This window comes from Galleria mellonella, unplaced genomic scaffold (assembly GCF_026898425.1).
Source record: "Galleria mellonella isolate WM207_F2 unplaced genomic scaffold, CSIRO_AGI_GalMel_v1 utg133, whole genome shotgun sequence".
NCBI classification, from domain to species: Eukaryota; Metazoa; Arthropoda; class Insecta; order Lepidoptera; family Pyralidae; genus Galleria; species Galleria mellonella.
Window position 1 is genome coordinate 1,740,666 of NW_026441990.1, and position 246,661 is coordinate 1,987,326.

The 246,661-nt window shown below is 32.4% G+C and overlaps 4 protein-coding genes across 11 annotated transcripts; 2 read left to right on the plus strand and 2 right to left on the minus strand.

The window, feature by feature from the left end:
- Positions 1-695: 695 nt before the first annotated feature.
- LOC113511047 (A disintegrin and metalloproteinase with thrombospondin motifs 16) lies at positions 696-206,953 on the plus strand. Of its 6 annotated transcripts, none has more exons than XM_026894617.3 (17): positions 697-945; positions 86,355-86,449; positions 158,268-158,831; positions 174,769-174,864; positions 180,874-181,009; positions 181,381-181,488; positions 187,305-187,440; positions 188,352-188,481; positions 193,214-193,356; positions 194,223-194,275; positions 199,443-199,569; positions 200,183-200,347; positions 200,906-201,022; positions 201,932-202,046; positions 202,633-202,748; positions 203,470-203,940; positions 205,729-206,953. In XM_026894617.3, the coding sequence occupies exons 2-16, from the start codon at positions 86,360-86,362 to the stop codon at positions 203,924-203,926; spliced, it is 2,553 nt and encodes an 850-aa protein (XP_026750418.1). In that variant the 5' UTR covers positions 697-945; positions 86,355-86,359; the 3' UTR covers positions 203,927-203,940; positions 205,729-206,953. The 6 variants fall into 6 exon arrangements, with proteins under 6 accessions (XP_031768088.1, XP_026750418.1, XP_026750417.1 ...); XM_026894616.3 differs by lacking the exon at positions 194,223-194,275 and adding an exon at positions 194,677-194,732; XM_031912226.2 differs by lacking the exons at positions 697-945; positions 86,355-86,449; positions 194,223-194,275 and adding exons at positions 113,831-113,936; positions 114,086-114,148; positions 194,677-194,732.
- On the minus strand, positions 188,953-191,908 carry LOC128202515 (homologous-pairing protein 2 homolog). Its single transcript, XM_052903139.1, has 3 exons — positions 191,639-191,908; positions 189,902-190,160; positions 188,953-189,236 (listed from the first exon to the last, which is right to left on the minus strand). Exons 1-3 carry the CDS (start codon positions 191,859-191,861, stop codon positions 189,098-189,100), a joined length of 621 nt encoding a protein of 206 aa, XP_052759099.1. The 5' UTR covers positions 191,862-191,908; the 3' UTR covers positions 188,953-189,097.
- A 68-nt stretch (positions 206,954-207,021) lies between the features above and the next one.
- Positions 207,022-213,143, minus strand: LOC113511067 (transmembrane protein 14C). The gene is made up of 4 exons (XM_026894648.3): positions 212,886-213,143; positions 210,609-210,656; positions 208,958-209,048; positions 207,022-208,221 (listed from the first exon to the last, which is right to left on the minus strand). Exons 1-4 carry the CDS (start codon positions 212,959-212,961, stop codon positions 208,101-208,103), a joined length of 336 nt encoding a protein of 111 aa, XP_026750449.1. The 5' UTR covers positions 212,962-213,143; the 3' UTR covers positions 207,022-208,100.
- Positions 213,144-213,939: 796 nt separating this feature from the next.
- On the plus strand, positions 213,940-235,702 carry LOC113511106 (glutamate--cysteine ligase regulatory subunit). 3 transcript variants are annotated; one of them, XM_026894699.3, is made up of 7 exons: positions 213,940-214,193; positions 214,275-214,412; positions 218,570-218,858; positions 227,681-227,830; positions 228,680-228,796; positions 229,224-229,409; positions 230,190-235,702. In XM_026894699.3, exons 2-7 carry the CDS (start codon positions 214,317-214,319, stop codon positions 230,357-230,359), a joined length of 1,008 nt encoding a protein of 335 aa, XP_026750500.2. In that variant the 5' UTR covers positions 213,940-214,193; positions 214,275-214,316; the 3' UTR covers positions 230,360-235,702. The 3 variants fall into 3 exon arrangements, with proteins under 3 accessions (XP_026750500.2, XP_026750499.2, XP_026750497.2); XM_026894698.3 differs by having other exon boundaries at positions 213,952-214,198; XM_026894696.3 differs by having other exon boundaries at positions 213,952-214,412.
- Positions 235,703-246,661: the final 10,959 nt, after the last annotated feature.

Below are 246,661 nucleotides of genomic sequence, written 5' to 3' on the forward strand. Positions count from 1 at the left end.
AATAGCTACAGTTGCATATTTAGTGTAAATGCGATGTAAGAATTTGACGCAAGTAATGACAATTTAAATCATCATCATCATCATCATCTCAGTCATTATCTCTTCACTGTAGAAAATAAGCCCCCATAGAGTGCCATAAGGAACGGTCCTGAGTCATCCGCTGTATTAACTAATTCTCTCTACAAAAAGACTTCAACGCAAGCAAATCAAGTAGATACGAATTTACAATGAAATTTTTTTTACTGTTTCATTTTAATTAATAAAAACTAAGTAAACTAAATAAAATAAATGTGTAGGGGAGGTCTATATTTAGTAGTGGACAGATAATGGTGATGATGAAATAAAATAAACAACTATAGTTCATAATAAAAGATTGATAATATTATTTTAATAACTTTTATTTTCTATTCTAACAAAAATTTAAGAAAAATCTCAAGCCGTATTTTCATACTATTTCAATTTTCTATTATAAAATTATGGTATAGATTTTGTATGTATTTTATTTGTGTATCTATATTTGTTATTTAGTATACTTAATGTAAGTTTTGCTTATCAATTTGTTTCATTGGACAACAGAAGTGAAACAGGAAAACCCATATAGACGACATCATAAAAAGTACAGGCATGGCTGTAAATTTTCGAAAAACCATCGCGCGCCCCACTCTGCAAAAGCGAACGTTTTATTGTGTGGGGGGCGCGCACGCAGCCCAGTCCGTCGTCCGCCGTCGCTTGCGCACACCGCGTCGCGCGGCAACAGTTTTCCACCCGGAAAAATTGTGTCGCGTATACGCGAATTTGCAAATTCAACAAAAGGAATCATCGAACTCTGTGGTCTTAGTGTTGTATCCTGACTTTGCCTGTGATGGATTACGTGCATGGCTTATAAGTGTTGTGTGACATACAGTGCTCCCGGTCCCCCCTTTCAGTAAAGTTCCTGTATTAACGGTGAGTTGCGGTAAATAATATTTTTTTGTTATTAAAAATATTACTATCGAATTTATGTCAAATAATTTATTTATTTAATAATTAATATAATCTCGATATATTTAATTTTACTTTCCTTTTTTCCATACTATCGAAATTATTATAAATTAAAGATTATAACTATTTATTATTTATAATAATTATGTAGAAAAAAGCAATAAAAAAAAATTTTATAAATATTATTTATATTAGTAGATAATTGTTTACTCTGCACTGTGCACGACTAAATAATTAATAACTAATTAAACAATTAATTAATTAAACGACAAACATCGCTCACAGTCACTTACCATAGACATAAGATAAAGTATATTCGTCTAATGGCGTCTACTGGTTTGAAATTTTATCGAGCCGCGTAATGTTATGCGCTTACGCAATAAAATTATATGTATTTTGAAACTGAAAGTTACGAAAGGATTATAGATATGGTTAAACTTATATGGCGCTAATGGGTTTTAATGTGATTTACTATTTTAATCAAAATACCATAAGCTATGTCTATTTGAATATCATTGATTATAACATATTTATAGTGAAAGTTGTGGTTCAAATGATTTTAGTATTTTTTGGTCATGTTTGTTTTCAACATGACCAACAATGTGTAAAAAAGAGTTTTCGTTTTTCGATATTTTTGTCAATTCTAAACCTACCAGAGGGAGACTTTGTACAAAAGTCGATTGCTTGGGCACATCTGTCCCATTCGTGTTTCTACCGTGAAGCAGTTGTATTTGCATAGCTGTGTTTCGGTTTGAAGGGTGGGATATGGCGTGAATTTACAGGGTACACAGGAATAACATCTGAGTCCTCAGGAATGGCAACGCATGGGGGTATTGTGGGCGAAACAGTATACTCTGTTATGTCCACGGTACTGCTCATGTCTCTAGGCGACGGTTACCACTTTCCATCAGGTGGACCATCAGCTTGTTTGCCATTCTAAATTGTATAAAAAAAAACCTATTTTTATGTTTCCTTTTACAATCGATCATTACTTTTGCAGGAGGATTTAAAATATGAAAACATAGGTATTTTTTTTAAAACAAAATCTCAATTTATTAATTCTATTGATATTATAAGTACAAAAGTTTGTAAAAATGAATGGATGTTTGTTATTCTTTCACGCAAAATCTACTGAATGGATTTGAATAAAATTTAGTACACGAGTTGGTTATATCTAAATTTAGTACATATTGATAAATATAAAATAATCCTATGTGCTAATCTGTGTGTGTGCCACAAATCATATTGTTAAAATGTTTTGCAAGTTATAGATATTAAGTCCTTAATTGTTTGTGGTGAGAAATAATAATAATAAATAAATAAATAAATGAAAAATCTAAGGGATATAGCTAGACAAAAAAGAATTCATTAATTGAAATCAGTATATATTTAATTAGTAATATGTTTATTAAATATATGAGTGTTATCAACGTAATTTGCAAGTATGATACAAAACATGCGAAAATATCATTACACAATGGAGAAACAAAACTTACATAAAATTTTATTAATACATAATTTGAATAAATATATTGGTATGATAATCATCAAATAGCGCTAGCACTCGGCCGTGGCTTCCTCTGTGAATTTGAATGTAATCTCCATTGGAATGAATGTGTATTTGGAAACGGAGATTGTACAATGCCTTGTTGAGGTTTATTAATGGAATATTGGGTCTGTGTCATTCGGTTTAAAGAAATCTTGTGGACATAATATGGAAGTATGAGTTAATGTAGGTATTTAGGAGTTGTTAGTCAAAAACATATTCAAATAAAAATCACCTTTATGCAAATAGTTGTTTACAAGCACTACTAAATACTAATTTTTTTAAATCTACTGCAGGGTTTGGAAAGTTGTTATCTGTTGAGAAGAGCCCGCAATAAACTCTCTCTCCTTTAAATCTCTGTTAATATATGTATAAGCATATATTTATTTAAATGTACAATGTCTAACGTGGTCATTATATTATTTTACTAATTTGTTACTAGCGTACTTAGTATAGTACTTATTCTAGTAATTTAAAATACACGTAACGTAAATTAGAATGTGATTATCAAACAAAAGACACATCTGAGTTATAAAAAGATTTGTCGTTTTTTGTCGAGTGGAGAATTCTTTTTTTTCCAAATTATTTATATTTCTTTAATTGTTTTTTTTTTATTTGATTCTTACTAAATTATTACCTATATACTGAATTTGAAAGATTGAAAATAGATGAGCAAGAATTGTCAAACAGAATATATTTCGAAAATAAATTTAAACATATATTTAATACATTTCCATTTTCGATTACTCAATTTTCAATTTAGAAACTGATAATAATTACGTTTGTTCTAATAAGAAAATAATAGGCGGTTTTAGTTGAGAACAATAATTTTATTTAATAAATTATTTATTAAATGACTTATTTAATGATAGAATAAATTAGGTTTAACATAAACAGGAATGAACTATCAAATAAATATTAATTCTATGATCAACAAAATATTAATAAATTTATCTAGTTGAGTAGAGTATTTTTTTTAATTACTTATAGAATTAATAGATAGTAGTTCGAAGTAATGAGGCTTACCGCAAATGAGAACGATCTTTACGATCAATAAAAAAAAAATCTGAATAGATTTTAATCAGATAAAGTATTATTTTTTAATTCACAATCGGGATTTAACGTGACGGATACAGGTAGATAGTGCCATCGTATCCTAAAAACAAGGAATATTAGTCTGTGTACATACCTAATTTTTATTGCCAACTTTAAAAAAAAACAGATAGGTATTCTTTACTTTCAATCAAATGGTGTTAAGTTCCTATCGTAAATTTAAATATGTGTAAACAATGCGAAAGTTTAAAATTAATTTTTTATAAATATTTTTTTACAAAATTACTATTTTTTCGAATTTTTATTACCATTATTGATACTATTAATTTAATTTGATTTAGATTAGAATCAATAAAATATTTAAAATGTATTAAAATACGCTACATTACATTACATTTTCAGTATTTTTTTTTATTTAAAATTTTTGTAGTCTAAATTTTAATTCTATTGCATTAACCTTTTTGTTATTTTCTTAAAAAGTGAATATAAAATTTAATTAATGTGTAATTATCATTCCGTTACATGCCCGCAATACAAGCAAGTTTAATTTCATTTGTGGCATTCTCTCTAAGTAATATAATTACATGCAACCATTCACTTCCATACAATAGTATAACTCGTATTTTATTGTTATTTCAATTCAAACATAATAGGTTAACTTGTATTTCGCAAATGTCAATGTGTGATTACCCTGTTATGTCGATTCTACGTTATATGTTGTGGGTATAAGCATATGGCCCAACTAGGCTTATGGCCAAAAAGTGTTTGCAAATTTTATGACGAGGAAGAAATGCTGCAGCACATAATTTGTGGCTGTAGCCCATTAATACATAAATATATATATATATATATATATATATATATATATATATATATATATATATATATATATATATATATATACATATCTCCGTTGGAAAATAAACTTTATATCCTGAGGAGATAAGAACATTGCTGTCAAGAACATATTAAAATTCATATCATTATACTAAAAAAGGGCGAGTACAAAAGATTACAGTGGTCGCAGTGTTACAGGTTTTTTGCTTGAAAAAGTTTATGTCTTAATATTAATAATACATTGTTATGTATATTTCTTTCTACGGTTCAGGTATTGACTCAAGTAAATTAGAAAGGCGTGCACATATGTATACGTACATTATAATACATTTTTACACTAAACTTAATTATGGTATTTAAAAACATATTTTTATTTTCCAATAAAAACCTTTTAAATTAAAAATTTAGATTCACGTGATTATTATTCTTAGTGAATGTGAATTAATAAAAAAAATTTTTGTTGAACAAAACTGTTATTAGCATTATTTAGCAAATTTGTATAAAAAAAATCTACAACGCCGCTAGTTGGTCAATGTATTTTGTATTAACTGATTATAACATAGAAAATAAGCGAGATGAAATTCACTGACCGAGAAGGCGTTTTCACAAACGAGCTATGTCGTAATAAGTTCGAAAAAGGAACACGACGGTCGTTCGTGCGAGAATTATGCGAATTTGCACGCAGTAACACCGGCCACAGAGTAGGTAATCACTATACTTCGATTTAAGAGTCGACATTGCCCTTATAATAACGAAACTGAATAATTGGTCTATGTAACCATCTAGAAGTATTAACATAATAAAATTAATGAATATTCATAATACCTAGTAACTATTTATAATATGCTACTATTTAAAATATCGATAGGTATTATAAAGACAGCTGATTTTAGGTGTACAATTTTCATATTCGACCAACTAGTTGCACAGCTTTTATACAATTTTTTGCTAGAAGTGACGCAGATCTTATTGACTTGGTTTGTGGACCTTATTTTTTTAATTATAAATACAGGATAAATTTTTCGATTTAATGTGGAAAGCAAAGGACCTTAGACAGAACAGTCTTATATTTGTATGCTTTATTTTTTAAATAATATTATTCATAAAAATGACAATGTTATAATGATGGAATAAACTTTTTAATTGAATAAGGAAGGCAAAGTATTTCGGATAGACTATTAAGTAATGCTCTTTTTAGGCGTACATCAATATTTCTATTCTTTTTCTAAATACTAAATTAAAAACATTAATATGTACAAGCTCAAATCTAAATACCGTCATAAAAATGAGAATGCTCGAATAAAAAAAAAAAAAAAAACTATATCGATTTATTTTTAAATTTATATATTATCAGGTTTGTGAACTGGTCACTTGATAAACCTGTAACACAACCTTTGAACTATATAATATTGTGCCTTTCGTTCTGTCTCCGGCGTTTTAAAAGCAAACCGAGGTTACATTATATGTCTGATAAAAAATGAATATATGTAATTTAGAGATTTCTAATGAATTATATCATATTATTGATTTTTACTCGCGACTGTCCATGTGATCGAGAAACGTAAACTAAGATAAAAAATCCTTTTCCTTCTACATCCCTCATTAAACGTGAATGTCATATTTCAGATTGGCAGTGAAGGTATTTAGGCGTCAAGAGCTAACAAATAAACTCACTTTCACATTTATAATATTAGTGATAATTATATTAGTCATAGTTATATAGTTTTTATATAAAAAATTCTTAGCAGCGAATGATTATTCATTTTATGTGAATATTATGCAAGTATTTAATCAGAAATATTATTAGTACAGTCACATAATATGTAGATTCCATAGATAAAAAAGGTGTAGACACATATGTAGATGCTCCATCACAGTTTCCTCTTTTAACTTCATAAATCAAATTTTGGTGTTACAATCATAAATATATAATAATATATATAATAATACTAATAATAAAATTGTACACACCCTAAATAGAAAAGGATTTGGCAAGGACATATTTTTAATTTATAGATATCCTTTTATGCAGTAGGTAAATAGATGCACTGTTTACTTACTTACTTACTGCATAATAGAATGCTCTATATTATCATTTTTATTATTAAATATTCATTAGATATTTACTTTACCTTATCCCTATTCTTAAAAACGTCAAAGCTCCTAAAAATTAATTTTAGCTACTGAATTGTTTTGTTTCTTTTCTTTGCGCTAATTATTCAATTTGAAAAAAAAAATATAATAAAACACTCGAACGATTACAATAGGTTTAAATGAGGTTTTATTTTTATAAATAAGAGGGTTAAACTTTTGTGATTATATAACATAGGGTCTAACTTAATAATAATAACTTAAATATATTAATATATTAGGTACATTGAAATTATACTTTTTTAAATTATGGTTTTTAAAAAATATCATCAGATATTATTTAGCTCTATATGATGGAATTCGAATCCACACCCCCATGCTATCCCAGCCTAGTGCATTCCTAGTTATATGAGAAATACATATACTCGTATCTATCATTTGGCAACTTTAAACATAATGTAAGCTTTAAAAGTTTTCTTCAAATGTCACATTTGTCATTAATATTGATATTATATTGTTGTACTATAAACTCTCTACAAATACATAGATAATATCGTTTTATCCTTCTTGTGACAACCCTAGACAGTTACGTGACGGCGGCGTGACACAAGATCAAAGCCGATAAACTGCTATTATTATTTTTTCACATGAACTTTCCAACTAAACTTAGCTAAAGCAGTAAATGTGAGTGTAAAATAGTCAATAATTAACCCTTTAATAATTAAGTTCAATTTGTTTTTTTTTATATGAATTGGAATGATAATTAAATCGATGACTCATTTGATGGCAAATGGTAACCGTGGTGTATAGACATCACTCAATATATTGTGACGTCTTGGTAACAATGTCTTACCGATTTTGAAGACTAAGATCTGATGACTGATGGATCCAGTTGAAAATGACGATGATGAGCCCAGACTTTACAATGAAACAATTATGCCATGAATGATGTGCCCATGAAGGACTTTTGGTACAAAGGCTCCCTCTAATAAAAAGAATCGTTCATAATGTTATTGACTATACAGGTACTGACAATACTACGTATGTATTTTTACGAATGCGACTGTACAATAAATGGTGAAAATTTACATAGCAATTATGTAAGCATTAAGTACTGTGAGTAACTTTGATTTGACGGTCAGTGAATGGCAAGGTAGACCATTGTTGACTCTTTTTTGCTTTGCCGAGTAATGGTAATTGTTAAAAAATACGTTTTTTTAATTACATTTGTGGTACAGGGTAGAACCGAAATCATTAGGATCCTTTTAATATATTTTACACTAGTGATCCGTCCTAGCTTCGCACGCGTAGAAAATCTAGGCTATATTATTTGCTTGTAATGTAGCTTTCAATAAGGGAAAGAATTTTTAAAATCGGTTGAGTAGTTTTTCAGTTTATATATTATAAACAAACAATCAAATCTTTTTTTTTATTCAATAGTACAAATATGTGTACATAGCGGACTTAATGCTAAAAGCATTCTCTACCAGTCAACCATAGGGAAGTGTCGGAATACTCGAATGCGGTACTACTAATTATTGATATACATACATACTAAAATTACATATATAAACGAATAAATATATATTAATAACAAATATACTTACACATGTATGACATATACTATATTATACACGAAATTGAGATAAATATAAAGCACTTTAAAATCTTTCCTCTTTATAAGTATAGAAGTGAAACCGAGTGTGTTTTGAAATGTCATTTTTCTACATAACAGATAAAGACAAAAGATTATATTAAGATGCACTCCTTCATGCTTGACCCTTAATGTATAAGAGGTTTTTTTAATGTCACATATATTGTCAGCAATGGGGCTGTTAGTTCCCGTTACGAACAATAGCTCCCCCTCCATCTGTTTTTTTGTTTAATGGATGATAATGGAATGGTAACCCCGCCTGCGCTATCGGCATACAATGGCGGGCCATCAGTGATAGATGACAGATGAGCATGAAAGCAAGTCTGTTAGCCCATCGTGACGAATGCGACAAGTATTAACCACCAAGTATTTCCAGGGGGAACCGCGCGGAGGTCGACCTGAAAGGGTTTGCTAGCAATAGGGCCATTAGTCCCCATTACTAACAATCCCTTCCCCCCTCCATCTGTTAGGTTTTATTGATGGATGATAATGGAATGGTAATCCCGCCTTTGCTTACGTTATACACTGGTGGGGCACCAGTGAGGAATGATTTTTATACAACTTAGAATGGCAAACAAGTTAACGGCCCACCTGATGGAAAATGGTAATCGTCGCCTATAGACATGAGCACTACCATGGACATAACAGAGTATACTGTTTCGCCCATGATACCCCTCATGTGTTGCCATTCCTGAGGACTCAGGTGTTATTCCTCTGTACCCAGTAAATTCACGCCATATCCCACCCTTCAAACCGAAACACAGCCATGCAAACACAACTGCTTCACGGCAGAAACACGAATAAGAGGTACCCAAGCAATCGACTTTTGTACAAAGTCTCCCTGAAATACGTGAGAATGAAAAGACAGGTCAGTTAGCCCATCGTGATGAATACACTTGGAATTCAGCACGATGGTTTCCAGGGGGACCACGGGGAGGTCGACCTGTTAGGGTATATTGTTAGTAATGAGAATGGTAATCCGCATCACTAACAATCCCTTCCTCCCCTCCATCTGTTAGGTGTTAGTAGGTATACTTATATGGTTTGTCTTGGTCTCTTAGTTAGTTGACTTCGTAAATATTTAAGCAAGAAGACGCCACCCGGATTTGGTTTGTTTGACAACGGAATTACATAATACGCTGGTCGTTTATTGATTATTTATTTTTATTAGGGTCACCCGAAGTGGATAGGTACCTACGTCTGTATATTTAACACATGGGTATGTATACTTACACATAGTTAATATGGTAAAATATCTTAATATACATCTAATGTAGATAACGTTTAAGAAACCAGATGTTAATGACTTTATTAACAACAAGGTTGATAAAATAAATATACAATGTGAATGTGGATAGATATAGGTACTGGGAAGGGCTTTTTTTTTTAAATGGATTATAATGGAATGGCAACGCAGGCGGGGCACCAGTGAGTGATGACAGATGAGGATGAATCAGGTCAGTTAGCCCATCATGACGAATTCAACAATAATTAGCCACGATGGTTTCCACTTGGAGGTTGACCTAATAGGGTATATTTTGCTTCAATGGGCCTGTTAGACCCCATTACTAACAATCCCTTTTCCCCACTGAGAAGGGCTGATAATGTTTCTATTTATAGCTGAAAGAATTAATTTAAAAATTAAACCATATTCCAAATATTCTTGTTAGGTAATATTACAAATGTGAAAGCGAGTTTATAGGATCTCTTGGCAGCTTAATGGTTCAACCAGTTGTTATGAAATTTGGCAAATACGTAGTATTTGAGACGGAGAAGGAAATAGTTTGCTTTTTATCTAGATCACGCGAACAAAGTCACGGGTAGAGCTAGTTACAAATATGTCTATGGTTACAATATAAATGGAATTGTATGAGTCTCTTGTTACTGTACTGACTACGTACTGATATCTTCTCGACTTGAATAATTAAAGATTATGTCCCATTAATTGTCCCTCACCAGAGGGAGACTTTGTACAAAAGTTGATTGCTTGGGTACCTCTGTCCCATTTGTGTTTCAACCGTGAAGCAGTTGTGTTTGCATGGCTGTGTTTCGGTTTGAAGGGTGAGATATGGCGTAAATTTACTGGGTACAGAGGAATAACACCGTAGTACTTAAGAATGGCAACGCGTGGGGGGTATCATGGGCGAAACAGTACACTCTGTTATGTCCATGGTACTGCTCATGTCTATAGGCGACGGTTACCACTTTCCATCAGGTGGGCCGTCAGCTTGTTTGCCATTTTGTTGTATAAAAAAAGTGCAACTTAATTGAGGACTTGTTTCTTTTTGAAGTGGTTTATAAAATAATAGATTAGAATATTTAAAAAAAATACGTAGAACTTTCAAAATATCAATGTATAAGAATATGTTATATGAATAAAAATGTATTGATTTTTGTTTCACCATACTTAGACATAATTTCGTCTGATTCACGTTGAAAACATATGTGTTGCAAACGAAAGTATTGTTGTGGCCGTCAGTGGCTACTTTCGATTTTTAAGGTATTATGATTCACTTTGTGTTGGTACATATATACAGGACTAGCTTTTACCCGTGACTACGTCCGCGTGACTAGAATATGATGTTTGACCGGGATAAACAGTAGCCTGCATCCTTCTCTATCTCAAATAGTACCTGTATGCCAAATTTTATGACGATTGGTGGAGCCGTTGAAGCGCTAAGAGGTGATACATAAACAAATTCACTTTCACATTTCATATTTATGTATGCTGCATGTATAGAGCAGTCATGTCGTGTGGTCCCGAATGGGTCTTTTTTTTGATGGATGAAAATGGTATGGTAACTCCGCCTGCGCTAACGGGATACGCTGGCGGAGCACCAGTGAAGGGTGATAGATGAGAATGAAAACTGGCCAGTAAGCCCATCATGATGAATTCATCAGGAATTAATCATGATAGTTTCCAGGGAGAACCGCAAGGAGGTCGACCTGGTTGGGTATATTGCTAGTAATAGGATTCTCAGTCTCCATTACTAACAATCCTTTTCTCCCCTCCCGAATGGGTCATCCTTTACTTTCTCGTGGGTGTCGTAAGAGGCGACTAAAAGGGAGCGAACGATGGGCAGCAGCGGGACGTTGCTCTTGTTAAAACATCTTCAAAGTCTAATTGCGGTTGCTAATCCGTGGCAACTACTGGCAAAACCCTCCCAAAGGTGAGGGTTATGTTCAGCAGTGGAAGGTTAAAGGTTAATATGATGATGATTAACGTCCAACTTATATTAGAATTGTTTACTAGCATTATAATAAATATAAAAAGAGAAAACCATTGAGAAGGAAAAAAATTTAGAAACAGTATTGAGGCAAATTAGACATTACTTTTTATTTAAATAGCAAATTAGCAAACACTTTATCATGATGCAACTTCTTTTTTTAACCGACTCCAAAAGGAAAGACATTGTCAATAATTCGATTATACATTTTATATATTGCGAGATGTAATCGATAATTGTAAATTTGATAAGTTTTTTTATTTTTTGTTACTAAAAAATTACTTACAATCGTAAAAGTAGAGGTTTCACTTATATACTACGTACTACGTCTATTAGGATACATAATAATTTAAGAATAGTAATTGGTTCGGTTTTTGAAAATGAATGAAAATATAATCATTCTTTTTTTTTATATGCTTTATGGCCACCAGTTTTTTTTGTAGCCGCTAGTTAATCTAATATTCAAAAATAGTGTTTGGAATAATAAAAAAATTATCAGAAAAAAATAAAAAGCAGCTTTAGGTGTTGATTTATTAAATAAATGATAATCATCCAACAGTTTGACAACGTGACCTCTTAGTTATTATAATTATGTTATTTAATTAATTGATTATATAAACATGCTTATGTTAAATTTGACAGCATTTTTTTTCAAGAACCATTGACAAATTGATTTGTCAGCATATAAAATAACTGACCATCGACAAACTGAAGTGTTTATATGATTCGTAATTTCCGCAAATAGACTACGGAATTTCCTTAAACGCATTAATTAATTATAATAATTACAAGAATAAAGTTTAAGGTAAATATTATATCGATCAGATAATGGCATTTTATGAAATGTTAAAAAAATATGTTTTTTGTTTTATAATATATTATGGTTCTAATTTGAGAATTTACATCTCAATAAAAAAGATTCAGCAAATTCAACTGGTCGGTTATTTTATTGTATTATTATTGTAAAATCTTTATTGTACATAATTCATACTATTATTATTTATATTCTTTAAATTGATATATATTTTTATTTATAAACCAATTGCAATAAAACAAATATTAAATGGAGTAAACCGCAACGTATTAGTGAACCCGCATTTAAATCGGTTAAGCGATTCTGAGATTAGTGTGCACAAACCTACAAACGGACAAAAATTATAAAAAATATTATTTTGGGTTCTATTGTGTTTATAAAGCTTCCATATAATAGTTTTTCTTATATATCTTCCATGTACAGACAGTGAACAGTTACGATTTTATTATATGTATTGATATAAATCTATTGCAGAATATTATAAAAAATGCATCACTTGTAAACGGTGCACCTATTTGGCTAATTGTTTTTTGTTGTACTTGTAATTGACAGAATAATGTATAAAAGTATTAGTATTAATTTATATTTTTATTATGGTTATTATATTAAGTGTATAAAATCAGACTATACATACAATGCGACGAAAATAAATATAGGAGTGTCAATGACCTCAATCTGTCAACTATTAATTCAAAAGTAAATAGTAAACTATTTTAATATATGGGTTTATATTAAATAGCGTGGAAAATTATATAGATTAAGACTAGTTTTACGGAAAGTTATTTTGCATACATAAAAATTTGTTATTGCATTTTTAACTCTTAGAATTAGTAATTATGATAGCTTTCAGCTAAGACGTTCAATATATGGCGGAAAGTTAGTTGAATTTTTAATATGATTGAATTTTTAATATGATGAAATAATATGATTGAAAAGAAAAAAAAAATAAGGAACTAATCGCTACATTTTTAGAATTTACGATTCCAATTGTAACTCTATTGAAAGGATAGTTTAAAAATATGTAGCTATTTAAAGAAAAGATTTCCTTTTTTTAGATTTAAAGTGCTTGATAACCATAGAGTAAAAATAAGAACTGTGTTATTTAGGAGTCGACACTACTCTTATATCGATGAAACCGGAAAATAAATTTATATAACCACCAAGTACCAATGTCATTAAAAGAATATTCACAATTTTGTATATTGTATGAATAATGTCTTTGTTCAAAATATTAATACCGATAGTAACATAAAAGATTTATATATTTTATTGCATAAAATTGCCAAATTTAATGAACTGATTGTAAAGGTTTCATATTACTGTTTTTGTTTATTCGAAGTGGTACGGGTACGATTGATAACGTCTATTATAAATTTGCAATATGAAAACGTACAAATTGTAAGAATCTACTAACTATGAACAATAGTTTAAAAATGTACAAGGCCGCACTGAATAGAGTGGGCCATTGTCGCATTCTTGTGAGTTAATCAACCTATTGTGATTATTTACATGCTAGAATAGTACTTTAGTATAAACATAACAAAAAGAGTTTTGTATCCTTCTAATATTATTAATGTGAAAGTGAATAAAGATTTTACTCAATCGCATTTAAGGATTTCTTATAGAGATAAATTATATCGTCGTTTAACAAATGGGGATGTCTTTGCTTGCGTGAATTGAAATATTTTTATATATACTAATAGTAGCTTTTATAAAAAAAAAAAACAAAAGAAAAAAGAAAACAAATAGATATTATTATTTTGTCTATGGTTAAAATGTGGAAAGATCAGTTTCTAAGAAAGAGATCACGATTAAAGGCTATTTGAATATTCAGTGTTGCAATCTGTATTTATAAAAAATGATAATTTAAAAGTGCTTGTAAACAAGTCTATTTGAATAAAAATGTTAGTAATTTATATTTGCATGAAATTTAGATAAAATAGACCACATTTTTAGTAAAATTATATATAATAAAATACTCTAACGTAAAGGGTTTAAAACTTTGTCATACTGTAAACACGATACAATGACGACTAAGTGTGAACAAACATAAGGTATGAATCCAGTTTTGGAAGAAATATTTGTGGACAAAGTACATTCACCTGCAAACGAACCCGACGCTACGAACTTGATAATGAAAAAAAAAAAGGTAAAAATGTTTTGTTTACTTATTTATCTTGGTTAACAATTTTATTGTGACATTTACATCTTTTATTGTAGTTCCTTAATTAGTGGACAATTGATTTAGAAAAGAATAAAACTTTGGAATAAAATATTTTATAGTCTGTGAATACACTCAGTATATCTACAAATAATAAAAAAGTTGTATATTACTTTATTAAAATGCATGTTTTTAAGATTGTGTTAATATTGTAATTGGGGATTTTGTAATTTTGAATACACATTCCATAATTTTATTTTTTTATATTATTGTTACTCTATTATTAATACTAGCTATTCGCTTCGGCTCCGCACGGATGCAAACTAGGATATATATGCACTAAGATCTTAGCTTTGATTATATAGTTAGAGTGTATCCATACAAATGATTTGTCAAAAACAGATCAACTTTTTATCCATGTAAACGTGAAAAGGGTTACCATAATGTACATTTATTACCCAATATATAGAAGAAATTATATTATAAGGTTATATTAAAAAAAAAGAAATACAATTCTTACAAATATATTTGAAAAAATAAACAGTGATATAAACAGTGCATAATATTTTGGAATAATGTTAATCTTTATTGATTACTTTAATTTATCTGAGACATAAAATATGTTTTCGTTTTTAAATCATAAAAAATGGCGGCTACTTTAATTAATGTATGTATATTAATTTGTAAGCTTACGTATATACGTACATAAGTACAATACGTGTGCATAGGTACGTGTTGTTCTATGTATGTTTATATTATATAAAAAAAAAATCAAATTTAAAAAAAAATAATGTAGATTTGTAAATATATTAAACCAATTACTCGCAACAAAAAAAGAGCGTATCCTTTTAAGTTAAAAAAAAATAATGATTATGATTGAATTCGAATGATTTTGGAATTTGAAATTGAAAAGAACAACATTTAAAAAAATATATGTTAATTTAGTCAGTGAAACGTCAAATTAACTGACTAAATTGTGGTCCGTTTTTTATATTTGATGTTGTATCTATATAATCTAAGATATTAGTATTATGTTAAACTTCCGTAAAAATATATCTAAATGACAGTGAATTCAGTTCCATAGTTTAGAAGAAGTAATCAGAGAAATAGACACAAGCAGTAAGCAATTTTTTTTATACTTACTACGTATATTTATAAATTATATTTTTAGATTTTTGTACATTCTATTATGAGATTTAACGGTTGAACATTCAATAAAAAAAAAAAAGATACGTCAATGTACGTTTTTTTTAACTTAAAGTTGAGTATTGCAATCGCTCGATTTTAGAGATTTTTTTTTTATATTTGCGTTCCTTCTAGACATATTCGTATATGATTTAGAGTAATCGCATGGAGAACGACCTGATAATATACCCTATATTGCTAGCAATGACACCCCTGTTACTAACATCTCTTTTCACCTTGTCATCATGCATTACCGTTCCTGAAGATTATAGTTTTTTGGTCGTCTGATCACGACATAGAATGGGCTATTGCTTCCTTTCCCGCGAGTGTCGTAAAAGGCTACTAAGGGCATTTAATGGTCGAGGGAACGGCAGCAGCGTCTCTCTTAAATAATTTCCAAAGCCTAATTGCGGTTGCCAACCCAACTGTCAAGCGTGGCAACTACTGACAAAACCACTCATTATGGAGAGACCTTTGTTCTGAAGTGGACAGTTAACGGCTGGTATGATGACGATGATGATGATAGTTTTATGTTAATGTGAACATTTGTTACAATTTCACAATATTTTCCAAATGTACAAATTATATTAGTATAGATAAGTTAGGTCGTTACACGCAATTATGTCACGTTCGTATTTACTAAATCAGATATGATTAATTTGTCCTATCTACTGAACATTTATCGTGACCTAAACATTAGAGAGATAAATCACGCGTTCTTTACATCTGATCAGATTAAAAAGATAATGGAAATTAATTTGTTTTTTCTATTTTAATATAATCTTGATTTTATAAGAAAAATTAAGTTGAAATTTTTATATTAATTATTATTGATACTACTAAAGTAATAGGTAATTATACAATTTTCATAATATAGAGAATGCTACTCTCGTTCTGTCGGTGTGGGAGTGTTTTATATTCAGTATTCTATATTTTATAGTCAGTGATCTCAGATTACCTTTGCTGAGCATGTTTCTTTGCGTAATCAAGTTTGATTCTCGCTCGGGTCAATTTAGAAAACAAACATTTCTGAATTGTCTCGGATCTGAGTTTTCTGGGTTGTGTTTCAATTGTTCTTTTGTTTCTCATAACACAAGGTATGCTAAATTAATGAATATATTATAACATGATAAAATTGTATAATAGGTACTTTATTATTATTATTTGGAAAAAAATATTTGGTAAAAAGAATATATTTATTTATGTCCACTCACAAAAAACTTATATTTATACATGAGGTATTTAGGATAAAAAATGAACGATAGCAACGTTTTAATGTTGTCAGAAATTGTAAATTAAAAAATAACCTTTAAAATTATATTGTTTCATTTAGGATAAATAGATATAAAAGCAATTCCTAAGTTAATAAGCAATATATCAACACTTTAATATTTATTTTTATAAGATTGATTATAATGACAGCAGTTCAACAGATTCCAATTTTTATGTACCAATATTATTATTAAATGAGGTTGATAAACTTTTAACAATGAGTTTTTATATGACGCGAAGTGACGTGCTTATTTCAAGGTCACATTTACACAGTGTTGCCATAATAATTATAAACTCACGAATTTGTGTCTTTGACATGGGAGGGAAAAAATCGCTACATACTAATTTGACATATTTCGTAAATTCCATTAGATACCTACTCTATTTCCTCTATTCACGCATTTTCCATTAAAATTTTGGCTGTCAACCTTATGAGCAGAATCCTGGATTTAACAGAGTATACTGTTTCGTCCATGATACCCCCCATGTATAACCATTCCTGAGGACTCAGACGTTATTCCTCGGAACCCTTTCTCTTTTTATTTTTAAAATTTTTGTAAATATACACTATATTTTTGTAAAAATACCAGATTGACTTATGTGTAATTGAGTAGTCGGATATTACCGACAAAAATACACGTAAATCAATCCGGTTATTTTCACAATTAAACCTAGATATATACTGTACATGATAAATAATTTCTGTAAAGTGTATTGATTAATTAATTTGTAGAATACAGCCTATCACTTTTTTTTCTATCTCAAGAATACAAATATATTAGAAGTGACTAAAGAATCATACATGTGGATGGAAAACTTTAAGTAAATAAAACCCTGTATCAAACCTAATGAAAAAATTGTGTCGATAGTTGGCAAATATGCTTATTTTATTAGAAGAGACTCAACCCCCATTATTGATCTACCATATATGTGAATATAACTAAATAAATGTATAGGTATCCGGAAAATAATGCAAAATAAAATACAATTTTTTGCTAACATGTCTGTCTGTCATTTTTCGCACATTTTGCGTAGCTGCAACCGTTCAATTTATATTGAACTGCCCATAGGTACAAAATCAACTTTATCGCTATGTTAGAAGAGTGTCCACTAGATACCTATTTAAATTGGTTGCATTATAAGTAGTTTTTGTTACTGTTGCGTATATGTGATTGTGTTATTTGTTCGATAGAAAAACACATGTTTCGAATATAATTGTTAAAAAAAAATAAGCAAAAACATTAGGCATTACATTTTGCGGTCATTGTATCTCTATTTTATGAACCTATTATCATTCGGTTGTTTTGTTTATTAGAGAAATTATAATAATTAAAATAAATTAGGTATTATTATTAGTATAATATAAATAATAAAATTTACAAGTTGGTTGATAAGATAGGATGGTCTTTAGGGAAAAATTCGTCGCTCTGTATTTTTCCTTTTTCTTTTATGTAATACTTTTTTGTACATTAAAGTCGTAAAATCAAATAAATATTATTACAAAAGAATTTAATGTCAATAATTTGATTTAAAAATCATACCCTTTAGTTTGAACTATTTCAAATGCTGGCACGGTTGACTGCAAGACTATTGTTTAGGATCGATCTGTCTATGTACCTACTGTATAATTATATATAATAATATACATATATAAGTAAATAAAGTAAATATAGGTATGTTTGCATATAATTATGAATGTGAAAATCAAAACATTCGTATTTTGAACGATTTATAGACACTTAAGATAAAACCAGAACATGAATAAATTCAACAAAAATTTAATTAATTATTTATTCTAATCTAAACATAGATTGTATAACAAGTTTTGAATCTTCTAAAAAAATGTTAGCGTCTACAAAAGTAAAACTTGCAACGATTATACTTTTTTTTTTATTCAAAAGATTTGTTTTAAAGTTGGCAACCCTAAATCATTTGTTTATATTTTTTTAGTGAAATAGTTGATAAATGACAAAACATTTTAATTTCTCATACTAGTTATATGCGTAAGGCTTTTCATAGTGTGGGAGTCAAAGTTCGTCGTTTTTTGAGCAAAATGCTAGTGATTTTTATTTCACACTGTGCGGGTTTTAAAAGCATTCGCTATTTGACTTTTGTGAGATATTTGAGAGACTATATACACGTGGCGTAATAGATATGTATAACGACGGTACATACTCGTACAGGTGGTTGTTAAGAAAAATATTAGGTATCTTCACATTGTTCGGATTATCTATCTAACAATAGTATTTGATCATCTCGTGGTTAGATAGTAATTATGAGAAAAAACAAATTGAATAATTTCTCGATTGTTCTGTTGAGTGAACCTGAAAATCTAGACCAGTTCTAGATAGGTATATTTTCATTGTTTGTTCATCGCAGGTTAGACCGCGCGAAACGGATTCTTTCATTCCCGTGGGAATTGGGAAAATCCTTTTTTAATTGATACTTCATTACATTTTATAGAAAAAGTTCCTCTATTTCATTCATTCATCATATTATTCTGAATTTTTTATCGTAATATAAATAAAATATTACTATAACAAATAAGTAACTGTATAAGAAGAGCAGACAAAATAATCTATAATTTATAAATTGCTGTTTGTTTTTTTGCGTAAACTCAAAAATGACTTGACAGATTTAAATTTTTTTTATTTGTTCGTCATAATACTGGAGCCGTTTAAAACGAAACAAAATTCGGAAACTCCAAGAGTAAAGCTCTAAAATCAAATAACTAAAAATAGGTAATTTTGTATGGAAATCATTATTACGGTTTACTTTTAATAGATGGCGTTGTAGGTGATACTGAGTTCATTGGGTCATCTAGTTTGTGTATAAAATATCTTGTATTAAAAATATCTTACATAATAAGTGCATAAACCGAATTCCTTAGCACTTTATCATTCTGCTTAACGGAATATGTAGGTTAACCCTAAATATCTTGCATAAAAAGAGTTAGTTTGTGCGCAGTAGAGCGTTCCAATTGCACCAGCCATTGGCCAACCGACTTGGGAAACGGCCATGTTGGAAAATTATTCTGTGAACTTGAAAATATTTTTATACTAGTTTTTACTAGCGGCTTTGTCCCTGTGACCGGGATATGTTAGTTGACTAGGATAAAAGTAGACTCTCTTTCAACATGGTAAATATTAGGTGTCTGCCAAATTTTACGACGTTTTGTTGAGCCGTTAAAGCGTTCGAGGTAACAGGTAAATAAACAAAATCATTTTTACAGATGACAAGATAGATAGATAGATAATTTATTTGCATTTTTTACAGCACACAAATTACAATACAAAAACATATACATAATACACAGTAAAAGAGATAAAAAAGAGAAAAAAAAGACTAGATTCCACCTGCGTCTTCATTCGTGTTATGTAGACCGGGATATATTTTTTTTTGCTTTGAGGGATAAATACAAGTCTACGTACTTCTCTATTCCAAATACTATGTATATAGCAAATTTCATAACAACTGGTTAAGTCGTTAAGGTGTCAAGAGGTAATAAATAAATGCATATTTTTAATATTACATAGTAAACATTATTTATGCGAACACGGAACTTTTGTATTGTGGTATTCTATGGAGAACAAAATTTCATTAATAACTTGCTTTGTGTCTACTATGTACATCGTTCAGGTAAATTTCAAAACTAGAATAAACTATGAAATATGCTACGTCTAGATAGTGTATCAAGATAAAACATATACCAGTTTTTAAGTTAGATCTTCAGGAATACATATTAAAAAACCGCATCCATTTTCGTTCAGTATTATTTGTGGAATGTCTTAACAGATAGGCATACAGACAGACTAAATTTTGAAAAATTATTATTTTTGCTTCTATTGTTCTTATTAAGATACCGTATAAATAATTACTAGTTACAGTATTGTAAACAATGCTGAATAGGAGTTGGTTGTTCGTGGGCCAGCGAGATGCCCGGCACTTCAATTTCGTTAGATCGTCATACGGAATGGTTTTTTTATTTTTAAGTTCGTTTGTTTATTAGCAATTAGTTTATTATTAAAGTAAAGTTCATTTGCTCAAATCGCAGACTTTTAGTTTTCTTTATTTCACATTTATTGGAATATAATAATATTGCTAAATTCGTTGTGTATAGAATGGAGCACGCTTTTCTGTGGGTGTCGTAAAAGGCGATTAAGGAAGCTTATGGTTAGCGAGGAATAGGCAGCAACGACCCTCTTAAAACATCACCAAAAGCTGAACTGCGGTTGCCAACCGGCTTGCTAAGTGTGGCAACTACTAGCAAAACCCTTTTTCTTATAGGGAAAGGCTACGTTCAGCAGTGGACAGTTAATGGTTCATACAAGAATATAACTAAAACGTTAGCAGAGGTCTTGTAGCGAACTACGCTAGTTATATTTAAATAATTTATACTGTATTTTCACGATGTAAAATTATTTGTTTATTTACTATTAATTGATTTTCGATAAATAATGTAAATATAAGTAGGTACTTTGTAACGTAATTTATTGCATATAAATTACGATACGTAAGTGAAAAAATGCATATTTTTAACGGTTTATAGACACTTAAGATAAAATTAGAAATTTTAATAAAAACATAGGTTGTAAAACTAGTTTTGAAACCTTTAAAATATTGTTAGCGTATGCAAAAGCAACAAAACTTTCTCTTAAAAAAATTAAAGGATTTTTTAAAGTTGGCAACCCTAAATCAATCTATGTAGACTGTAGGTATAATTCAGAATTTATTAGTTTGTTTATATTTTGTTATTGAAACAGACCATGTTTATACATCATCAACGTCATCTCAGTCATTGGGAATGGTCCTGACATCCCGTCCACGTACATCCACTAACTCCCTGTAATGCATTCGAGATCGTCACTATCTAGAGGAGAGCGTCCTACATTACGTTTGTCTGTACTGAGTCGCCACTCAAGAAATTTTATTCACGTTATCGATTCTTCGAGCTATGTGACCAGTTCATTGCTTATCCGTTGCATTGGACTAGCCATATAGTCGAGGTGACGTTTACTGGCCGGGCCCCAATCTGTGTGTCCCCCGTGGACCTGGCTTGCGGGGTTTGCGGTATCTATCATCGTCTTAGGGGGAAAGGGATTGTTAGTAATGGGGACTGAGAATCCCATTGCTAGCAATATACCCAACCAGGTCGACCTCCTCGCGGTTCTCCCTGGAAACTATCATAGTTAATTCCTGATGAATTCATCATGATGGGCTAACTGGCCTGTTTTTATTCTTATCTATCACTTTTCACTGGTGCTCTGCCAGCGTATTCCATTAGCGCAGGTGGGGTTACCATACCATTTTCACCCATCAAAAAAAAAACTATCATCGTCTAGTCTCGAGTCCCGGGCTTGTGGCCCTTCCGGCCTAGCCCGACCCTGTCACTTGCTTATCTTTATCTATATCTCTTATTATTTATATCTATAACATGGTGTTAATGATATTATTTGTGCCTATACACATGTACATTTAAAAGACATTACCATCCTTTCTTCGACAGTCGGTTAAAATAACGTCGTTACAGTCGAGTGCACTTCACAATAAGTACAAAAAGGTAACCGTATATAAACAGTCTTATTCGTCACAGTACTCGCTGTGACAGGCGGAATAAATCTGTACAATATATACGTATATATATTGAACACGTTACAAATTAATATCGATGACGACGAGATAAATAAAGTGTTATACGATTAGATACGCCATGAGAGGTAACAATATATGTATGTATGTATATACATATATATATTTCGTGGGTAAAATGCGACTCCATGTTGATTGACCTATAGAAATGTTATGCTTGCAAGCGGTATCGAACCCTTAAGTTTTAGGAGAGATTTTGCCTCACTCTGCGTGTTCTACCGCTTATACAACGGATTGTGCTCAGAGGAATTATTCAATATGATGCCTACGGCCACTTTCTATCATTGTACGGCTCACCATCGACAGGGAGTTCACCCTCAGACCTTACAGCCTAAATGGTCGCGTACAACGCGGTTTCAGAGATGCTTTCTCCCACGAACACTCAGGTTATGGAATGAGCTCCCTGCCGAGGTTTTTCCAAGAAACTACAGCATGGGGTTCTTCAAAAGGGGGGTAAAGAGGTTTTTTCAGGGTCGGCAACGCGCGCGTAATACCTCTGGTATTGCAGGCGTTCATAGGCTACGGTAACCGCTTACCATCAGGTGGGCCGTATGTTTGTTTGCCACCTCAGTGGTATAAAAAAAAAGTTATTAGTCTATGCCCTTCTTTATCACAAATAGTAAGTGTATGTTATATTTTGTAACATTTTTTTTATGAATTGGAAATGGAATAGTTACTCTGTCTGTGTTATCGGTATACGTTGTAAGGGCACAGTATTTTTATTTTTTGATGGGTGAAAATGGTATGGTAACCCCGCTTGCGCTAACGAGATACGCTGGCGGAGCGCCAGTGAAGGGTGATAGATGAGAATGAAAACAGGTCAGTTAGCCCATCATGATGAATTCATCAGGAATTAACCATGATAGTTTCCAGGGGGAACAGTGTGAAGGTCGACCTGGTTGGGTATATTGCTAGCAATGGGATTCTCAGTCTCTATTACTAACAATCCCTTTCCCCCCAGGGGCACAGTATTAGGGATATAGGTAAGGATGAAGTCAGGTCAGTTGACTCATTGTGACAAATTCACTTGAATAGAACCGTTATGGTTTCCAGGGGGATCACGAGAAGAAATATATAGGGGATAATGTCCACAATTTTAATATGATACAAATAAAATCAAAGTTGACCAGTTAAAAATTACAGGTCGAGAACTGTCTATGTAGCTGGTGATTGTTCTCATTTAGTGGACTTTGGAATGGAACTCACGTGGATATTCTTAACATATCATATTAATTTTATGTACCAACTGGATTCACAATACTTTGTTATTATCAGTCCTAGTTGAGTGGTGACGTTACTGAATTTTTTTTATTTATGTGTGGATTATTTCACTTCAGAAGGCATGTAAAGACGTTAGAGGCATTTGTTAACAACGAAGGTGGTCTTGAAATTCTCGACGCCAGAGGGCGACGCCGTCATACAAGTGGAAGTAGTATTCATTGTAGTTAATACTATTTTTTTTTATTTTGATATTTAGGAATAGATTGTCGCGTATAAAATTCTGTGCAATAAACAAGCGAAGAATCTTTGCGACACATAGCAATTAATTTTTGAACTTATTCATTTTTAAATCCTATACCTTTATAATATTTGGTTTTGAAACAATCGTATAGCAGTTTTGAAATAAGCTAATCTCAACTGATCTATAGAGCTATATAATTGCAATTATACAGGGTCAGTTCCAGTTTTGAACAACGATACATTCTCTCGATAAAATTGATATAATTTTATTTAATTTTTATAAATAAATAAATTAAGTTATATTTTAAAGATCAAGAACACATAAAAAACAGATAAGTTTGGCTCAAAGACATAGGTAATGTAAATAATTCATGTGTGGTGCGTTCGTTTGCATCTTGTTAAAATAAATATTTTTCAAGAGGATTTAGGTAATTATGTAAATTATGTTAAATAAAGATGTACCGAGTTGTTGTTACCTACATAGAATATTTTAAGACTATATTACTAATTTACCCCGGCTTTGTACGATTGTAATTATATTATTATGTAAAAGTTCAGTTAGAATGTTTTGTATATACAAATGATCCGTAAAAAATATCTTAATAACAGCGAAACCCATGTCAAAATCCGTTAAATGATTTATTAGAAATAAGCGAAGAGCCAGACAGATCCGAACAGTAAATGAGTTTTATTTATTTATTTAACACTTTATTGCACCAACATTACATTTGATTTGTTGAAGAATTTTTGATAAGTATAGTGCAGTACAAAAAGCGGTCTTATTGCTATAATATGCTTATATTATTTAACTATTCGGATTTTGCTCTCTCGGATTAAGATTAAATAATTAAATTCTGTCTCACAAAAAAAAATTTCGATACCCAATTATTTTGATTTAGAGCCTAAAACTACAGAACCGATTTTAATAAAATTTGGAATGGAACCAATCTGTAAGCATCCTTTCCACTTTGGGTTTGCTGGAAGACAACTCTTTTAGAGTTAAGCTTGCCTTTGTACATATGCTTATCTCTGTCAAATTTGTTATGTATTACTAGTGTATACAATAAAGTATAAAATAAATAAATAAGCATATCCATTTAGATAAGAAAAGAGTTTTCTAAATAGGTTTACAAAATTATGAGGAAACAAAATGAAGTTACAACTGAATTTAGTAAAAAATATGAAATAAACTAGTAGGTTTACTACTTATAGTTTATTATATTAGTTTATTTAGTCTATTATTTGGAAGTCGATTGAAAAACATTATTACTATTAGAAAGATTTATTTCTTCAGGAGAAATAAAGATTGAGTATAATATATGTTAATAATATTAAGATGTATATATACAAAATACTCTCGAGTATAATTATGTAGGTATTGTCTTATTGATAAACGTTTTTCAATTTCCTGCAAATAAGTAAGTAGATAATGATTTACACACCTTTTGTAACATGACGTAAATTCTCATGCATTCGATTTATATAAATAAACATGATCAGCACCATAGACATTATAGAAAATAGTGGTACATCGTGGCGAATTAACTAGAAATTTCCACGACGGTTTCCAGAAGAGAACGCGTGGAGAATGACCAGAATAGGGTTATTAGCTATGAGGATTAATAAATTAAATTATTCAAAAACAAATTATTAGATCGCTGCTTGGTGCTTAGTGTTAACCATTAGCACATAACCTGCGAAAGAGTCTTTTGGACTTGGTTCTCTTTGTCTAACCCACAAGGGAGCTGGCCTAAAGATAGGCAATTATATTTTTAGTTGAATACATCTAATGACCATAAATAAGCCATTAAGACCATAATAAAGTTAACCTTTTGGATAATAAAGTAACATAATCATGTTACAAAATTGTTTGTTCGATAAAGTGAATGTACACGTTATGTTGACCAATGCAGCATGAAATGTAAGTACATTTAATATTCTCTTTATATGTATGAACATTATATTACTTCACTAGTGAATACGCGCCAGTTCTTTTGCACGAATATCACGATCGCAGAAAAAAATTGTTCAAGTGCTATATGGAATCACACACTGAGGGCTACATAGATAAAATAATTTGTGAATTGATTAGAGGTTTTGACTTTTTAATTTTAAAAACCTATTCGGAATATGTGAATTTAGGATTAATCTATATATAAATATGTTTCTGGTATTTTTTATGATATAAGCACCTAATAAAGAATTATTATTAGGTGCCTATCTACGCCGGAGTCCTTAGAAATGGCAACGCATTTATCATGGGTGAAATTTGTTATGTCCATGGTACTAGTCATGTCCATAGGCGACGGTTACCACTTTCCATCAGGTGGGCCGTCAGTTTGTTTGCCATTCTAAATTGTATAAAAAAGAATTATTATCCACGTACGACTTAATTTTTTTTTTATTTTTGTTGATAATTTATAAAAAATATACTAGTAAAAAATGTCGTTTCCCATTACTTTATTTTGTCAACTTAAAGTTCTTACGTCACAAGTTTTACTGATAAGGATAAAAACATAGGGCATAAAGAAGAAACAAAAACTGGTTCTAGACTGCGCAATGAAGTCCATCGTATAATTTTATTTAAATTTTAATTAGATGGCTTATTTAAAAATTATTATAAATTAAACTAGCAGCATTTCAGCTGTTTTTCATGCTGGCAACATTTGATAGATTTCTAACTGCTAACAAAAGGGCTGTATTTTAAAGCGCCCATTGTTAGTTATTGAATTAGAGATTGGATAACATAATCCGCGCTTTACAAAGTCTAGGCTATTGGTGAAAGTATTACTATTCGATCTGTTGTTACGCAACCGTATCTGTAGTAGGTAAGCCGACTGGTCCGTTATTTGTGATAGTAAATCACTAGGACAAAACAGGAAGCCAGTGAATAGACACAGCTTCCTCGAACGAGTTGACATTTTATTTGCATGATTTGGTTTCTACTAGTAAGTTTGTTTGGTCTATTTTTAATCGACATTAAATAAGAAGTTTGGAAATAGTTTATTTCTAAATTAATATTATAAAGGGGAAAGATTTGATTTTTTTGTATGTATTGTCATCATCATACTGATATGATGTCTGAACATCTACTGCCCACTGCTGAACACAGGCCTCCCCCAAAAGAGGGGGTTTGCCAGTAATTGACACGCTTGTCAGGCGGGTTAGAAACTGTAGTTAGGCTTTGGTGATATTTAGAGGCACGTTGCTGCCCTCCCTCGACCATTTAGTTCCCTTAGTCGCCTCTTACGATACCCACGGGAAAAAAAAGGAGTGGTCTATTCTATGTGTATTGTACATACAATATATGTTTCTAATGGGCAACTCAAAAGATACTCAATCCAAATTATAAATTCTTTTACCTATAGAAAGCTATATTATTAGCGAGTAATATAGGCTATATATTATGTTCAAAGAAATTAAAAATTCCAAACAAATGTTACAATAGTATAACTCAAGGTATCAAAGATTTACGTATTAAAGCTACTATAAAATACCAAATTGATTTTCTACCTACCCGTGCGAAGCCGGGGCAGATTACTAGTTTATTGTATTAAAAGAATAACCACAACGAGGAAATAAAAGTAGAGCGATTTAAATTGCTATTTTTTTTTATTTATTCAAGCAAGTAACAGTGGTGGTATGATGACGGTCACCACTCGATCACCTTCAATATTTCGAATACAGTAGAATGCATCGATTATGCTAATATTTGCCATTTTTAGTAATAACCAAGTTACGACATTAAAGGAGACGATACTAGAACGAGATTTGAAAAGTGTCACCTTGGCCTTTGTCTACAATGGATATTTGGCATAAATTTTAATATTCTTTATTTAAATATCCATTTATTTGTAACGTTACGTTTTTTTTATAAGATTGAATATAAACTAAACCGTTATACACAAGATACAAAGAACTTTTCGCATGAAAGCATATATGCGAGATAAGAGCGTTCATGCTTTAGCTTACCGAAGTGCAGCAAAGTCGCGATTTCATCTTAATACCAGAGGGAGATTGTCCAAAAGTCGTTTGCTTGGGCACCTCTGTCCTATTCGTGTTTCGACCGTGAAGCAGTTGTGTTTGCATGGCTGTGTTTTAGTTTGATGGGTGGAATATGGCAGTGAATTTACAGGTTGCAGAGGCATGATACTTTAGTATTCAGGAATTGCAATGCATGGGGGGTATTTTGGGCGAAACATTATACTCTGTTATGTCCATGTTATATGTCTATAGGTGACGGTTACTATTTTCCATCAGATGGGCCATCAGCTTGGTTACGATTCTAAGTTGCGTAAAAAAATATTAGCAATTTTCAATGTGCCTGATTGATTATTTAAAAAGTGCCCTGTTAGCGAAGTAAGACTGCTAACGCAATAGTTGTCACTGAAAATTGGGATTATAATCGAGAAAAAGTAATTGAAAAATCGGAATGCAAAAAAAGATGCAAAGTTTTTAGCTATATATATATATTTTGTAAAAAAGCCAAGTTTTGTTGTATAAAAACCAAAAATAAGTTTGTCAATCGACTTTTTTGTTTAACTGTTTAAAATACTCTTTAGAAACATTTTTTACTACTTTACTTAATAAGAAAATAAATGCTATAAGTTCGATTATGTTTATTATTATTCCATCGATATATGTCTAATTTTAACAAAGAATAAAAATCTTCATTCCGTTCTTAAGTCAAACGTCAAATTGCAATTTAGTATTACATAAACACTGCACATGCATAATATTGTGTAACAGACGACCTTTTGATATTTTGTAATATCTAACGCGATGCAATGACTTTCCCTGGCTCTGACCTGATGACATGATGACTTGACCTCTGTGAGAATATAATGCTTTTACTTTTTAGTGTTTTCTTAATTTAATCATTACGTTCATAACGATTGTATGATTGTTTCGGAAGCAAAAATTGTAATTGAATTATGGGTCATTCGGTCATGTTAGTTTATGCAATGTATTTACGAGTATATACATATATATAGGTATGTATTATAGTGCAAATAAAATAAATTACATCTTTACTAGTTTTTACCCGTAAGTTCGTCTGCGTGACCGGAACATATCCACTGACCGGGTTAAAAAGTAGCCTATGTCCTTCTCCGTTTCATATCTGTAGAACGTGAATACCAAATTTCATAATGATTGGTTAAGACTTTAAGAGCTACCAAATAAACAAACTCACTTTCACATTTATAATATAAGCAAGGATAAGAATTATATAAACAAAATAAATTATCATTCATATAGATTAAATAAGCTACTAGATCTGCCTTAGTGCTCAGTTCGTCTGAACAAGTGTTCAAATAGGAATTTTAGGGAAATAATTTAATTTTACTCTGTTCATTTTATAATCCTATAGTCTACAACAATCACAGACTAAGACAAATTGATCACAGACTAAAAAATTCTAAAATTTTTAAGTCTGTGAGATTTTTTGTTTTAATTTCATTGTACTCATTGACGTATTTTTGTTTCAGGTATGTGTTGCTGCGTTCGTTTTAATGTTATCAATGAAGATTCAAGGGCAATATAGCTATTGAAAAATATATACTAATTTTAAGTATAAAAAAAAAATTAAAAATGTAATATTTTTTTTTGTATTTTCAAATGATTTCATCCTTAATTCGGTACAGATTTTGATACTTATTTTTGGAAAAACATTTATAAAGTTTATTTATCTCGTCTCGTATTGTTAAGTTCTATGAGTTGTCCATAGTCCTAGGATTTATTTCAGGTTATTATAGTAAAAAATCTTGCCTATTAATTCGCATTCTAATGTTATTTTGCTAATTATAATTTTAATTAGACTATGTCTGTACATAGATATTTATGAAGCATTGATAAGATGGATCTTAATAAAAGCAATAGAAAATATAATAATAATTTTTAGAAATTTTGCCTGTATATTTTTTTCATGCATCATGCAACACGAAAATGATTATAGTTTTTACAGTTATATTTCTAAAGGTCTATCTTAAAATCTAGTATATGTTTTATCTTGATACAGCCTCTAGAAGTGTTTTATTTCCATGGTTTTCCTTCTGCTAAAATCTACGCGTTCAAAGTAGATAGTATAAATACAAAATCTGTTAAATAACCATTAAATATTATTAAAAAAAATGCGTAGGTGTGTATGTGAGTGTCATTAATAAATTGAGTAAATATATTGGCTTCGTATAAAGAAAAAAATAACTGTTTTCACAACATACGATCGTCGACCTCTGTTTCTGATCTAACCTGATGCAAGAGCAACGCACCATAGAGATTGTTTGACTACATTTACATACTGTTGAGGAAAAAAACTATTCAACACGTGTTTTATTTATATAGTTAGATTAAGTTTTAAATATGACTTTGCCCGCGTAGTAGGTTATACATAATAATCGGGTTATAAATATAGCAGATTACGTTCTTTTTAATCTATACTTATTTATAATAAATCTATAGAGAGGTTAATTCTGTACATGAAATATATTTCCAAAATAATTATCAGGGGGTGATCGATACTGATGCAAAAAATGCAATTAGTAAAATTTTTGTCTGTCTGTCTGTATGTTCGTTATAGAAACAAAAACTACTCGACAGTTTTTAACGAAACTTGCTACAATTATTCTTCATACTCCTAGGCAGGTTATAGTATACTTTTCATCACGCTACGATCGATAGGAGCAGAGCAATGAAGGGAAATGTTCCGAAAACGGGAGAAGTTACTCCATTTTTAAGCTTCCGTCACGTGTGCAGCCTTAATGGCCACTTTTTAAAATGTAAAAATGTCCACCCGTGCGACGCCGGCACGGGCCGCTAGTTATTAATATATTAGCCTTTATCTGTCCACTGCAGAACATAAACCTCTCCCATTTGCCAGTAGTTGCCACGCTTGGCATGCGGGTTGGCAACCGCAGTAAGGCTTTGGTGATGTTTTAGGAGGGACGCTGCTGCTCATCCCTCGACCATTAAGTTCCTTTAGTCGCTTCTTACAACACCCACAGAAAAAGGTGGAGTGACTCATCCTACGCCGAGACCGCGCGGCGGCACGGCATGTACAAGAACATCATGTTCTTGTACATTTCAAACATTATGTGTATTAAGTGTGTGATTAAGTGACAAAGAAACGAATTCAGTTTCACTTTATAATATTGTTAAGGATTTATATGAATTAAAACGTTTATATTTATATATGCATAAATTTAAATACATACACATAACACATAATATATACAGACGAGTAGTATGCATGTTTTAAAAATTCAAAAATGAAAGTTATATTGTTAACAACATTGGATTGTAACGTTGTAAAAAGTTATTATTAATATTATGTTGTTTTACTCATTAAAATACAAATAAAATACATTTTTAGATAATACGTGTAATAATTAAATAGAAGTACTCTTTATAAATTGTTATAATTTGTAAATTTAATTTAAAAATTATGAATGAATGAATGAGTTTATTTACATTATATTACCAGAGAGAGACTTTGTATAAAAGTCGATTGCTTGGGTACCTCTGTCCCATTCGTGTTTTAACCGTGAAGCAGTTGTGTTTGCATGGCTGTGTTTTAGTTTGAAGGGTGGGATATGGCGTGAATTTACTGGGTACAACACCTGAGTCCTCAGGAATGGCAACGCATGGGGGGTATCATGGGCGAAACAGTATGCTCTGTCATGTCCATGGTACTGCTTATGTCTATAGGCGACGGTTACCACTTTCCATCAGGTGGGCCGTCAGCTTGTTTGCCATTCTAAGTTGTATAATATATATATATATATATATATATATATATATATATATATATATATATATATATATATATATAATCATCATTATCTTCTCAGACATTATCCGTCCACTGCTGAAATGAGGCCTCCTTATAGACTTCCATAAGGAACGGTCCTAAACCACCTGCATCTCTTAACGTCCTTTAATGCATTTGAGGTCATCACTCCATAACATAGGAAATAAAACAACACATCTGTTGGCGACCGGTCGATGTAAACTGCTTTTTATGTTTTTATATACTTTTTTATAGATTTACTTTTAGAATGTTTTCATATATAATTTTGATTTGTATCTCTTAACATTGTCTTGTTGATTAGTTGCTGTATAATTAATTTCTCTGCTAACATTCGTGCCTCTATTATTTATCACGTCATCACAGTTCACCGCGCCGTAATACGTAGATAGGTACAATTTTCAGTTGACCCTAAAATTTTAGATTTAAAAGCGGCGTCTTGTTTGAGCCGCAGACATCATCTTGCTTACTAGGTAACAACTAATAAAAGTAACGCTACCATTATATAAGTACAGTATTAGACTTAATAAAACTATTTTGCAATCCCTATACAATATTAGAGACATCATTGGAATCGTTTATATATTTTTATATATTGTAAATTTTATTTTAATAATTATACGAAATCAAATAAGCATATTTTAAAATTTACTAAATAATTTTTATATAATTTGTAGGTATATATTATTGAAACTTTATACATATATTTTTATATATATTTATTACAGGGAGTCAGTGGATGAAGTTGGCTCTGGACCGTTCTTTATAGCAGTTCCCTATTGGGGAGGCCTATGTTCAGCAGTGGACAGATAACGGCTGATATAGTTATGATTATGACAGTCTGTATCAACTGATTTTAATGATACATTTTCATTAATTTCATTCAACAAACGAGTTACAGATATGTTTGTAGACAGATACCTGATATGGCGATGATGATGATGATGATATCTTTTGTATTAATATTAATTAAGATTAAAATGTATATTCTTTATTGCCATATACGTTTTGCATACAATACTATTTTTAATAATAAAAAATATTACCTGTTTATTAAAATAAAATTATGACAAAGTTCATTATCTTGTAAGGGTCAAACCATTTTACCTCTGAGTCAATCAGAAATTCTGTTTTAATTGGGAATGGAACCCAGTCTTAATTTTTGCAAGTCAAAACACCTAATCTTGTACGGAGGTTGTAAAATTTAACATAGTACATTGACCTAATGTATAAAAATAGTTTCTAAAAGAATTTTTTCCTTGTTTGTACTTAACGGAGTGAGGTGTGATGACTTGATGAGTGTCTGTTTGTATGTACATTCACACCTATGTTTAGTTGTTTACGTGCTGCAATATTGGTAATTTCTGGTTTAGCCTTCTATTACTTTTTAAGCGGCTTCTGAAAGAAAAAGAATCAAGATTCGTCTATATTTTTTTTTTATTTATTAAGTATACACGGGAATAGATGGTTTTAATTAAAAAAGAGTCATAAAAATCGATTTAAGTTAGTTAAATATATTATCGTGTGTGCTAGTGGAATCTTCCACTATTTTTTAATAGTTTTTTAATTTCTGTTATATTTTAAGCTTAGATTATATATAACAGAAATTAAAAAACTATTATACAAATAGATACTCTATTTTTATCTCCCTAGAAATGCTTCAAGAAAAACAGGTCAACTTTTCCATACAATTTTGCGTGATAAATAGTTATGAGTGATTCCTTTATAACTTCTATGTTTATTTTGGTCTTATAAATTCTGCATCTTTTTAATGCGTAAACACTCATTTTATTTATTAAAGACTAAATCGAACTACATTTAATGCGTAAGTATATAGAACACTGATAAAAAAGAACGAGTCAGCTAATTTGACAATTAGCTGATAAAAAGTTGACCCGTTTTTGAGACTCGATGCTCTATCTATGTAATGTAAGATTTTAAGAATAAGTTATTATCTTTCTAATGACTTTTCACATCATGTCGTGACGTGAAGTGTATAAACAAAATATTTATTGTCGATATCGTAATAGGTATTACGGTACTATATTATATCGCGTAATTAATATAGAGTTTATAACTGGTTACAACTAGTTTATGGCCTAGTTAACTTGTAATATTTTAAACTGAATAGTTATGCAACGAGGAATTTGTTTTATTTATGCGCGACTTAATAATATTATATGCGTATGCAGTAAAGATATTCTTTGGTATTAAACAGAATTAACCGTTTTCCAGATATAGTTGTAAATAAATAAATAAATAAATAATAATCTTTATAGTTAAACAAACAATTTTTATTTTACATATGATGTTAAAAATATGTAAGTCGACACAGACTAAGTAAACATTCTAATTCTTTATTCTAATTAATTTCCTGCAAAAACGATGATACCAAAAAGCAAAATGGTTGATCTTAATATAAAGTCTAAATAAACTAATATAAAAAATACTACTCTACGTAATATAAAAAAGGAGATAGGTACATTAAAAAAATACAACTACTTTATAAATGTCAGTTAGAAGATGTTGATTGTAAACCTTCGAGAATGGTGTGTGTGCGTCCACTAACTATAGCGTTTACATTTAATTTTGTCTATAAGCAATTGAACTGGTTGCGAAGTCGACGAAAGTTGGCCACCAGTGATGTAATGCTATATTATTATATTGTTAAGAATTAAGTACGTTTAGTTCTAACTCGGAATAATTTTTCTAGTTCAGCATAATTCGATATTCAAACCATAGATTTAAACAAATACATTATGCTTTATAAAAAAAAAACAGCGATTTCTATTTTGATAAAACACTGTTTTTAATCTATACTGGTAACTATAACGACGACTTATACATAGACAAATATTATTTTATAGACATATTATATTAAATTAAAAATATTTAAATTTAGAACGCAGAATTATATGGTCTTGTTGTAAAAAAAAGTTTAGTTTCACAGAAATTGAGCCATCTTTTGTTGCAAAAAAGAATTATCAGACTAACTTCTAAATTGATATCGTAAACGCGTCAACTAGCACAAGTCTACAATATTTTAGTGTAACTGCAATTCAGTATAAGTAAATACAATTTTTACAAATGATTTATTATACTACTTACATACAATTTACAGAGAAAATATTTTCAAATTCCAATAAGCAAAATTTTGAGCCGAGAATAGTAGTTTTTTTTTTATTATTTTTTATTTTTTTTATAACACAAAACGGGCAAACGAGCATGTGACTACCGCCCAATATATATATATATATATATATATATATATATATATATATATATATATATATATATATATATATATATATATATATATATATATATATATATAGTGTCGTGAATATAACTTATATAGTTAGTAAGCGTTATTATAAACGGAGACAAAGGAATGGTTGTTACGTAGACACACCGTAGACAATTGTCAAACCATTGGTTTTGAACTTTGACACAATCTTGTGGTGTTTAGGCCGCAGTATTTTAAGTTTGTACTTGACACACTTCGATTTGTTTTGTTTTATATTTGTTGAGTTCATGACGTAGTGGTTGGCTATAGTTATTAAGCGAAGAACAAAAATTGTTACTTGATTCCTAAAATCTGTAAATTTATAATATGAATCGATATTGATGATTCTTTATTTTTAAGTCAAAGGTTTTTTTTTCTTGTTGGTCCTATGTCATATTAGAAAAAAAAATGATTAAAGACCGTTGTCGTTGTATCAGCCTTTAACTATTCACTGTTGATCATAGGCCATATCATATATAGGGTATATTTTTTTGATGGGTGAAAATGGTATGGTAATTCCGCCTGCGCTAACGGGATACGCTGGCGGAGTACCAGTGAAGGGTGATAGATGAGAATGAAAACAGGCCAGTTAGCCCATCAGGATGGATTCATCAGGAATTAACCATGATAGTTTCCAGGGAGAACCGCAAGGAGGTCGACCTGGTTGGGTATATTGCTAGCAATGGGATTCTCAGTCTCCATTACTAACAATCCCTTTCCCCCCAAATCATATATAGGGCATGAAAAGTTGCCAATTTTGACAGGCGGGTTAACAACCGCAGTTTGGTACTGTATTTTGGTGATGTTTTAAGAGGAACAATACTGCCCATCCTTCTATCATAAGTTTCCTTAGTCATCTCTTACGACACCCACATGAAAGAAATGGATGGCTTATTTGTATGCCGGGACCTACACGGATAAGGCCCGTATTATTCAATAAATTGTATTAAAACTACCTCGAGAGCACACGAACTGAGTAATTTGTTGCGTAATTATGATTTCAAGAACTGAGTTTTGTGTGTGTTTTTAGCTCATGAGGTACACGTTAGTGGCTGAGTTTAGTTTATTAAAGCAAATAGTATCTTAAAAGTTCACTTTTAATTTGCTTTCATACGTGTAATATTTTCTCTACGAAAAAAGCAATTTCAATCCTGAAACAACATAATCTAAACAAACAAAAAAAAAATATATATCAAAATTTCTTGCGGGCTCTTTCCAACAGACAACAACTTTCCGAACTCTACAGTAGATTTAAAAAAAAATACGATTTAAAAGTGCTTGTAAACAAGTCTACTTAAATAAAGACGATTTAAATTTAAATTTGAATACGTCTTTTTGCATTACTTCATTATTAATTAAAAATATCTTTAACAATCACAAACAAACTTTCATAACGTCGTTCATACTTGGTCTGCGTACTTTCAAAGCTTATTTCGCAAAACGAAACATTTTATTAGCAAAACAAAGGTATATTATAATTATTGGACAATACGTTGCAACGTTGTTATAACGCAACGATTTATTTTGCAGTAAAAAGTGTCCGTTTTGTAGCGAAATAACTGTTACTCGTGACTCTTCAGTTAAATTTAGAACCAAATAAATACACGTAATGAATGAACAGATCTGTCTGTTAGTCTCTTCTGTTTAAAAGAGTAAGTAACTGTTAAATTTCTTGTAGTTTATACTGGATTGATAATTTTGAGTAATAGTAAAATGATAATAAAAAAATTAAAACTTTAAAGTTTTTATAAAAGCCATGCTATGTCCATTCGAAGATATTCTTTTCTGTCTAGTGTCACGCTATATATTTGTCTATTCAAATTTACTAGAGGGAGACTTTGTACAAAAGTCGTTTGCTTGGGTACCTCTATCCTATTGGTGTTTTCTGCTGTGAAGTAGTAGCGTTTGCTTTGCTGTTTCAATTTGAAAATGCAAATAATGGCAGTGAAATTACAAAATACAGTACATAACACTTTAGTCCTCAGGAAAGGTAACGCATGACGGATACCATGGGCGACACAGAATACTCTTTTATATCCATGGTACTGTTTACGTCTATAGACGACGGTTACCTTTTTCGATCAGGTGGACCGTGAGCTTGTTTGCATTCTAAGTTGCATAAAAAGAAACTATTTGGGATGGAGAAAAATCAATGAGAAAAAAATGATTTCCGAGTGACGATTCCGTACAGATAAATGTAGCAACGACCTCCAATATGTGGTAAAGAGCCAAGACACAGATAGTTTAAAACTGTTTTATGTCAATTTACAGAAAAGTGTAGATCAACAGGGCAATGGACTGTTAACAGCTAATATGATGATAATGTTGAGCCGTTGATGTGCTAACAAATAACAAACATACTCACTGTCATATCTGTAATATTAGTAAGGATTATAATTCCTTGGCAGTAGGTTCAGAAAAAATATATTGAAACATGCTTATAATTAAGTTTATTTATAAAAAATAATAATAATATAATAATAAAATTTATTTAGGAAATATAAAGTTACATAAGGTACAATTTACAATTTTTACAATTTATATACAACGAGGAAATATCTGCATTGCCATCAGTCCCCAAACTAGGCCAGACCTGTATCTTGGGGACTATATATTTATATAGTTATATATATTAATATATTTATTAATTAAAAGAAGTTGATAATTAGTGGTTGAAATGTTAATATAGTGTGCCTCAAGCACAGAGTGGCAGAGTTACAAGTTGGCATGCAAGTGCTTTATAAAGCGTGGCAAATATTTATTATTATTTGCAGCGTCAAAATTGTTAAATCGGCCAAATGTGTAGCTATTTGCGTTGTCTATACTTATCTATATCTATGGTTATATATTACACAAGAATACGGAATTGTACTCATACTAATACAGAGAAAAAAGAAACTGCTCTCAAAGTGGTAATGAGCATAAAATTGTTTTGCATTTGCGCGAAAGTATAAATTTAAACAATTAAGATTGTCAACAAGATTTGGCAGTGTTGACTTAATATTGTCAATCATTTCCACCAGCTTTGGTTGTTTTTACGCTTTGTGATTGTTTAATGTTATTTTTGATATGTCACGGCTTTGCAAGTGGGTTAAGAGCTGAATTCTATTCGTAACAGTCCAATAATCGCTTCGGGCAAAGGCCGAAATAATTTGTTTCAAGTGGTTTTTGCATAATCGCTAAATGAATACCACTTATTTATCTTACTGATAATCTTAAGATAAACGGATTCTTAGTAAAATTATAATATTTATTGCGAAAATGAGTTTGTTTGTTTGTTACCCCTTGGTGCCTTAACAGGTCAACCATTCGTCTCAAGGTGTAGCTACAGATTTTTTTTATGCAATTTAGAATGGCAAATAATATATAAAATGCAAAAGAATATACTGTGTTGCTTATTATTTATTATTTATATAACATTTCGATACAATACTTACACTAGTGGATTACGGCTAACTGTTCTTACATTTAGAGGCGACCAAAGCAAGTTTATGTTTAAAAAATATTAAAATAGAATTAAATTATTAAACTATTGAATGTCACTAAATGAATAAAAATATATAATAATAACATGATACCTTTCATGTGTTACCATCCTTGAGGATTAAGGTATTGTGCCTTTGTACTCTGTAATTCCATAGGCTACGATAGGCCAGGGATGTCACGCGCGTGTTACCCATAATTGTTTTTTTATTATATTTTATTATATTTGGAATGGAGATGGACATAGCTTAATTACTTTTTATTCCAGTCAATCAACGTATCCCAATCATGCGGAAGAAATCGTGGACAAAAACTGTTAAAATATATTATTATTGTATGACAGTTTGATTTCGTCACGTCTGATATAAGTTTACGTGATTTTTCGATATTACATTTCTGGGAATGGTAAAAAATAGAATATTTAAATTACTTCCATTTCAAATGATATTTTTTGTATTTTATTTAAAAATAACATAATAATATTCAGTTTAGCATTTTTTATTAATGACATATAAAGTTTGTATAAAATGATTTTCTTTTAAATTACTTTTTTTTATTATTGCATAGTCTACTATAATTATTCGACCCATATATTGGTAACGGTAGAATATATACTTAAATGTGTTAACTCATATTGAATTTACTTTATTTTCGAATTTAATTTACATTTAAATTGTATTGTTAACCGATATTTCTAATAATTTTAATAATTTCTATCTTATTTTATTTTTTTCGCATATGGGGTCAGCTAAGCCGATGCACATCGACCCATACGGATCTTTTGTGCTTCCCTCTGCCTTATACCATCATTTCATAGATCCTATGTGTTACCCTAACGATATCCCGCGGTTTAAGATATCTGTAGTCCCCTAGTTCTGGATAAGCCGTTCCCTCATACGCATACTTGCCAACGAATCGCTGTTGCACATCAAGTGTTCCATGGATTCCGATTTCTCCCCGCACAGTCTGCACAGTGTGTCCGAAGGTAGACCCATCTTGTGTAGTATATGCCTTATTGGCATATGTCCAGTTTGGGCACCCATAATATCTATATAATAATTTCTATAATGTACATACATATTGTTATACCTATCTCAGGCACCAGTTTCTTACAATTATATTCATTATTTGATTAATATAAGAATGTCTCATTTTACTTCACTGTGATGAATTGTGAAGAGAAAATAAATTGATTATTTTTATATTTATTGTTTTTAATTATTTATTCTCGAAAGGTTTGTTATTATTTTTATTATTCTTTATAAAATTGATAAGAACTACTTCCGTGTTGTTTTCATGTTAATTTCACGATTGCAGCAGCTAATTTTTTTGCGGAGTAAAATCTTACAGAATGGCATGCCTTAGCGTCAACTAAATTCACACGCGATCTTAACCGCTGGAATGTTTATTTATTCATTTTAATTGTTTATTATTTAAATATTATTTTATATTATGTTAATTAGAAGACGGCGTCACTACTACCATGGTATTTTTAACGCTACTGCCCGTTGTGTTACTTAAAAAAAATTAATTAATTGCAATTTAAGTTCACGGTCAGTTAATTATGTTTCGTCATCTACAGACGTTTGCGAAATTGGCTGTTTAGTAAAAAAATTAGAAACATTTAATCAGGCCGGCAAATCGCATAATTATGCGAATAGCATTTGGTTCGTGTGACGCTTGATTAAATATGAGACCTATATTTACGTGAAACGTTTCAATAGCTTTTAATAGTGTATATTTTTATCGTTTTTAATTTAATATCTAGATCTGTTGTAAAATTTAATTTCATATCTATTAAGGCCAATGTCTTTCACGGTCTCAGTGAATGAATCAATGAAAATAATAACGAAGTTTTCCCAATAAATTGACGTTTAATTAATTATACTGAATATTGATCTTAACAAATTTGTGTAAGCGATATTTCTTTTGTCCTAATCCTTTTACAATTATAAACGCCAAAGTTTGTGAGATTTGATAAATATTTGTTACTCTTTTCTGCAAAAAATTACCGAATGGATATAAATAAAATTCATACATGAATTATGTTCTAACTTAAAATATAGTATACTTTATATACAGGTAGTGCCCCTGGTATTGCAGGTGTTTATAAGCTACGGTAATCGCTTACCATCAGGTGGGTCGTATGCTTGTTTGCCACCTCAGTGGTATAAAAAAAGATTCATGCGAGTGACGTTGCGAGATACAGGTAGTTTATAATAGTTATTTTTTAAAGCATTTAATTATTGGTATTACAGAGGTCATCATTGTAAATATATAAGTTTTAAATGATTAATGGTTGTTTAATTACATACTAACCTATAAGATATCATTAAAGGAAATAATAAAAAGTATTAAAATGTGTATTTGCATGTTTAATCATAGGTTTGTAAACGGAAAATGAAATTACTAAGGATTTCCGTCGAATGAAACTGTAAATAAACAATGTTCGAGAAGCTGTTTAAAAGTGGAAGTTACAAACTAGGGGCTTGTTTAGATAATAAAATTGTATAAAATGTTATACAAGTGAAAATGTTGCCCAAGAATGTATATGACAATGTTACGGATATACACTAGACAACCTTTTAAGAAGGCGGGGTGTTAAATGGGTAAACACGGAGCTGCCTTAGACGAGGATAGGCCTCACGCAAGCTTTGTATCATCATCAGCCTTTAACTGTCCACTGTGTTGAACATAAGCCTTCCTTAGGGTTTACCAATAGTTGGCACGCTTGGCAGGCGGATTGGTAACCGCAGTTAGGTTTTAGAGATATTTTAAGAGGAACGTTGCTGCCCATCTCTCGCTCTCCCTTAGTCGCCACTTACGACACCCACGGGAAAAGAAGGGGTGGCCCATTTTAGGTAGATAATGCTTGTAAATTCAAAAATAATAATACATACCACATATCACACAAATTCCCAAATTATTACAACACATAAATGAGAATTCTTAAAAAATTATACACAGGCTTCCAACACCCACGGGAAAGGAAGGGGTGGCCTATACTATATCGGGACCACATGGCTATATAAGCTTTGTATAATGTCTGTTTATCACTAAGCAACATTTTACTATGTATGTTCACTAAATTTATTGTACGTATCTATTTATTTATTGAACATTATGTGTATGTTTTTATTAGTCTAATTATATGTTTATAATATATGAATATATTAAGTATTACTTCATGTTTCTTTAATTCAATAATGCTCCGCCTATTTATTACTCTCTTTGCCTTATGGTTGACTGGTAGAGAACATCGTCCGGTATTTACTTCGCCAAATGTATATAGAATTGTGCTGTGCTTAAGGCACATGTTTAAATAAATAAATGAAACTGTTTTTCGTAAACGTATAATATCAAATGTTAATTTTAGATTGAAATTTCACGACAGCTAGCCGCGTTGATATTGTAACCGATTCCCAAAATTAATTTTTTTTTTATATATACAACTTAGAATGGCAGACAAGCTGACGACCCACCTGATGGAAAGTAGTAACCGTCGCCTATAGACATGAGCAGTACCATGGACATAACAGAGTATACTGTTTCGCCCATGATACAAAGATTACATCATAAAATCATTTCCAAGAACGCATATTAATTATTTTACCTAATTGTTTTTAAATATTTTAGTTATATATATTTTTTTTATTTAAAACACTTCGCATTTTATGTTATTATTAGGTATTAGTATTAACTATTAGTTATTCTGTGGTGTCGATTTATAAATGTAGAAATATACAAAAATGTAATTAATAAATTAAATGTGATTCAATTCATAATGTAACTTTAGTTGGTGAATGAAAAACAAGCTACACCTATGTTGTTTCAAATTGGAACTTTAAATGTAGGTGTTTAAAGTATATATTAAAAAAAACTATTTATAGTGTAGATAATTTAGAATAAAAATAATCAGTTCCACATAACTACACCAATCGCCTAGTTCTCAAACTAGAATACACTGTGTTAATAGAAATCAGATATCGGTCATCTGAGGGCACACCCAGCATCTAGAACACACGGGGGAGAGGGATTGTTAGTAATAGGCACGTTAATTGCTACTTCTAGCAATATACCCTGTCAGGTCGACCTCCACCCGGTTTCCACTAGAAACCATTGTGATTAATGCTTGTTGGGTCCGTCATAATGAGTTAACTGATCTAGTTTCATCCTCACCTATCATCACTTACTGGTGCCATGCCAACGTATACCGAGAGCGCAGGTAGGGTTACTATTCCATTCTCACCTATTTAAAAACTTAGAACATCCAAAAATGTTTGTTTCCTTAATTGGTCTGACTAGGAATCCAACATGGGACTTTATTTAAGAAATATACCACTGTGACACAGAGACGTCCATCAACATCGTCATTTAATAATTAATATAAACCAATAATAAATGCAAGTGATATAAAAAGAGAATAATAGACATAATAGCAAGTAATAAATAAACTATTATTGTCCACTTGATCTGATCATAGCGTTGCGGAAAATTTCCTGTTAGCTTTCTCGAGAAATTGATTTGCCTTTATAACTTATAGACTACTTCCATGATACTCCATAGATATAGATAAAATATAATGTATTCTATGCCGCAGATGTTACGAAAATATATTTATACTTATTGCTCAATCACGACTCACTTGTTGGGTTCGATAATGTTTGGCGTGAAGTTAGTTCATTGACATTCACACATTTGCTTCATTTGCAGAAAGATGTAAACATGCAGTTAGGTCACTTCGCCTGCGTGTATATACATTGATGGAATATGTTTTATTTGCAATATATTTAAAGCTATATTTTTTTGATAAACATTTTATTTAAATGTGTAGTAAGAACATAGATGTATATGGTAAAAATGCAAGATTCACATTCCCATAATAAACTTAAAAGTGGCATCAATTAAAATTTCGAAAAAGTACAGAGTAAGGCATATATGTACAAAAAGGTAAGGCATCAGTCGAGTCAAATATTTACTTAACACCTAAAAACTGTATCTATATGTATCTAGAATTCACATTTTTATACTATGCTATGCTCTTTTTCAATGCTGCTTTTTAAATCTTTTTGAAAGGTAGTTTTTTGCTAAAACCGTTTAGATATTTAAAGCTTTCAAGTTTTTTTATACAACCTGAAATAGCAAACAAGTTAACGGCTAATCTGATGGAAAGTGGTAACCGTCACATATAGACATGAACAGTACCATGGATATTACACAATATTTTTTGAAGTTGTACCTTCGAAATAAGAAAACACTTTAAGTGTTGTATTTTTAATAGAGGGAAATAATTTTATCGTATTTTGTTACTACTGAAATCAATTGAAGTCTTGAAAATGGCTCAATTATTCTATAAAAAGTTACATTTTGGTGAAAATGATATAGAGTTTTATTATGAAATACATGTGCAAATTTTTAATACGTAATCTGTCTTTATTTTAAATGTCTTGTCTTTTTCCATCACCATTGCCAATGGTGTCATGGCATGGTTAGCAACGTTGTAATAATTTGTGCGTACAAATATAGTATCTAAAGAAATATATTCCGTGATAATGTCATAGTAAAGTAAAATCGGACAGGTCGTAAAATGTATACAATATATACCTAATAAAATACAACCACTTTCGGCTGAAAAAAGGCGCGCTGATCATGCAAGGCTGTTCGCGACACTGCCATGAACCGCGCACATGAATAAGAGCTTCTATTAAGTTCGAAACTGGTGGGATGTGGCGTAAATTTACAGGGTACAGAGGAATAACAACTGAGTCCTCAGGAATTGCAACGCATTATCATGGGTGAAACAGTATACTCTGTTATGTCCATGGTACTGCTCATGCATAAGATTCCATCAGGTGCGCCGTATTGTTTGCCATTCAAGGTGTATAAAAAAAAACTAGTCGAGCGTCCTCAAATTTAAAACGCGAGTAAAGCTCACATAAATAATTAAATTACAAGTGTTCTTGTTTATGAAGATAAACAATTTTATTGCTATTTTAATACTTTTGAGATCTTAAAAAAAAATACTAAGATTTTGCCAAAATGATCATAAAATGCAACAATTACTTCTCTATAATGGCTTTATATCACTTACAATTTTCTACTCTAATCACAGCATATCCCTCTTAAAGCGTAACAATGTAACGTAAGTTAGTTAAATAGATGTTAATCGTTATTGGATAACCGTTACGGGACATTGCTAACGAAAGTGATGCCAGACGAAACGATTCGCTGTGTTAAACTCATTATGTCATTCATAAATTAGAGTTGTATACGTTGTTTATTTTATTTATTTAATAAATGCATGAAATTTTCTGTTAGTTTTCAGTCTGTGTTTATTTGTTTCCGTCTTGCAAACACTTAAGCATAAAATTGGATGTGGTCACCACAGTTGTATTTCTGAATATTGAACTTAAAATCTTGTTGGTGTCTAGTGTTAATAAGGAAGTGAATATTTAATTTAATTCAATTTAATTAATGTTCATTTGTTCTTAATTTAAATTCGTTTGTTTAATGACGTCACTCTATGGCAATTTCAAATTTCCTAAGCTCAAAGTATTTCTAATGAAGTTTCTTTCTATGGTTGGTGGGTATAGTATCAGTCCAATATGCTGTACACCTGTTGTGTGATATGTAATCGTCTCCACATTTCTTGCTTTTGGATTCTAGAGCAGATAATACAATAATAGTTTTTTTTTATACCATTGAGGTGGCAAACAAGGATACGGCCCACCTGATGGTAAGCGGTTACCGTAGCCTATGAACGCCTGCAATACCAGAGGTATTACGCGCGCGTTGCCAACCCTGAAGAAACCTCTTTACCCCCCTTTTGAAGAATTCCATGCTGTAGTCTCTTGGGAAAACCTTATAAAAAATATTTTGTTTATTTATTTATACTTAATAATACACACTGATAGTATATATATAAAATATGACAGAGATACTAGTATGTAAATGTACAAAGGCGAGCTTAATTCTAAAAGAATTCTCTTCTTTAATACTTTATGTATATAATTAAGTGAATAAATATACTCTAAAGCTATTCTGTAACCATTTTGTGCTAGTTGAGTGACCATTTAGTTTAAGATTAGTGTTTATAATATTCTTATAAGAAAGTACGAAACAGAGCGTAACGGAATTGCTTACAGGATACAAAAAATATCAAAATTTGTAAATTATATTAATTTTATTTTTAATATCAACGACTCAAACGACTTAAAAATATCTTGAGATTGTTTACATTAACAAGTATGATAGCTATAAGATAAAAATAATGATTTATCCATAATAATACCATAAAACTAAAAAGTTTGTTTGTTTGTTTGAACGCTCTAATGTCTGAAACTACTTGACAAGTTTTAAAAAATATAGTCGCATTAGATAGCTCATTATTTTAGGAAGGCTATAGACTATTTAACATTACGATAAGACTACGAGCGAAGCCGCGTAAAACTATTATATTAAGCAATAGAACGATATATCAACAATATCAACTTGACCTTTTTTGGGATGTTTTTATCTTTTATCTACATGCATGGCCGTAACGGTGGGGGGTTGAGGGGTAAAGACCCAATGCTCTACCTTACAATGAAAGACCCCAAGAAAATTAGATTCGATTTTTTGAAGTCATTTAATTATGGTTTCTGCCTTATCAAAAAGTTCTTTTGCCCTACCTTAAACATGAGTCTGGTTACGACCCTGTCTAAATGGTAAGTAACATATCTATGTCACATCCAATCAAATCCCACCAAGTTGGGTGGAAGGTTCAAATAAAAAAAACTAGTATCAAAAGCAAAACTTATAAATTGCCAAAGATGGACGTTATTAGACACCAAGCTTGCACTGAGTTTGCTAATGTGGTATAATACCTATATACCTAGTGCATTACTTTTATTATTGTGCAATAAAGTAGACATTTTGAAAGTCTTGCTAATAAAATTGCAATCTAACATAATAAATGTAGGCATGATGGTTATGTCATTGACTCATCGCAATATTAACCTGTTTTTGCTTTTTCTTTTTTTATTCGAGGTAGAGTTTTGTATTTTTTGTTTGGTAACATGAAACTGCTCGACGGCGATGTTCAAGCGTAAGTAATAAGTAAACGGTTATCGTAGCTTATCATTTATCATTTCCTCCTTCATAAGGGGAGTTTTGTCAGTAGTTGCCACGCTTAGCAGGCGGGTTGGCAACCGCAATTAGGCTTTTAGAGATGCTTTAAGAGGGACGGTGCTGTCCATCTCTTTACCATTAAGTTCCCATAATCGCCTCTTAAGACATCCACGGGAAAGGAAGGGCTGGCCTATCCTATACCGAGACCACACGGCCAACTTACCGTAGCTTATAGGCACTTTTAATACCAAAGGTTAGAGAGAGGAGGGAATTGTTACTTTGCCAGCAATATATCTGTCAGGTCGACTTCCTCGTGGTGTTTTTTGGTGGTAGTTAATTCCTGGTGAATTCACAATGGGACTATTGATCTGATGTTATCATCTATCATCATTCTATGGTACCCCGTCAGTATATAGTACAGTATATAGTCAGTGTATAGTATAGTGTATATAGTACATACGAGATTTCCATTCCAATAACATTCTGTTAAAAATTAAGCATACGGCTCTTCTGATGGTAAAAGCTTGTAAAGAATAAAACATTTAGAAGTCAAATCCCCATACCATTAAACCTTCAACAAAAGAGCATATTCTTTCCTAAAAGGCCAGCAACATACTCGTATTTTTCTGTTATATTCCGGGTGCTTATGGGCGACTGTAGTCAATACCATCAGGCGAGCCACATGCCAGTTTGCCCCCTATATTATAAAAAATAATAATAAAATAACAGTTTTTTTAAAAAATCAATTCCATTCCACCTTTCAACAAACTATGATGTAGTATGCTGATCAGCGTAATATAACGAGAGTTTGTAACAAGTAGGAAGCGTTACCATCACGCGATATATTCATGTGTATACATTCACGTGAAACAGCTATATCTATTTATATTTTGCACGTATAGTTATGTATTACTTTGTTTATACATAGATGAGTTGACAACACTGTTATTGAAGTGTAATCCAATAAATTTACTTACTCGAACGTCAAGGAATATAGGGTAGGGTTTTTGGGTATAGTTATATTAAGAGATGTAGGAGGTAGGAAGGGGTTAAGATTTTATTTTACTTAACTATGACATGACAGACCAATACGTAAACATTTTTGACATAACAATATGATTACTTAAATGTGACAATAAACAATATAATTGTTTTTCCCGCAAATGAGAGATTTTGTTCCGACTTCGATCGTATTATTTTCAATTTTTTGATTAAAAAATAACTTTACTGAACTGATTTTGATGAAATTTGTATGAGACCAATCTGAAAGTATATTTTTTCAGATAAAAAAGATTTTTCCAAATCGGTCTATAAATAACTGAATTATGAAATAACAAAAAAAAAATACAATTGAACTGAATATACAATTTTCAGTTCAATTGAAAATCGACTTCACATCTAACGATTTGCAATTTGCTAAATGTTTAGTTACTTAACATATTAAACAGTCCTTTTTCGAGTAGCTTAAAAAACATACTATATCAAAATATCATTACAGAATTATACAAATAGACTTTTGTTTGTTAAATTATGTAATAATAAAAATATATATTCTGATGCATAAGCCTAATATGTTCACGTCAATTGCTAAATATATAATATTTCATTAAATACACGAATTAAAATTATTAATAGTTTATTTATATACATGCATTTGTATTAATTTCTTTAACAAATATATAAAACCAACTCTACCATCTAGCCAAGTAAATATCAAGGTAACCAACATTTACAAATTAACTATCATTTACATGGTAGGTACATGATGAGGTTTGCTGGCCTGTCTTTCACCAGGCCAGAGGTTAAATATCCAATAATAAAGCAATATGCCTATTGATATTACCTATGATTTTAAACAAATTGCATATTAAACGTATAATACACTAGACAGTTGAGATGTAAATCAGGTGTAATATAACATGTCTTGTAAATAATTTAGTGTAACTACTTGTAAAAATAATTAGAATTGTCATTATGACAAAGTATTAAGTTGACTATGACAAAGTGTAAGTATAACTGTACAGATATTAGTGTAGTGTTTAGATATTAGTCTGGTTGTAAAATAATTGGAATTGTCACTATGACAAAGAACAAAAGAGATTTCATAATTCTCATAAGTGTTATTATATTGCTATATTTACTTATACTAATAAAATAAAAGAGAAAATTTCTAAAAAAATTTCGATGTTTACTACCTAATCATGTTTAGGTAACTAAACGAAATTAAATAAATATATGTGGAATAATAGGAATTTTTATACAATTTTTTTTAATAATTTTGCCTATGACTGACAAAAAAACTAGTGTTATTGCAGGAGATACAAATACTGTTTTATAATTATTTATTCTTGGTACCTAAATAATAAAGTGTTCTTAGTACTGAACTTATATTACGTTTACAATATTTTTATTTATATTACATATAATATTGTTTATTTGTGTGTGGTATTAGTATCAAGAAAATAGAAAAAATTGCAAATTTTTTTACTTATTTTCTTTATCGCACCAATAAAACCGATAGTTTGATTAAAGATTTTCTCCTCGTAGCGGGCTCTGTCACTTAAACTAGCACCTTGACCACAGACGAACAATTAATACTGGAAGTGTTTGCTATACCTGAAATAAATTTAGATTTTTTGTTTCAATTTGCACTGTCTGTGAGTCGGATTGCTTAGTTGTTTGTACATTTTGAAGTTACGTAAAAGAGTGAAGCTTTTTATTACTCATTGTAATATATACTATATACTCTTTATAATAAAATTATACTATTTATGTCACTGGACTGCGTTTTTTGTATGTATATTACACAACATCTTCGTAATTCTGAACTGATTTTGATGTTTTTTGGTTATCTATTAGGGTTTTGTCAAGTGTTCGACTCATATTAATTTGAATAGTATGTTTTTTTGGAAGCACCGTTGAGGTTTTGTTAAAATTATTAGAGAATAAATGGAAAATCATTTAATAGTATAGTCACTGGATGTGATAAAATATTTTGTCACATCCAGTGTAGCTGCTAATTCTTTATTTAAGATACGTCACTTCCTAGCTGCGCAGGCGCAAGCGAATGCGAGCACACATATAAGAGTCTCATGTGTATTTGCGTATGTGTGGCGTTCACTTTCGATCGTTGACTTTGCCGAGGTTAATTGTGTTTAATGTTACAATGCAAGAACGCCATTTTTATATAATATTAAGTTAATGACAGCGTATGTAATGGAGGCCAGCAGTTACCGTAATATGTAAGGGTCTCAAAATCATTGGAGAGACTTAGGAGAATTGAATCAGTACATCTGTCTAAGATCGATATAATTTAAACTTGTCTCTGTGTTTATGGACCTTTTAAGGAAATTATATTTTCTTTTCGAAAATAGTCACTGGAGAGTCTCGTAAATAGTTGTAGAGATTGGAAGGTCATAGACTCATTCAAAGAATTTTGTATAGAAAATACGATACTCTTCATGAAAGTTCAAAGATTTACAACAAAATTTCAATACAATGCAATTAGGTATAAAATGCACAAAATTGGTAGATATACTAGTGTTTTTTTTTTTAACTTTGTTAATACACATCTATGGGAGACATTAATAAAATGTTTAAAGAGATTTCTAAGTTTCAGTTTTTTTTTTTAAGTCAAACTGGTCGATTTCTAAACTTTTTTTTAAGCATGATAATAGAATGGTAACCCAGCCCGCGCTATCGATGTATACTGGCGGGGTACCATCTCCCACTGGTACCCTGGATTGGCGAGGATGAAGTTGGATGTTTTGGCTCATCGTCATGAGTTCACCAGAATGGCTTCCAGCGGAGATAGCATAGAAATTGATATTATAGGTTTATAACAGAATCATTGATAACTACACTTTTCTTCCACTGAAATGAATGTAAGTTGAAAGAAGTCAACGGAGTAAGTATTTGTCAAATTAAGTTAGTAAAGTTTTGTGGAGCTGGCAACTGCTGAACTTGGTAACGATCTATGGGGATAAATATCTCCAAGTATATTATATTTAACATACCTTATTCTAACTCTATGGAGAGGGCTATGCTCGGAGTCTCTTTGCGTGATAAAATCCGAAACGAGGATATCCGCAAAAGAACTAAAATAACCGACATAACCCGAAGGATAAGCCAGCTGAAGTGATAATGGGTTGGTCACATAGCTCGAAAAACTGACAACTGATGGGGAAAAAAGGTTCTTGAGTGGCGACCACGTACGGGTGAACGCAGTGTAGGACGACCCCCCAACTAGATCGAGTGGCGACCTAAAATGCGTTGCAGGAAGTCAGTGGATGCAGGTGGCTCAGGACCGTTCTTTATGGCGGTCTATGGGGGAGGCTTATGTCCAGCAGTGGACGGATAATGGCTGAAATGATGATGACGATAATGACTCTAACTCTTACTGTCCTAGGTCTTACTTAACGATCGGTCAAAAGGATTATTAACATACTGAATGTGGCAAAATAACTGATTGTGTTTTGGGTTATGTACATATGAATGAGTTGGCTCTTCAGTCCGTCGGTGTATGAAGAGATCCGGTTTCCGTCGTAACTAGAATTAAGTAATCTCATGTCTGGTTTGGTGCATGCGAACTTGTTGAAAATTCTTTAAAACTATTTTAATTGTTCTATTAGTGTATAAATGATGAGTATATAGAGAAGAAATTTTAAAATAACAAATAGATTAATTTTTTTAAATGGATGATAATAGAATGGTAGTCAAGCCTATGGTAACGGTATACTCGTACGCTAGCGGAGCACCAGTGAGGGATGAGAGGTGAGAATGGAAAGGCAGGTTAGTTAGCCCATCGTGATAAATACAACTGGAATTCAGCACGATGGTCTCCAAGGGGGACCACATGGTGGTCGATCTGACAGGGTATATTGCTAGCACTGGAACTGGTAGTATGCATTACTAACAATAGCACGATCAAATAGTTATATATGAACACGAACATATACAAATATATATTATAAAAACATACGTACATATACCATACGTATGTTTTTTTTATTGTAATTTGTGTGCTGTAAGTAATGTAAATAAATTATCTATCTATCTATCTATAACATCAATAAAGCAACTATAGTGATCAAATATGATGATGATGATGAACAAGTTTCATAGCTTCTTAAAAAATAATGGACTTCGATCTCGTAAAAATATGCTGCTTAGCAACGAGATACTTCGTATATACATATATTATGTATATACTAGCGATTCGCTCCGGCTTTGTATTGGGAGAAAAACAAAGTATATAGTCGTAGTATTTTATATGGAGATTAAGTAAAATTTTTGATACTTTTGGTACAATAATATTATTGTAATTTTCGTAGGAATCCGTAATTTTTTTTCGAAAATAATATGGAGAGGGCTATGAGGGCTCGGAGTCTCTTTGCGTGATAAAATCCGAAACAAGGATATCCGCAAAAGAACTAAAATAACCGACATAACCCGAAGGATAAGGTCTTAGATTATATAGATAGAATGTCTCATACAAATGAAGCATTTGTATGGAGACTAGAGTTAACGTAGAAAGATTTCTAAATATTCACACTTAATGTCTCAACTTTAGATTATTAGATAAAGTGTCTCCATTCAAATGCTTCGAGTAGAGCGGATAAACTTTTTCAGACAATTTTGCGTGATCAAATGAGTGATTCCTTTATAACTTCTATATTTATTTTGTCTTATAAATTCTGCGCCTTTTTTAATGCACAAAACTCATTTTATTCATTCATTTATTTTTATTTAATTTTTATATTTATTTTTTTGCAATCTCATTTCTTTGCAAAAAAAATTAATATAAAAATAGATTCAAAATTGGCGACGTGATTGTGTAACATAGCCACAAAATAATTACGAATTGTGTATCTCCTTTTTAAGAATGATTATTTATTACGTGTATGTGTATGTGTTGTGATAAACAGCATTGCTAGAACACTTTCTAAGAGATTTTCTGGGCGCAACCCGATATACGGGTTCAGTAGTAAAAACTATGCCTGATTTTTCTGTTTAGTAATATTCAATACTTTCTATGTCGGTTCTATATTTTGTATCATAGTAGGTAATAAATTTTAAGTTTTTAAATAAATTCATAAAGGAATTATTGTCTCAATTCACTTGTATTTTTGTGTGTGCGTGTTAAATACCTTTACTAATTCATATAATAATGTATTATATATGGATTGTCAATACAGAATACGTCGTGTAAAAAAATTGTTCCATAAATTTATTAATACATTCTCTATACAAATATATCTGTCATCTGCCTAAATTTTCTACACACAGTGAATTTTAGAGATGAATATTAGACAGAAACAATGGAACGTCAAATGTTTCTATTCAAACAGATTCCTTGTTTGCCATTCTAAGTTGCATAAAAAACACTTTTGGGTAGAATACGGCATGTGTTTTCATTTTTCTATATTGTGTCAACATAATAACCTGTATTTCTTGCAAATAAATAAATTATTTTTATTAAATTATCAAGATTTAACTCTGAACTCAGTTATTACGCGTACTTTTTATGATTGAAATAGTTGTCTTCATAATTACATCGCCTATTTGATCTTGTATAAGTAGGGCGATTATTTCTATTTTAATTGTACGAATTTGCAATTATATTTATATGAATGACAAAAAAAAGAAGTAGGTACGTTACGGGGTTCATGTATGGTGTTAAACGATATATTAAGAGGTGACTAATGGGAAATTTATGGTCGAAGGATGGAAGAGCGCCATTCTAAAAGATTATGGTCGAGGGAAAGTCTTTAAATGCGGTTGCCTGTTCACCTGCCAAGCGTGGCAACTACTGGTAAAACTTCACTTTATGAGGGAGACATATGGTCACCAGCGTACAGTTAAACAGTTAATATAATGATGATGAGGCATCATTTGAAACTATATATCATCCAGAGTGATACTAATTATATTTTTTTTTTAAAATACGAGTAGTTCCTTCTTCAGCAGTCATTTTCTTTTAATTTGCGATGAAAAATTTAGTTATTTTTAAGTCGTAAATACCACTATCCCTCCTCTACCTTCAATATAACTGTAAGTGCCGCCGGCCAAACACCTGCAATCACTCCCTCACACAGTCAATATCAAGTCTCATGTTACGCAATATTGCAAGATATCCTCAGCGGTTGCGGTGTAAAGTACAAACTTCCTTTTGTTGTAACACTAATGTGACACGTTGAACATTTAGGTTAGGGACAGATATAATCGAATATAATAACTACCGTTAAACGCTTGATAGTTGCTGTCTAAAATGCTAGTTATAAAGAACATTAGATACGTATAAGTATAGGCAGTGCAGGCAAGCGTAGTGTGGGGTGATCGACCCTGGATGAGTGACGATCTCAAAAATGTTGCAAGGAGTTGTCGTAGGTATGGGTAATGTCCGATATCTATATATTTCTTCTGAAAATAGATGATCATCCATTTCGATGTCGACAATACCAGTCCGACATCTATATTCAATACGAGCGAGTTACATATTATATAGTTTTCATTTTTTAAATAATATACTCGTATATCGGATTTTTAATATGTTATTGGGCCAATATATGTATAGATATTGTACTTACAATATATAGATATTGCTATATATTATCCACCCTTAGTTGCTAGATGCAGGATTGTGCTTTGTGGTGAAATATGAGGGTCATCTATGTTCATAAATGAATCATGGAACTTTGTGTGTTAGTTTAAATTTTCTACTAATCTTCAGTCATGAAAAAAAAAACTTTAATAATCTAAGAAATCTGAGAAACGACAGTAGATTCTCCTCCAGCCTTGGTTGGAGGAGAATCTACTGTCGTTTCTCAGATTGGTTTCTTATATACTCGACGGAATGTGGGCATGTCGAGAAAACGTACACTACAATGGCAATAGTTGACAAATATCTCTGAGTAGGGGGAAAGGGATTGTTACTAATGGGGTCTGAAAGTACTATTAGTAGTAATATATTTTATCAGGTTCACTTCTACGCCGTTGCTTCTGAAAATTGAGCTGCTTCAAGCCTCACCTATTATCTCCCACTGGTGCCACGTCAGGTTACATAGATAGTGCAGGAGGGATTACCATTTTTTTTTTAATTAATTATAAAAAATATATCTCTGATTATTTTATTAAACATTATTAACATAAGTATTAATGTATTTTAATAGAAATCCAGTTAGAGGAGTGAATGAAATTCATCCGACTAGTTGCCTATTTCTTCTGAGATTAAAATAAATAATTAGTAATATTTTTTTATGCAACTTAGAATGGCAAACAAGCTGACGGCCCACCTGACCAATACCACCCATGATACCTCTCATTGCGTTGCCATTCTTGAGGGAGTCCTCAGGAATGGTAACGCAATCAGGTGTTATTCCTCTGTATCCTGTAAATTCACTGCCATATGTCACCTTTCAAACCGAAACACAGCCATGCAAATACGAGTATAACTGCTTTACGGTAAAAACAAGAATGGGATAGAGGTGCCCAAGCAAACGACTTTTGTACAAAATCTCCCTCCCATATTCCATCCTTCAGGGAGCGGAGGGATAGGCAACATTGTGGATATTATATATCTGACATATAGTTCCAGCATAGAATGAGATATTCCTTCTTTTCTCGTGGGTGTCGTAAGAGGCGACTAAGGAAATTTAATGATCGAGGGAAAGGCAGTAGCATCCCTCTTAAAACCTCATCAAAAGCCAAACTGTGGTTGCTAACCTGGTAAGTGTGGCAACTACTGGCAAAATTCCCTTTATGGGGGAGGCTATGTTTAGCAATAGACATCCCCTACCAATTAAAGAAATACTTCTTTATATTAAACAGCGATTTGTTAACAAACTCACTTTGATATTTATAGTATTAGTAAGGATTGTTCCCTTATTATGTACTCTAATATCAGAATGAGAGCCTCTAAACAATATTTCACGATTATGTACCTATGTACTTAACATATTACGAGGCATATTAACTTAAACTAGTTTCTAAGATCAAGTTATTCGTAATTCAGAGCGGAACTACACGCCCATGGTTGTGGCAATACGTGTATGAGTAGGTGCACTTAGTAAAAAGTTTTGTTCATTCATTCAATCACAATATGCAATACATATATTTGATTTAATGTAACTAACTATTGGTTTAGTTTACGTGTAATTAGATCGAAAAAGCTGTATATATATATTTAAGCTTTATTATATTTGAGTTGAGAATAAAGATATTTTTTATTATATTTTTTTTTTTTTTTTATTACACTGTAATAGTACCTATGTATCGGCGTATGCAAATGTTGAAAATTTCTGGTCGTATTTCGATCTCTTTGAAAAAATGTTTAGTTTCGTTGGTAGAATATTCTCTTAAAAGTATATCTGTAATTTCCATGGACATTACTTGTAATGGTAGGAAAAAGGTCATCACCGTACCGTCACCGCTCAGAAATAGGAAAACTATTGAAATGGATAACTTTTAGATGGCGTATCAAAATAACACACATATGCACGCACGCACGCCCGCATGCACACACACACGCATACATACAGATACCACATTTTTAAAGCTGGACTTTTAGGGATATAACAGCGAAGACCGCAGAGACAGATAAATTTCTAAAAAATATTGTTTTTGGCAACTATTGATATAAGATCTATTAGTTTTTAATATCTTTCACGTACAGATAGCGCCTAGTGGTAATTTTATTATATAAGATTAGTATAATATTTTTTTATTGCGCATTAAAAATAATAAAATGTGGAAAGGACGCTTTACAAAAAAGATTTCACCCTATATACTCGCATATATCTCTAACGGGGTTGCGTAACTATGTGACGCATATTAAAATTAATTGCTCGTATCGCAGGGGCCTCTTTGTGAGAGTTAACGTGCTCTGTGAGGCTAATTAAATTTGCACTTGGTCTGATTTATTTTTGGGTTCCGTACTGAAAAGTACAAAGGAATCCATGTTGATATGACCATATGATCTAACATAAGGGTTTCTTTGTACCTTTTGCCATCCATTTGTCACAGTGCTATATTAGCAGGAATTACTAAGTTTATTGATTTGAAAAATAATTTAAAATAACATGTTTATTTTCTTTGTTAGGGAGTTCAAAACGGGTATTTAAAATTTGGGTAAAATGCGTGTAATGCGGCCTTTCATAGGCTTTCGTAGGCTACGATAACTGCTTTCCATCAGGTAGACCGTATTTTTGTTTGTTAACTCAATAGTATAAAAGAAACACAATTAGTGTAGTTAAATGTTATTAATCTAATTAGCAGTATTTTTGAAAATCTTTTAAAATCAAGCTTAGTTATGCGGTCCAATTTTTAACAAAATTTATGACCCAAAAAAAGGAATTATGAATTGTTGTAAAAAATAGCTACCTAACGTAACGTATAACAAATTTAGTAGAAGAAATACAATAAAGCTATTTTTTTCATATATCTATTTATGTGCGGAACCCTTGGTGTGTGTATTCGACTGGCACCTGACCGGTATTATTTTAACGTAACTTAGAATGGCAAACAAGCTGACGGTCTGATGGGAAATAGTAAGCGTCGCTATAGAAGTGTACAGTGCTATGGACATTATAAAAATATACTATGACGCTCTTAGTAATCCTTACGCATTACCATTCCTGAAGAGTTTAGTGTTAAGATTACCCTGCAATTTCACTGCCAAAATGCTTCCGATAACGGTCCGATTCTCAGGAGATGTGAAATGCCCAGTTTCTTGTCTAATCATTACAACCCATCCATCGTCGACTGTTAAACATAGGTCTCCTTCATCATCATCATCACAACAGCCGTTAACTGTCCACTGCTGAATATGCCTCCCCTATAAGGGAGGGGGGTCATGTCAGTATTTGCAATAACTGCAGTTAGGCTTTGGTGATATGAAAGGAGTGATATAGATGGCTCATTCTATGCCAGGACCACACGGTCTTTCTCATATTTCGCTACAAAGTACAATCCTGTGCCCCTTCCATTCACCGATTTCATGCAACATTTTTAAGATCGTCACTCTATCTCGCGGGAATAGAATCTTGTCGATTCATTATTCTTCTCTGTCTATCTCCTCTGTATTCTGGGATTTCAATGCTTATCGTGTCGTCATCATACAAAAGCTGTCATCGCCGGCAATCTGTTACCCACGCGTGGTGCGTCATCCTGTCATTCTTTATTAGCTAATTCTTTTAAAAACTGTCTCGTTGATATATTCCACACAGAGCTCTATTATTAGATCCAAGAGACTACAGTATAGGGTTCTATAAATAAAGGGTAAAAAGGTTTCTTCAGGCTCAGCAACGCGCGTAATGTTTTTGGTATTGCAGGCGTTCATAGGCTATAGTAATCGCTTATCATTAGGTGGGCCGTATGCTTGTTTGCCACCTCAGTGGTATAAAAAAAAGATCCTTTACCTATAAGTAGATTTCGTATAGCGTCGTCTGTGAAATGATTTACTCTCACCTATATTTCTAAAAAGATTTCTCAAGTGTTAGGTTTCGGTTTAGTTGAATAGTGATATAATATGACAGTGAAATTGCTGTTATTCAAGATAATGATCTTGAACGTCGCAAGTGTCAACGCGCGGGTGATGCCTTTGATGTTGCAAGCGTCCTATATGATTACCATCTGGCAAACCATATGGTTGTTTCGAATTCTCACTGTTTTTTATATGTAAAAAGTTGCTGCAATTGTAAGCTTATTGTTTTGCAGAAATAAGATCCGGGTTCAATTCTTAACAATTTATTTATGCCTAATTAAAAAAATGTTCTAATTTGATTTTGTCAAGATATCCTAGTTTGGACCACGCAACTGCTATGTCCTTATTATATATATATATTTTTGTGTCAATTATTTAGAAAAATTATGACGTATTTCTTAAAATATATTTCTATGATAAACAACATTAAAATATTATATTATATTAGGTTCTTCAAAAGGGAGGTAAAGAGGTTTCTTCAGGGACGGCGACGCGCGCGTAATACCCCTGGTATTGCAGGTGTTTATAGGCTACGGTAACCGCTTACCATCAGGTGGGCCGTATGCTTGTTTGCCACCTCAGTGGTATAAAAAAAATATTAAAATATTCTAATGTTTTTTCTTGCGAATCGAGATAGTGATAAACATGTCCATGGTCGAAATAAAAATATGACTATTAATATTTATTTATGTGGCTTGAAATAGAAAATAGTAATAGAGTCCTTAATAAGAGCACAAATATCAGGGGCCTACCATGAAATTACATATCGAATATTTCAATGTATGTTTGTGGAATAAATCCACCCATACGTTTCATTCATCATATCCTAATAGTAGGAATGACATGTATTATGTAATTTTAACATCAAATTTCTATTTCGTTCGTCCTCGAAGTTTCGGAAAATATTTTATGGTAGGTCCTCAGTTTATAAGTGGAATAAACCATATTCAGATAATACAATAGGACGTCTAAGGCAGCCACTTTCTCGGGCGAGCACAATACACTAAGTAATATCAACCAAGAAAACGTATTTTGTATGCGCACATGCATTGCTTTTACTGCTTATATAAGGAATTAATTCGGTAATGATGTGAAGTAACGCCAGATAATATTAATGAGTTCTATTACGTTTGATTATTCGTAGTTTATTATGGGCATAAGAATTATAATATATAATACACTAGGTTTATTTAGTTATTATGTTTTGTTATTTTAATGGGAACGGAGAAAGGGATTGTTAGTAATTCCAGTTCGATTACTAGCAATATACTCTGTCAGGTCGACCTCCACGTGGTTCCCCTTGGAAACCATTGTGCTGAATTTCAGGTGTATTCATCACGACGGGCTAACTGACCTGCCTTTTTATTGTTACTTATCATCCCGCACTGGTGCCCCGCAAGCGTATACCGTTATTGCAGGCGGGGATATCATTCCATTATCATCCATTAAAAAAAAACAAAGGAGTATCTTACTAATATAATGAAATTATAACTAGACGATGTCTCTATAAGAGAGATATTTAAGAATAATTGACATGAGGTATATTAATAAGTTAATGAGGCTAATAAGTGCTAAAACAATAAATATTAGAAATTTTGTTATTAGATATTTAGTATATTAAAAGTTGATATTTGGTTTGTCAGTATGTTTGTTTCGTTCCGGCACCACGTAAAATTACTGCACCAAATTAAATGTGATTTTTACAGTTGTATTCCTGAAGATTTCCAAATAAAAAATTGGGGTGTGTTTTATCTAAAAAAGCGATCTAAAAGCGATCTATTTAACTAGTTTTCCTACTTCTAAAGTCCAGGCGTAGGAAGTAACGGGCAAAAAGCTAGTATGGTAACACAATTCTATGAGTTTTACTATAATTTTTTCGTTTTAGTAAAAATTCTGTGTATAAGCAAAATGTATAAGCGAGACACTTCTTGTTGTTATGAAAAAACAACGAGGTAACAATTGCGTATGAGAAGAAGAATAAAAAAATGATGATGATGATGATGAAGAAGAAGAAGAACGAAAGATGAGAAAGAAGGCGCAGAAGAGAAAGCATCCGATAGTGTCTATTGGCAAAAATGTAAATGAAAATTCATGGTAGACACCCTGGGCTATTTGTTAAATTATTTATATTCAGATACTCGTTTGTTACAGATTATCGTGTGGTCCCAGCATAGAATAGGCCACTCATTCCTTTCCCTTGGAGACCCTAAGAGGCGACTAAGGGAGGGCGAGGGATAGACAGCAGCGTCCCTCTTAAAACACCTCCAAAGTCTAACTGCGGTTGCCAATACGCTTGCCAAACGTGGCAACTACTAGCAAAATCCCCATAGGGGGAGGCTTATATTGTATATTAGTGGGCAGTTAAGTTGATAGATGATGATGATTCAGATACTCGTATTTTTCTTAATCGAACAACACGTAAAGTGACTAGTTCACCTGAGTAGGCCACGTTGTTAAGTTTAGTTGTTCAGTTGTTTAGTTTTAGTATGCCACACTATTGTTTTTTGTGACACCAGACGCGGTGACCGTAATACCAACTCTTTTCACACTCAGTCTAATATTTATATGACAATGTCAGTACTGTTGGTTGTTTGCGTTTGATACAATTTAAATTTAAATAATTATACATTATCTGTGTATAATTTTTTTATGAATTCTCATTTATGTGTTGTAATAATTTAGAAATTTGTATGATATGTGGTATGTATTATTATTTTTTAATTTACTAGTATTTATTTTTCTATTTAAGCTTTTTCCTAGTCCTTTAGTGGTTATTTTTTCATAGTGCTGTTAAAATTGGTGAAGTTTCATAGATTGAACTGAAGTAATATACGGGTATATTGGTTCGTTGCCTAAACTACCCTCACATTACTTGGCGTTGGTGTTACAAAGTAGATACATTTCATTTCATTTTGTACTGTCTGTTTTGATGTAAAAAAACTAACATTGCTGGGTGGCTATTTTAATTTATTTGTCTCACAGAATAACTAGTGTACTTTCTTTATTTTTCTGGTCTGATCTTAAGTTTTAATATGTTCTAGATGTTAAGCCATCACATTGTGTGAGATCTATGTGTATATCTACTTGAATCGTGCTATATGTATCGAATCAGAATGAATAAATAAATAATTATAATATATTCGTGTTCAAAAAAAGAGTCCAGTTCACCTTACGACCTCATTACAACAATAATAGCTAGTTATCATCTTTTATATTATACTAGCTGACTCGGTAAACGTTGTTTTGCCATATACATTATTTCTAGAACTGTACATGAAAATATATCGTACTACAATTATTATATTTCGATTACCGTCTTACAATCCTATTGCGGTATATAAAAATTGCGATTAAAAAACAGGGGTTAATCGTAAAAGCGTGAAAATTTGAATTTGTATGTATTTTTCAATGCTTAATCATAATAAAATAAAAATAAAAGAAATTTATGGATAAAATAAAAAGAATATGTAGGGGTGGGTTACCCTTTTCATTGAGAGGTATGAAAAATAGATGTCGGCCGATTCTCAGACCTACCCAATATGCACACAAAATTTCATAAAAATCGGTAAAGCCGTTTCGGAGGAGTTTGGTAATAAACACCGCGACACGAGAATTTTATATATTAGATTTATTTATATATTACTTATATTTTATATATATATTTGCATGTTCCTTTATATTTATGTATGTACTACTTATTTTGTATTGGTATACATTATTAGTTGTTATTTTTTTTACTTAATTTAATAATTATGTACCGCTTTCGTGATTCACTCTTTCATCCCAAAGTCGATTGGTAGGGAGTGCTACTGGCATTAACTCCGCCTTTTGTACCTTATTTTATGTTGGTCAATAAAGTTATTTAAATAAATAAATAAAATATAAAAAAATGTGCATCCAAAGATTTTTCAGTGTTTATTTTTTAATCGTATTGAACTGGTTTGAATGGTTTACAGATGGAGAGATTGATAGAATATTTTTAATTTTAATGTTTAATTTAATTTTTATCTTAATTCGTTACACAAAAGTTACATCTAGTTATAAGTATAAAACCAATTAGGTACAAATAACAAAATTGCAATATGTTTGCCAATTGATATTATTGTATAGGAAATGGCTACTATAGAACTATTGATGGTAAGGTGGCAACCCAGTTCATGAACATAATAATACTAATATAGTATCAGGTAAGAAGATGCTTAGTCATTAATCAAAATAATGTAAACAGTTTACAAATGCACGCTCGTTACTTAATAAGAACGCGTTAAAATTACATAACATATCATGAATTTGGCCTTTAATAATAATAATGTGCTGGCAACACTCCATATTTGAAAGTACGTATAAGTAAACACGCATAGAAATTGGTTCTAATGGCAAGACGAAAAGTGCCAAATTGCCTCCGAAACGTCGAGTTGTGGTAGCTCGTTTGTACAACCTTTGATTCAATGTTTCGTTCACTGTGCAGCCGGGTATTAAAATGGCGCTTTCCGTTGTGTTTTTGCTTGATTTATTTTTATTGAAATAAAGTAAATTTTTTTGGTGGGTACTTAATTTTTTGGGTAATTACGTGACTGTGAAGGGAAGGAGGGTATTGTTTTTTGAATATATAATATAAACTTTAACCTAACTCTACTTAACTTTAAAGGACTTAATAGATTTCCTTAAGATGACTGTCGTGAGACTTGTCTTAAGAAGAAGTGTGGAAGTGCTATAGGCTAAATAATGTTAGTTTAAACTTATAGCGGAAATAAAATAGAAACTAATTAAAAACTAATTTCACATTTTATTGTACACCAAATATAGAGGCAAAATATTTTGTTAGGCCACAGATAATACTATATTCATCATCATCATCATTATCATCTCAGTTATTATCTGTCCATTGCTGAACATAGGCCTCTCACTGTTGGGAGTTTTCAGAGTAGTTGCCAAGTTTAGTAGGCGGGTTGGCAACTATAGTCAGGCTTTGGTAATGTATTAAGATGGACGCTGCTACTCATCCCTCGACACTCACGGAAAAGGAAAGGATGCCAGTTTATGCCGGGAGCATACGGCAATAGCGAAAATATTAATTTATTATATATAAAATTTAAGGTCAATATTTTTAAACAAATTATTTTCCGTGCAATTTACTAAGATATCATAATATTATCAATAAATATCTTGTCCTTAACACGAATTTTGAGCTATAAAAACATACATGATATTATTATATAATTAAATTTAATTGTATCAGTAATTCTGATACAATTAAAAATCTATGCATTTTACCAATGTTTAATTTATTATGAATATTTTAGAATTATAACAAATAAAAGATAAATATGTAATATACAGGCCTGTAGCTAAAATTACGATTGTAAGTAATATGCTTTTAAGAATAAATATTATTATTATTATAGAAATAAATTTCTTTTGCAACAAACAAGAATAAAAATGTAGAAGCATTTTTCTAATAACATATATATATTTTTTTAAAAGTATAATCTTTAAAAGTATTTAAAAAAGTATAATCACAATATAAAAACAAATTGGTGCATATAATTTGAGAAGTACGAGTAAAAAGCGCCATATTATTGTCGCGAACGGGTTTCAAGATCGTGCGACCGCCGACGGCGTTGGTTTCAAAACTTATTGTTTGTCCTATAATTACTGTTGGGTAACTGCTCCCCAGGTCCCCAGTACCCGAAGGCCGATCTTTAATACTGAGTTATGCATTATTAGTTCAATTTTTAAAAAGGTAACCGCTTATTTGAGAATTATACGCTTGCTTTGCCATCTTTTGGACGATTTTGTAATTTCACAATGTATTTTCAACTAATTTTGAAAAGAAGAGGTGCTCAATTTGGTTGGGTTCGATTGTATTTTTTTTTTATGTTATTTTGACGTCTTACTACAAAAACTTATTAAACACTAGCCGTCTCCCGCGGCGTTGTCTGCTTCTAACAATGTGCTTTCCGTATCATTCTCATTGGAACTCTTCATGAATCCGGTCTTATATTGTATTATATACTTAAATGATAATTACATATCTAATACCTTCATAAAGTTTTAGCCAATTCAACTGATCAGTTATTTTATAGCTTTTTATATGTGATTCTTTAGATTCATATAACTTTTTTATTTATGAACCCATTGTAATAAAACAAACATTAAATATTAAGTGAAGTAAACTGCAACGTATTAGTGAAAATCGTGTTCAAATCCCTCTGAAATTGGCCTGCACAAATGTACAAGCAGACAAAAATTCGAAAAACAATTATTTTGGGTTTTATTGCGTTCATAAAGCCATCCTATTAAAGTTTTTCTTATATATCCTCCATGCACAGACAGTGACCAGTTACGATTTTATTTTATTGTATTGACTTACTTATGTCTAAACAAAAGAAAATACTTTTTGAAGTATAAAGTACAAATAAGCATTATTACACTGATCAAACAAATTTTAATCATTTAGATAGAGTTTTGTTTAACTCTATTTACATAGTGTTTTTAATACATTTTGTGGTAAGACCATAATTTTTAAATGCAACTAATAATACAGAAAACGGGCATCACTTATGAATATCCCATTTAATGTAGGTGTTTTTTATATTACTAGCTCTATCTAATACTAACTAGCTTAAATCATTCAAATATGAATTTAAAGTACAGGGATTTAGGCTGGAATTCGAACTCTATAATCCCTAGACAGCGAACTAGCGTTATTCGAATGAATTATCACCGCTAGAATACGATTTTACTTACATTATATAATTGGGAAGCAAAACATATGTAATTGAATGGAGATGCTCTTAAATTTCCATACACGTCTATAGATAAAAAAATCATTCCGTGCACGTCCACGATATTTCCGCGGTAAATTAAAAGTGTCTCAATACGCATATAGATTGTTCTCGTGGTATATCGTGACGATAAAACCGTACGATATCTTGCCGAGGAACGGTAAATTATAAAAGCCCTAATTGTAGTAATCTTTGACACGAAGCGTCACAAGTTTCAAGGGAGGAGGGATTATGTTTTATAAGAGACGGGAATTAAAGCGATTATGTAGGTAAACTATGATTATGTGTGGTCCGCATAGAATGGGTCACCCCTTCCCTTCCCGTGGGTGTCGTAAGAGGTGACTAAGGGAACTGAATGGTCGAGGGATGCACAGCAGTGTTCCTTTCAAAATATTACCGTAAGTCAAATTGCGGTTGTTAATCCGTCTGTCAAGAATAGCAACTACTGGCAAAATCCCCCAATGGTTAACTGCCGTAAGGAATGCTCCAGTTCCTTATCAATTCAACTCTCAACAAATATATGAGGTCGACCTCCACGCGGTCCTTCTTCGTGATTATTTCGCAATGAATTCATCATAATGGACCAACTGATCAGACTTCATCCTCACCTATCATCACTCACGGGTGCCCCGCCAGTGTATACCGATGCAAGCGGGGTTACCATTCCATTAAAAATAGCATCGTCTATGAGCTGCGACATTCGACTTGGGTCGCCATTATGCGATCACTCAGCAAAGAGACTAGCAATCACCTTCCAACAAATTCAAAAGGACTGTACTTACCTTATCTTCATTTTAATACGTTAATTATACTCTGATTATACGGTAATTTATCACGTTAATTTAACGCGGTTTCCTGTACGTTTTAGTGTTGTACCTAAATGTTTTAAAATGTTTTGTATCGATATTTTATTTATATTAATAAGGCGTTTTAAAATATTTTTAATATGTTTATAGTATGTACGCATTTCATTTTACGTAATCTTTGAAGTATAAAACAAAGATGCTATAGTTCATTTCAATACAACTGAATGAAAAGGTAAACAAATGAATAGCTGTAGTTGTCCAGATCACAGGTCTCTTGAAGTTTAGTATCTATTAGTAAAAATGAAAATTTGACCAATTGATTTAATGTTTTCAGTTAACTAACGTTGCTGCCCATCCCTCGACTATTAAAGAAAGAATTATTTTTATTCAAGTAAACTTAGATTTAAGCATTTTTGAATAGTCATTTTTTATTACCGCCCATTTGGATCGCAATTTTAGGCGAGAAGTATGGGCAAGAAACTCAGCAGTTGCTTTTTTCAAAAAGTTTAAATATATAAATAATGAATTTGTGTGAATACAAAAAGTATTAGATCATTAAGTTCCCTTAGTCACCTCTTACAACACCCAAGTGAGGGAAAGGAAGGGATGGTCCATTGTATGTGTTAACACGGGTAAATATTTTGATCAGAATTCTCATTTTTTCATCACCACTCCAATAAGTGAAGAAAAAAGACACCACCCATCACTATTTTAAGCCAGACATCGTGTTACTGTCTTCAATTATATATTATATTATATAAAAACATATAGTTTACAAATACATATAGGTTACAAAAATAAATAAATAAATAAATGTCAAAATAAAAAAATATATATCCATCACCTTTACTCCAAAAGATTACAAAAGTAAACTTATTATAAATATAAATAATTACAAGAAATAATCACAATGAGAAAACAATGGGCGACCTTATCACTATTTTAAGCCAGATATCTAAATATGGGAGTGTTACATATAATAATATAAATATTGTCTTCATTATTATATTTATATATATATTATATATATATATATATATATATATATATACATATATATATATATCATATAAAACATACATATATATAATATATATCCAAATACTCTCTACAACAAATACATAAAAATATATTATGTTTCTCCAGACATATAAACACATTTCTCAAATAATAGTTCTTCATCTATTCCATCACATATCTAAAATTTATCAAAGAAACTATTGTTTCTCAGCAAAAATTATGAAAAACATTCTCAATTTGATAATACTAGTGCTGACTGTACGTATTATGGATTCCAATACAATGCAGTGGTCACACAAATTTGCACACTAAAGAGTCATTTAAATCGGTGGCTCACTGCTCAATAGTTTATTGAAATGAGCCGAATTGTTGCCAAAGCGTTAATACAAAATCACCTTGTAATCCGTTTAACTGCGCTTTCTAATTCGCTGCAACCTTAATAATTTTCCGGAGATACGACCTGCTTTTTGTAAATAGTAAAATTAATATTGGCTGAAGTTTCTCTTTTTTAAGCGCTAAAATTAAAGACACAACTCTTAAACTATTTTTTTTTTATTATCAATTTCTTAAAATCTTTGTCAATTTCTTAATAACAGAGACTTCCCAAGTAGGCATTTTCTGTTTATGACAGCCTTCCCATAGCCATTATCACCATCAGATCAGCTGTTAACTGTCCACTGCTGAACATAGACCTCAACCATAAGGGAGTTTTCCTAGTGGTTACCACGCTTGGCATGCGGTTTGGCAACTGTAGTTAGGCTTTGATGATGTTTTAAAAGATACGCTACTGCTTCTCCCTCGACCATTAAGTTCCCTAAGTTGCCTCTTATGACACTTACGAAGGGGCGACCTATTCTTTGCTGGGACAACACAACTAAGTCTTTTCATAATAAGAAAAAAATATTTAAAAAAAATACGAGTATAGTCACAAGCATGTTAATTATTGTTGTTTTGCATTGTCTTAATGATTTAGAATTTAGGGTGATTACTGGATATATTTTAAATAATTTAATAAAATACCATTTATGGTATAATAGAAAATATAAATAATGATTATATAATAGGCGTAAACATTATATTCTGTTATGCCGTTAAAGCTGGCGTCACGGTATACTCTGTGACATCCATAGTTCTGTTTACTTCTATAGGTGGCAGTAACCAATTTCTGTCAGATTGTTCATGAAAAAAATTGTAAATATTAAATAGTTTTAAGGCGTTTATGCATACATATATACAAACAATTTTAATACAAGTTCACCTGCCAGTCGGTCATGGACATACGTACAATGAATTGTACAAAAAAAAAAAACATCAAGTAAACATGCGACACACACTTACAATAACGACAGTAAAAACAATATTAGCATTGTATTGGTAATTAATATTTTTTTTGTAATTATATGTATAACAAATGACATTAATGTATACATGTAAAAAATTGGTATAATTTATATTATTTTTTTCAATTTATAAATAATTATTCAATCTTGACGAATGAGTATTTTAATTGAAATTTAAATACTCGTTATGCAATTTTTTTTAGATAAATTATTGCCTTGAAAATATCCATTGAAATATATTTTGTGCACTACTATAGTATAGTGAATATACTATCAAATACTATGAGTAGGGGGGAAAAGGACTGTTAGTAATGGAGACTAAAAATCCCATTGCTAACAATATACCTGACCAGGTCGACCTCCACGCGGTTCCCCCTGGAAACTATCATGTTTGATTTTTCATGATGAATTCATCATGATGGGCTAACTGGTCTATTTTCATTCTCATCGATCACCCTTTACTGGTGCTCCGCCAGCGTATCCCGTTAGTGCGGGCTGGGTAACCAATCCATTTTCATCCAACAAAAAAAATACTATGAGTATTGTATTCATAGTGCTTGGTAGTGTATGGTATAAGTATACAGCTGGTATATCGACAGACTTTGTTGTAAAATATTCCTTATTTTTAATAGATTTTAGTGACCTGTCATTTATACCATACTACAGCAATTATAAAAATTAAAGCGGAAAGAATTGTTAGTAAGGTAGGTAGGTTAATTCTCATTAAATAACAATACCCTGTCAGATCGACTTTCACACGGTCCCTCTTGGAAACTGTCATGTTTGAATTCTGCTGTTTCATTTATCACAATGCTCTGATATCATCCTTGCCCATCATCACTTACTAGTGCTTTAAGTACCTAAATATTATTTAAAATTAACTTATCTACTTTTATTATGGAATATTAACCCTATCTGAACTATTCAGTACTAGTGGGGGATAATAAGCGAGAATTGTTCACGATAGCTTCCAGGGGGAACCACGTGAAGGTTGACCTGATATTGCTAGCAATGGGGTTGTGAAACTCCATTGCTAACAATCCCTTTCCCCCCTATAAAACTGGTTATGTACCGTGTATATATATATATATATATATATATATATATATATATATATATATATATATATATATGTAGATAAAATATACACGAGATTTTAAGTTACATTTCCAGGAACACATTTGTGAAAATCTCATCCAATTTGCTACAGTAGTTTCACGTTATATATGAAGAAACATATAGACAAACAAACAGATACATAATATATTGTTTTGGTATCTATTAGTCCATAGTGATTGGTTCAGCTGTTAAGGCGCTATAAGGTGACAAAGTCACTTTCACATTTATAATACTAATAAGTAGGGATTGTACACGAAAACGGAATATCAGATATATGTGTTTGATATATCAGATATGTATTATGTTTATGTAAATAGATGTTTAGTTGAAACCTTGACACAATGTTAGGGTTCCGTGTTAATCTTATATTTTATAAAATCTCACATTAAAAAATAAATATTCGATATACAATGATATATTGGCAGAATCTGTTTCAAACATGACACAACACCATCTAGTCCTAAACTAAATAAAACTTGTACATAGTACAAGGTACTGAATGATTAAAACATACATTTAATACTTATAATGCACTAGAGATTTCACTCGATTTCGTACGGATAGGTAAAATTTTCGGAAATAATATATAGATTACGTTACTCGCTGAAAATGTAGCTTTCTACTGGTGAAAGAATTTTTAAAATCGATTTAGTAGTTCTTGAGTTTATCTATTACAAACAAACAATCAAATCTTTCCTCTATCATTATATTATAGTATAGAATTATATATATATAATACTCAAACCGATACAATATAAAACACATATACAAATGTTTGTATTGTTTGGGAATCGAATTCACGATCATCTAAATGTGACATAATGTTAAGCTCTTACACCTATTAAGGTTGATTGACACTTTAACATTCACCTAATGAGTTGTTTTGAAAACCTCCTTAAATTGGTCGCGTTATTTACATTGTAGATTTAAGTAATATTAGGCCTACTCTTCGTTACATAATTTTGTGTTTTGAGGTCACTGACACTATTTTTTTCATTAACAAGTGTTTCTGTTTTTTGCAGGTACGTGCGTACATCGTTTTATTTGTGGAAGTAACAAGTCGATTCGAGATAGAGGTACATCTCTTCTTCTTACATTTAGTAAATAGTATTTTTTTTAATGGATGAAAATGGTGGCGCTGGCGGGGCACCAGTGAAGGATGATAGGTGAGAATAAAATGGCAAGTCAGTTAGCCCATCATCATCTTCCTACCCTTATCCCAATTATTATTTGGGGTCGGCTTAATATGTTTTTTATCCATATTACAAAAAGATTGGGCTTATAGTTTTACGATCAGCCGCCTGCCTGACGTCAACCCTCTTTGGGAATAAGTCAGTAAGCCCATCGTGATGAATAAATCTAGAATTCAGCACGATGGTTTCTAGGGATGACCACGTGGATATCGACTTGACAGGGTATATTGCTAGCAATGGGAGTGTTAGTCTGCATTATTGACAGCCCTTTCCCCAAGTGAACAATATTTTATTTTTATTAAAATTTTACTAATATTAGAAATGTTAAAATGAGATTTGTTGTGTCGTTTTATGAAATTATTATATAGTCATGTATATAATAATTTAATAAAACTATTCTATTAATTTAGGATATTTTCTATCCGTGTACAAAATTTTATTAAAATCTGTCCAGCCGTTTAAGTATGATTGCGCAATATAGATTCAAACATTTCTACAAACTTTCAAGTTTATTATTATTTACTTTTTGCTATTTTCCCACGGAAATTCCTACAGGGACGGATTTGCACAGGGAAAGTCACGGTAACTAGATAATATAATAGGAAGAAATAAAATAGATTGTTTTTACAAAATAAATTAAAAACAATTGGGACAAAATCAGTTATTTTGATTTAAAAATGAAACCACTGAATTAATGATGAATTTTCTATGAAACCAATCTGAAAGTATATTCTTTCAGATAAAAAGAATTCTCCAAATCAGTTTAAAAATGGTAAAGGTTACAAAAAAATACAAGCATATTCAGTATTTTCACTATTTTTTAAAGTCGCTTGAAAGATAAATATGATTATTTTTTGTATATGTATTCTTTTATCATTTATTATTAAAAGGCCGGCAGCACACTTGCAATGCCGCTGGTGTTGTGGGTGATCATGAGCTACCGCCGCCCACTTACCGTCACCTTACCATCAGCTGAGCCGCATGTTCGTTTACCCCCTATGTTGTAAAAAAATATCTTTTTTTTGTGTGTTTGTCTGTTATTATTTTTATGCTGTTAATAATGCAAATAAATTATATATTTATCTATCTATCTACCTTATGGCTATAATGCTTGATAATCAGAAGTAGATTAGTCGACTGTTCTATTCTAGTAACTCTCGATATGTCCAGGTGTCACCGAGTATACTCCTATATTACTCGCAGGTACAATTGAATAAATAGCAGTATAATAAAGTTTGTTTAATTTTTTTTTTAAACGTCAACTTTCACTTTTCCGTTTTTGCATCATAATATTCTAAATAGATGCCGTACAAATGTGGAAGAAAGCGTTTGTTTGGCGGATCGCTAATGCACTGTTATGGATTCGGACCACGATCAGTTTTCACGTGCACCCACATTGAATATAATAAATTCCGTAGCCTCTCGAACTTAGTGTCCGGAATCTAAATTATACACACTTTCTTTGATTGTTCATCTTACGAAAGCGTAGTAATGTTATGTGTAATGGAAATAAATAGATGCGGACTTCAAATAAGGTTTTCGATCTTAGAATTATATTGATATTTTATAAATTTTATCGACTCGAATGGAATCAATACATCGAGCAACGACGAAATCAATGTGCAGAAGTACGATATCACGAACATAGATTTCAATATTTTCACGTTAAAAAATAGAAAATCATACAAAATTGTTGTACAAAATAGAATGGGATATCTCTATCTAGAAGTATACGACTTAAAACATAAACAAAATATATTATTTACAGTACTATCTACAACTATTAAGTGTAAGTATTTATAAAGTGTTTTAATTCTCTATCCTGTTATTTATAAATAAAAAATGTGTGTGAATGGAAAAAATAACTGTCATCGGAAAAAATGTGTTCGACATCATTTACCCGGTATCTCTTGCTATTGAAAATTATCAACAAAAAGGCCGTGGTACTTTTTAAAATCATATAACATTAACAGATATGTAAGCCGCATAAATTTCGGCCATCGTGCCTCGATAAAGTTTAAATTTAATTAAGCCGTATGTGTGTTCCTTTGCCGCGTTGCCGTGAAAATATCAATATTCTTATTAAAAAAGTTGACCGCGCGACCATAAAGTAAATAAACGCGCGTAAACTGTATGTAGTTTTAATGAACTTCGTGTCATCATTGGCGTTATCAAGTAACGGGATGAACAGTTCCGTTGGCAAATTTCATGTACTTTATTTAGGGGTCAAAAAACGTTTAACGAGTCGGTTCGACTTCACTGCTGGCGCGTTTTCAAACCATTGTTGAGTCCAGAGCTGTGGTCTGCTGGAGCATACGTCGTTTTATTTTTTTTTAATTTTAATCCAAAACCATTGTATCCTGTAAAGCTTCCAGCATTCTGTATAGAGGGATGGGATTATTTATAACGGGTATTGTCCTCATTGCTAGCAATATACCAGAGGGAGACTTTGTACAAAAGTCGATTGCTTGGGTACCTCTGTCCCATTCGTGTTTCAACCGTGAAGCAGTTGTGTTTGCATGGCTGTGTTTCGGTTTGAAGAGTGGGATATGGCGTGAATTTACTGGGTACAGAGGAATAACACCTGAGTCCTCAGGAATGGCAGCGCATGGGGGTATCATGGGCGAAACAGTATACTCTGTTATGTCCATGGTACTGCTTGTCTATAGGCGACGGTTACCACTTTCCATCAGGTGGGCCGTCAGCTTGTTTGCCATTCTAAGTTGTTATATCCTGGTAGACCTTCACGTGGCCTTCTGTAAACCATTGTGGTAAATCCCTGATGTTTTAGTCACGGTAGGCAAACTGATTATTATCACCTACTATTTCATATTAGCATCCTAAACCAATAGTACGGGTGACATAAATATAGCTATGTAGGTTTATTTATCCATTAAAATAAGGCTTCGTATGGTTTAGACTGAATTCTGCGAGATTGTAAAAGATGATAGGTGGAAATAAAGTCAGATCTGTTTTCAGAACTTTTCCTAAAAACTACCCAACGAACCAATGAATGGATAACAAATGCTCGGAGCCTAGTGTTAAGGAACGGTTAATACTAGATTCTAAACAGCGATCTAATAATTTGTGTAAAGATGTCTCATTTAGAGGCAAAACACGTGTCTCATTTAGAGGCAAAATGGCAGTCGGAGATTGATGATTAATATCGAAGATTCTGGAACTTCTGGTAGTAATAGTGGTGGTCAATCTTCTAGTGTTAGTAGCCACACACATACTAATGGTAGCGGCGTTAAACAAAATAGTTCTGTTTAAATAACCAGTGATATGGAGTTTTGCAAGATAACATACAGTTCAGAAAAAGTTCACCAGATTTTAGCTATGATGGAATCCAAGATACTTGATAAAATATATTGCCATAAGGTTATTAGTACTAACAATACCTTCTTTGGAAACGAGTGCAAAAAATGCGAACTTTTTAGTACACTACAGTTTTAGGTCTGATAACAGTTTGAAAACACGCCGGTGGGAGGCATATTAAAATGTTGGCTCGCTTCGGTTTTGCGACAGTTACAAATGTTTGGATTATAGACTATACTTAATATACATAGTTAGGGTCTCTTTAGCCGCAGCCGTTTGTAGTTATAATTTTATTATTTAAATTCGCAGATGACACACCTGGCTCGGTATCTGCCTGCCACGACTTGATCGAGTGGCTGCTATAAAGTCGAATTTTATATCACGGAAAAGTACTCGCTCGGATTATCCGTGTGGTTTTATTTTATATCAAAATTACGTGTTTAATTTTATATGTTTAATTTTATTGACTCCAATTAATATGCCAAATGATTTTTTTTATATTTTGTACCTAGATAAAGATTTTCCACGGGGAACTAGTGAGTCTAGTTTGAAATATTGAGAAATTGATTCAGTCTTTTTGGCAACGATATCTTCTGTCTTTTTTTTTTTATTTTTTCTTTTGTAATAAAAGTGAGTAAATAATATCTACAAGCCAGCATAAAATGGACCACTCCTTTCCTCGCTGTGGGTGTCGTAAGAGGCGACTAAAGACCTCAATGGTCGAGGAATGGACAGCAACGTCTCTCTTAACCCTTAAATACCTGAAGTTTTAAATTTGATACCGGGGTTATAAATCGCATTTATAACCCCTAGGCGCCTACAATCAATTTTATTTTAATATTTGGCTGTTTACATGTTACCAAATGTTTTTTCAAAATAAATACATAAAAATATAGTTTTGAATTTTTTTACTATTTTTCCCAATTAGTAAACACAGTAAAGGGTACACTTATATATCTTTTAATTTGATTTAAAAAATCAGGCTTTTAAAGGTTAAAACATCACAAAAGGTTAACTGCAGTTGCCAACCCACCTGCCCAGCATTGCAACTACTGGTAAAACCACTCTTATGAGAGAAGCCTACGTTCAGTAGTGGACAGTTAACGGCTGATATGATGATGGTGATGAAACAATATCTACAACGAATCCATATTTGAAAATTATACTGTTGTTCAAAAAAATTGCTGTGGCATAACGTTATGGTAGATACAAGCAGAAGGACGGATGAATAAAGCCTTTGAAATGATAGTGTCTTATTGAATCCTTTTGTTATGGAACCCTACATTTAGTTGTAAAATTAGTATGGGAGGCTCAAAATTCTCTGTCATTTTGCAATAAGTTTTGTTTATTTTTTCTGTTTCTTTGATAAATATTACATTGACAGAATAGGTACTTCCTCAAAAGTACACAAACGATTTTGGTTTCATTGCATAGATACATATTTTTTTTAACGTATGATGATAATAGAATGTTAGCTCCGCCTGCGCTATCGATGTACACTGGCAAGGTACAGTGAGGGATGACAGATGCGGAGAAAGCAGATCCGTTAGCTTATTTTGACGAATTCAAATAGTATTAAACTACGATGGTTTCCAGGGGGAACTGCGTGGAGGTTGATTTGACAGTATCTTCCTTTCCTCTTCGCGGAATTCTCCTTATCGACCTCCACGCAGTTCCACCTGGAAACCATTGTGATTAATACTTCTTGCATTCGTCACGATGGGCTAACTGACCTGATTTCATACTCATCTATCATCCCTCACTGGTGCCCCGCCAGTGTATACCGATAGCGCAGGCGGGGTCACCATTTCATTATCATCCATTAAAAAAAATCTCCCCACCCCTAAGGCTGTATACTAGTATGGTCTGTTTCAATAAAACTTAATGAAAATGTAAACCAATTAGTAATTGACGTCGAGCCATGTTAATTGTCCGAGATAAAAAAATAGTTTCTATATAACGACTGCACCAAATCGGATGCGGTTTTCACTCTTGTGTTCTATGAAGGTCTAACTTGATCTGGTGTATGTTTTTATCTTTTTATGCTATTTAGAAGTGGTTTATTCGTGTTTCCTACTTCTGAAATCCAAGCGTACGAAGTAGCGGGCAAAAAGCTAGTAGTAATGTGTACCATTCTATTGTAGGTACACGTAGACATCTCTTATTAATAATTCATAGAAAAAGTATTATATTATTTGTCTATGATAATATCAATAATAAATGACTAATAATGACATAATATAATCATTCGAGTGGTTGTCACACGTGCCCGACGGTATATTATGAATAGGTACTTGCGAAGCGTTATATTATGTTTAGTTAAATCTTGTATTAATTATCAGGGATTAGGTGTGTAATTTATGTATTTTTAAAACAATATTTATTTTCAAAGATCCTGGTTTGAGAGATATTTATAACGGAAAAACAAAGTATCTAGTATGTATTATTTATTATATTGGTTACATATTTTTATTTAATACATAACTTTATTTGCATTAAATCTTATGACAATATTTTATATATTATTGTATAATTTTTTTTATATTTATTTCTTATCTATTTTCATATTTAAAATGTGATTATATTAATACATCACTAGAATAACTGGAAAGTGATTATCCACCTGATAAAATGTTATAGTCTGTACGTTTGTGCACGCAAATCTCAGAAATGGATTAACCGATTTGAATGCGGTTTTCACTAATGCGTTGCGGTTTACTCCACTTAACATTTAGTGTTTGTTTTATTTCAATAAAGTTATATAAGTAAAAAAGTTATATCAATGTAAAGAATCACATATAAAATGCTATAAAATAACCGATCAGTTGAATTGGCTGAAACTTTTTTTATTATATGTATTGATTTTTGAAAATTCCGTTTGCTCGGGCAAAGTCGGGTCTGGAAGCTAGTTACTATTATATCTGTAGGCACATTAGAATATTATTATTTGTAAAAATATTTTGTAATTATTTTTTGCTAACATTATACTTAACAAAACTAAAGCTATTGTAAACAGTATATTGTATGATAATAATATATTTTTTTAAATTGATATATTGTTCAAAGAAGTATTTCCGCAAAGATAAGTAAATGTCAGCAATAAGAAAAAAATGTTTCATAACAAATAGCTTAGAAAAAAATCATAATGCTTGTTTGAAAATAATTCTTAGAATGATATCCGTTTGGTTGATTTTGAAATATGAATCTCTAATTGTAGGTGTATTTTTAGCAAATGTGAGCATGCTCTAGCAATTTGAATAATACTCGTAGTTTAAATCTCAAGTTATTGGGTTTTTATTCCTTCATTGAAGAATATTGTATAAATAAGAATATTTTTCAATCGACTTCAAAAAAAGGTTCTCAATTCGGTTAAAATTTTTTTTTTTATGTTTATTACTTCATAACTCCATCAGTTGTAACCCGATTTGGAAAATTCTTTCAGATTGGACCCATAGAAATTTTATTAAAATCGGATCAGTTGGTTAGTTTTTAAAACAAAACAATAGGTTTTGTCACAATTATACCTCCGTGGTATAAAAGAAATTGAAGTCGGTTTTTTTTTTTGTGGAATACATTATTCCATGTATTATATGTAAGTTATTAAAAAAAAAGTAATATTACGTCTTGGATTCTTCATGTACACAATGTCATCAAATCATCCTTAGTAATAAATTGTTGCATGCCCGATAGGGTATAACTGTTGATACTGATGTCCAGTCAAAAGCAACGTTTACTGCTATATGTATGTACACAATTAGCAATAAAATTCTATTCTATTCTATTGTAATATTACAAATGAGAGTGTGTTTGTTTGTTATTTTTTAGCACCTTGACAGCTCAACTATTCATGCCGAATTTTGTATACATGTACCATTTGGAATAGGCATATAGGTTTTTTGTACTACTGACAGGGTCCCGCGATTGATTATGATCTCAATTGATGGAAAGCGAAGATGTGGTCAAAGATGGGGCTCGCGGGCCCACGATTAGTCTGTTCACATTTGCCTTAAATTAGTGCAGGTACATAGGTAGAGTGAATTTATAAAAGCTACTATTTATCCCGGTCACGTGAATGAAGTCGTAGATACAAATTAGTACTACATAAATTATCATATGTACAAAATGCGTTATGTATAATATTCATAATATATTTTATTGCTGTGATATTATTATTATTTATATTGTATCTCCAGAGTTGTATCTCTACGGTAAAGACCAATTAAAAGGTATACTTCAAACAAAAAAATCAAAAACCGCCTTAAGATTTCGTCGTGAGCCCAATTAGCAGGAATCCAAGCACGCGCTTTAAAAAAAAAGTTTTTCAATATGGCGATTTTGAATTATGCAGCAAAGTGAGGGTTAATTTTTATTAAATGCAATATAAAGAGGAGCCGCTATATTATTATATTATAATAGTGGAATTTTAAAACAAAGTCTCGCCTGTATATTGTAACTATACATTAAATTCTGTTGCGATACAACGATTTTTGCTTTAACTCGTTTATAAGAACATAGCCTTTAGTTGATAATAATTAGGTTGTATTTTTTTATTAACTACGCTACTTTTATAATCTTCATCAATTCTGTGTCTATATTTATGATTCTTTTTTAATTGAAAGGTACCTATTAGTCCCAGATGATTTTTGTCAAGATTGGCATAGGAATTTTTGTGATAGACAATCTTAACTTTGCCAATGACTTTGAGAAGTAGTTTGTTCTCTTTACAAAATTCTAGGTGTATATCAAATTTCATGATAGTTAGTTGTCTTTAATCAATTCTTATTCTGGGTACATGTACTTATATAAGACAGAGAAAAATGTATAAATTACTTTTTGTTACGGTTGAAGTCGCGGGTAAAAATTAGTAGTCGAACACACAGATAAAGTAATTTTATCTATATTTTGAGCTTATTTATTTATGTTTTATTATAAATACCATCATATATATATAGATATAAGATAGTAGAAAGCATATGTATAAAGGTGAGCTTAACATTGTAAGGCGTGCAATACCAACAATGTTGGTATTGCACGCGTAAGACTAACGTTGCTGTCTCGTTCAGTCTCATGCGTGCATTAGTAAAAATGTTTATGTTGATATATTTGTTTAGCACTTGTTTTAGTCTTGTTTACGCGTCGAGTTATTATTTTTCCTGAATGAGTCATTTTCTTATGGTAAAAAGGATCCTTAACAAAAAACAAGTAAGTCAATCCACTTCAAAAGTATTCTATACTAGCTTTTACCTTTAACTTTGTCCACGAGACTAGGATATGTTTATTCACCGGGATAAAAAAAGCCTTATTCATCCCCTATAGTAAGTATATAGTAAATTTCATACTTAAGTCGTGAATGCGCTAAAAGGTAAATAAGAAACGAGCTCATTTCCATATTCACAATATTATTAAGGATTGATTTAGGTTCTAAGTTATTACCATACCAAATTTCGTTAGAATCAGTTTATTAGTTTTTGCATAATGCGTAATTAGAGACGGTCCAGTTACATGCTTTGTATAGATTTATGTTTACGACAGAATTATTCATAACAATCAGAAAAAGCATTAAATTACAACTAAGCTGTATAAAACAACTTTTTATAAGAGTTCAGTTCATTAAACTCAAAGTGTAAGTTGTGAGGATACCGCGAGATAGAATGCGTTCATTAAATTCTTTGCAAATCACGAACTGTCAATTTGACAGTTCATGATATGACATTGAGTGATGGTACTTTTTTTTAAAGTATTTATGGCTTGGTTGTAAAAGTTTTAAGTCATATTTTTTTTTCTAAATTTGACCAATTTTATTACCACAATTTATTATAATAAATTGTGATGATTATTTTTTTTTCTTAAGTTCGTTTTATTTTGATATGGGGGTCGGCTCTTAATTATGTAGTTCCAGGATTTTCTATTTTGGGTTGTTGATACTTATATAATCTAAGATGATTTTCTTTGTTTCTCCGATATTGAAGTAACTTTGAAATTACCACAAATAAGTGCAATTTATAATTTTAAGAAAGAACAGGGGAGACATTTGTACAACAGTGGAACAATATAGGTCCATAATCAAAGTTCATGCTATTTATAAAAAAAAAGTCAGTAGGTAGATAATGCTAGAAAAAGGTAAGAAAAAATAACAAAATTGATTTTGAGATTAGTAGATATGGGTGTAATTTAGTGAATAAAAATCTGGGTTTAGAGGCTGGACCGACAAAAAGATTAATTTTTACTCATTTATTGCAAACCTTTAGTTGCTTAATTAATAATAAATTGCTCCTATAAATCAATATCTTTTACACAATTATTTTTATGGTTACTTATATTTTGAGATTGTTGGCATTTTGTTTTCACCTTGAGATTCGTCATTAGAAGTGAGAAGCAGAGTATAAGTGTTTTGGCAAACGCAGTTTGACTTTTGGTGGTGTTTTAAGAGGAACGTTGCTGTCCATTCCTCGACCATTAAGTTCCTTTAGTCATTTCTTATGACACCCACGGAAAAGGAAGGTGTAGCCCATTCTACGCCCAGATCATAAATTTATATTATATTGCACTGTAGATTATATAGAAAGAGCATGGAGTGTTAAAAACGACTCAATTTTTAGTAAGCTTTAGTAATTAACATTTGGCTAAGTAAATTTTGGCACATATTGTTTTAAATCAAAACAAAACGATTCATTTTTTCAGTTTTGCAGGAAATTGGATTAAAGATTTCCCAGATCAGTTCATTTTTTTTTTATTTTAATTAAGAAATATTTTTTCTGATATGATATAAATATACATATGTATAAATTGTTTACGAATTAATATACATATATTAATTAAAATGGCAGTTATTTGTAGTGATTTAACGAAAACATATTTTAAGTCAATATTTAGATATTAATCAAATTAAGCAATACAGATAAGCATCATTACTAATTATTATGCACTATTTAGCTTGTTTATTTAAATATGTTCGTAAGAATTTTGTATCGTTTATATTTTTCAATGTAATCTTACAATATAATTTCTCCCACATATTGAGTAATAAATATATATTTTGGTAATCCTATTTAGGCACTGATGGATAAAAAAGTTGACCTGTTTTTGGCGAAGCATTTATATGGGGACACTCACTATACAATCTAAGGCTCGGACATTTGCTGTTGTAAAAAGTAGGTATGATGACTGTAACTACATTGCGGATCTCTCAAACTATTTAGCAAAATTACTTGCAATGAGATTGTTGTTTTAGACAATTATTAGAGATTATGATTATTTTAATGCTCGATTGTCTCAATTATTGCAAATAGAGCTATTTTAAAGTCATAAGCTGATGCATGTGACGTTATAAACATAATTGTTATTATTGTTTTGTTGTTGATCGCTCGCATCGCAATATTAAAATTGGTCGTTTCGCAAAATCGGACGTGAACGCTTTCGCAAGTGGCCAGTTCGCACGGTCTACACTCGTAGACGCAACAAGTTTTGTAATGTTGCCAGTTTCTTTTGTTTGTTGTGGCTGAAATTCGTGCAATTTTTCATATAATACAAGTTGATAGAATATTACGCATTGAAGATGATCGTTTGGATGCAATTTGTGCAGAAATATTAGTATTACATATGCCCATTGTGTTATATATTTTGTAGTCGAACCAGAGTGCTCCAATAACAGTCTTATGCCTAATGGAGATGTCCTGATTTTAAACATTTATTATTTGATTTCACGACATAGCATTCACAAATTGACTATAAAGTTGGAATTATTTATTTTTAAACTGTGAATAATATAGAATTATTTATTGTCAATTTAATTTGTAAGTAAATAAAGAAAATAATTAAAACAAACATAATAATTGAATTCTCTTAGTTGTTTTTATTTATATTTTTATTTATAGTTGTTCTGTATATAAATATTTTCTAATATTTTATTGTCTAATAACCGAGCGGTATAAAATATACTTTACGACATATTCTCATACCTAACAAATATACATAAAAAATATTATAAAAATCTGCCGACTTGTTTCAGACGAGTTCCACCACAAACACCGTGATATATTATTTTTCTATATATGTTAATAATAATTCCTTGAGAACAAAATAAATAAGTAAATCATATTAATAGGTATTTTTTGACAGTTTATGGCTATAATAAAATATTATATACAGTCATCTTTAACAAACAATGTCCTCTTTATAAAGAATCAATTAAAACCTTACGTTTACATTTATTTATTTAAATAAATGCATATGTCCGCCATATGTATACTTACTTATATATAATATAAGTAAGTATACATATGGCGGACTTAACATCTAATGATGTTCTCTACTAGTCAACCGTGAGGCAAACAGAAAATTTAGTAGGCGGTTCATTTACTACTAAAATATGTATAAATATTGTTACTACATATAACATACATACATATTTATTAAAAGAATAAATAAATTGAAGCAATGCCACTAAAATGTATCTTTCTTTCCTTTAGAAACCTTCTTTTCTACGTAGGTTGGAGGATTGGCACTATTCTCCTTGCATTTACAAATAATTTTTACAATATAATATGACTCATGTGATACTGCCATTGAGCAAGGAGTATATTCTCATTGCGGTATCTATTGCTTGCAAACCCTGAGTGATGTAGCAATTTTAAACAGAAGTTAGACGTTGTAATTTTTGGTGAATTCGCCACAATAGGTCACTGACTTGACTTCATCCTCGCTATTATTCATTGGTAACCCGCCAGTGTATATCGATAGCACAGGTACCAATATCACATATAAAGACAGACGTGTTACTTACACAGATAGCTATATATATGCATTCCTAAAATAATATCTTACAATCTAATATGTTATCTTCATTTTTCAACCGATTTTAAAACAGGAAAGGGTTCTCAATTCAGTTGTATTTTTTATATTTGTACATAACTCCTTCATTTACAAACTGATTTGGAAAACTCTTTTTTTACCTGAAAAGATATACTTTCATAGAAATTATATCAAAATCATTGAAATAGTTTAGTTTTAAAATTAGAATAACTGGCCACATTTAATTTTTTTTTGGAACACAATTTAAAAATATTTTACCTTCGTTTAGAGTTAAATTTCTTGTATCGTTTAACGAGGTTTAACCATGATTATGATAAAACAGGCATCGTGCGTGTCGGCGCGTCGCGTGGGGTCGGCAGTTCTTTCCGTCTGTCCGTAGTGTCAGGGCTTGTTGCATATATGGTATCAGCACGCAGTAACGCTGATTAAATTAAATTTAAAAACATTATTTATGTATAAGTATTCACATCAATATTATTTATTGACGTATGAATTATGGCGGACGAAGGCAAGTAATTATAGCTTCAAGCGTTCCATTAATAAGAGCCATATTTGTATAGAAATAAAAAATATATGGATATTTGTAATAAATCATATGGAACATCTTATTCTTACAATTTGTCAAGGAGAGTTGGTTAATTAAAACAAAAATATAGGAATTAAAAAAAAAGGTATTAAAGGAGTTTATTAGTCTGCAGTATATTATGTGGTATATTATGCAATACGTGCCCAGTAATTTTTTATCTATTTTATAACACCTTTACAGATTAAAATAGGTTACCCAGCAAATTGGCACTGAAAGCATAGATAAAAGAGGACAGTTTATTGTCACGTGGCCTAATACTGTCGAATTTTCAGAAGTTACAATCTTTATAAGGTTCTTAGAAGAAAGTTTTGATTAAAAATAATCTCTCGAAATTTCCACAAATGGGAAAGAACAAGAACAAAAAAAAAAAATTCGCTTAAATAAAGTCGCGATAAATGTTTAGTAAAATAATAGATATTTTTAAATAAACACACACATTTACGAGTATGTATATGTGCATGTAACCTATTGGGGTAGAAACATTCATTTGTTTTTTTTTTTAAATACTAGCTGACCCGACAGATGTCGTTCTATCAAAAAGTATCGAACTGTGACAGATAAAAAAAATTGGGGTTTCGTCGGAAGTTCTCAGGTTTTGAATATAGCGATTAATTTTTATTAATATAGATTATAATATAATATTATACTACATTATAATTACTTCAGATTTTTCAGACATACATATATTTATAATGACTACAAAATTGTAATGTATAGGCTAATTTATAATTCTCTCATTAAGAAAGAAAAGACTAGCTAATTTTATTTTATTTTTACACTACAACCCTAGTAACCATCAAACGTAACAAATCCATGGTCCCCATAAAATTATATCTCGATGAACATGGATTTTACACTTATAAATGAAATCGTTATACGTATAATTAGAATAATACAAGAAATATGTAAATTGTATTATGCTTTTATAGTTAATAAAATATTTAAAACCGGTGGTACTAAAGTTTGGCAACATTGGCTTTATCTGTCAACATTGAATGAACGAATGAATGAACTCTTGCAAATAGATCGTTATAATGTAAATTATGTAAAATAATTGTATTGTATTGTACAATCTTTATTTAAGTTACAATTATTTTTGTTATATTGTTTTAATTACACACTAAAAATACCTTAACTTTTATTTATATTTTTATAATTTATACTTATATATAATATTTATATAATGTAAAATTTATAAAATTTATTCAAATAATTTTTTTTTTGTTTTAATTCTATGCAAATTTTATAATATGATATTGCTTAGTATTTACATAAATTTCTAACTTGTAAAATTCAACTTTTGGAATAGCGACAGCTGTTTTTTGTTCATTCTTCTCAACTACAATTAGATTTTGAACTGGGTGGTAGAATCACAAAATAATGACAATTCAAAGATGTTTAAATTTACGTTTACTGGTTAAAAAAATATTCTATTAAATTCAACACCTAAATCCCACTCAGGCATGAGTTCCTGCCCATAAAAGGAAGACATAAGTATATTATTATCATAATAGCCGATCAGATAAAGGTACTTTTATTTTTCTTACATTTTATGTGCGAGTACAGGTGAATCAATAACTATATCGATCGGATGCCCTTACAACCGGTCGAACGCGGAAACGCTTGTATACTTATATTCGTATTTATTTCGTACTGGCTTCTTCTGGGAAGAGACATTGTACTTTTGCAGCCAGTGCGTCGACCCCGGCACTCGCTTTTTATTTGTTTATGGTCAACCCGGGTCGGTAAAGGACTACAGTTGTCTATTTTTTTGTTGTTTCCACACAAGTAATACTAATTGGTAATATAAAAGATTATATTGAATTTTAAGAGGTTTACCCATATTAGTGTATACTGTTTTTCAATAAAATTTAAGTAAAAAAAAAACGTCAAATAATGTTGAGTCTTTCATACTAACTTGACAGTTAGTTAGACACATTCTGTTGATATGAGAAAAAAATTAACACAACTATAATTTCGATATATATGTAATAGTACGCAAGTCTCTGCTTCTTTTGAATATTTTTTAACTCCTTTGTAAATATTTATTCAATGATGAAAATATAACCGCATTAAAATCTTCTTATCATCGTATCAGCCGTTATCTACCCTCTGCTGAAAGTAGGCATCCTCCATTTTTTTTTTTATACAACTTAGAATGGCAAACAAGCTGACGGCCCACCTGATAGAAAGTGGTAACCGTCGCCTATAGACATGAGCAGTACCATGGACATAACAGAATATACTGTTTCGGCCATGATACCCCCCATGCGTTGCCATTCCTAAGGACTCAGGTGTTATTCAGGTATTATTCCATAGACTGCCATAAGAAACAAGACCTTTCCTTATTGTAGTTTACCATTGGGGGGATTTTGCCAGTAGCTACTATACCTGGTAGGTGGAATTGGCATCTGCAGTTTGGCTTTTGGTGATGTTTGAAGAGGAACGCTGCTGCCCATCTCTCGATCATTAAGTTACCTCACTCGCTTCATATGACACCCACGGGAATGGAAGTGGAAAATCTTATATAGGTACACATTTTATTCAAAGTAACATGATCTTTTTACTTTATTTTTGCAAAATATTTTTTAAACGTTCACACCTCCGGAGGTCCGTTGTGGTATCTTCTCTTAATTTATCTGATTGCGGACATGTTACTTGCATGTTTTATGCTAAGTCGTACTTATTTTCTGACGTTAATGAAACATCATTGCATTTATTTTTTTAACTTAATTGAGAAAAGGAGGATGTTGTAAATTCGAATTAAACAAACAAACTAACTTTTACATTTCTAATATAAGTATTATAATTAATATTATTAGATATATTTAAAATACAAATATTTAAGAAAAATAAAAACTTTTTTTTGTAATATTTGTCATCTCATAAAATGAGTAATATAATTTAATGTTCCAGATATTGACTGGCCATTATTATCAGAACTTAAGAAATCTGGTGGTCTACCATGAAATGAAATTCCGAATGTTCGGGCTCAATTTCGTGTTTTTGTTCGCATCGAAATCGAGCCAGTAAATGGAGCTTAACATTTCGTTCATCATATATCGTATCCTAATAGTCCAGGGGAACGATATTTTAACATTTTTAATAATTTTAAATGGCATGTATTATGTAATTTTAACATCAAATTTCTGTTTCGTTCGTCTCTGAAATTTCCGAAATCATTTCATGGTAGGCCTACTGTATCTGTATTGTACAATAAAGTGTTAAATAGGATACAGATAGATTAGATACTTATTTTGTTTTCTTTTTGTTCACAGGCAATATGGAGTCGACACAATGCGTGTCGGCCCACTGGCTGTCAGCGATCGTTCTTCTCTGTTCATTCCTTTCCACACACACGCTCAATACTAAGGTATGTACATAATAATAGATAACTGTTACGTGATGCCGAAATAAACATACAGACCTTATGGTATAATCATCATCATCACATCATCCGTTAACTGTCCACTGATGAACATAAGTCTCCCCTTGTGGGATTTTGTTAGTGTTTATTTTTTATGGTGAAAATAGATTGGCAACCCGCCTGCGCTAACGGTATACGGTATACCAGTGAAGAGTGATAGGTGAGAATGAAAACAGGCCAGTTAGTCCATCATGGAGAATTCCTCAAACATTAACCATGATAGTTTCGAGGGGAGACCGCGTGGACGTCGACCTGGTTGGGTATAATTCTAGAAATGAGATTTTTAGTCTCCATTACTAACAATCCCTTTCCCCCCTTTATTAGTTTGCCATAGTAACGCTGCTGCCTATTTCACAACCATTAAGTTTCCTTAATCGCCTCTTACGATACCCACGGGGAAAGGAAGGGGTGGACCTTGCTATGCCGGCATCACACAATACGGCATACGTTCTAATGTTGTATTTTATTTAAATTAACATTTTTTCTTTTTTTCATCCATTTCCATTTTCACAGACAATTAAAAAAATTTAATATTATTATTTTAGCTTCTATTGGTGGTCGTATTAAGATTTCTAATATGATTTTTTCTTAAATATTTCAATATACAGATATCGTATAATTTAAAGATTGCTTAAAATTGATCTTTATTTAATTTTATCTTTATCTGTAAAATTTTTATTCTCTTACTACTCTTTCTATAGTTTTCTTTCAGCTTTTCAAAGATTGACTGTCAGAGATCCCTCATAAGGATAAGTCCACCGCGGTATATTAAATCTTTTTAATATGTCCAAAGTAAAGTGTGTACTATAAATATTTTACAATACAATTACTTCTTATGCTGTACAGAGCAGGTATGATGAGATACTACTCATAAAATGTAGCCGTTTGTGATCTATGCTTTTATTTGCTACCACAAACAGGTTTTCTTTCTTTTAACCGCACATTATGTATTCAAATATGATGTAAATTAACTCGTCGGATGGGACTAAAGTTGTTTTAATATTAAACTACTGATTTATTGAACGTGTTACATAAGGTTTTTGCTCGAATTAAAAACATTAATTAGTACTTATTGTTGGTATGTGTATAAAAAAAAACTAATTAATTCCGATATAACACCTGCAGTCGCCCATTTTTAAATAAATGTGTATCTATGCTAAAAAAATCATAATAAAACTTCGTTGCCAAGTGATCTCATTTTTTGTGGCGTTTTAAGATTTTAAACATTAGGTAGGTATAATAAGATGCGGATCAGAAGAGGTTTTATATAGTTACAAGCTTTTACCCGTGACTTTATTTGTGTGACCGGGATATGTTTACTGATTGGGTTAAAAAATAGGCTATGTCTTTCTCCATCTTATATGGTATAATCATCATCATCATTTCAGTCATGATCTGTTTACTATTGGATATAGTCTCCCCCCTAGACTGCATTAGGAATATTCCTGGGCTACCTTAATCTATTGATTCCCTGCAATGCGTTCCATATGGTAGGTAATTATCAAATTTCATAATTATTGGTTTATACATTAAGACACTATAAGGTAACAAACAAACAAACTCACTTTCACATTTATAATATTAAATAAAGATTACATTAATAAATATATAGATTTATAATACATGAACGTAATTATTAATAAACGGTAATTAAGCAAAAGTAAATGAATGAATGAATGAAAATTTATTTCAATAATCCATAACACTTTCAAATACTTAGATTAAAAATAATAACAACATAAAAATAAATAAATAAATAAAATATAGAAAAAAAAATATTAAAAAAAAGTGCTACCTAGATCATTCATCACCATCATATCAGCCCTTAACCTTTCACTGTTGGACATAAGCTTCCCCCTCTGGGGAGGTTTTGTCAGTAGTTGCCACGCTTAGCAGGTGGATTGACAACCGCAATTAGGCTTTGGAGTTGGACTTTACCTAGATTATTATTGACTAACTTTTTGCCCGCTACTTCGTACGTATGGGTTTTAAATGTAGAGAAACTAATGAAATATGTCACTTTTAGATGACGTATCAATTTAAAAAATACACGTGTTTTTAAGTTAGACTTTCATGAATACAACTATGAAAACTGCATCCAATTTGGTGCAGTAAGTTTTGCATGATGCCGGACCAAACATTAGGCAGACGGATAAACAATTTTTTTAAAAATATTATTGTATTTATTGACCTTATTAAGACCACTGATTTACCTTTGACCTTTTTATATCTGTCTTTTTATATCTCCCATATACAGATATTGTCTAGTTGTAATGTTATTATATTAATAGTTTTGATTAGTGTTCTAAATTAAAATATTTTTCAGTTTTATTTGTCTATGAATAATTTCGTTGTTCATCTGCGTATTTCATTTATTTCACGACTAGCTATTTATTTCTCGTCTAGCAATATGTACTTAATATATTTTCCGTGTGATCCCGGCACAGAATGGGTCACCTCTTTTTTCGCCGTATTAAGTGTCGTAAAAAGCAACTAAGGGAACTTAATGATCGAGAAATGGGCAGCAGCGTCCCTCTTAAAAGTCAGCCTAATTGTAATTCCAATCTCCCCATAGTGGGTTTTGTTAATATTTGCCACTCTTGACACCGTGTCAAGAGTGGCATATATTAGCAAAACCCACAATGGGGAGGCCTATGTCCAGTAGTGGACATTTAACGGCTGATATAAAAATAAAATAATAAATATGCATTTATTTCATTTAGTCATTTATTAGTGAGTAATACAATTCAATTTTCCCCATTGTTACAATTTGCATTTCAGTGCAATAATTTCGGAAGTTGCCGGCTTGCGGCATCGCAGACGTACATACATACATTATTCATGTGAACGCATTACTTTCACAGTTTCACTATAAATTTCTTGCTACTGCGCTTGAGAGCGTTACATAGTGATTCACTACCCCAGCTTCTAAGGTCCCAAAGGTTTTTTTATGTTTTTTTTTATTTTAGGGATTGCTGAACATTTGCCTTCCCCATAAGGGGAGTTTTGCCAGTGGTTGCCAGGCCTGGTAGGTGGATTGGCAATCATAATTAGGATATTATGATGATTTAAAAGTTACGCTGCTGCCCATCCCTCCACCATAAAGTACCCCTAGTAAAAACAAAATGTCTACAACAATTTTTTTGTATAATTTTTTTAGACTAGAGTTTAATAGATAGACTTGGATGATGGAATATACAGTTTACACAGAGTATCGCGTAATTGCACGTATTGATGTGGACTTTTGAGAAAGCCGTAAGGCGAAACCAGTCAGATATTATATAAAAATATAATTGTGAAATGTTGTACCATTTTGTATTTTTTTTCACTGATTATTTACAGTTCATATTTTAATTTTGTGGCAATCGTAGCTGTGGTTTTTTTCTTTGCAAAATGAAATAATTTAATATTTATCTTTGAACATAGGTGGGATATTATGGAATGGCAACCCCACCCGCGCTATCGGTATACACCGGCGGGGCACCAGTGAAAGATGATAGGTGAGGATGAAGCAGGTCAGTTAGCCCATTGTGACGAATTTAACAAGAATTGTTCACGATGGTTTCCAGGGGGAACTACGTGGAGGTCGACCTAATAGGGCATATTGTTAGCAATGGGACTGTCAAACTCCATTGCTAACAATCCCTTCCCCGCACCCTCTATACATATATTAGAACCGTAATAAATATATTGATTATTGGTTATCCAATATACAATGTCGAAAAGAAGAACCCGTTTGTAATGTTATTATTTTTACGCTGTTATTTTTTCTTCTACATCCTTTTTAAAAAGGATAAGCAAAGGAAACAAAGCCCATACAGTCTAGTTTGACATGTACTTTCCTTTTTAGTAGCTGTTAAATCTTTATAACTGATTCCTTAATGAAGATTTAGATAGCAAAATTAGTTTTAGTGACTTATCGCCAGCACCTTGCAATAAGGTATAAATGAATGAATGAACGAATTAATGGTAACTTTATTTGATCGAATACAGAAAGGTACGGAGTAGATATAGACTATTGACGAAAGATATTTTTTTTATTATCGTAGGCCGTACATATTTCTTTGCAAAATACTAGCTGGATTAAAAACAATATCCGCTACATTTTAAATAATTTACACAAAATCTTTAAAAGGCTTTATATATGTGAAATAAAAAAAAAACAATATAGCACGTTTATTTATATCCTTGAAAAATGATATAATAAGATAACGGTACCGTCCATATGTTAACACGAAATAACAAGTGACAAAAAAGTATTAACTTTTTGTTATTTAACGCGTTTAGTTATGCAAACGGAATGTTTAAAACGGAGCGATATCATACTTGATTTATAGTGGCGGAAAGATTAAACTGCCGGCTTTAGGGTTCGTTAGCAATGGAGTATTGCCATTACATTGATTAATATAATTGTAGTGTACTTATTTATATTATTCGGTTGAAATTTTGGCAACTGTGAATCCTCTTTTTTTATACCGTTTTGCACAAGCCATGAGGTAAGACGAAAGTGTAATTTGATGGTGCCTGATTATTTGTTGCTCAACGGCAGAATGGACAATCCTGCAACTCTCAGTTGTTGTTCTTTGTACGCACCCCAACGATGCATGCAATAGTGTACATGTCGATTACTATTGGTACCACTGGTTCGCACCTGTACTGCTCGCAGTTTGTTCCCACTAATCAGGCTATTTCTTTGCTCAATTCTCTGATTGCTCAGCATTCAGATATTGATATTTTTAATGATAAATTAGATACATTTTTTAAATTTTGTTTAAAAATTTTAAGTTTGTAAAATAAATCTATAGCTCACTACATATTTTGGGAAACTGTAAGTGAAGTGAGCAGTGCTCACTATGCCGCTATCTTCCATGTAAGTATATACAATGAATGCGGGTGGTTCGGGACTGATCCTTATGGTAAGCTGTGGGGGAGGTCTATGTCCAGCAGTAGACAAATAACGATTGATATGATGAAGTACACAACAACATCTAGAATTTATTTTGATTTTTGATTGAAATAAAATTAGGGACCTAACCTAAACCTTGAAATCATAAAATATATATATATATATATATATATATATATATATATATATATATATATATATAAACACATAAACACCGTGACATCACAAAATAATATAAAGTAGTAGACATCGAGCCAGCCGGCCGGTTTGTCACATACCGGTTATGAACCTCATCGGTTATGAAATTGCCTCCAATCCATGATTATACGAAGAAAAATTAATATTTATATAATAATTTATACTTGTCGCCGTGAAATAAGAACATTAGGAATTTAACGAAATACCTAGGGATATGATAAAATACTAACTGTTCAACAATATACTGTAGCTGTGTTGACCTAGCATAGAACGGATCACTCGTTTATCACTAAATGCTGCCAAGAAAATGCAACGACGAAAAAACAACCTTACCGGGAGTTACCCGTTAAGATGAGCAAAACAGAGGATATAAGAAGTTCTTATATCCATTGTTTTGCTCATTATTGGTATATTTTATTGTATTTATATAATAATTATTAAAAAATTAAAAAGGTTGTGCAAATTTGTTAAAATCTATTTTGCTCTACTCCACACATTTCTCCAATTACATTTCTCGCGAAATTGAAAAAAAATATTCAATCTGGAAAAACTGCTTGCTTTGGGAAATAGAACTTCTGTCCAGTTCTAGAATATCAATCATCTGAACAGACCTTAAATTGTTGAATAGATTTAAATGAAATTTGGTACATATATTAAAAATATCCTGGATTAACATATGTACCTACCTAATAGCTTTTATTTTAACACAAGCGAGCAAAACTGCGGAGTATTAAATAGTTTGTTCGTTATTAATCCTGTTTGAAAACTACCGCATTACTCTTTACTATAGTTAGGATGTTAATTTATAAGTCATATCCTGTCTCCCATAGCCTCTCTATAGTTTTAGCGGTAGTAATAAATGTTATATTGCAATTTTGCAACAATGCAATTTTTATTACTTTAGATCGTGTTTTCAAAAGGTAGGTAAAGATTTATTATATATTATGTTTATATTAAGAATCTCATACGTTTGAAAAACCTATTCTTAATGCTAAAGTTTGAATGATGGACTGGGTAAATAAAATAAACCAATCATTCATTCATTCATTCATTCATTCATTCACGGGATTGATATTTGTTACTCTTTCATGCAAAAATTATTTAACAATTTTAATGATATTTGTAACAGGTGATATTCTAACTTAGTACATAAGATACTGTATGTACTGATTAATGCGAGTGAAACTGCGGTATGAAGCTAGTAAATAAACATTTTTTTATTTCGTCGAAGTCACCATCTGTGAGTGGTTCAAGTTAATTGACATTCTGTCATTTAATTGTCGATTGCCTCACTGTCTGCATACAAGTAAATTAAAGGTTCGGTCGAATCGACTCATCACTGGAATCCCACGTAACAGGGTGTTCATCTTGACATAATTCGGTGGGACTTTTTTGCCCACCCATTATGCGCATAGAGTATTTATTAATATATAGGGCTGACAGTCTTTTTAAAAAATAAATTGTGTTTATTTACATATTAAAGAATATTAAATTTATGAATGTTTTACAATAATCTATACTTATAATAAATCTGTAGAGAGGTCAATTCTGTACATGAAATATATTTCCAAAATAACTATCAGGGGGTGATTAGTGATCGATACTGATGCCAAAAATGCAATCAGTAAAATTTTTGTTTGTCTGTCTGTATGTTCGTTATAGAAACAAAAACTACTCGACGGATTTTAACGAAACTTGGTACAATCATTCTTTATACTCCTGAGCAGGTTATAGTATACTTTTCATCACGCTGCGATCAATAGGAGCAGAGCATTGAAGGGAAATATTAAAAATGTCCACCCGTGCGACGCCGGAACCGGCCACTAGTATAAATTATAAGAAAGGGAGTGACTATTGAGATGACTGCAAATACAGAATGAATAGAAAAACAAAACATTTTACGCCGACCTCAAATAGTTATAGGGAAAGGGCAGGAAGACGAAGAATGTTTTACTACATTTTTTATAGCTATTTCAATTAGTTTAAGAATTCTCCGTTTATCTGTATAACCTATGTATGTTAATCTCTAGAATTATTGATAGAAAAAGTATACAATTTTCATTGAATGACAGTATCTTTCGCAACTATAAAAAATTGTTAATAATACCAGTGATAATTTTGTAGAAAATAAGTACAAATATAATAATAATAAGTGTTATATAATCACAGCAGTTTTTGGTTCTCAAGCTAGAATATTCTGCGGATAATTAATTTAATTAATTTTATAATATAATATAATCATATTTCTTTATTATAGATTACAAAGATCCATTTTTGTTAGTAACAATTGACTTAAACTATGTTAGTAGAAGAAAAAAAAAATACAAAATGGGCTGACACAATCTAGAATGCCCAAATCCGAGCCAATTTAATAAAATAAAGATCGTTTTCTAAATTGACTCGAGAGAGAACTCAATCCGCGACCTCATTTACGCAAAGCTTACTTCTTGTACAATGGAAGTTGTCAATAAATATATTAAACAGTTTTTGCTACTTTGTATTATATATCTAAAAATTAAGAACTTTTTTTTATTTATCATTATCATCATCTCAGCCATTATTCGTCCACTGCTGAACATAGGCCTCTCCCATAGACTGCCATAAAGTACAGTCCTGAGCCACCTGCATCCACTGACTCCCTGCAATGCATTTAACGTCATCACTCTATCTAGTGGCGTGTCGTCGTATATATAATACGTAGTCGTCATTCAAGAACCTTTCTTCCCCATTGGTTGTCGGTTCCTTTTATCTATATTCAATTAGAAATGATAGTAGATTTTCATTTAACATAAATAACAACTGGTAAAGTTTGATTATCATATTCTATTTTTTTTTATTAAAAGAATCGCAGAATTCATAAATTGAAAAATCAATTGCGTGACAACCATAAATTTAATTATCATTCGACCTATTTTCCTACCTGTTTTTTAACATCGCATATTCAATATTATTGGCAAATCGTCAGACCTGTCGGACTCTTCAAAATGCCAATAGTCCATTTTTTACATGAAAGGTCAACAGTTGGACCACCAAACTGTAATGGTCATGGTCGATTGAAAAAAAATATTTTCCTTTAATGAAAACCTCAAAAAATATTTAATTGCTATGTAGAAATAACATTATATGGTACCGAGTTATATTAATTATATTTAACTGACTTTAAGAAGGTAAAGATTTATTTTTGTATGTGCATGTTAAAAGTCAAAATAGATTTTGATATTTCTCCCCAAAGTTGTACTTTAAAATTATCAGCCTTTAACTGTCCACTGCTGAACACAAGCCTTCCCTTAGGGGCTTTGCCAGTAGTTGCCACACTTGGCAGGCGGATTGGCAACCGCAGTTAGACTTTGGAGATGTTTTAAGAGGGACGCTGCTGCCCATCCCTTACCCTCCCTTAGTCGGCTCTTACGACACCCACGGGATAGGAAGGAGTGGCTTATTCTATGTTGGGGCCACACGGCCGTTTAAAATTATACTAAACAATTATTTTTACAATTCTATGTTTGGATTTTGGTTGTAGGTAATTATGAATCTATGTTAGTGGGTGCAGGTGCGGTAAAAAATTGGCAGCTTTTTTTATATCACTGAATAAATAAATTTAAACCTATTAATAAACAAACTATTCTCTTAATACAACGGTCTGTAGTGACGGATAGAGGGATTGGTTTTTTTTTATTTGAAAGAAATTTTATCAAAATCGGTTTAATAGTTTAGTTTTTAAATCAAAATACCTGCATTTTTTTAAATGAAAATAATATATAAATTTGATTTTGTTACGATTGAAGTTGATTTCTTTATTTAACACAATATTGAATTATTTAAGGCTAATTCAAGTGTGAGCCGTACTTGTATCGAACGTCAATATAGCAACAATTATTCATACATTAGCGCAACACCGGCTTTCGGCTATTAGGTTACAGTATAACGAAAATTAGAAAATAGGTAAATGAGCAATGAACAACTCTATAAATATACAGCACTAGACTTAACGCGTGACTTCGTCCGGGATATGTTCACTGACAGCATTAAAAGTATTTTATGTCCTTCTAAACCTCATACAGTACGTGTATACTAAATTTCATAGAAATCGGTGAAGCCGTTAAGGTGCTAATAGGTTACAAACAAATAAAGACTATATCGCTCTATCTGTTGAAATTGATATTCCATTTTACGTTTGCTGGAAGAGAACTTTTGCAGAGTTAAACTCGCCTTTGTACATTTACTTTCCACTGTCCTATTTCCTTATGTATTATTAGTTTGTACAATAAATTATAAATGAAATAAAATCAATGCCACGTTTATAATATTTAAGTAAAGATAATAAGGATAAGAATTACCTTTTACTCGCGTATTCGTGACTGTATGTTGGTAGCAATGGAGACTTATTGGTTTCCTAATAGATATTAATTTATGTATATAAAGGGAATCTCAAATAAACCTAATAACAATTAGGGCATCTAATACTTATGGCAAGAGAATCATTCAGCATCTTGTTCCTCATATTATTAATAATTTATATTCACGGTTCATACAAAATATAACACAGTCCAATATAAAATAGAAATTAAAAAAATATTTTTTGGACAACCTACATACACACATGTACATGTATGTCATTTCATCATAGTCATCATATAAAACCATTAACTGTCTACTGCTGAGTATAGCTCTTTCCTCTTTTAAGGAGGTTTAGCTAGTAGTTGCCACACCTGGCAGGTAGGTTGGCAACTGTTGTTAGGCTTTGGTGTTATAAGAGGGATGCAGCTGCCTATTCCTTTACCAGTAAGTTCTCTTAGACACCTCTTACGACACCCACCAAAAAGAAAGGTGTGATATATTTTATATTGGGACCATTCGGCCTTTATAGCATTTCATGCAATTAGTACAACCAAATAAAAGAAAAATAAGTGGCATTCCAGACTCTGTGGTTGTTGGTGTGCCTGTACAGTTAACCATCTAAACAATGACTCTGACTTTGCATGTAATATTTAGACATCGACACATAGTTTAACTTTAAACTAAACTAAACATTTTAAAAGTTAAGGTTACTGAACTACGACTGGTTGAAATTCAACAATTTATTATTCATCTCGCGCGGGCGGGCTCCCTTTATGCATTGTAATGAGAGAAGCATAGAATTAACATTTCAATGTGTTTTAGAACTGGAAAGTAATGTATATTGACGCGTTCAGATAACTTGAAAGGTAACGTTACATCCTATTGTGTAATCCATGTACTATGTCATTAAATAAATAATTAAGGTGTTGGTGATACGGAGAAATTACAATATTGACTACACTATTTAGTATTCATGTAGTGTTTGGGATAGAGAAGGACATAAGTTTAATTTTATCTCGGGCAATTAAACTATTCCGATCACTGGGACGTTGTTGTGGGTAATTACTTGTATTTACATAGAGAAGTACGTAGGTACATAAAAATACTGACCTGTGTTGATTCAACAAACGATATATTACCCTAGAGAGAAGTTTAAAAATCTTTGAACACATCTACTTTGCTTCGGGTTCCCAACTATGGACCAAAAATTTTATCTTTTGAATCGATATGAATTGAGGCGTCTCGAATCGATTCTTGAAAAGAATGACGTTCAAAATATCAAAGACATGAAAATTCATTATTTTTATTTCATATGTGTATTAATGTATAAAAAAAAAGAAAAACCACACGGGAAATGACTGAGGCATGTTTACGTGACGGCCTGGTTAGATATGCCTACTCCAGCTATTTTTTCCCGCTGCCTACACAGTCACTGTTACTACATAAAAATGTTATGGGACCAGTTTCCTCCCAGATAATCTTAAATCTTAAATATGCTAATATTAATTGAACCAATAGGTCCTCTCCTCCTTGAGGACTCACAAGCAGGTGTCTTTTTTCAAACGATGTGATGAATGATAAATACTTATTTTAAAGTTTTCGTGTCATCGTTGAAGGTGAACTAAAGTTTCATAGACCCAACGGCGTTAGGACCATTAACATACAATGGGACCCAATGAAAGCGCGACATTGAAGTAGGTGTATGTGTTGCACTGCGAATATCATTAGTTAGATCTGGGTAAATCAAATTCATACATCTGTGAGAGGCTATAATATGAATAAGAATAAACCCTTAAGCATTGTATCTTAGTCCCTTTATGATATCCCATAAATATTTTATACCTATCTCTTCTTATGCAATTGTGAATGTGAAACCGAGTCGTCTATAAACATGAACAATATCTTTAATTCTCCTAAGCATCTCTGGCGGTTTTATATTCTTTATTCATTTTTCATAACGACCCTCAGTACTTGTAACTGTACCAGAGGGAGGCTTTGTACAAAAGTCAATAAAATCACCAGTGACAGATAAAAGGTCAAGATGAATGAAGACTAAATGACTCATCATGACGAATTTGACAATAATTAACCACGATGTTTTCCAGGGCTGACTGATCTCATTCTTACCTATCATCCCTCGCTGGTGCTCCGCCAGTGTATACTGATAGCGCAGGCTAGTCATTACATTATCGTCCCATAAAACAATTCTGACGTGACTTACCGGATAACAATTACAAAAAACACACGTAATACGTTTATATTACAGTTACCTTTGTTTACGTCGTTCTGAAGTGAAAAGAATGTTCTTTCTAAAAAATCTGTATGCATGCTGTATGTCACTCACGTAACATTTAAAATGTTCTATTGCCTTGAAATTAGCGAGAGCCTTGTGGCTTAGTGGTTGATTTAAACATCAAATTTCGTAAATAATCTAGTTTTAACAAGGCAAAGATTTCGTTGGTAGTTAATCTTTCCGACAATAGAAAACACCGTTAACAGGGCTTTTTATGATGATTTTTTTATACAACTTAGAATGGCAAACAAGCTGATGGCCCACCTGATGGATAGTGGTAACTGTCGCCTATAGACATGAGCAGTACCATGGACATAACAGAGTATACTGTTTCGCCCATGATACTCCCCATGCGTTGCCATTCCTGAGGACTCAGGTGTTATTCCTCTGTACCTAGTAAATTCACGCCATATCCCACCCTTCAAACCGAAACACAGCCATGCAAACACAACTGCTTCACGGTAGAAACACCAATGGGACAGAGGTACCCAAGCAATCGACTTTTGTGCAAAGTCTTCCTCTGGTAATTGGTGATTTAATAGAACTTCATATGCATAACGGTTATTATGGGCATAAAAATATTAATAATCATACTAATATTATGACTGTGCAAGTTTGTATAATGTTTGTTTTTTTTTATACCACTGAGGTGACAAACAAGCATACAACCTGTTTGATGGTAAACGGTTACTATATATATAGTCTGAGAATACCTATAACACTAGGGGTGTCACGTGTGCATTGCCGAAACCTTAACCTGTTTTTGAAAAACCCAAACTCTAGTGAAAACCTCGGCAGGGGCTCATTCCACAGCTTGAGCTTTCGCGGGAGACAATTCCTTTGAAACCGCACTATACGTGTTTATTTAGGTTCAAGCATTGTTTGTTTGTTTATAATGTGATTGCAGGATGTTTGTTACTCAATTATACTTAAACAGCTGAACGGATTTCAATGAAATATGAAACACAAATAGACTAAATCCTAATTTAACATATATATAACCTTATTCTAATTTACACAAGTTATGTCATGGGTTACCGTTAGTGATGTAATATTGAAATGGTACAGATACGCCTTTATTCAAATCACAAAGGTCTTTGTCCGACTAATGCGAAGTATAATAGGGTATCATGAAATTTCGGAGAAATGTTTTATTTATTACCATCATTAAGGGCTGTCACTTTGCGGTTTTAATGCGTAATTGTACATTAAATCAGTTTAATATTAATGGGCGGTGCTGTGGTAAAAACCAGATGTTCAAACTGTATGATGTTCATCTTATTATTTAAATTTTCTTAAATTGATACTGACAGCTTTAATAATTAAAATTTATGTTAAAAATAAATTTATTGTATTTTATAATTGTTATAAGTAATTATCTCGTACTTGATTTTTTAATGTTATTTTAAAAAGAAGGAAGTTCTCAATGTATAACTTAACAAACTTTTAAATGCGTAAAAATAAATGTATACATACATAGAATATTGATACGGAATTATGCAATAAAAAAACGGCCTTAGTTCTCATCTATATTTTTTGTATACATACAAACCCGGTACGCGATATCTTAACTAATTATAATGAACCTAATTTAATTTCTTTTTATATTTTTTATATAATTTAATATTAATATTAATTATTTAAATAATTTAGTTTATTTGGCTATAGACGACGGTTATCACTTTCCATCAGGTGGGACTCCAGCTTGTTTGACATTCTAAGTTGCATAAAAATGTAATGCATGCACAAAAAATAATCAATATCATTTTCTGCCATTTTTTTACACAATTGACCACCCACCTGATGGAAAGTGGTAACCGTCGCCTATACCATAGACATGAGCAGTACCATGAACATTACAGAGTATGAGAACATTTCGCCTATGATACCCCCATGCGTTGCGATTCCTGAAAACTCAGGTGTTATTCCTCTGTACCCTGTAAATTCACTGCCATATGTGCCTTCAAACCGAAAAACATCCATGAGAACACAACTGCATCACGGTTGAAACACGATGTTGCCATGTTAGTTCTATATAAAATTTGTTATTTTTTTTCAATCTTAATATAAAATCTACTTAATTATATTAATTTCTGTTAATTTATCTGCTCTGTATTATCTAATTATTATTTATGATTGTTTTTTCGACATTTTCTTAACGTTACATTTCACAAAACTTGAAGTGAACCCATGAATCTATTTTGTGTCTACAGTTTTGTGTGCGGAACACTAAAGAGAAAGATGCTCCGGGAAGGAATTCACGTGCGTGTGTTCTTTAACTTTTGAATTAATTTAAATAAATTTTGAGTACCGATTTTATACGTCAAACTGCCGTTATTTCTTAGTATTGCATATTTTTTCAATTAATTGCGTTTGATTTAGTTGTTCCCCTTCCTTTCGCGTAGATGTTGTAAGAGGCAATTTAAGGATCGAGGGATGGGCGTGGTTGGCAACCGCTGTTTGGGATTTGGTGATCTTTTAAGAGGGACGTTACTTCCCATCCCTCCACCAGAAGCTCCCTTAGTCGCCTCTTACGACACCCATGGGAAAGGAAGGGGTGGCCTATTCTATGCCAAGACCTATACAGCTCACATGACATTTCTATACATGAATTAAATGTTTTTAATCACCACTAATCAATATTGTATATTTAAGTATTATAGATACCTTTACTTAAATCCTTACATTAAAATTTATAATTTATAAATATAAAAGTGAGTATGTTTGTTTGTTACCTCTTAGTGCCTTAATGGCTTAACAAATCACTATAATTTGGGAAGCACATATTATATGGGATGGAGAAGGAAGAATGACTACTTTTTAACCCGTTCGGTAAATATATCTCAGTTATGCGAACAAAGTCGGTGGTAAAAGCTAGTATAAAATATTATTTTCTAATTATAAAACTTTGTTCTTATACTATAAACAAATTTGATTTACTGATTTTCAATTTAAACACTACTTTATCTATGCTGTCAGTAACAGTTAATACAGTCTTACAATTACTGTTCACATTATGTTGACCTTACCGTTAAACCGTTTTAAGGAATGATCAATCACATAAACTACAAGATTTGCCTAATCAAATTCAAATAAAATGCAACTAGGCTAAGTATTATAAAATAGTACATAGAAGGAAAGGTCAATAACCTGTGGAATGTTAAATAATGCTAGGTTTTGTTATGATAGAAGCAAATTTTCTTTAAGTAAGTTTAATGGTAAAATAGTAGTATCAAAGAATTTAATTTAAGAATGCTTATTCGTTAACGGCACTCATATATAAAGGTGCGTACTGACCGGGAGTCATGATGCTCGTGTAATGTAACATGTTTGTTACATTACACGAGCATCATGATATTATTAATATATTTCTAAAATAAGATATTTCTGAATTGCATTATATTATACGATATTTATTCAATAATATGAATTAGCCTGTAAGCCTTTATTCACAAATAGTACCTATTAAAATATCCTTTACAGCTCGCTTTTGTTACTAAACAATTTTGTACGTTCTTCTACGTTGTTTATTTATTTATATTTCATTGCACTATTTACAATAATTATAAATACAGTAATTTTTTTAATAAGAAATGATATAAAAAGCGATCTTGTCGTTAAACAATCAGAGTATTCTTTTAATATTACTCAATACTATATAATAGTTCTGTGCGTGAATTCTGTTAAGACTTTATTTTGTGGTATCCTACGAGAACACGACTATATTACATATATAGGGTCAGATTATTTAAATTAATTTGATGTTTTTTATTATTTTAATTTAAATCTATTTAAAAAGGTCAGTAAGTAATATTGGTACAAGAATACATTGACCATTAGTATGATGAATATTGCAGTGTGGGAATGTTTTATGTAATGTATTAAAATATGTGTTACGTTACATTACCATGTACCCAGTCTATATGCACCTTAAAATTATCGATGGTAATATGGGTGCGTCACAATTCGAAGAATTGTGATTATGATATTTATTGTACATGTGCAAATTGATGAAGGTTGGCATGAAACATCGAATCCTCTATCGCAAGAGACCGACAGACAAATAGAAATTATGACACGACAAATAGAAATAGGTATTATGAAATCATCAACATACGAGAACATTGAAAACAGGCAACTATTACAGTTAATGAATTTCATTGGCAAAATTGTTAACATTTGAAAGATATATTGTTGTTTGGGAGTTATTTATTATATATTTATTTAAAATTTTATTCAAAGTCGGGTGACTCGAATTATTGATGATCAGCGCCATACTATCCGACTCGACCCACTGAAGCTTGTTTTGAAAATGTTGCATCTTCGTGCTTCTTCACCGAATGTACTATAGAAAGTCCTCTGAGGAATTGTTCGAATTGAAGCTTTTGTTGATTTTCCCCACCGTACAACCCGCCACTAACTAAAGTTCCATCTCAACCATTTACCAGAGGGAGACTTTGTACAAAAGTCGATTGCTTGGGTACCTCTGTCCCATTCGTATTTCAACCGTGAAGCAGTAATGTTTGCATGGCTGTGTTTCGGTTTGAAGGGTGGGATATGGCGTGAATTTACTGGGTACAGAGGAATAACACCTGAGTCCTCAGGAATGGCAACGCATGGGGGGTATCATGGGCGAAACAGTATACTCTGTTATGTCCATGGTACAGCTCATGTCTATAGGCGACGGTTACCACTTTCCATCAGGTGGGCCGTCAGCTTGTTTGCCATTCTATGTTGTATAAAAAAAAAAAAAAAAAAAAAAAAAAAAAAAAAAAAAAAAAAAAAAAAAAAAAAATTTTCATGAGTGACGGTCCTCCACCATACGTTTTTAAGGCATTTTCTTCCATGCACAACCACTCTTTGGAATCAACTTCCAGCAGCAGTATTTTTAAACCGATATGACATCGTAACCTTCAAGAAGAGAGCATTTTCTTTTTTAAAAGGCTGTGGCACACCTGCAATGTCCCTGGTGTTGCGGGAAATTATACGGCGGTAGTCACTTGACATCAGAAGAGCCGCATGCTCGTTTACCACCTGTGTCGTAAAAACCATATTCTTTCAACAATTTAAACAACAAATATCCAAATATCTTCCCATTGCTACAAAACATATTGATAGACTTTAAATTAAAAGATAAATTTTACCTTATTTATAGTTTATGAACCAATTATTCTATTAATGCTATTAATCTTTCATGGGAAATTGGTCGTTACAAAATAAAACATGTCATCAGTATTCAGATCCCATCACTTGTTATAAACAACATCATAAATATATGTCACAGGTGTTTGTTTGAATTGTATTTGTTGATAGGTGGTTATAGAATGAACCAATTCGAAATGCCAATTAAATACCTACATACCTTATATATATTAATGTGTTGCACCCACGACTTCTTTCACGTGACTGGGATAAAAAACAGCCTATGTCCTTCTTCATCCCAAATACAACGCATGTGCTGTATATTATATTTTATTCGTATATCATTTGTTTCATTTACTTTCAGTATACATAAATCGCAAAATACGTCTCGAAAAAATCTATATCTTAAAATATCTAAATGTCAAAAGACGAAAGTATATTAGAATATCAAAGTTTCTAAACATTTTATTTTTGTAATAACTTATTTTAGACGAAATAAACTGAGTTTAGTTTTTTAAAACTTTGATATTTTGACTGTTATCCAAGACAGTCTCTCATCTTTTAAGACTTTGATATTAATTAAGCTGTTAAGATTTCAAGCAGTAACAGAAATAAACATATTTTTCATGTTTGTAATATACGTTATTATTATTTCAGCCATTAACTGTCTACTGCTGAACATTCCTCATAAAGAAAGTTTTGCTAGTAGTTGCTACGCTTGGCAGGTGTGATAGCAACTGTAGTTAAGCTTTTACAGATATTTGAATATACTTTAGGATAATTTGTTTTTATTAGAATAAGAGTTTGGTAACTACGTACATATATTTACTATATTGTTTAATAAATCTTACTAAAAATAAAAATACTATGCGTCACTACGTTACTGATAACATTTTAATATCTACTATATATTAGGCGTATATATATCGTAAGCGTATATATCGAAATAACTGGATACTTTGTAATATACTATTGCAGTAGTATAAATTAAAATACGAAATCAATAAATGTTTTATTCCAATTCAATCTAATTGTTATTCAATTATCTAATATAATACCATACAATTAAATTGTCCCGCCAGGTGTTTAACAATAATTTCAATTTGTAATAGCAAGACTATCGCCTTTTTATTTATTGATTTTTTTATTGCCAAACTAAAATTGTGCAAATGGCGTTCTCTACAAGATTGGTAACCATTTCAGTATGTTTTAACAGATTTGACTATTATTTTATATTATCCTATTTCAAACTAAACAACGTATAATAACAAACCTTATTAATGTAATTAGAAAGCGCTGAGTTTCGTCATTTAATTTCTCAGTCAAGGGTTTATGCTTAACTATAAAAATTTACTAATCCATGCAAACAGCATACATCCAAGTTGTAACACTGGAATGCAATGTTACCGTGCTTTTGAATATTCATACATTTTCGCAAACGACTAGGTCAGTTTAACTTAATATGAGGTGGTGTTAGTAAGCTGTTGAAATAAATTCATTTGTGTACGTAACAGACATACATAATATGGACATATAGACATATATAATTTGTTGACGGGTATAATAAGCACTAATTAAAGTACTAAATTTCTCACGCTAACCGAATAGGTTGTTTAGGATATAATTTCAAGATCTTCTTTTATTGTATATATATATATATATATATATATATATAATAATAATAAAGGGGGCAAACGAACATGCGGCTCATTTGATGGTAAGTGACTACCGCAGCCCATGAGCACCCGTAACACCATAGGCATTGCAGGTGTGCTACCGATCAAATTGTATTGTATTGTAAAAATATTTAATGTACATAATTTACATTGGACACATAGATATCCCATAGAGGGATCTCTTACAGTCTACCTATTTGTTTTTCTATTTGTCTCTTATTATATTATAAATATTAAAAAGAGACAGACTATGTTTTCACGCTGTTATTATTTATATTAAATTATACGGAGAAGAATCCTTACTAATATTATAATTGTGAAAGTGACTTTCTTATTTACCTCTTGGCGTTGCAATGATTCGACCAATCGTTAAAAAAGTTTGTATACACGAGAAGATGGTATACAAAAAATGTGTTTAAAAAATTATTTGAATTTTATAATTACAAGAAGGAAAGAATGCTCACAGGAACGAATCCGTGGAATATTGTTGTATAAACATAAACACTACGGAAGTACGGTTTTTAAGGAAACGAAAAACATATGTAATTTATTTATTTATCGGCCGCTGAATGTTCTTAATTTATTATTAAATCAATACAACAAACTATTAATTAGGTTAAATATAGAAATAATTATTTAATAACACCATTGGAACTGATCGTATCAATTACATTATGTAAACAAATGATAATTAATAAACCGCGCCCATCAACAGCTACCTACTATTTATTTAATGTTTATGTAACAAGGACTTATTACTGTATCAAATAATATAGATTCATATTTTGTTCATATCCAAACCTTATATTCGATTCGATTCCAAACCTTATAATCGACTTATTAAAAGCTTTTTTCTTTATGTCAACTAGATTAAATTTAAAAAGAACAAGTCATTATTCTTAAACTTGTATGCGTGGATAGGTTTACTATAATGTAAATTTATTACTCAGTATGTGGGAGAGTGAAAGAGAAAAGAACATTAATTAAAATAATAGAGAATAGAAGAGGCAAAATGCTGGGCCACCTTATACGACATGACGATTTTTTTAAGAGCATAGTAGAAGGAAAAAATAGAGGGCAAAAGATGAAGAGGAAGACTGAGGAATAACTACATGGGACAGATAAAAGAAACACTATGTGTTATGTTGTATAGGGAGGTCAAGGATATGGCCTGGGATAGAGCTGGCTGGAAGAAGATGTATGAATTAGTTGCACCGACAAGAGAAAACTCTTAAATGAAAAGAGAAAAGAGAAATGTGGGAGAGACTAAATTGTTAAGGTTAACTTAAATAAAAACGTTACATAATTTTGAGGAATATTAATATAAAAAATTTAAAATGCTTATCTTTATTAAATACTTTAATTAATATCTGAATATAGAAATAAATTAATTGCCGTGTAGTCTGGCATAAAATAGGTCATCCCTTCCTTTCCCGTGGGTGTCATTAGACGCAACTAAGGGAACTTAATGGTAGAGGGGTGGGTGGCAATGTCCCTTTTGAAATACCATTAAAAGCTTAATTGCAGTTGCCAACCCGTTTGCAAATATTGACAACTACTAACAAAACCCCCTCAAAGGGAGAGTCTATGTTTAACAGTGGACAGTCAATGATTGATATGATGGTGCCTAAAATACAGCTATTCAAGCATAGGGAGGCTTTGTACAAAAGTCGTTTGCTTGGGTACCTCTGTCCCATTCGTGTTTCAACCGTAAAGCAGTTGTGTTTGCATGGCTGTGTTTCGGTTTGAAGGGTAGGATATGGCGTGAATTTACTGGGTACAGAGGAATAACATCTGAGCCCTCAGGAATGGCAACGCATGGGGGTATCATGGGCGAAACAGTATAGTCTGTTATGTCCATGGTACTGCTCATGTCTATAGTTGACTTTCCACTTTCCATCAGGTGGGCCGTCAGCTTGTTTGCCATTCTAAGTTGTATAAAAAAAAGCTCCTTAACAGCAGAAACACGAGTGTAATAGAGGTACTCCAGCAGATGATTTTTATACAATGTCTCCATCTAGTCTCTCAAATAAGAAGAGAGGAGGCATGACAATATAGTTCTTAGGAATGGCAACGCATTAGAAGTCCTTGTGCATTATAATGCACTCTGTGATGCTTATATCTATAGGCGAAATTTACTATTTTCCATCAGTCGAGCCGTCAGCTTCTTTGCCATTCAAAGTATTATAAAAAAGCCAAAGAATTTTCAGGCACGGCTTCGAACCCTGACCCGCAAACCCTAGAACTATTACCTCGTTGCGCTCCACAGCGCGCCCTTGTGGTGAGGTCGCAGTCGAAAGGCGCTGTCATGACAGCCATTTGTCCCACGGCTGCGGTCCGATAATTGTACGCATTAGCGATAATTAGATGGTCCGTATAGACATTTTAATGTTTGTATATTACAAGGTGTGAAAAATTGAGCTTGCGGTAATGTATCTCGTAATATACCTGTAGCAGTTTATTTCTTGTGGATCTGTATCCATGTGGCTCAGAAGCGTTCCTTATGGCAGTTTATGGACGAAACCTATGTTCAACAGTGGACAGATAATGGCTAATATGATGATGATGATGATCATAACAGTCTGTTACAATAAATCCTTATGAAAATGTAAACAAACGCGTTATAGGAGCCCACCGTAGGATGTCAAGCGGACATGTCTACCATAAGAGTAGATAATATGCCCATTTTAAGGGGCCAACGGCCCCGGGAAAACAATCTTAAGTACGCCAATGGGGGCAAAAGATTATTAGTTGCGAAGTAAAATTTACGATTCTCCGTTCACTTCAAAAGGGATTTTATCTTTTTGACACGAAACCCTAAAACAAATGGTAGCCTGAAAGTCGAATGATTAATTTCATCTTGACCAAATTGTTGTAAGACAAATGAGTTTCTTCGCCTCAAGCTGGTAAGAGATAATGGACATTAGATTTATTTCTGTTGAAATATCCGCTTGCGGTCAACGCTTGTCAGACATAATTCAGTTTACAATGATTATATGCAATGCAAGTCAGTGGTCTTGTTCGCAGTTTACAATTAACTAGTAACCCGCCCCGGCTTTACACGAATAGATAGGTAGATCTCTAAATACATAAAGTACAGTCTAAATAAATAATATTACAAAATATTTCTAATACCACTACTAGTTTTTCTATAATTGGTAATAAGAGAAAGGTGACTTCACCTGTGTTATCAGTTTAACTTGGCGCGACGTCAGTGAATGATGACAGGTGAGGGTGACATCAGATCAGTTGGCCCATCATGACGAATTCACCAGGGATTAACCACGATGGTTATCATAGGGATCGCGTGGAAATTGACATTGTGTATTGCTAGCAACGAGTCGCTAATAATAATAATAATATATAAAGAATTTACCAAGCGCACTAGAATTATAACCTGGAACTTGATATCCGGGCAAATACTGGCTCCTTCCAGGGGGAGCCAAATTAATAAAAAAAAAATCGAGTCGCTAACTCCATATTGACAATTCCATCTTACACAACGATACTTTTTCGTCTTTACAACGAATTACTTTTTATTTTTTAAAAGAAATTACTTCAACAAAAATTTATTATGGACATTTTAACAGGAAGTTTATGAAGTTACTTGTTTCTGATAATTGTTTCGACTACATCCGGAAGTCTTCTTTAGGTCGCGTATAGTGATTTAGTTCGCAGCGTTTCGCCTCGCACTATTATGTGTAAATAGTATACAAAATTGTCTAGAAATTTTAAAATTTATTAACAATATCTTATATGATACTTTGTTTCATTATTTCTTATCTATAGATAAAAAATTAACGCCTATATCACAGAATAAAATTCTGTATTTATGCACATTTTTTTTTATACCACTGAAGTGGCAAACAAGTATACGGCCCACCTGATGGTAAGTGGTTACCGTAGCCTATGGACACCTGCAATACCAGAGGCAATGCTGACCCTGAAGAAACCTCTGTACCCCCCTTTTGAAGAACCCCATGCTGTAGTCTCTTGGGAAAATATCGGCAGGGAGCTCATTCCACAACCTGAGTGTTCATGGGAGGAAACATCACAAACAAGCACATGACTAAAATAGGTAATATATACTTGAACGTATGTCGAGAAAATTATAAATTTAATAGTATTGCTATGATAATAGAAATTTTGGCCACTAAGAATCTCCATTCCGTGGCCTAATTTAGATTTTTTTGTACTTTGCACACGGTGAGCCTTTACTCGAAGGCAAGCTTATTTTAGCGTGTAAACGCCAAAACACTAGGGGTGTCATATGCTCAATCTTATTGTGAATATATTTAAAGAAATATTTTTGAATACGTTTCTCGTGCGTAGTTTCTACTCACATGTTTAGTGACCGCGTTCTTGATTACATAATAAAACGTACTAAAAACTACTCAAATGCACGCTTTGACAATTAAGTTTAACACATACTCCTTCATCCGCGTGACTAATCAAACAGATTTTCAACTCTATCGCAATCGTGTTAAGGGTGAAAGCGCGTTTTGTCTCTTTAATGAATAATGTATTGTTTTGTCAAATTGCAATTTGTCACGTGACGCGACCATAGAATGACAAAAGTTTCTAATCCAGTCCAAGATCAAATCTGAAGGTTCTCGCCGCAAATAAAATTGTGTTATATTTTTTACGTAATTACAGAAATATAATTAATAGTTTGTTAGATATAGATCCGAAGGATATGAGTGTAATGGCTGTTTAAATGTTAAGGATAACCATGTTTATAGTGATGTGCCGCTTAGTTTTTATTTTCCAATAAGTTAGTCTAGATTTCTTTGAAAATATTTCTAATGCTAACCCTGTATTTGTGGATCTTAAAATCTTTTAAAAGATATTAAGTAATTTGGAAACCATCTGAAACCATCATAGTTAATTCTCGTGGAATTCTTCATCCTCATCTGTCACCTCTCATTGGTGCGGCACCAGTGGTGCCCCGCTAGCATATACCGACAGCGCGAGCGGGGTGGGATTACCATTCCATTTTCACCTTTTTAAAAAACTTTATGTCTGTTTGTTTGTACGTTTGTGCACGCTAATCTCAGAAAGGGTTTAACCGATTTGAATGTGGTTTTCACTAAAGCGTTACAATGTGCTCCACTTAACATTTAATGTTTGTTCTATTTCAATCGGTGCATAAATAAAAAAAATTATATCAATGTAAAAAATCACATATAAAATGCTATAAAAAGAATATAGGATACTTTATATGCTGATTTACGCGAGTGAAGCTGCGCGATACTACTAGTACACAATATATGTATTTTAATAAAATAACTACCGGTTTAATTTACATGTAATTAGGTCTTATTAACTTACGACTAGTTTTGGGACCACTCGTGACTCTTAATCGTGAGCGGCTGTGTGTGAGTCAGGCTCGCGCTCGCGCCAGCAGCTTACGAAGAAGGGTCACGAATGGTTCCGAAACTAGTCGAGGTTCTCGACCTAATTACATATAAGTTAAACCGGTAGTTATTACATTAAAATATAATTTGTACTTACGAAACTTTTAACAATACAATAATACACAATGTGTATTTATACTCGTTTTGTTACAGTCGTGTCTGTTTATCCAGTTTGTATAAGTTTATGTGCTAAGTCAATATAATAAATCATTCTCGGCATACATTTTTTTTTCAATGAAATTATAATATTAAATTTACATAAGTGACATAAGATATCTGTGTTAGCAAGATCCAATTGTGTCGCTGCGGTGTCATTGATCTTAAAAGCGGTCGATAAATTGACCGACAAGTTTCTTTATTAGCTTTTATCCGTGACGTCGTCCGCATGATCGGCTTATGTTCACAGACCGGAATAAAAAGTACAAAAAGGTAAAGTCCATACCCTTCTCCATCCCCTATAGTATGTATGTATCAAATTTCATAGTAATCGCTTAAGTTGTTAAGGTGCTAAGAGCTAACAAACAAACTCACTTTAACATTTGGATAAGAATATAATATTAGTTTGCCATGTGGTCCCGGCATAGAATAGGCCGCCCCTTCCTTTCCTGTGGGTGCCGTAATAATCGACTAAGAGAGGGCGAGGCATGAGCAGCAGCGTCCCTCTTAAAACATTACCATAAGCCTAAAACTAATCTAAAAGCCAAACTGTGATTGCCAACCCGCTTGTCAAGCGTGGCAACTACTGGCAAAACCCCCCAAGAGAGAGATTTTGTTCAGCAGTGGACAGTTAAAGGCTGATATGATGATAATATTAGTAAAGATTTAATAATGACTATAATACCTGATGTGGTCACAGCCATTTATTGATAGAGAGTAACGTAGTATACACACACACACACGCACACGCACACGCACACGCACACGCACACGCACACGCACACGCACACGCACACGCACACGCACACGCACACGCACACGCACACGCACACGCACATGCACACGCACACGCACATGCACACGCACACGCACACGCACACGGACACGCACACGCACACGCACACGCACATGCACTCCTACACATAATAATTTAGAAAATGATTATTAATATCACAAATGGTAAAGTAAGTTTGTTTGTTACCTTTTGGCGCCTTAACGGCGGAAGCAATAGTCAAGATTTGGTATACATGTATCTACTTTTTAAAACAGAGAAGAAACTGAAACATTGTTAATAATGAAATCTATTTCAAACTATATCATAATTGACATCGCACGGTTTTTTTAATAAATAAAATATAGCCTTGTTACTCGCAGATAAGAGATGACAAAAAAGGTGGAAAAAAGGATCAACAACGGGCGGCATTATTGCCAAATAACTTTATTGTAATTAAAGAGTTTTTAAAAGTGTTTTTTTTTTAAGTTTATCCATTACAAACAAGGAATCACTTATTGCTTTTTATAATATGTATCATCATCATGAGTTTAGATTAATTTATATCGATTTTATTCATGTATTTACCTGCGAAGTTGCTCGACTAATTTCCTACTGGACTTGATCCAAAAGCCTTTATCCATAAGGCCGAAATCGTTATTAATCGGATAGCTCGGATATAAAATTCAGCATGACCCACGATATTTATTCAAGTGAACATCAATAAATGTATTTCATTTTTGAATAGCGGTCATTTTGTTATTGCAATCGGCAATAAATTATAAATAGTATCAATTTTCGCCATTTTTGTCACGTTTTTCTTTAAATAGAGGTGTCGCTCTAATCGACCGTTCACACTGTACGCAATGTCTGCGTAACCACGTTTTGTCATAGAAAATTGAACTTTATTATTTGAGACAAACAGAGCATTTTCAAAGTCACTGGACTATGTCTTGTTATGGGAAAGAATCATTGATTTGTCTATTCTAGCACAAAACGTTTCGTTATCCGATTTCAAATAGAATTTCGGTTTATGGTAACTTGACCCTTTGACCAAGCCGCGCATGAAATTTTATGAAGTAATTGTAGGTATGAATTAATTTATTATTTTACTTGACTGTCGAAAAAAGTCGGCTATGTTTTTGTGAACGGTTTAATGTATTTTTAGACTCATTGTTATTATGAAAATGCAATTGGTTATATAACAATAATAACACATGAGATAATAAAGGTTGTCTGTAAGAGATTGCTCTAGCTAGCCTTTTGTACCTTTATGTCTATATTTCAATCTATATTTATGTTACTGTATTTTATTTGAATTATTCACTTGTCATTGTATATTTTTGTTTATAGTGCAATAAAGAGTTAAATAAATAAATAATAATAATACATTTAGCGGGTGTTTTTTGCATTTTTGAACTACAAAATCATATATATGTACATACATACAAGTCTTGAATAAAATCTATTCATACAAGCTCGTTGGTTACTACCTTTCAACTTGGTCTTTTTTCAGTACATCACCTCATTAGGTCTAAAATCTATGACCATCTAAGGTGACCGCTACCGATATCTCCTTTTATCCTTATTTATGCTTGATATATGTACCTATCTTTGTTTGTTTTTAGTCATGTTTACCAAATATCTAATCTCCTATATCCCCTTTTTTTATACAACTTAGAATGGCAAACAAGCTGACGGCCCACCTGATGGAAAGTGGTAACCGTCGCCTATAGACATGAGCAGTACCATGGACATAACAGAGTATACTGTTTCGCCCATGATACCCCCCATGCGTTGCCATTCCTGAGGACTCAGGTGTTATTCCTCCGTACCCAGTAAATTCACGCCATATCCCACTCTTCAAACCGAAACACAGCCATGCAAACACAACTGCTTTACGGTTGAAACACGAATTGGACAGAGGTACCCAAGCATTCGACTTTTTTACTGTCTCCATTTTTAATCTTTATCACTATATCATCTGATGATTGATGCATCTAAAAGGACTCTTTAAATAAATAAAGATTAAAAAGAACTATATGTTGTAACATGAGAAAATATTTTTTTTACTTTAAATTATTGTCATCATCATCATCATCATCATCATCTAAGCCCTTAGCTGCATACTGATGAATATAGGCATCCCCCGTAGCCTGCCATAAGGAATGGTCCTGAGCCATCTGTATATTTTGTCATTAAATAATAATGAACAATTTATTTTTAGAATTTGAACATGTCTATTTTTAGTGAGTTTACTACATGATTTCTTACTTTGTGTGTTGATATGGAGATAAAAGTATAAGTATTGTATTAATTATCTCAGTATCTTATCACTTCATCACCCTTCGTCACGTAATTGAAATCATAAATCTCGATATCGGCTCATTTCGTCCTTGTCGGCGCGAGTGCGCGTGCGCATACGATTGTATCGAAATCGGAAATCGAGTGACGTATTGAGTCGTGATTTACTCAAGTATACAGTCTATTTCCGACTCATATATCTTTTGTACGGTTTTCTTATCACACGTATAGGTATTTTTCATGTTTCTTAATTAAATTACTGTCATACGTTTGATTTGTAATAATGATTATTTTTAATGGGAGTTTACAATTTATGTATTGTATTATTATTGCTTGTAGAATTTCTTTAATTATTAATATTTTATATATTTTTGTTTCAGGTAACATTTTTTGTCATCGATAACGTGGAAAATGATTTATATTCATGTACCTAGTTACAGTAGGTAAAATTTATTTTGTCGATTCTCTGGGTCTGTTTTTTTTAATGATAATGTAATGGTAACGCCACCTGCGCTAACGGTATACGATGGCGGGGCACCAGGGATGATAGGTGGATAATGAAAAGGCAGGTCTGTTAGCCCATCGTGATGAATACATCTGGATTTCAGCACGATGGTTTCCACGGGGAACTGCGTGGAGGTCGTCCTGACATACCGCTAGCAATGGGACTGGTTGCCCACATTATTAACAATCCTTGCCCCCCTCTCTGGGTCTGTTAGGTAGTTTCCTAACTGACCCAGAGAAGGAAACTATAACTTGTTAAGATTTATTCTTGAATATTCTTTGTAATTTTTATAAATAGAAATAAAAACGTGGTACTACTATATCTAAATATGATGTCAATACACTGTAGAGTATTGACAATCGTTTTAAAAGTTCATTGATATCAGGACAAAATTAGTATTTTTCTATATAAAAAAAAAGAGAGATTTATTTTAGTTTAGATTTATTGATATATAAATATGTAGGTGCCCTGCAATTTGAAATATGCCAGTTCTGAAATTTCGTGGTTGAACAAAACACAAATTTAATGTTCACAATACATACTGATTATAAATGTTAAAAATGTAAATACATATATCAATCCTTTGGACTTTAGTAATAGGATTTATGACGAACGCAATTTTAAGATCCATTTACTAGGCCGATTTTTTTTTTATGGGTGAAAATGGACCACCTGCGCTAACGGGATATGCTGGCGGAGCACCAATCATCTAATTGATCATTGGAGCACGTGATCATCTAATTAATTAGCGATTAATCATGATGATTTCTAGATGGTTTTCCGTGCACAGGTAGACTTGATATTGGGACAACTATACTCCATTACTTATAATCCTCCCTACCCCACTTCATATGAGGGTATCTTAGGGTTGTATCTAGTATCTAAAGGCCGTATAACTAGAGTGTTTCCTGGTCATGATGGAATAGTGCATGTGGCGGACGCAGCCACAATGGGGGGGGGGGGGGAGCGGGGTGGGGCGTTCTTAGGCGTCCCGCGCGTAAACTAATTAAGCTGTGCACTGTGTAAATAAATTTTGATTTTTAATATTTTTTGATATTTGTCTGTTATGCGTGTACGCCTGTTCTTACCTTACCTTGTTAGTACCTTATTGTTTACCAAATTCGAAATTGACACGCACATCTATTGTTTCCCTTTGGCTTGCCTTCACGGTCCTAGTCTTCCCTTTGACCATTATACATATATTTCCAATTTCCATTCCTGATTTCCTTTGTTGCCCACAGTTGTGATATTCAGAGTGTTATTTATGTTATAGACGACCGTCACCAATTCCCATCAGCTTGTTTGCTGTTCCCAATTGCATAAAAAAATAATTAAATATTAACTATAAAAAATAAATTAATAAATAAAAATAAATGCCTATTAATTTTCTTAAATATACAAATGTCATCCTCATTCGTTGTTTACTATCTACGTTGTTTATTACCTATTTACAATTCCGGATGTATTTGTGCATCTAAAGAAAGCAGTCGTAGTTTCACGGGATGTAAGCAATCTACAGGTTTAGAGGAGAAAATGTAACCAATCAATGGATAACTACGGGCAGTTTTAGATACGTAAACATATAATACGTTTTATAAAACGATGTAGATAACGTATAAACGGAAATAGCGTGACATAAAACAGTACAACCTGATTAGTTGAGTGGCTTAAAAGATAACTTTTTGTAATTTTTAATAGGCGACTTTTTAATTATAGTACAGTTTAAAAAATCTACTATCATCAGCTTTCTGGTCCTAAAATAAGCAGGGTTTGTACTGTTTAGTATTATGTGAATTATAGAACTGATATTTACATATATATTTTATATATCTGTACTTATAATGTATAGATATCCTAACCAATATAAGCAGGGGGAGGGATTGTTAGTAATGGGGACTACTAGTCCCATTACCCCTGCCAGGTCGACCTCCCCGTGGTCCCCCCTGGAAACCATCGTGCCGAATACCAAGTATATTCATCACGATGGGCTAACTGACCTGCATTTTCATTCTCACCTATCATCCATCACTGATGCTCCGCCAGCGTATACCGTTAGCGCAGGCGGGGTTATCACTCCATTATCATCCACTAAAAAAAACAAATATTTGTATTGTGCAGGAATTGAACCCGCACTTATTGGAAAGCCAAATTTCAAATTATAGTTATACTAGCTTTTATACGTGATTTCGTTTGCGTGATCAGGATATGCTTACTAGATAGGATAAAAAATAATTTACATCCCTTAAATTACGTGTGAGTACCTATACTAAATTTTATAGTGATTTGTTAAGCCGTTAAGACACTAAGAGGTATAAAACAAACTCAGTTTCTCATTAGTTGAAATATGAGTTATAGATATATGGTCCTATAAATATAAATAGTTCGGTGACTAATTTATTAATATAAGTTTTTGCATCAATACTCCATTACCACAGTGTTTTGAATAAATTAATTTTATGTCAATCAGAGATTTAAAGCATCTTTTTAGAACTTTTTATAAGTTTACATTCGATTTATATGATAAATACATTAATGATTTTGATGATAAATCAACTACGGGAAAAACCGTGGAGGGTCAATAACTTGTGCAGTAGGCATGGACGATACAAACTACAAAAATATACACATAGATACAATATCTATATATCGAATCAATATTAGTGATGTATATGAGCACGAGGAAACTATCCACTGTGACGTATTCACTAGATACAGTATATTACTAGCAACGGGACCTCCCCTCCAATATATATTATGTATAGAGCTATAGGGGGCTTTTTTTAATGGATGACAATGGAATGGTACTCCCGCCTGTGCTATCGGTTAACACTGGCGGGACACCAGTGAAGAATGACAGGTGAGGATGAATCAGGTAAGTTTGCCCACCATCACGAATCTAACAATAAATCAATCACGATGGTTTCCAGGGGGAACCATGAAGAGGTCTACCTGATATAGTATATTGCCTAGCATTGGGGCTACTAATCCCCATTACTAACAATTCTCCCTCCAGCTATAGGGGACTAGTTCATTAGGTAGGAGGTGGCAAACTAGCTCCCTTTACTAACAGTCCTCTTCTCTGTTCATGTTTAGTATATAGCAAAATTACATACATAAAGTACATTTATTTAATTAATTTACCATAACAAAATTAATAATAATACGTTCCGGTCACGCGTACGAATTTCTGGGCACAATTGTTTTTTTTCTTGTATATAAAAAGTTTTTTTTTATAACTAGGCTTTTAATATAATATATATTGCAAATACACAATGTATCTGCTGCGTTACTTATTGTATTAATGTAATTAATATTTTTTATCAGGACAAAGTAATGTCAAAATAGATACCTATATCTTATTCTAAGTATAGGTACAAATATGTTTTTGTAGCAAAGCATTTGTAAAAATTATAATTAGTCACAATGACATTTCAAAATATTGATGAAGGTAATTCAATGCCAGAATTGTGTTCATACAAAAAAGAACTTGATTGAGAAGTAATTAAATAAGGGTCATAAATATTTTTAACATACTTCGAAATGGAGAAGGTGTTCCTGTTAAATTTAAAACAACTGTTCTTTTTTATTTTTTACTAGCGATCTGCTTCGGCTTCGGACGAGTAGATGAAAAATAAATTAGTATTTTATATTAGATTTCATCTTCTTTTATGCAACTTAGAATGGCAAACAAACTGACGGCCCACCTGATGGAAAGCGGCAACCGCCACCCATAGACATCAGCAGCACTATGGACATAACTGTTTCGCCGTTGATACCCCCCCCCCCTCCCATCCATGCATTGCTATTCCTAAGGACTCAGGAGTTATTCCTCTGTACCCTGCAAATTCACCCTTTAAACCGAAACATAGCCATGCAAATACAACACGAAAAGAACACGAATGGGACAGAGGTGCCCAAGCAAACGATTTTTGTACAAAGTCACTCTCTGGTAATCTGTCCGTAGTTCTGTCGTCTGTTCATAAACGAAAAAACAGTATCTATAAATCTCGCCCATAGACTATTTACTGACACTACAATGAACAAATTATCTTGACTTTGTAAATAGGTCATTATATTTCATCTCTCCTCACATTGTTGTTTCAAAATGTTGGTAAACGACTACCATTTAGACTTTACACCACTCCCATTGTGTCTTTGTGAAGCCCTAAACGATAACAGAGAACTTTAAGACACAAGGCATCTCCGTGAGGACTGCTAAGTGCTTTACAACAATGCGTTGACCTCCTATTCTTTTGTACGAAGCGACAAAATAATGTCAGGTTATGTTGGCCAGCCTGTCAAACTAAATGGTACCAATGTTATGTTACGAGTAACAGTGTAGGTAATTTTTCGTACCTAGTTCATATTATAAGATTGTGTTTCACAAAAAATCGATTTCATTTGTGGCAAAACCAGTTATTTTGATTTTAAAACTAAACTACAGAATCTATGTTGATAAAAACTCTATGGTACCAATCTGTAAGTATATCCTTTTAGGTAAAAAAAAATTTTTCTAATCGGACTAATCGAAATATAACTAACGGAGTTATGAGGTAACGAAGGTAAAAAATACATATAATATTTATTTATTTATTTATACTTTTACACACATTGAAAAATGTCTACAGAGCGGACTTAATGCCTGATGGCATTCTCTATCAGTTAACCGCCACGCCAAATGGCGGTGCACTGATTTAAGAAAATAGGTAATATCGTCATAGTCGTAGAATACTGACAGATATATATATATATATATATATATATATATATATATATATATATATATATATATATATATATATATATATATATATATATATATATATATATATATATATATTTAATATTTGTCAGATCCGTCAGTATTTTACGACTATGACGATATGAGTATTATATATGTATATATTTTTAATTATTGTTTTAATTTAATATTAATTATTACAGTCAACTGGTAAATGACACCATAGGTATAGTGTTAAGTACGCAATTTACACTTTCTAGATGTATTAAAGTACAATAAATAAATAAAAATAAATAAAACGCTCAGCATTATATATCTCGTCCATTTAGATATCTATGGTCGTGTAGTATCAAACGTCTCAATATTTGTGTAACACACGCCTAAAAATTGTACAGTTTCAAATAGGAACAATATGTACCTGTAAAATGATATATAACTTCCTCTGTTTATATACGCTTCGTTGATCACGTTAGTGCAATGTACCTCCGTTGACACGTTCCATTTTATCTTTGCCTTGACCGCCACACCACTGTAGGTATATCCCCGGAAATTAGATAACACACAAACACAATACAGTTCCTACTTCCGCTCGTCACTAGCTTGTCAAACTGCCGATAACTTTCTTCTATTTGTCCTCATAATAATAACAATATAAATGACCTTACTAACGCGGAAAATAATTCTTAGAATTTGTAACAATCTTATTTAGCCTTGCGCTCATGCGATAATTTAAACTAGAAAAAGAAAAAAAAAAACAAAAGACAAAAGTAATGTCATATGACTGAATCGCATGATAATCTCGCAAATCGGTTAGCACATGTAAATTGGCATTCGATCCACGCATTGTCTCAAACGATCGCGTCCAATGTCATGTTTCTAAACAGATTTTGACGCATGCACCTCGATATGGACATTTTGATTTGAGTTCTAAAATAGCGGACAAAAGTCGGTTTTCCCTTGTGGTGTTTTCGTCACGTCCATAAAAGGTACTTTTTGCACACAAGCCACAATTTGTGTTACTGGGTAAAGGGCAGACGTGCTTAAACGGGCCATTATGTGCCACGTAAAACGAGTCTTAATGCAGAAACAGTCTTGCGGCCAGTCGTCTATGAATAGCACAATGTCGCGGTTTCCCCACCATAAATAATTGAGATTTGAGTTTTAATTAAATACTGCAATTTATTTAACTAATTTCCAAATGTAATTGTCGTGGTAAAATAATGAAATACAAGCATCGTTCCTATTAATAAGCATTCGACATTCCCTTGCCTAACTGGGTACTTTATTGTAAAACTGTCAACTTTATCTTTGTTTTGGAATTATTATTGGTACTTATTGATGACAATTAACTTTTACATTTTTGCGCTGCTTGCTTTATTTTTTATAAGAGACGGTAGATAACTTGATAATTTTGACTAAACTATGACAATTTACTTAAATTATGTGGACGTTTCGACCAGGTTATGTAGTATGCCGTATGCCGTAGTCACGAGTAGATTAATGTATGTATATTATTCTATGTTTATATATATTTATTTATGTATACTCTATTACTAACTATACAGATACAAATAATATAATTTATTATTTTTTATATTATTTTTGCACCCTATGTGTTATGTTTTATATATAAACCCTACAGACACTTTCTCCGTTCGGGTTTTCTAGTAGCTTGCGTAAACTTTTATTGTACCTAACCTTATATCTATAAGTAAATGTACAAAAGCATATAAATAAATAAATAATTAGTGATACATTCTTATTATTATTTTATAATTTACACTTATTATTGATTCATATCCATAATAATCCATTAATCTTTCAATACTAAGCACGGGTTTTATTAGAACTCCATAATTCTAAATATTTTACAAGTGTAACTTTGCATTTGGAAATCAAGAAAAATAGATCGAAACTCAGGAGTCTGATGAAAAACTGATTGAGAAATTTGACAACTGATATATCTTTCGCGGTACAGTATTCGTTTCATCCCCAAGCAAAGATTAGCGATTAGCTTCGCTGTCATGAACTTAGCTCATATATTTCAATTACTTCGCTTAGCTTAGCTCTGTAATTCGCAGTGTAAAGTATGAAAAGACGCCATAGTTACGTGCACTAAGCTAAACCTAAACGAATTTCTTTTTTCTAATGACCGAGAATGGAATAGACCAGTAGGAGATGATAAGTGAAGATGAAAGCAGGTCAGTTTGTCTATCGTCATAAATTCAACAAGAATTAACTAAGATGGTTTCCATAGGGAACCGCGTGGATATTGACTTGATTGGGTATATTGTCACCAATGGGGCTGCTAGACCCCATTACTAATACCTAATCTATTTGCCCCGAACCTAAACGAATTAGGTTTACTTAAAGTGTTTTAAGCTTTACGGAAATAATTTATTTTAAGCAAAAGTATCTCATTACTGGACTATGGGGCCATTGCCTTTCCATTCACACAAATAATTATATTCATACATTTTATTACTCTTGTACGACACTTCATATCTCCTGTTGCGTCCGTCGTTGTAAAATTCATAACATATTTGATATTGCTACAGGTTTCAAATTACGTTGAAAATATTTTTATATTGACACATAATAATCGTCGTTATTGGAACATTTATATGCGTATTCAATTAGGACAGTATATACGTACATACTGTACGGATTTACATGTCCTAAAATATATGAGTCTTATGGAAACAATATTTATTATATGTAATATTTTAGTAAAATAAATGAAACTCAATAAATTGATCGGGAGAGTTTAATATTCAAATTACGATTCATATAAAATAGTTTAATATTAATAGGTTATAATATCGTGTCAACGTCGTCAAGTATTTTTAAAATACGAAGAAAAGATTTGTCTTTTCTCCTCTACTTGTCGTTTCCAACAGAGTCTAGAGAGTATAAGAGATCTATTTCTATGTATACCAACTGTTACCAACATTATGGATAGCAATAAATTTTTAAAATAAGTAGTTTGTGCACGACAAGAATCCCAGGTTGGGAGATCACAGGCTTAAGTCTTTATCATTTTCCATTAAGTCGGTTATTAGTTTATTTGCCATATAAAATTTTACGGGAATAAAAGTATGTAGTGGTAGTATTACTTTTAATTTATCAACAATGGGAAAGGTAAAGGAGCTAAGCTATTCGTTATACAGCCTGATCTTCAGAATAAAGACTGTCTTACTAAAGTCAAACTTTGTTAATGCTTTTCTCAATGGTTTATGGCCAAAGCCTAATAAATTATCAATGATTTCAATTTATCAAATGATTTTATTTTTGTGTGAGTGATTGATTACGAGAAATTCGTGATTTAATTCGTTCATAAATAAAAGTATAAAAAGATTTTCTTTCACGATCAATGTGTCAAACACACAGAAAGTAAAGAGTGCAAAGAGTGAAGAGATCACGCAATGAGCAATGACATAACTGTTCCTTCCCGCTTCCGAGCTAGCTGTTGCGTCATATGGTGCAATTTATAAGCGTGGGAGGGTAATATTGTATGGCACTTTACTTATACATTGTAACAGATATAAATGACACGAAATTAAGATGCAAATGGGACGCTTTTATGTAACTTTATTCTTTACCATTATTTAATTTGAGATCACCATTTCATTGTCATATGAGTAGAGTCTGAGTATGTATAATTATAGTGTGAATGAAATTTTTGTTAAATTTTTATATGGGTACGGGCCTACTTATACCCTTAGATGTATAAGTATTACTATTTACAGCATGAAGTAGACTTTGTAGTATAGTAATGAAAAAGTCTAGTAACCATAAAGAATTAAGATTGAATTAGATTAAGATTTAAGATTATTATACATACTGTATCTAGCAGATAAAGAACCCTCTAAAGTAGATAGAAAAAATGCTCCAAAATAAATTAAAATTTGGTGCACCGTATGAAGTATATTATAAAACGTTTAAAAATTATTAATAATAAATAATTTTTATTCAAGTAAACACAATAAAAAGTATTTTTGAATTATCATTTTTTTTTATGAATTTACCACCCAGTTCGGAATGCAATTTCAACTGAAAAGAACGGTCAAGTAACACAGCTGTTTCTTCCTTCAAATAAAAGTTATTTTTTACAATGAAAGACTACAATGATGTTTACAATGAAAAAATATATATGAATGGATAAAATGACAATCACAAACTTTGTATTGACAATTTAATTAAATAATAAATTTAATTTAGTCTAAGTGTTTAAAACGCTAATGTCTCATCACTTGCGGGAGGCATCTATGCTAGTATACCGTAAGTTATTTCGCTCTTGAAATAAAAGTGTAATTTTTTTATTATTTTAAAACCGGTTGCATCTTATATCACATACATTATAATATATTCTTAGACATTTTTTAAATATACATTGTCTGTTCGCTTGTGCAGATCTAGTTAATTCTTATACAATGATTTTTACTTAATATATCGTTTTACATTTTTCATAAGTTTAACCGACTTCATTAAAGAGGATATATGTTCGATTGTCTATTTTTTATACATTAAAACTATGGCTTAACTAATCATGATGAAGTTACATATACACGTAACATATTGGATGGAGGAGAAAATAAACTATTACGAGTTTTTATTTTGGTTAATATATGTATATCCCGGAAACGATATACATTAACCAGGACGACGTCGGGTGTAAAACTTAGTATTTATATGAATTCCTACTGAAAGAGATCGTAATGACATCATTATGTTTGTCAGTTTAGGTCAATTCATAATTCACACATGTCGTAAAAAGACTAAACGGATGTTCCAAACGAAAGTGGGATACAGATTTAATACAATTGGGTCAGAGCGGAGGAGTTATATAAAAACTCATTGATCACATCGATGATTTGTTTAATAATAACACTAGCTGTATCTTGCGGCTTCGTCCGTGTGAATTAGTACATAAAGTATCCTATGTGCTAAGTTAGGATGTAACCTATCCGTGTACTAAATTTCATTCAATTGTATTTAGTAGTTTTTGCATGAAAGAATTACAAACATTCATCCATCATAACAAACTTTCGCATTTATTATATTAATAGAATTAAATCACATTATGTAATGATGAAGTGACGACACAATTTACTAAAAAAAAAGTAAAAATGTATTTATTATCAAAGTATTTTTATGTATATTCTAATTAATAATATGCATACTTTTTAAAGATATATTACCAGTTTATTCTTTAAGGAGACATCAACTGTGAGAACAAAACACAATACTTGAAAGAAGAAAGGAGGTTAACTTGAAACAGGTAACGGTCATGATAAAATTCTTTTATTGCACTTAAACATTTAACAATAGGATTATAAAGAAAATGTACAAATTTTCCGGAGTCTAACGTCTAAAACTTTATAATATAGACGTCCTAGTTTTATATATTGATATGGAATAGAGATATCTAGCGAAGTCAAAGGGAGATATTTCACAGTAAAAAAAAAATAATAATGACATAAACTTTCACGCTGAATATTTTATGGTTTCTGAGAAACAGGTATTAAGACGATCTTTAGGTTATCACGGCACGTTTTGTGTTCAGAAACCTTTAGTATAGTGATACAATTAGTATGGTGTAGGATAATGAGAGGATAGAAGAAAAAAATTCTCGGTAATAGAGATATGATAGCGCTACACTAGTCTACTAGTGACCACGATGTAACTAGGTTGAAACGTCGATAAAATTCAGATAATTTAGGGGGAAAATGGATTGTTAGTGACTGGGTCGAACAGCTCTAGCAATGCGCCCTATCGGGCCGACCTTCGTTGGAAACCAATATGGTTAATTCTTGTTGAATTCGTCACAATGGGCCAATTGACTTTTATTCTCATCTCTCATCATGTTATTTGTCACTTGTACCCTGCCAGTGTATATCGATGGCGCCGGCGGCGTTACCATTTCATTTTCACTTATAAAAAAATCAGGTAAATTGTCATAGTTTACCTAAATGATCGCGTTAATTTATTTTACGTATTAAAAATTCCCCTTTCCATACCCATGGATGTTGTAAGAGACGATTAAGGGAACTTAATGGTCGAGGGATGGGAAACAGCATCCTTCTTAAAACATCATTAAAAGCTTGACTACTAGTACCGTTGCCAATCCGTCAATGATGATAGCCAAGCTTGGCAACTACTGGTAAAACCCCCTTTATGGGGGGAAGCCTATCTTCATCAGTGGACAGTTAACGGCTGAAATGATGATTAAAAATTTTAAACTACGGCGGTAGACAGAACCGTGAGATATTATACTAGTTTACCTATGAGGAAGAGCTTTAGAACATTTATCTAAGAGCATCTATTCGAATGAATAGACTGACATATCTAAGTAATGGTAAGTGTTTGATGATTTATAGGTATTCATAAGTATGTAGTAAAAGGTCAATATTATTTTACAAAATGTGAGTAGCATTGAGTATATACTCTGATATACTCATAATAATATACTCAAATAGTATATTATATGTATTCTACTAGTTGTATACATCGGCTTTATTTTTATAAATTAGTTTATGAAATACCTTACATGTTAATCTAGGACATGATCTATCTGTGTATAAGTTTTCATTCAAACATTTTTTTCTATTAAAGTTTCCTCTTATAGGGGCACTTAATTCATGCATTCTCTTCCAACCAGCTCTATTCCAGACCATATCTTTAACCTCCCTATACGACATGACATCTAGTGTTTCCTTTATCTGTCCTATGTAGTTATTTGTCGGTCTTCCTCTTCCTCTTTAACCCTTTATTTTTCTTCTTAGTATGCTCTTTAAAAAATTGTTATGTTATATAAAATAATGTATCAAACATCTGAATTTTCACATTTCTAATGTTAGAACTAATTATTTATATAAACAGGCAGTTTAGAGATTTTATTTTTTGTATTATAACAATGAACGGAAAATAGTCACTATAACCCGAAGTACGTCCACAACACTAGGGGAATAATCAACACTTGTGTGTATCCAACTGTTCCAATTTTAAATTTATTCGTCAACTTTAAAATTAAAAGTATAATTAGCATAGTTTTATGATCAGACACAAAGGTCAATAAAAATAACAGCACTAAGTCATGTTTTCACATGTATCAGATACAATACGTTATTTATAATGTTAATAATATAATTTTATTGACATGTTAAAACATAAGTTGTGTTAGTTTATTATTGGTATCTACGTAGTATCTATTTGTTCAGCTTCCTCGATAGTTGTTGGGTATAATGGATTATTATTAACAATATGACATATCAGTAATAAATTATGAGCATTATTATATTTAGCGTAATATTTACATGTAATTTATAATTAACTATCAACATGATATATCAGTACCAACCAGAAGTCACAACACAAACAGTCAAACTTTCTGGTCTCTTGCCAAAGCTGCACAAGGGAATTTCTGTAAGTCATCTTTTCCACCTTTGCGCAGGGAGGATGACTCGTTGGCCCAGAACGCTAAAGAAAAGGCCGATCTTCTTGGATCCATCTTTGCGTCAAACTCGACATTGGATGACGGGGAGAAACCACCACCGACCATCACGTGTTGTAGGAGCTCTATGCCTGACATTAAATTCACGCATAGCTCAGTGCGTAGAGCACTTTTCTCTCTCGAAATCCATAAGTCGAGTGGGCCTGATGGTATTCCTCCAATTGTGCTTAGGACGTGCGCACCAGAGTTGGCTCCGGTTCTTACGCGTCTTTTTCGGCTTAGCTACTCATCGGGCATAGTCCCAAAGTTTTGGAAGACTGCTCTGGTGCATCCGATCCCTAAAAAGGGAGATCGCTCAGATCCAGCTAACTATAGGCCCATAGCTATCACTTCCTTATTCTCGAAGGTTATGGAATCCATCATTAACCGTCAACTGCTCCGGTACCTAGAAGAGCACCGGCTGATCTGTGATCGCCAGTATGGCTTTCGACAGGGACGTTCGGCCGGTGATCTTTTAGCTTACTTAACACACCGATGGGCAGTGGCAATCGAGAGTAAGGGAGAGGCCTTAGCAGTTAGTCTGGATATTGCGAAGGCCTTTGATCGGGTGTGGCATAGAGCGCTGCTTTCAAAGCTACCTTCATTTGGGTTGCCTGCGAGACTGTGCATTTGGGTCGCCAGTTTTCTCAAGGAACGTAGCATTAAGGTCGTAGTCGACGGTGCATGCTCTGATTTAAAACCTTTGAATGCTGGTGTCCCGCAAGGCTGTGTACTATCTCCGACTCTGTTTCTTCTGCATATCAATGATATGTTACAGATAAGTAATATTCATTGCTATGCGGACGACAGTACAGGAGATACATTATATACCGGTCATGCAAAGATCTCGCGGGCACATACCGATGAGTGCCGGAATAGACTTGTGTCTGAAATCGAAACTTCACTCCATCAAGTTTCGATCTGGGGTGAACAAAATCTTGTCCAATTTAACCCCAAAAAGACACAAGTCTGCGCGTTTACCGCAAAAAAGACGCCGTTTGTCGTATCTCCTCACTTTCAGGGCACTTCCCTTGATAAAAAGTCAAGTCTAGGAATTCTGGGCGTTGATATATCTTGCGACGTCCAGTTTTGCGGTCATCTGGAGGAGAAGGCTAAGATAGCTTCCAAAAAGTTAGGAGTGCTCAATAGGGTGAGACGATATTTCATGCCAGAACACCGCCTGAAATTATATAAAGCCCAAGTCAGGCCGCATATGGAATACTGTTCTCACCTGTGGGCAGGAGCGCCACAGTACCAACTCCTTCCGTTAGACCGCATTCAAAGTCGGGCGGCTCGAATTATCGATAGTCAACGCCTTACTGTCCGACTTGACCCATTGAAACTGCGCAGAGATGTTGCGTCTCTGTGCATCTTCTACCGAATTTATCATGGGGAGTGTTCTGAGGAATTGTTCGGATTGATACCTGCTGCTGATTTTCACCACCGTACAACCCGCCACAAACTAAAGTTTCATCCCAATCATCTGGACGAGTGGCGGTCTTCCACCGTGCGTTTTTCAAGGCACTTTCTTCCACGCACAACCATTCTTTGGAATCAACTTCCAGCAGCAGTATTTCCGAACCGATACGACAACATAACCTTCAAGAAAAGAGTATATTCCTTTTTAAAAGGCCGGCAGCATACCTGCAATGCCGCTGGTGTTGTGGGTGATCATGGGCGGCGGTAGTCACTTACCATCAGGTGAGCCGCATGCTCGTTTGCCCCCTGTGTTGTAAAAAAAAAAAAAAAAAAAAGTCAATTATAACAATACTAACTTTTGCCCGCGTATTTGCAATCATTCACAAATTAATCTTTTTTTAAGAAATAGAAAAATATTAAAACGTTTTATTCTTCTGTTTTTCAAACAATTTCTCTTGTTCAATAGCTCATGTTTCTTCAATGATTCACAAATAAAACGCTGTCCTATTTAAATACCTTCTGTTGAAATATTTCTCCATCAAACAGCGAGAGTTCGTCTGCAAAACCGGGTTATGTTTATTGACCAGGATAAATACTGTCATATGTCCTTCTCCATGTACCATGTGTCACTAGAGTTTCCAAGTAAGCAGAAAATTTTTACAACAACATACCCTCATTATCATTATATCAGCCATTAACTGTCCACTACTGGGCATAGGCCTCCCTATAAGGGGGGTTTCACCAGTAGTTGCCACGCTTGGCAGGCGGGTTGGCAACCGCAGTTAGGCTTTGGTGATATTTTAAGAGGGACGCTGATGCCCATCCTTTGACTAATAAATTACCTTAGTCGCTTTTCACAGAAAAAGGAAAGGTGACCTATTCTATGTCGGAAGCACACGGCCAGTGTGATCTGCCTATATTATAGGTAAATATACCCCATATTATAGGAACAGTGTGGAGGACGACCTTGTAGGCTCTATAAGGTCCACCTCTACGCGGTTCCTCAAAGACAAAGTGGTTTATTCTCATCGAATTCATCGATGGGCCAACTGACCTGCTTTCATCATCACCTATCATCTCTCACTGGTGCCTCGTCAACGTGTACTGATAGCGCCGGCAGGTTACCATTTCATTTTCATCTATAAAAACTTACGACGTAGCTCGCTAGTGTAAACCAAAAACCATTCCATTTACATTAAAAAAGAAACTGTCAATCAATTCTATTTTAAAGGGAACAAAACTTGTCCAGTCCTATCTCTTCCAAACCTACCTCAATCATGTAATTATAATCAAAAACACAATAGAACTTCTCGCATCGTTTTTACTAATTACTAACGGCGTTCTGACGTCACACGTTACGTTGCGCGCGCGCCGAAAACGAAAGTATTGAGATCGAAAGTGGTAGGTAAGTGGGCCGGCGCCCGCGCACCGTCAATGGGCCACATACAGCTTTATTACGTGCACTGACCCCGTTCTGATTGGTCAAGTTTGTTAATTTATCAATCGATCGATTGGAATGTGACCGTTGTTGAAATGTTTTAGTTTGAAGTTTAATTTATTAGCTAATTCTTTTGATAATAACGTGAGGTAACTACATATCATTGTTAAAGATCTGTTATGCAAAATGGATAAAATTGTCAGATCAGAAGCAACGTGAAGACGGCTTTTATGGATGATAATAGAATGGTTACCCCGCCTGCGTAAGGGAAAGGGATTCTTAGTAATACGGACTATCAGTCCCATTGTTAGCAATATACCCTGTCAGGTTGACCTCCACGTGGTTCCCCTGGAAACTATCGTGCTGAATTCCAGGCGTATTCATCACGATGGGTTAACTGACCTGCCTTTTCATTCTCACCTATCATCCCTCACTGGTGCCCTGCCAGCGTATTCTGTTAGCGCAGGTGGGGTTACCATTTCATTATCATCCCATAAAAAAAACCCGCCTGCGTTGTTGGTATACGCTGGCGGGGCATCAGTTCTCACTGATAGGTGAGGATGAAGTCAAGTTAGCCAATCATAACAAATTTGCCAGGAATTAATCGCTGTGGTTTTGAGGAGGGACCGCATGTTTCTATTCCTTCCTTTTTTATAAAGATTGTTTTATTGACAAAGTACACATGCCTACATTTTATATTTCTATTAAAAAAAAGTTTATAAATGTAAATAACAAACTTTAATGTGATAAATAAATAAATTCTACCTGAACTGGCAAGGATATAAAGTACAATAATAATAATTAATTTAAATTAATCACGAGCAAGACAAAAAATTGGTACTTGCATTTTTCTTGATAACAATGCTGTTAATTAATACTATGACATTGTCACATATCCGGTGGCTAAACCCGGTTTAATAACCGGACCTACAAATAAATTGCATTTGTCTACAATCACGGATCTGAAAATAACTATGTATATAAATATTCCTTTATGGGAAATCTAATCTATCTATTGATTACGTACACTGGATTATTTTTTTACGTTAAAATCTAATCTAAAAATAATTAATAGTTTAAATATTATGAATATAGACGTATGTCTTAAAATAAATAAATATTGACTTAATAGATTTATTTAAAAAGTTAAAAATGACGTGCTTAAGTGACAAAAAATGTCGAAAGTAAATTCGAAAGTGTGTTTGTTACCCCTTGGCACCATAACAGATCAACTACTATCATCAGTAGCCTATATACGTCTCTATCTCATATAGTACGTATACACGTACATGGTGTTGGTCGAACATTTAACAGTTTTTAATGATTTTGTAATTTTAAAAGAGTAACTGTTGAATTTCTTACGGATTCTTCTCAGTTGATAACAACGTTTAGAACCCTGCGTGTACATTCATGAAAAATGACGATTTATAAGTGTTTGAAAGAAATCTATTTGAAAGATGAATACCAGATTTCATAGAGATTAGTCAAGCCGTTAAGGCGTTAAAAGATAACAAACAAACAAACTGACTTTCACATTTATAATAATACAAATAGTAAGGATAATTGACGTAACTAAAAGAGCATAAATAACTTTAAGATCCTGATCGCAAAGGACCTCCGTGTCTTATCAATTGGGTTGCTTTAATCGACACCTAATCTATCGGTCAGTTCCTATTGCAATTGTGTTTTTCAATCATAACTCAAGGTCCGTATTATGACATTTGTAATAATTCGCCTTTTGTTTTTGTTCCGTTTTGTGTATTATGTTGAGGAATGTTATAATGACTATGCATTGTTATGACGGCAAATAGTGCATTGTGTTATGTGTAATATTGTCACTACATATTTTTGATATATAGATACTGTGTTAATTTACAAAATGTTTTTTAATAGTTAGGTACTCCTATTGATAATCTGTTAGTAATACAAGTCTAGGTATTTGTAAGGATGTATAGATGAATCTTTGTTACTCTTTTATGCTAAAACTACTGAACGGATTTAAGTAAAATTTGGTACACGGTTACGTTATATCCTTACTTAGCACGTAGGATACTTTATATATGTATTCATGTGGGAAAAGCCGCGGATACAGCTAGTATTATAGTACTTAGTTTTTTTTTTAATATAAGCATTTTACTTATTAATTTTTGCAAAATCCACAGCTCTTAAAATCTATCATATTTTAATGTTATTTTTAGTTGTTACAGCCAATTACGAATTTACAATTTATAAAATATTTCTTATAAAAAGTAAGCGTTCAAGAATCTGAAATGATATATGTGTGTGTGTGTGTTTGTGTATATGTATGTAATTAGTGTTTTATGACATGATATTCTGCAATTAGTGTTAATAATGTTATAATATATATATTCTCTCATTCAGACTAAAAAAAGTATCTAATTATGTGGTACATAAAATTTCTTGCATCTACATAACACTTATCTTTATCAAATTAGATTATAATTTTGATCTAAATATGTATAGGTGGGTGTGTATACAATTATGTGCAAACAGACCGACATGTGAAGGAGAAAACAGTGTTGATTGTTAATAGCATGCCATAATGATTGACAATTTGATCAGCCTCTTCCGATCTATTGAAATAATAATGTATAATGTAAGCTTGAATATATAATAGATAGAGTCGTACAGATGTTTGAGAACAGTATAAAGCGTGAATTACATTATCAAGTTTGTAGTACACAGAGACTTAAGCATGAGTAATCTGGATGTCGATATCTGTGTATTGGATTCCTTTGGATCTTGATGACGGATAAAAGGTCATCACCCATTTCGATATCACCAATATCCGTCGGATATTTATTTTCGAATATGTTAAAATGTAAAGTCTGTTATCCACTATTATTTTTTGGACAAAAGATTTTTAACGTATTCGTTATTGGACCAATATATGAATATTATAACTAACTATACGTTATATGGAAAACGACCCCATTGCTAGAAATATGCTCTGTCTTGCGGTCTACCCATTTGCTACTAATATGCACTGTATTTATTTATTGATCTTGTGATAAAGGACAAAATCAGGATTAATTGAGAATAAAGTTAGATCATTTAGTACATACTGATGTAACTTCATCTTCAATTATTCCTCACTGGTAACTGGCTGGTAAATGAGGTTAGTATTTCAATAGCATTCATTAAAAAAAAGTGGGACCATCTTAAAACTACATATTCTGCTCTATTTTAGCTTTGTATTCTACAAAATCTGGCAGGATCTGGTTTATTTAAAAATATGCTGTACCTAATATTATTTTTTTTGGGGGGAAAGGGATTGTTAGTAATAAGGTCTAATAGCATCATTGCTAGCAATATACCCTCTCAGGTCAATTTCAATTTCAGGTCGACCTCCACGCGGTTACCCCTAAAAACCATCATGGTTAATTTTTGTGACTGACCTGCTTTCATCGTCATCTGTCGTCTCTTACTGGTGCCCCGCCAACGTATACCGATAGCGCAGGCGGGGTTACCATTCCATTATCACCCATTAAAAAAAAATATAATGTGGATAAATATTCAATAGATTGGATAATGTAAATGCGTATTAAAATAGTAACACATACATATAATGAATGAATGGGCCTACTTGATTTGTGTTATGCAAGTTAGAGAATAAAAAATACAAACAATTACAATACATACACTTGTATTAATGTAATGATGTTATTAGTAACGGTGTGGGTACTCACAAATAATTATACTGTCAAAAATCGCGTAATTACAGTGTTGAAATATTGTCTTTTTAACCGATTAAAAAAAAAGAGGTTCTCAATTTGGTTGTATCCTTTTTTATATTTAATACCTCATAACTCCGTTAGTTGCAAACCGATTTGAAAAATAAAAATTTTGTCCGAAAAGTTAAAAGATATTGATCCAATAAAAATTTATTAAAATCGCTTCAGTATTTTATTTTTTAAATCAAAATAACTGGTTATGGGCCCATTTTTTTTTGTGGAACACAGTTATAATTATTTATTAATATACCTTTTTATCCCGGTCAGAGAATATATCCCGGTCACAGATGAAGATAGATAGATAGATAAAGTCTTTATTACCAACAATATTAGTTTAAAAAAAATAAAAAAGAAAAATAACAGTAAAAAAGAAAAAAAAAACAATTAATTTTGCTGCTAATAGGAGCCGCCTCAGCTGTTGCTATATATGAGTATGTACACCTCCAGCGAGATGTACCTATATAGTGCTAATTTTCAAGCGGCCACGTAACTCGTTTAACTTTAGCGTTCGTGCGGGTCGCCAATACCTATTTTTCGGATGGGAGACTCAATACACTGAACAAACAATAAATAAATAAAAAACTATAACCAAAACTGCTAACATATAATAAAAGTTGCAAGTAGAGGGAGAGGAAGACTTTGTACAAAAGTCGATTGCTTGGGTACCTCTGTCCTATTCGTGTTTCAACCGTAAAGCAGTTGTGTTTGCATGGCTGTGTTTCGGTTTGAAGGGTGGGATATGGCGTGAATTTACTGGGTACAGAGGAAAACACCTGAGTCCTCAGGAATGGCAACTCATGGGGTGTATCATGGGCGAAACAGTATACTCACTACATGTGCATGGTACTGCTCATGTCTATAGGCGATGGTTACCACTTTATATCAGGTGGGCCGTCAGCTTGTTTGCCATTCTAAGTTGTATAGAAGAAAAAAAAGTAAAAGCTCGTTAAATAATAATTAGAATCAATGGTTTTAAAGTTTATTCTCAGAGTAGTTACTAAATGATTAGACCACTACGCTTACTTAAATTTATTGGAACTAAATATAAATTCTGTCAATTAGTTTTTAATGACCAATGTTTCATTGCAGTAGGTAATCTCACGATTTACCACTAATACGATATTAAATCCCACGGAGTAAGGGCCTTTTCTCACGAGCGTTTTGCAATACCGCGGTCAGTACTGTGACCACATTGGTAAGGCAGTTGTATTAATGTATGTCAACCGAAGTTGTAACGTTGTCTTAATTTAGCATATTAATCCTTACTAATATTATAAATGCGAAAGTGAATTTGTGTTTGTTTGTTACGCTTTCACGTCAAAATTTCAAATTTGATTTTAATAAATTTTGGTATAGAGATAAATGTGACTCTCGAGACGGTTGTAGGCTGCTTTTTCTTGTGAAAATCTTATAGGGAGTGGGGTAAAGGAGGGGTTATTTTTGTATGAAACTTTTTATTGCGTCGCTGATTTGCTTCAAACTATTTCTTAAATACCAACATGCAGAACTGTTGAACGAAATTAATATTAACGCAAGCGAAGCCACGTGTAACACCTAGTACATTTTTTTTTATACCACTGAGGTGGCAAACAAGCATACGGCCCACCTGATAGTAAGTAATGTAATGGCCATTGTATATTAGTATAAATAGCTAATTTTGTTCCGCAAACAAACAGCGATTTTAATTGTTTATTTAAATGTATTTTTATTGAATATATTATATGACATTTTTGTTAATTTTTATTTTTTATTTTTAATAAAATAGGTTTTGATATTTAGATTTGAAACTAGCTTTAACCCGCGACTTCGACCACGAGACCGAAATACGTTCATTGGTAACGATAAAAAGTTGTCCTTTTTTATCGAATATAGTTGTTAAAAACTATGTTTATTTTCTAATTATTTATATATGTATAACTAGATAAAAGGAATTCAATGACTCACCACGAATCATGAAGAAAACTTTGAATGAAATCGAAATAGTTGTAGGTAACATACACGTATCTAATAAAAATACAAACTCAGAACTTACTATTTTTGGAATCAGTTCATAAAAAAAAAAATTACTCAAAAAATACACAAAATCTGTTTGGTGGAAGCGCAGTGTTACTGAGTCTAACTATCCATAGTATACAATTTTCTCATAAATGTCAAAACGGCAATGTAATTCCGACGCGGAAACATTCAAATGTCACTTTTGCACGCAACGCGAATGTGTAATACTAAAATTGCTCACTTCATTATAATTAAATTGTGTTCGTTAGTTTTAAAATTATAACCTAATAATTATAAATTGGCTAATACAATGATATTTTGACATAAGTATGAGATGCTGTTAATAGTTTATTATGAAACCTTTTGATAGTATAAAAAAACTGATTCAAATTCGCACGTGCCTTATTAATTTAATAATTATTTGCTTAATAAGCAATGAAAAATATGATAATTGTTACATTTTTATTGTACTCGTAAAATGTATTAAGGTCCGGGATATTGCCAGTATTACTAATCCTAATACTTGAAGAATATTACTAAAATAATATATACGAGTTTATCGACATTAAGTAATAATAATTCGTCAACTATACTACATAGAAATAGAGACCTCTATTATAGTTGTGATTACGCTATGCAGCTATGTGTGACAGCATGGCTATGCTCTTTTTTAAATGGGTGAATATGCAATGGTATTTACCCTGTGCTATCGGTGTACACTAGCAGGTGACTAATGATGGATGATAGGTGAGGATGAAAGCAGGTTAGTTATCCCATCGTAAAAAATCCAACAAGAACTAATCACGATGGTTTTCAGGAACATGGAAGTGGATCTGATAGAATATATTGCTGGCAGTGTGACTGTTAGACCCCATTACTAACAATCCATTTCCCCCCTCATTACTATGTTTTGGTTGGAAGGATGAAGGTTGATAGTGAAATTACTGGGTATAGACACACAAAACCGAAGTCCTCAGGTATGATCAACGCAGGGGTAGTATGGGTGTCACTGTTTATTTTGTGATGTCCATCATGGCGTTCACAATAAACACGCGACGGTTACCACTTACTATCGAATGCATCGTCAGCTTGTTTGCCATTTTAAGTATCATAAAAAATACCCATTATAATCATTCGAATATTCGAACTTTCACATTTATAATATGTAGATGAAAGAACTATATCTCCGAAACGATTTATCTCAGCAAATTACGCTTTTTATACTATAGAAATATATATAAATATAACATATAAAGTCATTAATTTATTACATAAAGTGTATAAAAACATACATTCAATGATTCAATAAATTTAAATTCTTCTCAAATTCTTATCAAATTATATAGCTATACGAAATAATTGTTATTCAATCCATCACAATGTTCCGGAAGTCTTTATATTAAATAGACTTAACATATAGGCAAATGTTAAGAGCGGTTATATTTGACAAGTGGCATTTAATTCCGGAACTGGAGGTCCATCAGTATGTGTAAATACGGAACTGTAAGTAAATATTTATACTATCATCATCATTATCATATCAGTCGTAAGTTGTCTATTGCTGAAATAGGGGGACCTATTGTTAGTAGTTGCCCCGCTTGACGAGCGGGTTGGCAACCGCAGTTAGGTTTTGGTGATGTTTCAATAGGGATGCTGCTGCCCATCCCTCGATCATTATCATGCGGCTCACCTGATGGTAAGTGACTACCGCCACCCATGGTCAGCCACAACACCAACGGCATTGCAGGTGTACTGCCGGCCTTTTAAAAAGGAATTCGGTTGTATTTTTTACGTTTGTTACCTCATAATCCCGTCAGCTGTAAACTGATTTGGAAAATTATTTTTTGTCTGAATGGAAATACTACCCATATATATATAGTCCCAACGAAATTTAATCAAAATCGGTTCAGTAGTTTAGTTTTAAATCCAAAATAACTGGTTTTGCCACAATTGAAGTCGGATTTTTTTTGAGCAAATTTTTTTTTTCATAAATTATTAATCCCTCTGAAGAGTTTGTAATCACGTGACTAGAATGTACTACACCTGTACTAGGTATAGTGAACACGTGAAATCGACATATTACCTGTAGCTCATATTAGCCAATCGGCCGTGCAATGTTTCGTGCGTTCGCACCGGTTATGTCTCATTTCTATCCAGTCCGGATATAAGAGGTATTTTCAATGTTTACCGGATCCACTTGTGTAGTAATCAAATAAATGCACTACACTATAATTGCAGCGATATTATTTATTACCTATTTACATTTCATTAAACGGGGTAGTACAAAAGGCTGTCTTATTGCTAAGCAATCTCTTCCAGACGAACTTTGGGTAGAAGGAATTAAAGAATAAAAACGTAGGTGGTGCGTTAAAAAAATAGATATAAATATGTGTAAATAAACATAAACTTATTAATATTATAATAGAAGGTAAGATAGAAGGAAGGAGGGGGAGAGGGAGACCGAGACATAGTTACATCAGGCAGATCAAGGAAGGAGTTGGTGTCGTGTCGTATCAAGAGGTGAAGAGACTCGCTGAAAATCATAGTGAGTGGCAAGAGCTCCACCGACAAGAGCGCAGCTCTTAAATAGGATAGATAGATAGAAACATAATCTTATAAATACATATAAATATTCAACATTAGCATACATATATAACACACATAATTCTGATAGAAAATAAGGAGGATTAAATGGTTATAAGGATAGGTAGTGGGATTTAACTATGTTATTAAACATTTATTATTTTATGAAAATGAAATAGTGACCCCGCCTGTGCTATCGGTATACAGTCACTGGCGGGGCACCAGTGGTAGACGATAGGTGAGAATGAAAGCAGATCAGTTAGCTCACCGTGACGAATCCACAAGAATTAACCACGATGGTTTCTAGGGGGAACCGCGTGGAGGTCGACCTGATAGCGTATATTGTTAGCAATATACCCTTTTCGATAGCCTAGACTAGGCTAACATTCCATTTTTAGCCATTGAAAAAAAATTTTATCAAACAGTTTTCAAAAAGTTTTTAGACTTGTCTTTTCTAGAAAAAGTTGATTTTTTTTGTTGCAAACACGATTACTGTTTGTAATAAAAAAAAGCAGCAGACTGATGAAACTATTTATAATACATAAATCATATTAATCAAAATTGGTCTATTATTTAAATTTTAGCTTTTGATGTTTTCAAATACTTTTTTACTATTAAATTCCGAAATGTCAGTGAAAGCTTAATATAAATTTCATTACATGATTAATCATTTAGACTGATGTGCCAACGACTAATTTCAAGTGTTATTTTTCTGTAATATTTTAATCGCTAATTTAATGTTTAGAATAAAATCTACGCGTAAATTTTAGAAGTAAAATAACCAATAAACTATTTCTAGGTGACGTTAAAAAATAAAACACAGCCCAGTTTTTAAGTGAGATCTTCAGGAACAACTGCAAAAACCAAGTCCTATGTAGTTCATGCGATAGTTTTTACGTGATCAATTATACAGATAAACAGACAGGTGAACAGACAACATTTCTAAATAATTGTTTTGGCATACATTGCTTTTATTATATTAATATTATATTCATATTATTTTTTCTTAAATATTTTATCATGTGCAGACGATGTCTGTAAAAATTTTCATAGGCTTTGTCCGTGTTTGATCTTAAGACATTCTTAAATAAAATGGAGTATAATTTTGTACTGTTATACTGTCATGACATGCAATATTTACGTAATTATTTTCAATTGTATTGTTGTGATAAATATACAGATAGAGAACACATTGAGACTTACGAGTATGCTGGTCATATTAATTATTTTGAATGCACGGGCTTTATCTAATTGTCAATGTAGGAGTCAGCGCTTTCATTTATGTAACTAGGCGTATTTATCTGTAGATGTACAGGGTTGCCAGGTTTTTGCAGTTGTATCCTATAAATTAAACAACGATTAATTACAAGAAGGATGGATTTACAAAAGGTTATTATACCCACATTTAACATAGTACAACATTGTCCACGAAACCAAGCGGTGGTGTTATTTAATAAGCTGCCTAAGGAATTAAAGTCACTGAATGATTTAAATATCTTCAGGACAAAATTGAAGTCATTACTGCTAGAAAGGTGTCTGTACTCAATTGACGAATTCTAATTATAGTAAATTTGAATATATACCTATATTGTTTATGTTAAGAGATGACTAAGTGACTATAATATTTGTTTTATGCTTGATTTAATTTATATTTTATATAGTGTATGAAATTATTGTATCTACTATAACATTCAAATACAAATTTTTGTTTATGAATAAATAAAATAAAAAATAAAAAAAAAATTCGGCTTTTGAAAATTCATTAAATATCTGATTTTCAAAAATTTTATGTAGTACTAAATGTTTGTTATTATGTTAACTGAATTTAAATGAAAGAAAATTTTGTACACTAATAAAATATATTCTAGTTTAATATATAGGATATTTTCTATAGTAGGTAAGGCTATGAGGCTGTTTATTATTCTTTTTATTTATATTAAAACAACATTTATAATAAAATCAAATATAATAAAACAACACAAAATTAATTATATCAAAATCTAAATATTTAAATGTAATGTTTCATTTTGTTTTATTATTTAAAATATAATTAAAATCATTAAATTACTAATTATTTACAATTTTTCTTTAAAAAACTTTGTACCTTGTCAAACCTACTCAAATAAACGCGAGAGATATACCTGTAATATGCTTTTTATTACTGTCACGTAGTAAAAATATAAAACGCGTTAATATCCTTTTAAATCTTTCGAGAAGTTCGATGTTTGAAATGAGTAATAGCAATAGAGCGACCGGTCATTGACATCATTCCTCCATGTTGAATACTCTTCATAATTCTAAGCTGCTCATCACAAGAACCCTCATTGGAATTTGATGATTTAGCTCTATAGATTTTTTGTTGTCAAATAAAAAACTTACTGTTATAGGATTTTTTTGTTACTTATATATTAGTGAGATTTTATTCGCCAGTTAACAGTACTTAGACATTGATCACTTCACGAATAACTGCATCAGAAATTAAATTCGTTTTTATTGTGATCATGATGATAATGACAATGACGATGACGGGTGTATCATCTTTACAGTCCATTTATCGGCCATTGGTGAATACATATTTCGAGTATAAAGTACATACCATTCCACAGCACTTGCATCTATGGATTCTCTGGAACATTTTTGAGGTACTCATTCCATCTCACTGGAGAACGTCCTATGTTACACTTGCTTGCACAGGGACGACAGTTAGGAAGCATTCTTTCTCATCACTTATCGATTGCTTCAGTATAACTGGAGTCGTTTAGGTAGCAGATACTTCCGTCTCTATATACAGCGTGAATCAAAATTATTAATATAATTTTAATGAAGTAATCAATACCAATGAAATCAAATATTTTTCCCAAAAATGTTTCAAAATATGACAACAATTTTTTGCCTTTTATATTAACACCATGCGTCTATCTATAAAGTTAATAGTGAGGAATTGTTACTAATGAGGTTTAATAGTGACTTCCATACGGTCGCCTCTGGTTAATACTTGGTAAATTATTATGATAAGCTGCCTGACCTGGACTGCAACCTCATATACCGCTAATATCCGTATCTGGTGCCCTGCCAGTGTTTTTTTTTTTTTTTTTTTTTACAACACAGGGGGCAAACGAGCATGCGGCTCACCTGATGGTAAGTGACTACCGCCGCCCATGATCACCCACAACACCAGCGGCATTGCAGGTGTGCTGCCGGCCTTTTAAAAAGGAATATACTCTTTTCTTGAAGGTTATGTTGTCGTATCGGTTCGGAAATACTGCTGCTGGAAGTTGATTCCAAAGAATGGTTGTGCGTGGAAGAAAGTGCCTTGAAAAACGCACGGTGGAAGACCGCCACTCGTCCAGATGATTGGGATGAAACTTTAGTTTGTGGCGGGTTGTACGGTGGTGAAAATCAGCAGCAGTTATCAATCCGAACAATTCCTCAGAACACTCCCCATGATAAATTCGGTAGAAGATGCACAGAGACGCAACATCTCTGCGCAGTTTCAATGGGTCAAGTCGGACAGTAAGGCGTTGACTATCGATAATTCGAGCCGCCCGATTTTAAACCGTATACCGATTTAAACAGTGTATACCGATAGTGCAGGCGGAGCTACCATTCTTTTTTATTCTATTAAAAAAAAACATTTATAGTTGACTACAGCATGGGGTTCTGCAAAAAGGGGGTAAAGAGGTTTCTTCAGGGTCGGCAACGCGCGAGTAATACCTGGTATTGCCGGCGTTCATAGGCTACGGTAACCGCTTACCATCAAGTAGGCCGTACGCTTGTTTGCTACCTCAATCGTATAAAAAAAAGTTAGTATGAAATTTTGGGATTTTGACGTCATCTGTATATGTAAGAGATTTACATAAAGATATATAGGAACTTTCTTCAATATAAAATGTAAATGGATTGAATACATATATACATTCGATCGAGAAAACTAGAGTCACAGTATACAAATTGACAATGCATCTGGCATCACAATAGTTTGCACCTACTGATAGAGATATCTAATGTTTATAATGCCCATTGTTAGAAATGTTGTTAGTATTAGAAAATTATTAACATGTACTATGTCGTACATTCGTATAAATTATTAGGTCTTTCCCGTGGCTTTGGCTAATTAGTAGATATATTTAAGTAACCTATATGCTAAGTTAGGATATAGCTTTCCCGTGTACGGTACTTTTAGAACTTAATTTAATTGATTAATTAATAAATGTAAATTATATATATATAATATCACTGTTCACTGAGTGCCCTTAAGATGACGCAGATGATTTCGCTTTGTATTTTATAAAAAAAGATAGACGCCCTTAAATAAAGTGAGTAATCTGACAGTTTTTTCATATATGTATATATATTAGTATTACTAAATATTTTTTATAGTACAGTAAATTTTTACAGTCCAGGTCGTTGACTTCTCCAGACAGTATGATTAAACATGATCCATTATGTTATAATCAGTATTTTCATTGTCTCCCCAAATACAGTATGTATGGCAACTCTGACAATAAACATGGATTACATTACATTATTTTGTAGATAGCATATCAGACAATAAGGCATACTGAATACTATCCAAATCGTGTCTCAATTTAATTGTATGTAAATAATTTATAATAAAAAAATATTATTATAAAGAATTAACTATTTTTTTTTATACAAATGTAATAAAATGGAAGAGTTTTTTTTATATTGTTTGAATTCGCAAATCTCTGTAACTACCAGTGAATTTTTGAAAAATTCTTTAATACATTTGATAGCTTATTTCTTGAGAAAGATTATTAAAGATATAGGCTTTCCAACACCACGATACAACTACGGGTGAACCCGCAAGAAACAGCTAGTTATTATATAGGAGTAACAATTATTTATTTATACTATTATTTAACAGATCAAATGTGTTTATGAATACTAACATTCACCTTTAAACTTAACTATAAGAAACGTAAATAAGTATGTATCAAATCAATCAATCAATCATTTATTTGCATAAATATTAGTATATAAAATAGGTATAATTACATGAATAAATTGATAAATGTATAAATTAATAGTACTAGATACTCTACAAAGCGCCATCTAGTCCTAAAATTCGCTAAGTTTGCACTATATGTATTAAGCAACTGATAGAAATATCTTTTTTTTGTAAATCATCATGTCGTCATAGTCGTAGAATACTGACGGATCTTTATATGTAATATTCGTCAGATCCGTCAGTATTCTACGACTATGACGATATTAGTCTTTCATTGTCCAATATTGAACATAAGCGTCCCCCTTGGGGGGTTTTGCCAGTAACCATGGTGGTTTACCATGCTTGGCAGACGGATTGGTAATCGCAGTTAGGCTTTGGAGATATTTTAAGAGGGACGCTACTATCCATCTCTCGCTTTCCCTTAGTCGCCTCTTACGACACCCACGGGAAAGGAAGGGATGACCTATTTTATGTTGGAACCACACGGAAATACATATATAGTGTACATATAAAATATAAACTGCTAGCAAATTTATTAATGCATTTGTGTATTAAGTTAATTTTGCATAACATTTATACACAATAATTTAATTTTTTATGTCATCTTTTGTAGAGTAGAAAAAAATAGTTGAAAAAAAAACTTAGTATCAGGTTATAATTTTGATCCATGTTTAGTGAATATCCATACACTGAAAAAAATTATTACAGACCGTCTAATAATTTTTCCTTTAAACGATAAAACAAATGAATAAACAGACAATCTGACAAAAACTTAAGCATGGATTATAAATATTTTTTTTGCCAGTTTCTGCCAGTTACTTAGTACGCGTGGATTACAGTGGTAATAACACTGATGAAAAAAAAAAACACACTTCTAAATGAGGTATTACGATAAAACATACACCACATTTTAAGTTAGACCTCCAGAAATACAATAATGGAAATCCCATTCAAATTGGTGCAATAGTTTTTGCGAGAAGCCGGAAAAACGTGCAGATAGAAAAACAGAGAAAATTCATAAAAAAATATTTCGTTTTTATTGCTACTATTAAAACCATTTACGTAATTTTTTTAAACACCTTCTATGTATCGTCCAGTTACAATTTTATTACATTATTAATGTATGACAAGATTTAATTTTTCGTAATGGACATTTAAATTATAACGTTTGCACGTATGTTGGAATAACGTTTCCTAATTTACTTCGAACGTACTCTAACCTTAATATTATTGTCGACACCAATTCTACCGACGTAAAATAATTTATTAGATAGCCTGAGAAACATAATTGTTTGTATGTAAATTACTAGAATTCCATGCAAAAACTGTTCGCATACAATATCCGAAAGAACAATGCATGGAATGGAACCTGTTCTTTAATACAATGAAAGGAAGAAACTACTGTATGTAATCAAGGACCATTTTAACCACAACACGTATATTAGGTAATGTTTTGTGTGAAAAAAAATATTGTTCTATAAAAGGAATAAGAAATACAACAAATGAGGTTAAAAAAATGGAAATAGTTTTTAGCCTTAAAAATTTATTAATTTTCTTACAGTTTAAAAGTATTTAACAAAATGAATAGAAATATTTAAAAAATGTTGGTTTAAAAAGTTTGACCTTCGACCGAGGGTGACATCCTTGCCGATTGTTAGTAATGGGGACATTAGGCTACCTTGTAGGCAATACTTTTTTTTTTATACAACTTAGAATGGCAAACAAGCTGACGGCCCACCTGATGGAAAGTGGTAACCGTCGCCTATAGACATGAGCAGTACCATGGACATAACAGAGTATACTGTTTGCCCATGATACTCCTCATGCGTTGTCATTCCTGAGGACTCAGATGTTATTCCTCTGTACCTTATAAATCCACGCCATATCCGACCCTTCAAACCGAAACACAACCATGCAAACACAACTGCTTCACGGTAAAAACACGAATGGGATAGTGGTATCGGTTGAGTAGTTCTTGAGTTTATCCATTACAAATAAACAATCAAATCTTTCCTGTTTTTAATATTATATTAGTATAAGAGTGCATTTAGACTAGCGCCCGCCCCGGTCACGCACAAAGTTTTCTAAATAAAATACAGTACATGTTATTCACTAATTGTATAGACTTGTACAGGTAAACAAATAAAAAAAAAAGGTTTTGTATTTTTTGAATTTATATATTTCAAACAAAAAGCCAAATATTTCTCTTTACAAGTTTAAAATTTCCATTTATAAAATTCATACACGCAATTCAGAAGGGACATATATATCAAATAATGATAGAGGTATGCCAAAATAGATATAATTGTATCACAAATCGATAGAACCACTAATTTTCCCACCGGCACATTGCGAAACAAACCGGTGCGTTTCTGGAGCAAGGTCGCGCCAAGATGGCCGCCAAGTAATATGGAGGCACGTCGAATGTCGCGCCAAATCCGTTCCCATCACTATTCACGGATTATTTTTTTTTTTATATACCGACAGGAAATATGTCAATCTTTATTTATTGTACAGTTGTACAAAATAAGAGTTTGTACATTTCTGATATAGTACATGTTACTTATAGATTTTGTAACTCTCCAAGGTTAATCAACAGTTAAGCTGTTAAGTAGCAAACACAAATTGCAGTGTGAGAAAATTTAAGTGTATTAGCAATTTGCCAACGGAACTGACAGCATATTTGGTTGGTTGTGAAATTTTATAATGTTACCATAAATTCATATTATATATAGAAGACCTTTTTAGGGTTCCGTAACTAAAAGTGACTACAAATGAACCTTCGTCATTTGTTATTATCTCCCTATATAGCAATCTGTTTGTACAAGTATGACACAACTTTTATAATTTGATTTTGATTGTATCAAGCTTTGTAAGAGTATGGACATCGGAGAACAACGATTCCCATAATATTTATTATAATATTATAATATGAAAGTGGGATTGTTTGTTAGTTTATAACAATATACACGTATTTTATAAGATGCAGAAGGATATATTATATCACAGTCATGCCGACGAAATTGCAGGTAAAGTATTGTTATATAAAGAGACTGTGGAGTACAGGCCACATATATTATTTATAGCTATATATTATTATTTACCAAATTCGAAATTGACACGCATATCTATTGTTTCCTTTTGGTTTTCCTTCACGGTCCTAGTCTTCTAAGTTCCTTTGACCATTATACAAATATTTCCAATTTCCATTCCTGGTTTCCTTTGTCGCCCACAGAGAGAATACACTATATTTCGTAATATTTATTAAAGTAGGCGTCATAGGCTTGCCTTCGCCATGTTTTTCTTTCAAACAACTTTAGAAATAAGGAAGGTCTTAATTTGGTTGTATTTTTTTTATTGTTTAAAGTTTAAAAAATAAGTTTATTGGTTTTTGTTTTTTTAAGTTCATATCTCCGTCAATTATAAACCAATTTGGATTTTTTTAATAGATAATGTTGGAATACTGCACCCGCCTATGTGCCTGTGTCCAATGGTGAGGCAATAGTGGTAAAAAATGAGGCCTAAAATTTGATTAGTTTACCTATCGTAACGAATTGATCAAGAATTAACCACAATGATTACCAGTGAGAATCGCGTGGAGGTCGAGCTGACAAGATACAAGTATGCTGCTAGCGATAGAGTGAATGTACAAACCACCCTAATGAATCATACTTATGCCGAAATAAATATATTATTATGTATGATTTCTTTTTTTATAGCAAAGGGGGCGAACAAACGTGTTACTTTTATCCATATTAGTGCAGTAAATAAATGCATATAATTGCAGGTGTGTCAAAAGTAAACGAATATATACTCTTTTCTTGAAGATTTCAATGTTTTTTTTTTTGATGGGTGAAAATGGTATTGTAACCCCGCCTGCGCTAACGGGATACGCTGGCGGAGCACCAGTGAAGGGTAATCGATGAGAATGAAAACAGGCCAGTTAGCCCATCATGATGAATTCATTAGGAATTAACCATGATAGTTTCCAGGGGGAACCGCAAGGAGGTCGACCTGGTTGGGTATATTTGCTAACAATGGGTTTCTCAGTCTTTATTACTAACAATCCCTTTCCCCCGAGATTTCAATGTTATATCTGTTCGGAAATGCTGCTGGGAGTTTAATTTCGCAAATATTTATATTTAAGTCACTTATTACACGATATATACATAGGTGCACAAACTATTATCATAATATTAAACATTATAAAATCATTAAAGTATAATTAAACTAAAAAATCTTTTTGGTTAAGATAATGTTAGTCTAGATAATCTATATTAACATTATCTCTTTATAAGTGCCAAACGTTTAAATTATAACATCGATCATATCAGACATACCGCCACGCCCATAGACTTTCATCTAATAGGACACAGTAAAATAAACGCAGAACTCCGACGCCGTGTAGTTATTACGGAAGGAATATATGTAATAGAGACCAATCGTAAAGCAATGGACAAGTAATTAAAATAAAAAATGGTGTGTATTTTATTTCGAGAAATAAACAATTTTAATTATAAGTAGTAGTAGATATTGAATTGAACAAAATGGCAGCTTTTGTCGCCACAAACCTAATAGAAAATCAAAATGAGAATTAATTCGATATTCTATCAATTACAAAAAAAAATTGTCAAATGGCGACGTATTCACATACAGTAGCAAAGCTACAAATAAATATAGACACCTTCTTAATTTGGAAGCTGGCTATCTTAAAAGGAGTAAGTTAAAGTGTCTAAGTATGTATGTAAGTGCTAATGTGCTAAATGTTAATTGAATTTATTTTTTCAATTATTGAAGTTGCGGTAATGGAATTTGTGACTATATAAAACACCAGTAATATAAGCCGACAAAATTATAGCTTAATTTTAATTATCACTGGGATTTTCACGTGGAATTCATCTGTATATTAAATGATATTCAAATCTATTAAATAGTTTTAATATAAGCCAGTAGTAAATACCCAAACATTTTTATAAACTTTCAAATATAAAATTATTATTAGTATGTTTAATATAAAAATATAATTATTAACATAATTAGATATATAAGAATACCTCCAAATGAAATCAAAGTATAATAAGCCGACTGAAAGTTGAAATTAGAGTAAGCTAGTATTCTTTCTTTATCAGTAAAGATCCATTCCCGGCAGTGGTATGTTGGGAGAATGATGAATAACTAAAAACAGCTGTTTGCATCTTTATTTATTAATGTTATAAATTTGAAAATGAATATGTTTGTTACTCTTGGTGCCTTAATAGCTCAATAAGTTGTAAAAAAAATGAGCTACGGGTAAAACGTGTTCTTTATAAAAATGTGAAAAAACAATTAGATTGATCTACTGCTAACAGTATACTGTGGCGGTCCGCTCGAAATACGCCATATCACGACTAAAACGTAACTTTAGTAACTTACACAATAAGTTACAAAGCTCCGCATTGTTACATTGTTCGTGTTTAAGAATAAAATTTCAATTGAATTCTTTTTGTATTCCTTTTTTGGATTATTATGGGATGAAATATATAAACTTATGTAATGTTCAATGCTTTTTAATGAGGCAAAATTTTTGTATGATGAACCTTAATCTTATACCTGACATTAATGAAATTCCCTTACAATATGGGAATTAAAAAAAAACCCTTCCTACAAACATTTAAAAGACTGGTAACGAACAAGCAACTCCTCTCGTGTTGCAAGTGTTTATGGGCAACTGTAGCCGCTTTCCATCAGGTGGACTGACTGCTCGTTTGCGTCCCTAAAAAAAAGTATTTGTTTTTTTTTCAGGAAACTTAATTATTAATATTTCTGAAAAGTCTTTTTTATAAATCTACCGCCTAGTTATGAATGTAATTTAAGCTGAGAAGAACAGGCAAGAAATTTATTGTTGTGTTTTTTTTTCAAATAATAGTTAAGCTTATAACAAAAATATGAATGGATAAAATGGGTATCACAAACTTCGTATTTATAAAAAGAAAGAAAATAAAAAAAACTGCATAGCTACAATCAATTACAGTATTCTTGAACAGACCAGTCCCTACTAGAGCCTCGAGTCCCAAAAACGGGTCAACTTTTTGTCAGCTAATTGTCAAATTAGCTAACTCGTTTCTTTTTATCAGTGATCTTTTTTTTTATACAACTTAGAATGGCAAACAAGCTGACGGCCCACCTGATGGAAAGTGGTAACCGTCGTCTATAGACATGAGCAGTACCATGGACATAACAGAGTATACTGTTTCGCTCATGATACCCCCATACGTTGCCATTCCTGAGGACTCGGGTGTTATTCCTCTGTACCCAGTAAATTCACGCTAAAAATGATCTATATACTTACGCACGTGACGTATCTTGACGTATATATATTTAATTATTTAATAACTAAAATGAGTTTTATCGCATTAAAAAGGTTTAAAAATTATAAGATAAAATAAATATAGAAGTTATAAAGGAATCACTCATAACTATTTGTCACGCAAAATTGTATGAAAATGTTGACCCGTTTTTCTCGAAGTATTTGTATGGAAACACTCTATTTATAATAATATATAATCTATTTATAATAATATATATATAATCTGAGCCTAAAAATTATGAGATACTCAATAAATCTTTAATTATATTTGTTAAAACGCGATGCAATCGTTAAATATATTTCAACATATCATTGACTTTCATTATTTCAATAATGAAGCAATTCAGTTTGCAGTTCTCTTAAACGAAACTATGATTATAGATTAATGGTTGGCAATAAAGCATAACAGGCTGCTTTGTTCTTAATATTATTATAATTTATTTTTCTTTTTGTTTTAAAAAGCACTTATAATTAGCAAATGTGAATACTCCATCTATGTGTTCAGTTGATGAGTAACAAACATCTTTTTTTTTATACCACTGAGGTGGCAAACAAGCATACGGCCCACCTGATGGTAAGCGGTTACCGTAGCCTATGAATGCCTGCAATACCAGAGGTATTACGCGTGCGTTGCCGACCCTGAAGAAACCTCTTTACCCCCCTTTTGAAGAACCCCACGCTGTAGTCTCTTAGGAAAACCTCAGCAGGGAGCTCATTCCAAAACCTGAGTGTTCGTGGGAGAAAACATCTCTGAAACCGCGTTGTACGCGACCATTTAGGCTGTAAGGTATGAGGGTGAACTCTCTGTCGATGGCGAGCCGTACAATGATAGAAAGTGGCCGTAGGCGTCATATTGAATAATTCCTCTGAGCACAATTCGTTTATGGTACATCCCAATATTTTTACACACTTGTATTTATAGGTACTATATTACTGATTGTCCTTGATAGTGATACCCCCAAGGGAGAGGCGTACGTTCAACAGTGGACAGTAAAAGGCTGATATGGTGATATGACTGATTGCTATGTGGTCCCTGCATAGAATAGGTCACTCCTCCTTTTTTGTGGGTGTCGTAAGAGGCGACTAAAGATAGTTAAAAGTCAAGAGATGGGCAGCAGCGTCTCTCATAAAATTTCAAATCATTATTAAAGCTAACTACGGTTGCTAATCCGCGTACCAAGCATGGCAACTACCAAGTTGATTTCAAAGAGTGGTGATATGGTGACGATGATACTACTAGCGCTTAGCAGTAGAACGTACACGGAATATGGTGATTATAAAATATCAAATTTAATCCAATAAAAATATTCTTACTAATATTATAGATGTGAAAGTGAGTTTGTTTCTTTATTATCTCTCTCTCTCTCTTACGGCTTATCTAATCACTTAAACTTTAGTATACGCTTACTATATGGGATGACAAAAAACATAAACTACATTTTATCCTGGTTATGCGCACGAAGTAGAGGGTGAAAGCTAGTATATTTAATATAATAGAATTATAACAAAACATGCTGTATCTGCATAATATCATCATCGATCAAATTGCATACATCTGTTGCAATCAGAATGCATCTTCTGTCTGCAGTCACGTGTGTGGAGGTCACGAGATATATTTAAATAATAAATATGAAACGTCAACTTACTAATATAAAATGGTAGCTAAGAGCTGACGAAATGTGCCTTGAACGGCTGTATAGTCAAGTGACTTCTCACCTTTCTCTGTTCCTTCGAAAGTCGTTTATTATAAATCATTTATTTATCGTATAAATAATAATCACAAAATACACTTAATGTTAATCATGAAATACTACAACCTTCGTGGCGTAGTGATAGGCAGTCGCTTTGATCAAGTGTTGTTCCAGGTTCGATTCCGGTTCGAGGCTAATTTTGTGTAAGATCTTTTCTAAATTAATTCGGTTCTGGGTGTTATGGATTAAGTTCGTTGTTTCGTGTTCTTTGCCTGGTTCCTCTTAACATAGGGTTGTCGTAGATTGACTTATTATTTTTATTACTACTGTAATCTTTTGGAGGAAACAATAAAATGTATCTATTTATCTGTTATCAGATACTAATGATTGTTGATATTTGGAAGTACTTTAGTTCTTATTTTATATAATATATTAATAGCTATTTATTGCAATTTTGTTCACGAAGAACTCTGTCTCTCGTAATCCGTTGTGTCTCGTTCTTGTGGAAATTTCAAGAAACTGTTTTTAGTGTATTTTTACATCATGAAAGGAAGTTACGTTTTCATCTGTTAGTTGTTTTATTATTTTGATTCTGTATAATAAATAATTTACAATAAAATAAATAAAATTTTCTGCTGTGTCTAAAATATAAAATTTTGAACGGACGTCTATATTAAATGAACGTAAGGGAGAACAAGAAAGTCTTCTTAGAAACTCCCATATGGGAATGGGAGATAATGGGTTCGGGGCAAACAAATACGCGAGAAACAGGTAATATTTGACGTAAGCAGAACCAAAAAAATCTATTAGAAATTTTTAGATTAATGATTTGATTCGACACAAAAGCACTGTGAAAACATCCATAAAATTGGATAGTAGTATAATTAGTTCCGGGAGCAAAAGTCAAGGAGTTTCATTCAATTACATACAATAAAATATTAATACCTTTAATTAGTAAAATATTGATCAATTAGAAACATTTATAGATCATTTCTAAATAATGATCTATATCTTGAATAGTACAATCGATCACATTAATTATTGTAATAGGTGTACTTATAACATTAATTAAAGTATTTTTACTAAAAGTCCATTATGTAATAACAGACATTGTACGCCATTACTATTGTTGTTAAACACAATAGTATAGCTTCAATTTTTAAAATGAACCCTATTACAAAGATTTAGAGTATGAAATATAAAATATTCTCATGATAATTATATGTTGCTTAGAGAATATTGTTCCTCGTTTGATGCTTTCTAATTATTCGGACAGCTGATTGTGATATATTCAAAAATCTTCTGATTAATTAACGACCTCAAAAAAGGTGGAGGCCCTCAATTCGGTTGTATTTTTTGTCTGTTACCTCAGAACTTCGACATGTGCTTTCTGCTAATGTATTTTTATTCTGGCAAAATATAATTAATTGACACGAAATTGTACTTGACATATGGTTTTTTTTTAAATATGAATTGTTAATTTAATATTTAAGTATTTTAAATTTTGCATGCCTAATTGTGGCGAAATATGTGGACTTAATATTATTTTATCTATCTATATATTTACCATATTTCTTGCAAATAAATATTCAATCATTCATTCATAAATTACGTCAAATTAATACTTCATTATATCAGCCATTAACTGTCTACTACTAAACAAAGGCTTCCCCCTATTGGGGGTTTGCTAATGGTTGAATTCCTAATTCACCTGGATTAGGAATCACAGTTAGGCTTTGGTGATTTTATAAATAGAATGCTGTTGCCTATTCCTCGACCATTAAGTTCCCTTAGTCGCTTATTACGACACCCACGGGAATAGAAGAGGTGGCCTTTTATACGCTGGGACCACACGGCTAATTATTAAGTTAGTACTTTGTAAGAACAAAAATAATCTTTATTCAAGGGGTGTACTATGATTTTTAAATATTATAAATGGGAAAGTGAGTTTTTTATACATTACATTTTGGCACATTAACGATATTTTCAATCGCTACGTATTTTAACATACACGTCTTATGGAGAAGAACAAAAGCTATTTCCGCTAATTCCGGATATCCGAGATATTTTGCGGACAAAGTCTATGGCAATAACTAGTTAAGATATAAATTAGATTGATGATACTGCTACAAATAATGAGTAATATCCGGTGTGAAGGACCAAATATTAGACAGCTGTGGACTGTAATGAGGTGATAAATGATGAGAACAGGGATTTTTGGAAAGAAAATATATTGTACAGTGAACGAGTTAGGAAAGACAATGTCAAAAAAAATACGGAATCAAAATTATATTCTAAAAGAAATCTATATAAAGGAGTATGTGATAAAATGTAAGGACTTTGCATTGGCCTGTCGCCAACATGTACGATAATTTAAAATATATAAGATTAGAAAAATAATAACTTTAACCAAATTACTATGGAGTCCACAATATTTTCAATTAATAAAAAAAATATTTCTCAATATCGTGTACTTGAATGTACAAACGTAGGTGTTTTGAATGTACAAAAATACAAGTGCCTTTTTTTTTTAAGACAGTTAAAAAGAATCATGAATCATATATTACCGTGAATAAGACCATGCATTTTATAAAATAAATCAATATTATATTTCTATCTAACACAATGTGTAAACCCCATAAGTGGTGTCCTTCGCTGTGTAAATAGACTAGTACAAACATGCACATTTACCTTGCTATGTCCGCAGGCGTCGTACCGTGTAGTCGTAACTATGCAAACAATATTATAATATTTAATACCTAATAATTTATTATGCTATAAATAAGTTTGTTTCTCTAGAATTTAACGAAAACAAATTAATAATTGATCTGTCCATAATACTCGTACAAGTAAAACTGACATAAAACTGCTTGTAAACAAGTCTATTGGAATAAAGAGAATTTTAATTTGACAGTTTGCTGATGTTACCATGTACCAGAGTACTGATGATGATGAAAATGCTAATGTACCAGAGGAAGACTTTGTACAAAAGTCGTTTGCTTGGGCGCCTCTGCCCCATACGTGTTTCTACCGTGAAGCAGTTGTGTTTGCATGGCTATGTTTCGATTTGAAGAGTGGGATATGGCAGTGAATTTACAGAGTACAGAGGAATAACACCTAGTCCTCAGAAATGGCAACGCATGCTGAGTTTCATGGGCGAAACAGTATACTCTGTTATGTCCATGGTACTGCTCATGTCTATAGGCGACGGTTACCGCTTTTCATCAAGTGGGCCGTCAGCTTGTTTGCCATTCTAAGTTGTATAAAAGTTCTTCAGGTTAACAGTAAGTAGCATATATTATTCCCATTTTCGTGTATAATATAGTACATTTTATATATGTGTAAGTATATTGGTTATTTATATATCTTTATTCGTTTTTATATGTAATTTTAATATGTATGTACAAGTATATCAATAATTACTAGTACCGCATTCGAATATTCTGACACTTCCCTATGGTTGACTGGGAGAGAACGCTTTTAGCATTAAGTCTGTCATGTACACATATATAATGTACTAATGAATAAATAAATAAATAAAAATAACGAGTCTTAGGGTAATCTTTCTATGCTGTCTTTGTACACTACTCGTAAATTCTGTGGCATTGCTTGTCAAATAACGATTTAATTTACCCTCCGTGACAGCAAATTTGAAACTATCCCAAATTTTAATAACTGTGTTACCATAATTACCCGTTTACCATTTTAAATTGATTGCAATTATTGTTGTGAAACTTTCTAGAGCAACCTTCAACACTTAGTTCCGATTCTTGTAGACGTTCGTGACTCATTGTTTCATTACCGTCGAAATCTGAATGCAATTATTTTGCAACATTCTGTCTCTGCCCTTACAATGGCAAACAATTAGTCGAATTGTAACCTTAGCACATATTGTTAATTAGGTTCAAAGTTGAACACTTTCTTGTCTATACAAAAACCTGACATGGGAATTTAGGATTAATTTCTATTGGTGCTAAGTAAATAATCCATTGATACTTAATATCAGTTTATGGAAGTGAATGGTACGAGATTAAATGAAATGCTGAGTACAAGCTATATTGATAATTCGAATATAATTAAATATTTAACAAACAATAGTAACTTTAATTGACGTACAGCTTATGGTTTATTTTAATTATTGAAATATGCATTGTACGATGCAACAAAGACCAGGAAAACAATCGAAAGTTGAAATAATTCACGAATTGGATACGTTTCCGTATATTGATGTAGATTGTATATTGCTCTGTTGCTGAAATGCATCATCCGTGTTCAGAATTTTTGTTTTATGCTCGTTGTGTATAAATGGGTCGGCTGTTTGATTCACAACCAATGGATTGTCCTATTTTATAAATGTGAATTGCCATATAGTCCCGGCATAAAATGGGTTACCCCTACCTTTCCGGAGGGAAGGGCTTGTTATTAATGCGGATTACCAATTTCATTGCTAGCAATATACCCTGTCAGGTATTAATCACGATGGGCTAATTAACCTGCCTTTTCGGGGAAAAGGGATTGTTAGTAATAGGGAGATTAGTCCCCACTGTTATCAATATATCCTATCGACCTCCACACGGTTTCCCTGGAAACCGTCGTGAGTAATTTATCATTAAATTCGTTACAATGAGCTAACTGACCTACCTGTTCTCATCTCTCACTAGTGCCTGGCCAGTGTACCTATACCGTTAGCGCAGGCGGAGTTACCATTCCATTAAGAAACCCTTCCTTTTCATATAAGAGTGCGCCACCTACCTTTTATATTCTTCAATGTCCTCTACCCAAAGGTTATCTGTAAGGAATTTTTTATATTACTTCACATTAAAAGTTACTGTACGAGTATTATTTTTATAAATAGCGCAATACAGTATAAATAAATAAATACATTGTCTACAGGTCCGGTTCAAAGTTTCAACAGCTTTCAATTAGCATCTGACGTGAAGACAAAGAGTTGGTTATTACAATTTTTATCTATCGATTAATCCACATGTGTTATTAAAATGTATCAACAGATTCATTACCGACCTGTCAAATGAACAATCGAATGAATGTAGTTATAAATTGTCAATTAGGCAAATATAATACAGTACTAATAAACTCGGATATATCGTAAGACATATCTCCTAATAACGAATCTCTTTTAACATTGCACTTTCTCACCCACAACTTTCAATGAAACAAAATAAATTACATAATAAGTAGTTCAGTCGAGCGAGGTTAGCGACTCGCTCGAGCGACTTAACAATAATCCACTGTCCTAATCGATAATGTTGACGACCTACGAGCTCGCTTCCGGATCTGTAGGAATGTTGAATTCGTACAGGATTAGTGGTGGACAAAGATTACTATGAAATTCTTTGAACGATAATTTAAAACAAGTTAACTTGGCTCCACAAAACTATAGGAATGCCCTCAAAAGCTTTCTGTTTTTGCCTAATGATAAGCTGGTAAAAAATGCTAAACTGAATTAAGCTCGTTAATTGTACATATTTTATTGTACAATAAAGTATAAATAAATAAATATAAAATTATCTTGTACATAAATAAACCGAAAAATTTGGTGAGTTTCTTGTGGATTTTATTCAGCAGATAACAACATTCCGAACTCAGCAGTAGATTAATAAATTCACCATTTAGGTGATTTAAAAGAGTTTGTTAACAAGTTTATTTGAATAAAACTTACTTGTATTCTGTTAAAAAATAAAAAAAGAAGCTTAAATTCGGACAAAATTAGTTATTTTGATTTAAAAACTTCAGCTGCTGAACTAATTTTGATAAAAATTCAATGGCACCAATCTGAAATTGTATAACTAAATAGGTTTATAACTAAATGAGTTCTGAGGTGACAAACAAAAAAAGTACGACGGATTTGAGATCCCTTTCCTTTTTTTGAAATCAGATGTTTAATGAAATCGAATTATACATAAATTGAGAAAGGATACGTTTATTTTAAATTTGTATTTATTATATTTCTATGTTTATGCTTTTCAATGGGTATTCCCAATTAGCGGTAAATCCCACATACTTTTTTTATTATCCTAAATATAATCGTATTGTCTCTATAAATATTCAAACAATTCTTATGTCCTATTAAGTAATATTTTAAATGTAAAAATTTGTAAAAGTGAATATATGAATGTTTGTTTTAAATGACTGAATGTAAATGAATAAAATTTATATTTAAACTTGTTTTTAAAGCTTGGAGCTTAAAAATGTAATACAGGGACAAAACAGCATAATACATGTAGTTATAAATTATCTAAGCTGCAGTTTAAAATTTACACTAATACTTAAACTTTCTTATTTCTGCGGTTGCCAATCCGCTTGCCAAGCGTGGCAACTTTTGACAAACCTCCCAAGAGGACGGCTCATGTTTAGTAGTGAGCAGTTAAAGGCTGATACGATGACGATGATGTAGGTACTATATGGGACGGAGAAGAATATACGTTACTTTTTATCCTAGTCACTGAAGATATCCCTGTCACGTAGACGAAGTCTCAAGTAGCTAGTAGATAATTTTCAGTGGCGTAACAATAGGGTGGCAGGGCTGGCAAAATGCCATAGGCCCCCAACCCAAAAGGGCCCCGGCTCAAGAGGCCGCGAGGTCAGATTTTTTTTGCATTGTACCTGATTATTTTATTTTACGTGAAAAGTATTTTTTTTTTTTTATTAATAGGGCCCCATCAAAAGAATTTGCCACAGGCTCCAAAATGGTATAGTTACGCCACTGATAATATTATAAAAATTTTCAAACAACCTATTATAGTTAAGAGTACTCTATTATGATGTTTAATTTTACTAAACCTTTATCTTATAGAATTCTATAAGTTATCTGATGATACTGAATATCCAAGTCATCTCAGAGGCTCATTGTTATACAAATATGGAAATATTAACGAGAAAGGAACGAGTGTGAAGCAGCATTGACCTCACCCAAGGTTTTCGACTTTAGCCGTTGACATTCAAACAAAATGGTGCGAATACGGATGTGTACGTAGTTGCGAACAGTTATAGGTATAGCAAGGTATAAAACATATAGAAAAAAATATGTACAAAGACAATATACGTAGAAATATTGTTAAAATTTGCAAATTATTCCATTAATCTAACTTCATATTACCATAAATATGTTCTTTACTAAAAGTAAAGGTGATTGGATATTTGTATGCCAAATACACTCGAATGACTAAATCAACTTTAGAGTAAAATTTGGTACATGGATAGTTTAAACCTAAATTAATAAACAAAATAAAAAAACAAAGTGGAATATTCGACCAGTAAAACTAAATATATTTGGACAATATATTTGCAGGTGATTCAGGACTGTTCTTTATGGCAGTCTATGGTCCCCCACTGCTAGAGGTAGGCCGGGAGGCCTACCTCTAATGGACAGATAATGGCTGAGATGATGATGACATTTGGACAAAAAATTTTGGATCCTCCCTATACTAATAATTTTGGTGTGTTGATTCTGAATGACCGTACATAGTTCATTATGTCTTATAAAGTTTTTTTATGCATTGTATGTTTCTTTGTATTATTACTAGTTTATATTTTAGAAATAATTAAGAATTTTTAGTAGTCTATTTTGACAAATGTAATTCTAACTGGTTCTTTCCTCTTTTCAGATTCACGAGCACATGACTCCCGACGAGCTACGAAATGTTTTCCACGTGGAGCACCATAGTTTAGTGCCACAATATCACTTAGTGCATCTAACACACCACCTATCAAGGCGGCACATCTCAACTGGTCATGGTGCTAACTCTTACACCCCAAATTCTAGTAAAATCCCTCATGAAAAGACTAGAAATGATCGTCCAACGAAAACAGAAAACCCACCGTCTCTCTTAAATGACGAGATGTTTGTTAGAGCAAAACAGTATATCAAAGATGTTGATATAATTGGTGACCTTAATAATACAGTGAGTGTTGAATTCGGTGTAACAAATTCTAGTGAAATTAGTGATAGTGAATCTAGTGCTAGTAATAATGAAAGTGGTGATAAAGAGCATACAGTGATAGATCAAGAAGAAGGTGTTCATAGGATAGATTTAGAGGCATTTGGAAAGCAGTTGAGTTTAGTGTTAAAGAAACAAGAGAGTTTACTGAAGAAAGATGGACTCAAGATGTGGAAGGCCTTGACGAACGAGTCGCAACCTCACGGCGTTGACTACGAGGAGTTGAACTCTGTAAGTCAGAATTTACTAAATTAGTTTCTTACAATCTTGATATTTTGAACCTTGTACTTAATAATGACAGTCATTTAGAGCATACCACTGACCTTGACCCAATAAATTGAAAAATGAACAATGTAAATAAATGCATCCATACATCACTGTCGGTCACAGTTACTTTCAATGTTTGAATTTATTATTAGTCGTAAAACTGATTATTCGAAAGGTTCATGTATACTTAAAAAATTCTATTGCATTTTATTTATACTATTGCAAAACATGTAAAACAGATCACATCTTTTAAAGAAAGTATTACACTATTAAAATAAACGTCTGTTTTCGATTCAGAATGGATACAGAAAACTAAAAAAATTAAGTCACCTAGACTAAGATGATGAGATCATAAAGAAAGTATTAAGTAGAAAGGCTCAACAGTCCTATCGTATTTCTACTGTTTCTTTTATGTTTTCACTTTCATTTATAGTTCCTCTGATACAAAACTGGTAGAACACTCCTTTAAAGGATGCGAATAATTTCGATTTTACGCTAAATAAAAGAAATATAAATTTATACCTTTTTTATGTATATGGGAGATACTAAAGATTTTAAAAATCTTTAATATCTACCGTGTGGTCCCGGCATAGAATAGGCCACTTCTTCCTTTCCCGTAAGTGTCGTAATTGGCGACTAAGGGAGGGCGAGCAGCGTCCCTTTTAAAACATCTCCAAAGCCTAACTGTGGTTGTCAACCAGTTTGCCAAGCGTAGGAACTACTGACAAAATTCGCAAGGGGCGACTTATATTCAGCAGTGGACAGTTGAAGGCTGATATGATGATGATGATGATGATGAATGACAACAAATGCGTCCTAATTTTAGGATTATATCTACATCAGACAAATAAAATTTCTTCGATTTTCTATTCACATTCTCAGTAGAAAGATCCCAACTCCTCTGTGGGATCTCGAGACCTACATTCCCATATGATAGCATCATAATTACCGCCAACCAGTGAAAATCGAAACGTATCACGAAAACGTTAAGAAAATGCGGAGACAATGAGCAGAAGTGACAATTAAATCGAACATTATACAACTTGCGAGTGATGGTGCCAGAACAATTGAACTGTTCTGGATCTAGTAAAAACTTGTGGTGCGGGTGAAAGTGGCTGTTCCCACGGTGTGTCTTATCTAACAGTGAAGTCTGATGCGTAAATGTATACTAGATTAGACTAAATGCATGTTTATAAGCAGTATAATAATGTTAATTTATTAAACATTAGCTCCTGTGACTTCTTACGCGTGGATATTGAAAGTAGGAAATCTAATGACAAAAAACTCTTCTAGGTAATGCACCAAGATGAAATTTGTATTTGGATGAATCAGATAGCTATAACAACATACATATAAGACAATTACACAATTAAATAATAATTTGTAAGTCAATAAATTTTGCACAAATTCATAATACAAGTAAAAGAATCACACAAAAAGAAACAATACTAAAATGCTATTTCATTCATTAACAAATAAGCAGATTAAGGTTACATAAAGATATTAATGGAATGCTGATTTAGGAAGCCGTATATTTAAAGTTAGTCAAGAATAAGACGGTAATAACCCTGTTTAATTTAGTACAGTTTATGAGTGATGCGGAAACATACATACAAACAAACAAATATTCAAAAATATACTATAGGCAACTTGGGGCATTTAGTCGATTTTGTCGTTCTAGGATAATAAGTGCCACACTATTACATCAATTGCTTGATTTTCAAGATATTATTTGATATCAGTAACTAGCCAATGATCTAGGAGCACAATGCACAGATCTGATCTAATATAGAAAAGTCAATCTCTTAAATTAATCTAAAAAAAAAAATCCAGAAAGCGGGGGCTCATATAGACTACCATACCATACCATACCATAACATATCAGCCGTTAATTGTCCACTTCTAAACATAACCCTTTTGGAAGTAATCGCAGTTAAGCCTTGGTGAGCTTTTAAATGGGACGCTGCTGCCCATCCCTCGACTATTAAGCTCTCTTAGTCGCCTCTTACGATACCCGAAAGGAAAGGCTGGCTTATTCTATGCCGGGACCATACAACAACTCTGATAATGCTGTTAATTATTAAGAGGAACCCGCAAGAAACTTCAGAGTAACTCAGTTAATATATATTTTACAAAGTATTTTAGAAATCTGTTTAAAATTACTGATACAAATAGAATATTAATGTAGCGTTTATTTTATGCAAATAAAGAAAAAACAACATTCCTACCTCTGTACCATGAAGGCCGTCAAATATTTATTACGAATTTTTTTTTGTATAACTTTAAATAACTTCCATAATAATCCGTTATTATTAAGTAATTTACTTTATCTAGATTTTAAAAATTTAATCTACAGAATACAGAGAATTTGACCCATAATCATAACTTATGTAAATCATAAGGACCTGATTGCGATTTGGTAACTGGAGCATATTATATCGTGGTAAAAATATTCCCAGAAGTTTAAGCTCATTTAGATAGAGATACCTTTATCCTTATCAGTTAGATTTTAAACTTGTTTTTTTTCAAGGCATGCAGATTAAGCGATTGACATACGAAGTGATGCGTCGAGCGATAAAGTGTGCGACTCACTCGGTGGCTTACATTTTCTTTTAATATGGCTTAGAATAGCTAAAAAGCTAATCTAATGATGATAAAAATAATTGTATATACCTATAAATTATATATTAGAGGGAGACTTTGTACAAAAGTCGATTGCTTGGGTACCTCTGTCCCATTCGTGTTTCTACCGTGATGCAGTTGTGTTTGTATGGCTGTGTTTCGGTTTGAAGGGTGGGATATGGCGTGAATTTACAGGGTACAGAGGAATAACATCTGAGTCCTCAGGAATGGCAACGCATGGGGGGTATCATGGGCGAAACAGTATACTCTGTTATATCCATGGTACTGCTCATGTCCATAGGCGACGGTTACCACTTTCCATCAGGTGGGCCGTCAGATTGTTTGCCATTCTAAATTGTATAAAAAAAAAGAAATTAGAACAGTATCATGTTCATAAGTGGACAGACTGATGGCTAAGCATTGCGATTCCTGAAGATTAAATAATGTGCAAGTTATAATGATAATTATGAAAGTAATCTAATCAATTAATGTTAGAATTTAATAATATAATTATAAAGACTAATAACAATGATGAGTCAGACAATAACTGATGTATATAAACAGAAACAATAAACTGACGGTCATGCGTAAACGTTATTTATAACTAGGATATTAAAACACAAAATATATAGTAGTACTTACATAATTATACTATACTGGGTAGGGCCCAGTAATTTTATTTATATAGAGTATTTACTCGCGTTTGTACTTTTACCCGCAATTTCGTCCACGTAACCGAGAGATATTCACTGATCGGGCTAAAAAACCTACAACCTTTTCCTTTCCATATAGTACGTGTACACTAATTGTCATAGTGATTGGTTAAACCGTTAAGACTGTAAAGTTACACACAAACAAACTCACTTTCACATTGTAATATTAGTAAGGACTGTAAATGTTTTATGCCCGATCGCGCTCTGCTTCTCTGTCTTTCTACTCGTATATATTTCAGCTAAATCTTTACACATGACAGCGCAACGATTTATCGTTTCGTGTGTTAATCGCCTTAGTACAGTTCTACCACAGGTTTTACTTCTTGTTACACGTGAGAGTGTAATCAGCCACACACGGAGATATTTCTGTTAGTCATTATATCGTGGATACACGGCGACCACCGCAAATGTGCGTTTTTATTTACATAAAAAAATCTTCCTGATCCCATTCACTGTCTCATTAATTCAGGAAAAGATTTTTATAAGCGATAGAATCTGAAATGAGTGTTGGTATTATCAGATATATCAAAGTAAGGGTTTCAAAGGATCCATAAGGTAATATAGAAGATGAAATGAGTGCATAGTTCAAAAAACAAAGAAAATGTAATTGATATTTTTTTTCGAGCTATTCATAAATTCTCTATTCATAATTTCTCTATCAAAAACAAACTAAATATTTTTAAGGTTGAGTTGTGAATATAAAATTACTTTTAAAATAATTATTATATTAGCCATTATCTGTCCACCTCTGACTATAGGCCTCACCCGAACTGCTATTAGGAAATTAATTTATTACTTTTAAATTGTTGAATTACGTATTATAGGATAAACAAGCTATTTATCTCAAATATGCATTCTTGAATTATACCTAACATATTGAGTAATGTAGTGCTTAAGTATAGCGTTATATGATATGAGAATTACAATATTTTATCAACAATTTTGACACAAAACGCGTTAGCTGTACAAACTATATCAAAACATATAAATTCACAGTCAGATTTATCTTATTTCAGGCGACAATGCTTTATGCAAATGTATTTGAAAAGCTAATTTACATTGCTAACAATGTTTTGGACTCTTATTCATAATTTAAATTTAAAGTAAACATAATACATGTTCGGTAAAATTTGTATGAATGAAAAAATAGAAAAATTTAAAAAAAATATCAGAAATATTATACTTGTAGATTGGTTCCATAGTAATTTTATATCTAAATTAATTTAGCAGTTTAGTTTCTAGATTGAAAGATCAATCATTACATGTTTTCTTATATCATCAAAAGAATATATAAGAAAACATGCAATGCATTGCTAATCTTCCACCGACGAAAAATCGATGCGTTGCATGGTACAGTGCACATTTGATTTGTACATAGTTTTTTTTTTTTTAATATACTTAAAATGGCAAACAAGCTGATAGCCCACCTAATGGAAAGTAGTAGTCATCGCTTATAGACATGAACAGCACCATGAACAACATATAATGCCCTGCGATGTTCATGGTATTATGCGTTGCCATTCCTAAAGACTATTACGCTATGCTTCCGAACCTTGAAATTTCACTGCTAAATTTAGATATAGGCTTAGGTCTTCAAATCGAAATAGCTTCATAGCAACTGTGTTTGTATGACACACACAGAGAGAGGGAGAGAAACAGATGGGACAGAGGAACCCATGTAGATGACTCTTGTAGCCTTCCTCTCGTAATAAGGTAGGTGCACGTCTTATATTTGCAAACAATATCCATGATCTGCACAGACTTATAGTATGAAATATGAATGTAACAAAAAACCCGCCACAAACTAAAGTTTCACCCCAATCATCTGGACGAGTGGCGGTCTTCTACCGTGCGTTTTTCAAGGCACTTTCTTCCACGTACAACGCATTCTTTGGAATCAACTTCCAGCAGCAGTATTTACGAACCGATACGACAACATAACCTTCAAGAAAAGAGTATATACCTTTTTAAAAGGCCGGCAGCACACCTGCAATGCCGCTGGTGTTGTGGGTGATCATGGGCGGCGGTAGTCACTTACACTTACCATCAGGTGAGCCGCATGCTCGTTTGCCCCTGCGTTGTAAAAAAAAAAACCACTCTTTCTTCTCCCGCGGATGTCGTAAGAGTCACTAAGGGAACCTAATAGTCTAGGGATGGGCAGTAACATCTCTCTTAAAATATCACCAAAAGCCTAACAACGGTCGCCAAAGATGCGAAGCGTGGCAATTATTGGCAAGATTCCACTTATGGGAAAGGTATGTTCAGCAGTGGCCAGCTGATGGCTGATATGAAGATATGATGCGAATGTATTATGTGATCTTAGTAAATTTATTACTACCTTATTACCATGTAAGCACTAATATATTTGATAAACCACGTATTACGGTGAACAACGGATATAAAACCTATTTGTTATTCAAATTCACATCACTTATTCCGAGCTTAGAACACGTGACTCGAATTCTGAACCACCACGGAGGCACAGATTTGCATATTATTATGCTTATATAATATTTTATGCGAATTTTGATGCAGATTTTAAATTAGTAACTCATTTATAAACGCCAATTGTAATAACAATAGATTTTGAAGTGCTACACCTGTAGTTATATATTACATCATAGCATACAAATTAATACAATTTGAATATAAGTATTTGTTTTGTTCGTCTTTATCCTTTTTTTACTATATTTTTATTTTGTTATTTCATTATTAAACCTGTGCTAAAATTATTTACCCATCTATTTAATCAAAATGTCTAATAAAATTGTGGTCTCGATGTAATTTAAATTTGTTCTGTATGCCAAATTTGAGTATGTATTGCAAATGTTCTACCACAGTACTTAGCATAGATACTAGAAGTTTGGATACTAGATAGATGATTCCAATGCCTCAAGTTATAACATTAAATACGAATATTAATTGAGTATGCCATATTTATTTTGCTTACTATAATATAAAAATTTATTTATTGTTAATAATTTAGGCTTACAACATTACCATCGTCATCATCATATCAGCCGTTAACTGTCCACTGCTGGGGGGATTGGCCATATACCCAACCAGGTCGACCTCCTCGCGGTTCTCCCTGGAAACTATCATGGTTAATTCCTGATGAATTCATCATGATGGGCTAACTAGCCTGTTTTCATTCTCATCTATCACCCTTCACTGGTGCTCCGCCAGCGTATCCCGTTAGCGAAGGCGGGGTTACCATACTATTTTCACCCATCAAAAAAAAAAACTGTCCACTGCTGAACATAAGCCTTCCCCACAAGAAGAGTTGTGTCAGTAGTTGTGACGCTTTGCAGGCAGGTTAGCCACTGTGATTAGGCTTTTAGTATTGTTTTAAGAGGGACTCTACTGCTCATCCTATTACCATTAAGTTATCTTAGTCGCGTCATACGACACTCACGGGAAAGGAAGGGATGGTCTATTCTGTACTGGCGAAAAGTACCATTTCAAGATTAAAAAACACCAATCCGTATCGAAATTGTGCTGTAATCTAAGTAGATAGATTGTTATGGCTTCACTCAGGGTTAAATATTGACACAAATTAGATGCAGTTGCTACATCTATTTAATCAACGACTTGTATGTCTTTGATAAATATGTAGTCTTTGACTATGAGCGTACATAATTATATTACTCATATATAGTTTGTTTTGCAGTAAGTTTCCGTTTAGTAATTATTACAGTAGTCAAATTTATAGTACAAGTGATTATAATAATTTACGTTTTCAATCGACTTAAAAAAGGACGTTCTCAATTCGGTTGTAATTTTTAAGTTTGTTTCCTCATAACTCTGTCAGTTGTCAACCGATTTGGAAAATTCTTTTTTATCTGAAAATATATATTTACATATAAATAGAAATAACTAGTTTTGTTACGGTCGATATCGGTTTCTTTTTTGTAGAACACCATATTTAAGTATATATATACCCAGACATCTGTAATTTCTTACAGTGTATATTTTTTATAAAATCTGTAAAAATATTTCGACATATTATTTTATATTTATAAACGTTTTGTTGTGTGGACATTTCTGATATTTGTTTACTATACGTAGCATTAAAATGCAAATGCATCTTCCCTGATCGTTTATCACGGTGACGTCATTCGCCTACGGTGACAGTTTGCATTATAAATGCGTTATAAAATTTACTGCATCTATTATCATGCCTTTGTGTTTGCCGATCTAACGCGATTGTAGCTTGATTTATAGTTTACTTAATACTTGACTTACAATGTTATTTTATTATTATTATTAGTCGAAAATTTCCTGCATATTTTTAACTGACTTAAAAATGAGGGATTTAAATTTAACTGATTCTTTTTATGCAACGCCTTCCCAAGTTATTCTTCGTTCACCAGAGTCGAGACTGATATCGTTTTATTAGTTATAAATGTGAGTTTGTAAAGATGTTTGGATGTTTGAATGGCTGAATTAGTTTTTTTTTTTTTTTTTTTTTATATTGAATTAAGTATTTATTGATTGAAATTTGATACACAGATCATACTCTAGCTTAACATAACACTTATAGGATATTATAGTTTTTATATTTCAATTTTGACAGTAATATCTGAATCTTGTAGAAATAAAAAGAATGGAAAAGGGAATCTCGTCCTAAGATGAACAAAATGTACATTATTATTTATTAATTTTGTGATGATTCTAGCAATTTTTTTTTTCTTTACGAAATAAAAACTGTTTAATAAGAAGAAGAACCAAATCCTTACTTATATTTTGAATGTGAAAGTGTTTTTTTTTTTTTGTTTGTTACTTTATAGTGCCTTAACTTATTAGTTAAACTAATAACTATGAAATTTGGTATACACGTACTATATGGGATTGAGAAGGATGTGGGCTACTTTTTATCATGATCAGTAAATACATCCCAATCACATGGACGAAGTTGCGGGTAAAAGCTAGGTTACTTATAAATCCGCGATTCCGTGTTCCAAAATCAAATATTTTCAACAAATTGTTGTACGTCAATGTTCACATAATAAATTTATTTTTGTTGAGTAATATATATTTATTATAGCCTATTTCAATAGAACGAAAGTAGTAAAGTAAGGAATAATAAATACATATATCTTCTCATAAAAAAGTTAGTTAGGAGACTTTGTACAAAAGTCGTTTGCTTGAGTACTTCTGTCCCATTCGTGTTTCAACCGTGAACCAGTTGTGTTTGCATGGCTGTGTTTAAATTTGAAGGGTGGGAGGATAGGGCAGTGAATTTACAGGGTACAGAGGAATAGCACCTGACTCCTCAGGAATGGCAACGCATGGGTGGTATCATGGGCGAAACAGTATACTCTGTTATGTCCATGGTACTGCTCATGTCTATAGGCGACGGTTACCACTTTCCATCAGGTGGGCCGTCAGCTTGTTTGCCATTCTAAGTTGTATAAAAAAGTCTACTGATGTCCAATAATCATCATATCAGCCAGTAACTGTCCACTGCTTGAGATAAGCCTCTCCAATGGGAGGTTCTGCCAGTAGTTGCTACATTTGGCAACTGGATGGGTAGCTGTATTTTCTTTTGGAAAATGTTTCTGTAAGAACTTTAACAAAATTTGGTTACTGTTCCATTATGTTACATTGAAGTATTCTATAAATAAATATTACCTATATCCGGAGTGAAGAATTTATTTTTTATGCAATAACTACCTTAATTGTGAACCAATTAAGGGCGATTACATACTGTATATTATTAGTTATTGAAAGCTATTACACGAGTCACTGGCGCGATATAATTGTCTGTTAATTGCGCCGGCGCATACGGATGTCTAAGAAGTGCAGTTGGGCAGTAGTCTAATGAATAGTTTTATAGGCTGTGTCACGTTACATTGCAGTTATGTAACATTGATATACTGTTACTATACGTGCGAAGATGGTGCCCTCTGTATTAAAAGTGTGTGGGGTAACTCCGGTAAGCTATGTCTGCGGCTTTTGTGTATAACAAAAGCCGCAGACATAGCTTACCGGACGACGATTGTAACTTCGCAAGACAAGTAACAATAATCCTTACTAACATTATAAACTAAAGATCTGTCCCGGATTCGGACGGGTAAATAGAATTTTGGAAAATAATATATAACCCAAGTCACGCGCTGATATTGTAGCATTCTGTTTTGTATGTGAAAGAATTTTTAAAATTGGTTGCGTAGTTTTTGAGGTTATCCTTTACAAACAAACAATCAAGTCATTCCTCCTCATAACATTAATATAGATAATATTATAAATGTGAAAATGAATTGTCTATTTGGAAAATTCAGAAGTTCAGGTGTTATCAGACTGAGTCGTCACTATTATAAAATTTTTGATATAGTGGACTGGTGGAAAATGCTATTAGCATTATGTCCGCCTTTTGTATCATATTTTCTTTTGATTAATAGTTATTTAAATAAATAAATATGATATAAATTCAGAGATAAGTTCACTCCTGCTCACAACATTTATAAATGCATTATACTACATGTAATTTACAGGTGCAATAAAGAATATAATATAAATACAGAATATCTCTTCAGAATCGACCCCATACCGTCGTGTGGTCCCAGCATAGAATAGGCCATCCCTTTCTTTCCCGTGGATGTCGTGAGAGACGATTAAGAGAGGGTGAGGGATGGGCAGCAGCGTCCATTTTAAAACATCTCCAAGGCCTTACTGCGGTTACCAATCTGCCCACCAAACTTGGCAACTACTGTCAAAACTTCCCAAAGGAGAGGTTTATGTTCAGCTTTGGACAGTTAAAGGCTCCTATCATATATTGTAACTGTGAAATGAGATGGTACAAAATTTGTAAATTCATGCGTAATATGCCAGTAACAAGTTTTCATAGACTGCGGTGCCCACTTACCATCGGACCTTATAATCTATTTTTTTTTTCTACAAAAGTTATCTCGTAACTTTGTATAAGCCTTTTACTCTATCTACGTACACTCCATAACAACCCGCGTTTTACAACTTAATAAAAAAAGCACTTTACTCGTATCTACTTGTTTTACGAGCTCACATACAAAACTTAATAAAGTAAAGAATATTTTTTACTTATTTTACATTTATTGGGATCCGCGGCAAGGAACGCTGATTCATGGGTTATTTCTTTGTACCTGAAGTGCTAGTCATACTGAGAGCTAAGTTAAACGCACTTAACTGACAAGTAAATTTGGTTTCACAAATAAAACAACTACTACAATAAAATGAAATGGAAATAATACGAGAAGAACCTCTTACAATTACAGTAAGAATTATCAAAATGGGGTCAGAATTGGTGAAAACATTGGGTAACTACCTACGTACAAAAAGACCAGCAATGCCCCTAATACCATAGTGTTATAAGTGATTATAGGCAACGGTGACCACTTCTCATCAAGTTGAAAGGGGTAGGGATCATTCGTTTTTTGCCTTCTTAACAATAAATTTAATTAATTGCCAGAGGGAGACTTTGTATAAAAGTCGATTGCTTGGGTACCTCTGTCCCATTCGTGTTTCAACCGTGAAGCAGTTGTGTTTGCATGGCTGTGTTTCAGTTTGAAGGGTGGGATATGGCGTGAATTTACTGGGTACAGAGAATGCCTACCCCAGAATGCAAGCGAAGTATCGCAAAGACATCTAAAAATACATGTGCATCTATTTAAAGAGGCTATGCCTCTTCTAGAAAGTGGCCTTATATACGCCAATATTTATATATCTCTTATATCGAAGTGATCTTAACAGGTTATGAAGTCGTGATGCCAAATACTCAGTATTTATGCGCTGAGATAGAATATATCCTGCCCGTGTACCAAATTTTATTCAAACACGTTAAGTAGCTATTGTGTGAAATTGCGTGAAAGAGTAATGAACATTTATTCATTCATTCGTCGATCGTTACAAACATTCGTAGTTATTATATTAATATAATAAATGCAAATCTATTATTTATATGGTGATGTTTTAGGAGAGATGCTACTGCCCAGCTCTCGATCATTAAGTTCCCTTAGTCGCCTCTTACAATACCCACAGGTAAGGCAGCAGTGGTCAATTCAATGCACGGAACCACACGGCATAATTTTATCGCATGCTATTAATACTTTTTTAGTTATTATAACTTATACAAACATCATGAATAATGAATTTGAATAACCACAAGACTGCGTCATCCTGGCATTTTCTATACCGCAGAAAATTGTCTTCGAAAAAAAATTCTGCAAAATCTATGTCTATATATATATATATATATATATATATATATAGAGTGTTATGTTATATAGCTTATAACGTCCATTATAATTATTTTAGGAGTTAATTGTATACTATAAAATACAGGTATTCTCCATAAATTGTCGTCTACAGATACTTGCATCCATTGACACGCATCAAAGCAGACAAACATCATGTAGTAAGGGGAATTCTACAATATATACCGATATAAATTAAGATTATGTTCCATAATAAAACATAGAGATATTTAATCGTTTTTTATTTAGAAAGTATTAAAACGATTTTGATAAACTTTTCCATGAACCCGGGTATATCCTTTCAGAAGAAAAAGAATTTTTCAAATTGGTTCATAAATAATAGAGTTCTGAAGTAACGAACATAAAAAATACAACCGAATTGAGAACAAGGGGTTCTTTTTGAAGTCGATTGAAAATATAAAAACGGTATCTCTTATATGAAAGATTAAGTTAAGATTTAATTATAAAATATATACTATGTACCTATAAAAATCCATCAGGCCCTTTTCAAAAAATGAAAACCAATTTGTTTATAAAGAATATTTTGGATATTCATGTCAGTTTTAATTTTATTGTATAGTTTTGTAACAGCTAAAGCTGCCCCAAAGAAAGGAACGTACATGGACCAAATAAACATTACCCCACCTTTGACAGTCGGTTATTATTTTATATTTACTAATAGTATAAACGTTAAAGTGAGTTTATTGCTTATTCCCTTATAACGTCTTAACGGCTTAATCAATCACTATGAAATTTGGCATATACCATACGTACTATACGGGATGGAGAAAGATATAGGTTACTTTTTATCCCGCTTTGTAAATATATCCCAGTCACGCAGACGTAGTCGCGAGTAAAAGATAGTTATAAATAAACGGACAGATAAGATCGTTATGTCTGTCTGTATGCAGTCGTGAGTCGATACACATCGCATCTCCGACAATGGACTGCGGAAATATACTTCGTAGTTAATGTAAATTGCAATAAAATTTTATTTAAACATTACATACTATTGTGAAAACATTTATGAATAATGCCTTGTGGTTCCGGCTTAGAATAGGCCACCCCTTCTCTTAGGTTTTTCTTAGTTGTCGTAAGAGGCGACTAAGGAAACTTATGGTCAAAGGATGGGCATCAGCGTCCCTCTTAAAATATCACCAAAGCCTAATTACTGTTGTCTACCTGACTTAAATATTTAATTTCCAAAGATTTTTATTCTCCAAAGATAAATGGCAGTTTCAGTCGTTATAAAACTGCAAAAATAATTATCAAAAATTATCTAATAGTCGCGTAATATGCAAAGGGGTTTTTAAAAAAATCCATAACGGCGGGAAAATAAAGTTTTTAATATTGTTTTTTAAACTAAACATTACATTAGTCTGTGTAGGTGTAGATGGAAAGAAGGATAAGGATTGTTTACGTTATAACACAGTATCGCCCCTATCGGAATAAAATGACAATATGTTTCTCTATAGACGTCGCTTCTTTTTTAGTTCAGTACCTTTTTTACAAATAAAACACGAGCTACAGAAATTAAATCATAATTCGTGTAAAAACGTGCACAATTCGGTAACAAAAGTACAGCGAGTTGGTACTATCACGCGCGCTGTAAGCGGAGGTAGGTACACAGTGTATTCAACTCACGATTTCTGATTTTCACATGATAAATATATATCAAAAATTGCATGCTGTGAGATCAGTTTTTTTGTGAGACGTGTGTAGACAGTTAGATTGTTAATTAAAATAGTATCTGCCATGTGTGCAAGTTCGTATTGCGTTCCCTACAACGCAATCATTTGTTGACAAAAATTTTATCTTGTTTCATGGAAACATTATTAAATTTTACAATATAGTATATAGTAAACAGAAATTAAAAGGCTGCGTTTGGCGGTGTTATCACCAGACTTAACAAAATTCGAAGCGAATACATCCAAGGGACCTATAAACTACTCGAAACACTGCGGAAAGCTCCCTGTCTTTGCAAGAAAGGCATGGGATTCTTCAAAAAAGGTTTCTTCAGGGTCGGAAAATCGAGCATAATGCCCTTAGCATTGCAGACGTTCATAGACTACGAGAAAATGGACCTTATACTTGTTTGCCACATCAGTGGTATAAAAATGAATATAGTACTACTTGTCAGCATTTGGTGAAACTTTGTACACATATTGATATTATTTGAAACTTTTCCTCATCTATATAGTCATGGCCGTATGCCGCCTCTATGGTCATAAGCCGTAGTCTAGATGTATAGCGTAATGGACTTTACCTTACAACTTATGATCGACTACCTGAGGTTTCACTCACGTATATTTAAACAGTATATATATATAAATATCCTATGTGTAGAAAGTTAAGATATATATACCTTCAAAAATACTAACTATGTCCCCCAAATGCCGCCCCCTACCAATTTGGTTTTTGGGAACAAGAAGAATATATATCACGGACAACAGAGAGGTGTGGGCAGGGGCATTGTTGTGGTGAAGAATCCAACAAAAATTTTCCATCACGGACAACAAGAGAGGACAATGTGAAAAAACAATCAACATTGTCTTGAATACATCGACGTAGAATTTTCCATCAACTGTCTGGCCTGGAGGGACGAATTCTTGATGGACAATCCCCCGAACATCGAAAAAAACAATCAACATTGTCTTGACATTTGAGCGGGATTTTCTTGATTTTTTTGTTCGTGGTTCGGATGTCTTATCGAATTAGATCGGCAAAAATTTCACGGCCATTCTTGCCGAGTTTCGAGAGAAACTTGATTACGACGCGCTGCTCTTCAACGGAAGCGGGCTCCATGCCGACGGGGTTTCGTTAAGAGGTAACTTCACAGATGGCGTGACAAGCCAGTTCGCACCGCACGGCGGTCAGACCATGATTACCCAGACCATATTCGTTGGCACCATATGTTACAAAAATAAATAATGTAAAAACAAAAAAAAATTACAATTAACAGTTCTAATTAATATTGAACTAAAAAAGACAATTCCGCTATAACTGCTAACACAATAATTCCACAATAAACGCTGGCCCACCAGTGAGGGGTGATAGGTGAGAATAAAAAGGCATATCAGTTAGCCCATCATGATGAATATATTCATACACCAGGAATTCAGCACGACGGTTTCCAGGTGGACCACGTGGAGGTTGACCATGTAGGGCATACTGCTAGCAATGGAACTGATAGTCCGCATTACTAAAAACCCTTCCCCTCCCCATAACTTCTATTGTAATTTTTCCTTATACTTCGCTATTTATATACTACGAATATTTTTTCTTTATATTTTTTTTTATAAATATCAAACATTAATACTAATTCGATTAAAGTACAGTTTATTTTACTGTAATTTGTTTTTGTATGTTGTATGTATGAAATATAATAAATCTAACGACATGTACAATGTACATTTGTACAATGTATTATTACCATAAACAAATTTTCCACTTTTTTTCTGCTCATTCTTAATTAAATGATAAATATCAATGAATTGGCCATTGATTAAATTATGTACGCATGTCACAGTCATAGTTGATTTTAGTTTAATTAAATCTCGTTAATCAAGCACCTTGTTTAACGGAACAGGCGTTTTTCGCGCAGCCTTCACGGCTCCCTTCCGTCGATTGTCCGTATAATTTACGAACCGCAGTCCCGTACCCTGTATTTGTATAATGAAACAATGGGGTTGCCAGCTGTCAAATTAAAAAGGAAAATTATGTCCCTTAATAAATATTTAAATCAACAAAACTATAGGGTTGTCAATTGAAAAATAAATAAAATTAATGTTAGCCGTTTGGCGATGCAATAAGATATAATGTCTCAGTATTTTACCATCCCTACCATATAATAAGTAGTAACAATAGAAAAAAAGAATGGAATAGAAACAGCTAGTGTATAAAATTACAAAAAACGAAAAGTTTGCACATTGAGTTTTTTCGCAAAAATTTTCCAAGGAATCTAGAAAAGCAATAAAACAGGAATAAACATTTTAAAGTTTATGTCTGTGTTATGGCATCACACGTGAAAATGATGGAAAGGATTTGAAGGATTTATGATTATATATTTCACTTCAATTAAAAAAAAGAAAACTGGTATATAATTTATAAATATTGGTCGAGAGGATCTAAAGGCACATCTTGACCCTTCATTTGTATGTAATGTAATCGTATAAAAAAGAAAAAAACGAGCCTCAAAGAGGTTGTTAGTGTTTATGAAGAAATTCCACTAGAGTGGTGTTAGGTGTCAAATAATCATACTATGTATTTACGAATTAATATCATTTAAGGACATGTAGAATGATTCAAAAATTTTATTTTTCTTATTTAATCCAGGAGGGAGAGGAAGACTTGGGAGAACTTTATCAAGACGAAGAGAATGGTGCAGCTCTGCTTATAAGAAGACATCCTCAGCACGGGAAGTTAGTGGTGGTGAGTTGCAATTTAAAGTTCGTTCATTACTATTTTTACTATTGTAAATGTAAAAGTTTGTAAGGTTGGATGTATGGTTGCACGTTTGTTAGTCTTTCACGTAAAAACTACTCAACGAATTTGAATTAAATTTGATACACAGGTAGGTGATAGGTTCCACATTATTGGTCCTTTTCATTGGAGAGTTTATGCTTGTAATTTCCCATACGGGGTAAGTGGGATGGTGACTGGAATTTTTGAATGGATTTCTGAGAGAATTTTTAAAAGGCTTTTTAAATATATTTAGGAGAAAGGGTAGGATGTCACTATGTGAGAGGATGCGTAATACAATAATGATAATTGCGATCTCCGGGAGCGTGTACCCATATTCTTCGGAAAGATGAACCCCCTAAATGAATTTGTTACTTGCGTAGGATTTGGAATAGAAAAAGGGCATAGGCTACTTTTGTTTCGTCCACTCAATATAATTATTCTGGGCATGCGGACGAATTTGCAGATAAAAATCTTTCCAAATAAGAAAAGTATGATTACAATTCTGTAATTTATGTCAGGCTTGAAAAATTTTAAATTTTGCAGAGAAACATTTATTTATGTAATACGTAACTTTGAATTTAGCCACATAATAATATAATTTCAAATAGCATGCAATTCCGTCATTTTGTTTAAATAGTAAACACCTATTACAATGTCAAAACCATGACTAATTCGGTTTGTCCCTTAATCAATGCTAGCTGGTCACGTCTACCTATATATTTGTAGTAAGCAAATGTATTGCAAATATTGTACTATTTATTTAAAATGTACAATTTTTTTTTAATGGATGATAATGGAATGGTAACCCCACCCGCGCTATCGGTATACACCGGCGGGGCACCAGTGAAGGATGATAGGTGAGGAGATGAAGTAGGTCAGTTAGCCCATCGTGACGAATTCAACAAGAATTGTTCACGATCAAGGGGGAACCACGTGGAGGTCGACCTAATGAGGTATATTGCTAGCAATGGGGCTGTCAAACTCCATTACTAACAACCCCTTTCCCCCCAAAAAATGTACTATTAGATATACATTTTTATGAACACAAAAAATACACACGTCATAATTTTTCTGCCCTTAGGATAGATATCTTAATTATTTGGAGGTTAGCTTAATATAGTTCCTATTCCAGGAATATATTTAGGATTTTGTTTTACAAAACAAATTTCTTTAGGTTTAAAATCTATAGAAAATTATTGGACAAATCAGGATTAATGGAATAAATACAATTATAAAACTTATATGTATATATGTCTTACACATACAAGCTTCTCCTATCTATAATAAATTAATGATCGACTTTGCGTTGGTGCAGCAATTATAACAGGTAAGTTGATTATCATTATTTTGTTTAATTCCGTTACAATTAGCAAGCGCGTAATTACCGACATTTGAGGATTGACTGCTTTTGTTGTTAGTTGAAATTCTAAGTTCTAATGGTAACGGAATTAAATAAAATAATTTTAATTTACTAACCAGTGATACGGATGGAGATGGAGATTGATGGATGGTACTGGATGGAGAGATGACCTCAAATGCATTGCAGGAAGTCAGTGGATGCAGGTAGCTCAGGACCAGTTCTTGTGGCAGTCTATGGGGGAGGCTTATGGTCAGCAGTGGACGGATAATGGCCTAAATATTGATGATGAACCAGTGATATCGAATTCCACAATATAACACTTAATTCAGTATATTTTGCTGCAATTATCGTCATTGCAACAATAAAACGAAAAACTAATGGGTGTGTTCAGCTATTTTGTTGCTGACCGTACATAACTCGAATTGTCTATGACAAGTGATCACTGTCATTGAGACGTGTAAAAATTCTATACATCTATATTGGGATATCCTGTCTTAATGGTAATGACTTTTATAAATTCCAAGTAAAGCTTGGGCTTTCCCCAAGCTTGCAAAACATATAATTTTTCAATCAACTTTAAAAAAACATTCTTTTTATGTTTCTGTTAACTTCATTTTTTTATGTTTGTTACCTTATAATTTCATCAATTGTAAACTGATTTGTAAAATTATCTATTTCTCTGATAGGATATACTTTCAAATTGGTCCCATAGAAATTTAATGAAAACTGTTTCAATAGTTTGTATTATAAATGAAAATAACTGATTTTGCTATTATTGAAGTTTTTTTTTTTTGTGGATTAATATGTGCCATATTAGCGTGTATTTTAAGGAAAGATTTACGCCATCATATATACAATTAATTTTACCATTATAAACCATCACTATTGGAGTTAAAAGAATTGTCACGATGGGATATAAAATTATTTACACTTTTGTACATTCACTTATAACATAATAATTTCAGATGTGATAGTCTAATTTGTAAATTACCTGTTAATTAGAGTTGAATTCAAATTTAAATCATCTTTATTCAAGTAGACTTGTTTACAAGCACTTTTAAATCGCCAATTTTTTTTATCTACTGCAGGGCTCGGAGGGAAAAAAATATTTTATTATTTATATAAAAATAATAGAGCGCCACCTACCCTTTGTCTTTTTTCACAATGTAGAGGACATTGTGAAAAAAAATTGTCCAAAGAAGACCCAAAGGTTGTCTGAAAGAGTTTGCTTAGCGATAAAGTCGCCTCTTATATCACTTCACATTAAAATTTACTGTATTTATAATTTTTATAAATAGTGCAAAAGTGTAAAATTAATAAAAAACCTTTATACCGTATAAAATTAAAAAAAAAAAAAGAACATTACTACGGGATTGATATATACCATCTACACGCAAGTGTGGCCACGAGTAGTAGTAATATAATTAGCAATATTGTTACTAATTCCTAGTCTCTATACAGGTACGTCTTCGCAAAAACATCTAACCAGGCTAGGTAGCAAGCCGTAACCATAGACAATAGAGTGCACAAGTAGACTAAGGTCGATTGCACAACTGCTCCCAACGACAATCAACGCCCATTGTGCTACTGTCTTAAAATAAATTATCAATATTCTACTTTCAAAGCCGCAATATCTATAATTTATCATTTAAGAAACTTTTAGCGGAATTAAACAAAATAATTCTAATCAAACTGTGGTGTTGTGTGTGGACTTTCACAAGATAACACCGAGTTTAGTAAAAAAACTTTTATAAATGTTTCTTGCCTCCCCCATAGACCGCTATAAGGAACAGTCCTAAGCCATTTGCATGTACTGACTCTGTGCAATATATTTGAGATCATCACTTCAATATATATTCAATAATAATCAGCAATGATTTAATACTGTATTATAGCAACTCTCTTAATTATCTTTTAGGAGAGTAGAAATTAAATTATGCGGCGGTATTGAAAATAAGTATAATAATTACAAAATGAATTTATTTTTCATGCAAACGTGCATTGTCAGAGTCATCATAAATATGTCGTTTCATCACAATGTGGGAGATAAGAATCAAGGCGTTGTCGTGTCAAAAGGCGTACGGTTACGTTACGTTACAACATTAACATATTTATTGCTAACTGATATACCGCGACTTGTTTCGTGTGAAATATTTGATGACGTCACATGATTTAGAGCCTTGTAAATTGTACCTCAATTTTGTACCTATATTTCTGCAAATTACTAATTGATTACTAATGTTAATGGAAATGCCATAAAAACGGAATGAACAAACCCACTGACAGAGTGGATTTCTCTTATAAATTTCTTTTTTGATACTAGTTCTGTTATGAGATAGATAGAGGTAAACATTTAATAATTCTGTTAATATTATGAATGTGTAAGTTTGTAATCATACTTAAACGACTGGATTGATTCCAATAGAGTTTGGTTTACATGTAAATTATGTTTGTATATATAATATTTTGCTGCTTTTTATCTTAATCTTCATGAACCAAATCATAAGATACTACTATGTCGGTAAAATCATACAATCTTGAACCCAATTTTAGTGTACATTTTCAATATAAGATGGTATAATATCCTTAATAAATATTTTAACGAATCCCTAAAGTTTCTATTATAAACTGCAGAAAGCAAGATATATACAACTAACGACACAACGGATTTTAGCAGTATATTTTTTTTAAGAAAGTCCAATTCATATTACTTTCGAATCACGTAGCTTTTTTTTTTTTGGACAACTTAGAATGGCAAACAAGCTGACGGCCCACCTGATGGAAAGTGGTAACCGTCGCTTATAGATATGAGCGATACCATGGACATAACAGAGTATAGTGTTTCGCCCATGATACCCCCCATGCGTTGCCATTCCTGAGGACTCAGATGTTATTCCTCTGTACTCAGTAAATTCACGCCATATCCCACCCTTTAAACCGAAACACAGCCATGCAAACACAACTGCTTCTATGGATGTTAAATATTTTTCGAGTTTATCCACGAACAAAAAATTACGTCTTTCCTCTTTAGAATATGAATTTATGTTACAAAAGGCAAATACTACATTTCAACGACAATAATTTGTTATGTGATAAAGTTGTCACGACGATACAATAAGATTTTACAGTCGTGTCCAAGTTCCACTCTATTTAGTGCTCACAAGTCGGCAATTACTCTATGGTGCAACTCCGTAAGGGCTGCTGTACACGGACGACTTACGTTTGCAACTAAATTTGTAATTATGTGTTAGCATATAGTGATAAAAATACGTCACATTAAACTACAATTTTATAATGTAGGTTTCTTAGTGACATATTTTGATATAATGTAAAATGTACATATAATTAAAATATGATTATGATATCTTATGTAGTATACTTTTTTTACCTTTATTTGGCCGTGTGATCCCTTCGCATTCGAAATTCGCAGATATCGTAACATAACTGTAAAGCTCACCCAATGGGAGGAAAAAGGGTTGTTAGTAATGGGGTCTAATTTGCCCATTACTAGCAATACATTATATCAGGTCGACCTCCACACGGTTCCCCTGGAAACTATCGTGGTTTTTTTTATGGGTGAAAATGGTATGGTAACTCTGTCTGTGCTAACGGGATACGCTGGCGGAGCACCAGTAAAGGGTGATAGATAAGAATGAAAACAGATTAGTTAGCCCATCATGATAAATTCATCAGAAATTAACCATAATAGTTTCCAGGGAGAACCGCGAGGAGGTCGACCTGGTTGGGTATATTGCTAGCAATGAGATCCTCAGTCTCCATTACTAACAATCCCTTTCCCCCCAACTATCGTGGTTAATTCTAATGGAATTCGTTACGACGGACTAACAGACCTGCTTTCATCGTCACACTTTCACCCTTCACTGGTGCCCTACCAGTGTATACTGATAGCGCAGGTAGGGTTATTATTTCATTATCGCCCATTAAAAATAAAATAAAAAGCTCATCCAGTTGATGAAATAAATAAATACATATATGGAATTTGCAATTGGTACAGGTGGCTATTGGTGAGCGTTCCTTATGGCATTTTATGGGGGAGGCCTTAGGCTTTTAGCAGTGACTAGAGAATGGACGAGATAATGATGATGATGGAAATATTAAACAGTTCCAGATATTATAATGTTGCGATTAGTCACCCGTTTGTGGTATTCCTAAGCCTAATAACCACTGTCTTTTCATATTCTGTTTAACAAGTTAATCGCTTTTGTAAACTATGTAATTTTATGAAATCAAATATTTTACCAGTTTACGCAAAAATTGGACACAAACTAGGTGTAAGTAAGTGGTGTCATGCCATATAGACTAAGTTATATGTATAGAATGGGGGATCAATGCTTAAAAGGCACACACTCATCCTCTAAGCCCAAAGGTTGTTTGGAAAAGATTGCTTAGCAATAAGACCGCCTTTTGTACTACACTATACGTATTGAAAATTGTTTAACAAATCATGTTATGTTGGTGCAATAAAGTGTTAAATAAATAAATAAATAAGCCCACAATAATAGGATAAATAGAATAATTTGCAAACAAGGTACAATATAACAGTACCATCATATCAGTATCATCAGACAGAGACTCATATATTGTATGTTGCGCAGGAAGGCTCGATCGGTCACGACCTGGTGATCCGACCGGTCCCCGACTCGATGACTGCGCCCGCGCAGGACGACGAGATGTTCATGGACCCCGCCAGCTTGTCGGACATGGTGTCCATCGACACTGGACTACCTCTGTGTGAGTAACTTTATATTTATTTATATTGCTTGTGACAATAGAACTTAATGAAGAGGTAAATAAATTTCGTTGAAATTATCACAGAAATATTCTCTAAATGAAATTAATAATAAATGAAAACATTAATTATCTATTTTCAAGCGATTTCAAAATGAAGGTTTTCAAATCGATTGTAAGTTTTTATGTTTGTTTTTTCACATTTTTACTCATCGAATTCTCAAGGTAGCACCGGACGATTCTAGAATAGACACGGTCTTCCCCCGCCCCCTCCTTCCTCCACTCCCCTTAAATATGCCTATGTATATAAGACCAAATGTAATGCTCGTAGTACCTATTTTTAATGTAAACTATAACAATTATATTCCTTTCAGTGAGAAGGAAAAAAGATGACCAGGACAAATTGAGACGAGCTTTGAACGGTGCCAAACACGTTATAATAAAACGAGATCCAGCATTGGACGACCACTTAGGTGACTATGGTGAGTTAATATTAAATATTTTAATATTTAAAAATAAACAAATATTCTCAGGACTTTAATCCCTGATGGGGTAGCAAGAGGTATTTGTCGACTATTACTATATGTGGTGAACGTAACCTCGTGAACTTGAAATTTTTAGAGAAAAAATACCAATTTCTTTTTCTTAATAGGTGTAAAGAATTAGTATATCATATTTCAATAGAATCTAATCTATTCTAATTTAATTAATTAAGTTATTCTTTGTACATATTGTAGTTTTTTTTTCAAAGGTTTATAACCGTATAATTAATATTCCTTTAAAAAATTTTTTTCGCCTTTTGAAGGATTGTAGAGAAAAGAGAATACAGAAGCTATGATGTGCTTCAACCTAGAGATACACAGTTTCCGCATACCGCAGTTTACACGTGGTACTAAACAATAATGTGTGTAAATAAATATATTAACGCCATAAATATTACTTAGTTAATTGACAGGGACACCGCAGAAATACCTACACTCCTTGATTAATTGCTCAATAACATTATCTCTTTCACGTGCGCATCGGCACGTGAGTTGAACGCATCCGAATAATCGATCGTATACACAGATAATCGATATACCTAATCAATTATGGTAATCGTACCGGTTTCTTTGCGAATGTCTACTAACACGTAGCATTTATAAAACGACTCATACTACAATAGAAATAGATATCAATATGGAAAAAATATGTGGCCTTGACACTTGACATTGTTGCTTGTTGGGTAACGGCGATTTTGAAAAAGTTTATTTTTCAATAGGGGTGTGAAAGGCAAAGTTCTACCGTTAGTATAATGGATTGTGTTCTGAGGAATTGTTTGAAATTATGCCCAAATCCACCTTTTAACATTGTACCGCTCGCCATCAACAGGCAATCATCTTTACACGCATGAATATAAATGTACAGTGCGGTTTCAAGGGAATTTTCTCCTGCTAACACTCAGGCTGTGGAGGAACTCAAGGAGAACTCGAGGAGTTGCCTGCCGAGGTTTTCCTTTTAGACTATAGTATAGGGTTCTTCATGTAGTGTATGTTATGGTTTCTTCAGGGTCAGCAATGCGCGGGTCCTAGTGTTTCAGGCGTCCATAGGCTACAGTAACCATTTACCATCAGACGCAAAGATTTACAAAGCAAGGTTTTTAAACTACAAAAAACTTAAGGAAGTTGAGATACTTTTCTTTTAAAACGAGAGCGAAAGCCAATAGTTAATGTCTGGCAAATTTATATTCAAAGTACCATAACTTCATTGTTTATTAACAAATCAAAATAAAAACCAACCTCATTACTGATTTCGAGTTGACACTATCACAATAAAAACAATGGACCAAACGCTAATTATTTATTCCATCTGGGATTACAGTTGTGAAATATAACAATATTTGTTTTATAACTACTTAGTCCTATGTACTAGCTGTTGCTCGCGACTTTAATTCATAGTGTCGTGTTTCGCCTTTAAGTTGAAATTTTAAAAATCTTACCTAACCGATGCTTATTTTATAAAATAAACCTATGTTTCATACACGAGTATCAGCTTTCCAGCATTAGAACTTTTAGCAGTACATTGATAGTTAGATAAACGACCTTATAAGAATAAATAGTTATTGTATGCACTATAAAAGTATCTTAATAATTGTTTAATTGTTAATATATAATATTATAATATAAAACATATCATAAAATCCTTTTATATTATGTGACCATAAAGTCCTTCTATTTCTATAGGTGTGGAGTGAATATTTTTAACGTAAAGGTAACATTCAAACAAATCAAACTAATTGGCCAGTATCCAGGGCCGTAAAACCAATTACAAAAAAAAAAACAGATCTCCACTAATACTCTCTAAAAATTAATTATTCGCATTAATCTTCAATCAATATTATAATAGATTACTTAACATGTTTTATCGATTATTATATCTTCCGGGTATCAACTGCATAAACATAATTTTACGAACCATAATCTATTCAACTAAATATATTTGGGGTATTACGTTTTTTGTTGTAGACTTGCAAGAATTTGCCTTATTGGTATTTCCCTGTTAACTTAGACTAATTTCTATTCAATTACAAACTGTAACTTTTTTCTCGCAGCTTTGTTTCTGTAAACGATTTTTTAAAGTTTCTGAAAGTGTGTATATTTAAAAAACAATCAGTTATAGGTATATCATCATCATCATTTTAACCGGTAATTGCTGAACATAGGCCTGCTCCATAAGGAGGGTTTTGTCAGTAGTTGTTACGCTTGGCAGGCGGATTGGCAACCGCAATTAAACTTTAGTGATGTTTTAAGAGAGACGCTGTTGCCCATCCATCGCTCTCCCTTATTCGCCTCTTACAACACCCACGGGAAAGAAAGAGGTGAGCTATTCTATACCAGGACCACACGGCCAAGGTATACCATATATGAAGTTATAAATAGGTCCAAATTAGCAGTTTTAAAGTTTGTTAACTTTAAATAAATTATGATTCTATTATAACATGATAATTAGGAATAATTAAAAGACGCCTGCCTGTCTGTACATTTAACATGTTGAATTCTGCATTTCCTCAATAACTTTATGTAAGTAATAACCGTAAACAAAATTTTCCTCGTCACAAGTAATTACTATTCTGTAACATTTATTATCCATACTCAGTATCTACATAATCTATTACAAATTATTAAGATTTTCCGTTCAGCGAAACTAGTATTGAATAAGAACATTATGCAAGCGCTTTATTTCATTGGATAGTAAACTATGTATAATAATAGTTCATTAATAATACGACACAGAAAGTCATATAATCACTTTTTTTTATACAACTTAGAATGGCAAACAAGCTGACGGTCCACCTGATGGAAAGTGGTAACCGTCGCCTATAGACATGAGCAGTACCATGGACATAACAGAGTATACTGTTTCGCCCATGATACCCCCCATGCGTTGCCATTCCTGAGGACTCAGGTGTTATTCCTCTGTATCCAGTAAATTCACGCCATATCACACCCTTCAAACCGAAACACAGCCATGCAACCACAGCTGTTTCACGGTTGAAACACGAATGGGACAGAGGTACCCAAGCAATCGACTTTTGTCGATTGTTGACAAGGTCTCCCTCTGGTGGTCACTCAATTGGTGGGCCTCAATCTTCTTTTGAATATTATACACAATTAATGCACGACAAAATTGTGTTATTTGGAAACTGTAGTATTGAACAATTGCCGAATAGCTGGCGCGTATTCTTTACCATTTTTATTATAATTTAATCAGTTTACCATCTACCAATTAATAAACAGTGTGTATTTAATTTTAAATAAACTAAATTTTTACCAAACTATATTTTATATTTAATAAACTTTTACCATAGTATTCCAATGCGATACGCTAAACAGTTCTAACTAAAAAAGCTCGTAGAGACTCAAAACACGTAGTAATATGTAGATTTCATTGAATTAAAAATATGGACAAAAGTACCACCAAAATTGTGAACTGAAAGTAAATACAATGGATGGTTTTTGCGATTTATATGCTTTTTTTAATGGCTGGCTTACGGTTATGCCATATATTAGCATATTCTGACGCAAGCAAGTTTAAAAAAAAATAGATTGCAAATACGCACTTAAGTACTTACACACTAAAGCAAGTTGCAGAAATGCTTGTAAAGCCCGCCTTATTTAATCTATATTAATGATTGTAAATCGATTAATACTCGTGTAAATAAATTAATATATAATAAATTATACATTAAGTAGAATCCTAGGTAATACGGAAGTCTTAGCACGTAATTTATTGACCTAGCTACTTCATGAATTTATTAGACGTTTTTGATAATAGAATTATTAAATATTTTCAAGATGTGTTCTAAAATTGCTCATAAAATACTCGTAAAAATATATATAATATCTTATTAGAAGTAACCACTTAAGTTCGGGGGGGGGGCGGTTGTTAGTAATGCAGACTGCCAGTCCTATTGTTAGCAATATACCCTGTCAGGTTGACCTCCACGTGGTCCAAACTATCGTGCTGAATTCCAAGTATATTCACTACGATGGGCTAATTAACCTGTCTTTTCATTTTTACCTACCATCCCGCACAGGTGCTCTGCAAGTGTATACCGATAGCGCAGGCGGGATTACCATTCTATTATCATCCATTACAAAAAAGACCACTTAAGTTGAGGTCGTAAGGTCTCACTAAAACTTATTAATTACGTAATTTACATTAATAATATAGGCCAAAGACCTATTAAGTTAAATTGAGATTAATTCAAATGGTGTCACCTGGCAACCACGCGATAATCACGTTCGTGCAGACTTATGTTTATTCTCAATCTATCTTAAATCTTATTATAGTAGTTCGTAAAACTATTTTTTACAATCCTATTTATATTATAAATACCTTTTTTGTCCGCTACTTCGTACGTATTTTAGAAACAGGAAAACCAATGAAATAGTCCACTTTTATAATATAAAACACTTTGTATTTTTAAGTAAGACTTTCAGGAACACAACTGTAAAACCGACATCAAATTTATTGCAGTAATTTTTGTGATGCCGGAACAAACATATACACAAACAGACAGACAACATTTCTAAAAACTATTGTTTAGGCTTGTATCAGTTCTATGTTTGTTTATTTCAACTTGATATCTCTACGCGTTCCTAAGAAAAAGGATCTTGACTGACGGGCGGACGGACAACGAAGTGATCCTATAAAGGTTCCGTTTTTTCCTTTGGAGATACGGAACCTAAAAAAAAAATAGGCAAATTGAAATCTTCGTTCTTTATGATCTCATTTTAAAATTAGATTTGTATTATTCGAATGCTTTCTTTGTGAAATATTGTTTAGCGTCAAGTCTCTATTTGCGTCTATATATAATGAAAATAATCTATTAAATGCATATTAACTCTACGCGAAACACATGTACTACCCCTTGACAAACTGCTGCTGTATCAAATCGCATCTTAAGTTTATACCGATTGGTTTTTTTTTTCAATGGGTAATAATGGAATGGTAAACCCGCTTCCACTATTTGTCACGCTGGCGGGGCACCAGTAAGCAGGTCAGTTAGTCCATCGTGACAAATTCTATGAGGAATAATCACGATGATTTCTAGGGGACCGCGTAGAGATCGACCTGATGGTACCAATAGGTAAACGAACATAGGTATGCACTTATATTCGTTTACTTATATAAAAAAAAGCTTATTATAAAATACAATGTCTCTGTGTTTATCCATTAGAATTCAATATAACTCGAGTGCCTACATAAATACCTAACACTTATGCGGTCAACAATAATGATTGCTGATGATTTAATTCATCACTCGAGTTGTTGTCGCATAGAACTCTTTGTTCATTTTTCAATTTTACACGATTGTTTACAATCTACATCATTGTTCTATAATTAAAGTCTAGGTAATAAAAGAAAACTGCGTGTCACTGTTTATTATAATCCTTGTTTGTTAAAAGACTTATCTATCTATGCTAATATTATGAAGAGGATGCGTTTGTTTGTTTGTTTCATGAATAAAGTCAAAAACTATCAACAAAAACAACCGACCAAAAATATTTTTTTCTTCAAATAAGAAATCTTCCGCAACTCATTTATTTCGCATTAAAAATTATTGTTCAAAAATGCTTGTAATTGTGTTTACTTAAATAAAAAATACTATTATTCCTTAATCTTTTTTTTTTATTATATCTTGGAGAGGGATGATTATTCCATCATCATTTAAAATACATTGAATAAAATTTAAATATTGACTAAAGTATTCTATCAATCAAAATTATAATGAGACTCATTTTTACTTTCCCAGCATTCATGGAGCCAGATCACCTCGCCAAGCGCTTCAGAAGAAAGCGATCAACAGAAGCACACAGCAGACGGAAAAGGGACGCGCCCTACGTAATATATCCTGAAATACTAGTCATTGTCGATTACGATGGCTACAGGTATCGTAGCAATTGATTTATTATTTTTTTATACGAAGAACAATCTAGCATATGACAGTGAATATGTAACAGAGGCAGAGGCATCACTCACGCGTGTCTATGTCTTAAAATGAGTATTTTGAGGTCGTATTACTCTGTAATTACATATACTAATAATAGCCTATCTTATCCTTCAAACCGGTACATAGTATGCAAGTAAATTGGTACAATAGATAAGATGTAATCAATACTCATGAAGATGACTAAGCACAAAATCGCATTCTGATTTTATTAAGTATATTACAAGAAAGTGGTTCATGAATAAGAAATATTACTTTTAAATATCACTTTAAAAAAATTAAATTGAATCAAATAAGACATAAATCGACATAAATCATGAAAATTAGTCATTAAATTTGTCAACCTATTATATAATTACTTAATCCGCTTTCGTCTATTCTTTCGAAGTTCCTCAATGTAAATAACAAAAAATAGATCAGAAATAATTTATTTTCGAAAATGAAACTATTTTATTATAAATATTTACAATAATATAGTACTCAATTAACAATTTGGCGTGAATTTACTGGGTACAGAGGAATAACACCTGAGTCCTCAGGAATGGTAACACATGGGGGGTATCATGAGCGAAACAGTATACTCTGTTATGTCCATGGTACTGCTCATGTCTATAGGCGACGTTTACCACATTCCATCAGGTGGACCGTCAGTTTGTTTGCCATTCTAAGTTGTATAAAAAAATAAAATAAAATAAAAAAAAAAACAAATCTCCTTTAAAAATGGTGTAACTCACATACAATTAATTAAAACGCATGATTTCTTTATATATCTTCCAATCTCGAATACTCGTATTGTATACATAAGTGATTGTAATTATGTTTGTAAAAAAATATTTTATTTCTATATTTTAGGTTACATGGAGGCGACAACGTGCAGATCAAACGATACTTCGTGTCTTTCTGGAACGGCGTCGATTTGCGGTATAAATTACTGAAGGGGCCTAGAATACGGATATCCATAGCCGGTATCATTATATCTAGGGTGAGTCCATGGTTACATACATTATTGTATTTATTTTTATGAATAGGAGCCTGTAGGCCGTCTACATATACATACATACATACATATAGTCATATCCGTACGGCAAATCCGTTTGCATAACCGTTTCACTGTTTTAAATGAGTGAAAATAAAATGGTAATTCAGGCTGCGTTGTCGATATACCAACACCAGTGAGTGATGATAGGTGAGAATATATATATATATATATATATATATATATATATATATATATATATATATATATATATATATATATATATATGTGTGTGTGAGTGATGTATGTATGATATGTTATCAAACGAAAAGAATCGTATTTATTTTTAATTGGTGTAATATCTAATACTTGGGAATTAAAAACATTAAATTATTTAACATAAGTTAATCTTAACTACCTGTGCTGTACATGTAATTAATACAAATGTTTCTTATATGATAAAATAAAATGTTTGTATATTCATAAATATTTATTTAAAATGCAAAATTTTACTTACAAATTGCTCTTGAAAGTGAAAAATAGAATAACATTAGAAATATAATGTTCTAGAACTTGAGCGTTAATTTTTGTTTTTATTATAAAAAAAAAAAAACACTAATGGTTAGTAAGAATTAGTAACAATTTTGAAATTGACCATCTCATCCGTTTCTATACAAAGCTCTTCTAGCAATGTCTTCTTGGATTTTGGATATCCTTCTAATATTGCTTCGAGCATGTCATTACAGATTCTTTTGCGCTTTCTAAAAAATAATTTTCACTTTAATAGCAAGTACATATTGCTCCGCAAAAAAAGATCGGTGACTTCCAATGGGTACATAATTAGTGTGTTTGGTCAAGATTGAAGTATTAAAGATGAAGAATAATACAAGGAAATTAAAAACGTCCTTCTTTTGGAAGTAGCTTATAAAAATAAAGACTAGCAGGAAAAATATCTATCTACTCGTATATGCATTTCTGTCAATTGACGTAATTAAATATGTCACAATTTAAATACTTAAATATATTATTAAAGTTAGACTCAGTCAATGAAACATCTAGGTATATAATAATTTAAATAACTCCTCTACTGTTTAGTAGTCTATATTGGCAAAAATTAATAATTGTAAATGTAACTTTTGTTTGAAAAAAAGCAGCAGTTAATTTGCTTGCTCGTTATTCTGAGCTGAAATCGCATTTTGAATTGAAGGCAGAATAAAAATGATTGTTAAAAAATGCTTATAACTTTACTTGAATAAAAATTATTCTTATTAGACTCCTTAGCTCGATTCTTAATTTAAAAATTTGTAATTTCTAGGAAAAACCTTTTTTTTTTTTAGAAAGAAACTTTTCTGAAACCGCATCCTACGCGACTATATGAATTAATTCCCTAGCAATGTCGAGATTAGAAATATTGATATCATCTTACCTATATTCCTTGAAAAATTTATCAAAATCATTCAGAATTTTATTCTTTTCAACTGGATTTATAATCTCCGTTGAACTTCTTAAATTGTTCAATTTGATTTCATGGTTTTCTAAACGCTTTTTAATTTCTTCTATTTCATTTATAGCTGCTTCAGTAGTAGGAGCAGAGGTAAGATTTTTTAGATTTATTTCAGCTGTTTTTAATGTATTTGTACTATCGGTTATAGACTGCATCAGATTTTTAAGTTGATTGTCGTAATCTGTGAAAAATACAGGATATTGTATATAACAAAAAATATTGTTATCAATGGTGTCATTACTAAAATAAGACTAGGCTGTACGGTCAAATGACTATTACCTGACCCAATAGAGAAGGGAGGAATACAGAAAAACATAACAGAGACGTACAAAACTATGATCTTTTTTATACCACAAAGGTTGCAAACAAGCGTACAGACTGTCTGTTAGTAAATTACTGTAAACTATGGACGCCTGCAACACTAGAGATATCACGTGCACGTTTCTGACTCAGAAAAAAAACCTTAATATTCCTTTTTTAAAAAGCCCATAGTCTCTAGGAAAAACCTCGATAGGGAGTTCAATCCACAGCCCGAGAGTTTGCGGGGAAAAATCCCTTTGAAACCGCACTATACGTGACTATTAAGGTTCAAGCGTGTGAAGATGAATTCCCATGTCGTTAACGAGCGGTACGATAATTAAAGGTAGCTATAAGCATCATTCCATTTGATTCATTATTTAACCTCAAAGGTAAATTCTACATTTGAACTAAAAAATATGTTACAAACTACGTTGACTCATGACCCGATTTTAACGTTATTAGCAGTTTTAAAAATACTTTACGTTCTTCCTTAAGAGGCAAGATCAATCAATATCGATTTAGCTATATGGACATGGCAACCAAACAAATAAACTCTTGTACTCTTTTACAAACGATCGTCAAATGATCTTCGTTTTGTAGAATTGTGTTTCTAATAATATCAATATACAATGTAAACAAAGTTCTACCAAGTACAGAAAAAAATATTATCTACTTTTAAAATACTGATAGACAGTTACTTTCACATTTTTATATCAGTATTTATATACTAATGAATATAGGTAATTGGATAGTAAATTAACTATGTTATCGTAACATCCTTATTTTTACTTCCTTACTACCCAATATTATAAATATGAAAGTTTGTTACCTCCTGGCGTATTGACTCAACCAATGTATATGAAATTAAGCATAAATATTGTATGTGCAAGGATAACTTGTAGGTTAGGTTATTTTATGTTCTTTTCAGTCTAATAAAATAATACGTATAGATATATTTCATAGCACCATCAAGTCCAAACTAAGCAGAGCTTGGAATATTAATACTAAATAAATAATAGAAATGCATATATCTGAAATAACTACATACATATTATATGGCTTTGCATGTATAGACAGAAAAATAAATTAGTATTTTAAATTAATATTTTATTAACATAAGATAATAACAATATAAAACGCGTATATGTTTCGCACAGCGGCGTTATCATTTCTTTTAGCATTTTTATTCTCGTCGTAATTTATAAATGAAAGGCCCAATTCGAATAATCTTAGGAAAAATTTACATGTACATTCATAAAGATGAATAAAAATGTTTATATTTTGTAGGACACGAATTCGTAAGTATAGGATTCGAGTTACGCAAAAGTATAAATTAGTCAATAACAGATTTCGTTATACCTTCTATATCACTATCACCATCTGTATTATCAAGTTGTATAGCGGCGTACACTTTTTGTTTTCCATACAATTTACATTTTATTTTTCCCACTTCGGCCAAAGAGTCAAGTGCCTTCTGCACAGCGGTCTTTGTATACGTTCCACGGAGGTTCGTAGTCACATCGGCACACGAATACGGACGATTTGTATCTGTCAAATATTTTAAAACAGCTTCCCCAGCCATTTTATTAATTAATATAAACAAAAAAAAATATAGGAAGAAAATTGCAGGTCAACAGACAAAAACAAAAATAAAATTTTTGAATTTAGAACAACAAATGGCGCGAAATATCCCATCCAATACCAATAGCGGATTTCATTGATATCGTATATTTTTTTTTATATTGAGTTTTATCTGTGAAGTCATCAGTTTTAAAAATAATAATCTAACTACGAAAAAAAAAGATTTATACGTTTTTAAGGGACTTCAGATTTTTATTATACGGAGCCTTAGTATAATAAAAATTGATATAAATAGAAACAAATTGGCTAACAACGTTGGATTTAAATAACTTTATATTTTATTAACAAGCAATTAAATTAATTAGGTAAGTTTACGTAAATTGTGGTTTAAAATCCCATTATTAACAAATTTTATTAACAAATAAAAAAAATAGTAATTATTTTTTTACATACCTATATCTGGTTAGTATATCTATGTACCAAAATCAATCTAATTAAGAGTCTATCTAAGGAATCTATATACTCAGATACCTAAACGTAACTATATGTATATTGGTATAATACTTGTGACTGTTCGGTAAAACCAGTTCGAGATCTTTCCAAGAAACACTGAATCAATTTGTATAATTTGGTAACACCTGCAATACTAATAATATGTATCGCGGTTATTTAATTATTTTAGTATATTTAATTATTTTGCGAAAATAAACTATCAATAAAATATTGAACTGGTTTACATTTGAGACGATATAAAATACAAGGTTGAGGTCATTCTAAATACTTACGTACCGAAACAATCGAAATAAAATATTTTTGTACTCCCAACTCTAATCAAAAGAAAGCATTATATATATAGAACAGCATATGAACAAGACAGAGTATATAGACATTATGATGCCCTCGTATTTTTATAATAATATCATTTATTGTACTAAAACATACAATAATAATAACAATTAGAAACAATGTAAGCAAGGCGTACTTAAGAGATCTCTTCAAGTTTATCTAACACTTAAAGGAATAGGAAGTAGTGTTTTGCCATTCCTGAAAACTAAGAGGTTCGTACCCTGTGATTTTTCTGCTACGCAGTCACAGTTGCTAAACGACAGAAACACTAATAAAACAAAGGTATACTAAATGATAACCAGGGCTGCGCTATTGATATACGACGGAGGGGCACAAGCAGATCAGTTGATCCATTGTGACAAATTCATCAGAAACTAACTACAATTGTTTCCAGGGGTAATCACGTGGAAGTTAAAATGACAGGATATATCCAACAATCCATTCTCCCTGAAGGCAAATCTGAGATGATTTACGTTCGTAGTTTATTGTTGACATTAATTTCTGCAGGGCCGTGATGCGACACCATACCTAGAGAGAAACCGGGTAGGTCGGGACGCTATAGATTCTGCTGCTGCGCTCACTGATATGGGCAAGTATCTGTTCAGAGAGCGACGACTGCCTGTATACGATATCGCCGTTGCTATCACCAAGTAAGTTCATCGTAATTTTTAAGAAGTAAAAAAAAAGATATTTTAAGGCAAATTATTCATACATGGCTGTTTGACTAAGATGACTTTGTCAGTCTGCGCTTAAAATAAAAACATATGAGTGAAGTACAATAACATAGATAAAGAAATCTATTCTTCTACTATTAACTTAGACTATATAAGATTTTTATAGATATCTATCAAATATGGTAGAAAAATTTTTTAAACTAATTTCGATAGGTAGGTACCTATATTTTTCAAAAAACAAACTAGGTTTTATGTATTTTTAATTATTTTCATACTTTATATTTACTACGATTAAGAATTAATATATAGTTGCATAGATATTATCATCTACTTATTGATTTATTTTTAATTTATGAAAATTGTTCCATTTGCAATAAAAGTTAGCGATAGTTAAAAATACTTACTACCTACTATTTAAAAGATATGAGAAATTGCTTTATAAATATTTATATTTAAATTAATCTATGTTTTTGGCATTCTTGCTCTATGGATTAACAGGTAAGAGGGTAAGTATTGTATTTCATATTTTTACTTATCATTATTGAGCGCCATCACAAAAAAAAATATGAGATAAAAACAATTAAGTACTATATTCTGCAGTCTCTGCAAAAGAAATACCTATAAAAATAGTGTATTAGTCTAGATCAATAGAAATAATTGTGCAAACGGTCAAAGTAATAAATGAATTCATCTAGTAAAAGCATGCAAAAATGAGTTTGTTAAGCATGTTTAGAGGGTCTAGCATAAGATACTGTATTACTATAAAAATTAAAAGGTGAATGAATAACCTAAGTACGTAGGTACTGAAAATGACTGAAGTCCCGAAAACTGATTTCCTACAGGTATGACATGTGCCGACGACGGAAGGGTGGTCGCTGTACAAAAGGCACTGCTGGTAAATTACATTTTCAAAGCCATTCTAGGATGGTTGCGAGTGGTTCAGCAACATTAACAGAGGCTTCCAGTGATATTAATTTAGCTTCCTATTTAATGTACCGAGGTAAAGGATTGGGAATGGCGCTGAATATGTTCTACCAAGCATTACATTACACGTAGCACGATAAGACCTGAGGTTTTAATTTATTTATCAACAAGTCTTTTTATTGTTTCTGACAAACTCTATAGATGTATACAATGTTGTTCTTACACTTATTATTGATAAGTAATTTAAAAACCTCATGTATTGATCCCATTTTTTTAATTTGAAAATGGAATCAATCCGCTTTCTAGGTCCACGCTGATTGAATGGGAGTTTGGTGTACTTATTGAGTTTTGTTTATTTCCATAATATTTCAGACTAGACATGTGCAGGAGGCAATATGCGAACGATGCGTGCAATAGAGGGACAGCAGGTAGGCGGGTGTCAAAAACTAAATATATGGAAAGCACGCCTTTCTTTCATCAAGTCCCACACCCTGTTACACGTTGTATCATTGGGACCTTATCCAAACCTAAATCCGATCCGACGAACACGTTCGCACCTTGTGAATAATATTCTCTATCTCTCCACAACTTTTTCTGACGCATAAACTGTGGACACCTTCATGTAGATTATGTACATACCTACCTATATATTTCAACTTTTTTTTATGTACGTAGTGTAGTTTCATTAGGCGTTTTCCTTCTGTATCAGAAACATCATTATTTTTATCTTTTATTTTATTCTTTTTCTACAGACAATCAAATTATTATAGTTTTTGTTTTGTATACGTAACTATTGCATAAATAACAAACGTTGCCATTAAATTAAAGCATGCATTTTCTTTCAAATAACTTTTAAAACGTGGTTCTTATAATTATATACTTAAAACAACTTCTGAATGTTTGGTCATTTATGGGCAGTTTATATTGATGTATCTGAGTAAATATATTTCGTAACAATTGGCTTCTTCAAGTCAATTCAAAAGATCACTAGTACGTCTGCAATTACAGTTGCAAGAAAGTTGCGTAAGGTCACTAATGGGTCAGTCGGCCCTACCTTAACTTAAATGACACGAGGTTTCGTTCAATCATATGTTTATGATCGAAGATACAAGCGCGTATTAATCTTAGGCTGATACGTGTGAAATATTTTAGTGATATCTACTTATATGTATTAGTTTAGACTTTGTTTACTGGTCTATCTTGGTTCGCTTTACTGAAGTATCTAAAAGGCATTTTCTGAATTCAAAAATGCGCAGGGAATATCTACCTACTTCGATTGGTTGATGCTTATAAATACGCGGGAAATACTTTTTTTACTTGATATTTAAAAAAGGAAATATTTACAATATCTATAAAACTGGTGGGCATAGATTAAAGACAGCGCATGGTAAAATAGTAATTACTTACATACATACATACATATCTGTCACGCCTGTCTCCCATTAGGGTAGGCAGAAACAATGGAACGCCAAATGCTTCGATTCAAACAAACCTCTTTCGCTTCTTCCACATTCATCAATCTTGTCATACACGCTCGTCGGTTACGGGTACTTTTAATTTGGCCCTTCTTCAGCACGTCGCCTATTTGGTCGACATACGTCCGTCTAGGGCGGCCCCTACCGACATCTCCATTCATTCTTGCTCGATAAATCTCTTTCGTAATTCTTCTTTCATCCATCCTCTCCAAATGACCAAACCAACGCAACATTCCTTTTTCGATTTTGGTCACTACATCGACTTTCAGTCCACACTTCTCTCTAATCACACTGTTTCTTACTCTATCTTTTAAAGTAATACCACACATACTTCTCAAAGCTCTCATCTGTACAGCATTTATCTTACTTTCATGCTTCTTCTGCCATACCCACGATTCGCTTCCATACATGAGTGTTGGTGTCAGTACTCCTTGAATTATAGCAAGGCGAGCTTTGCTCGATACATTTTTACTTGACATAATCGAGAGCAATGCACCGTTAACACTGTTTCCCGCTTTTACTCTCCTCTCAATATCTCTTTCACACTTCCCATCCCTCGTAAACAAAGAACCTAAATATAGAAACTCACTCACTTGCTCCACTTTTTCATCTCCTATCATAATCTGGCATGCCGTTAAACTTTCATTCCTCTCAAAAACCATTACCTTCGTCTTCTTCGCATTTATTTTCATACCTTTTCTTGCATACGCTTCATTCATTATAGTCACCATTTGTTGTAATTCATACTCCGACGATGCAAAAAGTACTTGGTCGTCGGCGTATAAAAGAGTCTTAAACAGAGACTCATTCATCCTGAATCCACAATTAGATCCTTTCAAATCGGTCAAGCAACTGTCCATAAATAGGTTGAACAGCCAAGGAGACGCTACACAGCCCTGTCTAACACCGCGTTCAATGCCAAACCAGTCTGTATTGACTCCATTTATTCTGACACAGGCATTTGAATCCTTATATAAAGATTTGAATGCCCGTATCAAATGGCTGCTCACCCCATACATTGCCAGTGTTGACCACAGTTCATTCCTCTCCACTCTATCATAAGCCTTTTCAAGGTCAATGAAGGCGCAGAAAACCTTCTGATGTTGAGCTAAGGTTTTCTCTGTTATGCACCTTAAGGAAAAGACTTGATCCGTACATCCCATACCCTTTCGAAACCCTGCTTGCACATCCCAAATTTTACTTTCCGTCTCATTCATCACTCTTTTAATCAAAATCCTAGCATACAATTTGCCTACAACACTAAGAAGGCTTATTCCGCGGAAATTTTTGCACTCCTGCTGTGACCCGCTGCCTTTATATAGTGGCACAATAACAGCTTTGCTCCAGTCACCTGGAACACAACCGGACCGCCAACATTTATTGAACAGCAGACACAGCAGGTTTACAATGATTTCTCCACCTTCTTTAAGCATTTCGGCAGATATTCTATCAAATCCCGCTGCTTTACCAAATTTCATAATCTTCATTGCATTCATTACTTCATCCATACTTATATCACTTTCACTGTCAACTTCTTCGTCCATTATTTCATTTTCAACATTCTTTCTTTCACTTCCACGTTCAAATAAACTTTCAAAATATCTCTTCCAATGATCTAAGACTTCCTTTTGTTCCGTGATAACATTACCATCCATATCCCTTATCACGCCCATTTTCGGATCTCTCTTTTTACCTCTAGCTGTTCGAACTAAATGCCAGAAAAGCTTTTGATTAGCTCGAAAATTTCTAGAGAATTTCCTTTCATACTCATCCTTACATTCCTCTTTCTTTTTGCTTACTAATTCTTTAACTTTCTTTTTCATTACATCATACTTCTCTTTTGCAATTTTTTCAATGTCACTTACATTACCTTGCATTCTCTTATTAGCTCTGGTAGCTAACAAATCCATCCATGCCTTTTTCTTTAGAGCCACCATTTCTTTCACTTCGCCATCCCACCATACATTCATTCTCATCTTAACATCCTTCCTCTTACTTACACCACAAACTTGAGTAGCTATATCAAAGATTCCGCATTTAAATTCCTTCCAAAATTCTTCTATCTCATAGTTATCTTTCTTCAGTAGCTCTCTAAATCTTTCATTCAATCTTTCTTGATACTGATTTCGAACCTGTTCTTCTGTCAGTCTCTCTACTCTTACTCTTTCTATTTCTGACATACGAACACGTGGACGATGTCGCCATTTATTGAATAAGCCACCTATTCTCGATATCACCAAAAAGTGATCAGTTCCGACATTCGTACCACGATAGACTCTTGTATCCTTCACTTTCGCTCTCAATCGTTCATCCACAATTACAAAATCAATCATACTTCTCTCAGTTTGCCTTTGCCATGTATACATATGAATCAGTTTGTGACTAAACAAAGTATTAGTCACCACCAGATTTCTCTCCAGGCATACTTCTAATAAACTTTCACCATTTTCATTCACTCTTTTATCTCCAAACATTCCTAAATTCCTTTCATATCCATCGCGACGGATTCCCACCCAGCCATTAAAATCACCTATCAAAATAATTCTTTCATTCTCCTTACATTTAGTCATAATCTCCCTTACACTATCCCAGAAATCCTCTCTGACCTTTGGTGGCTTGGACATATCCGGGGCATAAGCGCAAAGGAGAAAAATACGGGTCAAACCAACTTTCAATCGTATCCAGAGGAGTCTAGGACTTACAAATTCAAATTCTTTAACAGATGCATTCATTCTCTCTGACAAAATAACTCCCACTCCTTGGCTGCTTCTTTCAGAGTCATTAACTCCGGACCAGTACCCAGTATATCGGTCATAAGTAGTAATAGAGCAGCCTTTCTTTTTTGTTTCACTTACTCCTAATACATCAATTCTTCTTTCACTCATCATCTCACATACTTCGTCTATTTTACTATCCATACCTCCACAAACATTCATCGTTGCAATTTGGCATTCCTTTGCCCTCTTTTTGCCATTTGGGGAAACAGGGGAGACATGACGTGACCCGTGGCATAACGCATCGCCGTCGATGAGAAATTTGTCCCCCCCAGATACGATGGGACTGCCTGAGTTGCACTCAGGGACGGATTCTCCGGCAGTGCCGGTAATTTTTAATTACTTACCTATTTTATTAATAGTCATTTTACTATCTATACCTAAGTATATCTAAATATTGCATGTCGGGTTGTTACTAATCTATAATCACATTATATGGCAATGACAACATGCTATTTTTTCTCCATTTTATATGTTACACGAAATCTTCTTATTTATTTATTTAGAACATTAAGTAGTTGGTGTTTTCTATAAATAGCATGGTAGCCTTAACTGCTTTCGCATGAATTTTGCATGTTTATGTTACTATATCTTATAGAACCAACCTATCCATCATCGTTTAATTATAATGTAAGTACCTATATATGATAGATTTATATAATTTTAAGTAAAATTATAACATACCTATTCTAAATATTAACTTCTTAGGTATAACTATATTTCTATTTCATATTGTGTTAAATATATTATATTTTATTGTAGCTCTAACACCCATCAATTTAAGTAGAATAGAACCTCTCCTTTATCCTACGATCCATAGACAAATATATTATTTTTAAATTTTTCCTTTTTAATGGCTGTTAAATTAATGATAACAATGAAACTGCAGGGTTTGCATACGTCGGGGGTGCATGTGTCGTCAACAAGAGATTGGAGAAGGTCAACTCTGTAGCTATAATTGAGGATACCGGCGGTTTCTCTGGTATCATCGTTGCTGCTCACGAAGTCGGACATTTGTAAGATTTTTATTTTATTTACAGAAAAGATACTTGCGTGATATTCATAATAGTTATTTCTGCTGTTGCTCACGTTGTTATAAAAATTACAAAGTTTATCTTTTTTATACATACATTTCTTGAAAGAGTAGGCTAAGTTCGTAGACCATAATGTTACATGTCATCATTTACGAGTACAAAGGTAAACAACCTTTAATCGACTCGACGTTAATCTTTTGAATTTTTTGTTTTGTTTTCTAATGCAGCTTAAAATGGTAAACAAGCTAACGCCCCACCTGAAGGAAAATGCTAACCGTCGCTTATACACATGAGCAGTACCATAGACATAACAGAATATACTGTTTCACGCACGATACCCCGCCAGCGTCTCAGGTGGACGGATGTGGATGGATGTCCCGAGGACTCAGATGTTATTCCTCCGTACCCTGTAAATTTACTCCCATATCCCTACAAACCGAAACACAGCAATGCAAACACAAGTGCTTCTCGGTAGAAACACGAATGGGACAGAGGTGCCCAAGCAAACGACTTTAGTACAAAGTCTCTCTGGTAATCTTAGTTGATTTCGTTAACTAAATATAATACGCCCTTATAGCCTGGAATAAACTTACAGATTAGGAGCGGTCCACGATGGAAGTCCTCCACCTTCTTATCTTGGAGGGCCAGGAGCTGAAAAGTGCAGATGGGAAGATGGCTTCATTATGTCAGATCTCAGGCATACCGAGAAAGGGTTTAGGTGGTCACCATGTAGCGTGCAGAGCTTCCATCATTTCTTAAAGTAAGTAGATCTTATTACTGTGATTCTCAGATAAAAATTTTGGTAATAGATTCTAATTGATTGCTTTCTCAAAATATTCCTCTGTATGTACTAACCTAATCATAAAAATGATGCTACTCATTGTTTATGGAAATCAATAACTATTTAACACTCATGCTCACACAAATTCATGTAAATCAACGACCGAATAATGACTGATACTTTCAGTTTTACAACATAATTCTATTTAATATTAAATGATTAAAATTTTATAAATTTTAAATAATAATATTAAAAGCAGAATTTAAAATGAATAAAATTTTAGTCAATATTTAAAATTAAATTAATTAATTTAAAAAATCAAAGAAATTTCGTCATCAATTAAAATTCAACAGAATATAACAAAACAACAAAATTAAACTGAGTTTCGTTGACATCGACGTTTATGTTTAAAATTAAGCTTCTACTTCGTCATCAACATGACATAATGACGTTGAATTTATTTTCTGTCAAATAGGACATCGTCTACATTTTCTGTCAAATAGGACATCGTCTATAAATGTATTTTTCTCATTACAGCGGCGATACGGCGACGTGTTTGTATAATTCACCACACGAGGACGACTCGTTACCGCGCGTGTTGCCCGGCCGTCTGCTTACACTAGACGCGCAGTGCCGGAAGGACAGGGGCACTAGGTGAGTATAGAGAAGTGTACATAATGATGGAAAGCAGTAACCGGTATAGACATGAACAGCACCATGGACGGCATAGAATACTCTGTGATTCCGATCGTACCCTCCACGTACTGCTTTGTATTAGGACTATGGTGTTATGTCTTCGTACCCTGGAATTTTACTGACTGCAAGCACAGCTGCTTTACGAAAGAGAGGGGGAAGCCGAGACGACTTTTATACAGAGTCTCCATATTTTTCTTTTATTTATTCTACCATATGACATTAGGCAGGCAATACAAAAAATTTCAAAGAATAAATAAATCAATTCTATAGATTTTTGTTTTTTATAGTTCGCTTTAGAAATAATATATTTATTTTTTCGTTTTTATAGAGTGCACTTGACTATAATAGAAACCGTCACGTATAAACATAAAAAACAATCGCTATCAGAGAATATAGATCTGATACTTTATTAGTTCTGAATATTCCTGTGGTATTGTGCTTTTCGTGTCAATATTACTGCCTTAGCTATCCTTCGAACTGAAAAAATTATTGAGCGTTGCGAGAATTATATCATTGTAACATTATACTACCCTGATTTATACTAACACCAAAAATAAATTAGAAAGAAGAAAGAAATATTTTTATTCGAGTAAACTTAGATTTAAGCTTTTTTCAATAATCATTTTTTTCATTACCGTCCATTCGGAACGCAACTTCAGCCAAGAAGAAAGGGCAAGAAACTCAGCTGTTGCTTTTTTCAAAAAGTTTAACTATATAAATAATGAATTTGTGTGAATACAAACTACTAAGTAATAATAAGCTACTAAGTGGTAGTGGTAGTGTATCACAATAGTAATAGTCATTTCTATTAGAAAATGCAGTCGTGAGCATATTTCACATCCTCTATTTACATCATTTGGTTTCCAGCGCTTGTTTTAAAGATGAGCGCGTGTGCGCCCAGCTGTTTTGCTTCGACGCAGCGAGCGGGTACTGCGTAGCGTACCGGCCAGCAGCGGAGGGCTCGCCTTGCGGGGACGGACAGGTACAGAATACATGTACTTCTTTTTTTTAAATTTGAAAAAAGAATTTAAGAAATGTTTTAAAACTAGCTGATTTGAAAATCCTATTTTTTAACTTTTTATAAAAATTTATAACTTATACATATGAACAGCGCCAGATATCGCTGAATATAGCATGCAGCACACTATATTGTGCAATGTCTGGTACCTTGGCACCTTTAATGAGTTTTCGAAACTGAATACTTGTTTGAAATATTTGAAATGCTAAGATACTGAACCTGTTAATGCGTTACCACATCTCGAAGATAAGGGTGAATCCAGAGACACAAGACCTTGTTTTGGTATTATTTCGATGCACTTCTTATACGTACAAAAGATCAATGAGTCTTTACAGAGCTCAAAGTACAGTGTTTTTTTAAAAGAAAACCTTCGATATTGATCGAGATACAGATTGGACACAGGATCGAGATACGGATTACAGGCTTAAGTGTTGGATTATTTTTAAGTTTTGCCATTAAAAGGATTTGCCAATTAACTTCGAGATTCGTTGTCTAGGTTGCACTAAACTCCAGATTCATAATTTAATGATTGTTTTTTAATTGATTACAGTACTGCATAAACGGAAGGTGTATAACTGAACACGAGAACATAATACCTGATTATTCACAACACACGCCCAGCTACGTCCGCCCGGAGACGAGTCCGTTCTATGGAAATATTACCAGGTGCGTATTCTCTTTATAAATTGTACAACGAGTAGTTACTATCGTGATATTAATACAAATATACAAGTACACGGTGCAACGAATATCGTATGAGGATCTAAAATATAGTGATAGTATTATATTTATAAAACTAACATTTCTCAATACAAAAGAAAAATTACGTAAATATGTGACAATGACAAGTAACGATGTCATTATTAACTTACTAAATAACTAATGATATTTATTGTGAAAGAATTACATTTTAGATGTTTGTATTGTCTTTCTCGTTGCACCCTGTAGATATATATATATATATATATATATATATATATATATATATATATATATATATATATATATATATATATATATATATATATATATATATATAAGATTGTACAGCATGCTAATTTTTATTTTCATAATATAGACATGCATTACAGTTTTGATTATAATAATTATTGTAATTTGTATATAACTAATTTATTTATATGACACAATAGAAATAAAGTATTACAGTGTTAACATAACAATATTATATTAAAAATGGAAAATATCTATCAGAGTGCTTCTGTAAGTACGTCTGCTAGATATATCAATAGCTCGTATTGTATTGTCAGCATAGAAATTTTATTATAAGTGTATATATTCCTACTACATAATCAAATATGAAAAATAAGTCGATGTTGTGTTTGTCGACGGTACACAAGCACAATACTAATAATCTCTTTACACACAGTTACGAAGCATCGACACAGCCATACCAAAAGAATTTCTACTCAAATTACAACCAAAAGCCCATATCGACCACGCAGTACTACAGCACTACAAGGAAACCGATCCAATACTACACGCCCACGACGCAATCATCGAGTTACACCTACCCACCGTCAATAAACAGATACTCAATCACCTCAACGAAGAATCCATACGACTTCAAAGACTTCACAACCAGGAACAATGACCCCACCCAGGGTTTCTACAATAAGAACAATTTCTACGCGGGGAGCACCACAAAAAGTCCATATTTCGACAAAGGCGTAAAATCCGTCTTCAAAATAGGCACCTATTACTCACAACCACAGAGTTACAATTCGATACGACCGGACGCAAATTCTCAACAAGTGCAAATAGAGCCGGCGAGATTGGTGTTCTCGTATCAGAGAAATTTGACCGCAGAGGAGGTGCCGCAGTAATATGACACTTATTGGTAAGATATTAAGGGTTAACGGAGTCATTGTGTCACTGGATGTACCTACATCATTTAGATCTTCATACATAACACTCACAAAGTACATTTGTCAGAGTAACTAATGTGTAGAGACGCGGATTTTCATATTTAATATCATCATACGTATTCCAATTTTAAAATCAAATTATATTAATAAAAATATGTGTACCAAATAATAGTTTATATTATGACGGTACTGTCATAATATAACTTAGTTACAAAAGTATCTATTAATGAAAAATTATAAAAGCCAAATATTTTTATAATAGAAAATCCGCGTTCGTACCAACATTAATAAGTAATTACCAATGTTTTATCTTCTACTTCGATCAATATAAACATTCAAGACTGTTTATAAAGAGACCATTCTACTACTCATGTGCCTGTCATACTGATACTTCAAATTAATATTCAAAATACATACCTACTTCAAATTGTACATAACTACCTATTAGTTGTCATTGTTAATGATGTGTATTAATTATTTAGTCATTAGCATTCTTCTTTACCATATTATTATATTTGGCATTTGGTGTATTTCCTGTTACAACTCAAATAAATAGTAAATTATTTTTAAGGAAATATTTCTAGAGAATTTTAAATTAAAAAAAAAACATATGTACATTAAATAATATTTTAACAGAATTTTTTAGTCTATCTCGGTAGGATAAGGTGTGCCTAATTAAAAAAAAAATCTGTCAGAATATGTAATTTTGACATCCTACGAGTATAACAGAATCTACACCATGAATTATCAACCATCATTGGGACCTATTTTAATTTGAAACACCTACTTACCGAATATATTGTCTACTCATATAATCTAATGTCAAACGAATGTTGGTTGATAGGTATATATATAAATGTGTATGTGTATTTACATTTTATTTAATATAATTTTATTATTTATTAAGTGTCATAAGTTTCCATTCTTACCTATTCCTTAGTTTAAGAGATAAGTCATTTAAACAAAAAATATATTTGTCTATGGATTTCTATTTAAATACATATATATTTACAAGTAACAAATAAGTGTTAACTAGATATACCTGTATACATACTATCTTCTTCCAACTCAATCGAACTTCTAAATAGAATCTTTGAAATTTTCTTTGTATTAAAATTTATTTAATTTGTACAAATTATGTATAATATATATCATATTTTGTGAATAAATCTATAGTTTCTGGTAAACATCATGATCACAAGTAGAGCATGCGATGTAGTATTTTATATCTACCCATTCTTTGTTAAATTTTAATAATTAATGTACCTAATGTTGTATTATGTTATAATTCTTTATAGACATCGGCAAATAACTTGAACATTAATTATTAACGTAGTTTGGGTAATAGGTTATAAATTTACCTGCAAAAGCATCGACTGCACAAGCTTTGTTTTCTATGAGTTTGTTGAAGTAATTTGCCATGCATTGTAACGTATCTAAAATATAGGTTATGCATGCATATGTAATATGTATCTATCTAATAAATGAAGTCTTGTTACTATCACTGTTATATATACAGACAGTATATACTACAAATAAGTACAGAAATATTTCATCAGCTCCCACGATTGTCATACTCGTATATATAATTTTTTGTACTTATTTATACATCTATAACGTCATCATTTATAGGAATGTGTGATAACAGTATCATAATTAGTAATTAATAATCATTTCGGCATATCGATACATACTGATGTACGATAATAAATAATATTTATTATATCTAAATTTTTTAATTATTCTATTTATTTTTACAGCAGCCGCCACTAAAAAAATAAAGCGGATCGAGCACAAGACTGCCACGCTGGAGCGACTACCACGGACCTGGGCCATAGAGGCCATTCGGACCCATAGGGACAGTCACCATTCCAGCCCTCAATTTTATTTACGTGTGAAATTAGCACACCCGTATGCACGAATATCTATACTGTAATGTAATTTAAATATCGGCCTTGTAGTACTTTAACATAAAGTAATAATTTAAAGTACTAAGTTGAAGTTTAAATTTAAATGTAATTAAAATTCAACATATTATTTTAAAGTTTAATCTTAATTTTTAAATTCAAATTTAATTTTAAAATCAAATTTTATTTTAATAGTCAAATTTAATTTTAAAATTTAATTTAATGTTTTAATTTTAATCGAAATAGGACAAAATAAGAGCAAGCAGATAAAGGATTTGCTTGTTTTTATTTTTAATACAATTCCTTATGGGTATAGATAATTATATTCGTGTAATTGTGATTACGGGACCGTGCTACGTGTGAGCAACGAGTCTGAAGACGGAACGTTTCAAGTGTCAGACGATGTTCAGTGAGTGATATTACAATGTGATTGTGTTACTATTAATGAACAATAAGTACATTAGGTTATGTCGTATGAAAGTATTGCGGGATGCCCGCGGGTGATCACAATCTTAGGTCGGTTATGGAATTAGAAATACTCCTTAGCCCATTTAATATATATGTAAAACGGTTGTAAAAATAGCATTCGTTAACGAAATCAACTGCCACGAAGTGCCTTTTTTATACAGTATATATTAAGGAGATGTATTAAGTTTTTTTTTTTTTTTTGTTTAAACGAATGTAAAGCGACTGGTTCGCGACCGTCCGAACAATTAGTAATACAATTATTTTTTTAAGTGAATTTACACTGTTTTTTTGAGAATTTTTATTTTATTTCTATCATTTACGAAATTTGATAATTAATATAAGCCTGTTTTTAATTTCTAAAAATTATTTATGTGACATACTATAGATTTGTAATTATAAAGTTACCAATAGAGTAAAAAAAAAATTAAAAGTTAATTTTGGATGTAATATTTCTTGATAGAGAAACAGTGATCTTATTAGGTAACTGTGTGACATCGCTTGCCGTTAACTATTTATTTTGTTCAAACTATTTATGTATGAATTCAATCTTAAATTTCATCACAAATTTGTATAAATTTTAAGAAAAAAATAGAAAATAACAAACATGAAATGGCAGTTTTATTTCGTTAATGTCCCTACCATATAAACACTTACTAGGTATATCGAATAAAAACCATATTTTTTTCCAATCCCAAAACCTTTTATTTATAATATTCCATTTCATAAAAATATCATGCTTTCTCAATTTCATCTAAAAGCAATTAATTTTTATTACTTAAATAATAATTAATAAATTAAACAACATTTACTTAAAGTAGAAATAAATTATGTATAGACCCAACACGTACAGAACACTACAATAAAACTTTACCAAAACTACTTTATATAAAACTACAGAAATATACAATAACATCCATCACTATACAAAAATAAAAACCTCGCTATATTGGCCACACTTTCAGAACTATCAATTTTACTGACGACAAAAGCGGTTGGATATGTCATTGCCAACATAAAAAAAAAACAGTATTTTTACTATTTGTTGTCATATTAAATGCGATTATTATAAAAATGGAAAAAAAATAATATATATATATATATATATATAATATAATAAATAAAATATATATATAATATAATAAATAAAATATATATAACAAGAAAGAAGAAGAGGCCACATCAAAGAAGACACCACGCCGGCATACACAGACCACCAGTGTATGCCGGCTCAAGAACCCAGCGACCCGGAGGTAGTTGCCTCCGGAGATGCAGCCGGGGTAAAGGGGTTTACCCCGAGACCCCTACCTCACCCGCCTACACTACTAAAGGCGGGCAAGAAGACCGAGATTGATTGATTGATTAAATGCGATAATAGCGCCAAAGCAAAGTTTTTATTTTACATCATCCTGTTCCCTCTCAGTTTCCCGAATCTACGCAGTATGCCATATTATAAGATCTGCTTTATTCGGTCTATGTGATCATTCTTTATTTTTCCTAATATTTTCCCTCATATTTGGATAATTTCTCAACATATATAATAAGCGCAGTACAATGTCTAATTCATTACAACTCTACTACTCTTGTCTCCCAAGAGTATTTTAAATTAAACATTTTTAAAAAGTACTTGCAGTTCCTCTTACCTGGTTCTTGTTTATACCATTAAGGTAGTTTTTAACTTTGATATACCTGTGGTTTTTTTTTACACTAAATAGAAATCATTATAATAGGAGGGATACGATACAACAATAGGTAAAATATTAACCAGACTTTACAGGAACCGGACTGGAGCCGACATTTTTAACTACCAATTTCGTCAACATGACGAGAGAGAGACAGAAGACGAGACCGGCCGGCATGAACTTTCTGCTGTTGTAATATCTGTAAGTAAATAAATATATTATTAAAAAAATATATATATCCTTACTAAGACAACAAATGAGAAAGTGAATTTGTTTGATACCTCTTAGCACTTTAACGACTTGACCAATCATAATGAAATTTGATATTGAGATGGATAAGGACATAGGCTACTTTTTATTCCGGTCGGTTAACATATGGCTAAGCAAGCTCCTCTCTCTCTTGCATTACAACTGATCAATTATGTATTGAGCCGGTATCCGCATTAAGACGTTTTCGCCTCTAACTTGCTGGAGTTTCGTCGGATGACCACAGACTGTTTGTATTCAGAGATATAGATGTTATTTCTATTATTTGTTATGTTCTAATTTAAATCTAATTAATATAATTCAATTCTTTTATACATGTGTTACTGTACTGATGCTTTCCTCTGTATTGGAAAACTAAAGCTCACTCAGTTGATAAAATAAATAAATGAATATTTCGGTCACGCTGACGAAATCGAGAATAAAAACTAGTATAGCTGATGCGGTATACGTTATTTTATCCCTACAATCACCTGTCGGGTTCAGTAAGTTTTATCTCTGAAGCTGGAGTAAACAATACACATTTACAGAATTTTATTTGAATCGGTTGAGTGATTTCGGAAATTAGCATGAACAAACATCGTGATACGGGATTTTTAAATAACAAGAAAGTCTAACTGGCTCATATTTATTGAATATCAATTGATTTTATAGTCACATTATTATAGTACCTATATCCCATAAGACCACCAAGTGTGGTTGTGGTGCCAAGGGACAGTGTGTAGTTAGATGGATCCTGACTAAGTTGATATGCCCCGACACCTGAAAAAAAGTCCAAATTATGCAGATCTTATTTAACAAATCTTTCAAAATTACAGTACAATCATTCCAAAAATTAAATTCAAATTCTAAAGTGCCTATGTATAGTTTCATAATAAAAAATTGGCACATTAAGTTTTCAAGCAAGATATCTTGTCATACTTGTTTGATCTGATGATGAATGATGATGACTGGTAGTAATATTGATATACATACTACTATCCTCATGAACTAATAGGTACATAATTTAAATACAAGTATAGTGTATCTGACTATACCTACTGTTTTTTTTTAAATTGGTGATAATGGAATGGTAACCCCACCCGCGCTATCGGTATACACCGGCGGGGTACCAGTGAAGGATGATAGGTGAGGATGAAGTAGGTCAGTTAGCCCATCGTGACGAATTCAACAAAAATTGTTCACGATGGTTTTCACGTGGAGGTCGACCTAATAGGGCATACTGCTAGCAATGGGGCTGTCAAACACTATTGCTAACAATCCCTTTCCCCCCTATACCTACTGTTATATATAAGATGTTAAAAAAAACTATACCTTTAAGAAATACATGTGATAAAAAACAAGCTATTTCAGCATAGCATAATTATTTTGGGATTGCTAGAAATAATATCAAAAATGAGTCAGAACTGGCGAAGATATCGCGTCACACCATTATCATCTTATCCGTATCTCAAATATGATTACATTCGTATTATTTCATAATGATTAAATTAATAAGAGAGAATCCTGTTTGATCGAAGGATATGGCATTCTATTGTTTCTCTCTACACTAGTGAGACTACATGACAGATATATATAAATACATACATATATGTATGTATGTAAATTAATAATCTTACTAATATAATAAAATTAATTCTGGACGATGTCTGTACAAGAGGGATATTTAAAAAAAAATGGGCATACGTGAAAGGGGCGTCTTAATAAAAGCAACTGAAGTTAAAACAATTATCTTTAGAAATTTTTCTGGCTGTCTATCTGTAATTTTGTTCTGGCATCACGTAAAATCTACTGCACTAATTGAATGCGGTAATTTTACAGTTGTTTTTCTGAAGGTCTAATTTTATAAAACAGTGTTTTTTTATACGCCATCTAGAAGTGAACAATTACTTGGTTATAGTACTTTTGAAATCTACGCATACGAAGTAGTAGGCAAAAATACTAGTATAATAATATAATTAATAATAAATATAATATTTTTTCTCCGGTTTCTCTCCTGTGGGCACTGAATTCCCAGTCGACTGTGTTTCTACCGGGGGTTAATCTGCCATCTCTTAAAAAGGAAAGATCGGAATTATGTTTAAAAATATATAATCTGATTCCATTTATATTAATTTATTATTAAAGATAGTGCCAAATACCAGTAGAAAAAAAAGCAGGCGTATTGAGAATCTCTTCCTTTTTGAGGCCCTTATAATGAATTAAATTGCCACTTGTATAAAGGTTGATTAACAGTATAATGCTGACTAGGGTACATTCTCAATCTGGTATATAAGTCTAGCTCAAGAGGGAATATAATAAAGTAAAATAAATTTATATTACCTAATATCGATCCGAAAATAATTCCAGCTCCCAGAGAAGGTATGGATCCTGAAACATTAAATAGGAATGTATTAATTTTATTTGTTTTATTTATGCTCATATAGTATTTGAAGTAATGAACATTATGCAAAAAAAATCACAGATAAACCCTACTATATTATAAAAAAATAAACACAAATAAAAAGTTATATACAAGTATATTATATGATAAGCAAGCTGAAGTGGCAATGGGCTGGTCACATAGCTCGAAGAACTGAGAACCAATGCGAAAGGTTCTCGAGTGGCGATCGCGTACAGATAAACGCAATGTAGAGCAAACCCTGCTAAATGGAGTGACGACCTCAAATGCATTGCAGGGAGTCAGTGGATGCAGGTGGTTCACATCTTCACGTCAATGGGGGGTCGTCCTACACAGCATTTGCCCGTACGGGGTCGCCACTCAAGAACCTTTCCTCTTCACTGGTTGTCGGTTCTTCAAACTATGTGACCAGCCTATTGCCTTCAGCATGCTTATCATTCGGGCTATGTCAGTTACTTTAGTAATTATGATTTAAATCCTGGCTGGTGGTAATTATAGTTACAATACTCATGCAAATATAAAATTATTTTGTAGATAATAATTTAAAAAGAGAAACTATTACTTGTGGGTTCTTTTCAACAGATAACCTCATCCCGAACCCAGCACAATAATAAAAAGTACAATCATAAAAAATTTACAAGAGCTTGTAAACAAATATATTTGAATAAAGATTATTTCTATTCTATTAAATATCAAATATTAATATCATAATTAACTGATTCTTTAACTCATATGCACTACCTATCTTACAATTTACCCAATGGTTGTACCCAATAGAGAACATCTATCAGCATTAAGTTCGTCAAATGCACACATATATTGTGTTTTAAAGTTTTAATAAATAAATAAACATCGGAAAATTTTCTTGTAACTATTTTTTATGTTTAAATCAGTGCTTCCTAATTTTTCAGATCACACCACACTTTACTAGAATGTTAGCACACTCTATTAGATATTGCTATATATTAAAGGTCAATATCTATATATTGGCTCAGTAATGGATATATTAAATATCAGTTGTCTAGAGTATAACAGGAAGACAGGTTGTGGCTGAACTATGCTAAATAAAATCACTGTATACTTGTTAAATGGTCAAAGGATGGGCAGCAGCATCTCTCTTAAAACATCACTAAAGTCTAACTGTAGTTGTCTATCTACTTGCCAAACATGGCAACTACTGGAAAAACCACCCAAGGGGGAGGCTTATGTTCAGCAGTGGACAGTTAAGGTTGATATGATGATGATATATTTCTTTTTAATTTAATGGTTAACAATACCTTGCAATTACTCTAACCAAGCTGCCAATATAGGGGGCACAGCTTATATTCAAAATTTATGAAGAATATATTTCATATACTAATTTCATATAGTTTGAATTTACTAAGATCTTCCAAACCATTCCATTTTTTCTTTCCCACAAATTTAATGTTAAAATTACAAAATACATATGACGAACAAAATATTAAACTCCATTTACTGGGCTGATTTCAGTATGAACAAAAACATGAACTTGAGTCCAAAAACTCGAAGATTCATTTCATAATAGACTAACCATTTAGATATGATGAGATTAATATGTCAAAGGGCAAAAATCAGAAATTAAACAAAGATTAACAAAAATTATTCAGAGATTTCCCATTCAGGATAAGTGACAAATAAATCACACAATCTTTATGTGATTTATTATAAACACATTAATCTCTACAACTACCAGTTGGATTTGAAACATTATTCTTGCAATTGATATATTAGTTCTATATTACCTTTTTACATAAGAAAGTCGATCAAATTAATTATATTAATATATGCACATATTAGATTGAAATTATCTCGTAGAGGAAACATGAATATTAAAAAAATAATGATTACAAAAATAGACTATCTAAGATTATCTTATCTCAAAACTAACTCGAAAGAAAGTGTGCCAATTCAGAAAAGTTTCAAACCATACATTGCAAGGTTGGCCTTACATTGGTAATCATGCTTATAAATTTGAAAGACTTAGTCTTCAGGAATGGCAATGTATGAGCGGTACCTCTATCAAAATGTATTTATTTTATAATATACATGATAATGTTCTTATCTATTGTTGACGGTTGCTTTTCATCGTGTGACCGTTTGTTTGCTATTATATATTAAAAAAAATATATATATAAATTAGGTATTTAGGAATTCGAACAATTTTTAAGTATACTGACCTGCTTTCGCATAACCCATAATGCCACCAGCGGCAACTGTAGCGGCGTACGCGAATCCTAGAATGTCAACACCCATAATGAGATAGTGTTACACTAACGAGATTCAAGAATGGAATTATCAATTTCAATATTATTGAATAAGAAATAGAAAAAGCAGAAAGTTTATAATATAAATATTTTTATATGTAAGACAAAACAATGAAACTACTGAAAATGACTTTACTGAATGAACTAATATAAACTTATTATTGAAATGATAGATTGACTGACAGCGTGATCAATTGACAGAAAATAAAAACATTAGACTGACTGTTTTGCTACTTTTATGGCGTAGAAAAAGAATACCTACTACCTTTAAACTATGATCATACAAATAGGATTTATAATGTATAGGGAGGTCAAGGATATGGCCTGGAATAGAGTTGGCTGGATGAAGATGCATGAATTAGTTGCACCGACAAGAGGAAACTCTTAAATGAAAAGAGAGAGAGCGATAATGTAAAAATTACATATGTATAGTAACCCTGTTTTTCTCATAAATTTAACCTAGACCTAAACGCAGTCTAAGTAATATTTGATTCTAATAACGTTGAATATGTACGTTCGGTCACTATATGTTAATTAAGAATAGCATTTTGTGGAGGGAAAGGGATTGTTAGTAATGGAGATTGAGACCTACTCGCGGTTCCCCCTGGAAACTATCATGGTTAATTCCTGATGAATTCATCATGATGGGCTAACTGGTCTGTTTTCATTCTCATCTATCACCCTTCACTGGTGCTCCGCCAGCTTATCCCGTTAGCGCAGGCGGGGTTACCATACCATTTCACACATAAAAAAATATAGCATTTTGTTTTTTTACGTAACTGTCTCATAATAAAAAATATTATGTACATATATATTAACTATGTTTTATTGTTTTTCTTCCAAACTGACCACCATTGACTATGTAAAAAAAAGAATACTACAAACTATTCTTTATCTATAATACAAAAGTTTTATGTCAGACTTGGAAGTTAATGTCAGTTATCAGTCTGACAGCTATTACTGTCAATGTCAATTATCAGCCTGGTTTACGACCTGGCTTAAATTGATAATTTTATTATTATGAAATAAAATAAATAAAATTTCTTGTTTTGCCTTATCATTTTATACAAACTTGCACTTAAATTGTCAAATAATCATGACCATGTTGGTCGTGTGATTTCACCATAGTGATGTTGATCATATGATATTTCATATTTTGCTTCGATTTTCCTGAACTGTACAAGGCTATTCACATTTAGTAATTCGTCGTCGCTTGTTTAGGTTGCGTGTGTATAATATCTTTGTCAGTTATTTTTTTATACACCGCTAACCTTGTAACAAGTACCTATTATTTACTTATAGAATCAACAATTTAAATAAAAAATCCGAATCTTATTGGCCACGATGCTAAAGAGTGCTTCTAAAGTGACAATAAATACTGGAAACGTGCTTAATTTGATTGATATCAAGAAAAAAGCTGGACAAAATGTCACAGAAGAGGTTAGTTTTAACAGTTTTTATTTATTGAAATCATTATGACACAAATACAGAGATATAAAGACAAAATAGAGATTTTGACTAATATATTACCTATTTTATGTGAATAAAACCTAGTATGTATTTTTTATTTGATATTTATATATAAATATTATATGTATGCATATCTGTGTATTAGATAAATAGGTAACTGTGTGTTTTCTTTATTACTGAGGGGCCTTATTATTAAAATAAAATATTTACAGAAAAATTGTAAAATACTACACTACTTAGTAATATATATAATAAATAATTAAACACACATAACATCAAGTGGACCATCAGCTTGTTTGCCATTCTAAGTTGCATAAAAAAAAATTTTAAATCTTTATCTATGAGTAACATCAAACCCCTTTCTTTACCATAGGTGTTGTAAGAGGTTGACTGTGGGAGGGCAAGGGATGGGCAGCAGCATCCCTTTAATAACAATTCTAAAAGGCTGACTGTAGTTGCTAACCTGCTGGCCAAACGTGGCAACTAGTGGCAAAACTCTCCTTATAGGGAAGGCTTAGTTTCAGCAGTGGACAGTTAACTGCTTAAATAAAAAAAAGTCAGAATTAAATATTTTAATTACTTATTAAGAATTAGGATTTAATGTTAATAAAAATGGTTCCATGTATCTTTTTCAATTATAAATTCTTTCTATCAGGTGACCTGTTAGCTTGTTTGCCATTCTAAGTTGTATAAAAAAATCATTTGCCCCCCGTGTTGTAAAAAAAAAAGAATTACTGCCTATATTTGGCCTGTATTGAAACTATAAATTTATATTATAAATTTTAGAAACAGTTATGAATATATCCCTAAAAACATTGAATAAAGGGAGAGAGAAAATATGTTTTTTATTTTATTTGTTACACTACCAACCACAAAAATACTAAGCTTATAAAAAATTCATGGTTATTTTTACATCATTACTAATTCACTGCTACTTTGACTCACGTAAAGCTTTTGTACCAAAAATGCAAAGTCACTACCTGTAGCCAGTTGTTAGTCTTAAAATATTGATTTAATTGTCAAGGTCAAGTCAAGTGAGACATGTTCTACTGGTTGTAATAAGTTAAATGTTAATTACAAATATTGTAATAAAATTTACACCTATATAGTTGTATTTGACAGGTGTGACAGATATATATGTGTGTATAATTAATTTTTAAAATTAATCTTTTGTTAACTATTTTTCTATATTTAAATAAAAATTAAAAAAAAAATATTTCCCAATAGGCAACTATTGGGAAATAAACTTTTTAATAATTTTTAAAAGTATGCCTGAAAATGAAGTTTTGAAATCTGTCACATCTATAATCTTTCAAATAAATAAATAAATAACTACTACATGTATATAAGTACTAATAAAATAAAATTTTAACAAAACAATGTATGTATATTGGAGATATTTAAGAACTATTGATATAAGAGATCTGAATAACAACAGTAGAAGCTGAAACAATAATTTTTTTTAAAATTTCCTGTCATCTGTCTGTCTCTGTATGTTTATTCTGGTATCATGCAAAAACTACTGCATCAAACTGTTATATTTCTCAACTAAAACTGGTATATATTTTATCTTGATACACCATCTAGAAGTAGTCCATTTCATTAGTTTTCCCACACATATGATGTAACCGGCAAAAAGATAGTAAACAATAAAGGCAGTGAAACAAAGTACAATTATTTTCAATAATATATGAGCAATTTAGGTTTACTATTTGGATTGAAGAGATAGGAATGAAATTATAATATATAGTACAGAGACATAACAACATAGTCATCAGGAATGGTGATACATCATGGGAATTAAGCACATCACATTGCATTTTGTGAGGTTCATGGTGCTCTTTATGTTTATTGGGGATAATTACCACTTTTCATCAGGTGGGACAACAGTTTCTTTGTCATATCAAGAAGTATGTATGATAAACATGGTATTACATTTCATATCTGTTTTATTCCTTGATTAACAATAAGATAACATGCCACTATAAAATAGATGTTTATGTAAATACATTATTGTCATTAAAATGATTTAAGACGTTCTTTATTGGTGTCAATCAGGTAGATTATACCTACTAAAATGCTTACATTCATACATTTCACACTTACAGGGTAAAACGTCATATATAATTTAAAATGTATAAAGAAGAAAATATAACGCTGTGACAGATGGACGGACGAACAAAGTCGCGTCATAAGGGTTCCTTTGTACCTTTTTGGTATGAAACCCTAAAATGAGATATCAAATCCATGAGAGTTATAATTCTTAAATAAATAAAAAAAAAATATATTTATCTCATTTCAACCACATTAATTATCTATGCCTATCGCGTAGAAAATCTTCACAGTCGTTATTGGTAATCGTATCCAATGTTTTTATCGAAATATAGATCGTTACGATTGATCGAACTAATAAATCTATCTGTGCATACGGTCTTTGAATCTTCGATCGTCTCAAGTACCTGTCCGTTATATACAAAACTACTCTGTGAATCTTTATATTGGCAGTTATGCTGAGTATGATGTCATCTAAAATATATTATGGCGCAGTAACCCGCCGGTAATGCTAAACGGATCCCCAAATAACTATTATCTCTGTCAATTAAAATAAATTAATGATTAGAAAATAACAATCAAGAGTCATTGTCATTGAGCTCCGCGTGGACATGCTTTTAGATATATTTTGTGTATATACAGACTATAAAATACCAGTTATACCTACTACTATTACTAAACTTCAATGTTTTAGCGAAAATTGTTATTTAATAATTTATGTATGGGAACAGTAAGGTGAAACCTTTTCGTTAAAGAAAGAATCATTAAAATTTAATACCTTACATAAACAAAATATGAATACCTCTTTTTTATTGGGATTTGAGTAAAATTTATTGTTAATGTAAAACATGCTTTACTTAACTATGATATATCTTGTAGTTGTGAAACTTAAAGAAGGCAATTCGGATGTTAGTTACTTAAAATAGTTTTTAATAAAATTTGATACATGATTAGATAATTAATTATCTATAAACACATGGATCTTTTATTCTAATACTCGTGGACAAAACCGCAAGATTCAGGTACTAAAATAAATTGATTGGATAAAATACTTCATCGGCGCTCAGTTTACATGTATCATAAAACTCGTGCTATATTACAATAGCAGTTACTTCGTGGAGTTTCGAAGCATTATGTTGACATAACAATACAACGTTCACAGTCATTATATGATGGAAATAATGACGGCCAAGCATAAAGTGTAAAGTAAATCATATTTAAATATGATTTATATCTTTCTATCTTTTTCCTCTTGCTATTTTTATACTTTAGAAGATTAAACCAAGAGATAATAAATTCATTCTTATATTTATGATATTAATATGGATCTTAAAGGAAAAAAAAAAACTTGAGTGAACAATCTTACATACTCATTTGTTGCAGTCTCCGGCCGTCCATCTATCTACCTTCCCCATGCTCCTCAAATATCGCGCCTAAATTTTACTATTTAACACACTATGCTTCTTTTATAGGCATCCCATAGCCCGTATCCAATAGCGAGCAAGGATGCCTTAAATACTGTACCGAGAATTATAAAAAAATATTTTTCGAATCATCAAAGGGAAATTACAAAAGTTGTTTGCCGTAGTGGGGTATACTTACCTCATCATATCAGATTTTAATTGACCACTGCTGAACATAAGCCTCCCCCTTGGGGGGTTTTGCCAGTAGTTGCCACGCTTAGACGGTTTGGCAACTACAATTAGGCTTTGGAGATGTTTTAAGAAAGACGCTGCTGTCCATCCCTTGCCCGCCCTTAGTCGCCTCTTACGACACCCACGGGAACAAAGGGGTGGCCTATTCTATGCGGAGACCACACGGCTCTTACCTCTATCCTACATGTATTTCTGCCGCCGGATTCCATTTGAAAGTTGAAATATAGCTGTAATGGGTGACCAGGTACGGATGGAAAATAACGTCTTAATCCTCAAACATAACAAACACCATGCACGTTACAGCTTATTTAGTGATGTTACTGTCTATAGATGATGGTTATCACGTACCATCTGGTGAGCCATAACTTTTTGTTATTCCAATTTTCATAAAAAAAGATATTTTGATTTTTTGTTTTACAGTTATCAGAGAGTATTAAACTCACGCTATCTGAATGGAGCTCTCAGAACGGTTTGCCAGTCCAGAACGGATTCGCTTCTCCCGCCGAGCAAGTTCAGGGATCCAGAGAGCAGTCTAACTACATGGTAGTGTCCACATCGACGCCCAGGGAAGCTGTCATAAACATAACCAGACCTCACGATGATGTTCAAAACAAAATGGCCGAAGAGGAACGGAAGAATTTGAAGATTGGCGTTAAAATATTCATTAACGAAGACAGCACGAGTTCTTTAACTGAGTGTTTGGAAAATGGTGAGTAGTATATTTCATAATTTTTTCAAAAAATTTTTTTGTGTATATAAATTGATTTTGAAAAGGAGTAACTGTAGAAATTTTTGTAATAAAGAAAATTTCAAACGCAATAGCAGAATTACAAAGAGAAAAATCATCATCATTAAAAGAGTTTCTTTTACAAATCTATTTTAATAAAGATAATTTCTTTTCTTTAAAGAAAAACAATTTCTATTTCAACTACATTTTTATGGGGTCAATACGAGAATCCTGTGTAAAAAAAATCATGGTAAACGGTTCACTATTACGAAGGTATTGCGCAACATAAAAAATTGTGTGTGGAATTGAGATTCTCCTTTTTTAAAGTTGGTTAAAATAAAATCTTTAGGCATGGTTGAGAAAATCCATGGGAACTGAGAACGTACTTCATTAAAAGCAAATTCTGTTAAAAGCGAAATATTAATGTAAACACGTGAAACCGTATTCAAAGATTTTTGTTAAGGTGATGACCTTAACCTGGAATTAAATCTGCACATAGGCGAAATATAATACCTATAGTCGATCACATGGTATATTAACGAATCGAATATTCTTGACTTGTGATTGCAAAGTTAATATTTTTTATGCATAAAGATATATACATTAACATAAACTTAAAAAGATATAGTTTATAAATAAACATTGATAGTCATTGAGTAAGTAATTAGTTGAATGGAGATACTATAGTAGAGTGATTTGTTGAATGGACAGTCAAGGACGTAAAACATAGATATAGAATCAAATAGATGCCGCATATGCACATAATTTGTATATTTTTTACTCTAACTTTAGTGCAATAAAGTCTATTTAACATTGGTAATTCTTTTGCTACTTCTTCGCGTGGATTTTATAGGTGGGAAAATACATATAATGACTACTTCTAGATAGTGTTTTAAGGTGAAACATACACCAGATTTTAAGTTAGATCTTTAGAAATATAACTGTAAAAATCTCATCCATATTTTTACAGTAATTGTTGCGTGATACCGGAATAGATATACAAGCAGATAGACAGATACTTTTTTTAATTATTACATAACATCTATTTGTTTTATTAAGACTCCTAAAAATAATTATTTTTAGATATCTCTCATGTACAGATATCGATTTCCCAAGGAGTGTTGACATCAGATAGGCGACCGGTCGAAAAACTAAAAACCAAATTCTTGGATAACATGGATAAAAACATGCTACGTCGATCATACATACGATCAAAACATGATACGGATAAGGGCAGGACGATGATGATAATGATGTAAAATCTAGTTACAATTTTATTGTACTAGTAAGATGATGCAATGATCATAATAGTATGATCACCGTTATCACATTTGATATATTAATCGATAATCAATATCAATGATATCTCTATCACCTTTTTGCACAGTAAATCCGATTAAGTGATTACTTATTATTGTTTTCTCCAAAAGATTACAGTATAGCACTTACTTGCAAAAAAGTACATAATACTCAGAAAAAAACGCACTGACATCAATAATGACGAAGCACACATATGTGAAGTGTAATCACGCATCAATAAATGACAATATCAGTAAATATCAATTAATAACATTTAAAATGTATAACATTTTAAATCAAGGATTTTATCTTACTAACATAATAAAATTGCAACTAAAGTTGTCTCTACATGGGAGATATTTAAGCGAAATAGATATTAGGTGTCTTAATGAAGCAATAGAAGCCTAATAAATAAGCAATAGGAACTTAAACTGAAACTAGAGAGTAAACTCTTGCGACTGCAAAAATTATTGTAAAAATCGGTTCATAATTACCGTCATAATCACAAAAAAGCAAAAGAATTTAAAACCTTTTGAAAGTCGAAATGTGAAGTAAAAAGTTTGATTATAGTAAAAATAAATTACATAATTTTATTTAACTATATACAATATTTTATCTGATAACATACAGGCTGCCACCGAGTTGTTGTGTGCGTATGTGTACGTAAATTAGTATTATTTACACATAAATAAACGAGTACCTTATTATTTTATTGTATTTCATACACTCAAGAGCGTTCATAGCTTTTCTAACCGCGATGTGGCAACGTCGCAGTTATCTGTCAATTTTTAAAAACAATTTAACATTCTTCACTGTTTCTGACTGATTATTTAAGTGCTATAAAAGTGCTCTATTAACGAACTAAACGTTAATGTTGCATATAAATCTATTATAAAAATCTTTGCATCTAATTCATATTTCGCTTTGAAATTTTTCAAATACATCATTGCCATGAAAATTTAAATTTTCTTTAACGACAATAAAAATATTATTGCACGAATAACATTTTAGTTCGCAGATAGAACAGTTTTTTAATAATTAATCAGAAACATCACCGTGTGTGACCCGGCATAGAATGGGCCGCCCCTACCTTTCCCGTGGGTGTCGTAAGAGGCGACTAAGGGAGGCCGAGGGATGGACAGCAGCGTCCCACTTAAAACATCTCTAAAAACTTAACTGCGGTTGCCAACTCGCCTGCCAAGCATGGCAACTACTAGCAAAACTTATGTCTAGCACTGGACAGTTAACGGCTGAAATAATAATAATAAAAAAAAATCAGAAACATAGATAATTCATCAATTGTTTTTGATAATTGACAGACATTAGCGACGTTGTCACACTTTGTTGTGAACGCTACTACTTAAGAGTAGGAAAATGGTTTTATATCAATATTACTAATTTCGAATTCGTTATTGATAAGAATGTTTTATCATATTATGATATAATATTTATCATAAATACTCCTTATATCCAATGCCGAAGATAATTGATTTCTATGATGTTATTGCTATCATAATTTTATCATTCGCTGAGAATAAGTTATTCCGCGATAGATAAGTCGGTTTTTAAGTCACAAAAGAAAAAAGTACACTTTTTTTTGTGTATACTTTTTTGTACTTATGTTACACGATTACGATGCTATGCAATTATAACGGCAACGCCGGCAGAGTTATTCCATTTTCATCCCATAAGATAGAAAAATCTCTCAATTTAATTATATTTGCCTTTTAAATTCTTGAATGAACCATTCGATAAATAAAAAGTGGCCTCAAAAATAAACCTAATGTTAAAGTTTATCTATTGACAAATTAAATATGTGGGTTTTCCCCATTACATTACCATTTTATTATATAAGACATAATTTCTAAGAAATATATTTTTATTATTTATTTGCGATAGATATTCTGTGCACAATATACCTACCGCAATGGTCAAATAAACTTCGTAGAAGTAAAAAAAAAAACCTATTAGAAATTTTCATTTTATAATGACCAGTGATATTTTGTAAGAAAGATTATTATACCAAAAAAAAAAAAATACAATCAATTCATATTAGTATAATTAGCAAATAATTTAATCCTATTAATATTATAAATGCGAAAGTTTATAAAGACGAAGAAGATACATGAATGTATGGATAAATGTTTGTTACTCTTTAACGCAAAAACTCCTGGACGGATTTTGATGAAACTTTATAGTGTTATAGTTTATACATTAGAATAGCACGTAAGACATATTTTGTAACTAGTTTTTGCCTTCGACTTAACTAAACGATGTCATGACGACGACGTGAGAAATATGTACTTTTGTCTATTTATCTGTCCTTATATTTGTTCCAGCATTACACAAAAACTACTGCACCAAATTGGATGCAGTTTTCATAATTATGTACTGACTTAAAATCTATTAATGTGTTTTATCTTGATACGTCACCTTTTAGATGTAGTCTTTTTATTGACTTTCCTATTCTGAAATCCTCGCGTGCAAAGTAGTGGACAATAAAATAATTAGAAATAAGTATTGAATTTAGATATTACGTAATAAAAAACACAATATAATATCGATTTAGTTACTCGTGATGCGCGACACCAAGAAATTAATAAAAGATAAAAAAGAGAACAGGTCTTTATTCTATTCTGATATGGCCGATAAGAAAGGCAAAGAAAATATTTGATGAATTCGTTCAAATATATATATAGATACTACAGTATGTATATCTGTACCAAGTTCCAATAAAGTATGATGATGCTGATTACATAAAATCACTGTAGAATCTATTGTTATTTGTGATGCGAACTTGGGAATGTTATTATCAGTACGTAGATAAATGATAAGTTTTCTGAGGTTTTAATATCAGTTACAACAGTTGTAGTGACATGTTTATTCAAGCAAAAATCATCTTAATAAAATTGTAACTAAGTGATGTCTTTACTTGGGAGATACTTAAGAAAAAATAATATAAGAGGCCTTAATAAACCAATGTATGCCAAAACAATGCTTTTACAAATTTTGCCTGTCTGCATGTTTATTCCGGTATCACTCAAAAACTACTAAACAAAATAAAGTTCGGTTCTTACTGTTGTATTTCTGAATGTGTAATATAAAATATGATGTATGTTTTTTTATTAAATGGTTTACCTACTTTTGAAACCATGTGTATGAAATAGCAGGTAATAAGCATGTATATTGATAGATAAATAAACACTTTCTTTGATTAATTTATGGCACACGTAAATTAACAACTGAATTCATAGAATCAAATGAATTGCATTTTTTTTAAACATAAAACAAAAGATAAAATACAAAAAATATGTTTTCGTCATGTGTGTCGCAGTGACTCAAATATTTTATACATATGTAGATTTACTGGAAAAACGGTGTAAAGGTACAAGGTATCACCAGTCTTCTCTTTTTTATGATATTTAGAATGACAAACATGCTGACGGTCCACGTGATGGAAAGCGGTAGCCATGACCTGTCAATATAAACAGCTATATTGATAGAATATACTATAAGGTCATGGTACCTTCACGCTTTGCTATACTTACGGATCAAGATATTATACGCGTTGCTATACATACCCGCAGGATGTCTCCTTATCCTGTAATTTCCCCTTCAACACTTCTTAAAACGTCACCAAAACCTAACTACTGTTGCCAAACGAGGCAACCACTGTCAAAATATTCAGCAGTGGACAGTTATCGGACGACATGGATATGGGTCCCACCCTTATAATCGAAACACAACCATGCAAGCATCGCAGCTTTATGACAGTAGAACTGATAGGACAAAAGTGCCTTTGCCGACAAATTTTGTTTAATGTTTCTCTCTGGTTTTCTAACCTTAAGATGACGTAACTGCATAAATATTAGAATAACAAACACAACTCATCAAACACAAGGAAAACTCCAGTTAAAGTGCAGCAGCGAATACCATAGATGTCTCTTTCTTTCCCGAGCTCGTGAACTTTACAACTCAAATGACTAGGCAATTTGAATTATAATTAGTCATAATATGAATATATTACCAATAAATGTTGATAAACTGATATGAAATGTATATTGATCGTTGTTACTGAAAACTGATAATGCTATTGATACTATAAATACCTACCAACATTAAGGTAGGAAACAAATTTATCGCAAAACTACGATGATGCGTCATTACTATTACACAACTTATGAAAGCTTGTGGAAACAACGACTAGTAGTTCGACCAATCGACTTCAAAAAAAGAAGGCTCTCAATCTAGTTATATTTTTTTGTGTGTCAACTTTGACTGTTTATTACAGATTGAATTTTTTTTATACAACTTAGAATGGCAAACAAGCTGATGGCCCACTTGATGGAAAGTGGTAACCGTTGCCTATAGACATGAACAGTACCATGGACATAACAGAGTATACTGTTTCGTCCATGATACCCCCATGCGTTGTCATTCCTGAGGACTCAGGTGTAATTCCTCTGTACCCTGTAAATTCACGCCATATCCTACCCTTCAAACCGAAACACAGCGATGCAAACACAACTGCTTCACGGTAGAAATACGAATGGGACAGAGGTACCCAAGCAATCGACTTTTGTACAAAGTCTTCCTCTGGTAATATAATAGATATTATAAATAAATTACTTATAATATTCTAACATTGTTTGTTACCTCATAACTCAGACAGACCGATTTGCATTTTTTTATCTGAAACGATATACTTACTGATTGGTCTCATACAAAATTTATCGAAATCGGTTCAGTAATTTAGATTTTATCTCAAAATAACTGGTTTCGTTACAATTGAAGTAGATTTTTTGTGGGGCACAATCTTTAATTATTTTATAATTTATTAATTTATCTTTCTACCCGTGTGGAGTTGGGACGGGTCGCTAGTAATAGATACAGTTTGTATTGTCACCTCCGTCTCAGATAACAAACTAAAGTTACCAGAAGTAAAGCAACCTTTAATCTTGGAAGACCGAAAATAAAGGACGTCAGATCGAATGTATAACACGGGGAATCCCTTACCTACGTTCGAGATTAGAATTACTGATTTCCGTTTCTAAATTTGAATTTCATTTTCGTTTATCGTGATGCTATAATCGATGGGGAATATACAAATTCCATAGATAAAAGCAACACAAAAAATTGCCAGTCAAGTGAGTACGAGTCAGATTCTACGTACTGAATTTGCAAACTGTATTAAAAAAAATGCACAAAGTTAATGAGAAATGTTTATCGTAGAATTGATAGTTAATTGGTTAGAAACCACAAAATAAAACCGAGATTCCGATGGAACATCGTATATATATATAGTATAGGTTCGCTATATGTATTTTTTTATACATACTGACACGAGTATTATAAATGTTAAAGTGAATTTATTTGTTTGTTGCTTTATAGCGCCTTAACTGCTTAACTAGGGGGGAAAGGGATTGTTAGTAATGGAGACTGAGAATCCCATTGCTAGCAATATATCCAACCAGGTCGACCTCCTCGCGGTTCTCACTGGAAACTATCATGTTTAACTCATGATGAATTAACTGGCCTGTTTTCATTCTCATCTATCACCCTTCACTGGTGATCCGCCAGCGTAACCCGTTAGCGCAGGCGGGGTTACCATACCATTTTCACCCATCAAAAAAAAAAAAACGGCTTAACTAATCACCATTCCATATAGTACGTGAACACAAAATTCCATAGAATTTTGTGTTCACGTACTATATGGAATGGAGAAGATAATAGGCTTTTGTATCTCTTTTATATTGTTCAGCTATTTGTTGTCTTTAAAACTTACAAGAGTCCATGAAGAGACTTTCTCTTCATAGACTCTTTTACATGTATTGGAGATTGAAAGAAATAATAGCCTGTGAAATCTTTGCTATAAAAGGTTTTATAAAACTTTTAGAGGTTTATTAAAGCTCCCATAAACGCGTGTATTTTATGTCCGTAGGGGGCGATTAATTAATTCCATCAGGTACAACATTGGAAAACTTTAAACTCCCATACTAATTAACACGGTGCGGTTAGCTGTCGTTTTTAAATTTTTGATTCACGATTTCACTATAGCTTCGATAAGTTCTTAATTTTACTTTACGTCAACTAGGGGTGTGTGATATATAGCAATATCTATATTGCATGACTGTGTTTCGGTTTGAAGGGTGGGATATGGCGTGAATTTACTGGGTACAGAGGAATAACATCTGAGTCCTCAGGAATGGCAACGCATGGGGGGTTACATGGGTGAAACAGTATACTCTGTTATGTCCATGGTACTGCTCATGTCTATAGGCGATAGTTACCACTTTCCATCAGGTGGGCCGTCAGCTTGTTTGCCATTCTAAGTTGTATGAAACAAAAAACAAACATATATTGGATTTGTATTATCTAGGCATTTGTTCAATAATCCATATATTGAATATTGATTCAATATTTTGAAACTGTTATTAAAAAACACTTACTGAACAAAGCCTATTACACACTAAATGATTACTCGAATGACAAATGTGTATGGTGTTAATCAATCATGCATGGGCTTTTAACGACCATGTCCTTTCAGATATAGTACATTTAAATAAATATACATAATGTTAACAAAGATATAAAGGAGTAACTGATGAGTTTCTTGCGAACTCCTCTCGACAGATAACTTTCCAAACCATGAATTTATAAAAAAATACGATTTAGAAGTGCTTGTAAACAAATCTATTTGAATTTAATTATTCAATATTTTATATTAAAATAAAGAACCCGATTGAAACAAATATAAAGAAGCTATGATAAATAAGCAACACTGTCATCTTCCTATTACGATATGCAAAACAGAACATCACTTTTGTCGCTGGCCTCGATCTTGCCATTATTATGTACATATCGTGTCCAAAAAAAGATGTCTTAAAAATGTAAAATAAATTGTTCACAACAAAGGCCTATTTCAATCCATCCACAAACCTGTTAATGTATATAAATATTAATAATATTAATAGATAACAGTGATACTGAAATAAATGATGACTTTTTTTCCAAAGCCCAAAGAAACCCAATATATAGATATTGGAGCGATATTGATATTACCCCATGCTATTTTTTTATGCAACTTAGAATGGCAAACAAACTGACGGCCCACCTGATGGAAAGTGGTAACCGTCGCCTATAGACATGAGCAGTACCTTTGACATAACAGAGTATACTGTTTCGTCCATGATACCCCCCATGCGTTGCTATCCCTAAGGACTCAGGTGTTATTCCTCTGTACTCTGTAAATTCACTGCCATATCCCTTATCCATGCCTTATCCCATAACCCTTCACACCGAAACACAGCCATGCAAACACAATTGTTTCACGGTAGAAACACGAATGGAACAGAGGTGCTCAAGCAAAACGACTTTTGTACAAAGTCTCCCTGTGAGAAATTATATATATTTAAGTTTTCTATTTCATTTATTATATTTACGATTTATATTTTATATTTTTATACTACTTGTCATTTTCAAATCATGCTTTTTTCAATTTCCAGTGTTCACGGCACTCCATACTGAGTATATAGATAACGTGATCCTGGCTTACAACCCTGACATATTGCATATCAACGAAGCAACAGACGAGACCAATTTAAAGAGTACGCACGCGACCAAGGCGTCACCGATATCGCAAGGTAGCAATATAGGTATGTATCTACACATTCATCATCATCATTTCAGCTGTTAACAAAGGATTCCAACATTTAACCCTTAAATAACTGAAGTTTCAAATTTGATACCGGGGTTTGCATTGTTTCATTGTTAAATAAATTTAAATATTTTGATTACCGTAATGCCTAAAGTATCAAAAATAATACCAATTTTTTTTTCAAAATAAATATATAAAAATATCGTTTTGATTTTTTGTTCTATGAGTAAATACTATAAAGGGTACACTTATATATTTTTTTATTTGATTTAAAAAATCAGGCTTTTAAGGGTTAAGCTATGCAGCCATAATCTTCCTCATTATCCCAGCCATCCATCCACTGCTGAACATAGGCCTCCCCTATAGACTGCCATATAGAACGTTCCTGAGTCATCTGCATCCACTGACTTCCTGTAATGCATGAGGTCGACACTCCATGTAGTGGGGGGTCGCTCTACACTGAGTTTGTCCGTACGAGGTCGGTTCTTGGAGCTATGTGACCAGTCTAATGCCACTTTGGTTTGCTTATCAATGTATCAGCTTTTAACTGTCCACTGTTGCACATAAGCCTCTCTCATAGATTACCATAATGAACGGTCCTAACTCACCTGCATCCGCTGCCTCCCTACAATACATTAAGGGTCGTCGCACCAATTGGTGTGGGACTGTCTACATTACGTTTGCCTGTACGCGTATACACACTGTATCTACACATTATACTCTTAAAAAATCTACACATATTCTTAATAATGGGGACTAGTGTCCCTTTTAGCATCCCCACTCTGTGTGATGCTAGTAAAGATAGAATTAAATCAATTAAAATTTTAAATGTTAAAATATGTTACAGCACGCATGCCCAGTACAGAACTAGAGGCCGATAGTGAGGCGGACGCGCGAAAGTGTGAGGCAATATTGCCCGGCATTAAAGTACTATGGGCTGTTCTAGAGGATTACGTCAAACAAGGTGAGCGAAATGAATTTTCAATCTGCTTCAAAAAATGAGAAGTTGGTGTTTTTTTTTTTTTTGAGAAAAAAATCTTAAATTATTACATATTACTAAGGATTGTATGTTTCTTTTTTTATTATTTTTAGAATAAAATTGCCACTTTCATTTTTAATAACAACCAACTAATCAATCACCAATCAACCGCCAACCACCAATCAACCGCCAACCACCAATCAACCGCCAACCACCAATCAACCGCCAACCACCAATCGACCGCCAACCACCAACCAACCGCCAACCACCAACCAACCGCCAACCACCAACCAACCGCCAACCATCAATGAACCGCCAACCACCAACCAACCGCCAACCATCAACAAACCAACCAACGCTTTTCAACGGTCCTCAACTAGCAATACTGATGATGATCACGATGATGATGCAGGACGCGTGCATCAGCTGGGAGTGGCAGACGTGGGCGGCGGCTGCTTGCGACGGTTGCACGCGTGGGCGCACGTCCGACCCGCCATCGCTCAAATCAACCTCGCGTCCTGCTGCGTCGTACCGCCTGCATTGCACGAGTTCTGTCGCGCCAACGATGTGCAGTTGCTCACGCATGGTGACCCGCCAGGTGCGTATTTTACCTTCCGATGCGTACTCTTATGTTGTAGTGTGTACTTTTCCTTGTGGTGGGTATCTTACCTCTCTTACCTTTTGATACATATTCTTACTTTATGTTCCGTACTCTTGTACATGTATGTACCTTACAATTCCTTCCTTACTCCTTAATCCCCATGAGTGGTAGCTCATGAGGGATAGGTACTATAGTCATTGAAGGGTATTCTGTAATATCCGTACGTATTCTTACCATATAGTGCAATATTCTCTTAGTCATCAGGAATGACAACTCATGGGGATTATCATGGGTCTAACACTCTATGAGCGACAGATATCGTTTTCCATGAGATTTACTATATATGTCTTGTACTTTTCAAGATATTTTATCAAAGAATAACAAAAACTAAATTTTAAATATAGAGAAGGTAATATAGTTAAACACTTCCGGCCATAGGTGTATTTAGAGGGAAAGGAGTGGTCGGTGTCCACCCCATAATTGTCTGGCGCCTACTGGATCAGGATTATGAGTGGAGCTGTCAGCTATGGGAAATGATGAGCCCAAGAGTAAGAGGCATAATACCTTAGTCTTCAGAAATGGCAACTCTACTCTGTTAAGTCCATGGTCCATTCTATAGGCAACAGTTACTATTTTTCATCAAATAGGCAGTCAACTTGTTTGCCATTCTTAGACGCATAAAAATATCTATGTGTCGTTTTTAAAGACCCGTTCCCCTGGAAAAACTTTCATTTTTGTCGATCATTAAACATAAGGTTCAATCTTTTTTCATTTCAGATCTCCTGTCCTTAGCGGCTGTGAAGACGCTATCTGACGCAGGAGTAGGTTGTAATAACCTGGACTGGTGTGCAAGATACCAGGTTCATATAAAATGCAGAGGCGTGCTAGCACTCAAGGGGTACGTTTGTAAGGCGACGCTAGGGAACAAGGACGATGCCATAGAATAGAGAAAGATAGGTTGTTCGATCTTAAGTTAAAGATAAAAAATTCTGCTGTTAAAATATAAAAAAAAAAAAAAACTTTATTTTTACGTACAGTGTACGGGTGAGTTGTTTGAAAAATTGTTAAAGATTAATCTTCTTTTTTTTTTTTATCGAAGATCTTTTTTTTATTGAAAGGTTGTATTACTTGCTTCTATATTTTAAATTCTTTATATTTTTTAATTATCAAGAATAGATGTGTTGGGACAGAAATGAAAGTGACGTGGCAACTTAAAATACTTTCTGCATCATCAAAATCTATAAAAACCGCTGCCTCATATCATTTTTGCTATTTTATTTACTAAATTTAAAGAAACATTTAGTTCGTAATATTTGATTTCGATCGTGTTAAACAAAAAAAGTAAAAAAAGATTATCTACGATTTTTTTAATTAAAAAATGGATTTTTCATTAAATTAAATAATTTAATTTATTCTATTTATCTGATTTACAAGAATCGGCCTTGTTTTTATTTATTGTAACTATGTGTGACTGAATTATGTTTGGCTTGACAATGCAATTTTGTATGCATCTGAAATCTGTATTTAAAAATATTTATTGAAAAGGCCGCGTCGAAGACTTTTTTGTTAAAAAAAAAGTCTTTGGTTTCATCCAATCATTGTGTATTAAATATACGAATAATTGCATTCCGAATTGAGCGATACAATAGTTTTATTGAACTATGTGTTATATTGCGGAAATTCATATCACTGGTTTATTTTATTAGAATTATTTTGTTTAATTCCGCTACCCTTAGTACGTGTGTGATTAATAACACTTTACTTGATGGCCAGTTTTCGAGTGTTGACAGTTGTTAGTGGAATTAAACAAAATAATTCTAATCATTTGATTATTTATTGGTTATTTAACCAGCGATACAATCGTAAGAAAATAATAATTGAAAAGGTTTAAAATTGAGTATATATGTATAAATAAAATGGTTTCTATTCTCTTAAATACGCAAACATTGTCTAAAAATGTATATTAGTTAATTGTTTTGTTAGATTTTGGCACTGCATGTACGTCATAAGTTAAATTGCCTGCAGTATAAGAATGGTGAGGTGGGGATGGGGGAGTAGATTGGTGGGGGGGGGGGGGAGCGACGCAGGGTGTTATTTATTTAATCTGTGTTTTGTTTGCACCTATTTAAATATAGAACATAGTAACGTATTTGTTCGTACGCTGAAATACGTAACTGGTGGGTTTTTATTACGACTTTGTTTAAAGACTAGCTTTTTAATAAAACATACCACTTTTAGAGCATTTGCTCGGTCGTCAGCCGGGTAGCTCGGAACGGCAAAATTAGTTGACATGGTCGTCATAATAAACGGCGACAAATGTTTTTGCCCGCGGCGGCAAAGTTGCCAGATCCGACACCGCTTCTAGTTTTTGTACCTGCTAAGTATTGTGAATATTTTCGGAGAATAAAAAAGAGTAGTCTATCTATTTCGAGCCTTTTACAAGACGTTTTACTCATAACGTAAGCGGTGTACAGGGGGTCTACCATGAAATGAAATTCCGATTTTTCTTACTCATTTTCTACCGAAATCGTTTCAGTAAATGGAGCTTAATTATTCAACGGAGCTTAATGGTTCATCATAAATCCTACAATAACAGTCTAAAGGAAAGATATTTTAATATTTTTAAATATTGTGTATTATGAATTTAAACTTGAAATTTTTGTTTCGTTCGACCCCTAAATTTCGAAAAACATTTCATGATAGGCCCAAAGACAAATAGAGGCTGAATCTACGTACTGAAATAATCATGTTTTTAAAATTTTGTACATTTTTGAACGACATATATAAATAATCCTGGTAAGAGCCCGTCAGTTCATTTAAAATGTTCAGTCACGGTAAGTTAACTGAATGGTTGTTAGTTATTACTTAATATTGTAGTAGATTAACCAGTAGCATTTAACCCCAATTTACCTCTTAGCGGTATATGATTTGTGATATAAATATTTGGCAACGGTTAGAATTTTCGTATAAAATATGAATATATCCTTGCTAAATATATTTTTCCAAGTACTTATTAGTACTTAATATAAGTGCACAATGTTTAGATAAAAAGCCTATTTAATATAAAATGTATGTAACAAGCTTGATGTACTATTTAATTTTAGTTGTACGTTTGGCTATTGAAATGTTCAAAGGAAAATAGACCTTATGGTCTAAGTGAATTTCAATCAAAGTGAACCTATTGAAATTATGTAACCGCCAAACGCGATAAGGTCTCTTTTCGTTTGTTACTAAAAATACTAACACAAATTAATTATAATTGACACCTAATTAAATAAAAATGAATTTAGCGTGTAAAATGGTTTTATGCTGTAACAATTAACAAGATTTATATTACTTGTCAAAATTTGAACGACACAACATGTCACGATATGAAGGAAGTAAAATCTATGAAAATGTATGGAGACGTTTTCCTAAATATGTGTATTATTATGAACTTAAAGGTTTATGTAATAAGGTTCTTATTATAAGTCAACAAAATTTGTAATTTCATATTGAGAATATATTTGCGAATTTTAAAAGAAAAATACACCCGTAATTAAGATAAATTTATTAAAATTTTGTCTAATAATTCCTTCTATTCGTATTATTTAAGTCCATATAATTCTTGAATCGCATGTTGAGATTTGAACATTCGAAATATTTTGCCCACCTCTTTTGGAGGTGAAGTAAAAAATGGACTAAATTATTACGGATAAAATATTAATTCAAAAATGTATTTAAGATTTGACAAGTAATACAAATTTTGCCCGTATAAACCACAAAAATTTATCTACTAATGGGAGTTTTGGTTTATATTAGGACACAAATTGTTTTGTAGAATTCTTATTAATTTTAATACATATAACGAAAATAAATATATCGCGTGTGAAATTAGTATTAAGTTTAAGTAATAATTTGACTTCACTATTAGAGATTGATAATATTTTTGTTGAACTAGGATTGTCTATGGTCCAACTTTGTGCTGGAGATGCCCATAATGTTTTTGCCATAAACAGAATTGCGTGTAAATGCTTCTAATACTACCTCGTGTGAGAGTGTCGCCCTCTAGTGTTAATTGTTTCTAGGTCACCTAATGTGACTTATGTGGCTTACCAGACGATGGCTTTACGTGCCTTACAAAGCACGAATAAAGTTACAATAATTTTTAAATGATAGTTATATGAATTTTGAAAAAATTTAAATATGTGATTTAATAGATGCTAAAATATATATTTAAAAATGTGTATGGTTAGCATAGTTCACTTTATTCGGTATCTTCAGTCGATTTGCGAGTCAATGAGTGAAATGAAATTTATTTAATAGTTTATTATACATGAGGTTTGTTTGAATCGAAGCATTTGGCGTTCCATTGTTTCTGCCTACCCTAATAGGAGACAGGCGTGACAGATATGTATGTATGTTTATTATACAAAATTATAATAATTAAAAAGGGATACTCCATCAACTTTGTAGGCGGCACTCTTCAGTGAATATGTGGGAGTGCTTATCTGATACATTGCATATGTATTAGTACCTTCGTACATGATCTGTCGTATGTATGGATGTAATTGTACAGAACTCGATATTTATCCTAGAATACATTCAATAGAAGATATGAACGGATGAAGATGATATGTCAAATATATGATAGAAAGATATATGTAAAAGGGTAAGGTGTTAAAAAGTGCTATGTACGTACTAACATAACTTACGCTCGATTCTCATATATATCCTATAGTATCTATTTAGTATATTTATACCCTCTTATTCATAAAATGTCTGATGTCTTATAAAGCTATATTAGTTATTGAGCAGTTTTGTCTCTTTTTTTTTGTGCTAAATTCTCAGTTTGAATAAAGTGATAAAACAGTGTAATAGTTAGGAGGGTAGGTTTGTAGGAGCTTTTAATTTTTATGAATCTTTATTTTTGGATAGTTTTTAATATGCAGATAAAACCCCCATCCATGCATATAATAGCGAAAGTCCAAAAATGCCTTCATCCATTCATGACTTCAATACTGCATTCTATAACAATATGAATACACGGCAACATGCGAAGAGGTACTTAAGACATGGGTTATGAAGTATGACGAATAAAAACTTACAGGTCGGAAATGTCGAAGACTAATGCGTTTTCTGACACATAATTTTGTCATGTCGTCCGTATCAGTTATACATAGTTGTATACTACAAAATACTAGTGATAATTACAGTATATTTGGATAAATGTTATGTGATAAGTAGCTTATTCTACAATAGCATTGCCTTTATAGTGTTATATTGATTGTAAACTGAAACCGATAATGTAATTATTATTATAATTAATTACTTAAAAATATTGTTATTTCTACCTATATTATTTGTGAATATGGCAACACTCCAGTCACGCATTTCCGTCTGACTCATAGAGTCTAGCTTTCATGAAATATTATTTAATTTAAATTGCATTATATAAAATAATCTGCAATCCAAAGTTTAAGGTCGCTAAGCATAATTAGACAAACAATACTAGGTGGCGCTGGAATCGAAACTTAAGGTTTGTGGCGATTAAAAGTAATATGAAGTAAAATTTCTAAATTAGCGAATGGTTTTTATTATAATGTATGAAAGTGTCTTTTCTAGAATGAATTAGAAACCACAGAATCGCTATGTTTCTTGCTAGGATGTGTCCTTTTTACAATGTGGTACAATACAAGAGAATAATGACAAAAATCGTTATAAAATATTAATATATCGTTAAAAAATAAATAAATCCATTTGCCAATTTAGAAACGCTGCCTCAAATTGTATTAAAAAATAATCAACGAAAACCATAAGTCTTGATTCTAGCGCCATCTAGTATTTCGTGTTCAATTTTGTTTAGTGATCAACTACCTTAAATCGATAAAATAGCAATAGATATAATAGTGGTAAAGAAATATTTTTTTTTTGTATTTAATTGTAAAAAAAAAGTATTTTGAGTGCGTGACCGGAAGAGTGAGCTGTATAATTTTGTTGTAATTTATTATGTCGGAAGAAAAATCTCAAATTTAGAATTTATCAATTTTGTTTTTTAATATAATATTGTTTTCAATATAAGTACACTTATATTGAAAACAATATTTAAAAATATATATATTTATTTATATATTGATTATTTGTAATCAATCGACAATTTGTTTTTAAATAAAAGAAATTAAACTAAAAATTTATTATACCAGTTTGCTTTGTCTTTGCCAGTGACACACAACGGCAAACTTGAAGTAAACCGTAATTGAAACCGATTTTATTGTGTACTGAATGAATTTAAATATATAAATTATACTATTTCTATTGTTTTTCATTTTATATCTACTAGCTATTATCCGCGTAACCGTGATATATTTACTAACCGGGAGAAAAAGTAGACTGACAAATTTCATGGTGATTGGTTAAGCCGTCAAAGGACTATAAGGTTCTTAGGGGATGATAATTGAATGGTAACCCCACCTGTGCTATCGATATACGCTGACGGGCCACCAGTGAATGGTGGTAGATGAGGATGAAACCAGGGGGCCTACCATAAAATGAAATTCCGAAGTTTCAGACTCAATTTCGTGTTTTCGTTCATACCTAAATAGGCCCAGTAAATGGAGCTTAACATTTCGTTCGTCATAAATCCTACCATAAAAGTCCAAAGGAATAATATTTTAATATGTTTAATGTTTTTAAACGGTAAGTATTATGTAGTTTTTGTAAGTTGCCAGATCCGACACCGCTTCTACTTCTCGTGCCTGCTAAGTATTGTGAATATTTTTGGAGAATAAAAAGGAGTAGTCTATCTATTTATTTTGAGCCTTTTACAAGACGTTTTACTCATAACGTGAGCGGTGTACAGGGGGTCTACCATGAAATGAAATTCCGAATTTTCTGACTCAATTTCTACCGAAATCGTTTCAGTAAATGGAGCTTAATTATTAAATGGAGCTTAGGTTCATCATAAATCCTATCATAACAGTCTAAAGGAAAAAAGAAAACCGACTTGAATTGTGGTCTACCAGCTATTTTAATTTAAAAACTAAACAACTGAGCCGATTTTGATAATATTTCTATGCGACCAATCTGCAATTATTAATTATATCCTTTCATTTAAAAAAGAATTTTTCAAATCGGTTCAGAATTTAACTGAGTTATGAGGTAATAAAGATTAAATATAAACCGAATTGTTTACCTCCTTCTTTTTTAAGTCGATTGAAAATAGTACAACAAATATATAGACAATTTTAAACAGTGTGCCGGTTAGCATAGTGCTTTACCTTCCCACAGTTATGGGTTCAATTCTCATATAACTAAATTACTAAATAAAACATCTTCATGCGTAAGACCATGTATCGTCTTACCGTTCTGATATAAGAGAGAGACTTTGTACAAAAGTCAATTGCTTGGGTACCTCTGTCCCATTCGTGTTTCTACCGTGAAGCAGTTGTGTTTGAATGGCTGTGTTTCGGTTTGAAGGGTGGGCTATGGCGTGAATTTACTGGATACAGAGGAATAACACCTAAATCCTCAGGAATGGCAACGCATGGGGGGTATCATGGGCGAAACAGTATACTCTGTTATGTCCATGGTACTGCTCATGTCTATAAGCGACGGTAACAACTTTCCATCAGGTGGACCGTCAGCTTGTTTGTCATTCTAAGTTGTATAAAAATAAAAAAAACTAAAATAGCTTCCCATTCGCTTGCGCAGAAGTGTTAGTGTTCTTTGTAATTTTTTCCTATGTTATATGACCCACAATCTCTTCAGTATAAATTGGTTTGGTGATGCTATATGTGACGAAAAAGGATATAAGTAGACTTCTTTTCATCCCGGTCAATAAACATATTCCGGTCATGCGTCCGTGTGACAGCTAGTGTAAAATATACACGAAATACATTTATATTAAGATATATTTTTTTAGTTTATTTAACCTTCGTGGTGACCTACGGTTTGATATCCAGAATTTAGGTACAACAAAGAGTGTGCTGAATATTATTATTTAGTATTATTATAGTAGAACAAAAATTAATTATATCAATGTTGTGGTAATCTCAAAATAGATGTGACCGATGTGAATGTGATGTGACATCTAGAATTTTTTTAATGTGTGAAAATAGAGTGGTGGTGAATGACTTATGAGAAGAAATCCTGAACAGTTGGTCCCTATTGACGTATTCACTGGTATTCGATTATTGAATTTACTGGGTACAGAGAAATAACACCTGAGGTACAGAGAAATAACGTGCAACGCATGGGGGGTATCATGGGCGAAATAATATGTGTGTGTTCTGTTATGTCCATGGTACTGCTCATGTCTATAGGCGACGGTTACCACTTTCCATCAGGTGGGCCGTCAGCTTGTTTGTCATTCTAAGTTGTATATAAAAAAAAATTATAGTTTCCACAGAAAACATATGGAGGTCGATTTGCCAGTGTATATTGGTAGTAGGTCCTTTTTTTTCAATGCAACAGTATAAAATGGTTAACCCGCCTGCGCTAACGCTATATGCTCGCGGGACACCAATGAGGAATTATAGGTGAAGATGAAGGCAGGTCATTTGGTCCATCGTGAAGGATTTCTCAATTTATCACGATTAATTAATCACGATGGTTTCCAGGGGGAACCGCGTGGAGCTCGATCTGATCTGAATTTGATCTGCTAGCAATGGGGCTGTTATTACCCATTACTAACAATCCCTCTCCCCTGCATTAGAGGTGCTAGACCCATTAGTAATTAGTAATAACCCCTCTCCTTCCATCCCGCAATGGTAGGTAGGCCGATATCTATTTTATGGATTACGAATACACAAAGAATAATAACTCCTAACTAACTTAATAAATCCATTCATAGCATGGTGTGTACCCAGCAGTGGGTACAGTCCAGTCCCAGCTCCTTCCATCATCCTCGGTTAAACAAAGGTAAATATACTATTCTTGCTTATTATTTTATCATCATCACCATTTAATATTTGATTGTACACACTAATTATACATAAAAATATAACATAAGTAATAAAATGTACGAAGGCGAGCTTAACTCTAAAAGAGTTCTCTTCCAGCAAACCCAAAGTAGAAAGGAGCATCAATGTCAACGACTAGAGCGGTATACAATATTGTAAAAATTTTCAAACAAAGGAACTAGAAAATCTTAAATTTATACATAATTAATTACATTATATTTAATCGTATAAATACACATATACATATACTTACACATACAAACACACACATATACATATAATATATCTACACATATAGATAGATAAATATATGTTCATAAAGATAGAAGATGCTTATTAAGTCTACTCTTAAAAAAATTTAGGGATTGACTCTCACAGATAGATATAGGAAAAAAAATTCACAATTTAGTAGCATAGACGGTAAAAGATCCACTATAGCGCGTAGACGAGTGTGAAGGGATTTTGAGGATAAGTGACTTCGTCGAACAGGAGGCCACGTCATGGAGTCATCATATTAATCGTTAACAATCCACTGCTGAATATAGTCCTCTCTCTATTGAGGGGGGGGGGGGGGGAAGGAACTTTTATGACAAAAGTAAATTTTTTCTCGTCCCAAATCAGTAGGTGTATAGGCCATGTGTGTTATGTGGTAAGTCTTCCTTTTTTGAAGTCGATTGAAAAGAACAGTTGTAACAAATTTCTTACAACATTGTTTTTCCAGATGCGATGAAACTAATAAACTAATAAAAATAATATTTATTATGTTTTATGAATGTCTTAAAAGTTGAAGAACGCGCTTTACTTATGCAAGCTGAATTTATTTTATTATATAATTTTATTTGATATAGTTTGACCTTATATTGAAACATACCTAAGGTCAAACGTTTATAAAAATGACCGTGCCCCTTCGCCCTTATCTGTAACGTTTGAGATATCTACAGATAACTTAAAACATATACATGTACCCATGTTAAATATTTTAAAGGAAATTAAAATTCATTATACAATTAAAATAAATATACACTGGTGTGGTCTAGTGGTAATAACACACCTCATGTGGTGGTCACAGGTTCGATCTTCTCGCAGAATACAAACGTTTGTAATGTGTACATGAGTAACATACTTATCAAATCGGCCATTAACTGTCCACTGCTGAATATGGGCCTCCCCCTATTGGGGAGTTTTGCCATCAGTTGGCACGCTTGTCAGGCGGGTTGATAACCGCAGTTACGCTTTGGTGATGTATTAAGAGAGATGCTGCTGCCCATCTTTCGACCATTAAGTTTCCTTAGTCACATCTTAGGTCACCCACGTGAAAAGGAAGAACCCATTTTATGGCGAGGCCAGACGGCACTTTAATAAGTTTTCTTTTTCTTTTTTTTTTATAACACAGGGGGCTAACGAGCATGCGGCTCACTTGATGGTGACTACAGATGGTTATGATTACCAGCAACACCAGAGTCATTGCAAATGTGCTGCCGGCCTTTTAAAACGAAATATGCTCTTTTCTTGAAGTTTTTTTTAATGGATGAGAATGAAATGGTAACTCCGCCTGCGCTATGGAGATACGCTGACGTGGCACCAGTGAGGGATAATAAGTGAAGTTAAAGCAGCTTAGTTGGCCCATCGTGATGATATCATTAAAAATTAACCACGATGATCCAAGGGAAACCGCGTGGCGGTCGACCTGTTAGGGTATATTGCTAGTAATGGGTCTGTTGGATCTCATTACAAACAATCCTTATCACCCCTTTCTTGAAGGTAATGATTTTGTATCGATTTGGAAATACTGCTGCTGGAAGTTGATTTCAAAGAGTGGTTTTGCGTGGAATACTGTTTAGTATTGGCTTGGGTGTTTTCTATGTATATATTTACAACAAAAGCAAGTGTTCTATCTGTTCCTAAATACCCATAGTACAAACTCTGCTTACTTTAAACCTAGATAGTGCTGTGTAATGTGTGTATACGTATATAGGAATGTTTTGTGTCTTAAACGTGTGAAGTCTCGATTAGTGCTAAAATGGCTCAATTTGTGCTGCGGTTCTTCGCAACTATTTTGCCAAAAACTCGAATCATATCGTTTCGCAACCACCGTATTCGCCTAATTTGATTCCGTGAGACTTTTGGCTATTCAGAAAACTCAAAAGGCTAATGCGGGGATGCCGTTTTGACATGATTGAGGAGATAAAAACTGAATCGAAGAAGGTCTGGAAGGCTGTACTAGAAAAAGACTATTCCGAATATTTCGACGACTGGAAAAACGTTGGCAAAAGTGCATTTTATCGGACGGGGATTACTTTGAAAGGGACGAAATTAATTTGGAAGAATAAATAAAGAATTAACATTTTATAAACAAATCCATCTTTCTTTTTGATCATAATAGTATATGTATGCAGTGATTCTATAGTTCTTCAATTTCAAAACAGAAACTATTTAAAATAATTACTCTTTTTTATCTAATAAACGATAAAGGAACGCGGTGAACACGAGTGTTACAAATTGCAAAAAAATTATCTTACTAATATAATAACATTATAACTGGGCAGTATATAGACATGCCTCTACATGGGAATATATAGATATTCCCATATACAGATATCCCTCATTTCAACGTTTAAGAAGAAATAACTTCTACCTGTAGATATTGCCTTTTTATGCAATTTAGAAGGGCAAACAAGCTGACGGCCCATCTGATGGCAAGTAGTAACCATCACCTATAGACATGAGCAGCACCATAGACACAACAAAGTATATCTACTGTTTCGCCCATGATACCCTGCATGCGTTGCCATTACTGAAAAGTTAGGTGTTATTCCTCTGTACCCTATAAATTCTCGCCCTTCAAATCGAAACACAGCCGTGCAAATACAACTGCTTCACGGTAGAAAAACGAATGGAATAGAAGTGTCCAAGCAAACGACTTTTGTACAAAGTTTCTCTCTGGTATATGTTTTACTTTGATATGCTATCTAGAAATGATCAATTTAATTAATTTTCCTACTTCTGAAATCCACGCGTACAAAATAACTGGTAAAGATAAAAAAAAAACTACCCGAAATAATGGCACGATTGACGTGCCAGGCCGGCATTCGGCCGATTTTTTTAAATATTATGTGTCGTTTATTATCGACTATTAAGATACCGGGCAGGGGTGGTCCTGCCCGGTATCTTAATAGTCGATTTATATTCAAACACGCCAAACTGACGAAATGAGGCGAATAAGTCTTTATAATTGTGAATTAAAACAAGGGGTTAACAGGAAACCGGATATTGCCTTCCGTGGCGACCCTCCGCTACTGGCAATGTTTTTTCAATTATGCTGGCTATCGTGTACGGTTCATATTTGATGGAAAATGTCTAACCAACTAATTATTTTTAATAGAAAAAAGAAGAAAAGGAAGAAAGAAAATCCAAAAAAAGTGATTCTTATTTCGTCTGTATTTTCATGGTTATATTATGTGATTATATCTAGAGTCTTAAAAAATCGATCTGATTGTGATTATTACTTTTGCAATTAATAGGGTTTACTTCCACTCTTATTACATATTAATTTTGTGACTATTAAAGCTGTCACTTTTCTTTGCGATGCAAAAAACTGCTAGTTTTTTTTTTATACAACTTAGAATGACGAACAAGCTGACGGCCCACCTGATGGAAAGTGGTAACCGTCGCCTATAGACATGAGCAGTACCATGGACATAACAGAGTATACTGTTTCGCCCATGATAACCCCCATGCGTTACCATTCCTGGGGACTCAGTTGTGAAGCAAAATCTACTAGTATAAAATTCTGTGTTCTAAGTTCAAATAAATATTTTCAATCTAAAGAGTTGCATCAATAAACGCACGTATCGTAATACATGCGTTCATTTATACGTTTTATCATAAATTAGGTCATTAATAATCATTTATTTATTTGCCCATTATTTGTTTTTACGGAAAAAACTATAATTGTTGCCTGTAATAAAATGTTACGGGGGTTTCATTTCATCAGTCAAACAGATTCTCAATTAAACTTTTATAGTTGTTATTATTAGATTTATTATAAGGATTATTTAGATATTTAGCAAAAGTCGATGTTTTATGACTGCTAAGGTCATAAAACACAGTTTGAATTTAATTGGTCGACACTGAAAAGTTTCTGTTTAAATTTTCGAATAATTGTTATTAATCGAAAACACTGTTAAACAATGTACTTGTATTAGGCTTGCCATCTAACTGTGAATCACCTTAAACTATATTTGTCCAGATGTGATATTTACCAGAGGGAGATTTTGTACAAAAGTGATTTGCTTAGACACCTCTGTCCCATTCGTGTTTCTACCGTGAAGCAGTTGTGTTTGCATTGCTGTGTTTCGGTTTGAAGGGATATGGCAGCGAATTTACAGGATACAGAGGAATAACACCTGATTCTACAGTAATGTCCATCTCTCTCTCTCTGTTATGTCCATAGTACTGCTCATGTCTATAGGCGACGGTTACCACTTACCATCATGTAGGCCGTTAGCTTGTTTGCCATTCTAAGTTTTTTTTTTTATACAACTTAGAATGGCAAACAAGCTGACGGCCCACCCGATGGAAAGTGGTAACCGTCGCCTATAGACATGAGCAGTACCATGAACATAACAGAGCACACCGTTTCGCTCATGATACCCCCCCTGCGTTGCCATTCCTGAGGACTCAGATGTTATTCCTCTGTACCCTGTAAATTCACGCCATATCGCCATAAGAAAGTGAATTTCGGTTCAAAAAATGGTCATTAGTACGATAGACGTGAATGACGAACATTACTAATTGAGCTTGATGATAATAATAATAAAGTTCGTTTTCTGACAAAATGATCTCGTTTTTTTTTCAAAACTTCTTACAGTTTATTTACTTTCAGCTTTATTCAGCGTTCATCCACATCACTGTATTGTAGGTATTTCATGAAAAGATAAAAAGCACAAACTGATTGAAAACTTTAATTTATAAATTTCTTTTATCGTTAAAATTATATTTGCTTCTTTATTTTTTACTAGCTCTATACCGTGGCTTTCTATATGAATTATATCTTCAAATTTTTACCTATTCTAATCCTCCCAATTAAGAATGATTGAATAATAAACATTTTAACAAACTTTCACATTTATAATATTAGTAGATTGATTGTATACAACAACATCTTGTTTGACAGTCCTATTGGAACATAGTTATTACAGTGCTGCCTTGGAAACCATCAAAATCTCGCAAGTGGTTGGGTAATCGAATTACCAAACATGTGTTGCGCAAGCGCAAACAATATGGAAAGCCGCGGGAAATTGTGCGGGGACAATTTCGGCGAGATCTGAGCGCGCATGCATCACCTAACATATGTAGCGTATGCAGATAAAGCATGCCAAAAGATAAATTTGACTCATAGATGTGACAAAGTCACAAACATAAATTGATAGAGTTTTAATTAAAGTATAGAAACTTTCTTACTGTTAAAATTATCTTTTTGGCAGTTTCAGACCAAACAGATAAAATTTACTAAAAACAATATTATTACTTCACTTATTAAACCAATACATATATGTATAACCCAAAAATCTCTTTCTTTTGTAAAAATCTAGTACTACTAATTAATATAGGGTTAATCATAATGGATAAGTATATATGTTATATCAAGCTGAAATCTAGTAATAGTGTTCACAAAACCGAATAACTGACTGAGTAATTGTAGTTTGTTTTTAAATTTTCTTATTGCGAGAAAAAAATCTAGCCCTTTATGGAGGACTACTCAAATCTATGGGATCAAAAGACCTGAATACTAGCTTAATCCTGTTCAAAGACGGACTATAAGAATTGTCTACAATCTCAAGCTTCTAAGTCTAACGCGAGACATTGCCTTCCTTTGTGTATTCTAGCCCTTATGTACCGAATTATGTTCTGAGGACTTGTTTGTTGTTTGAAATTATTCTCACTGCTACCTTTTATTATCCTCACACGCTAGAAGCTAAATATTTTCTTCAAAAAGGGCGTGTGTATTAAGGTTTCTTTAAGGGCGGCAACGCGCACGTGACACATCTGGCGTTGTATACACACATAGGCTCCAGTGATCGTTTACCATCACACAGGCTGTATGCTTGTTAGCCACCTTCGTGTTGTAAATTCGCGATTTCGCGTTCTAAATTTATATATTTTTAAGTTAATGTGTCTATAGAACATTCATAACATCGACGGTCATCGATGCGTGGAGACTCAACAAGAACTTTGGCCCGATTGAAGACGCTGTTCTTTGCATAGTAAAATGTAGTTATATAAACAGTAATTAAAATCCTAGACCAAGAGGTGGCAGTGGCCTGCTATCTGTACATCTCACATTAGCTCAAGTTCAGTGCGTGCAGTCCGCAACCGTGAAATTGTCGTACTCTTACTTTCTCGATGTCGTGATACCAGTATGTTACGACGCGTCCTTCCTTTCGCTTTAATTGCGATGAAACCACTGTTGTTGAAGTTCTGCGACCTCGAATATATGGTGAAGATCTGAGCTTGTAGTTAGATATCATAACGTACATTCTAACTAGCTACTTGCTTTGCCCGCTACTTTCTTAGGCGTATATTTCAAATGTAGAAAAACTAATGAAATAGAACATTTCTAAATGGTATATCAAGACAGAATTTACCTTAGATTTTAATATAGACCTCCAGATATATAATTTGATGCAGCACTTTTTGCGTGATGCAGGAACAAGCAGAAAACAAATTCTAATAAATTTTGTTTTGGCTTCTATTGGTCTTATTAAGATCTCTTATATAATTTTTTCTAAATATCTCCCACGCACAGATATCGTATAGTTACAATTTCATCTGTTTATGTACTTTGTTACAAATATTTGTACACACAGAGAATACATAAAAACTATGACAGAAGTAAACAAATGTACAAAAGGCGACTTTAAATCTAAAGGAGCTCTCTTCCAGCAAACCTAAAGTGAGAAGGAACATCAATGCCAGCAAGTAGAGTACAGTGTTGTGACAATTTTCAAACAACAAGAAGAAATTTTATCATACAAGTTGATCAATATACAAAAATTGTCTGCTTGGATATCTGGTCCATTGTGATTTTGCCATGTATCAGCTTTGCTTACATGAATGCTTCATTTTTAAGGGTGGATAGATATAGTGATATGGTAAAATAACGGCAGATATTACAGGGCAAGGCAGCATAACACGAATAATCTTTAGGAATAGTAACATATGAGAGATAACATGGGCATTACAGTGTCCTCGTGTGCATAGTGTTGGTCATGTATAAAGACAACAAGTGCCACCGATTAGGATTATCTCTTTAGTACAATATTATGATTAATCCATGGTAAATTTGTCGTGACAAGCCAACTGACCTAACTTCGTTATTTATTTCAAAAACAAAATTCAAGTTTTTAAATTTTGTCACTCAAATTTCAAAAACAAAATTCAAGTTTTTTAATTTTGTCACTCAAATTTCAAAAACAGATTTCAAGTTTTTGAAAAAAACAACAGTTGAGTTCTTAGCTGATACTGCATTCCGAATGGGCGTTAAAATCATAAGAATTACAATTCAGAATTGCTTTAAGTTTACCCTAATAAACATTATTTCCTACCTTCTTTCAATCTCTGATATCTGCCAAAGTATACCCTTTTCACGGCCTATAGATATGAACAGGCCCTTGGATAAACTATTACCCCATATCCTATGCATTGGTATTTCTGAGAACTACGATGTTATGCCTTCGTATCTTGTAATATTATTACCATCTCGCCCATATGCCGTGTGCTCCTGTCATAGAATGAGCCATACCTTCTTTTCTTCTTCGGGGTCGTAAAAGGCGACTAAAGGAACTTAATGGTTGAGGGATGGGTAGCAACGTCATTCTTAAAACATCACTAAAGTATAACTGCGGTTGCCAAGGGAGGAAAGGGATTGTTAGTAATGGAGACTGAGAATCCCATTAGCAATATACCCAACCAGGTCAACCTCCTCGCGGTTCTCCCTGGAAACTATCATGGTTAATTCCTGATGAATTCATCATGATGGGCTAACTGGCCTGTTTTCATTCTCATCTATCACCCTTCACTGGTGCTCCGCCAGCGTATCCCGTTAGCGCAGACGAGGTTACCATACCATTTTCACCCATAAAAAAAATTGCGGTAGCCAACCCGTCTGCCAAGTGCGTCAACTACTGGCGAAACCCCCCTTTGTGGGGAAGACCTGTGTTCAGCAATGTACAGTTAACGGGTGATACGATGATGATGACCATGATGATCCTAGCTATCAAACCGGAGGATGACTACGTGCCCTCCGAA

What these genes read in the sequence shown, in the direction of transcription:
- LOC128202515 (XM_052903139.1), bottom strand. Translation starts at nt 191,861, where the DNA reads ATGGCTGGGGAAGCTGTTTTAAAATATTTGACAGATACAAATCGTCCG. An exon ending in TGGTGATAGTGATATAGAAG is followed by an intron (nt 190,161 to 191,638) that starts GTATAACGAAAT and finishes TATTTTTCACAG; the next exon opens with ATTACGACAATCAACTTAAA. An exon ending in AAATTTTTCAAGGAATATAG is followed by an intron (nt 189,237 to 189,901) that starts GTAAGATGATAT and finishes ATTATTTTTTAG; the next exon opens with AAAGCGCAAAAGAATCTGTA.
- LOC113511047 (XM_026894616.3), top strand. Translation starts at nt 86,360, where the DNA reads ATGGAGTCGACACAATGCGTGTCGGCCCACTGGCTGTCAGCGATCGTT. An exon ending in CCGGTATCATTATATCTAGG is followed by an intron (nt 188,482 to 193,213) that starts GTGAGTCCATGG and finishes TAATTTCTGCAG; the next exon opens with GGCCGTGATGCGACACCATA. An exon ending in TTCTATGGAAATATTACCAG is followed by an intron (nt 202,749 to 203,469) that starts GTGCGTATTCTC and finishes CTTTACACACAG; the next exon opens with TTACGAAGCATCGACACAGC.
- LOC113511106 (XM_026894699.3), top strand. Translation starts at nt 214,317, where the DNA reads ATGCTAAAGAGTGCTTCTAAAGTGACAATAAATACTGGAAACGTGCTT. An exon ending in AACTGAGTGTTTGGAAAATG is followed by an intron (nt 218,859 to 227,680) that starts GTGAGTAGTATA and finishes TTCAATTTCCAG; the next exon opens with TGTTCACGGCACTCCATACT. An exon ending in ATCGCAAGGTAGCAATATAG is followed by an intron (nt 227,831 to 228,679) that starts GTATGTATCTAC and finishes AATATGTTACAG; the next exon opens with CACGCATGCCCAGTACAGAA.
- LOC113511067 (XM_026894648.3), bottom strand. Translation starts at nt 212,961, where the DNA reads ATGGGTGTTGACATTCTAGGATTCGCGTACGCCGCTACAGTTGCCGCT. An exon ending in TATGGGTTATGCGAAAGCAG is followed by an intron (nt 210,657 to 212,885) that starts GTCAGTATACTT and finishes TTAATGTTTCAG; the next exon opens with GATCCATACCTTCTCTGGGA. An exon ending in GGTGGTCTTATGGGATATAG is followed by an intron (nt 208,222 to 208,957) that starts GTACTATAATAA and finishes ATTTACTTACAG; the next exon opens with ATATTACAACAGCAGAAAGT.